This window comes from Chelonus insularis, unplaced genomic scaffold (assembly GCF_013357705.1).
Source record: "Chelonus insularis isolate UGA/USDA-ARS -01 unplaced genomic scaffold, ASM1335770v1 contig_339_pilon, whole genome shotgun sequence".
NCBI classification, from domain to species: Eukaryota; Metazoa; Arthropoda; class Insecta; order Hymenoptera; family Braconidae; genus Chelonus; species Chelonus insularis.
The window spans coordinates 141,108-429,465 of record NW_023276505.1 but is presented as its reverse complement, the minus strand read 5'-3'; the positions used below and the strand labels follow the sequence as shown (position 1 = coordinate 429,465).

Genomic DNA, 288,358 nt, shown 5'->3' with positions numbered 1-288,358 from the left:
TTCATGATGGAAAGGTTGCTTAGTTAGAAGTGAAGAATATTTCTCTAGTACATGATGCATTATCTCATCAGAGTAATCATTTTTTGCAGATGAAAAATCTTGTACTTGACTATCCTCTTCCCATTCCCATGATAGTGTTGTAGCTTCTTTCAAGGATAGATGAGCATCTGGATTACATTGATCTACTACTCGGTCTGCCATACCTTGCTTACTAATTTGTCTGTCATAAATTTTTCTTTCTAGACAATTGTCAGTTACTAAACGATATACATAACAAGGTTTTTGTTGACCATATCTGTACACTCGACACACTGCTTGAGTATCATGGCAAGGATTCCATGAAGCATCAAATACAATAGCTCTGTTTGCTCCAACAAGATTAATCCCTAACGAACCAGCTCGTGTTGATACAAGGAACAGATGAATCTTTGGATTCTGATTAAACTCATTAATGAGCTTTTCTCTTTCTAATGCACTTGTGCTTCCATCTAATCGATAGTAATTAACATTTTTAACCCAACCTTCTGTTTGACCATCTGCATATTTTAAATCATTTCTCGCCAAAAAATCTTCAATAAGATTTAAAGTAAATAATGATTGAGAGAATGCCAGCACTCGATCTCCAACGCAGATAGCTTTTTCGAGAATACAAAAAAAAAGTGTCATTTTAGCAGAAGCATCAATTAACCCTGGTACATATCCTTTCATAAGTTCTGTTGCCCAATCATAAGGTATACCCATTTCTTCTTTAACTCCCGCAAATAATTTTGTATCTTTTTCCTCATCTTTGGTTAAAATTTCATCATCAGACTTATCTTCTTTTTCTTTGTCCACCTGTACTGCTTCATCTTTCTCTTTTTCTTCTTCTTTAATTGAATTAGAAGAATTATTACGATTATTATTCCCCATAAATGAAGTCATATTTTGCTTTGATAAATTATTATCACTAGAATTAAAGTTTATAGATGGATTGACATTGTTTTGTGCTAATGGTTGACTCTGTATACCAACACTAGTGCTTGCATCTTTATTCATCTTATCAAAATTACCTTGAACTGCCTGATTCTGATCCATAATTACTGGTTGTGATATATTATTATCTTTATTAGGTATAGGATTCATATTTGTACTATGACCAGAATTATAATCATAAGGATTTTGAACATAATTTTGTTGAGGAAAATAATTGTTGTCATATCGATTAGTATTTGGCTCTCTGAAGTACTGATCATTGCACTGATCTGGTCTAATCGGTTGAGAATAATTTCCTTGCCAAGACGAATAATTATTATCTGGAGCTTTGTATTGATTTTGGGTATTACTTTCAGAATAATTTGATATTCCTGAATTCTGCTGTTGATTTTGATTCATCTGATAATGTCCTGAGAAATTCTGAGATTCATTCTGATTTATTGCAGGCGTCGTTGACGAGGGATAAGCTATTGCTTGATTTTGTGGCATAGAAGTTTGATTTTGAGCTATTGATGGATATCTGAGTGGTTGATTTGGCATTGGAGCAATCGGAGTTTGCTGATTACCAGAATAAATTGTATTCTGATTTGTTGGTGTCGGTGTTTGACATTGTTGAGACATTGGATAACTATTTTGAGAACCTCCAGTTGACGAATGATGGCCTGAAGGGAATCCATGTTTCGAAGGAGTTGTAGTTTGCTCAGCAGCATATTCGTGGGTTTGAGTTTGAGGTACTTGACCTTGAGTTGGAAGTCCAGATTGATAAGAAACTGAAGCCTGTGGTGTTGGATACCGGTTTTGTTGCGCTGCAGAATAACCACGTACTTGACCTTGTGACATCACTGATTGATTTTGTTGATTATTAATGTAACCATGTGACTGATTCTGTATCATTGGACTTGGTGTTGCCTGATTAGGTGGATAGAGTGGTTGATTCTGATTAGACATGTTAGTAGTCAATTGATTTGAAGATTGATTCGTTTGAGAAGTATTTTGGATTGGTACTGGAGGTTGATTTGCTCGACCAGAAGGACCAGTGTACGGATGTACACTATTTGGCATCATTTGATTGGTATTTTGCTGCATTGGAAGAAGCCCTTGATTGTTCATGTAACTACTTGGAGTTGTAGAAGGCTGAAGAGTATTTTGACTCTGTTGGTTTGGTGAATAACCAATTGATTGATTTTGAATAGGTTGATTTTCATTTCTAGGGTAAATTTGCTGCATATTATTACCACCAGTTGTTGGAAGATAATTCTGAGATTGGTTAGATTGACCGTAAGATGAATAATTTGTCATCGACATATTGGTTGATTGATTAGTTATTGGAGTCTCATAATTCGATGGTTGATTGGAATTTTGAGGATATGGCTGATTTACATTTGACTGATAGTTTCTTCCTTGGTCTTGATAACAGTATGATTGCTTTTGAAACATATCATAATTATTGGCGTTGTTTTGGTCAGTATTGAAGTCAGTACTGGATGTATTAGAATATTTCTGTGGCGAATTATTAGTATTTTGGTCATTACTGGAATTAAAAGTTTGTGTTTGGTTCTGCGGATAATTTTGTGTCGGATTATAATTGACATTATTCTGTTGGAATGGTGGAAAAGGAGAGTCTTGATTAGCAAATCTCTGTTGATTTTGATTGTTATTATAATAACCATTGTATTCACCAGTAGATTGATCGTTGCGATAGTAATTATTTTGATCATTCGGACGATAATTTTGGTAATCTTGAGAAAATGAAGTTTGTTGACCTGAATTATTGAAATTAGAATTTGACATTTGTTGAGTAAAGTTGGTAAAATTTTCTTTAGGTTCTTGCTTAGTAATTGGAGTATTTTCTGAGGGGGTAGATTCATTATTGGTAGATGAAGATGATGAGTTTGGTGGAACACTAGCAGCTGGTTTATTCTTGATAGTTACATTCACCTTCTTACCCTTCTTCGATTCTCCTTTAGGTTGTCGTGCTTTAGATCTTTTGCCTCCAGGTGTTGCTTTCTCTGCGATTGTTTCTTCTAAATCTAAATCATCTTCTTCATTGGCTTGACGTTTTCGTAAGAAATGAAATAAAATGTCAGGATGATTCCATATCTTACAACAAACTGCAAATGCTTTCAATGGATTGGGAACAGCACGTGTTTTTACCACTTGATTCATGAAAGTATCGTATAATTTACGTTGATGAGGAGTCATACGAACAAGTAGAATATATTCTTCTTTTCTAGGAAGTGATACTTGTAGAACTGAATGTGATCTACGTTGAACAAATCCTTCTAAGAGAGCATGTAAAACATGAGCGCGGTATCTCATAAGTCTAATATCTTGTGGTGTTGAATCAATACACTGACCATTTTGAATTGGTCTTTCAAACATGTTACAAAATTCACTTTTAGTACCTAAATAATTAGGCCTCACAAAATCTACCATGCACCAATATTCTAATAAATTATTCTGTAATGGATAGCCAGTAAGAACGATTCTTCTTTTGGTTCTCATTTGTTTCAAAGCCAAACTGATACTGGCATGAGAATTTTTTATACGATGTCCTTCATCACAGATTACTAAATCAGGACCAGGGTTTACGAGTGCTCCATGCATCTCATCCAATAAACCTTTATTTTTATCTTCTTCTTCAACATCAACATCCTTAAATGGCTGTCCACGTTTTCGTTTTGCTTTGTTGGGTTTCTTTAAGGATAATTGTCTATACAATTCATATCCAATCAATAAAACCCCACCAACTTTTTGCCATTCGTGAATAACTTTTGCTCGAGCAGCCATTGTTTTATGTGAATCATTAAGAATATGTAATCGAAAATGTCGTGGGCGTAGATCCATTCCTACAGGGCTATCAACACTATGAGGTGTTGGTATTTTAGGAATTTTTTTCTCTTCACTGGATTCTTCTTTACTCGTAACATTCTCCTCTTTAATCATTGGCTCTTTTGGCTCTTCTTTTATGCGCATAGGTTCATTTTCAATTTCCTGCTTTACTTGAACAACTGACGGATTATTTCCATACGATTGACTGCCTGGTGGATTTTGATAACCTGGATAACTTGGTATTTGAGTCTGATTGTTCATCATAGGATACATCGATGCATTTTGGTTATCTATCCCTCGATATAACTGACCTGATGTTTTATTCATATCTTGACATTCTATTTCACTTTTCAAAGGCTTATAATCTTCAATATGGCCCATTTCTTGATGATACATGGAATTATGAGATATATTACCGTAATTTGGATGTAAAGGTACATTGTGATTAACATTAGTTTTATTTATTGTGTTATCTTGGTAATAATTGGACAGAGAATTATGATTTTCATATGACTGGTTACTGAAAGAATTGGTAGACATCATATTTGAAATTTGTGACGCATTATCTTGCATAGGACGATGAGCTGATTCTCTACTTATGGGTCTAGAAGACATGCCTGAAGATACATCAGTCAAATTAGAATTTTCTTCTTTAATCTCATGTTTAACATCAGCACACGATTCAGACTTAGAATTATTCAATACTGTCTCAAGTTTTACAGCATTTGGGTCTTCATACGGCAACCACATGTTAAATTCAGCTAGCCAATTTTGAAGTGTATTTATTGGCATAATACATAGTACAGTTTTGGCAGATGTACAACGAAAAAAAATATCGCAGAAACTTGCCACTTGAAGTGTTTTTCCAAGACCCATACTATGAGCAAGGATGCAACCAAATCCAGCACTATTTTTGTATCGTTCAATACTTTCAATAATATTATCAAAAAGAAATCTAATTCCACCAATTTGATGTGGTTTAATAACACGAGCTACTTGTGGTGCTAAATATACATCTGGTTCTGTATCTGGATGACCAACATTAACTAATACTCGACCATGCTCATCAGGAACATTATAACGATCATTAGTATGCATTCCTGAATTAGAGGGATCATCATCATTATCAGTTTCCTCACCACCACTCGGATCACTTAAAACTATGCAATCATCATCTGAACTTTCGCTTGAGCTAGAAATTGTTACTACATCTTTACCTTTAGGTGGTCTTGGCTGTTTAGGAGTACTTGGTGGTTTACGTATTGTATGCATTGGCTTTTCATAAACAATATCATCTACTTCAGCTTCTGATACTTCAGAATCAGAAAAATATTCAGATCTATCGCAGGGTTCTTTTTTAGGGACCACTGGCGAAATACTTACAGAAGGTGTCATCATACGAATTCTTTGTTGTAATACATTATGCCCTGGTGTTGAACGATGTGGAACTCGTGATATTGATGTTTGTGAACCTGGATAATTGCCTCTGCCTTTTTGCCATCGCGTACTCTCTACGGGTCGTCTTGGAGCTGGACCAAATGGAGTTCCTGAAGGTGTTTGAGGTGTTCCCGAACCGGAATTAACTTTCAGCAGAACTGTACTCGGCAACTTAACCTGTGGTGATGAAGAAGATGGAGATGATTGAGAAATGGAAGTACTAATATCATTTTGTTTTCCTTGAAGGAGACTTATCACACGTGTTTGATTTTTATTTTGACGATTGAACGCTATTTGACGTTGTACCTCACGAATTATTTTTTGTTGCTCCTGAACTCGACGTAGTCGCTCCATTTCCTGACGTTGTGCTGCTAATGTTGCCTCGTCTAGCTGCGTTTCATCCATTACCTCTCTGATGTTTCGCCTCATATTGGCCAATTTTTTTTCGGTTTTCAACTCACATTCTGAATCATCCGGGCTATCATCTTTTTTTTGTTTCTTTTTAGCAGGATCAGATTCATCAGAATCTGTCCTCCTTTTACTGCCGTCTTCTTCTTCATCTCCAGACTGAGTTTCTGACTTGTCGTTGTCTATACTTTCACCGTCGTCTTCTTTCAATGGCTTACCAAGTAAATCTGCTTCTGATACTTCTTGACCTTCAATTGGAGCACCTAAAAATAAAAAAATTGATTAACAATGTTTCTTTAAAATATTATTATTATTAATATTATCATTGAAATTAATTTATTAAATAGCATTAAATATGGACCTTCTAATGGAAGAGTATCTAATATATTGACAGCCTCTACATCATCATCTGGACAAGATGATTCTGAATGTTGTCGTTCAGAATCCATTCTGACTCCAATTTCAGTATCAATTGTTTCGTCTAAGTCCATATCATCTCCTGAACCTTCGGAGTGAATTTCTTCAATATCTTCAGCTGCCATCATTTCCATTTTTCTTTCATGCTCTCCATCACTGGTTTCACCACCAGTTTCTTCAGAATCTCTGTCATTTACTGATTGGATAGTTGAACTATTATCACTACCTTTCATTGGAGCGCTATTACGACCATCTCCTGGGTCTCCAGGCCTTGAATTACCTCTTGGAGTCACACGTTCAATAGTAACATCTCCAATGCGAGTTAAAAAACTATCTAAACTGTTTGACATGTTGTATACTAATCATCCACTTTATTAGTGGAGGATTCTATTACAACATCAAATATTGTACACTATATTTTATTTATTAACGTTTATTTTCAATTGTTCGCATCTTTTCTTGATCACAGTATCACAATTTATACAGTTGCCTGGAAATTAATTTTAAAATTTACATTTTTGTCACATAAAAATTTCAAAATTAATTATTATATTGAACAATACGTGGTGAAATAAATAATAAATGCAAATTTCACAATTAACGTAGTTTAATATATGTACAGTATGTATATTTAATGGTTAGGCTATTAATTATGGTCTTAATACCGTATTTCTTTAATTGTTTACCAATAATAGCCAGTTATTAGTTGATTTAGAGAATATAAACACAATCAATTAAAATTAAATAACAATTTAAAATGTCATATTAATCGACTTTATAGGGCTCAATGTTTATTATTAGGAGTAAATTAAAAACACAGAAATCACCTGATACCGAAAAACTCGTATAGTGACAATTGCATTGAACAATAAAACATGGCAATAAGTTCCTTGGATGCAATTTGACACATTGATTTAATATTAATTGTGATGAAAAAATAATGACACACTACACGGACGCCATAGCGTCGTTGTTCGTTGCGGCAAGTACAAGTTTTCAATGTCTAAATATTACGTTATCCCAGCCGAGTCGGGGTACAATTCACTGTAGCAATTCCATATCACTTTGGAGTACTATTGACTCTATATTATTTACCAACAATCTCGTTTTATTATAACATAGTAAAGATCTGATACAATGATTTTCACAAGTCGGAGTCTTTACTTACCGCGGCATTTTTCTCTATCAACTTTTCCCACCGAATGTACACTGATCACTAACCCCCGCCATTTTGTCTACCACACACAACGCACACTTCCGTCAGCATCTTCTTTGAAAAATAAAAATACGACGTACTCAAAGTTTACTGTTAAATCACTTTATTCGGACTTTAAAATTTTCAGAAAAACAAAAAACCATTACCAGTAATTTTTTTTATATTTAATTTTTTAACATAACTTTCATATAACAATACATTATACAAACTCAAAAAATACCATAATTATATATTTTTAAAAGTATGTAAAGATATGTAATGAAATTTAAAAAATTCATGATATAAACTTTAAACTTACTTAAACAATAATAATAATATTAATGTGAAAAGTAATAACATCATTATATTTAAATAAAAAGTAAATGGAAATTCAATGCAAGATTGATGCTCCAAAATTATAATATAATAAACTATTAAAAATAAAACAATGTAAATAAAATAACACTTTGACCAGAAGATATTTCATGTCTTAGGTTTAGGGCTGATTATCCTTGCAGGATTTAAATCAATATATATATATATATATAAATATATATATAAATTCATATTAATAATCGATTGAATAAGTTTTTGTAGTCCTGACGTAATAAAGCTTTTAAATAATTAATTAGCATTTTCACAGGCGTCAATCCAATCGTTATAAACGTCTAATGGTTCTGACAACATATTTATTCCTGTTTGAAAGTCTTCTAAACAAACTCTACAAGTAATTCTTGCAGTATTTCTCGATTTATCCCTGTCAAGACGAAAACAAACGTAAGTTTATACACAATAACATAGTCAACAACGTAATGTTTACTAATAGAAAATAAGTTAATTACTTACATTTTTACATCACATGATTTTTCGTGGTTGCAAAATGGACAATTAAACTGAGTGTCCAAAGGCTGAATAGTTTTCTTTCGACTTGGTGGTTTTCTTTTACTTTTTCTACGTCCCATTTCTTCTCGAATTAAATCTGAATCTGAATGATAAATAAATGATGTTTATTTATGCACGTCTCGTTCTCGATTCGATATATCGCATGAAAAGAGCGGCGAAAAAGCATTAGAAAATTACTGACACCTCTAAATTTAAATACTTAAATATTTCTAGTGATATAATTTAAAAAAGTTTATGTGCGTATGTCAAATTAATTTTTAAGATAATTTGTAAAAAAGAAACTTTTTACAAATTAAAGTTTTTCGAGGAAAAAATTACTGCAGGGTCCCTAGAATAACGAAATACATGCATGTGTATCGGCTCTTTAGGGGAATAGTATTTTAACGAAGTTTCTAGAGGTGGCACTACTCAAATGTTGAAATTTTTAAAATTATTTACACTATTGTTATTATTAAAAAATATTTTTATTTGAAAAAATGTCCTATTCAACAAATAAAATATTAGCAAATATTTTGGAGTATACATTTATTAGAGTTTGTTGTGATCAGTTAAGTATAGGTCAAAACATTAAGGAAGGTTAGGAAAACTCGACTGTACACTGTTCATTTAATTCTTCTTGCGGATTCTGTAAAGTATTTCTAGAGTTTAGAGTAGTTTATATACGACAGTATTGAAGCATCTACATTGGATAACTGGCGTAGACTTTCAGAAAGACGGGTCTCTTGTGTCGAATAGAAAAATTTCCTCAATTTCAATCTTATAAATCAGTAGTGTTGTTTTTTGCGCTGTTATTAAGTAACTAGTTCAGTGGTAATTTTAGGATTATTTCTTTTTAAATTTTATTGTATAGTGACAGATCATCTTGATGTGAATACAATAAACAGTTTAACTTGATAAACGTACGAAATCATTTTCAAGGTCTTAATAATTCGCGTTATACTACTTTTTTTCTTAAAATAAAATTTATTCATTCATGACTTATTTATTTCGTAATTGGGTCGCATATATATTTAGTTTTTTTTACATTTTTGTGAAATATAAATTTTTTGAATTTTGTTCTTATCACACTGATTACTAAATTATTTAAATATGCCACATATCCTATAAAAATATAGTTTATAACAAATTTAAGTGTTTTGATACAAAAATTTCATAGTTTTTCTGTTGTAACAATCTAAAAATAACTTTTAAGCATTTTAAAATTAATTAAAGTTATTCTATTAATTAAAGCAAAGTAAAGTAAATACCACTGTGCATTATCATTAACTTCAAATGATTGTTTGAAGTATTATAAATGTTTGATAGTCATTAATTTATCTGCATTGTTTTACGGATTATTGTTGATACATATTCCCTCATGAATTTTAATGAGATCAAAAATAAATATTACAGGCAGCTAATACCAATAATTAAATCATCATGTACAAAAATGGACCACCACCTTCTTACGATGAGCCCCCACCATGTGCACCACCCAGCTACTTTCAAAGCGTAGGCGGTGTGCCACCAGCTAGTCCATTTACACCAGCTCCTACATGTGAGCCTGTTAATTTATATAAATAAATTTAATTATTTTATCGATTATTCATTATTTATTTATTTTTTTTATATTAAATTATATACCATCAATTTCTTCAAAATCAACCGTTTCAACTTTCTCCAAGAATTTATGTTTATTTCAGATGCTACAGGACCAACCATTGTCACAACAATTGTGCCATTGGGTCCAGGCCCAACTCACACCATCTGTCCTCATTGTCATGCTGAGATTGAAACGGCTACAAAAACCGAGCCAGGGATGATTGCTTATATTTCCGGAGTTATTATTGCTCTTCTCGGGTAAATAAAAATTTTTTAGATTTATCATAGCCATCTGCTTTTGCTAGTACATAAATTAATTTATTTAAGTATATATTTCTTTTAATAAATTACTAACAGTTTAAATCATAAAAAACTGTTATTTTTTAATTTTATTTTTATTTTTACTGCAGTTGCTTTCTGGGCTGTTGTTTAATTCCATGTTGTATTGATGAATGTATGGATGTTCATCATACTTGTCCTAACTGCAAAGCTTATTTGGGACGTCACGGAAGATAAAATCAGTTCCTAATTACTACAGTCGTTGTAGTAATAATTATGATTGTTGAAAAGATCTTTTCAGGGCTGTTTACTCTGTTATCAATTCATGCACAATACATAGTAAAAACGAACGTGGCAGCTGATATTAATGTTTGATAATCATATCAATAACCATATTACTTTTTAAAATTATTATTAAGCATTTTTAATCAATTTAAAAAAATTCTTGTATGGTTGATTTTCTTATAAAGAAATAATTTATGGAAGATAATTTAGATCTGAATATGTTTAACAAATTTTAAATCTTGACACGATACTTTCACCTTGACTACAGAAATTATTTTTGGAATACATTCCGACGCGAAAATATATGCAATTTTATGAAAAATAATTTTAATAAATTTTATCAAGTCTTAATTGTAATCAGGGAACACAAGTGCTATTTCAGTGCCTTCAAAATATAGTACAATATTAGTTTAAGCTTCAATGTTATTATATAATAATACATCAAAGAATTAATAATAATGAATATATATTAAATATATTTATATTTAATAATTAAGTATCTAATTTCAAAATACTCTATAAAATATGAATATTTTTTCAATTATTGACATTTATTATGCGATATTAACTTTTTAAAATAAATGCCAATCACTCATAAGTTAAATTATGCAATTTTGTGAATTTTTCTAATATTGATTGAATATTTTTGAAATGTAATGAATTCAAAAAATAATTAAATAAAAATATTATTTCATATTCTGATATTAAATCATTTCATTTTATTGAAATTTTTTATACTCATAATTATCATTGCAAAATTAGTTTATTTGTAAATTTACATTCTTTTAATTTATAACTTATTCCAATTAAATAATTATAATCTTAAAAATTAAGTTCGTTATGCATAACAAATATTTTAAAGTGGATAATTGAGGAATTCAGTTTGTCTAGCTAATTCTAATAACATAGGATCATCAAAGAATTTGTTAATAGAAACATCTTCAGACAAACCTTTACGTCGTCTCGTTTTCAACATGAATTCACGAGCTAAATGAGTAGCTGGTTGTGGTTCTAATGGTCTGATTGTGATACTCTTATCTAAGGGATCACCAGGAACAATTTGCCAATGATGAAATACTGATAAGCAAAAGGCTTGACCTTGGGTGTGAGTACGTAAATCAGTCTCAAATCCAAAGCTATCAATTGCTGGAATAAAAGCTTTTATCGTGTACAAAGGACTTCCTGGTACTGGTGCATCCTGAGTTACATGACCACGTCGTTTAGCCAAAACAGTATATACAGCAGAAACACAATCTGCAGGAGCTTGAACCTCCACGAATAAATAGGGTTCCATTAATCTTGGTGTTGCCATAAGGAAGGCAGAATAGGCGACTCTTCTAGCTGTTGGGATAATTTGTCCACCTGTAAATCAAATAATTTATAGAATGATCAACATGGTGATACTGTTATCAACGATGTATCAAGATTTGAACGAATTAACTATACCTCCTCGATGCAAAGGTTCCTGAGCAATAACGGCATCAAGAATTTTAAATTTCACATTTCGAATAGGTTCTTCACAAAGTGGACCTTCTCGTGTCCCCCATTGGAAACCTTGAATTATAGCATCTCTTGCACTACCTAGTAAAGCTTTATCAACTTCAGACGGAAGTGTGTCGTCTACCAAAATATTAGGACCTGTTGCATCTGGACCAAAAGCCCATATGCTACGAGCAGCAAGTAAGTCCCAGTCATATTTTGTTTGAAAAAATTCTCCTAAACGTTTCCTATGAAAAATCATAATAATTAGTTAAAAATATAAATACTTTAATAAATGTAGCAATAATATAGAAAATAATCAACTTACTTGTTCCAAGTTATTTGAACTTTTTCAGCCTCAATATCTTCGGCCAACCCTCTTTCTAATGGTTCAGCTATCATTGTTAATTTATTTTTCTTATTTGGTGTTTCAGCAAAACATTTAAGTGAACTTGTTTCTACAACAGTTTCAGCAAAAGTAACAACTGGATCTGCTACTTTAATGTCAATTTCGGAATACATTTTACGTAGATCATGCATGACACAATCTAGGTATAGTTCTCCAGTACCAAGGACGACATGTTCACCACTTTCTTCAACTCTAGTTCCCAATAATGGATAACTTTTATTAACTTTTCTAAGTCCATCCAGCATTTTAGGTAGTTCTGAAGGGTTCACTGGTTCTACTGCAATTTTAATTACACTTTGGGTGTTAAATTTCAATGGTCGGAAAATATAGGCATCGTCGTTTAAATTTAAATCAGTTATTGTACTCGTTTTGACGATAGGTCTGTCAATGCCTTCAATCAGAACCCAATTTCCAGCTGGAACTCTGTTTAATTCTATAGAATATCGTGCTTCACTTATCCATAGTCTTCCTACAGTTAAAACTCGGGAATCTTCTTCATCAGCCCGGGAATATGATTCGCCCAACACACGTACTTTCTGTCCAGCTTCTATTGTCCCAGACATCACTCTTCCGAGTACAACAAATAATGTGCAATCGTCTGTTGGATACATTTTCGAAGTATGGATCATCAATTTTCCATCAGGATCACAATTGATCATATCTTGAGCTATAGATGAATCTATTGGACCTGTATAAATATGTTGAACCTTTGCCGCAGCGTGGGCTGAAGGACTAGGCACATGTGTTACACACATGTCAACAATGCCAGACAAATCTCCTAAAAATCTAGTACATACCAATCTCAGCAATGGCCTAATGTTCATTTTCATTTCTTCCGAAGTCAATCGAATTCCTAGTTCATCTAAGACATCTGTTAGAGTAGTATCTACATCTCCAACCACTTGTGCAAAAATTTTATACAATGGTTCTAAAATAAATTCAATGAAGCTTCGTTGAGCTGTATTATGTGGTGGCTTTTTAGTGAATTTTCTAGTTTTGGAATTGAAATAGAAATCACCCCAAAGTCTTTTTGCAAACTCGCCAACCATTAATGATGGATGATTCCTAGCATAGAGCATTGCAAATGATTTCAATGTGAAGCAAACATTGTATTCAGAACTAGCAAAACAGACATTGCCTGTGGCTGGTGAAATGAATGTTGGATTATCCGAGTCTGAATATAAAGCTATTAAGCTATTGATTTCTTCGATAATATGACGTAATTTATAATAAGCATCTAACGGTGGAAGTTTCAATTCCAGTACAAGACGATCTATTTTATTGATACAAACAGTTAAAGCCAATTTCTCTTGAATGGCATGTTTTAAAAGTCGTTCAGTGTTGAGCATAACACCCTCTGCTGCGTCAACTACGAGAACTGCACCGTCAGATAAACGTATTGCTGCAGTAGCCTCGTCCGAGAAATTAACATGTCCTGGAGTATCAAAAATATTCATCAAATATGATTTTGATTTGATGTCTTGTAAGAGAAGAGTCACTGGTGATGCTTTTATAGAGACTCCTCTTTGTTGTTCTGTAAAAAGTGTATCTGTGTATCGCAGTGGTTTTTCATCAGTCACACTATGCATATACGGATGGGTCTGCCGAACTAAACAATCTATCAGTGTTGTTTTTCCATGATGTAAATGTCCTAATAGAACGATATTTCTAATGAGATGAGGAGCATCCATCATATCTGCTAAAAATTCAATACTGTAAGTAGTATCAGGCAACTCTTGTTGTTTTATTTGAAATTTCGTTTTCTTTGTTGGAGCTACTAGTGGTTTGTCTAAAGGTTCAGCATCTTCTTCTTGTACGAGTGTTTCAACCTATAAATTTTAAAATACTTTTAGTTGAAAAAGCATAGATAGAGACTATTATGCGTAAATTCAAAATCTTTGATACGTACGTCTGGGCCATAAACCTCTAAAGCACTTGGATAATATCGTTTATCTTCATGCAATGTAACTGCAGTCATGGACTGCTCCATAACAGCCTTTGAATCATCCTTATCTTCATCCATTTCTTCATCAGATCTTTCTTTATCATCGGACTCATTACCTCCATTGATAGAGTCATTATCATCTTCACTTTCAGAAGCCAGGTCGGGTCCAACGTAATTACCAAATTCATCATAAAGATCTACGTCCATGTTAATAATTTTTGTGTTACTCGTTTACAAATTGATCTGTAAAACAAAAACTCTTTAATAATGCACATTAGATTAATAATCAAAATATTAAATCAATAAAAATATTAAATACTCTATAAAAGGTGCGTACGTAATGCGTTTGTAAAATATTTGAGGTTACCTAAAATTATTTCAGCTAAATCACTGTAAGTATTGACAGATTTCACTACTATGAAATGAAATAATATACTATATTAAGATTTATACATTAATAAATTCACAATTAATTACTGAATGAATATAACAAATACATTCAATTCTTTTAAACCGGTTTGTTATTTACAAAATTCATGTGCGATGCAAAAACAAAAGCCGACGCCACGAAACTGTAGCAAATCCAGTCGATAATAAATTTGAGTAATTTCTTCTTTACTGACTACTTATATAGTAGAACTTTGTCTCCAACTTACAGTCGATAAAATTTTAAATTAAACTAAAATATCAATAAATGGTAAAACAGAGATGCGCGTTGTATTGAAACAGTTTTTTGAATGTTTATTTGAATTAAAAATAAAAATATGAATTTAATGAAAATTAAAATAGATGTATACAAGAAACAACCATAAAACGTTATTTTTTATCATTATAATTAGCATGATAAAAGTATTTTTTATTATTATGGTACTAGAAAATTTACTATATTTTGAGATTGATGCGAGAGTTTCAATAGGCTCAATAAATCACGTAAGGATATTAGAAGGCTGGTCTTTATGGGCTTTAAATTAGCTCGTCAAATAATTATTATGAGGCCTATATATGCACGGGTTTAAAGCCGCATAATATATAATATAAGCAGTTAGAAGCCGGTTTTAAGGGGTCGCTTGTTGTGTTAGAAATATAAGGACGAGAGGCGCGAGTCCGACGGAGACTTTATTGCTTTACCAGTTGTGGAAGCTATGTACTTCTCACCATTATAGCACGACTAATTGCCTAAATTAAATTCATGAGAACTGTTGATTTGCTGGCGAGCATCAGACAGACTTTGAATGCATGTTATGACCATTTATAGCATCATAATTATCGCCTTTATTTTTTTATAATCACAAATGGTTTATATCTGAGATCTTGAATAATTTAAGTAAAATAAAAGATTGTGAATTTGGGATTTTATTGCCATGGATAACAACTAAATGCTCACAATTTGTAGCAATTAATGAACTATGAATAAAAATTTGAAAAAATCATGGGGGGACAATAAATGATTTTTTCTTCAAATAAAGTTAATGTTTATTTAAATGATTTTAACAATAAACAATAGAAATAAATAAGATGAAATAAAATTATTTCTGAATGTTCATAGTTATGATATTTTAAAATAAGATATTTCATATCTAGAATAATAATTAAAGATGTTCATTACAATTTAGTTAAAGCAATTTACTAATTTTTTTATTCAATTTTTAAATAAAATGTGTGCATATAAACTAGATAAATATGACACTATGTAATAATAAATATGATAAAAGCAAGGAAATAATGCCATAGTGTCTGGTGGTTGTTTTATAAACCCTTAGTAGGGTATTTTAGCGAAAGTATACCTTTATAAAACGAGATACTAGTCCCACCTCCCCTATTAGTTCTGTCACAACCAACCATATTTAACGCTATTTGCCACATTATTATTACCCGCTACTTCTATAATTTATCGCTAGTATACATATCGCAACCCGTTTTCCTTTTGCGTAAATCTAACGGGTTGCTTGAGAATATATTTATTCACTATTCACCATAAATCATCTGTCCATCGAAAATATGTAATAATGAATTATAATATATTTTCATACATTCACTAATATTCACTCATGATATTGTGTCGTGCAATAACCTTTTCATTTATTAAATAATAATAACTGGACAATGGAATATGTAGTCAACTACTGGTGGATGACTCGTTAATTTTATTATGTTGCAAGAGACATTCAGAGGGTGAGGAATAGACACTAGAAGTGAGAGGGGTGTGGGAGAGGGATGAATTGGTAAAAGTAATAGTCCTATTAAGATTTATATAGTGTCAACTGATGTGGGTTTTAAAGCATAAAAGAGAGAAAGTAATTCAAGAGACAAAAAAAGAGCAAAGCATCGAGAGAATAGAAAAGGAGGTGGAGAATCACATATTGAGGTGGTGAAGATAAAGATGCAAGCAGTTTTGCAGCTGTACATTGATCCATTGTAGAGATCACGTATTAGCTAGTCAAGCTGTAGCTAACTTACACCAACATAAACTTGGCTTTAACCATCACCCCTCTCTGACTGACTGTGCCTTTTGACGTGTAAAGCTCCACCAATGCTGTTTGCTTTTCTATTGACTTGAAACGGAGACGAGCAAATAACGGGTGTATATATTGTGTATCTGTAGGTAATATGGAGCATGTTGAATACATTTCATTCATGTGTCGTGCGAAAAAAAAGAAATATCATAAATGATGCTAAAGTACAGTTCTAGGGTCAACTTGAAAGAATGTCTATGGATGCAGTGAGCTGAGACTAATAGGGAAATTTTGTTGGAATAATTATCGAGGTCGCTTGTTGTTGGATTATTAGTTAACGCAACGGATCAGCTTATTATATATTATATTAGTTTGTACAGCAATAATGAATTGATACGCTATATATGTTTAGCGACATGCAATAACACTGCCACGCGCCAGATGGTTACGCGATAGCCCGGGCTAGAAGCACCGATATTACGACTCAATCACTCCCCATCGATCATGACATATATTACATTATTACTGTATGGTTTCAGTTATTACCTTCTGGTTGTATCTCGGTAGATGCTGCACTAGCTTTTTCATTGATTTACTTATTTTTATACACAAGTATGTTTTAGAGGTTTTTTTTTCTTCGTTGGTAATGTTGAATTGTCTTGGTTATAGTAAAATGCTTTATTGCAGCAAGAAATTTATTGAAGAAAATTGAATGTCATTATTGACATAATAAATCAAATTTATCATTCATTTCACTTCATTGATAACAGAAAAAAGTAATGTTTAATCATTAAAATTAAGATGAAAAAAATTGTAATCAATGAATTGTAAATAATTTAACTTTGATAAAACCGCCTGACAGCTTGATATGTTTTTAGAGCACAATTTTTTCCCTTTAGATTATGTTCTATACCATATTTGAGATTACAGTATTTACTCATTGTAAAAATAACGTCGGATCAATAGTATGATGATAAAAATTAGATAATTAATACACTGAGGATTAGAGTTGACTGCGACAGATGTGAACTCAAGGAGATTTACTGACAGATGAACGCATTTGTAATGAGAGGGGAAACAATTGTGAAATACTGAGAAAAATGTATAGATATTATAATAGATATACCTAATCCAATGATTATTGTAGAGATACTATAAAGCGTTGGCTGTGCTCAGGTGGTGATTTTCACTAACAGCTTCAGTTTTCTTTTAGTAAACACGTCTTTATCCTTCTTTCAAGCCTCGTCTTAGCATCTATAAAACATGATTTCTTGAGAAAATATTCTACTCCATTGACATTTACATATAACATAAGTCTTGAATAAACGACCCTATTATTTTTTCATATTATTAAACGTTGAATTTTTTTTTAAATCTACAGAAAACTCATAAAAATGTCCTTTTAATGAAGCTTTATTTGAAAATATTCATTTTTTATTCTTCATTGTTATTTCATTTTTTTCAATATTTATTTTAAATAAATTTTCTTCACTTAATACACGAATTTTTTATTTACACTTTTCTATTGTTTGTGAATAGAAATACGTAATATAAAGGAAAAAAAATCTTTTGATAATAAAAAATAAAATTCATAAATAAGCAATCGTGACTACCGTTCTCAAAAAATCACATCCGACACAATTTATCTTTCCTGATTTTCATTTCCCATTCACCAAAATATTCCCAAGCTTGAGGAATTTTTATTATCATCTATTTAATCCTCATGAAAATAATCAATGAGTTAATCCATAAATTGACAGGAATATTTTCAAATAAAATTAATTTTTCTTGTTGCTTCTGGTATTCAGATGGTGTGACCTGCTGTTAAAAAAACATATAAAGGTAATTTATTTAAAGAGATGTTTATTTATGACGAATTGACGTGTAAAGGAAATTTTCCACATGGGTTTCAGGTTGTTTGGAATGTCATAAATAATTATTATAATTTATCTCTTTAAAAGGATCTCGTATTATTCACAACATGAAAATTAGAAGCTCATCAATGAAAAGGTGACGAAGTTGACAAAGTGACGTTGCGGTTTGGTGTATCATTTAGATGAAAAATTGTCAATTATACTGAGTTCTTTTTCAGAAGTATAATAATAATTTAACTCCCACGGATATAAGAGTGACCGGACGTGACTTAGTAACTCGGCTTTCATTCACTTTAGTAATATTTTTCAAGAATAGTCTGACAGCGTAGTGAACTGATGCTACTACATAGCAAAGACAGGTGCGCCACCCCCGAAATTGTACTCAGCTATGACTGGTTCCTTTGTCGGTCATCTACCACCTGCAGTTTCATTCATAAATGCTACTACGTATTCATTCATGAATTCTCATTCCACTATAAGTTGTCGTAATTCCATTTGATTGTTCTGCAGTAAAGCTTATAACTTATGTACAACTATTCTCCATGTTATAAAGTCTTCATACACAGTGTGAAGCCTTGTTTAGGCCCATCAACATATATATCAGTGAAGATTGACTATAAATTGTCTATCAGGTAATAACGATAGCGATTGAGATGATGGTTACTGTAGGAAACAGTGCAAGATCGACAAGAGATTTTAGTGTGTGAGTACAACAGGTTCTCTCCAGCTCCATCATGCGCATGGCTTAAATGCATCATTGATACTCTGTACATGTGTAGGTCGATGGATTACATATGTGAAAATGTTATCAGCAGGTGTTGGAAAATTGTCACTGATGTTCAAACTATCATTTTAGATGTTTTTTGTTAAATGATTCTATTTTATTTATTGAAATAAAGGTTTTGAGTCATTCTATATTCAGATAAGTGATGAATAAAATTAGTTCAAAAAGAATGAAGCTTCTTTGATTGAAATACTCTTGATAAAAAAAGATTTCTATTGAAAAAAAAAACAGTACATCATTTGTTAGATGTAAGAATAATAATTGACCATGTAAGTTTTGCAGTGGATAAAATAATAATAATCAAAAATTTTACAAAATCAGATCTTTAATCTGTTGCTACTCCAAATTTGTTTTTTCTAAAAGCAATTTTTAATAATCATCTATGCTTTTTATTGCTAATGAAAATATAATTTCTGACACTTTTGTTATCCATAAAACATCATTATATCTGTTACCCTGAGATGTAACTTAAAATTCAACATCATGACTTGTTTTTTATTACAGTCTTTCATATTCCCTAGTCGAATTTTATCTACCATTAAACCCCTAATAATATTATTAGTAGCTGAAAAGACTTTTTTTCAAAGGTGATAGACAATCAAAAAAAAAAGTAATAAATGGCATATCCAATAAATAAAGAATAAAAATATCTGAGGGATGCTGTGAACTGGACGTCTAAGATTTCATTGAATCGCAATAAAGAATAAAGAGGTAGGTGTTCACAGGCACATCGAAAAGCACACGTTTGCAAGACAACGAACGAATGGCAAGCGCACCCATCGGAATATTAAAATAATCTGTGATTACTTTCATAAATCTGCCTAGTACATCCCTTCTCCGCGCACTTCGCGCCCTCGCACTTGACGGGAATAACTCGGTTTCTTTTCCTCTGTACCACGGCTCCATCGCTATCCTCATCTCTTCGCCAGAAGCAGTCACAGATGTGACTGTACCCCTAATGAGCGTGCTATTTTTCACGAGTATTTTTATCCCGTTTATTGGCCGCCCGCTTCACAAACTGTCGGCTGGATATTAATCATCTGGCTCTTACGACTCTGGAGTTTTATTTCTTCCAAGGATAAAAGAGAGGGCGACGATGAGAGACGAGTTTCAGCAGCGGGGGCGCAGCACCAAGTCCCCCACATTCTCCTTCATTATTGTTATTAAACCTGCTTCTGTGTAGAAAAGAATAAGTCACAGGTAGTGTATGTATAAATACATTCTCACCCTCGTTCATCAATGAACCAGCCGTGCATCAACAATTATCTTTCAATTTGTCTCTCACCTTTTTATTTATCTCCACTTCCTTCAAATATAATATTCGATTTGTCGACTTGTGATGATGGACATCTCTAAAGAAGGCTTTGAAATATTATCAAAAAAGCTTATAACCATTAGCGAGTATCTCAATGCAAGGGTTTATTTGTGGATCATAAATCGTCATAATGTGCTCTATTGCATGATGGAGGGTGGAGAGTATAACAAACGAGACCAGAGTCATTTTTGACTTCTTTCAGGTCACCTCGAACCTGACTGAATGTAAAGACCTAAGTATTTCCGGTTGAGAGTGTTGTCAAAAGAGGGGGAACTTTGATGTAAATGAATGTGAGGACAAAAAGAGACTTAAGTCAATGGTGTTTTTGACCATTCTGACTTTACTTGTTGGACTTGAGACTATTTTCTTGCTTGACTGGATCATAAATGTGATGCATTCGGCTGTTTTTTTATTTTAATAAACTCTTAGCAGAAATTATTTAAATACTAAATTCTAATAATAATAAATCATTAAAGTAATCAACATCATTAACTTTTTTTTCAAATTACCATAATATTACTGCAAAATTTTTTATTATTTTATCTGACAAATAAATCTCTATAGTTAAAAATAAAAATTATAACGAAATGTTTTACGATATTAATCATTGTTAATAATAAAAGCAATCGTAAAATGTAATTACGACAAGTTTCATTTGTTTTTTTTTCCTACTTTTTTATGAAGTTTACTTTAGTGTAAACATTTTTAAAAAATAGATTAACTTTTTTTTAAAAGATTAAATGTTGTAAAAACTTATTATTATTTTCTTTAATGACAAAAAATCAACAGTGTTGATGCATTTTGATCTAGAATTATTTCCTCACTAGTCTATAACGGTATTGAGGATACACAAACTGGACCAAAACAAATAGTGGCCTGATGAGTGTGTGGTTACATTGATCTTTTATTATCATTAGAAAGAATATCGTTAGAAAGATAAATAACCGAAAAGTGTATAGAGCGTGAGACGACGAGGAAATTCTATCAGGCACCTGTAAAGCTCATTGCAAGTGCCGGTGAGAATTCTTCTGAATTTAGATGGCTTCTCTATAGCTGTTGTTTCAAACAACAGACCCTGAAGACATCATCGCTATCTATCGTGACATGGATACTTTGATGTCCTTGTTCCTGTCCCGTTTTTTCTCTGTTTATTCAACAAACAGGAATATGTGCTCTGGCATTGATTGCTATATTGCTGGATAACAAAAAATACTTCCGTCAATTCAATGAGTTTTTTTGTTTACTGATTTCATGAGAGATACACGATATATTTCTGTCATAACTCAAGATCTTCATATTTTTTTTTAGTTTTTTTTTTTTTTGAGAGCATTTGAATAACTGAGAAAATTCTCAAATTCAATAAAGTCAAAAAAGAAACAATATCTGACGATTGAAGTTTAAAAATAATTGATGGAGAACATCTTGGTGTTTTTTTCTCTTTAAAAGCATTTCATTTGATCTCCAACAATTTATTGTAGTAAATAAAAAGGTCAATAAAACTTGAAAAATACATTATTGCGAATAGATGTGACGTCTTAATAATTCAACAGAGTTTTGTAGAATTTTCTATGATTATTAATTGCTTATAAACTTGAGATTAATAGTAGAGTTATAAAGAGTAAGTTAATAGGTTTATTGTGCTCCAAATGTATGTCTTCACTTCAAAGAGTCCTTCCTCAGCATCTTTCCCCTATTCAGCATTTTTTCAAGAAACATTCCGACAACAGGAAAAGTTCCTTGAACTCTATAAAAATGAACTGAAAAGACCGGAAGTAAGACAGAGAATAACAATAGACTGAGAAGATAATTTTTGAGGGATAGGAATAAAAATAGAAAAGTAGTACATTGAGAGATGAGTAGAATAGTTTGAAAGTTGGTGGTACTACTACAATAACAACACGTGGGCTAATAACTGGGTAAAGACGATGGATATATGAGGTTGAATCGTAAAATTACGTCATGCGTTTGCTTTATTGCTTTTGGGATCCAATAAAAGTCCCAATAATAATGCCGGATGTTTTCCGATGCACCATATTTGATTTAGTGTCGGCCATTTTGTGATCACATATCTGCCTCGTAAATCTCGACGCAGTGGCGCCACCGCATAAAAATATCAAACGTCGATGCGCGCCGGGTTTCAACCCCAATCCTATGTAAAATATTGCTTCGCGATTCCGCGCCGGTTTTGCTTTCCCTCTTTCTCGTTGCCTCTCATTTCACCGTGTGCGCGATATGCTGCATACGGAGAGACCTGGGTGGGGCTCCTCCAACGTTTTTCCCGGGATTTACAATTCGTTTCTTGTCCTCACTATCGTCATGTAATCGTTATTCCAATCATTATCGCATCAGCTTGTTCTTGAAATATTGCAATGATGATCCAATTAGATGCATTCTGTTTTAAAATCGAAAATCCTGCCAAGAAAGCATCGTTGCAATGTTTGGCTGGAGGTATGGTGAACACCAGAAATAGAGGGAGTTGTCTGTTCTAGGGGTGTCTGGATGAGGCAGTATATCGTGGTTATTGTCCATTAGAAGCGCACGGCGGCCATCTACGCCACAAACTTACTTTATGATATTGCTGGTGCTTTCGCCTTAGCTCTTCCTTGCTTCTCCACCAGCCAGAAACCAGAGAGTAAAATCATACCTTCTCTCTATACTGGAATACTTCACTTGTTCTACATGCTGGATAAATTGGGGGAAAATGCCTCACACTAGTGGATTTTAGGTATTCTTTCATAATTAAAATCTTACAGAAAGTAACAATCGTAATTTATGAATATTAGTTGAAGATTCTGGATCAAATGCTTCATTTATGAAATCTATTTATCAAGAATTATTCTGTAATTTAAAGTGAATTTCTGACAGGTTTAAAGTTCCGTCCAAAAAGCTCCAAATTGCATCTTGAAATTCATTATTAACTTGAATTATTAAATTATTTTTTTGGCCAAGTTTATGATGCTAACATTAACATCACAGCTCCTCTTAATTTCAATTATTCAGAATTAATGTTTTTCTCTTTATTAAAGATTTTTTGATAGAATTTTAAAATGTGTTTATTGATGAGAATATGAAGTAACAGTTATATGTTGAACTGAAGAAAGTTCACCTTATTGTTAAGACCAAAAATTTATCGACTTGTTCGAAGAATATAGTCATGTTGAAAAGTTCTCTGCAGTTGTAATTTTTACTTTATACCGAAGGACAACTATCCAAGAGTTTACGTGGTTTATTTCAATTTCAAACACGTAAAAAAGTAGTATCATTGATTATGAAAGAATAACCTTTGTTCCATCTTTCGTCTCATGTATTTTCGTGGAATCATGTTGGAAACTTCTTCTCTCTAGTGTTTTAGGGTAAGATGCTATATCGTTCCTAAAGTTCTCTCTCCCCATATATAAGATTTTTATATGAAAACAATTAAGTAATTTTCTATCTCACTAAAGTTCCTAAATGTATCTAATAAAATACTCATAGCAATTTGGTAAAAAAAATAATTAGCAGCAACAAATAAACATTTCTTCTTCAACAAAGAGAAAGACATAATTAGGGTGAAGAAGGATCTTCATTAATCGATGGATACAATTTTTTGAAAGATATTATTGTAAAATTGCTCCAACATTAGTCACCTGATAGAGAAACGAATATTCAATATCAATAATTGAAGTTAATCTCTTCATAATCTTTCAAAAATGGATATCCAATCATCAATCGTGCTGGTATATTTCATCTTATCTTCCAGGATCTAAGAAGATATAAATGACTAAATCTGACCTGCATGTCAGCTCTAATGAAACGAGTGGATTGCATGAACGATTGGCAAGCTTTTAATGGAATCGTTGATTGGTACACAATTGCTTGGTACATGAGCGACACTCGGACGCCGAAAGGTCGTTAGTGGATTGCTTGGGGTATATCTATTGGACGTTTATATATAGCACTGTGTGGAAATGAAACAAAAGCTTCATTTATCTCACACAGTCACATTGATTTCATCATGGCTGTTGCATCGGAGGAACTTTTATGAATGTTGGATGAAATATCTTAGGATGACCTGAAGATTCCAAGAGTTCACATCAATATAAAAGCAGTAAATGCGCTATAATAACATATATTACTCTAGGTAGGGACAGTTAGCAGTCTTTAAGAATTATGATGGTCCTTGGGTATCGTTTGAACATCTTAAGGTCCAGGTCTTGGATGATACACCCATCAGGGTCATAATATTGCTGAGCATCAATTGAAAAAGGATACGAGCGTGATGCAGCTTTCGAATGAACGAAATGAAATGGAATAGAGGTGAAATGAAATGAGTCTCGCGGCGCGCCGAGTAACGACCAATTAGATAACAAAACGTCAAACAATAAAACCCGTCATGTTTATACCAAAGGGGATAAAACTCGGGGCATTTCTATTCGTGAGCTCCCGCGTGTGTGCTACGAGCCCAAGTGCTATAAACTATCCGTTATATACGGATATGGATGGAAATAATGTGGCTGGTTCGCCTGGAACCCATACCTACTCTGAGTATGGCTGCAAAAGGTTGGAGAGAGAACTGATGCGAGAGACCGGATCGAAACGACGTAAGCCACGAGATAAGGTTAGCCCCTGGGGTATTTTTTAGAATGCTTTTGACTTTCCAATGCGCAGGCTTTAAAGTGAACGCAATGTCAGTTCTCTGGCTCTTTATCAGACCACCAAATCGAAGCATCGTCGATATCATCGAGGGGCTGGAGAAGGCTCGCAAAAAAGAGAGTTATAAAGCGTGATAAAGCAACTCTAGTCGTCGCGCTTGGGTGCAAATGTTTTAGTGAAAGCCAAGAGAGAAAGCAATCTGCACCCTCGTTGCTCTTTTATTCGGGACGGGGGTGACTCTGCTGCCCACCCGCCTCACTCGGGGATCAGAACGGTTAATTGGCATGACAGATAGAGGGTGCGAGAGAAGTTGTCGCTTAGTAACATTACGCCAACGATGAAACTGATACCATTTACCCCAACATTCTCTACAACCTCACGCCATCTCTCGCCTCTAAATAATGCTCTACTCTTTAAATACATTTTATTTACTTATCTCATTTCCCTGTGAGTTCATTGCACTCATTTTTCACTCATCTTCATCAAATACTGTTAACCATAGAAAACCATAAAAATGTTTTTTTTTTATGATTTTTAATTTCTTAATTAAGTTTGGAATCAAACTGAAAGAGATTAAATAATTATTGTAATAATAAAACAATGATTGAAAATAACAAGAGTATAAATATAAATTTCTTATCAATATAACTAATAATTTCATTTTTATAACATTTTTATCGATTTGTACGATCTTCAGTCATGAAAACTAAATCAAGTTGTAACCCCAATTGCGATATTTTGTGTAATACTCATAAAAATTCATTGCAAAAGTGTACATAAAATTTTTTTTTCTATAAAAATAGATTATTTTATTAAAACTATTTTATTGTCTGACTAAAATTTATGATTATCAAAATAATTCAAGGGGAAAAATGATCCAGTTAATAAATAAATGAATGAATTACTTGTGAAGAAAATGATTTTAAATAAAAGTATTTTAGTGGATGTTATTCGTTGTTTTCTAAATAAATATACATATGGGTGTGGAGAGGGGAGGAGGGGTGGGAGGTTAACTCTTGTTGCAGTACACACATAATTTAGTTAGGTGTACACAAATACAGTCGAGTGCTATCAGTTTACAGTTCTTCCCTTCTCCATAGATCACACGACGATGCCCCCGCTGACTTGTTATTAAATTAATCCTTCGTTTAGCCAAATTGATGCATTGATATCACAGAGCACTCATAACTCACAACGCACCCTCATGCTCTTGTTCTCGTTTTCTCTCTCACTCCATTCTACAGCTTTACTTGTGTTCCCCTCAAACACGCCCTTTTAAGCTACATGCGGTTCATCTCTTGCTTATACATCCTACTCTTCGTGCATATTTATTAATGCTCTATAATAGTCAAGAAATCATAATAATAATAAACAAGATTTTTTTTCCAATTCTATTTTTCATTTTGTAATCACAAAAATTCATATACAAAGTTGAAATTTAAGAAGTTTTTTTTTTAAGTTTATTTATGATGAATAAATTTAATTTGTCAATAAGAAGTATTATTGATGTCTGATAATGTTAATAAATAATTTATTTAATGAGGAATAAAATAAAAATTGTTAATGATAAACTTTAAATTCACTGAGTTCACTTTCAATCTCCAAATAATGAACGAGATAAATCGGGTTGAAATGACTCGAGGGTTGTAACCTCTTGAAGAGAAACATTGCTGTCTGACAAAGTGACCCGTGCGGTCTAGTCATGTGTCTTTCACTTTCAAGTCGACGCATTATCGGACATCTGTGGACAGCCATTGGCCATTTGTAGTGGACCTTCTCTCTCTTTCTCTCTCTCTATCTATATCAAGTAAAGAGCGACAAAAAAGTGATACTCAAAAAGCGACAAGAATCACGTTAGCAATTGTTTTCCATTTTATGAGTGAATTTGGAGAAAACGATATTTCTATCTTAAAACTGGCGTCTGTTACGGTTGGAGATGGTCCAAGTAGCCTATCACGAGTGTTGTACGGCAAGTGCTGGAAGAGATGGTGCGGGACGTCGACGAGAGAATAGAGTGTCGGGTCGAGGCTAGATCGAGTATAAGGAGGGCTGGCAACTTGGTGGCGGGTTATAATAACGTATAAAGTAATTAAGGACATCGGGCGACAGCGGTGAAGAGAAAAGCGGGGGTGAAGAGAGAGAATACGGAACGAGACAGTAGAAAACGTGGGGTGAGCACACGCCGGCATGGCGGACAGGTTGGGGAATGCGACATTTACATAGTAATTAAATCGCGGGAGCAAGTGGGACCGCTGGGGGAGATACTGGCGCTCAAGCCATTACAGACGCATTAGATTGCGGTAAGCACTTGTTTATGGCCCCTCCCACTTCTCTGCGCTTTACTACACTCGATTCTCGACGAGTCTCCACGATGATGCCAGTCGACACACTGCACCTGATCTCTGTCATCTCCTTCTATCTCAACTATCTACATCCTTACTTTCACTGCTCTGCACAAAACATCTTGATTCAATATTTTGCATGTCATTGATGGAATGTGAAACATTTGGAAAATGTTTGAAGACCAGTATAACGGTTTGATCAATTAACAGAAGGATCCAGTGTAGGCTGGTAGGAATGAGCATCTTTAATCATGAATTATGAGCAGGATATACTAGATATTAATGATATGTATTTTCCTAGCAAATTTAAAGTTGATAAATTGGTGGAGATCCATTGAAAAAGGTTGATTTTATTTAGGATTTCTTGTAATTTTTATTAAATATATGATGATTTTTTTTATTTGTAAAAGATAACTGAGTTTTAAAAGGTTCTGATTAGGTTCCTGAGTTTAATTTGAATTTATTGGTAATTAGAATAAGTGGAGTCAATTATATTCTGCACAAATGATAAGTACGATTTGTCTTGAAACTTTTTCTGCTTGAACTTAGGTGTAGATAGCTACGTTAATTCGTTTAGTTGCGACTAAAGTACTATTCACCAATTGGTACAGTAATAAATTTTCTATAATATTGATTAATAGAGTTTTAAATTTATCAATCGCTTTTAATGATTGCTCTTTGTAAACAGCAAAAATTTACATTTCATTTACTCTCATCAATACAACTACTATCAAAGCATTTGATAACTTAGAAAAACAAACGTAATTTTGAATAATAAATTTAGCATAAATGTTCTGATGAAAAGTATTAAAGTGAAGTTTGAAGTTGAATATTTAGTTGTTGAAAAAAAAGAATAATTTTCTGAGTGTAACTAAATGCAATAGATAAGCACAAGTGTGCCAATTGAATTTCAAAGTCTAGTCTTTTGAGGAAAGACATGACGCCAGATGTTGTCAAGTATTCTCTTCATAATATAGAGAGAATATTCTTGAAATGTGATCATGTACCGAGGTCAAACTGGTTGGATTGGCTTAGCAATTATTTCTGGCTGGAAATCCCAGGTTTTACTTTTGAATACCACATTGACTAACTTATCTAATCTAATTTAAATGCGGGCGAGCGCAAAGCGAGAACCCTCTCACGTGTCTGAGTAAGATCCGACTTACACTCAAGCACACGTATATAAAACACATCCTTGAACATGAGAGTCCTGAGTGCAGGAGAGGCTGAGGTGGTTGGCGGGTTGGTTTGCGGACTCGAGGAAGCTCCTGACGACGCACCAGGGGTTGGAGGTAAATGGATTGAGGGAGGGAGGCACCAATGGGGTGAAATGAAGAGATAGGATACAGCGAGAGGAAGAGGAGAAAATACTTGGTGGACAGGGGGCTTGGGGATGAAGAGAGAGATAGAGATTCCTGGAGAATAGAAGGGGATTCGAGATTCTGGATGGGCAGAAAGTCGAAGAAGGGGAAAGAGAGTAGAGTGGCGCACGGTGAGTAAGGCGAGTTCGAGTTCGTACAAACCGCCATGTAACGTACGAAATTGAGTGCTGAATCCCGGATTACATAGGCGACTGTCGGGGATGAAAAGGGAGAATGGAAAGAGAACATTGACAAAGATGCTACAAAGACCAAAAGAACAATGTTCCCTCATACTCTTTTTTTCCTCCTTTATTTTCTCAACTTTATTTCTTTCTCTGATTTCCTATCGTTTAATCGACAGGTATATCAGGTGTGTATTGACTTTATTAAGAGGAACCGAGTGTAAAAAAAATGTATATTTGAAATGAATTATTCGCTTTGATGACTAGTTTTGATATTGAATTATTTTTATGAATATTTTTTAAATGGAAATTTTAAATATTTATTGCTTTTTGTATCCTGGATGATCTGCCTAGTGAATGTGTTACTCAATTGAGCCTCTGTTTACAATGTTTTCAATATGATATTTTGATTTAGGTCAGCACATATTGTGAACAATATTTATGCAATGCTATTTGCATTTAACGTTTTTTTTGGGATATCAGTTAATAACGTGATAGGAACTCACGTTTTTAATTGGTATTTTTTGATAACTCATTTCAATAAAAATGAAGAATTGTTTAATATTTTTGTTTTTTTAACCTTGATATGTTAATTTGAATGAAAAATAAACTCACAGTACAGCCATAGAGAGGAAATCCTCTTTAAATAAAGTGTTTTGCTTTTGATAATAATGTTAATTGTATTTGGTTAGTTTGTTCTAAGTCATAATTCAACGAAAATGTAATTTTCATTTCATTAATTAAATTGCTAATATTGATATATATCCTAAAATCTGTTATTCTCTGAATATACTTGAAGCTTCAATTTCATCATCTTCCAGTGAATTTCCAGAAACTATGTGGTACATTATTATTATTGTGACCTATTTAATTGTACTTTGGTTTTCATTACACTCGTAATACATAAAATTAGGTCAATATTAATTTCAGATAGTAGTTTAGAAATTTAATTACTTGTTACTAATTTTCATTACATTTTCTTTAATAACAAGTTAATAAAAAAAAATGGCATGCACTCTGAAACATATTGACATTAATCATATCCATTAAATTATAATTCATTTAAAATTATAAAAAGCAATTAAAATTATTGATGGATTAATTTTAAAAGTAATTTGAAATTATTATGATTTAAAAAATCTAACATTTTAGTAGTGAGTAATATTAAACTGTTTATAGCAGCAACATTGAACTATTTTACTTACAAATATATGAGTAAGTCAGATACTGCGCACGTTTACCACCTTGCGGATTGAGTCTCTCTTCTGTTTTTCATGAATCCTCTTTCCTCTTCTTGAACTATCCTCGTTCTCTGTAGATGTCGGCGCTCAGACACTCTTGAATAATATCGTGGCAAGGGAAATAAAAGTTCTTTTCTCTCCCACCCAAAGTGTCTCTCAATTTGTAAGTGACGCATAAATCTGTCCATTCGTTTTCGCGTTGTCTCGTGCTCTCTGCTTGAGACTTTTTTCTCTCCCTCATGTACGTTTCTAAAGTATATTATATCAACTTGGTGGCTAAGCAAAACATTAAAGGCTAAGTGAGATAGATAATATGAGAAACGAAAAAATATGAGATTATTTTTTCATCAATGTGTTTTGAATATTTAATGGAGTACAATTTATTAAAGTTTCTCAACAGCAATTACATTAAAGTACAATAACGAAAATCAATTACTAATAATAGTAAGTATTGAAATAATTGAAGTAAAAGATGTTGTAGTTTTGATGGATTATATTTAAAACTATTTTATTTTTTAGAATTAGTAATATCAATCTAAAATTAATTCGATGATCATGATATTATTTATATTGAATTATACAACAATTTAATTTTATTATTTGTGTCTAATTAATTTTAACAGAAACATTTATGAAATAAAAAAAAATTTAATTAATTGTTTTCATCATAAAAATTATCTTAAATGTTATTAATCCCAAATCAAATTTATTCAATATCATCACTTATTTTTCGAACAATGTTGTTGATGATGAAATTTGATCAGACTCCAAAAATCCACTAGATGCCAAAACAAACTTTAAAATTCTGAAATCATCTTCAAACTTACTTGATTAAAATCACAACTGCATAATCAAATTGACTATTACATTACAATGAATATAATCATATTTCCAACAGGCTATTTATAAATAATTATTTTTCCAACCGGATAAAAAAATAATCTGAAAAATGAAAACCTTATGTAAAAGTCTACTCATCATTTCTACCCTGATGCTTCTTTCATCTACGAGCCAAAGTAATGAAGATGACAGAGACAAGGATATCATAGCTGATGTGTTCGCGACACATTTACATTTTTATTAAAAAACATTCACGCGTCTCCACGATGCAGAGATAACGGATGCGAGATGACGGAACATTCAATTATCTTGGTAATCCTACAATTATAGCCAACGGATTTACTAGGCGAAGCGGACGAGAGTTACCCGCTGGAATTCGTAGTAAAACGGGAACAAGCTACACATCTTACCCCTAACAGAACTGAAATCTACCATTTCCCCTTCTCACATTTCATCATCTCTTTTCAGTTCTCCTAATAGATCTGTTGGAAGTCCTCTTCATAATCAATTCCATTTCCAACAGGATAATAAATCGCTACAAATTCCTTAAACTTTGTTCATATTTCATTTGGAAATGAATGCAGCTGTTGAATAAATCAATAAATCGTCAATAACTTAATGAATAGAGTCGTTTGATATTTCTAGCGTGAGATTATTTAATCTGGCATCACTACGATTTTGCCTTGTCAAATGTGGATCGAATCATATGATTGGTGTTATCAGAAATGTTTGTTCATCTAACGTAATCTATACATATATTTATTATACCCACCATTTATCTATTCATCTACATTTTAATTCTCTTCAAGTCTCTATTTTATTCCATCAAATTTATGCATGAATGTAATGCTGCTCCAATTTCACTGCTGTGCCATTCTTGATTTGTTGATTCTAAATGATAAGAGATATTTATGTTCGCTTTATTAATTTTGTTTCTTTTTTATCTTCTTTCTATTTAATCATCCACACAATACCATAAGTTATCCAATAAAAACATTCATTTTAATTCTTAACTATTTTATCTACTTTATTTCTAATCCTTTGGCTTTTAAATCTTTCAAAATTTAGAATCTAAATTAAATCAAAAAAATCAGAGCTTTTATTCAATTTGTTTCAAAGTAGGTTTTAAATATTCCATCACTAATAGTTTCTGTAAAATACACATACAAATAATTATGCTAACTCATCAATAATCATTGTAAAAAAACAATGCAAATGAAATTGAATTTAGATCATGACTATTTCTAATGATAATAAAATTTCAAAGTTAAATAATCTCTAAGTGAAATTGGAAATTTTCAAATCAATGATGAGAATTTTGTCAGAATATTTTGGTTCGCAATTAGGTCTTGATTAGTCCTTAAAGTTGTTGTCAAGAAATATTTTTTATCGAAATATGAGTTAAAGAGGGCGGTTTGCTTATTGGATTTTGCTATCCAGGGAGTTATCGAAACGCCCAAATGTTATTACAGGAAAAGAACAGATTATTAATGCTCAGTCGACAAGTCGTAAAGGGCGGTACAGTGAAAAAAAAGGTAGATGATAATGCTGGGTGAATTATAGCTGCTCGAGTATTAAGCTTGCGCGGGCGCATTTGCAACGACGTGACAGCCAGGCATGAAGCCAACGAGAAGACTAAGGGAGTTAGGGAGCATGAGTGAGAAGTAAAAAAAGAGAGAAATAGAGAAGCCACGAGGGGTAAGCCAAGGGACGTTTATTAAATTAGTAGTCCGTTACCTAAAGTTAAATGGTTCCTTCCTATTTTTTTTCATTATTTCGTTTCTTTATTTTAATTAAAAAGATTTTTAATCGATTTGTGAGAATGTCATCACTAAATTTAATAAGACTACTGTCATAAATATAGTCCATTGATAGTCACAACGTGGAAATATAATGATAATGGTGATGATGATGATGCAAATAAGAACATTTGCATGCTAGCTTTACACATATGTCTCTGGTTTAGATATTAGCCAGCTCTTTTCTCTTCTACTTTGATTTTAACTGCATATGTGGCTTATGAACGGATTACTGTTGTGGAGCCGCAAAGGGGCTTCAACCAAAGCCCATATTCAGCCATGACTACCCGGTTTTCACCCTTTATTATTTATCCAAAGGAATATCTGTTGCAGAAGAGGCAAATGATAAACTCGGATCGAACGTCTTATGTGTATTATGTCACATATTATGCTTTAGAGTTATATGAGTCATGTGCTTTATATTCCAGATGGTTTATTTTTTTATTGTTCACTCAAATATCTACTATAAGGAAAGGCATAATTTTTTTTAATGTCAAATTTATATTGAGGAAAATTCTGAAAATTGAAAATAATAACAAGATTTTAATAAACATTCAGCACAATATAAATAAATTATTTAATTTTTTTAATTTGAATATTTTATTTAACATTTTTGTACAAAACTTTTTTTATTATTTGTTATAAATAATTTTATTTAAAAACAATTATTGGCGTCTTTAACATTTAGCAGCTAATTTTGTTTCAAATGAAAATATTTTATTGCTTTTACTTTTTAAAAGAGAATTTAAGAAATAGTTATACTTCCGGGTGTAGAGAAGAATATTCAAGAAAAAGAACACATTTTTTTCCAATATAGAGCTCTCAATAAATATTCTTAAATCAACTACTATTTATTTGAAAGAAAAAGTTATGTCCTATTTTCAAAGTTTTCAAAGTTTCATTCACAAAAATCTCTGTTGTGTGTATTAGATTATTCAAATAAAAAATTTTCATTTGAATTGATCACAAAATATTTTGTAATTGATTATTGAATCATTCTTTTCTTAAAAAACTACTGTTATTCATTGTATACGAATAGAATTTCCTGAAGGATCAAATGATAAACTAGCACCAAACGTCTTATTGGTGTATACCTAATAATGCTTTTAACTTTTAAGCAATGCACGACATGCAGAGAACGTTGCAAGCAGCTTATATTTATCTACACAATAATAATAAAATATATAAAGGATGAAAATGACACAATGAAGAAGAGTGAGTGAGCTACTGTGTATTTTGTATAATATTCCCCTATTATTCGTGCTTATTATACTTAGTCCTACGTGGCCGAGCATTCAAAGTCACCAAGGGGACACCCGTACAGTTGACCTGTGCCGCCTAATTTGACGGTGAGTCCCATTGTCAAATCTCGACAGATTTGTGTAGGCACGCTTGAAAGCTCAAGGAATAAATGTCGGTCCCCTCTTTATGTCCTGATGTGACTTTTTTCGGAAATGAGCATCCAGACAGGATGTCAGATGGAAGAAAAGCAAATCCATCTCATTGTTGGATCCTCAAGAGCTCCTGAAAATTTTTCGCCACTTAAATACAGTTCTTGATATGAGAATGAAATAGATCGGAAATGTTTCAGGAATACTGCTGTGGTTTTAGAGACTTTAAATTCTTTTTCTACACTAAATAAAAGGTGAAAATGGACATAAAAATGAACAAAAGTCACTGATCCTAGGGAATATAATTGACAAATTTTCAACAGGAAATACGGACACGTTGTGACAATCTTTTTCTTGGATTTATTATAAAAATACCAAATTGTTTTGGGGATTATTTACTAACAACTAGTTTGAAAAAATATTTTTCAAATGAAATCTTTTCAAATCATTATTATAATAAAACCTTTTCTACTTCATTTTTTAAAAATAAAATTTTTTAACTATTCTTAAAAAATTTATTTTCCCATAAATATCTAAATTAAAATGAAATATATTTTAAAAAAAACAAGTTGATTCAATCAAATAATAATTTAATTAAATTTTATTGAAAACAAATTAACTTAACATATCAAGTCATTTTATAGACTACAAAAGATTTATTAATACCCACAAAAAATAGATTCCCCCTCAAGTCTTATTATTATTATTATTAATACATAATTCTCAAGAAGCCATGTAAAATTTTGATCAAACTCCCAAAAGCTAATAATCCTCAAATCTTTTTTACCAAAATAAAAAGATTCATTTATGCAAATAAGACATTGAATACTCAACATAAAAGTATCTTTTTATTACACCAACATCAGATTTACTGTCGTCCATTCTCTGTTTAGGCAAGAAGCTGATTCTCCTCGAGCATATAAAGTCTGACGAAGAAATCAATGATGAGAAATATGTGGTATCGTCAGCTTGAAGAGATTAGACGCATCTGCCGATGTATATATGGACGCTCATGGTAATACCCAATCTTCACGGATAAACTGACACGTAATGATTGAATATACGCGACTGAGAAAATATCAACCACAATAATGATGTTCTCTTTCCACGCACGTACTTGTCCGATCGATCATCGACTGGTTATTATTTAAGCCGCACTCTGACGTCATTAATATGTCGTTAGGTTGAACAAGGAACAATGACTTGAGTCTGTGACAATGACACATCCATCACTGTAGTCGTTACTATCGCAGTTGGTGTTACATAATTAGGTATCATCGTTTTTTTCATAGGTGGGTATATTCAGTTGCTATTTATTATTATAATGATCTCAGTCAAGAGATGAATTATTTTGATACCCCTTATACAATTTTATTTCTAAGTAACGTACTTCCAGTGGCCTGTTTAATCGGTCCATTTGCACGGCTATTGACTCCCCAGTAATTTGTAGAGGCACGTCGACAGTCGGGATCGTCTTTAGATCGTCGAGGGAGTTGACCGGCGCCCGTGCCACCATTGCTACTGCATGGACTTTCAATGGGACTCATATAACGCTTGAATGGTCACACAGTCGATATAGGGCCCCAGAGAGTACCTATGAGTTACGGTATAGTGACAGAATAAGAGAGAAAAAAAAAGAGTCTCACACCATGCAGCTGTCACTTACTTGACATTTCAAGTCTCTGTCATATAGCTATTCTTCTGACATTCTGCATTCTTCACCATCTACATGCTTGTCTGACCCGCAATTTTATGGTACAAAAGTGAATTCTTAGCTTTCTACATTTTTTTTCGATCCATCATCATCGGTATATAACAAGAAGAAAAAATTATTCGACGAGAGAATAAACATTGGTTAAGGTCCAATTTTCTTATTGGAAAATTCTTTAGTATTTCTTACCAGGAAGATTGTGATTTTCGAAGATGGAAAAAGATGAAAAAAATGAGGAAAATTATTTAATAATGGATGATGAATTTTCTTGAAGATAGTATGTTTAAAAAATCATTTATCATATTTAAATTATCAATGGTTATTTGAAAAATGTTACGCTCCAATTGTTTGTCATTAGTGACAGTTTATTTAAATTTTCGAATGAATGAAAAAGTCTTTTTTCGAATATTTATTTCACATTATACCTCACTTTGAATACTCGTAAAAAAAAATTTATAATGTCATAAACATTTAAATCATTTTCAATTATATAATAAATTTTTTTTTCATGAGAAAGAAAATTTTGCAATTAAATTAATCAATGTTTCTTTTGCAAATTAACTAATAATTATTTTTACTTGTTTTATGAATTTTGAATAATTTTTAAGGAGATTTTAATATCCATTATTTGTTTTTAGTACAAGAATGACAATTTCTTAACGTATTTCTTCAAGGCTTGTTAGTAACGATTGAAAAACGATGACCTAAAGAAAAATTAATTGACAACAATTAGACCGCAACGAATTTAACATTAATCGAATTTAGCGGCTATCATAACTGACTAGAGTGTCAACGTAACATATCAGAGAGCCCTTCGAGAATCACGAAAGCTTTATATATATCTACTGGGGGAAGAAATGAATTAACACATAACTGTGGGGTAATGCAAGAATTGCATGATGCATTAGCTACGGCTGACTAACTGCATACCTAATTCATTTGATAATAATATAATGGCTGTAACATCGTAGAGACAGGAGTCAGAATCAGTCTTATATCAATGTGATATAATATTTCTACATTATGAGCCAGGAGATTCAGGCCCGGTGCATGTTTTTTCATTTCTTCATCCCCTGATTTGATATATCATCCTGCTCATTGGGTCCGGTTATTCTTTACCTGCCAACTCGTCGTTAATAAAATTTGATGTTGTGGAAAATTAGCTCTCAATTACCCAACTCATGGGGATTCATTATTTTCCTCTGTCCCTTTTGACTGTATAGAGATGAAATGAAATTACTGCAGAATTTTTGTGAGTTGTATAAAAAAAATGACTCGGTCTCCCTATCGAATCGACACATGAATCGAAAGTCTCATCAGATCTGCTTCAATATATTGCATTCAATTCATTAGATAAATGGAATTAAATGTGAGATTAAATTGTCACTGTGACAGCAATCGTATATTTGTTGCTATCATGTATTTTATATTTTATAAATTCAATTATAAAATGCCAAAGTTTATTATCAATAAAATTAAACACCGATCATTAACATTATTTTTTACAATAAAAATTTTTTATAATAAAATTCAAATTGTTTTTGAATTATAATGTTAATGAATAAGGTGAATACTGTAAATATATATTTTTTAGTGTAATCATTTAGAATGGCGTTTTTATTTATAATTTATGCATTTGAGTTCATTAATGTTGGTAGATAAATTTTAAAAAATTTAATAGCGCTTCTAATATTATAATAGCCTGCTAAAAATATTTTTGGAGCGAATTAGTAATTTAAACGACACCAAGGTAAAATTGGTGTAGATTAAGTAATTAGTTAGCTTTAAGAATAATTTGATAGTTTCGTGCTGTAGATTTCCAAAGATAATTTTTATCTTTTAAAATGTGTTAAATGTATATCTAACGACAAGCTAGTGGCTCAACGATAGTCTGAGGAACGTGCACATTAACTTGAGTGTTAGTTTGTAAGTGGTACAAGTCGGTAGTAACGTCCGGCAAAGTGAGAACGAGGTTGTCATGACGTAACGTGGTGCGCGGGCGTGCGCGACATTGCGATCTCACTGTGCGCGCGGCTCTTGTTTTATTCAGTCGGGATCATAAATTACAAGTTTAAACACACAATGAAAGACATTTAACAAGAAGCTAACGCGAGATTGAGAGGCCACGCCCCGCGAGAAGCGGTAGAATTTCAACGGAGAGGGAGTCTCATCTCCAATAGGGTCCGAGGCCACGCCTACGGGTGAACAAACTACTGTATAGTCTCGCGGTATGAGCAACCGATGGACCAAGAGGTTTTCTTCCCCTCCGTAGTGATCATATCCCACCTATCAGATCCCTCGAGCAGGGAGCAAGAAGGAGATACTCGAACGTGCGCGGGGGTGAATCTCGTCTGTGAGATCTTTGAGGATGCAGTATCCTCACATTCCACTCGTTCCACTCGGCCGTGTCGCGCAACATCAATGAGCTCTGGAATAACAGACAACTAAATAAGTCTGGATTTCATTAACTCGAAATGTTGTGGCTCGATAATAAAGCATCTGTGAAGTGATCTAGAAATAGATATCGTGATTAATTCCAACAAAACTCTCGTGAAGTGGTGTCCAGAGTGGTGAACATTGTGAACGTTATCAAGCATTTAAACTGGATATTGCAGCGAGTGCAACCCCCCTGGACTATTCAGGATTCGGGCGAGCTGCTGGTTGTTCACCGGAGCTCGATCGGACCACGGCATCAGCGAATTATTATGCGCGTTGCGAAATGGTGTGCTCCGTGACCAGCGCCGAGACCCTCCGTGATAGCGGCGTGACTGAGTCTCGTGTTCAGGACCCATCGCAATTAGTTCTTGGTGCGAGAGATCGCGCATCAGAAATTATTGACGCGATGTCCTCACTTAGCGACGCTCACCGTCGCAACGGACACCTCGATGCAGGGGACAGAAGTTCCTCAGCTGGATCATCCTTAGGTTCATGTTCTCCACCACCGGCCTCCAGTCATTCCCCACCACCTCCTCGACCACCTTGGCTTCATGATTTTCATGCAGCTGCTTCTCCTCATGTTCTGCAGTTTCTCAATTTAAGTGCCGCCGGTGGAGGAATGTTAGGCAATCAACCATTAGCTGCTTTACATTCTATGGCTGAGAGAAGTCATCACCATCAACAACAACTTCAGCATCAACAACATCAACATCAACAACTTCAGAGGCAACAGACTATCAATTTATCAGGTGGACCTCTTTCCACCCCACCTCAGGGTCAACCATCTCCAACAGGAAGTGGTAAACACAGTCCAGCCACTTCTGTTACGTCCGTCGGCAGCAATCCTCATGGTATTGACAACATCCTTTCACGACCAGCTGCCACACATCCTCAGGTGCCTGTTTCTGCTCCTCATGCGTTAGCACCCACACCTACTCATCCTCAACATCTCACTGCTCCCAGATATGGGATGCATGCAGGATTCACTGCATCAGCAGGTTGGGATTAATACAAGCTATTGTTTACAATTAATCGTCATCAAACATTGATCTCATCTTGATGTTGATCATGTTCCAGGCCTTGGTCAGTTTCAACAAAGGACAGACACTCGCCATCCTGCAATTTATTGGCCAGGACTTCAAGGCTTGGTCAGTGATCCTTTGGCATGGCGAGCAAGACTACACTCATGTAAGTATTTATGACATTTTTATCAAACTTTTCTTCTTTTTTTCTCTACAATTTGATGTCATTTTTGCCAGAAAAACCTTTGACAAGTTAGATGATGTTTTACAAGCTTTAAGAAAGTTAACAGAACGATTAAGTAAACCGTGAAACCACGCGAAAATCATACTAGAATTGTACGGCAACACGTGACATTGCAAAACCGCCCCTTTAAGAGCATAGATCAAGCCAACGGTAGCACATGTGGCGGAATGTAAGGATGAGGGTGACGGTGGTTGTACATATATATACTTCAGCAACGTATGCGTGACCACTGGGGGTGGCTCTGTGTGTTGGTGAATATCTGTGTGGTTAGGCTTTCAAATATAAGAGGGTTCAAATACAGCCACATGCCGTCGGATACAAAATATTGTATATTGAATATGATGATCAGTTGTATCTATTTCTCACTTTTGGCTGTGACAGTTATCAGTTTGACGTAACATTTTGCCATTCCATCATGGTGAAAGCGATAAATATTTACAATATTGAAATATGAGTTCGAACTTTATTAATAGCATTGATAGAAATCTTGAAAAATATTCTCTTTGTTAAATATTTTATTGAAAAAACCGAAACTAATAAAAGAAAAAATTATCTTACAATGTAATTTATCTATTGATATATCTAAAAAATAAGAAAGAATGTTATCTCGAAACATTAGAGTGTAATGTATTTAAATTAATAAAGACATCAAAAACAGTAATAATTATTTCTGGTCAATTAATTGATGAAGCCATTTATTTAGCATATTCTCTTGGAAAGGAAAGTCTCTGTCATAAATTAAATTTTAAATTAATTGCTAAATATGCTGTCAAATAAGTTTCAAATTTATTGCTAACTTTGCATACTTAAATGCATCCATAACTGCAGCAGGATTTTATTTATCTTTACATTAATTTTCTAATTAATAGGTAATAATTTTATCAAATTTACAGCTTTAACTGTGAAATGATTTATTAGAAATAAATTAAAGCTTATATAATGTCACTAATAAAAAAAAAATAATAAAAATCACTACAAAATACCTCAAAATAATTTCTTAATCCAATTGAAAATAACTCTATTAAAATTAAGAAAACAAAATGATGATGAATAATTTTTGATGAATGGATTAAAGGATAAATAGAAACATGAAATTTATCAAGTGGATTTAAATAACTCCAAAAAACTAGAAAAAATGAAGTAATGGATTTGAATTCTATTTAATCCCTTTTTTAGTTTTTGAATAATTAGTGACATGTTGAGGAAGATTTACATATCATTGAATAATCTACAAACATAATGAATCAGTATTAAAAATAGGAACACAAATAGTTTGATAATTCCTATCTATATAGCCTCAGACTATCCATCAATTTAACGCTCCACCCTCCCGCAGTGTGGCTGATACAGAGTTCAAACTGTGGGATAAACACGATGAACGTTGAGTGAGAGAAGAGCTGGATCTATATGTCTATATAACAACGCAATATTTTATATTTGAGTGTGCGCGTCTCTCATCGCCTGCACCGATCGACTCTTACATATGAGTCTCGCGAGGCTAAAACGATCACCACGGGAACTACATGTTCAATATTTATACCCCCCTCATCCTTCAATGAGAATCCTTCAATATAAAAACACTTGGACCCTTGCACTAAGTTACTTCATTCCCTATCATATAAACCTTCGTTGCCAAGCATCCTTTGGTGCTGAGAAAAACTCCTTTTGTCTCGTCCAAATATAGCTCGTGCTGACGTAGTTTTGCTCCGAGGATTTATTTTTACAATAGATCTTGCCTGTGTCATTTTATATTCAATTATTTTTTTGTCTCTTTACGTGAAGGGGTTTTTTTCATTAACTTTAAAGTCAAAGATCTTTTCATAAGCTTTTGAGATGTTTTTTTATGTAGATAATCATAAAGATAATTTTATCAAATCCTTGTTTACATTGACTTGAGTTGTAAACAATAAATAAAATAAATTGTTAGTACTTCATTATATTTATATATTTTAATGAAAAAAATTTTGAAGCTTAATTTTAGATTAATTTTTTCTGCATTAAAATTTAGTTTTAAAAGTGCAATTATGAATTTTGATGAACTGTATTTCTTGATTTTAATATATATTATTCCCATTATTTAATTTATTTATGAATTATTAGAAATCGTCAATGATTATTTGAAGATATTTTTTTTTATCATTAATAATTTTTATAAAATTAGATTGCAATGATAAAACTAATTGTGAATTGTAAATTATTAAGAAGCAAAATGTGAACTAATAATAAGAAATTTGATAGTGTTTTTTGCAAATTATTAAAGTTCATGAAAAATATGAATCAAAGAATAAATTGCAATAGTATTAAAGGTACTTTTCACCTAAACCTGTAACAATAATGACAAAATTATAATTTGAATTTTTAATACAAAACGGGCAGAAACATTTAAGAGAAGATTCAGCAGCATAGGAATGTGGTAAGCAGCTCGTTAGAACCCTCTTTGCAGACTGGCTATTATTGCCTCGTTCTGTATTCTGTTACAAATTGCTTTATTAAATGAAAGTCCCACAGCAGACCCTTGCAGCCGTTGTCCTTTCTCCAGTTCTCTCTTTTCTCTCTTAAACTCTTATGACCACATTACGCACTTGCTTTTCTATCCAGAGCATTAAAACTCCGGATCCAATGTCCTAATGATTTTGCCATAGAATGTAGTATCTATAATAGTCACCGATGGTTACACGAATAATTATTTTCCTCGTTAATTAATGCACCAGTGATTTACAACATGTGCGTTGTATATCAGAGGATTTGAGGAGTCATTGTCGATTGTATACAAGAGCACTAGCTCGTTTGACTGGCTTCGAGAGTACCACATCAGAGAGTGTGGACTAAATCCTTCGAACAGCTAGTTCATGAGCGTAAATTTAACTGCCACAAATTGCGGATATAAATGTAGTCGCCTGCGAATACATAATAGCTCGGTAGGAATACATTATTGCAGGTATTGCCTACACTCAGAAACCCACTATTATATGCGTGTATTTAATTTTCATGTGGAAAACCACGTTACAATTATAAATAATCACTAATAATGCTAATATTTGACCCTACATCGCTTTAATAAATTTGTGTTGCATGGAGAATTATTCTTGATAAAAACCATTTTTCAACATGAACTTATTTTATTAAATATTTCTTATTAATTTCAATTATTATTATTTTATTATCGCATATTAATCTACCACATGATATAAATTAAGAAAATGATTCAATACTAAATATAAGTAATTGATTTATTACAAAAGAATAATTTTTTATTGACACTTCACCTGATCATGAGCTTTAAAGATATAACATCTAATAGGTTTTGTAAGTAATTATTTTATAATAATTAGTTATTATTTGGATGGTCTATTTATGACAAAATAATCCTTTACTAGTTGTATCAAATGAATTTTTGGAGTAAAATATGATATCATTAAGAAATGAAGCAATGAAAAAAAATAAAATACTTGAGGATATTCTTGTTCTTTACAACAATGTTACAAGGATTTTATGGTGATTCTGCAGTTCTCCCTCGAACTCTAGTTTAACCCCAGCCGCTTGGTTTTCTCTTTTATAGCGCCTTTCGAGTACTACCCTCTCGCACACTCAAGAGCCGGCTGAGGATAATTACATTTTTTTAATTAGCACATCTCCAAGCTCTGGATAATTATTTGTCTCATAACTGTGTGGCGTCATGATTTCTTGTGATTTTTAAACATCCTTTTATATGTTAATACTAACTACCTTAGCAGAATCATCCCTTAACAACAATAATTTTTATCATTAAACAAATCTTGAATTCTTCATTAAATTTTTATCTTTATTATTCAGGGATTTTAAATCTAGATGTGTTTGTTGTTTCTAAAAATAAACAAAAGAATTAATTAAATTAAAATTTTAAATTAGCTGAAATATAAAAAGATATGTCTATAAAAATATGTTAGCATAAATAATATATAATCAAAGTAAAATGTTTCAGTGTCACAACAGTTGGGATGTCAACAAGCGATGTCAGGAGCAGCTGGTGGTGCTGGTGGTGAGCACGATGGTAGCAAGAAGAAACACACAAGGCCGACATTTAGTGGACAGCAGATATTTGCTCTAGAAAAGACATTTGAACAGACGAAGTATCTAGCTGGACCTGAACGTGCCAAGCTTGCCTATGCCTTAGGAATGTCAGAATCACAAGTCAAGGTGAGTTTTTTACTCCAATTATTCTACCAAGTTCAATGTCATCACTCATTTTAATTCATAAAACTATTCTTGATCAATAATCAGTTTCTACCAAGTTAGTTTGCTACATGTCAACAGAATTATCTAGTTCTAGCCTAGACGTTGATAAAAAGCAAGAAAAGTTTATGATAGTATTTTTGATAGATTAAGAAGCAATGAAAGACTTTATAAAAAATAGAAAACATTAGAGTTAAAACTTAATGACCAGTATCTAATAAAATCATCTGTAATAAGGGATGTTTTTGTTAAAAAACTCTCGACACAAAAGCTCCTGTGACAAAATGAAGGCAAGGACGTGACAAGCCTTCCAACACCTGTCTACAACACTTGAGATGTGTCTCAAGATGATGGTGAAAGGAAAGAAAGCACAGTTTTTGCTTTTTTTTTCTCAGTGTGTATCCTCTTAAGTCTCCATCGCAGCTAGCACTCCCGGCCGCGAAGGCGCCGATGTGGGCGGCGTGAGGTTCTCTATCTCCATTTCAACCCCTCTTGTCTCTCACTCATACTCACACGAAGCAACTCGACCGCGCGGCCCGATGTAGCGCTGTCATTGGCTCGTTCCACGCCGCCATATTTACATTTTTATTGAAAGCTATAAGTCTGCATCGGTGAGTGATGGTAAGGGGATGAACGAATGCGAGAGAGACCAGAGAAAACGAGAGATACTGAAACGAGGGTCGGCATTCAATTACCTTGGATTTTCTCGGAAAGTGCGATTCGCCTCTTCAAGTCCGAGATTGCCTGGATCTAGCTAAATTCTTCTTGATAGTTTTTTTTTTATTTCTACTTGAAAATATTGAATTAAATTATAGTATTGACACATGCAATATTTGCAATGAACTATGGCTATATTTCTCTTTAGATTAATTATGGAATGTCAATAATTATTTAATTGAATGTTGGTGTTTTACAATTAAGCAATAGTCTCATTTTTGTCATGTTATTGTCTCTGAGCTTTTTCGGCACCTCTAAGTAGTATAACCACGTTAACGATCAGACATGCATTATTCCAAAGTTTTCTTTTTCAAATATTCTTTATCTATCATGTATTAATTAATTTTATAATGAAAACGCATCTGAATGCAAATTTAAATTCAATGAAGATGTTCAGAACTGCTTTGTTTGAATAAGTCAATTAAATTTTCAGTTCTTCGTTATTAAAACTAATGTATAATAATTTGATGAATTATTCTATCAAAGAATATTGTATTTCTTAAACATTATAAAATACTCGATAATATCTAAAGAACATTGATTAAATACAGTGAGTTTGTTTATCCTACAGTTGGAGCCGAAATAATCAGCTTATTAGAATCCTTTTAAAAGTTTCCCGTAAATAACCGAGTAAATAGCGTGAAAAGTGGTAGATTGAAATAAAAGCTTCACATCGGCACGCGTCATTAACGACCACTTGGTGAGTTAAACTCTCTCCCCCAATATTAGGGTTTAATGCAGCAGACAAAGAGAACAAGTATAAGAGAGGGAGTGTCAAAGAGCCGTGACAGCCGATGCGAGGGATACAAGTGCGCCTTGGGGGTGCGGGGATGTGGACGCAGTTGTTTACGGCGGGGTAATCTGCTCGTCGACGGATACCAATATCGATGACGTCAATTAGTACGAGCAGGGCCTTTAGCCAGTTTTCCGACGTGTGCTACCATCGGTCCCTTGCCTCGCGAGTGCTTCTCTCATGTATCATAATGGTGGTATACGTTTGGCAATCCTATAGCACACGGCATGGCATGGCATTTCGTGATAAATCACGCCAGCAGCCGTTGTTCCCTTCATTCACCTCCCACACATACTACAGTAATAGTTTTGGGAGTGAGAGAGAACCGAAAGAGCTAAATGCGCCTGATCCAAACATCCAACTTCAACCCCAACATCTCTCCATATGCACTTGACTCCATTATGGCTGCAATGTGCTCTTTAATTTTCCTTTTTCTTCTCTTTATTTGTTTTTATTTGGAGAATGAAAACTTTTATTCATGAACTTTTTATTATTAAAAATCACAATGCAGATTAGGATAGAATTTCTTGGGCAGATTGTAATCATTTGAACAATCAAAATTTGTCATTAGATTATTAACAAAATTTATTATATTCAAAGCCATAAATACTTTGATTTATTACTTGAATTGGAATTAAATTCTTGTGTTTTCATTTCTTACTTGCAAAATAATTTTTAAATCATTCTAAGTTAAATTGATTAAAGGAGTTGGATGTAAGAATTATTTCAAAAAATACATTTATAAATTCTATAAACATTTAGCTTTAAAATGTTAATGAGAGCAAAAATTGATTAAATATTATTATTTACTTCAAATGATAAGCTGAACTTTTTACAATAAATTATTCTCTCCAATCCAATTGCAAACATCATATAAATTGGCAAGTTATTATTTGAACCAAAAAATGGGTCAATGAACGCATTAGAATATTAATGAATGTTGTAAATAATGAAAAAGCAGTATCTGATGTTTTATGTAAAACAGGAGATGATTTTAATAATAAAAAAGGTGATTAAAAGTTGGGATATAAAACACATTAATCATCTCGTTTTTTGTCCGGTGTATTCTGCTTAAAAAACATCACTTGAAGCCATGGAATCCACGTAGGAATAATAAAATAACACAGTATTGATGGAATAACACGAATCGGTGAAGCCATTTGATCTTGGAGCAGCTTGATCGCGTGAGCTTCAACATGTGGAGTTGGTATGAGCCAGTAGAGAGGTATAGGCTGCTCGTGAGGGTTAAGGCATGAGAGGAAACATATCGATATGGGGCGCTGCTACGAGAACAGAATACAGAAGAGCACATTATCACCCATCCAACTATACCTTCTGTCATTCACCTGCACACACATATTCTCAAGCATATCATAACTTTGTACCCCGTTCTTTGCACTATCGGATTCAAGCGATCGATATAGAAGTGAGACCATTTCTCTTCATTTTTTTTACTTTGCTTAAAGCGACTTATTGGAAGCAAAAGAATGAATTGGAGTGAGTGACAATGTTTCATTATACCTACACGGATTCTCCGATGGGGGAAATTCATCGAGCCGCGGAAAATTTATGAGTCAACCAACGGAATCGGGCACTATGTTTGAATAAAAAGTAGAAACAAACGATGTGGAAACGCTCTAAAATACGCGTCAAATGTCACTCGCACTGTGGATAGATCGTAAAATAATCAAAAATGAATTTTTCATGCTTTTTTATTTTATTTGATCTTCAAAATATTGATATTTTATCCTTGAAAGAAAGCTTAAATGATTGAATTTCTTCAAATAAAACTAGTCATTTTCAAGAAAAGATGAGACTTGAGACACTAAATTTACTCATTGATCAAATAAATTAAAGAAATATGAATTTTTTTTATCTCCAAATTGTTTAATCACAAATAAATTAAACAAATAGTCCAAAAAAGGTTAAATAAATTGTTTAAAAATCATTTTAATTTAAAAAACAATGAAAACTTCTTTGTTGAAAGAAATTCAAATACTTGAATTGGTTGAAATAAAAAATGAATAGAAAAGAAGACTGAGAAAATGCAAAATTTTAGGAATAAACTTTGGCAGTTATGCAATCAGAAAAATATCTAGCATCAGTCATAAATTACTTATCTCCATGTTTGGAAAATACGAATCTTTTTAATGATAAATTTTAAGCGACTATCAATTGGGATCAGATGTTATCAGCAGTGACTCGCGCGCGTCCCAAAAACACGCGTTGTCGCAACAAACATATCGAACTAACTAAAACGAGTGAGAGAAACGGTCTCGCGGTTTTATACTCGGCTTTAGAGAACAATGTTACGGGCTTAGATAATCTTGATTTAATAAATCTAACAGTTGCGCTGTTTCGAGGCTCGAGGGTGCAACAACACACACCCTCGACGAACAGCAACGCGTGCGTAACTAATACGGAGTTGGGGAAAAAAAACCACATCAAGTAATCCAGCATACAGGGTCTAAAGCCGTTGGCCACGGGGTTCAACACCGCAGGCTTCTCTGAGTGATCTGCCATTTCGCTTTATTTTTATTCAACCGAATAAATCAATAACAAAAGAAAAAATATGTTTCATCAACAGCCACATCTAAATCTAAAATGGTCAAATGTTTCGGGTATTTATGTTAACAATTATCAGGGATCAGGGTCCAGTTGTCCCTTGGAGATTTGCTGTGTCATTAGCTAATAATGGTGGTTGATACATTCGCTTTATTGCATACTAAAATATTACAACCCTACAACCCTTATTAAATAATAATTCATTTTAATTCTATTTTAATTAATTCATTGCATAAAAAATATCGTACTCCATTGTTGATGATAAATTACCATTAAATAGATCTTTAAACAAGATTTTATTTGAATGATGGAAGGAAAAATGATATTAATAATAAAAATTTCTTACATTATTTATTGTACTGTGATTTAATGTTTGCTCAAAATTTAATTAAGTGGGATTAGAAAAAATTTTTGTTAAAAATTAACTGAAAAATTTATCAAGACATTGGAAGGAGAGAAAACAAATATAAAAATTGAAAGCTAAATATCTCTGAAAAAACAATGTAAGAGCAGTAACGGAAAAAAATGATCAGCTATAACGTGTTGACCATAAGAAACCCTTCAGAATTTATTGCCAGATGAGGTTCTGGGCACGCCGCCTAACTCAAGAAAATTGAGAGAAAAAATTAAGTCATATGATCCAGATTGATCAGATATATACAGAAACAATTTGACAAATACAAGACTATTTTTCTCTTAATATCACTGTATCCTAGAGTGTAGCTATTCCAGTTATCTCTTTTTCTTTCAGATTCAATGTTGATGTCAGGCTGTCTTGAGTGTTTTAATTTTCATCCGAGCAGCTATTAACTTTTACGAGAGCCGTTTACTTTTTAATCCGTTTAGCTCACGGAGAAAGCGAGACGTTTATATCTTTAATTTAACCTCTCTGAAGCGTTTGTTGGTGGTGCAGGGGTGACGAAGAGTGTAGTGTGTATATAGAGAGAAAGAGAGTTGGTCCATACTGCTACCGAGGAAGCGCGTCCTGATGTTGGCGTATGAAGGGGGTTGGTTGGGATCCGCAATGGGAGAGAAGTAAGCATAGCTTGCAAGGATCGGGGGATAGGTGGTTTGCGGGTGCAATCGGTACAGTTGCTGGCATTCTCGTACTCCCTTGACGCCCGTTACGTTAATTAAATACATTGTTGCGGGGACACAAACTCCCAGTATGTATTCCATGCTTTATAGGTGCAAAAGAACGTCTTTCTCTAGACCAACGTCCTCGTCATGTTTGTTTTCTACGTAAAAGTCTTTCATGAGCTATTCATTTTTAATTGTCAATACTACTATTTTATTATTACTTGATTCATCCATTTTCATCGTATGATACTTTTTTTTAATATAATTCATTTATGATGAGAACAAAAATATTCACAATTGATTTTATTAATTTAACAATTTGATTGTTAGAAGAGATTATTATTAAGTTAAAAACATTTAATTATTTTACTCTGTATCACTTGAAAGAATCAGTTATAAGAAACTTTATCTGTACCAATGCAATCAAAACAAAATTTGTCATTTTTTTCGACATTAACTTTACGAAACTCGATACTTAACAGAGTTCAATTAAATAATAAAAAAACTTATAATCATTTTTCAAACTTATTTAGAAAATTTTTTTAATCATTTCAATAGAGTTAGTCTATTTTTAGTATGTTGACTGACTAAATCATGCTTATACTACTGAAATTTTTTTTCAAATTCGGAATATCTCTGAAATTGTCTATAAATATTGTTGAATAACTACATACGATAAAAGATGCTATTTATCTTCTGAATAATATGTTATTCATAATTAAAAATACTTTTTTTTTCTCATTATTGTGAGAATAAATTTGCTGATTCAAAAATAAATGAAGAATGACAAAGAATAGAAAACATTCTAAAAACAAAAATAAAATTGTTTGTTCCAGGTGTGGTTTCAAAATAGACGGACCAAATGGCGAAAGAAGCATGCAGCAGAGATGGCCACCGCGAAACGACGTCAAGAAGAAGTAGAAGGTGTTGTAGCGGAGAATGAGGACGGTTGCAGCGACGGTGAGACCGAAGCTAGCGGTGAAACAGCCGCGAAAAGGCTCAGACGAGAGCTGGAGCAACAGTACGGGCCGTGAGGAACGATGATACTTGGGGGTGGAAGGCGTGGCCGTGGATTATAGGGCGGTAACGTTAGGATACGAGGGACGTCCAACGAGGGAAGAAACTCGTCCACCAGGAACACAAACGTCGAACGAAAGGGAAACGAGACTCTTTTTGTGTCTCCTGCATCTTTTTTGCTTTTGTTCCTTTATCTTATCCTCAAACTCATCACAACACGACTTTGGCTCGTGGAGATCAATGATACTCGCCTGGATCTGTTGAGGATATTCACTTGGGTTGTTGATTCTCTCCATTTAAATCTTTTAACTGCTAAATTAATCAAGATCCTAAAGATCTAGAATGAAATTCATTGAGAGACCTGAAAAGACGTTGAAAGTTTTAGAGCTTCCTGAAACTTTTAATCATTAAATTTATTCAGGATTAATAAGAGATTATAAATATTATCTTCAATTTTAATTCAGATTTTTGAATCAAAAAGTAATGAATTCTCGTGAGTAATAACTAATATTTGTAAAATAAGTATATATTATTACTATGCTATTGCACTTTTGGATAAATTCATAGCAAAAAGTTAGAATTTGCTTTTACATTGAATTTAATCATTACTTTTTAAAAATGAATCAGTGAATATTTACTATTGGAGTAGTAATATTAATTCAAACGGTGATACTTTATAACTGCTGATCAGTAAATATACACTTTTTGGCAGTGATTTTCACTGATTCATTTTTAGAGAATAACTAAAAAAATCTGAATTAAAATTTCTTTGTTTGAAGATTATTTTCTATTATTCCTGAATAATTAAATAAAATACTTTTTATATTGATAAAAAAATTTATTTAAATAAATAAAAAAAAATAATTTCTATTTATATATTTTTTTACATTTAATCAGCAATTAATCATGATATTAATGAATGATTTATTTTAGTGTTAGAAATAGAAAAATTTTTTTCAGGTCTATCAATATTTACTTTAGATAATCTATTTTTTGTATTCATTTTAAGACAACTCAATTAATTTAAACAAAAATATTTCTTCATTTAAAAATATTTTATTTTTATCTTAATTTATTTAAACCAGTGCAATAAATTAAATAATTTTGTCATCTATACTCTATCGTATGACCGTGAGTGAAGCGGAGTAAATAAAGAAAAAGAAAACATTAGAACGAGTGAGTGAAAGAGTGCTAGATGTGACATCTGGCTTGGATTCTGTATATTCTGTAGATATGATAACCGTGATTGTGATATTTGGCGTTATAAATGCAAACTTCGATGTAAGTAGATGTAGGAAAACGTTGTAATATTATATACTGATCTCGAAAGATAAAAAAAAAGAATAAAAAAGACAGAAAAATAATGTTTAAAGAAAAAAGACATTACCTCGAATAAAATGATAAAAGATAAGAAATAAAATGTAGCTATCGACTGGTATGCTGATGACTCTTATGCAAAGAGTATAAAACAGCTACACTCATTTTATTATTTATAATCTATTGTACAGTACTTGGGTAAACCGTTGAATAACTGTAGCGACAATCTGTATAAAATGAACAACACTGTATAAATTATACATAAATGTTACTCATCGCTTATGTATTATATCTCTGATTTAATAAATGGCAAATATGATATCCTAATCATTTTATTTATTCAACTCTCTTAACTAATCCTTTCAGTAACATTAACTATTAATAATTGAAAAAAACTATTTCATTTATTTATAAAAAAAAATAATCATCAAGAACGACCAGACAAAGTTAATTAAAAATATGAAATGTTTTTTTTTAATATTGTTATCTTCATTAAAAAAAAAGAATATTCAATGAGATTAATAATTTAACTAAAATGAAATCTATTCTAGCCTTTAAAATATTTTCTACATGTTGTAATTCTTGAAAAATTGTCAATACTAAAATTAAAATGAAGCTTTACTCATATACAATTATTTATGCAATTAATTACTCCAAATTATTTGAATTTTTTTTTTCGTTCATTATGATTTTTAAGTAAGGGAAAGGTGGGCAAAGTGAAATGCTCGAGACAATGTACTTATTTATTATAATATGTTTAAAAACACTTGCACTTTTTATTTATCGATTTTTCAATTGACTAATGCATTTAAAATTATGAACATTCGTTAATATAACACTTAATTTGTTTATTTAAATTTTTTCGTGGTATTTCACTTTAACCCCTCTTCCCCTTACTCTAGTATTTATTTTGCATTGTTAAATCGATAAAAAAAAAATTTTTCATGTGATGGTTACTTTTTTTTTATGGACTTATATGAACTTGTAAGAGTTTATAATATTTTAAAAGTATTTAATATAAAATAAATAATTATATTATGATCCATTTGTCTTGACAAAGAATGAATTTAAATCACCAAGACAGCACGATATAAACTGTAACATATGTTTCAAATTTTTTACCTAATTTTTCCTATGAATGAGGGAAAGTAAAAAATCAACTGTAGTGTACACATATAGAGTATGAAAACAGTTTGTTTCCGAGAAAATTAAATTTCATTTATATTTTCATTATATACAAATTACATCTATTAAATACATATTTTTCATGATTTTTTGTCACGAAAAATTTGAAAAAACTGTACTAAATCAAAGAAATAAAGTGTGAAAACAATCTAAACTATTGGGTATCTTTCTTGTAACACTGAAAAAAACTCTGGTTTTGTTTTCTCAACTGTCGCTGGCCTGTCATCAAAATACTTCTCAAATGCGGACATTCAAGTAAAAAGCCACGAGCTACAGATCCATGCTTTGAACCAGATGATAATCATCAAGTAGTCTAATCTGTGTTTTTTAGGGGAAAAAAAATCTACTTTTAGAACAGTTGGGTACTATGAACATCAGTGATAATAGGAAGGACATTAAGTATAGCAGCTTAATCGAGAGATTGGACTGATCTCATTCAATTCCTTAGAAACGTTAAACTCTCCCCACTGTTTAACCACACACTAACAGTTCTGCAGTGGTATATATGGTCTACACCCTACTGACATCAGGAAGTCGCTGCTGATTAAATGCTCTGGATTGAGAACATTTTGTTCCAATTGTTGAGGAGTGAATCTGATGAATTTTTTGTCTGTTCAAGCAATCAATTAGGTTTAATATAAAAGATTACAGATTATTGTACGTTTTTTCTATAATTTACTACACTACATTGGAATCAAAGATTTCAAAATTGAATTGCATTAAATTAAATTAAAAAAAGTAGAGTTTGAAGTTTTTATCTTACAATACAAATTCAATGAAATGATTCTACCAGTATTTATGCAAAGTAGTTTTTTGATAGAAATTATGATTTTTTCTTTAATAAATATAATTTTACTTTTATTTCAATTAGAATATTATATTTGTACGGAAAAAAAAAATTATTTCTATTTTTAATAAAATAATAAAAATATTGATGAGAGTAAACAAATTTTTTTTGTGGGTGCGAACAATCAATTAACCGAAAAGTAAAAAGATTACAAGTTGACTCGGATCGACAAGTGATAAATCCTTGCACATGACTCGAAATCAATTTACTAAACGGCAGATTAATTTAATAACAAACTCGGGGTATATTTTGTCTTTCTCTCAGGGTTGGAAAAGTTGATCGGAGTGTAGTTGAACCGGAGGAGGTAGTGAGTAGGGGGTGCGATGAAGCTACGAAGCGTAACGAGGGGGATAGTTACAAAGTAGGTGGCCCGACCCTACATCTAGTCACCCCACGACTATTCATTTAGCTAACAGGCTGTTATGATTAAGTTTGAACGAGAGAGAAGAAGACATGGGCAATGAGAAAGGAAATAATCCAAGTGCCATCTCGTACCACTCGGCTTTTCTTCCTCAACTTCTCTCGCACTTTGGACAAGGAATGTCCTATGCTCTCATTCCAGTCCCCCTCAAAATGGCAGGATAGCAGTGTCTGCAGCACGAATTAAACTACTGCGTAACTTATCCCATTCCGTTTACGATTCATCGGGATCGTACGTCAGGCTAATAATCCAAAAGAAAAGGGACGCATTCGATACTACTTTATTTTCGACGACTGTTTTCAATTTCTCAAGTGCTCTTGGCGATTTAAAAAATGACTTTATGTTTTTTGCTCTTTTTTGGATTGATTCAAATTATGTATCACTTTTTACGCTTTTTTTCTCATCGTTGAAATTCACATTGAAGAAAATTCTTTATAATAAATCATCAACTGTCTTGAAACATAGATGCTTTAATTCTTCAATATTAGAGTTTGAATAATTTCTGTTATTACACAGTTTTTTTTCATTTATTTTTTTTAATTGTTATTGTGAATTGACACTAAACAAATTTTTGGAGTAAAAATACTCCAAATTGAACTATTATTTTCCTAAAATTATTTTTACTTCAAGTAAAGTAGTTGTTACCACAGTTCTGATCTGTCTCTAATTTACTTACAATACGACAGTAAATTTATCTCCAACATGTGTTTAATGTCCAATGATTTTTTTATAATATTTTAAACCATCTGAATAACCATTTCGTGGTCTTTCATTTGAAAATTCATTCTACAGTATTACCAATTAGTAATAAGTGCAATAAATAGAATACAATTACAAGAGTCTAGGAAAATAAAGCATTTCAAACACAAACATAGAACTGATTGAATTGATTGCAATTTGCTGTTGATTCCAAAGTTACACGAGAACCATCAATATATCAGCAGAATGGTTACAATAATAACTGGCTGCTGTTATTATAACTGCAGCAGAAGTGAGAATCTTTGGTAAAATAGAAAAATGATTTTTGCTTCCATTAGTGATGTTTTATCGTGGTGTCAGCGGGTGTCCTGCAATGGCCATTAGAGTTTCCGAATCCACGACAATAAATAACAGATCTGTGCACATTTAAAGGTATCTATATAGAAAGTTATATAAGGCATGAAGTGAAAAGGGTTTTCTGTTGGAGCCCAGACCCCAAAGTACTTGCCAAAAACATGCACTTCTTTCTCTCATACACAAGTAAGTTACACTCATTTATAAGACAATTGATTACATCGTATGTTCTTGTTCTATCCAATTCCCAATGATTTTCCTCTTTGAATTAAAGCTCGGACCACTGCTCTATACTGATATGTGAATTAGGAATGTTTGTTATTCTTCCAAAGTACCTTAATCTTTAGCCTCATATATTTTTTTATCAAATCAAAATGCTCATTGGAATTGTTTTTCAGTTCAATATATGGTAAATGGCATCAGAGAGCGAAAGAGTAACGATCCTATCGGATAGATATCACGAAGCGACATTTTTATGCTTTGGACGGGGCGCCATCGACGAGATTTACTGCCAGTCGCGGTGTTATAGCGCACACCACCAGTCACATACCACACCGACGGGCATACATATATGCGCCAACTAGAGCTCGGAAAACTCAGGCTGGAGGAATGAGAGGCTCCTACATCAAGTACATCGTACGTGGAAAATCGGAAAACATTCGACGTTATTATACTTTTTATTGAAAAATGCGACCCACGGAAATCACACTTACTGCGGCCAACATTATAGACATATACATTTATCCATATTGTCACTATTAGGTTTGTAAATTTAAATCTTTTCTAGGATCTAGATGATAAATCTGTTACTTAGTCAATAAAAATACTGATCATTATTATTTTTATTGCTTTCTAAATCTTTTTCCATTTTATTACATTTTTTATAAATATTTACAGCATTTCGGATTATTATTTTAAAATTTAATAAATTTTAATTTTTATTATCATTATTATTAATAATAATATTGAAGTGATTGAAAAGTTTCATACTTGCATAAGTCGAATTGCAAAAACTTCTTTCAGTGATTTACATTTCTAAAAATTGGCTAATAATTATTATTGATAATTCAGATTTTAATATGGTATTCAATCTGATTTATTATTATCAGAAGAATAATCTGATATTTTATTATAAGAAGTTTATAAAAATAATACAATGAATCATGTCTTTTCGTTTTATTTTATTCTGTAATGCTGGAGATATGAGGTTTTAATATGTATTTATTCCGGCCAAGTTCCAGAGCTATTTGCCTTGGATTCTATTAGAGTGCCTCTAGGGATCTTGAAAAAATTTCTTTTCTATTGAAGATTGTTATATTCAATGTTCAATATTATACACCGATGAAAATTTATTTATATAACTCATAAACTTCTTCTATTCTGATATTATTTTTGAATTCTTTCAATTCTGTACTGAAATGCCTCGTTAAAAATCATTTTATATCCCCAATAAACTCATTCTCACAACTAAGTGTGCTCCAATAATCAGATTTTTCAATTAATTAATTTAAAAAATATTATTGGGTTGTACCATGAACCCTTGCCAGTCAAAAGCAATTGAGTATTTATTGTTTCAATTAATAAAGATGCATTTAATAAACTATGTAATCTCTCTCATTATTTACTACAATCAGCCACTTACTGAGCAAAATTTCTGAGCAAAAGAGGCTAGAAGTCCAAAAAATTTCCGACTAACAATTGAAAGTGGCAAGAACTTATGAGACAACCCAATATATTCTAAGCGTAATAAAACAATTCTAATCATGAAGAAAACGAGATTTGTTAATTAAATAATATTATTTATTAATTTATTTAGAATTAAAATTTAGATAAAAATGAATTTAAACTGTCGTTCAAAGCATTCATTGAAATTGGTTAAAAAAAAAACAATAATTCAAATTATTTTTGTATACGAAAATAATTATAACAATAATAATTATAATTATATTATTTAAACTAATTAACGAAAAAATATTTATTGCTAATAATAAATTAAATCAAACTATTGTAACAAATAAATAAATAAAGAATATTGCTACGATAATAAAAAATAATAAAACAAATAATTACAGCAGCAAAGCACATAATTTAAAATACTCTGATTGCTTATCATTGATTTATTTATCCAACTGCTTTTCTTCTATTTATTTTTCGTGTTTTTAAGAAGTTGCGGAACGAGCCAAGGGGAGAATATCATGGATACTAGATGAGAAATTGGCAAGCAGGAAGATCGAGATTCACCAATAATAATCTAAGAGCCAGAAAGCATGAGAAAAAGTATAAGGAGAAGGAGGGATGAATAAGGAAAAGGTTTGGAGTGATTGCGAGCATGATTGCGAAGAACGAAGGGAATGCGTACGAACACGACTTTTATATCCAGCTCCAGGATTTTCATATCATTTTATCGCTCCTACATTCTCTTTCCCGTCATGTTTATCTTTCTACGGTAGCGACGACTACTGTTGTTTTCTTTCTCTTTTCTATTCTTTCTTTCTCAAACTCACTTACTTCCTACTCGAGCAATATCATTCTCATTCATTTTTATCTTTCGCTCGGCGTCCCAATCTCCTCTTACAATGATCAGCGGCGCTGCTTTCTTGCCTTTATTATTGACTTGGAGGGTTCCAAGAGCGCGCGCGCAAACGTTAAATCGACGAAAGTACATTTCAAGATACTCATTTTACCTGAAGAACAAAATTAATTTTTCAACCCCAGCATAGTCAATTTGCTCAGGCATGGAGTTTAATGCTCAAAAAAAGCTTTTTATAATTTTTTTGCTTTTTCACCACTTTAATTAAATGGTGTGCATGTACATGAATATTTTTCCTTTTTGCATTAATATTTTATTTATTTATTTAATTAGTAAATATAATCCAATGTTATTTTTAAAATTAATTGCCCACAAAAAATGAAAAAACTAATAATTAAAATACAAAAATGATTTAAAATAAGCTTAATTATTCAAATGACTACTTTTTTCATTAATTATCTTACAGAATATTAAATAAATAAATTGAATGTAGAATTAATCAGTTTCTTCTTTTAGACTTTTTTTTAAACATTTATTTTTTTTTTTATTAAAGAATATGAAGAAATAATTAATTCTTTAAATAAAAAATAATATTTTTGAAATAGGAATTAATCAGCACCACCCGCTCGTTACTTAATTGTCATAGCTAGTAAAAATGTACCTGGAGAAATAATAAATAAAAAGTAAAATAAATACAAGAGATAAAAAAAACATTTAGAGCTTTCGTAAAAACTAATAAAGCGTTGAAATAACAAAAATGATGTGAAATAAAAATATATAGTAAATAGGAATAATATATTTTTACGCTCAATATTTAGCACTTGGCTCTCGAAATAAGCTCGAAGAAACTCATAAATACTTGGTCGGCATTTTTACCGTAAGGATATATACGTTTTTCCTAGTTGTAAGAGTTTGGACGAGTGCTGTGATTAATATTACGAGAGTTTGCGTAACTCGTAAAGTTAGCATACGTAGTTAAAGTACTTATACGCTGCTGCCTCGTGGCCGTACGTCGTTTTGTCGCCCCCCCTATACCTTTGCCGCCAATCTCCTTGGCTTGCGGAGAGTGGCGCGAGCTTAAGAGGTTGTAGAAGAGGGTGTAGAGAGTGTGAGGCATGTTTTAGCCGTAGAACCCATCGACACTAAGAATTTATCGCTGGGTTAAACCGTTAATATCTGCTTTCACAGGCATTAAATCAATGAAAAATATTCTAATTGGAATATGAAAAAAGTTACCATAGCCTGGCAAAATGCCGATTTTACCCCTCCAAGTAGACTGCACAAGAGTCCAAAGGAAGGAGAAAATAAGGCAGGCATGAGACTAGCTCTCTTGAGAAGTCAAGAAGAAGCCAAGTGAGGGTGAGGAGTCATAAAACCTCGGGAAAAATCAAATTATACCTATATTTCTGCTCCCTTTTCCGTGGTCTCCACTTATAGACCTTTAGACGACGAGAGTAAGCCATTTGTTTGTAAATTTGTGAGCTAACCTATTGCACATCAGAACACAATGTCGCCATTCGCCCACGTGTGCATGTGCTCAATCTATTTCTGTAAACTGTTTTGGTCCATGTGCTTGTATTGGTTGACGATGAATTTGTACAACAAATCGCTTCTATGCTAATTAGATGAATCACGATGCATTCTAGATATTATATTATACTGTGAGCTAAAGTATTATCAGATGCAAACGATAGAAACTCACATGGGATTCAATTGGACAACGCTTCATAATAGCCAACCAGTGACTGATAATATGAAAATTATCATAAATACGCTACTATCGTACACTTGATTAAATTACATCATTGCTTCGGTATATCTGTATCTAATCTAGATCACCCTCAGATCTCTTTTTTTAATATTCACTCTAATAATATTCAATTTCATGTTACATTGAAAAAAAAAAAAATTATTTTTATCAATAAAGAAATATTTATATCTTATAAGTAGTTTTCAAATTGTAATTCTATTATTTTTTTCATCCTCCTGATAGAGCTTTTTTCATTTAAAAAATAAAAGGGTAAGCGAATGAATCATCCGATCACAGTATTTGTCATTCCTTAATGATGCAAAAATCGGTAAAAACATTAAGAGTCGTCACTTATATTGCAAGTACGTACGATTTTGTTCTTCTCTTGTACGAAATCAGCAGTAGCTTGCTCCCTAATGGACTGTCGTCTCGTATTATCGTTATCATTGCGTCCGACTGACGACAGTTAAATCCCACCATTGAACATTTTTCATGCAGATCCGCAAAGGTTAGCCAACTAATGACAAATCTTTCTCCCTTTTCTGCTTGTCATTACGAGAAGAAGCTCACGACTCAATCGATCACCCGACCTATCGACGAATCATTAGAGCTTTTCTTGCATACTATCAAATTATCATTTCCAAACGGATTCCTTTACTGAAATTTTATCATTTTTCTCAGTTGAAGATACCTTGGAATATTCATAAAAAATATCATTATTCAAAATAGATTAATTAATTTCCTCCATATTTCTACAATAATAAATGCTTCATTATTTTCTGTTCTTTCATCAAGATATTAGATATTTTTATTTTTGTTTAGAAGAGTTTTAATGCTGATTAATTATTGAATGAATTATTTTCATGAGTTTCTACATACTCACATTAGTCATCATTTTCCTACTGTTACTAACGATAACTTAAATGTAGAGACATTTGTTCATTGTACGTCTTTGTCTTAAATATTAATCACTTTTCTCTCGCCTTGGCTTTCATTTAATTACACTGCAAGTAGTGTATTTAATGATAGACCAACGCTAAACTGAATTATAAAAATAAATACATTAAAAAAATTATTCAAATTACAAGATTTAAAACACACAAAATATTTTAAGTATTGCTTTAAACGAAAAAATAGTAAAATAAAAGATTAATTCCAATACAACTCAATGGTTGTTTTAGTTAAAAACTTTTTTTATATGTTAAAGTTATAATTTTTATATCTATACATTTTTTCTTTCTTCACAAGTATTACTTTCTTATTTTCAACATATATTTAAAAAAATGTTCTTCAATGTTTCTCGTATCACCGAAAAGTTTATCCTCGACCAATTTTTAATTCTCAATGCACGTAAAAATGACACGATTTAGCATAAAACGGTGTGCAAGAATCCAAAACCAGGGCCCGAACGTATGTCACAAACAAACTCGACTTTGATACTTTTCACAGTGTGATTTAACAATCATTAGTAGCGCGTTGTTACAATAGTTTGCTCTGAAGTAGAGAATATACCTTAGTCTGTATTCCGGTGCGAGGGTTAACACGAGGGTGGAAAGTACCGGAACGAAATATTAGTGAGTTCACCGTCTCTACTACTCTTTTACCAGTGTTTTCACGATGTCAAACTCCGCCAGATGCTTTCTTCCATAAACCTAAACTTATGTATCCGTGACTCGAGCACTTGTTTGACAACTATTTGTAGACATAGATTAGGAGGATCATCTTTTACACATTTTTTTAGATTTAATTTTGAATATTGATTACTTCATAACATTTTTCAATCCAAATTTTTAAAAAACATTAAAGAATTATGTTTTAGTTGATGTTTAAAAAATTATTGCACTGATTTATTTGAAGAAAAAAATTTGCAAAATCCCATGGATGATCTCCACTCAATCACAGAATCTTGACTTGTCATCTTGGTAAAGCTGCGGGAGATCATTTGGAAACACGTGCCGACACGTGACTCTGTATATGCGAGTGTTATAATACAACACTTTTACCCCATAATAATTGTACCGCACTCTTGTTCAACACATCATGAGAGACAACATGAAGATATGCATAAACTGATTGCTTTTAGTCACGTGTCTTTGGAACAATTCGTCTTCTTGTTCGCTTCCATTTAGAATTTGTTTTCATTGAGATTAAATTGTTCAACAATCTCAGCTCAATAACACGTGTATTTACCCCTCTGAATCATATTTAAATGTCATGATAAAATTTTTCTCCACACAGTTATAGTTTATTCAATTGTGGTTCAATTTTTCTTCCCTAAGAAATTTATCAATAGTCCATGTGAATCAGGATTAAAGTCTAAATATCAAAAGTAATGCAGATCAATGGAATTAATTTTTTAATTGTATGGAATATTTAATATTATAAAGGAAAATTACAGAAATTTTAATTCTTCGATAATTGTTGAGTATTAATAATGTTGATTGTTGTCAACGAACGTTATTTTGAGTTTCCTTTAAATTCATTCGAGATAATGAAACCCAAACCAACAATAAATCTCCCATTTAACGGCTCTGATCATAAAAAAGCTTATTCTTCTATCTAACCACATCTTTATCATTTTCAATAGATTCATTAAAAATAATCACTGTGAAATACCCAAATATTAAACGCTCAACGACCAATTTTATGCTCCAACAGTTGACTAAAATGCACCATTGTTGGAGACAGGTTCAAGGCGGGTCATTGCGCTTCCAGTAGTCATCTGACAAAGAAAAGAATACAATTGAATAGCATCACCTTTAGGTTGGTACATTACCTCATAGAGAGCAACGGAACAAATAAGAAAAAATGACAGTGCAGAGTAGGAAAAATAAAAATAATTGAAAAAAGAACAAAAAGTAACAAGTGGAAGTGAGAAAAGCTGTCCAATATGGTGGTAATTTTAATCAACATTAAAAGCACATTACTCTGAAAGAAGTTGGATGGTCATGATGGTGCAAGCGACTATAATCTCTCGCGACAAAAGCGCGGCTGGTTCTTTCGACGTTGGTTTGCCAGGCACCTTTTTTGTCATGGCTAGAATATAATCCTTTTCATTTTGAATAGCACTCACAGGTCCACAGAAATTCAATTGCCTGTTCATTGGTCACTTCTGATGATGGTGTTGGAGATGATGACGATGAGCCGTCGTCTCTCACATGATTTAAAGTCACTAATGATGACCAATGAGTCTCGGTTGGTTGGTGCAGTAGCTGCTTTACAATGTCAATGTTGGATTATTGCCCCCAGAACAGTAGCAAGTTGCGTAGCTTTCGCTATACGTATAATCACAATCATCCACAGTGAGTTGCTTCAAATTATCTAACATTCATATACATCCCAGGCTAAATAATGAATAAGTCCTGGAGCAATGAGAGGATTAGTGGACAATAAGATTTTTTGTATCACTTTGAGTGTGAATGGAATATTGAGCTGAAAAGAGAAAGTGACTGTAAATGATCATCATTATCATCAGTAGGCATTATTATTAGAATAATGAGGTTAATCATTACTCAAACTAGTCAAAAAGTATAAATGATAGTTTAATAATAAATACAATAATAAATCATATCACGAGACAGTTGTGAAGCAAGACACGTTCTGATAATTCTCTTGGAGAAGGTCTTGTGTGTATTCTATACGGTATACTGGTATGATTATACATATGACGATACGAATACGTCGACCACCTAATTAGATACACGGATCATAATACTCTGATGTGACGTCAGTCTATCCTATTAACAGCTCAACTCAATCTGCATTTCATTGATATGCATTCCAATTCTGCTGTTGTGATATAATTAATTTATCTATCTAATTGTGGATTAATGCAATTAGATTAATTATCTTTCTGTGTTACTACATCTTCTTCTGCATCACGTTTTACTTTTTACTCCCACAAAATTAATTTCTTGATTGTTGAATTATTTTAAGCACATCATGATACTGTGATTTATTGCTTACTGATAATTATTGTCTTTTCATACTAATTGAATAAAAAACATTGAAAAATTAATACCATTTGACAAATAGAATATTTCATCACAATTTTACCAAACTAAAGTTAGTATTTAAGTAGTCACAATTATTTACACCACATCAAATATTATACTACTCTCCTTTATTGTTAATAAAAATATTAATGAACATTTTATTCATAAAAGTTTAACATTGAATGAAAATGTTGATTTTTTTTATAAATTGTTCAAGGGCAAGATTGTTTACGACGACCATTGAATAGAGAAAATTAATAAAAGAATATTCAACTAAAAAAAACTATAAAGAATCTTATTTTAAAAAATACGATAACGTTTTATTGTTATTGTCGAGGAGAAAAATGGATTTTTAATGTCATTAAGACTATTTAAATCTTCAATGACTATACAAAAAGAAGGGTCATATATTGGTGAGACTTAGAACATATATTTACCAGAATCATTTTTAACGACGAGAGTGAAAGCAAAGTTGAAATGATTCGCAGCTAATTTGCATTTGAAATAAATTTATCTCATAAGAAGTGATCCTATTTGAATATTATATTCTGTTATTTGACATTCTCACAAGAGACTCAAGAGTTGAGAAAAAAAATAGAAATAAGCAATAATGGTGAGACGATCTGGGAATCGGAATGGTCAACCATTTATGATGATATAAAAAGGCAACCTCGGCACAAACACGATTCTAGACTATGGGCCCGTGTAGCTCCAAATTTATCTGTATAATGGACGATACCCCAAGGGATGGTACCATCTGCAAATATCCCTTCATCCGGCCACGTGTGCCATACAAATTGAATTCTTACAAGTTTCAATGATATGGTAATGTAAGGACAACTTGCCGACCGGACACTTGCCTCGTTCGGGAATACCCTTATTTGATGTTTGTTTGGCCACCCACTCTTACTTTTCTTGCCGATTTCATTTGTATCACATTCTACACCTTCTTTATATCATTTTTTATTACCTATTTACTGTGAACAATATCTTTTCCTAAACTTAAGACTAACTAGATGGAAAATAAATTTTTGTCTTCCTGAAAAATGGAAAATCTTTATTAAGGATATTTATGGAAACATTTTTAAAAGCTACTAAATTATTTAAGTAATGTTTTCAATTGATCTGAAGCATTAATAATAAATTTTAAAATTTTGAACGTTAAAGTTTTGAAAATATTCGAAAATACATCTTATTGATAATAAATCTATAAATGAATTTTTTAAACAGTCTTGAATGCATGGTTTTAGAGATTTCTTAAATAACGAGTATGCAGAATCATTTTTTTTCAGTATTATTCACTGTAAATTTATCATTATTGAAGCAACATTATCTTACATCATAATTACTCCTATTTCAAACTTACTTAAAAATCGAATTCACAACAGAAGTATACTTTTACTCATTACATTCATGTACTTTTATTTTTTTGGCCATGTCAGGTGTTGAAACCTTTTTAACATTTCTTTAACTTTTTATAAAATTGCTCAAGTATAAAAGAATTTTTTAACTGCAGCTAATGAGTTTCATATATATATATATAATTTTCTTGAAGTAAAAAAATTTCATGAGATGTTTTAACGATGAAATTAATGAATGATATCCTCATGACATTATTTACTTTCTATTTTTAATAAAAGCGTTGTGTTACTCAACAAAAAATACGGTATTATATTTTTTCCTAAAAATAAAAATTAAGAAATTTATAACAAAAAATTTGAATTTTTTATTTGATTAGTCAATAAAAAAATTTATTGTATGTCAGAACAGAATGTAATGCAGTTTAATTAATTAATATCTTATTTTTAAAAACTCGGATTACTAATTCTCGTTTACTCTACTCAAAATTCTATTTTCAATCTTATATTCTACATTACCGATGAAAAGCTCTAATGGTAACAAAAAATGGTGATACCGACAAAGCTAATAAATCAGTTCTCTACTATACTGATTATCGAAATGTTACCCTTATGAAATTGAACAAAAAAATTATAATTCAATAATTTAATTTGAATTATTCTGTTTTGTCTTTGTAATAATTGTTCATGATTTAGAAACCGTATGATACCCAGAATATTAACTAAAAATTTTCTGGATTATTTTTTACCTTTATTTGAGAGTAATCATCACTTCTATCGATCTTTCAACTCGTAAATAAATAAATCTAATAATTTCTTTAAAAATTAAAACTTCAAATTTAAACAAGATTTTTTTGCTTGATAGCATTTTGTATTCTATTAAGAAACGTTTAAAATAAAATAATATTTACTAATATGATAACAAGTCATTAGCTTTTGGTGTATAAAATATCAGATTAACTAAAAGTGTGTGACCATTTACGTTTATAAGACGGTGGTGATAGACCGAATAGATACTTTCGCTTAAATCGTTTTTCAGGGCGCATCATTTAAGAAGTAGAGTTCAGTGTGGATGGAGTTTCGTGTGAGTGGGTAGTGCTTTAAACCAATATACTAATGATAATATAGCTTAACGAAAAAAATTTGCAAAATGTATAAGTCAACTGTTATAATTATAACTATTGTTTTAAGTAATGTTTTTGGTTATTTTTCACTCAGTACAGAAAATTGTTTGAAGTATATCAACAGAAATGATTCAAATTTAAGTGCCATACAATATTCCAAAGTTTACGGGGCTAACGAAAGTATTAATGAAAAAATAGTAAGAAATTTAAGTGTACCAGTTGTCAATGAGAAAATTAATTCTCATATAATTGAAGAGTCAAATCAAAATTCAATTGTGTCAGAAATACCATGGTATTTAAAAGTTCCTTTGCTTCCTATACTTTTTGCTTCTTCACCAACCCTTCCTGAAGGAAAATGCAAGAGACAAGCTGAAAGATATCTTCAAGATTTAAAAAATGGAACTCTTTGGGCTGTTCGCAGTAAGTAACTATTTTTTTTATTCACGAATTTTTATCGTTAAAGGATTTTTATATTTTTTTACATTTTTATATTGTTAAAGACGTGCCTAATTAACAAATAGATTAAATCATTTATCAATTTTATCTATATTTCATGTTAATTGTATTCTTAGAATGTTCTCCTTATCATAATTATTGAGCTCAGCTAACAAATTGTCTGAGAAAATAATAGATTTCTTGAGAAGCACGTCTCTGTTACTAATTAGTTTCTTTCAATAAGTGGATATTCATTTCCATTTATCTAAAGAATATTTCAATTGTTGATCAATCAACTTATCAGTCACTAAAAGTTGTGAAGGGTTTCGGCTAAAAATAATTTGAAATAGAAAGTTTTCTGATCCTTTTTCGAATCACATTATTGAGTTAATTTTATTCGCTTGTATAATGTAACAGTGTTTTCCTAATCCCATCTTTCGAGATTATTAAGGAACTGATGATAAGGAATGTATTTTTGAATACTATCTAAATAAAAATATAGTTTTTCAACTTGAAGTTTTAATTTATTGATCTTAGATATCAGTCATTAACTTATCTTTACGTGTATAATTCTAGTGTTTGATTCATCAACAAAATATCCTGAAGGAATAATAGCGGGTCAAACTAGGCACTTGGGAAACTTTGATGAGTGTTATGGATTGAAAGCTAATGTACCAAGTTATTCATCAAGTTCTGATCTTGATGTAATCCAAGGAAAATATTGTCTAGTCAGAGTCGAATACAAGAAATTCACTAATTCAGACAAAAGTAGTGGCCCTTACACACTTGATTTTGACTTGAACAGCTCAGCGTGGGACGCAATCAAGGTAAAGAAATTATTTAATCTTACAGACATTTCTTTTAACTTGGTATGACCTTCACAAAGGTTAAAAGATGAAGGTTGGAGATTACGAAGTGAATAAATTATGGAGTTAAATATTATATGAATTAGTCAATGGATTTCTCGAGTTAAAGGTAAATGTACTCGAGCCCGTCAGTTTTATTCAAATGAATCCAAATACAACAAAATTAATTTTAGCTAAGGTAAATGGCCTCGACAATATTGAAGCGGTCTTCGTTTTTTAAAATGATGAGTTTCTTCTTTTCGCCAATAGAACTAATGTCCTCTGCTATTTATGTCTTTTTTAAATTTATGTTTAATAATTGGTTTAATTTTGAAAAATCATTTCTAGTGAAAAAGTGGAGTTAATTTAATCATTAAGTGAAATAATGAATAATTGCTTTTCAGGAAAAGGGGGATTTTCGTCGAGTGAAACGTTACAAGCTGGAATTAGCACTTTGTGTACCAGACACTTGCCATGAAACAGAAATTGAAACAGCTTTACAAGAACCACTAGAAAAATTTGCTACTGAACATCAAATTCTAATTAATGTTAGAATAAAAGGTCATTGTCAAACACGAAAAGATGAACCTGAGTTTTCTACTTTGGCCAAAATTTACTGGTAATTGATTATAAACTATTATTCGATTTTAAATTGATCTTATAATTGATAATCTTATAAAATTTTAAAAAAATTCATCAATGCAGTTATGGACTTCTAAGTCTCATTGTCTTAGTAATAATGAGTACTTGGTATGATAAAATCGGAAAAGTTCGTGAAGAAGATAGTAAATCATTTTTAGTGGAAATTTTACTTTGTTTTTCTGCTAGTCGTAATTATAAAAGCATAACAGAAGTATCATATAAGCATCCAGGACTCGATAGCATTCATTTACTTCGTACTATTTACATGTGCATAGCTATTGTTGGTCATAGAATGATGCAATATTATACAAATCCAATTGTCAATTCTGAATATTTAGAACAAGTAAGTCTTGATCATATAAAATGAATATTACATTTAAATTTTTTTAATTACTGATTGTTTTTAGAGTTATACATTTGAATCTTCAATTTTGATCTACAATGGTCCAATAATAGTTGAAGCTTTCTTTGCATTTGGAGGATTATTACTTGCCTATCATCTGTTAATTGAATTGGATAAGAAGAAAAATATCAATTTCATATCAGCAATTTTAATTCGCTATTTTAGGTAAGACAAGTGATAAAAAATTTATATATATTCTATAATTTCTATTGTGATAAGTAATTATATTAATTGATTTTTTGTTTGACAGATTAACACCATCATATCTCATACTTATAATGTTTATAACGTTAATTTTACCTCATCTTGGTTCAGGACCTTATTGGAATTATAAAATAGGATTTGAAAGCGAAGCATGTGCCAGTAGTTGGTGGGCAAATATTCTCTACATCAATAATTATGTTAATACTGACAAATTGGTAAAGTGAAAAAATTTACTTACATTGATCATTCAAATTTGAAGATAAATATGTTATCATCATTATTCTACAATTTTTTAGTGTATGTTCCAATCATGGTACCTTTCTGTGGATTATCACTTATATATAATTGCTTTGTTTGTTATTTATTATTTTTGGAAAATGCCAAGAAAACTTGGATACCCATTTATTGTTGCCATTATTTTATTAGGATGTTTAATACCGTTTTGCATAACTTATTTTAATAATGTTCAACCTATCTTTAAAGGATTACCTTAGTAAGTAGATTTGTTATTCAAACATTATCTAAATGCAATAGATACTATTGTTGGTATTTTTTAGCATGCATGAAGTAAAAGATGATCCTTACTTCATTCAACATTACATAAAAACACATGAGCGATTAGCTACTTATTTTGTTGGAGTTTTAGCTGGAGCTATTATCTACGATTATGGTTTAACTCCTAAAACAATTCCAACAGTAAGTTTATTAGATACTGGAATTGAAATTCAATATAAATGGAAAAAATATTCAATTGTTTTTATATTAAAAAAATTGTTTTAGTATTTATTGAAAGTACCATTCATCTCAATAACTGTTCTTTTGGGAATAATGTCACAAATATTAGGACAGAAATTTTATAACCCCAATATTAATCCATCATCGTTTGAAACTGCTCTTTATGCTAGCTTATGCAGACCTATTTTTGCATTAGCAGTTGTTTCTGCAGTGATCTTTTTGACTATTGATAATGGATTCTGTAAGCTAATCTATACGACTATTTTAGATAATTTTTTTATCTCAGCAACATGATAATGATTCACTAATACAATTTATATAGGTTCTAGTTATAGGTACTTCAAACCACGATGGGCCCAACCAATGTCTAGATTAACTTACGGAGCATATTTAATTCATCATATCAATCAAAGTTATGATATTGGAGTGGCTCGTCATGCAAGAACTTTTTCAGCTCATAATATCGTACGTATAAGACACATTTTCATTGTAATGTGTAATGTAATAAATGTAATTTATTTAAATAATACTCTTGAACGGATTAATTAAAATTGAAATAAAAAATTTATAGTTGTGGGATTTAGTGCCAGATATTGGAATGTCTTTCTTCTTGTCATTCATTCTTGCACTACTTGTGGAAGGTCCATTCAGAAGAATCGAAAAGAGATTTATTATAAGACAACTAAATAGCAAAATAATCAATAAGTAAGCAATAATATTTGCATAACTTGATTGCATTCTGTCAACAAAAATTTCAAATTTTTCTGTTTCAGAGCATATAGACCTAATGAAGCAACAATCAAAAAGAAAAAAGAATAAATAAGTAGAGAATAGATAATCCTATTTCAAGAAAACTCAACATCAATACCTTGAAATTTTGATACTTATTATACATATTTATACATATATGCACATTTGTAATTAGTACTTATTATACTTAAATTCGACAGAATAGAAATCGATAACGAAAACTGACTTCATTATTTAATAAATTATTAGAATATAATAGATAAAATTGATCAAACCTCATGAAAAAGACTTAGTTCTATTTAATGGACAACCGTTGTAATTAACTTTACTGATCTGGAATTAAAGTTTTCATTGAGTTTATTGTTTTGTTTATCACTATATATACTTACACATTATGAAATATAATAGTAATTTTATAATAATCTATAATTTTTATTTTGGGATATTTGTTCACTTTAAACTAACTGATGCTTTTGATACACTAACACGGAATGAAACACTAACACAACCTATGACATAATTGCATAATAACATCTAGAATATGTCGACAGTCAATTAATCAATTACCGATTGAGAAGAAAACTTTGTTATCAACAAAATTTGACAATTTTTTTTGACAGATGACGTACAAATATTATTTTAAGATATGGTGTATATATATACGAAAAATTGTTTAGAAACTTTCAGAGTCAATTTCGTGATTAGAAAACAATTACTTATATTTGATATGTACATAGCTGAATAAATAGTTTTAAACGAGTTTCAAACCAATAAAAGTTTTACACGCAAAATAAAAAAAATTTATCACTGCCAGTACGTCATGGAATGACAGCTATAAGACGTCTCTCTACGTCGGTGATCAGTTAACATAATTAGTTTTTACCTGATGTATCATCAACAAAATTATTTTTTCTTAAGACTTCACGACAACAAGGTTAATTATCGGATTATCTGTCAATCTTTTTTTATCAATTATACGTATAAAGAAAAAAACACTGAAAAAAACATTTAGTAGTCATAACAAAGAAGATAATTAAATGTACGATGGACATAAAAATTCAAACTCAACATAAAAATGGTCAGTTTTATAGATAAACCTTACAATTACTCTAATGAGTGTGTACAATATTTCATTTGCTAATTCATTCTTTTTCATATTATAGATTGATTGGCTTCATACAGAGCTTGAATATTTTAAAGTGCTTAAAAAAATACATAGTAACTCATAAACCATGCAGTTAATACTCAAAAAAAATGATAGCTCATAAAATAACCGTAGCACCGATAAGAAAACGTTTCTTAATCATATTGGTGGTAATATTAGTGCCATGTGTTATTTTGAATCTCATTTCAACTCCAGATTTAACTGAAGAGACAGTATTACAAAATGAAATTGCCGAGCTTCAAGCTAAATTGGAGCATCTTCAATCTAAATACATTACTACTCAAGAAGAGATTAATTTACTGTCCCATCAATTACTTACGATGACTGAAAATAATCATATTTTACCAGATCTCCAGTTTCTTTTTAATAATGGGACTTCAAACATAACAAATATTAAATTGCCATCAATATATAATTTTTTACCTCATTTTCTCAATGATGTCAACAGCTTAAGACCAGCTTTTCTTCAGAGTAAAGGCAGAACAGGAGTCAGTATGGTTTTAGGCATTCCAACAGTTAAAAGAGAAGTGCAAAGTTATCTATTAGCAACTCTAAAGAATTTATTAGATTCAATGACACCCGAGGAAGCTGCTGATACGGTGATAATTGTATTAGTAGCTGAGACAGACTTAGATTATGTAACTTATGTTGCGAAACAAATAGAAGTTCAGTTTCCTTGGGAATCAGAAGCGGGACTTATCGAAGTTATATCGCCATCACCGTCTTATTATCCAGACTTAAGTAAACTTAAAGATACTCTTGGAGATGACCATCAACGTGTGGTATGGAGGTCGAAACAGAATTTAGACTTTGCTTACTTAATGTCTTATGCACAAGCCAAAGGAACATTTTATGTACAACTAGAAGATGATATTTTGGCAAAGAAGAATTTTATTAAAACTATGAAAACATACGCTTTACAGAAAATCAGTCAAAAAGAGAATTGGTTTGTTCTAGATTTTTGCCAGCTGGGATTTATAGGTGAATATATGTTTAATATTTTCATAAGCTATTAAAAATAATTTCTTAAAGTGATATAAATTATAATATTTTTCTTCAACGTAGGAAAACTTTTCAAATGTGTAGAATTGCATTGGTTAGTGCAATTTTTTTTAATGTTCCACAATGATAAACCAGTGGATTGGCTTTTGGATCATTTAATTTCTACTAAAGTTTGCAGTTTAGACAAAGATAGTGTAAGTCAAACATTATTTTAACTTGAGTTTTTTTTTTCTCCGAATTAATAAGGTTTTGTGTTGTGTGAAAAATTTAAAGAAAAAACATTGTTTACCTACAGATTATTTCACTATGAATTGATAAGAATTCACGCTTACTATAACCACAAAATGAAATAAAACAAGTGAATCTGAGTTTTTATCGTGAATGATTCTTTTATCTGAATGAAAAAAGTTTATAAGTTTATAATGATAATAATGATCACAAAAATCACAGAGTCTGATGCATTTTAAAATTTTTTGCTAGACACAAAATGATAACCACTCTTATCTACAAACATTAATAAGAATAGATAAAATATTAAAATTCTTTCATGACTCATGCTTCTATTCACAATACATTATCTTATAAACCCGTGAGAGATGTTTTAGTATTTTTTTTTATCGGGCATTCAGTTGGAATTATAAGTCATAAGAAATGAAATAAAATGAATTTCTCATTATTTAAAGCTAGACTTTAATTATCAGAAAATTGATTTTTACAGAAACATTGTAAAATAGCGAAAGCAGAATTATGGCTGCATTATAAGCCATCTCTATTCCAACACATTGGAACTCATTCTTCATTAAAAGGAAAAGTACAAAAGTTGAAAGTAAATAATTTTTTGTGGAAGTTAATTTTACTGTAATAGTTGTCAAGAAATGATTAAATGATTTTTTATAAATAAATAGGATAAACAATTCGGAAAAATTACATTATATTATCCTCATGAAAATCCGGATGCAACTGTAGAATCAGAAATAAATGTTTATAAACAATACACTTTGACCAAAGCATACAAGGGTGAATCTTTTTTTTGGGGTCTTTTGCCTCAAGCAGGAAACCATTTGAAGTTCAAATTTTCGAAGCCAATATTTATTAAAAAGTAAGAAAATCATCAGTAATATCTAAATTGATTCTCATTCATAGAAATCATTTTTAAAATTGGATATTATTTTTAGATTCCTCTTTAGAAGTGGAAATCCAGAACATCCTTCAGACAAATTTTACAACACGACGATAGAAGTGTTACCAGAATTCTCTAATGCTGTAAATAGAAACAATGATGATGTAACTGAAGACGGTTATGTTATTATCGGTAAAAAAAAACCTCAGAAATACATTTTTCATCCAACTATAATATATTTTATACCCAAATAAAATATTATATTTTGATATTAGGTAAATTCGACAATCTTGGAATTGCTCAAGGAACAGTAGATCGCAAATTGGGAAAAATTACCGCAATCAGGCTAACTGTTCATAGTGAAAGTGAAAACTGGGCCATTTTGTCAGAGGTAAGATCATTAGTATTTAAATCTATTTACCATTTGATAAAATTTTAATTTGTTTCATAACAAAACTTTTTTCAAATAGATTCATATAGTGGAAGATGAATCTAGATGACAACCAAATGAAAGTGGAGGTAAATATCGTTATCCAGTACATTGAAAATTCTCAAATTAAATTTTACAAATAATATTTATTATCTATTCACTACCAATGTGCTTAAAAATATGCTAAAAATGACCATAATACTTTATTATTATATATAAAAATATTCCATAATTACGTGGCTGCTACAGTGTACAATCAATGAAAAAATATTTAAGTGCCTGTTAATCAAAGGAATTAAAAAAACTTGATTATTTTACAATAACACGATTTAGATAAAACTTGTTGTTTAGGCATAAAGACTATTGTTGATTAACTAATATTTTCAAAAATTTTACTTACTGTTGTATGTATTGTTACATTTTATTTTTACGAAATGCTTTTGATTTTCGAAAATTTTAATTGTAAATTAATCCTAGCGAAATGGTAGAATTTTTACTGTCAACCCACAGAATTTTGTTAAGAGTTAATTTATTGCTAATAAGCATTTGCTTTCATTTATGACAAAATCACTGTTTTTTGCTTAGAGGTTTATTTTTACAGAGATTGTAAATTCATAGTATATTTTTAACACTAAATTATTAATCGTATTGAATATTTTACTGTTTTAAATATACATATTTATGTACTAATAAAATATACGAAAAGTACATTGACATATTTATAAATTAATATTATATGTAATGAAATATTGTACATCAAATGGTGCAATTGAAACCAAAAGACTTTCAAATTTATAAAATTAAAAAAATCTAAATATTGGTAAGCTAAAAATGAACACTGTGCATTTCATTTTATGAGACAGGGTTTTAGATAATTACTAAAGAGTTCACTATTTAAAATATAACAAAAATAGATTTAATGGTTACATTTTTTTAATATCCGTTGAATGTTTTTTATTGTTAAGTTCTCAAACAGTTAATTAACACATTTAAAGCTATTTATATATTGAAATGCAAACTTTACTATCTGTCTAGTTAATCAGCTAAGATATTATTTTCTACCTTGCTTCAGCAATTTTCTTAGCTACAGACTCTTCAGACGTTTATCAACTTCTCTAGAGTTGATTTAGATAAGATTTTTACCTAAGAGTTGAAATCTAATGACTTAATTCTCATCTCATTTTCTCTACTCATTTTTCAAGTTTAAAACCAATACTTACATTTTTTAATTTTTATTATCTGATCTGATCTGTTATTTTTTTACATAAATATTTTCATCATCTGAGTTCTAACAAATAGCATTGAGTAATTATGTAGAACAACAATTTTGAATAATTTCAAGTTTTTTTTTAATAAGACTGGTTGTTTCGTATTGTATCAACATTATTTGATTTTTTAAAAATCCGTACTACTCAATATATAACAAAGTAAATATAAAATTAAACATTTTCATATTTGGAATTAATATGTGTCATAATAATTATAACTATTATGTATATTTGTGTACTCTGGAACATTTAATTTACAATAAAGAATGTGATGAATTGAAAAACCAAAATTTTTGAAAAACTTTAAATTATTAAAAAACAATTTCTTCATGGAGATTTGTTGAATTGTCCATGGTCGAGTGTGACTAGGATTGATGAAGGACTATTTAGAGAACAGTTCAGCAATAAGAATTAATTATTAACTTTATACTTATACTTAACTAATAAACAGAAATAACAGTAACTTATTGCTATATAAATCATGTTAAACTCGTCTTTTAATCAATACTTTAAATGGAAGTGGACTTGCTGTAACACCATCTTCAAATTCAGTTGATGGTTTCTCGTCTGGAGAAACTACGGAAAATGTGAATGCTTGTAAAAGAGCAGCAGTAAAAACAAAAATATTACTTTTTGCCAACACTTCTCCCATGCACTTATGTTTTCCTAAAAGAATTGAGTTAGAATTATCTACTTGTTTCATTTAATTTTTTTTATAAATTTACTAACCAATACTAAATGGCATATATCGTTCAGGAACAGTAATATTTCCTTCAGAATCGATGAATCTTTCAGGACGGAAAACTTCAGGATCACCCCAAGACTCATCCATCAAAATTCTACTAAAGTTTGCAGCAATCATAGTATTCTAAAAATTATATAAAATTAATAAAAAACCAAGCATGTATATATACAATTTTTAGTGCAAAATCGTTGATACTTTAGGTATTCTGTAGCCTTGTATAAAAGTATCTCTCAGTGCACGATGAGGAATGTTCATTGTTCTTCCCATAAAAATTCGAATGCATTCTAAACTTATAGCATTCACGTAAGTCATTCTAAAAAAATATTGTAGAGTTACTAAAGCATTCAATTGAATAACAGTTGATTTACATTAGAGTTAATTATTGTTACCTTGGTCGATCAGACAGACTTGGAAACCGATCACGACCAATGACTCGATCAATTTCTTCTTGTGCTTTTTTCTGGACCTCTGGATAAAGTACCAAATATAAAAAGCAAAAGTTTAATGCTTTTGTGGTCGTTTCGGAGCCAGCCATAAATAAATCAACACATATAGCTAAGAGCTGTGGTTCTGAAAAGGTTTCGTCTATACACTCTGATTTTAACATTTTTAAATAACAATCCATCAAATCCTTTGGAACATCTGGATCAAATTTTTTATTGTGCTCTATTAATTCTTCCTGTAGTAAAAATAATAAATAAAATACATTAATGCAATAGGAAAAAAAATACGCAAAAAAACAAAGAAAAATAACAGAAGATCATTTACATTTAAGAAGGCCCACAATTCTTGATGAGTCTCTATAAATTTTTTATAACCAGAAGCTTCAGGTGCAATGTATCTTAAGATTGGAAAATGACCAAACAAACCACCAATCATGTCTACTTCTCTTAATAAAGTAGTAAGAATTTTCTGTAAATGATTAAGTTGTTTATCGTTTTGATTGAATCGCTTTCCAGCCATCATTCTCCATAAAGTGTTGAGAATAGGAACTCCAAAAACATCATCCATCTGAATAATGAGTTCTGGAGATCTTGAAACCTTGCGAACATCATCATATTGTTCAGCTTTAACATACATGTCTTCAATAGTTATCGATTTTTTTAAATCTTTTTGACCTAAAATATCAGAACCTTGATTCCAGTTAAGAGGATGTTTTTGCTTCAGTTCGTGATTAGTAAGTTGATATATTCTTCCAGAATTGTTGGTATTATGATTTAATTTTATATCATCTTCAATTATCCGATTGGAGTTCTCACTTTCAAGGCGTTTCATCAAATTATTTACTAAATACGAAGCCTCTTCTTCAATCATTGTTGCCATATTATTTTTTCCAAATCCAAAATCACGTAAATGGCGAAGAACAAAACGTCTTTGCTCAATCCACAAATTTCCATCAGTTACAAGAACTCCTAGAGGAAAAATTTTTTAGTTAAACAAAATTAAACAAAACAAAATCGTTATTTTTGGTTTACCTAATCTTTTTCCGAAAGTTCTGGCTTCATAAACTGGTCCAACAGGTCTTCCATCACAATCATCATTCATTAACATGGACTTCATACTCTCTAAATCATTCAGCACAACAATTCGATCATTACCTATTTTTAATCCTACAACAGGGCCATATTTTTCACCAAGAACTGTGCAAGTTTTATTTAAGTATCCTGTTTTCTTTCTAATTCGTGCTACTTCTAAAGCAGAACCTAGTATTGGCCACCATCGTGGACCTAAATCATTTCAAAATACTTATGAAAAATTCTCTTTCACGTGAATTAAGTGAAACTTAAATACAAAATTATTGAATATTTTACCAGGTGGATATCCTTTAGGTTTTAATGTTCCAAGATAAAATATAAGAGTTAGTATAATGATACCCAATGCTGCTATTGGAATCATATTACTGAAATAAAGTAAAAATGTATTTTTTTTAAATGAGAGAAAAATGAAAACACCATCGAATAAACTCTCTCAATAAACATTATTCACCGCAGAATAAATTTGAACTCTTACATTATATAACTCTAGATTTATTGTACATTGTTGGTGTAAAACAAATAAGAGAAAAAAATAAAATGTCAACTGAACTTTCTATGAAGATGAATGAAAGAAAAAATATAATGGAATAAACATGAAAATAGCATTATAACTAATGAACGTAACAACAAGTTTTTTTCTCACAAAAAAAAAAAATTAGTTGTCTGGAGAGTTAATCAAGTTTGCGTAACGGTCCTCAACATATTCTCTGGACTCCGGGGCAAAAGTATCAGGCCCATTTACTTCTATCAAAGAAAGTGAAATCCGCAAATCTTGTGAGAGAAAGTTGACAGCGGAAAGAGTCATATATACGGTTCATTAGTCGTCAAAAGTACTTATTTTCAATAACAGTTCATTTTTATGTAATACTGCGATGTCATAAATTTATGTTATATCCAATTCTGTTTAAATTTTACATAATAATTAATAGTTACAATAGTTATAAAATGAAAGCAAATAATAAAATTGTATTATTAGAATTCTAATCAACTTCCGAGTATTAGTTGAATTAATTTCTGGGAGTGAGATAAATCATTTCTTTAATACAATTGATTCTTATTAAATATTTAATTGATTTTTCGGAAAAATAGTTTAATTACACTAATAATTAGTTAAAAAATAAGAATTGAAATCAAATTAATTTGATAATGATAAAAATAAAAAAAACTCACCTAACTTCCGAAGAAACTACGTCTTGCATCTTATAAGTGAAACTGTATGAGAAATTCTGGCGAAGCTGCTTTTAAATCTTTGGGGGTACATAACAAGTTCAACACAGTTTAACATTGGAAGGAGAAATGAATTGATGGGAACCCACACATTCACTTTACACCCTTTCGTTCTAACACTACACATCTAAATAAATACAAAACTTCATATTCATGTATTTATAAATTATATTAACAATTACTGATGTAACTACAAATGTTTTTTCATCATACAAATGATTAACTTATTTGTAAAAATTATGTACATGAAATTTTCGACTCTTCTGCTTGATGAACCTTTTTTATAATTTTTTAAATGCTTTAAATAAAAAAAAAAAAAAAATAAAAAAAGTATTGAATAACATTTAATTGAACAGTAAAAAAAATTATTTATTTTATTTTTTATCTATCGGTTCTTCATCATCGTCGTAATCATCATTATCTGAATTCAATTCTTCATCATTCATTTCAAGATTGTCAGACGTCTCTGATGCGTTAACATCATTAAAAATTTTAATTGGAAGTCTATCTCCCAAGTGACTTTTCCTGGCACATCTGAATAGTGGTCTGGAAATTTTGGACGAAATTAATAAATTGTTATAAAATCAAAAATATTGTAAAAATATTGTACCTTTCATGTTTAGATTTAGTAAAAGTAATTTCCTGTAAATTGCCTTCTGCAGTACACATTCGACATATTGCCCGTTTTGATCCTTTTAGTACAGGCTGTACTAATCTAGGCCATTCATCTTCTTCTGTTTTATCACTGCCTAGAACAATGGTCGCAATAATCAGAAAATAATTAATCATTAACAATAATAATCTTGACATAAATAACATTCATCAATTAAATTGCTTGCCGGTTAATCGATGATAATCATCTCAAATGCGAAAAGAGTAATTGATTAATTACCTTTCTTTAAAACTATGTATGTGAATTGAGTGTTCAGTACGTGATTTTTCTTCATTTTCCAATAAGGAAGAGCAAAAAAAGAAGCATTGAATTTACAGGCTGTATCTCTGGTTTGAAACATTGGGCACGGTAATTGATGAGGACACTGAAAATATAGAAGCGAATTAAAAATTGATAAAATGAATAATCAAGGAGTAGAATCATTTTGATACTTACTGGAGCAAAAATGAATGCCTTATACATTCCTTTCTCAGTATGAGATTTTACTACACGCAAGAAAAATTCCCTCACTTCATTTATTATCTACAATATTAAAAAATATAATTCTTATAATTGATCTAATCAAACTAAAATAATGTAATTGATAATACAAACCGCAAAACCTGCAGTAGTTCCTTCTTCTACAATCACTAAATAGCGAGCAGTTTTTCTCCATAGATTGAGCACAGTTTCCATTCGATTTCTTCTAGTTGGTAATTCAAGTAAAGAAAATGCACTAACAATAAGATCATAAGATGGCTGTAAAAAAGTTATCAAAAAGCTATTAGTCGTTTTCAAAAAGTAATGAATAAAATAATTGAAAATTTTACCGAGGCAACTGGGAAGTATTGTTTGAAGAAGACATTTTGAATGGGTGTGTCCGACATATTGATGATTTTTTGTGCAAGTTTCATCATCGGTTCAGAAATTTCAATACCAAGATACTCTTTGATAGATTTTGGCCACAAAGTCATTGCAACCCTACATAGAAAAAAATATGTTATTAACTTGAATTTATTCAATAAATATTGAAATGAATACAAAAATTTTTTACCATGATACACTGCCAACACCAGATCCAAAATCAAATAAAGTTTTGGGAATAAATGAAGGATCACGTTTTTTGATTTCGCTTAAAATTGTATACAAAGCTGCATAATTATGTCCTCCTCTTGCAATCAAATATGTCAAGCCTTTTTGATAAGTATATTCAATAGGTTGCCAATTGTATACAGATTGTTTTAATTTTGTATGAGCATCTACTTCAATTTTATTTTCGATTTCTTCCATATTTTCAGATGTAACCGCTTCAAAATCTACTCGTTCTGTTAATTCTTTAATAATTTCTGAAAACTTTTTCTGTACATGGGCTTGATAACTTGGAGGTTGTCGACTATGTAAATATCGATGAAGTACCAGTATTTCATCTTCGAATGATGGCATACAAGTCTCTAGATAGAATATTATGATTGATTATGTTATTTGAAAATTTTAGTCTAAATTTATGAATATTTTACGTTGTTTGCATGTTACCTGAACCAAGAGTTCTTACTGCTTTACACAGCCACTCTGGTAAATGAAGTGCAACTTGATGAGCTGTTCCTGGTTGTTTTTTGGGTTTTAATTCATCATTGAGAATTTGTTGTCTAATTTTTTCATCTAATTCTACTTTTACTTTTCGCTTCGAACTTTTTATTTGTGCTGTAGATGCTGTAGCAGTTGCTGCAGTCTGTAAAAATCAAACTTATAAATTGATCAAGTATAATCTATCAAACAGATTCATTCTTATACGGATATATCATATATTTTTATTTAATATATGCTATTAATAGTAATTATGCGAATAATTATTGATTATAAACTAATATTACCTTACGTGCTTGCAATTTCAAAGGTAGATATATATTTTTTAACATGTTTAAATGTAAAATATCTATTGGACAGTAGAGTTATACTTTTAATGTTTTATCATCAAATTTATTCGATGATACTTTTGTTACTTGTCATATTAATAAATGATCATAATTTATTGAAAAAAAAATTAATATTTATATGTACTGTGTTCAACACATGTCAATAAAAGAACACAACATAACCTTTCAATTATTCCAATAAAAATATCGACTTGTGATAAAATCTATTTTGCCGGTGAAATAAACTGTCGACGTTGGTAAAAAATGTAAAAAATGCGGGAAACTTTAAATTTTTTAAATTCAGTCCACAACTAAATATTTACAGCTCTGATTAATATTTGAAATTTTGTATCTAATGTCTTTTTTAATGGCATAGCCTTTCTACTTTTAAAGATAAATTTTAAAAATTATTAATATATATACTTAATAAATAACATGACTTGTTTAAATCCTAAATAAATATTTTCATAGGATAAAAAAAGTCGTATTGATTATTTCTAACAATGAAAGAAAAGAAAAGAATTATTTCTTTCTAATATTTTGCAAAAAATGAAAAGTATAATTATGTTGTTATCTAGCGTTATCAATAGTTCCGTTGACTCGCTGTAATCGCTCACAAGTGTTTATTCGTTCAGTAAAACAGGAAGCCGGAGCTGGTGGTTGGAAGTAAAAAAAAGCACACTCTTTTTCTATCTCCTTAAACTTGTGACATTTAATTTATTTACACCGATGTCAATAACAAATATCTTTCACATACCAATGGATCATTATTAAGGAAGCCAGGAGGTCAATATAAAAGTGGAAAAAAAGTTTTGTACACAGTTGCATGTTGCTTTCTAACAGTGTTATATTCACAACTTTTGGTGTCGTATTGATTATGTCGTTAGTTAGCATTCTTGAACGCGCAAGTCTCTTCAGATTCGATGAATGACGCGCTTTTGTATGAAACTAAAAAGTGTTGAAGACAGAGGCGTGAATCGAACCAGCTGTGGACGCCTTTATATTCCAAATTTAGTGTAGTGTCGCGAGGATGAAATCTGACCCTCCGACCTGCAAGCTTCTCGTCTTGGTTATTGTCCTTCTGGTAAATCATTCCACCGGTGAACTTGAATATTATCAGGGTGAGTATAACTAACATTCTTCAGAGGTCATGTCTCATTAAAATGTCTACATAACATTCTCTACGTATACATAGGGTTAATGACAGCTGATATTCATTTTCATTATAGCATTAAAACTAATTAGTGTTAATTTGCTGTAATTTATTCCGTTTTCAACTCAACAGATTGAAAATTATTTATTTTTAAATATAAAAAGTACTTTTTTTATATATAATAAAAACTTGTGACGATTCATAAACAGACGGATTATTTATTTCATTTGTCTAAAAGCTACCGTGGTCAATAAAATATTTATAACCGTTATACTCAACCTTAATAGGTTGCTTCCATAATAATTAGTGTCAAATCGATTGCTATTGTTCATTTAAATATTTATGCATTTTACTATTTGAGTAAATCATTCGGTTTCAATCAATTATGAAAATACTAAATATATATTTTTTTTTATAAGCTAGTGTTTGTTCTTGCATAATTGTTTTTTTAGTCATAATTCCAGTATTCAATTTAAAGATGAAAGTTTTATAACTTATATTTGTGTTCACTACATTATCTACGTGTAGAAAAGAAAATAGTGGCTATAAATATAAAAAAATTATTCCTAAGTTAGTTGAGCTTTTTTTTAAAACCTTGCTCTATGAACACAGACACGTCCAATATTTTGTTTTTTGTATGAGGTAGTAAAATAATATCAAATTGACAATAAAATGCGGTGCTTCTTGATCAGAAAAAGCTTCTAAAAGAATTGATTTTTTTGAAAAAAGTGACACAAAGCAACATATTGTTGATTCATTCGTATAGGGGACTAATCCTCATAAATTCAATACTTCTTAATCCTAAGCAAAAGAGAATTTTAAATGAATGATTAAAATTCAAATAATCAAATGGCAACTAAAACGCCACTTAAGTATTTGTAAAAAAAAATAATTCTAAATAAATTATTAACTGATTAATAATACATGAATTTCTCTTACATTTACAGATGTTGAATCAGAGCCTTCAGAAGATGTAAATCTCAAATATCTAGAAAGATTCTTGGAGTCTCAAGGTTACCGAGATGCTTTGCACCGTCCCCATATCTCACATCTCTATCCACCAATATATGTGGATGACTTACGAGAATATGTACACCAAAAAATGTTGGAATCACTGAGAAGAGATCAGTTGGAGAATTTAAATTATCCTGTACAGTCGTCTGAATTCAATTATATACAACAATACCCTCGATCAATTGAGCGTGATCGTTCTTATGTCAATTTAGGAACTCCATCCCGCAATTTTAAATATCCACAAGTCAATGTACCTTACTCAGATAATGAAATCAATGAAAAAGTTTATTATAATAACCCTGAACGTATTCCCATAAGACAAAACTTCCCTGGATGGGAAAATCCTGAAGCTGATGATCTGAACAATAATCCATTGGGAAATCTTGAAGACCAAATATTAAACGCTGATGTTTCGCAGTTGCAAGAAAATTTTAAGCAAGTCCCTAGATTGACTGAAAATAAGCCAGAGTTTACGTATAGTTTCAATGATCCTAAGTTGAACGAAATAAATACTTTTGCAGTGAAGCCAAACGATCCACGTTATTATGAAGAAGAACCAATAGTTATAGCAAATGAAGAAAAAAGTTCGGATTCGATTGAGAATCCTTCACAAGATATTGAAGGTCATGGCGAAAAGAAAAAAACATCGAATGAAAATAAGATAAATTTTCCTCGCTCGGAAAGTGATACTGTTGACAACAGTAAATTTTCTCATTTCAAAGGATTACTGTCTGAACCTCAACGACAAACGAATCAAGATCCTATTATAACACCATCTAATTATAAATTATCAAACGATGTTTATTTTATAGGTGAGTGATTTAATATGATGAATCATTCATTAAATACCACATTTATTAATAAACAAATCTATTTATTAATTAATGCTATAACTAGCCTTTAGATTTAGAAATCCTATGTTAATTACTATAAATATATTATATAATATTCATAAATGTTAAAAAATTTAATCAGTATAATTGATTGTTTATATTAAATGAATTTTTTTTAATTTCTTTGATCATTTTGATCAATCAATTTATCATTCAAAATAATTAATGTTATGACCTTCAGTCGAAATTCAAGACATTATTTCAAGGAGATTAAATTATTTATTCAAATGTTCTCATTAAATTGATTGAGTAATTAATGTAATAAATGATGGGATTTTAGCTATTGTTGCCGGCTGTAGTGCAGCTGCAATGTTTGCGCTAGTTCTTATAGGCCTCACCTGGTGCAGGTAATTATTTTTCATAATCTGGAAATTAAAAAAATTCTCTAATAATTAGTTCAGTAGTAAAATGAGAAATCGTATTAATAGATTACAACGCGGTGCTAAAGCAGCAGCAGACATTGAATATCCAGCTTATGGAGTGACAGGTCCAAATAAAGATATTTTGCCGTCCGGGGACCAGAGACTCGCTCATTCAGCTCAAATGTATCACTTTCAGCATCAAAAGCAACAAATCATAGCTATGGAGAAGTAAGTAATTATTTATTGATTTTTGTTATTAGGTCATTGTACTAATCTATGCAAGTTTTCATTATTATTTTAGATTACATATTATTCAAATATATCACAGAACCAGAAATTATTTTCTACAATTTCTGTAATATTTAAACTTTCTATCATGAAAATCTAATTTCATTCGCAAAAAAAGAAATCAAAAATTGGGTCATACTTTTATCAGCTTCGATACTTTGATTCTTTTTATTAAGATAAATTTCTCAAATTAAATAAAGCAGCTATGTTATTATTTTTAAAAGCTTCACTATTATTAAAAAGTATAATAAGATTATAACTTAAATGAAACTTTTAGAATTGATAGCAACATTTTTGTCAGATTTTATTTCTAATTTTGTAGTAGCTTTAAAAATTAATTGCCAATTTATTTTAATGTAGAACTGCTGCAAGAGATCCTGGTTCTGTGTCTGAAGTTGAAAGTGATGAGGAAAATGAAGAAGGAGATTACACTGTATACGAATGTCCTGGTCTTGCACCTGTAAGTTATATATTCATTTATCTATTATATTAACTTAACTCATGAAAATATTAATCTTCTGACTAATTTATTTTCATGAAGGCTGGAGAAATGGAAGTAAAGAATCCATTGTTTCACGATGATCCAACCCCAGCAACACCACCTGTAAACCACAAAGAAGGTAATCGTCAACATCATTAGCTTGCAGGAACAAGTAAATGATTGAAGAATCAAAAGAAATGACAACGGGTTAATCGAAAGTGTGGTTCACCGTTTTATTTTGAAGACCTTTCATTATTTGTAAGGAATTATTTCCTTGGTGCTTAGCTCACTTTTGAAATATCATATCCAAAATATTCTATATACTTATTATATTTAATATACACCTACACAATTTTACGATTTATATAATCAACCGATTGATCATTTTTTCGACGTATTAAAGTGCAACAAATATGTTATTAAAGTGAGCAGGGCAACGAAAAGACGCATTCAATAAATTGAAAAATGTTGCACTTTTTCAACTATCAAATTTTAAATAACTTATACACCAATATAAAAAATTTTACTAAAATTTTGTCGCATTCTCGTTAAAGATATTGTGACTGTTCTTTACAATTTTTTCTAAACTTACTGATAAAGGTATAAAAGTTTAATACGAGTTTTAAAGTTAACTTATAATTTTTTTAAATTCCGAATCATCGCACAGTAGTAGTGACGAAGAAAAGAGAGAATAATACTATAAAGTAATACAATTATATATTATAAAATTCATAAAAATCATGAACAATTTATCTTGACCAATGAAAAGTAATTAATTATAAAAGATTTGATTACAAATTACTTTTAAAAACCATAAAAACGCGTAAACGTGAAAGTAGATTGATCTGATGTGGAAATCACTTCCCATTAGAGTATGTATTATGTTTGTACATATACATGCATGAATTCTATGGGCATTGTCCATTAAAAATATGCATGTAGACAACTTTCTATATATCGAACGCTTTATGTACAAATGGGAGCTTTACTATCGAACACCTTTGTTCGTATATCTATATTATACTTCAGAAAATATATCCATTTTAATTAATTCCTGAATAAGAGCTTCCTCTAATAAAATAGATTTAGTTATCGACTTTATACCATTATATCGTTAAAATGTATTTGTTTCATGATTATTTTTTTGGTTTTTTTGCCGGTCATTTTATAACGACTAGACCGTCTTAATCATGTACCCGTATAATTACGTATGATTGTTAACGGAATCTCCTGTTCCTTACGTAAAAGAATTTTGTTTAGGTTTTACATGTTTAGTGTAATTCATATTAGATGTTGGCTGACTTTTTATTATGAATATACATTGTTTTTGAAGATAAATAGTTAATTTGGTAATTGAATTTTTTTTAATTTTGCTTAAACTTTTACAAAAACTATATATATATTTCAATTATCTTTAATAGGTTGACATTAATTAATTTATTTACAAAAGATATTTTATTCAAAATATTAAGAATTATATCAATATTAAGTCAAATGGTACTAAAACGTTTTCATTTGTAAGCCAAATAATTTTTTCGTCTTCAAAAACAATTCTTCCAATTAACTCTTTTGTGCTATTGATAGTAATAAGTTTGTGTAAATTTATGTCAGAGTGTAATTATTAAGGTTTTCCACGGGTAATTTAATAGAATTATCCTAACAGATGAGATACTATCATACAGTGAAACAGATCTGATTTTATTTTTAAAAAAAAAGAACTAAGCTTTAACGCAAAGTGTGATGACGTGCTGGCCAAAGACATTATTTTAGTAACCCTGTATGGGTACAATTAGTAAAGACAACACTAATTTTATATATTTTTAAAATAATTGGAAATATCATATGTTTATTACAATTAATATAAGTTATAATTGATCCTCAAGAAGATATATTACCTGAAAATCTCTATTAAACAGAAATAACTATTTTAGCATGAATATAAAAGATAAATTTTATTGATGTTGTATCGTTATCATCAGATTATATGTATTATTATATCGTGTTTCGACTAGTCTGTTAGCAAACATAAGTGTTTTATATAGAGCTGAGACATAAATGTAAAGTATAAAGAACAATCTATGTGAACAAACAATGCAACATGATTGTGTCGCACCTGTTAAGTGAAATCGTATTCATCACAGCTGAAAGTATAAGTTAAACCTTATCTATAAAGGCAAAGAAGAAAAATTTTTTGAATTATTCTTTAGTTCACATGCGTATTTAACATGTATATTTATGTTGCACTAATACTTTCAGGAATGAACAGCAGTGTTATCGAAAGATTCATGTATTATGAATACTATCACCATTTGAGAAAATAAATAAATTATTTTATAGAAGGTATTTTTTGTGATTTATTTCAATCTTTTACTTCATTTTTATAAAAAAATGTTAAACTATTTTTTGACAATACGACATTAAATAATTATTTCAAACGAATAATTTTTTTATAACTTAAAAAATCAAGACATATGAAAAATAATACTTATATTTTAATGATTAATAGATAATAATAAGTAGAAAATATTTCAAAATACTCTTAATTAACATTATGAACGTTGGCGAGTTTTTTTAGCTCTTGAGCTAAGTGTTTATTGTAAAGTTTATAATTCATTGGATCAACAGTTCTAACAACTCCTCTGATTCTCGCTTCATCCTGGAAATGAAAAATTGAAATTATCTGTTCATGTAGAAAACTATTTAATTTGGTTTGTTACAACTCATTACTCACAGCATATGTTTCCATTCTCAAGGACAGCTTGAAAAGAAATGGAATGAATGCTACTTCAGCAAATTTATCATTATATTGATCAGGTTGATTTTCATTCAGCTCTCCGAGTTCTTGGCTTGTCATTCCAAGGATTTTTTCACTTTCTTCGCCAAATGCTGTGACCCATTGATTACTGCTCCAGTCAGCAATATGTAACTAATAATAACATTGATATGTATTTGACCATCAAATTTTTAATTATTACTGTTACAAAAATGAAATACATTATAAATTAATCAAATAAATTCACTTACATTCGTCAACAAACGGTAACGGAAATTGGGAAATTCTCGTTGGCATTTTTCACATCTAAACATGCCATTGGATTGATCAACGACCTGAGATCAACAAAATATTTTAAATTACTTACAAAATATAATTATCAATTATCATATGTCAAAAACGGGAAAATTTATCTTACTTTCTTTTTACAAGTTTCAACAGGACATGCTTTATATAAGGCACGATCGGAACGGATTAAAGAAATAGCAGCTTTGCACAAGAATACTGGTGAATTTTCTGGTGAAGCTAAACTCTTATCATGACCTTCTTGTAATGTAGCCCACTCAGCATTTGGCCCGCTACCTCCAGCTTTAGATAAAGATTTAGCTTCTTCATTCTGACCTACGGTATTATACCATCCTCGAAGACTGTGAGCTTCAGGAATGTCAGGCTCCACTTGTATAACTGATGATGAGATAACAGATAAATTTTTTCCATTGTTAAATTCACCAATCTTAACTCCTTTAGCTGCTACAATAGAATTTTCTGAAGCTTCAAATTCATCTGCCTGTTGTCCCCACAAACTAAGAGTAATCTAGACAGATAATTACAATAATTTTTTTTTTATTTAAGATTTTATTATTTTCTTCAAGTTATATGGCTTTAAAAATAATATTACCAATGTGTTGGTGATATCAACAAGATTTAAATCTCGTTTGTGTAACTCTCGGCCTGTACTTCGTGCTGTCAGAACTTGTACTCCACTATGAGACTTTACAACACCGAGGACATCTGCAAGATAAATTTGATAAGACTAAATGAATTATCACTGCATGTCAAACAAATTTCACAAACCTATTATCTGGTCTTTTGGAAGAGCTTCTATTTCACTGATTGGCGTAAAATTATAGGTCAGCATTGGAATATCATCAGCTGTATCATGACAAAGAAGAATTTCTGTATCAGTTGTTAAATTCATTTCATAATCATTGTTAGTATTATTGAAAGCTTTATTTGCAGGTTTTAGCAGACCACGTGATAAATAATAAACTTTCCCAACCTATAAAAAAGATAAATATCATTACCAATTCATAAATCATATTATCCTTAGAATACGTAATTAAATATTTTCTATTGAAATACTTACTTCCAACATATCATAGAATTTATCTACAACATCTGTGAATCCAGTGCATCTTATTTCACCACTTTCATCCACAAGAAGCATATTAAAAAGTTTGCCTTCACCACGCGAGTTGCTCCAATTTTTAATGCCTGTTTTACTAGCAACTCTTACTTTGATGACCCATTTGTTTTGATAAGGACTTAGAGCAGCAATAGGGCTGGTTACTATATCTGTTCCTGAGTTAATAGTGTCATTCAGACGTCGTTTTTGATTTGCATTTCCAGCTAAAATATTATATTTCAAATTGAATTTCTTGTATTAGCATTTGTCAAATAAAACAAATAAACATAAAAAAAATACTTTTTCACAGATTAATTGATAACCACTTATAACCATAAATAATATGAAACACTAAGTAACTACATACAAATTATCTAATTGAAACGAAACAATGTTAAATTGTAAACATAGTTGTTAATCACATAAATGTTATGACCAATAATTTTTAGAACATTATTGTTGCGGTGTATTTGTTATTCAAAGACGACATAATTCCCAGTGATCTCCAGCACCACACCACTGAAAAAAAATGTAATTAAACCTTACAAGAGTCAAAATCACTACCAGGCCTAGGAGCTGGAGTAGGAGTAGCTTTGGGTATATTTTGTGTTGAATTAGGCTTCATATTTTCTCCAGTATTCGAACTACTCTTTTCTGCTTGTGTTGGCTGACCTATCCTTCCATTAACTTGACTTCCTGGTACTTTTACTTCGATGCCTAGGATAACCATTATTTTCCTATTTATAAAAATACATGTTAATGGAGATTCTAATAAAAGAAAGTGTAATTCAGTTATTTATAAACTCTCCAACCTTTGTTTACCAGCATTATTAGCATTACTCAAAGCATATCTTGTAATTTGTACGATAGAATTGTCTGATAACTCTCCACTTTTTACCATGCCATTAAGCTGAGTAGCCAGCATGGTAAAGGATGTGCTTGTAACTCCATCAGATAATAACAAACGATAACGTTCACTATCAGAACTAGCTAATCTTTTTGTACCCTAGAACAAAATAACCAAAAAGTAAAGTAAAAAATACAGATTAAATATATGATTAAAAATTTGGATGAAATAACACTTACCAAAACTTGTAAAACAGGACTATCAACATCTACGCCTTGAGAGATGTTCTATAATAAATTGGTTCAAAAAATCATTAAAAAAAAGAATACTTTTCAAAGGTTAGAACAATTAATACATACTTCTAATGCTCCTGCTGAAAGTGGAATCATTTTGGAATTATTTAATACACCAATAACTGATCATCAACTGTATAATATTTGCTGAATCTATTTTCAACTTGAAATCAATGTAGAAACGATCAATGATGATTCGCTTATTAATAAATTACGTCGTAGAAGATTCCGGTGCAATATTACATTCTCGAATACGTTCTCCCGCGCAATTTTGCTTTTGTTCCGCCGAATAATAATAATAATAACAACGAATAACCAATAATTTTGTCATTGGACAAAATTTGAGAAAAACGGAATCCATTTTGTTTCCAAATCATTCTAGTTTACCAACAGTCGAAAAAAATTATCATCTAGTGACGCTATTTCAAAACATGATGCTTCAAAGTTATAAGCTGCAGGCTTGGGCACAGTAGTCCAGTCAATGGAAGGTTGAAATTACTCTTTTGGACGGAGAGAATGAAACCAACGCGAAAATATGCGTAAGGGTCGTAGGAATGTTAATGCAAACAATCAGGGTCCTGAATGAAAGGGAACCCTTGCAAAAAAATTGCGAAAGAGTGCAAAAATGACTTTTTTTGCTAATATCTCGAGAACGGCTAGAAATATGGAGAAAAGTTTTAAGTAAAAGTTGTAGAAAATTAAATTTTTCACAAAAAAGTATTTATACATTTTTTACGTATCTCTTATCGTTTATTAATGATATGTCATTAAAGAGACCGTGGAACGGAGAATTTTTTAAAAAACTATTTTATATTTCAAATAATTTTTTTTTTTTAAAAAAACACATCAGAGCACTTATTTATTACTCTGACAATATGTTCAAAGGTTTTTTTTAATGAGCTTTTTATTAATTAATATTAATTTGAAAATTTCAAATTAATTTTTTTCTCATTTATTCAAATTGGATTTTTCTTTTTTTCTTTTCTATTCGATTCAGCATAAAATTTAGGATTAATTATGTTCTCTTATTACTAGGATTTCCATTTTAATCCACGTGAGATACATCAAAAATAAGAATTGGGGGACTTTTAATTTCTTACGTTACTGCCGCTGAGAGAGAACGACATATCTCTCTTTTTCACTCGCACTCATTATATTCTTCTGCACATGCGCGGTGCATGAAAAAGTGTAAGTGCGAGAGAGAACGGCAGTTTCTTCCGTTTCACTTGCACTCACTATATTTTTATACACCTGCGGAGTACACTGAAAAACATAAGTGCGAGTGAGATCGCATACTTCTCCAGTGGGAGCGTGAAGGATAGAAAAGGGCCCAATGGATCCTACTGTAAACATATAAAATTTTATTGCTACTATTGTTCTATATGAATAGTCAGCAGCCTGTTTACCTTTTCACGATATTCTTTTGGAACTGTCATTGATTGTTTTTTTTTTCCTTTGCTGGCTTGGCTCCAGCTGGCCTTTGGGTCGTGCTCGTACAGTCAATGGTGTTACTAGAATGGGTGCGTTCAGTCTTTGCCACTAGCTCTCGCTATCGACGTGGCGCCAGACTTCAAATCTGCTTGACTCACTATTCTGCTGAGTAGATATGTGCAATATTTGCGATTTCTCTATTATCTATTGCAAATTGCGTAATTTCGCGTAGGATTCTTTCATTCTCTGAGAAAGCCTCTTCTCTTATGTTGAACGGTGGCGTTTTTTTTGTGTCCTCACTTATCACCTTCTGAAGTCTTCTTGAGCTTTCTGCTGTCAAAGGACAAGTCCAAAACAAGTGCTCTAAATCTTGATTGTTCCATCCGCATTTACAACTGGGGTCCCCAATCGCCCCGATTTTTTTCAGATACTCTCCCGTAGCGATGTGTCCTGCCCTCAGGCGATTTATAAGGGTTACGGTTATTCTGGGAATTTTTTTCCCATCAAACTCATCTCTTTCAGATCTCAAGCTGTCCGAGAATAAGACCGCCCATCCTGGCTTGCTTTTTACCACTTCTGTCATGAACTCGTCTGCTTTTATTTCTTTTCTTTTTATCTTCCTCCCACACTCCGTCGAGATAACCATGTTTTCTAATTGCGGTTTTAGTGGGAACTCGAAGCATATTTGGTTGTCGCGCCTCTCTTCATCTTTCCATTGCTTATTGAGAAAGGATCCTCTTTCGATCCCCATCTTACCTTTTCTTCTTAGGCTCTCTGATAGTTTTAACTTTGGAATCAGATTATGAGATTTCCGCGAGTACGCTCTTGCCAAAAATCTGTTTGTTAGTACCTTCGTTCTAGCTTCCATGGATGTCAGTCCTGCTAAATCCAGTAGGATATTCGAGGGAGTCGACGGCAGACAGCCTAAAACAGTCTTTAGGGCTAAGTTTTGACCTACCTCTAGTACCTTGCGAGTTGACGCACATGCTGACTGGGACACCATGCAGGCCCACTCTACCCTTGCTCTTGTGAGCCCTTTATACACTTGCATCAGCGTAGATGGGTGCATCCCCCAAGATTTTCTTGTCAGCGACTTCATGACGTCTATGCTTCTGAAGACGTTGGTTTTAATATCATTTATGAATGGTTTCCACTTTAATTTAGAATCAATTATTACTCCTAGATATCTTGCTGTCTCTGATCTCTTTATTGTGTGACCATCTAATCTAACCTGTAAGTTTCCTAGTATTCTTTTTTTGCGGCTTAAGATCATGAACTTAAACTTTTGTGGAGAGACTTTAAGCTCTAAATCTTTTAACCATGGGGCTAAATGGCTCAAGCCCTTTTCCAAACTTTCTATGCATGCTGTTTCATCGCCTTCACTGACGTAAATAGCTATGTCGTCTGCATACATTAAAATCTTGCACTTCTCGCCGATCTTTTTCTCTATGTCACTTAAATACATGTTGAATAGCAAAGGACTTGTTACCCTCCCCTGAGGAACACTTTTATTAATTGTTCTCGTATCGATCTTTGTGCCCTCCCCGTAAAAATTGACTTGTCTTGGAGACAGAAGATTTGCAATGAAAACAATTATTCTCTTAGGTAGTCTGAGCCCGGATATTTTATTTACCAGTTTTTGGGGTATTACATTGTCATACGCTTTCTCTATGTTTAGGAATACCTCTCCCATAGTCTTCTTCTGCGCGAAGGTATTGTGTGCGTCTGTTGTAAGTATTGTAATGTTATCTTGACATGATTTTCCCTTTCTGAAACCATATTGCATGTTGAGTAGGATATATTCCGTCTCTACAAAAAACTCTAATCTCTTAATCAAGAGCCTTTCGAAGATCTTTTAAAAGCATAACACGAGAAAAAAAAAGAGATTCCCAAAATTAAACTTCAATTAGAAATAATTACTATAAAAAAATATTTTTTTTAATAATTTATCTCATATTGGTGCGTTGGTAATGATTTACCATAGGCACTGTTCTAATCATTGATCATGATATTAAATTTTACTGACTCTAATCTGCTCAACTTATGCTAAAAATTGAAAACATAAAAAAATCTAATTAATTTATCGCCGTCGTTTGGCTGGTGGAGGCAAGCAATCCTCCCAATTCTCGTTAAACTTAAATTTACTAATAGAATTTATTAAACATTCAGACGTTACCGGCGCGTTAATACTATTTAAAATCGATTGAGCAGTCTTGAACAAATTTGGCAAATATTTATCGGTTCTTTCGCGCATAAATACCCAACGACCGTTCTTGAAACTCCATTCAACTATTTTGTTATCGAGGTGGTGTTTTAAACGCGAGAAATTTATTGTTTATTAATTTGAATTATTTAATTTTTGCGAGGACATGATAACCATCGTGAAGGGATCATCCCTTTACGACTTTCGGAACTTCGGTTTGACATTGTTTCATCACTTCACCTCAACTGTATAAATTAATTATTTCTAATCACAAACACTCACTTTTACTTTTAAATGTTCATTTTTATGTTTTACTTATGCAATTAATATATAAAAACACAATTGCACTTGTATTTTCACAAAAATATCACAGCGAAAATTACACGATGTGCACAGGTTGAGAATCAAATCTCATGTGATTGAAAAACCCTTCTGGTTGGCTAGATAACTAGTTATTGGGCGCCTCCTGGTGGTGAAATGTTACCATGCGCCACCTGTTAGCATATGCAATTATATTTTTACATCTTTATATTTTTTCTTCAAATTTTATTATTATTATTATTATTATTATTATTATTATCATTATTATTATTATTATTATTATTATTATTATTATTATTATTATTATTATTATTATTATTATTATTATTATTATTATTATTATTATTATTATTATTATTATCTTACATTTTATAATAATTATTATTATTATTAGAAATAATGGTTTCGTTAATTATTATAATATTCTTACCATTATTATAATTGAATTCAATTTTTTAATATTTCTAATAAAAAATTATACATATAATTATATTAAAACATTCGCTAGAGGTATTTAATATATTTAATTTAATTAAATTATTATAATGGTAGGAATATTATAATAATTAACGAAACCATTATTTCTAATAATAATAATAATAATTATAAAATGCAAGATAATAATAATAATGATAATAATAATAATAATAATAATAATAATAATGATAATAATAATAATGTCTGGCCGAGGGGTGCTCCTCTCGCTACGGTAATGGAATAAGTCCGTACAGCCGGTATTTCCTCCTCACAGGTGATGGCCTTCTGGGCGTGAGGAACGAAACTATCCATCTCGGTTTCGTTAAACATCACCACCTTTGCAGTGGGCTAACCACCTCTGCAAAGGATTTCAACAGGTTCCTACTGATAGACCTACACCGGCCCCCCACAACCGGCCCTCTTCGGATGAGGGCCATGGAACAGTTGGGAGGGGCCTTATGACACGTTCCAATATGGATATAGACCACGGACCACCCCTACAGCGTCTCAGGTGGACAGAGGAGCTGAGACGGGACTTGATGCAGTGTTGGGAGAGATGCGAGCCACAGACCTCAGACTATGCCAGGCGCCTGCATACTCTGTGGTGCGAAATGCACCCAGAGTTACAACATCTAACGCAGGCGGCGCTCGCATCGCAGGTGCGGTATACTCAGTCTCGACGGCGGATAGAAGAGGAGTCAGACTCTGACTCTTCAATATCAAACGCTTCAGAGACTGAGGACGAAGTCTCACTGACACCCGAGACAGCCGCACCGAGGTGGAGCATACTTCCGTACCGCCCTTCTCTCATTGCAGAACCCCCATCTCCTCCCCCTGAGGGCGCCAACCAACAGGACTTTACCAGCAGAGAGGGTAATTTTCTCCGGAAAATTACGCTCTCTGCAGAACATCTAGCTAGCGCCAACCAAGATCTCGACCATCGTTTACCAGATAGTGTAGACCTTTTCGCACTCAACAATGCAGTCTATGATGTGGCTCGAGGGTTTACTTAGGGCAGACGAACACCTGTCAATCCTGAGTTAAGCCTGAAAAGATGCATCGAACAGATTGCAAGTAAGATCAAGAAGGCTCGACAGGGTGCATCTCGTATTCAGAGTGTGATGGATCACTTAAATACTCACAGGCCTTATACGCCAAGAATTCGGCGTATCATGGCGAAGATTAGAGGTGAACATCACACTTTGAATACGGCTGTGTTACTGATCCTAAAGGAGAGGTACACAGGCAAAATAAGATCGCTAATGGCCATTAAAAAGTCATTAGCAAAGCGGTACAAGCGACGAAGGGACAACAGATTGTTCCAATCTGACCCTTCGTGCTTTCTTAAGCCGCAAGCCCCTGTCACTTATGAGCCTCCGAGTGCAGAAAGAGTCGAAACCTACTGGACCGAAATATATGGTCGCGCTAGTGCGCTAGATGTAGACACTCCAGCCCTTCAACTTTTCAGAGAATTCTGTGACGAACATCTATCACGAATTCCTGAAGAGTTTCAACGAGTTAGCATGGATGAGATCAGGAATGCTCTAAGGGGCACAAAGAACTGGGCTGCCCCTGGGCCAGATACAATCCCCACCTTCTGGTGGAAGAAATTGACGTCATCCCACCAGCATCTGGCTCGTATCTTCTCAGAATATCTAGGAGGAGATACACCCATTCCTGGATGGCTCGTTGAAGGGCGTACTGTGCTGATCCCCAAAAGTGGTGATCTGTCCAACCCCAAAAACTACAGGCCTTTCGCATGTCTAAATACTCTCTACAAATTGTTTACGAAGATTTTGAACGAGAGGATTTTGACTGCAATAGAACTTGTATGGAGACAGATAAACGAACAACGTGGCAGCAAGCGTGGCTTGACAGGTTGCAAGGAAAACTTGCTAGTAGACCGATGCGTCACAATGGACGCATACTACTACAAGCGCAACTTGTCAATGGCCTGGGTGGATTACAGAAAGGCATTTGATACAACATCTCACGAGCTTCTCCTCTACTTGCTCGAATGCCTTTCAGTACCCCCACAAATAGTGAGATGCACCGAACATCTGATGCCGCTCTGGAGGATACCGTAACATCTGGTGAAACAAGAGTGTCTACCAGAGCAGTGCCATTTAGGAGAGGCGTATACCAGGGAGATACCCTGAGTCCTCTTCTATTTTGCATCTCACTGCTGCCATTATCTGTCACTCTACCCCGAACGCCTGGATATAAAGCCGGACGAGTCTCCAACCGCGTACACAAAGTCACACATCTATTTTATTGGATGACTTGAAAGTGTACGCGGCAAGTCCTGAGAGACTCCGAACAGCCCTAGAGGTTGTTTCCGAGTATACCAGTGCAATCGGCATGGAGTTTGGGTTAGACAAGTGCGCAGTTGCCCACTTAGGAAAAGGAAGATCGCCGAACTGGAGTAATAATGTCGAGCTTACAGACGGGAGCATCATAAAACATCTGGATGCTGGAGAGTCATACCGATATCTTGGACAGGCACAATCTCCTTTACAGGACGTGTCTGTCATCAAAGATACTCTCCGCAGTGAGTACAAGTAGCGACTTAAGAGGATATCGGGCTCTGAATTATCAGGCCCTAACAAAGTCAAAGCCACGAATATGCTCGCTATCCCAGTCTTGCTATACTCATTCGGAGTTCTCAAATGGCTCCGAAAAGAGCATAAAGATCTGGACATTATCACGAGGAAAGTGATGACATTATATGGAAGTCATCACCCGCGATCTTTTGTCCAACGCCTATACTTTCCCCGTGATCTGGGAGGGCGTGGACTACTAAGTTTGGAGTGTCTACATGACAGGTTAGTGATAGGCCTGGCTAATGACATCTATGAGAGCTCTGATCCTCTTCTCAAGTTCGTGAACAGCTTTGAACTATTGCTATTTTTGAACAGCTGGCTTGTTCTCTGAGACCGAAGGATTCATTATGGCCTGCCAAGATGGTGTATTTTCCACCCTCGCCTATCGTTGTGATGTTATGCACGAGCAACTCGAGGACACAAGATGCCGCTAATAGATGAAACGCTATTTCATGTATTATCGGCTTGTCCGGTATTAGCGCGCTCAGCCTACATCTACCTGCATAACGCCGCCTTAAGAGTGCTGTATTACCACCTTCGGCATTCTTATGGAATAGACGAGACACCAGTGCTGCCCTATGTGCCCGGTGAACTTGAGTCAGTCGTTGAGAACGGGAGAGCAAAAATTCTTTGGAATTACCCGCTCTCTACGCCCCAACGTATTGAACACAATAAGCCGGATATTACTCTTTTCGACCATACCACCAAGCACGTATATTATATTGAGTTCTCAGCCCCGGCTGACACGAATATACGTGCAAATGAAGAGAGTAAACAGGAACGCTACAGAGAGCTCATGGAGGTCATGAGAAATGTCTATCACGAATACACAGCGCACGTGATGATCCTGGTGATGGTGCCTTCGGAGGGATGAGGGACCGCTTTCTGACAGAACTTCGAACAATACCAGTCTGCCGTAGTCGGGCTGAGATTCTCGCAGCTCGTATGCAGAAAGCGGTCATTCTTGGTTCTCTCCGAATCCTGAGACGACTGTAAATAAATGACTGAACGGCTGCAGCCCCGGCTCACCCTCAAACCTGAGGGAGTCGGGGGTCTGCAGGATAATCCCGACTGGTCAGGCCTCAGGTGGGTTGGAGCCCTGGGATCCCTGGCCAGATACTAAAAAATAATAATAGTAATAATAATAATAATAATAATAAAATTTGAAGAAAAAATATAAAGATATAAAAATATAATTTATACCATAAATAAATAATTTAATAGGGAGAATATTGTAGTATAACATATATTAATAATAAAATTATATATAAAAATTTTTATAAGAAATATTAAAAATTTAATCAAATTATTATAATGGTAAGAATATTATAATAAAATTTATTTATAATGTATACTAAACTATAAATTTTCAAAATTTCGAATGAATTAAAAAAAATTTAAATTTTATAATTAATAGTATAAACTATTACTGAAAATTTCAAAAATTTTTATGCTTAAACATTAAATTATAAAAAAATTAAATAATTGAATTTTTATTTTATTATTAATCAATCCTTCGATTGGTTTTTTTTATAAATAGTTGAATAAATTTAGCAAGTAATATAGAAATAAATATATTTATATTTTTAACTTATGTTATTTTAAACAATAAATATATATATGATTTACCAATAAAATATTATTTAATTAATTCTATTAGTTCAATAATATTTTTTTCATTCATGAATTTATTAGTTTTAAATGATTTGTTATATAATTATAAATTTTATAAATTTAAAATTTTATAATTATAATTTATATTTAAATAATTTATATTTGATTTTTTATTTTATACTTTCTCTATTGATTGGTATATTTTCAATGTTTATTTTTACGAATCATATTAAATTTTATTTTTTAAATCAAATACTTTATTTAATGAATAAATGGTTTATTTAGAAGAAAAAGAATTTTAGGAAGATTATTCATAAATGATTAATTATTTAATAGAATTGTAGCATTACATTCTTTTATTAAAATTTTTTTTATAGTTATACCAGTAATAATTGGTGGATTTTGGATTTTTACATAGATATTGAAATATTTGATCATTAATTGGTTCAATGATAACTTTAGTTTCAATAATTATATTTTTTAATATTATTATTGAAAGATTAATTATAAAACGATTAATTTTATTTAAAAAATTTATTCATATTCTATTAGAATGATTCAAAAATTTTCCTTCAAGAAATCATTGTTTTGATGAAAATCCTAAATTGATATGAATTATTTAATATAAATTTCTATTATGGCAGATTAGTGCAATAAATTTAAGATTTATAAATAAAATAAAATTATTTTTAATAGAAATTTCTACTTGAATAATAATAAATTTGCAAGAGTTATCTCTTTCGTGTCTGGGCACTTGTAAATGATGATTCAAATGGGGAAAACCATTAGAAGATAGAAGTACTATAAAATAGTTCAAGACTTCTTTCAAAGTTCTGGTAGTTTACAATTAGATTTGTACATATTCATTCAGAAAAAAGCTAGTTTTGTCTATTTTAGAGTATGTTTACGTGACTTTTGAAATTTTCAGAGGATTTCCCCATTTCAGTCCTCATTTAAAAGAGTTTAGACGACCTGTTGAGTACTGGGACGACATCTTAGTCTACATAATTGTGCGCCAAAAACTAAACTCCAGGTCTATAAGAGCATGGGAGCAGCATATTAGATCTTCAGATGAACCACCAACATGAGACAAGCTGCAATCATTCATCATTTCAAGATCAAGAACCCTGAGAGCTATCGAAAATTCTCACGGAAGAAAAGCTGTATCTTCTCCACGGAGTCAACGTCCGGGACTTAAGAGCCATTTTGTCAGTCACCAACCAAACAAGAATGAAAAGAAATCTACTGATTCCTGCCAACTATGCTCAGCGAACCACAAGCTGTTTCGATGCCCCACCTACCAGCGCAAAACTGTTCGAGAAAAGACTGACTTCATCAAGAAAAACAAACTCTGTTACAACGGTCTTGATGTCAGTCGACCTTTCGATGCCAAATATGTGGTGAAAAATACCATAGTTCACTGTATCAAAACCAATCAGAATCAACTCCATCAAAAGTTATCTTAGCAAACGCTCAAATAAGAGCTTCCAATAGCATGGGAAAAACGATGCACATTCGTGCTCTCCTGGATCAAGGATCAGAGATATCATTAATCTCTAAAAAACTCAACAACTAGAGTTAAAAAGAAGACCATCATCACTTCCCATCATTGGAGTTGGCGCACAACAATCTGGGAAAACTAAAGGAATTGCTGCAGTCATCATTCAACCACATTTTGAGTCAACATGTTAATGTATCTTAAATGCGCACATTCTTCCGCAAGTCAACGATTCCAGCTCAAAAAACCCAATCAAGAACTTGGAACCACACCAAAGATTTGTGTCTAGCAGATCCGAATTTTGCTGAGCCTGGAACGATAGACATCATTATCGGAGCTGACACCTATGGACTGTTATTGAAAGAGAAGATCGTTCAAGCTCCCAGAGCCCAACGGTTCAGCTGACTAAATTAGGTTGGATCATCTCAGGCCCAGCTAGCAGTTCCCGAGACGCTCAACATGCTATAGTACATCACTGCTCAGTCGACCACAATCTTCATGAGCTGTTAGAGAAGTTCTGGCGTCAAGAAGAAGTTAGATCCTCTAAAAAACATCTATCAACTGAAGATGAAGAATGTGAGAAAATCTTTAGAGAAACTTATTCAAGAAACCCAAAAACAGGACAGTACATAGTGAGACTTCCATTCAAAACAGACAGCAGCAACTTAGGAAACTCAAAACCATCCGCTACTCGAATGCTTTACAATCTTCAAAGAAAATTTACCAACGATCCTGAATATTATCAACTCTATTCAGCTTTTCTCCATGAATATGAGCAACTTGGACATATGGTTCGACTTCCTAACAATACTTTATCTCTAACTTCATCATTTTTTCTACCACATCATGGCGTTAAGCGCGAGTCTAGCACAACAACCAAACTAAGAGTTGTTTTCAACGGATCATGTAAAACAATGGATGGTCAGCCAATCAACAGTCTCCTCCATGCATCTTCATCACCACCAAGATCTTTATGCAAAAGCTGTGGGCTATTAAGTTGCACTGGGATGATCAACTTCCTCCAACTCAACATAAGACATGGACGACCATTCTCCATTCATTGGAAGGTTTAGATACCATCAGCATTCCTCGCTGGCTTGGAATCTTATCAACGTCAATTGTTGAAATTCACGGATTCTGCGACGCGTCGCAACTAGCTATGTCTGCAGTTGTTTACTGCGTTACTCGCCAAAACGATAAGATTATCGCCAATATCATGTGCTCCAAGACAAAAGTGGCACCACTGAAACGTCTCACCATCCCTCGTTTAGAACTATCAGCAGCTGTTCTGTTAACAAAGTTAACATCTAAATGCATTGAAATTTTAAAACTACGGCAAGCACCGTGTTACCTCTGGACAGACTCCTCCATCACCTTCACCTGGATTGAGAACTACCCGTCACGGTGGAAAGAGTTCATCCACAATCGAGTCTGCTTGATTCAAGAAATGCCCCCGAACGCACAGTGGAGCCACGTCTCTGGAGACTAAAACCCTGCAGACTGTGCTACTAGAGGTGTTAGCTCAACGGAATTAAAAAACCATCCACTTTGGTGGAACGGGTCTTCATGGCTACAACAAGAACCTGCTAATTGGCCAAACATGCCCGCAAAAAGAAAACAACACGCCCCAGAAGACTTAGAGAAACGACCATCATTAACACCAGTTGTTGTTCACACCACAATGATGTCAACCAGCTGGGAGCTTTTGTACAGATTCTCTTTCTAAAACAAACTAATCAGGATGACGGCAATGTGTCGAAAATTATCAACAGATTCAAAAAGCTCTCATCACCAGGAATCAACTCTCCTCTCACTCCAGACGAACTCGAAGACGCTACTAAGTATTGGGTCAGAGTCATTCAACAACACAAATTTATGACCGAATTATCATTGTTACGACGATCAATGGATCTACCTAAATCTCACCCTTTGATCAAACTGTTCCCATTTATCGACCAACAGGGTCTCCTGCGAGTTGGTGGAAGACTTCGCAACTCACTTTTGCCAACTAATTTAAAGCATCCGTACATCCTACCAGAAGAATCCAAACTATCAACACTCATCATCAGAAATGCTCACGAAAAGACCATGCACGGATCAACACAGGAAACTCTTGCATATATTAGACAGAACTTCTGGATCATTGGAGAACGGCATCCCATTAAAGCCTTCATCAAAGGTTGCCCCAAGTGCATTCGGTATCGAGCTCAAACTGCAACTCACATCATAGGCCGACTCCCACCGTCTAGAGTAACACCAGGTCGAGCATTTTTGCACTCAGATGTTGACTATGCTGGACCATTTATCACCAAGACGTGGAGAGGTCGTTCAGCTAGAACTTATAAATCATGGGTTTCTCTGCCTATCAACATCAGCACTCCATCGAGAACTCGTCACCGACGCCTTCATAGCAGCCTACAAAAGATTTATATCCCGACGTGACATTTGTGCAACACTAAGCAGTGATTGTGGGACAAATTTTAAAGGAGCTGACGCTCAGTTGAGACAATTCTTCAGTCAACACTACTGAATTGCAACAAATCAGCTCAATTCTCTCCGATAAAGGCACTAAATGGATCTTCAACCCTCCATCATCGCCCCACTTTGGAGGAAAGTGGAAGGCAGGTGTCAAATCGATGAAACACCACCTTCATCGAATTGTAGGAGAAACGCTTTTAACCTATGAAGAATTCTCAACAATATTGTGCCAAGTCGAAGGAATTCTCAACTCTAGACCATTGTGCCCACTTATTAATGATCCCAATGATCTAGACGTGCTTACACCAGGACATTTCTTCGTTGGTCACGCCATCAACTTAATTCCAGAACCGAACCTCCAACACCTAAAGGTCTCACGACTTTCCAGATGGCAGGATCTGTCATTTATGACTCAAAAATGTTTCTTACAATTTAATGGTCGCTTTCTCATTATGGGGGATTTTAACGCTCATCATAGTTATTGGAGAGATAGCCGTAATTTGGTGATGGGAAATAGAATAGTCGATGCAATGGAGTCTTCTAGAGTCCAAGTTTTGAATACGGGTAAGAAAACCTTTTGATCTCGTCAATATTTAACTGAGTCTGCAATCGATTTATCACTGTCAGACAGCCAGACGCTTTTATCTTGTGATTGGAATGTAGGGGACGACCCATGGGGTAGTGACCACTATCCCATATTTATTGAATTGAGTGTTAAAACAGGAAAAAGGGATGAAGTGAAAGATAGAACTCGTCTGTATACCCTCAACACTGATTGGAAGGTTTTTGCCGATAAAGTAGAGCATAGGCTGTTAAATATTCAGTCTTCACAACATAGAGAAAAGAAACTTGATAGTCAGATCAGTTATTCCTCGTTTATCAGTATCCTTCAAGAATGTCTTGAGAATAAGAATAATTAGGGGGGTCGTGCTAATTCACAGGGCCTTAATCCAAGACGTAAAAGTAACCCTACATGTGTGTGGTGGAATGAAGAATGTAGTAGACTCATAAGACTCAGGAAAGCTGCCTTGCTTAAGTTCAAATTCGATAGTAGTGCGAGTAACTTCATTACTTATAAAAAGGCGGAAGCCAATGTTAAAAGTGGACTCAAAAGAATCAGACGAGAAAGTTTTAGGAATTTTTGTTCAGGTTTAACTAGGTTTACCAATCCGTCGTATATTTGGAAGAGAATCAAGTGCTTTCAGAATAAACAGACTTCATCAACGAGGAAGAAGGAAGGTAAGCCAGAAGTTCTTGATAGAGTTCGACAAGCTATTTCTTCGTTGTGCCCTCCGTGGGCTTCAACCTCAATCCCGCAGCTTCAAGACTATGGTGATGAATTTTTGGATCTTCCTTTTTTGATGGAGGAATTAGAGTATGCGTTGGCTTTCGTTCGAGTCAGAGCTAGCCCAGGTATTGATAAAATAGACTACAGAATTCTTCGAGAACTCCCAATGATAGCTAAGCAGGAATTATTACGTCTCTTCAATGAGATTTTTTCAACTGGAAGTTTTCCGGATGAATGGAGGAGATATCGTATTTTTTTTATTTCAAAAGGCGACGGTAAAGGAGTGAGACCAATCTCACTAGCTTCTTGTGTTCTTAAGGTGCTAGAGCGTATGATAAACAACAGACTGAGCTGGTGGTTAGAATACAATGATCTTTTGCCTTCTTCTCAATTTGGTTTTCGAAGGGGGAAGTCATGTATTGATAATTTAGCGATACTTACCTCTGAAATTCTTTCGGCATTTGAAGATACCGAGTCGGTAGTAGCGGCTTTTATTGATATAAAGAGTGCTTACGATAATGTGTTGGCAGATGTCCTCATTGAGGGACTCCAGGATATTGGCATTCCAAGGCTTACTTTACAATTTATCTACAATCTAGTTGCAGCTAGACATTTAGAATTTAACTTTGAAGACATAAATGAATCTTTCAAATCAGTTCCAAGAGCGATCAGAATTCTGGAAGAGGCTATTTCAGTAGGAAATAGTTTTTTAAAGGCTAGTGGGCTGGAAATTGCTCCCGATAAAAGCAAATTGGTTGTTTTTGAAAAGGAGGGACTCAGGTATAACTGGTCCCTTCAAATTGGTGATAAAAGCATAGTTTCTTCTTGTACGGTCAAGTTCTTGGGAGTGATATTGGAGGAGTCTTTAAGTTGGATCCCCCAGATAGAGGCAATATGTTCTGAATGTCAGAATCCGCTGGCAATAATCAGTTGTTTAAGGGGTACTTGGTGGGGTGCCGACCCTGTGGTGCTAATGAGATTATATAGAGCTTTAATTAGAGCTAGGATAGAGTATACTGCTTTCTTGATGTGTAATGTACCAGATAAATATATGGAAAAATTGAATAGAGTTCAATACAAAGCCATAAGACTGGCTTTCGGTTACAGAGCATCCACTCGGGTAAATGTTATGTTAGCAGAAGCTCAAGAACCACCTCTTGAGTGCAGGTTCAGATATTTAGGTAGAAATTATATTTCTAGAGTGTTTACTAGTAGCAGTCACCAGCTTGTACCGATTCTCGAGGGGTTGTTGTCTTCCTGGGAGAGGGTAACAGTTGTACGCCGTAACAAGATGCCAACAATTATAGAGTGCTATCAAGATATAGACAAAGTTGGGCACTTACTGGAAGCCTCTAAAATTTCTTTATGTTTTAAGTATGAGTATCAAGCACTCTGGTTTGATCCTGCAGTCTCATTTGAAGAAGGGTATAGAATCAAAGAGTCTAAAGATAAGAACCGTGAATTTGATAAGATATTTAGAGATCTGTTGGAAGAAGCAGAGTGGTTTTTTACTGATGGGTCAAAGATGGAGGGCAAACCTTTTGTAGGGTTTGCAGTAGTAAGAGGGAATGATGGGACAACGTTTAAATGGCGTACCACGACGTTCGCATCAATTTATTCAGCAGAAGCTTTAGCCATCATAGAAACGTTGATGCTAATATCTCAGTCTGAAAGGACAAAATTTGCTATCTTTGCAGACGCTCGGAGTGTTTTGCAGGCTATTAAAATGAAGCCAAAGATAAATACAGGGTCGTATCTAATCACGCGTACTCTAGCTTATATCGATTTAAAATTGTAAAGTCTCCTAATTGTGAATGCGGTGAGGAGGAAAATGATGAACATGTTTTGTGGCAATGCCCATTATATGAGGACCAAAGAAAATTTTTAGTTAAGAACTTAATTAAAATGAAGGTTTTTCCTCCTTACAGCATCAAACCATTTTTGCAAACTATGTCAATTGGTATTGTTTCGGAGTTATGTCGATTTATTATGAGTATACCTTGTTTTATTTAAGTTTAAATTTGAATTTCGCGCCATAAGTATATCAAAGTGCATACGTATGTACCTGATAGACCATATGTACTCTTGAGTTAGTGATTAGATAGTCTTTTCGTAAACTAAAGATCTCATTGCGGTCAAGATGGTCTCAGGGGTACTTAGCATAAGAGATGTCAGTATTGTTTAGAATGTAAGGTAAATATTGTTAAAGGAATCTAAAAGTCTATTTTGAATTTGTATTTTTGTAAAACTAGTTTTGTACTGTAGAGGGCAGAGTGGACGTAGTCCGAGCCCATATTTTTCTTCAATACAAAGCTTTTGGAACAAATGGTCCACAGAATATCTTCAAAGATACCTAACCACTTACAAATGGAGAAGAGAATCCAACTCTATCCAAGAAGGAAGTATTGTGTTGATCACCGACGAACGGTACCCTCCACCTAAGTGGCCATTAGGACGAGTTAAAAAACTCTACCAAGGATCTGACGGAGTTGCACGAGTAGCGACAGTGAAAACCAGCACGTCAACATTTACAAAACCTATTGTTAAACTTTGCCCACTTAACATAACTTCGGAATCATGGTCGTCGCCGGTGTCAACGAAGGCAGGCGGGAATGTTAAAAAATAAAAAATGGCTCGTATAGAAAGAAAATGTGTTTAAATCATAAAATCAACTCCTGCCATAAGTAAGCCACATTTCCTGATCTCCAAGCCATTCCAGATGTCCTAATCATAAACTTGAGAACTTCCTGAATCCTTTAAACCCACATGTGGCAAAAGGATTTACCCAAACTTTTTATTACTTTCTTCTGGGTGAGAAATTTTCTACCACCTCTCTTCCTTCTACTCTTATCGCGAGTTACCCCTACAAGGCCCATTTTCCCTCTACTTGGAAAAAACCTTCAAAGATAGAGCTGGACAATGGCCAGCTCCTTAGGAGTTTCACCCGAGTCTACTTCTATTCTTATCGTTTCTTGTATTCGTTGTGTTTGTTCTAATCTTTCGTGAGTTGTCTTGGTGGATTTGTTTCCATTTGTGTTGTCTTTGTGACCTTTGTGACATATCAAGGCTTCGTCTTACACTGGTCATCATATCACCCCTCAATGCTGATGAACAACCTTTGGGTGAAGCAACTAAGTTCGCTGTTTCTACTATTCTCACGAAAGGTCCAGGAAGCTCAACAGTGTGGTAAGAGATCATTTGTCTTCTGAATTGAGGTCTGCATATAGACAAGCTCCTCTAAAATGACGCTATCTAGTCTTTTGGCTGGGTCGAGCCACTAGATCGACTCCACGTCAATCCCTGATCTTCCCTAAAGATCATATTGATCAGCTAGCTATAAAGTGATGATTCTCATCATCCTTTCCCTAGCCACTGATGACCTGTCCAGGCTTACAACTTAGGACAGTAACGTTGAGTTGCTTATCACTCAGACAGCCAATTATTATCAAGGTCTCTACTAGAGACATCAAGGCTCGCTGGAAGATGTCAATCATCCTTCCCTAGCCGCCCTCGACCTGTCCAGGTTTACACCCTGGGACAGTTGATTCAACTGTCTAACTCAGACAGCAATCTTCTCTCTCTTTTTTCAGCTACTTGTCATCAGCAGCCAGCTCATCCAGTGCTCACCTCGCGGATCCTCGGTTAGCTGATCAGCTCTCATCACTCATCGTTGCTTTTGTATACTGACTTCATTGAAGTTAAAGCATATTAAAAATCCGAAATTAAAACTCAACATCTTTGTAATACTCTTTTGAACAAAATGGTATAATTTATAAATTGAGAAATTCAGTTCATTTTCCATTTTTGCTAGTTTTTTTGTTCTGCAAAAAAAATGGCTGGACCGATTTTGCTGAAAATCTAATCAATTCTGAGTTACATAATTACGCGTCGAATGCAATTAGTCCTACATCGATATCATTTTTTGTTCTCAAGATAATCGAGGCGAAAAATAATTCCGAACGCACATACGTACATACGCACACACGCACACAGACGTTTACTGGAAAACGATCGTATTCGACTCTGGGGACCTTGAAACGTGGAGATATGTCAAAATTCAGGATTCGCAAATTCGGACCCATTACTATAACTTCCCACTGGGAAGTTAAAAATTATTATATTTTTGAAAAAATTTTAAATTAGAGATATTTTTATATTTATTAAGAATTTTTTCATTTAATATAGTTTTTGATTTGAATATAAATTTTGAAATGAGAGAATATTTTTTTTACCACACATGCGGTGAAAATGCCTGTTTATCGTATGGGTTTTCGGTCGGTAAATGTCCAATTTCCCACGAATGGCCCCTGTTCCTAAATAAAACACGCTGGCCCAAAATAAAACACGGCAAATGGCCCCTGCGCCATCTGTCGTTGTCGAACAGAAATTTTAACATAGAAATAAAACACGCTCTTTCCTAATCTGAAAATCTTCAAAAAACCTTCAAGTTTGAGTAGTTTTTATTGTTTTATTAGTATGAATAATATGGATGCTTTAAACATTTTTCAAGCCTTAAGCGCGTTTTTGAAAATAAGGATTTAGATTGTTTTCAATAAATACTACTTTAAGACAAAACTGATGGAGCATTTTAGATTGTCTAGGGATTAGAAAAATAGTATTTGAAAGAAATTTACAATTGAATTTTATTGTTTTATGGCTTTTAACTGAAAATATGCTCATAATAAGTTTCAAAGATTCATTTATTTACCATAATTTATTATCATCTCCTCCTAAAATAAACTTTCAAATCCACAACGAATTTCTTCCACTAATTTTTTTCATCATCGTTTCCTCCCTAAAAGCAAAAATTTATCCTCAAACAATTTGAAGAGACATTTAAGAGACAGTCTTTAGACATCTCGTGTCCAAAACAGTTCGATTTATTTGAAATTTTAAAAACAAGTGTGCGCAATTGTGAAAGATTGAAAAAACAAGTGATCATGAATCCAACGGATATAATTCCCGATAGTGATCCATCGAGTAATGAAGAAGCATTACCCAGTGAAATTGTTGAACGGGCGAACGAAGTTCGGAACAATTTGCTATCTGTCAAATCCCGAGACAAGTATGAACAAGTTTATGAAAAATTTATGAATTGACGAGCAAAAAATAAAATTAATTCGCTATCAGAAACAGTTTTCATAGCGTATTTTAGTCTTTGTCAGAAAATCTGAAATCATCAAGTTTGTGGACAGTGTACTCGATGCTACGATATGTGATTCACCTAAGACACGCTATTAACATCCATGATCATGCGGGTGTAATTGCTTTTTTAAAACAAAAGCATAAAGGTTACACACCTAAAAAATCGAAGGTGTTGAATACGGAGGAGATTGACCAATTCATTACTGAAGCCCCAAATTGTGAATTTCTCGCAATAAAGGTACGTACTTTTCAACAAATTAACATAAAAAAGATAATAAAGTAGTGATAATATTATTTATCAATTGATTATTCAACAGGTTGCTTTGATTTTTGGAGTGTCTGGTGCACGCAGGAGACAAGAATTGTGTGACACTACCATCGATAACATCATAGATAAAGGGGACATGATCATAGTCAATGTTCCTAGGACCAAAAATGATAAACCAAGATCTTTCATTGTTCAGGGACAATTTTACGAATTATATAAAACTTACGCATCACTCCGTCCACCTAAAGTGACTACTCAAAGATTTTTCCTAAATTACCGAAAAGGGAAATGTACATCCCAAGTAATAGGAATTAACAGTTTGGGGAACATGGCTGAGGTCGTAGCTACTTATTTAAAACTAGACAATCCAGAATTATATACGGGGCATACGTTTAGGAGGACTGCAGCGATCATTCTAGCTGATACAGGAGCTAATAACAGGGAGTTGAAAAATCTTGGAGGATGGAAATCCGATGCTGTAACTGAAGGCTACATTGAAAATTCCATTCAAAATAAAAAACGAGTCGGAAATCAAATAATGAACGCCATAATAAAGCAACCTCCACACGGAGAGAAAATTCATAGAAAAATTACTGTGCTCAGCACTACAATCGACGTGTGAAAGCCGAACATAGTCAATTTTGTACGGCAAAAATATAAAAATTATAATTAATCATAGAAAATTTAAAGGATAAAATATTCTTTCCTAAAATTCAGCTTTGTAAAATTTGTAAAACAGCACAGTAAAAAGTTCCATTCCCGACAGAAAAATATTTTTTAATTGTTTTTCTTACAAAAATTACTATTTAAGCTGCCATAGAGTCCTAGACGAATTAATATATTTTACCATGCTGTCTTATAATTTTTCAAATGCTATCTGCTAATAGTAGAAAGAAAGAAAGAGAAAGAAGGTATCAACGCTGTTGAGCATGAGAATTATTTTAAACAAAAAAAATGATATCTCATTAACTATTAATCGTAGAGAAGCCTATAAGGGGTCATTTTGTTCGTAAAGCGATTTTCTAAAAATTGTACGCATTATGTCTAGATCTCGGATTCATAGTTTTCGAGATATTCTACTATTAAGTTAAAACAACGTGCATTCTGCTATTAACATAAGAAAGAATCGAAGGTCGGAAAAGATCGGGCATCTTCGAAGTTTTTCGAAGCAGGTTTGAATACGTTTATTGTTCCTCAGTACGTAATTGACTGTGTTATCAATAGAGAGTGATACATTATACAGTGACACATAAAAGTGCGTCATTTTGTAACGACGTAAGTAATCTTTCACAAACTTTAATAGCAACTACTATTTAACATTCATAATATCTATTATTCATTTCTTAAATAATTAACTGATTTTGGTATTATTTTTTATTTACAGTAAAATGGTAAGTAGTTCATACTAAATAGTCTAACTCCCACAACACAACTTCTGAGCCTTTTCTTGTCGAAAAAATGACAACAATTAAAAATATCGAATCAGTTTTTGTTCAAACTCAACTTTTGTAAAGTGCAAAAGTGTTAACAGTGTTAGTGAAATAGTGGATTTATTTATTAAAATTGAAAAATTTTTCTTTCGTTAATTATAAGTGATCAAAAGATGATGGTTTTTGTAGTAAAGTAGTCATTTTCCAGTGTTTTTAACCGTTGTCATTTTTTTCAATTACTAGTCAATTGTGTTCTTTCTCAATTTTTAGATAGTTTTATCTTACAGGATTTACAAGGGCATTTTGAACGTCCAGAAATTATCAACAACGTGAGTGTCATTAACTTATGATCAATAACTATTTGAACAAAGGACAAATAATTTATATTTAAAAATTTTTTTTACAGCCTATATACCAACTTTTATTAAATTCAGCTGATGGCAAAAGTGTTTTAAAATATTATCGAGATAATGAATGCTTGAAGAAAACCTTAAGAAATTTACTCAGCAGACTTATACTCAGCCCTGAAAAAGATAGACAATTAGAAACAGTTCTCTAAGTGCCATAAAGATGGCACTTAGATAATATTATAGTTTGTAGCAATATTAAAGTATGTCTTATTGTTAAAAAATTAATAAGTACATTCCTCTACGAAAAAAACTGAATGTTATCGATTGTACAACGATCAGTATACGTGGGATGTACTAAATTTGGATGACCTATTTAGCTTTAAGATTACGAATCTTGAAAGAGCATCTAATGGTGCGAAATTTATTCTCAAAAATTGGTTTTAATTTGAATAAAGATATATTTAATAATTCATAAAAGTGTTTTATCATTATCAAATTCAACCGCGATTCCTTAATTACCCTAAATCAAAAAAACATTATTAATTTTTTACGTTACAGCCTTTTTTTGAATCAAAAATAAATAATAAGCTGTAGAGAAATTAATACATTGATATATAAATATTGTTAAGCATACTTAGAAATTTTACTAAATCGATAAGGAAGTTTTCTAATACAGCACATTAAATTTTACCATGCCAGCACAACAATTTTTATGAAGCTATGACTAATACTCTTTATGTTTCAATTTGATAATATTTACGTTTCAATTTAATAATATTTACATGATCGTAAAATACTTTTTACTTTGGTCGTCGATCGCGCACGCATTATAAGAGAGCATGGTAATTTTTCTGAAATTTTCTCTACAAAAATTATATGATTTTTCTCTCCGTGCACCATCGACTTCGAACTGTCCACCAGCAACAGATAATCAACCCGAACCATCGATTTCTAGCTGTCCATCAACATCATATTATCAACCAGAACCATTGACTTCTAGCTGTTCATCAACGTCATTAAATCAACCAGGACCATCGACTTCTAGCCGTCCATTAACAACATATTATCAACCAGGACCATCTACTTCACGCTGTCCACCAACATTATTAAATCAACCGCCAGCAATAATAAACAATATCGAGGGAGAAAAAAGAATCGATTTGAATAAATTAATTGGTGAAAAAAATGTGATTTTCCAGATTTCCAACTGTAATGTAAATATATATGTTGGTGAAAAAGCGAAGAAAAATGAATAAACTGTTTTGAAAATAAAAAATAAATTTTTTTTATAAATTTTGTTTTTTTTGGTGCAGGGGGCTCCGCCCTCCGCACCCCCCGTTGCACCCCCTACGGATCCCACCCCGCCCCCACCTTGCTCCTGCTCTTTATCCGCATTTGTGGAAAAAAATAGTATGTGCAACACGGGCGGTAGCCGATTGCACACTCAGGCGGCTGAGCGCCGCCTTCTCGCAATCGTCTATTTTCCGCCCTTGTCACAATGTACTATTATTGGTTAATGATAAAGAATATTTTTATAATTTGAAAAGATTATATATAAATTTATTTTTAGATATAAATATTTTTTTAATATTACATTTGTTTTTTACAATAACATTTGTTGTATTTTTATGCATAAGAAATTTAATTCCTTTACGTAAATTTAATTAATTAATGAATAAAACTATTATAAAAAAAGATTCTATTTTAAATTTAATTAATAGTATATTAATTATTTTACCAAGTCCAGTTAATTTAAATATTTTTTGAAATTTTGGTTCTTTCTTAGAATCGGGTACACTAATAGAAGAATTTATTTGCTAGGACTAAATGAATTCATTAAAATTATTTTTCAGCATTTATTTGATACAAATAAAGATTTATTCGTAGCTAATAAATCTTCTTTGCTCAGCTGCCTAATATTATTATATTTATAAAACCATTAAAAATTCACACGGAATTAAATGGTTATCATGTAATAGCTTGTCGAGCTATTGTTTAAAAGAAAATATTAATTTTAATCATTACGAAACCGTTTTTTTTTATTTAAAAATTTTCAATAAATAAAAGTTATTTCATGACATAACCTAACATTTGATTATGCTTTACCGTCATTCTACCTTACCATCGAGCCTAATCATAGTATTTATATAAGAAATAAATATTTGTTTGCAGCTAAGAAATTATTTATTGAGCCAAATAAATCTACTCGAATGAATAATTTCTTAACTGTTAACAAATTTTCATTCGATTTCTCTTTCAAATAACATATTTATTAGCTGCTAAGAAATTATGTTAGTTACAAAGAAATACTTCTATCAGTGTATTATTATACAAATTTTAACTGGGTTATTTTTATCTTTACATAATGTGGCTAATATTAACTTTTTATTTTATAGAATTATTTATTTAATAAATGTTAAATTTTATTTTGGGTTTTTTTTTAAGTAATAATTATACTTACTTGATTGGGTATACAGGTTGTTGAATATCCTTTTATTATTTTAAGACAAATTTATATAGTAATTTATTTTTTCACTTATTTTATTGATTATTATATTAAATTAATTTGAGATTATTTAATTTAGATAATGATCTTGAAAAAGTTTATATTTTGAAAATATAATATAGAAATTAAAATTTTCTATTATCTTATATTAATTAATTAAAAATAAAATATCTAAATAAAATTTTAAAAATAAATAATTTATATAAATTATTAGATTGATTGGTAATACACCATCTTGGCAGGCCATAATGAATCCTTCGGTCTCAGAGAACAAGCCAGCTGACTTAAGGTATTGGAAAGTCAGCTGGTGTGACAATTCCTGTGTTTCGAGATGACGGTAAAACACACCATGTAAGGACTTTGCCACATGTTCGTCGAGCAGTTTTAACTGCTCGGTTGTTTTTATATCGACCTTTCGCTGCCCTCCGGTCAATTGCAAAAGCCTTAGACCGTCTGGGCTGCTAGGGTCGAAAACTGAGCCGAGGTTCTGCGCTGCCTGATATGCTGCTCTATATAGGAACGCATCCCTTCCCAATAGTTCAAAGCTGTTCACGAACTTGAGAAGAGGATCAGAGCTCTCATAGATGTCATTAGCCAGGCCTATCACTAACCTGTCATGTAGACACTCCAAACTTAGTAGTCCACGCCCTCCCAGATCACGGGGAAAGTATAGGCGTTGGACAAAAGATCGCGGGTGATGACTTCCATATAATGTCATCACTTTCCTCGTGATAATGTCCAGATCTTTATGCTCTTTTCGGAGCCATTTGAGAACTCCGAATGAGTATAGCAAGACTGGGATAGCGAGCATATTCGTGGCTTTGACTTTGTTAGGGCCTGATAATTCAGAGCCCGATATCCTCTTAAGTCGCTACTTGTACTCACTGCGGAGAGTATCTTTGATGACAGACACGTCCTGTAAAGGAGATTGTGCCTGTCCAAGATATCGGTATGACTCTCCAGCATCCAGATGTTTTATGATGCTCCCGTCTGTAAGCTCGACATTATTACTCCAGTTCGGCGATCTTCCTTTTCCTAAGTGGGCAACTGCGCACTTGTCTAACCCAAACTCCATGCCGATTGCACTGGTATACTCGGAAACAACCTCTAGGGCTGTTCGGAGTCTCTCAGGACTTGCCGCGTACACTTTCAAGTCATCCAATAAAATAGATGTGTGACTTTGTGTACGCGGTTGGAGACTCGTCCGGCTTTATATCCAGGCGTTCGGGGTAGAGTGACAGATAATGGCAGCAGTGAGATGCAAAATAGAAGAGGACTCAGGGTATCTCCCTGGTATACGCCTCTCCTAAATGGCACTGCTCTGGTAGACACTCTTGTTTCACCAGATGTTACGGTATCCTCCAGAGCGGCATCAGATGTTCGGTGCATCTCACTATTTGTGGGGGTACTGAAAGGCATTCGAGCAAGTAGAGGAGAAGCTCGTGAGATGTTGTATCAAATGCCTTTCTGTAATCCACCCAGGCCATTGACAAGTTGCGCTTGTAGTAGTATGCGTCCATTGTGACGCATCGGTCTACTAGCAAGTTTTCCTTGCAACCTGTCAAGCCACGCTTGCTGCCACGTTGTTCGTTTATCTGTCTCCATACAAGTTCTATTGCAGTCAAAATCCTCTCGTTCAAAATCTTCGTAAACAATTTGTAGAGAGTATTTAGACATGCGAAAGGCCTGTAGTTTTTGGGGTTGGACAGATCACCACTTTTGGGGATCAGCACAGTACGCCCTTCAACGAGCCATCCAGGAATGGGTGTATCTCCTCCTAGATATTCTGAGAAGATACGAGCCAGATGCTGGTGGGATGACGTCAATTTCTTCCACCAGAAGGTGGGGATTGTATCTGGCCCAGGGGCAGCCCAGTTCTTTGTGCCCCTTAGAGCATTCCTGATCTCATCCATGCTAACTCGTTGAAACTCTTCAGGAATTCGTGATAGATGTTCGTCACAGAATTCTCTGAAAAGTTGAAGGGCTGGAGTGTCTACATCTAGCGCACTAGCGCGACCATATATTTCGGTCCAGTAGGTTTCGACTCTTTCTGCACTCGGAGGCTCATAAGTGACAGGGGCTTGCGGCTTAAGAAAGCACGAAGGGTCAGATTGGAACAATCTGTTGTCCCTTCGTCGCTTGTACCGCTTTGCTAATGACTTTTTAATGGCCATTAGCGATCTTATTTTGCCTGTGTACCTCTCCTTTAGGATCAGTAACACAGCCGTATTCAAAGTGTGATGTTCACCTCTAATCTTCGCCATGATACGCCGAATTCTTGGCGTATAAGGCCTGTGAGTATTTAAGTGATCCATCACACTCTGAATACGAGATGCACCCTGTCGAGCCTTCTTGATCTTACTTGCAATCTGTTCGATGCATCTTTTCAGGCTTAACTCAGGATTGACAGGTGTTCGTCTGCCCTAAGTAAACCCTCGAGCCACATCATAGACTGCATTGTTGAGTGCGAAAAGGTCTACACTATCTGGTAAACGATGGTCGAGATCTTGGTTGGCGCTAGCTAGATGTTCTGCAGAGAGCGTAATTTTCCGGAGAAAATTACCCTCTCTGCTGGTAAAGTCCTGTTGGTTGGCGCCCTCAGGGGGAGGAGATGGGGGTTCTGCAATGAGAGAAGGGCGGTACGGAAGTATGCTCCACCTCGGTGCGGCTGTCTCGGGTGTCAGTGAGACTTCGTCCTCAGTCTCTGAAGCGTTTGATATTGAAGAGTCAGAGTCTGACTCCTCTTCTATCCGCCGTCGAGACTGAGTATACCGCACCTGCGATGCGAGCGCCGCCTGCGTTAGATGTTGTAACTCTGGGTGCATTTCGCACCACAGAGTATGCAGGCGCCTGGCATAGTCTGAGGTCTGTGGCTCGCATCTCTCCCAACACTGCATCAAGTCCCGTCTCAGCTCCTCTGTCCACCTGAGACGCTGTAGGGGTGGTCCGTGGTCTATATCCATATTGGAACGTGTCATAAGGCCCCTCCCAACTGTTCCATGGCCCTCATCCGAAGAGGGCCGGTTGTGGGGGGCCGGTGTAGGTCTATCAGTAGGAACCTGTTGAAATCCTTTGCAGAGGTGGTTAGCCCACTGCAAAGGTGGTGATGTTTAACGAAACCGAGATGGATAGTTTCGTTCCTCACGCCCAGAAGGCCATCACCTGTGAGGAGGAAATACCGGCTGTACGGACTTATTCCATTACCGTAGCGAGAGGAGCACCCCTCGGCCAGACATTATTATTATTATCATTATTATTATTATTATTATTATTATCATTATTATTATTATCTTGCATTTTATAATTATTATTATATTATTATTAGAAATAATGGTTTCGTTAATTATTATAATATTCCTACCATTATAATAATTTAATTAAATTAAATATATTAAATACCTCTAGCGAATGTTTTAATATAATTATATGTATAATTTTTTATTAGAAATATTAAAAAATTGAATTCAATTATAATAATGGTAAGAATATTATAATAATTAACGAAACCATTATTTCTAATAATAATAATAATTATTATAAAATGTAAGATAATAATAATAATAATAATAATAATAATAATAATAATAATAATAATAATAATAATAATAATAATAATAATAATAATAATAATAATAATAATAATAATAATGATAATAATAATAATAATAATAATAATAATAATAATAAAATTTGAAGAAAAAATATAAAGATGTAAAAATATAATTGCATATGCTAACAGGTGGCGCATGGTAACATTTCACCACCAGGAGGCGCCCAATAACTAGTTATCTAGCCAACCAGAAGGGTTTTTCAATCACATGAGATTTGATTCTCAACCTGTGCACATCGTGTAATTTTCGCTGTGATATTTTTGTGAAAATACAAGTGCAATTGTGTTTTTATATATTAATTGCATAAGTAAAACATAAAAATGAACATTTAAAAGTAAAAGTGAGTGTTTGTGATTAGAAATAATTAATTTATACAGTTGAGGTGAAGTGATGAAACAATGTCAAACCGAAGTTCCGAAAGTCGTAAAGGGATGATCCCTTCACGATGGTTATCATGTCCTCGCAAAAATTAAATAATTCAAATTAATAAACAATAAATTTCTCGCGTTTAAAACACCACCTCGATAACAAAATAGTTGAATGGAGTTTCAAGAACGGTCGTTGGGTATTTATGCGCGAAAGAACCGATAAATATTTGCCAAATTCGTTCAAGACTGCTCAATCGATTTTAAATAGTATTAACGCGCCGGTAACGTCTGAATGTTTAATAAATTCTATTAGTAAATTTAAGTTTAACGAGAATTGGGAGGATTGCTTGCCTCCACCAGCCAAACGACGGCGATAAATTAATTAGATTTTTTTATGTTTTCAATTTTTAGCATAAGTTGAGCAGATTAGAGTCAGTAAAATTTAATTATCATGATCAATGATTAGAACAGTGCCTATGGTAAATCATTACCAACGCACCAATATGAGATCAATTATTAAAAAAAATATTTTTTTATAGTAATTATTTCCAATTGAAGTTTAATTTTGGGAATCTCTTTTTTTTTTTTAAATTAAGTAATAATGAGTAGAGTAACATATTAAAAATGTATCTTTTTTTATTACAATGCAATACAGCATTTATTATGGGCTTAAAAATTTTTTCTCGACTATAAATGAATTTAATCGAACTATTTATTGGTAATCAAACATATTGTATCTGATGTAATTTCTAACTTTTCTAGCTCTGGAAATATGAATTTTCTAGATTTTATACTAACATGAAAAAATAAACTTGAACAAACATACTGCAATAAGATTAATATTATAACTAAGACTGCTCTAATACATAATATAGAATATTCAATTGCCAATGCAAAATTACCATAATTATGGTTGTTAATTTAAAATTTATAATAAATGATTTGAAAAAACGTATTACGGAATCAGAAGACCAGTTAGCATAAAAAACAGAAGAAGTTCAATCGTATAATAATGCAATGGTGGCATTGGAGAACCAAAAGTTTGAGCTCATCCAAGGTAAGGAACATTTTCCGTCTTACTCTATTAAAATGCGATCTTTTTCAATATCTTATAAAATATATTTACAGAATTGCATGAGGTCAAACAAGAACTATTGACATTCGATTCGTTAAAATGCGTCGAATTTAAAGAAAAAGAAGAATTATGCAATCATAATCAAAACAAGGACATAGCAAATGATGTTACACAAAATAATTCAGAACTACTGAGAGTATTAAATGAATTACAAAACCAAGTGAATGTGGTATCAAACGAAAAAAGTGCATTAGAAGAGAAATTTAATAAATGATAGCTATAGTGAAAATAATATAACAGAAATTATTATCTAATTATCTTAGTACATGATTTTTCCTCATATTATACATCCCCTTATAGTTCTTTCAATCTCTCAAAAAAATAAAAATTATTCATTCATAATTTTTTTTTCTCAATTTGACATATTACATGCACATTTTCGCGTCGGTTTCGTTCTCTCCGCCCAAAATAGTAATTTCAACCTTCCATTGATTGAACTAGTAGTCAGAAGGTTCAACATTTATCCTACTGAACGGTGTTCGATTCCAATTACGGCAAAATTTTTTTTTATTCAAATTGCATGTAATTGCAATTTTATCATGCCAAAAATGAGTCTGAAATTTCAATTTTCGTGTAAAATTATTTTTCAATTAATCAATGACAAATGAGAAAACATTTGAACGGAGCCATGAACCTTTTTTTGTACAAATACATTGATAATAGGCTTTTTAACAACTTATTTACAATAAAAAATAGTTCAAACAATCCGCGGCAAGTTCCGGCACTTCGCCGGCAAGCTCTACCTCTACTCTCTGTATACAGAGCCAGTATATATTCATTTGCTTTGTTTACGTTTAGATATCATAAGCTTCATGCTTGGTAACAGAGGGTGGGAGCTGTGCTTGCTTGTCAACCGTTCGAACTCGCAGTCTTCTCTGAAAAATAAGATGGAGATAGATAGATATATTCTGTGCTCTGTCTTGCTCAGAACAGATTATTCTGAAATTTGTAAATTTCTTGGTGCCCTAAGGCTCCCTTTTTGTAGTGCACCCCTGTAAATTATTATTTTTCGAACGATTTCTCTGTTACCTACTCAATTTCAATTGATATCGAGCTTCGGCCTTCCGCCGCACAACGCGAGAGCGTAAAGTCAACTCCGGGAAACTTTGAGTTCAGCCCAAGTTTAAAAAATTCTAGATTAGAAACTCAATGTAAAAAAAATACACTGGCGACACGAAACAGCCACTTCTGGGCTTCTAGGCAAGACAGTATTCTTTTTCTCGACTGTGTTTTCTCAACCTCAAAAAAAGTGTTAAACATAACAATTGTTTAAACGTTTTAGTTAATTTACCATCGGATAATTTCATTAAATTTTTTATTTACAATGCCTTCATCAGCTGATGATCCTTATGCTCAAGTGTCGAAAGGAGCTTTGAAATTAAAAAATGTTGAAATAATTAGTAAAAAGTGAGTAATTATAATTGATGTGTAATTAGTACTATATGTAAGTTACAATGTTTTCATATTGTTTAATTCAAATAAATTCTGACCATTTTTTTAGAAAAAAGCGTAAGGAACAGAAGAAGAAAAAACTCGTAGAACTTTCGAAGGTTGTTGAAGAAGAAAGTAATTCTAAGCTAGTAGAAATTAAGAAAACAAAAGCAGAATTAGCCTTTTTAAAAATGCAGGAAAAAATGGTAAATTAATTTGAAAATGAATATTAATTATTACTATATCTTATTATATGTTATTGTAACGATTATATTAATTGAAATTTTTATTGCAGCAAACGGAAAGAATTAAACAGAAGGCTTCTAAAACACATAAACAGAGAGTAGAAGAATTCAACAGACATCTAGATAGCTTGACAGAACACTTTGATATACCTAAAGTCAGTTGGACAAAATAAAAAACTTCAATGTCTTTATTAAGTGTAGACTTCTTGGATAATTTATGGTATTTTAATGTTTTAAGATTTTTTCATTTGAGATTAATCACTTAGTGTTCTGCAACGAATACGTAATTGTAAAATAAATACTTCGTTCAGATTAGTTCTAAAAATAGACATGTAATTAAATAAGAAACATTAAATTAATTTTTAATTCTATTTTTATTGTGCTCAAAAACAATAATTTTATTAATTAATATCATTGTAATTAAAAATATTGTACAATTCTATAAAAATGTTATAATAAAAAAATTTCGCATTTACATTTTTAACATTATTTATAATTTTTTCGAATAAAATAAGATCTTTACATGAGTATGCAAATATTGTAGTATTGTCATGTACGTAAAATAATAAAATTTCGATTACATACAAGGCACATTCAAAGGCATGCCAATTATTAATTATAATATTTAAGTCAATTGTTAGATACGTAAACTTAAATTGTTACTATGTAAAAACGTTTTAACTTATGGACGGAGTCATTTGTTTAAAAGGTCTAAAATATCATAGAGAAATTTTAAACACTTCAAATACCTCAATTTAGCAGCTTATATATAATGTAAATTCTTATAAGTAACATATGCTAAATACAACAACGGTAAATAATTTGATTAGCGGGGCTATTGTTGTAGTAGAAGAACTTTGTCCAAAACGGAAGATTTTAATGCGATTTTCCGTGACGAGCCAAGGATTTGAACCATCATTAAAATACATTGGACACTGATCGCGTTCTCTTTCATATTCCTAAAATATAATAATTGATTTTAGCAAATATTTTCCTTATAATTTAGAAATTTTCTAATTTTACAAAAAATGTCTTACTGTCATGTCTATTGCTACCGCAGCTCCTTCTTTCCAACTGGTACTTTGAACTCGTTGCCTGATATCACAAATGGGTCCTGCAGACTGTGACATCAAAATTCGGTTCAATTCAGCTCTTTGATAAACCCAGCAACGATATTTACTAAATGGATCCAATTCGTCATAAGTAATCAGATAAGATTTGAGATTCTCTTTCCAATATCCAATACATTTCATTTTATAATCAGGGTCGCCTAAACAATTATAAATAAAATTATATCATTGTTAATATATGCTGATATAAATTATCTTTTAATTAATTTATAACTGACAAATTCACTTACTGTAAATATCAACAGGTCGTCCTAAATGATCCACTGATAAACAGTAATTTTCATCAATGGCAATTTCTTTTTGATCAGGATCACACACTGAAAAATCTGATATATTTTCTCTACAATGGATATTTGGTCTTGGTGACAAAGTTACACCACCCAAAATTCTAGTTTCAAAAGGTATGTCTCCTTTCTGAGTGAACATAAACTTTCCAGCAACTGGACACCTGACAGGAACAGGGAATTTCGCTGAAAGAAATCAATAAAAAATTCTTTATTAATATTTTTTTATCAACAGATTTCATAAAAAATATATCTTAATAATATTTGTATTCATACCAACAAAATAATCATAATGCCATTCAATGCGCTTCTGATCTCGACGATATTTTTGAATAAATTTATTCCATGAACAAACTGTAAAAAAGTCGTTCTGGATCACAGCCAGTCCTTTCCTGTATCTAATAATGTTATGGTGACGAGGAACAAAGTCAAAGCAAATGTAATCTTTTTGACTTCAATTGAAAAAAGATAAATTTGAAAATTATTATTAAAAATAATATAAATAGAGTGTATTATTTATCAAGTAAAAAACATACCATCCATCAACAGTAAGTCGAGCCATCATAATTCTACTATCACGTTGCTCTTGACATACGTAAATTGTTTTACGGAAACGTCCTTCATCTGGACGCCAAGTTTCAATAATGTGAGTTTCATTAATTACTACATCAGCTTCATAATTAGCTAAATTCACCCAATCTCCGGACATGTTCTGTGGTAGTCGACAACCGGGAACAACTACTTCCGATTTTACTGGAGTTATATGTAATCTCTCAGGACTCTTCTCTACTGTTTTTAAAGTATTGCATTCAGCTGTAATTGACACTCCTATATATAGATCATCCTCACGATTTCTTAGAAAACATCTATATTTTTCGTCTTTTCGTGATTCTTTTGTGTTAGCAACAGCAAAGAAATGATCTTTACCCTTGAACCAATCACCCAAACAACTATATTCAACAACTGAAAGTATAAGATTCATTGAATTATAATAACAAAAAATATTGGTCTACATACAACCCGCAAGGTTCGAATGACTAACATTCCAGTGGAAAGAATTTTAATTATTAAAATTTAAGTTATCGAAATAAACAGTATAATTTATAAATTTCGAAATTCAGTTAATTTGCTTTTTTTCTGCACATACGTTCATAAACACATACACAGCCATTCACTTAAAAATTGTTGCATTCGACTCTAGAGACTTTGAAACATGAAAAAATATATCTAAATTTGGGATTCACAAAATCAGATCCATTATAATATCTATCCACTGGGTAGTTAAAAATAAATAAATAATCAATTTTACCTCCATCAAAAGTTCCTTTCATATTATCGCATTTTTTATATGTGATATTAAACTTCTGGTTTGTTATAAGAAACTGTGATCCTGGATCTTGACAGGATCTAATTTGTGCATCTGGATTATTACACTCTCCAGTAAATCTAAACCGATTCTAAAAAATATGTATACAATAAATTTCCTTTCAATTTACAATTTTAACTTTTGAGAACATGGTATTTGAATTATTTTTACCTGATAAGCAAACTGCCAAACACCTTCTAAGGCAGACCTACAGTTGACAGGTTTGTAATTCTCTGAAAATAATGTGATATATTGTTGACCGAGTTTAATTCCTCTACAAACATTTTCAAATGTTGGGTTCTGATCGGGCGATAAGTTAACACAGGATACTGTAAATAAATAAAATGTAAATAATCAAATAACAAGATTTTTTAATAGCAAATTCTGAAGAATAGAATGATCGCCTTACGCTCTTCTTTTTCCAAAACGTTCAATGTTCTTACAATCAATAGTACACAATGATAGCAAGAATTTTTTTCAAAAATAAAAGTATAATGTGACTGAGAAGTTTTTTTTACTTTGATGCATCTTCCTCGATCTGACATGGTTTCAGAATCAATAATAGTTCGTGTATTTCTCCCATTTTCCCACGAAAACCAATCTCCTCGTATCACTTCCGGAATAAAACACTCATTGTTGTGTGTTAGAGATGAATTTTCTTGAGAATAAACAGAAACTAGAAAAAAATAACGATTAATATAACAGAAACACCAATGTAATCAACAGGTTAAACAACAAGACTTTACCACATAATGAAAGTAAAAAAACTTTGAACAACGAGAGCCACTGTAAATGACCCATTTTATAATAATTTTATTGCTATAAATAATTTTTTACACTAATTGCACCAATTATTAAGTCAAATAATAAAAAATATTGCTCCACAAAAGTTTAATTCATGACTGAGTCATGTAAAGAACACATAACAACGCACACGCCCTAACTGTTTTGTACGTCACGAATCAGAGAAGCTCTTGACGTCAATTTGTGTGTGTAGAAGTCCGGCAGAGCATCGTTTTTATATTGCATGGTAGTACCTTAGTTCCGATGATTCCAACATATACCTGGCGAGCGTGGTCATCATAGTGCTGTTGATAACCGTTTGAATATCGATTATTGATATCAAATGATCCAAAAAAATTAAAAAAGTAAAAATGTTGAAAATTATGAATATTAATTAATGAAGTTCTGTACAGTATTTATTTACTTGATAGATGTGAAATTTTTTCAATCGATTTTCTTCCAGAAATTAAATTATTAATGATAAATTATAATTATTATGAAATAATAAGAATTAACTAATCAATAATAAAATGATAATTAAGATGCTATTGATTAATTATGCTATATAATTATCATTTTTGATTTTAATTGTCTTTTTTTTTAAATTCTATATTTTATTGATTCAAAATTTTAGGTTTTTCATTGTTGCGCTAAATTTTTTTGAAATTGATTGATCGTTTAATATGGCGGATTGTAGTGTTGTCCACGTTGATGATTCAACTTCTAATTTCTCTGAAGATAAATTGAAGGGCATTTGTATAATTAAGCCAGAGTAAGTTTACATAATTGTGAATTTTTTAGCAATATTTTTAATGGATTATTTCAATCCTTACCACTGCAATGTCACTTCAATAAATTTCTAACCTCAAAAGCGTTACATTGATTGTTTACGCTAACGAATTAAAACGTTTTCGCTGTAACTATTGAATTAATTTACATTAATTTTTTTTATACAGATATATACTTGAAGATCATGTAAGAGTACTCAGTGAAAACTGTCTTAGTGCAAAAGATAAGAGAAAGATTAACAATCAAACTACTACTGACAACCATGGTGAACCGATTGTTGAAGAACCTCCGGTTAAAAAAATAAAACCACTTGACGAAAATGAACAAGATGAAGAAGAGTCGATTAAAGCAGGAATTAGTGATGATGAGGATATTATGTTTGTTGAACCAGAAGTTAAAAAAATTAAACTTGATGATAAGAAAGAAAAATTAAAAGGTCAAAATAAAGCAAGACCACCACCATTTAAAACGTTACGAGAAAATAATTTATGTCCATGGATTGTTGATCAAGCAGCGGATGAACCTATAAAAGAATGTCCGTCAACAAAATGTACATTCATGCATGATAGATTGGCTTATTTAAAAATAAAAGAGCCCGATGTAGGATCGGATTGTTATCTATTTAATCTTATTGGTCGATGTCCTAGAGGATTAGCTTGCAGATTTGGTTCTAAACATTTAACAAAAAATGGATTCAACATTGTTGATAGAGAAAAATATGAAGAATTTAAGAAAAAAAATTCAACAACAAAAAATAAACTCTCGCATCCATTGCAAGAGAAGCTCAGAAAGCGAAAATATAATTTTACTGGAGCAGAAAAAATTCTCAAAGCTAATAATGTTCTTCGGGAAAAAGGAGAAAATAAAAAGCGGATGTTTTCTAATGGAGATGTGGATGATTTAGATAAAAATGAGGGTGAAATAGCTTGTAAATTACCGAGAATGGAAGATTCACCCCTAAATAAAGAAAGTAAATCAGAATCTAGACTAGGACCTGTGCCAGATGACGATTTAATAAAACTTAGGCCATCAGAGAAAAAAAAAATTGACTGGAAAGACAAAATACTCTTAAGTCCATTAACGACGGTAGGAAATTTACCTTTTAGACGAATATGTAAAGAATATGGAGCAGATATAACATGTGGAGAGATGGCTTTGGCTCCAAAAATATTAAAAGGAGCTCATGAAGAGTGGGCTTTGGTTAAAAGACATGAGATAGAAGATATTTTTGGAGTACAAATTTGTGGAAATAATCCAGGAGTTCTAACAAGATGTGCACAATTATTTAATGAAGAATTAGAAGTAGATTTTATTGATTTAAATTTAGGATGCCCTATTGATTTGATTTATAAACAAGGAGGTGGTAGTGGAATGTTAAATCGCCCTAACATTCTTCAAACTGTCGTTAAATCGTTAAGTCAAGTCTTAGATATTCCTTTAACAATCAAGACTCGAATGGGAGTTTACATGGATAAGCCAATTGCTCACAATCTTATGCCTAAATTTCGAGACTGGGGAGCTTCTATGGTTACTGTAAGATGACTACTTTTTTTTAGTTGGATATTTTTATTTATTTATTTTAATTTCTACTCTTTCTCGAAAGGTTCATGGAAGATCACGGGAGCAAAGATATACAAAATCTGCAGACTGGGATTATATTGAATTGTGTGCGAAAAATGCTACTCCAATTCCTGTCTTTGGTAATGGAGATATTTTGAGTTATGATGATTATCAAAGAGCTCGATTGAATTCACCTTCTGTACAAGGTATGACAATAGGAAGAGGAGCTTTGATAAAACCTTGGATATTTAAAGAAATAAAAGAAAAGAAGCTTTTTGATATATCTAGTTCAGAACGTTTAGATATTCTTCAAAAGTATGCTAATTATGGCTTAGAACATTGGGGATCAGATACGAGAGGAGTTGAAACTACGAGAAGATTTATGCTGGAGTGGATATCATTTTTACATCGGTTTGTAGTACAAAATTAATAAATATTTTATTATAAAGAACTAAATAAAGTTACTAATAGTGATCTCTTTTCTAGATATATTCCAGTAGGGATTTTGGAGAGACCACCGCAAAGGATAAATGAACGACCGCCTTTCTATAGAGGTCGAGATGAAATTGAAACTTTATTAGCTAGCTCTAACTGTGCCAACTGGATAAAAATATCGTAAGCCCAAATTTTATAATAAAAAGTACTAACCCAGAATTTCAAATATTATAAAAGTTTTGTGACAGGGATTTATTTTCAGAGAAATGTTCTTGGGAAAGGTCCCCGAAGGATTTCACTTTTTACCAAAACACAAAGCCAACTCCTGGAAGTAATATTGACCTTGATCTCAATGAATTGGCCAAGATTTTTGAATCAATTTCAATGTAATCATCACAATTCATGTGAATTTTCATGGTTTAATTTGTTTTTATAGAAAATAAAAACAAAGTTATCTCATTAAACAATCATTTATGTTTATATTTCATTTATAAGAATCATTCATATAATCCCGATAAGAAGATTACTATTTTAATAAGAGTAAGTCACAATTTCAAATAATGAAAATAGTTCTCAAAATAATACTGATTGCAGGTCATGTCGTTTGATATAACGTATTTTTTGGTTGAATTATCTATTTTTTTCTTTGAAGTAATTATTTTTGTTTTTAATAGTGTGCAGATATATCTCCAAGAATAGAAACAGGCCACATACAATCACACCCGCTAGCAATTTGTTTAGTGAACGGCTCCCAGCATTCATCAGTCCATCGTCTTCTGACCATGAAAATAATTTTACTTCTTTGAACACAATGAAATCCAGGATGAGCACACTGTTGTTTATTGGGTCTAACTAAATTGTTGTGTACTTGATCTGATGCATAATTCTTGCAATAAATCTCGTGGTAATGTGGTGGTTGATATTCAAATTCTTCATCATTTAATTGAACTTTTCGGATTTTAATTTCACAGAGATTCTGATACTCCTAAAGCAAAACCACATCATCTTTAAGAATTATAAAATAACATGAGTATTTAAGAATAAAAAATATTTTAATGTTTAATAATTCAATAGCCTTCAAAGAATGCATTAGGCAGCTTGACTTAAAAAAACTATTGTATGTTTGATTTACTTAATAGATGGTTTATAATGAGTTTATTTAAAGGTTAATCTGATCATAGAATATGGTATGATGGTCTTAAAAACTTCTAAACAAGTGTTATAAATGATGTCGCTTTGAAATTAATAAATGTCCGCTCTAAACTTACTGATTTAAGATTTCTATAATGTCTTTCAAAGAACTCGTGATCTTTATTATTCAATTGTTTTTTAAACTCTTCTATCTCTAATATGTTGTCATCAATATCATCTTCATTGAAGTTGATTTCAGGCATGTATAAGAAACCGTTAGCAACTGCTGGGTAATCTTGATGATGTGAAGAAGCCACGTGATACTGATCTCCAAGTTGTTGTTTGAGCAGTCTGGTCAGATTGAAACGCTTGCCAAGGGCGTAATGGTGTGACAGGATAAGGAAGAAGATGATCTGTAACACAATAATGAATGCCATTATGCATTGGCGGTAAGTAAATGCAATAAATTGAATAAAATATCATATGATAAAAATGTCAAGCTATCAAGGTTGCTACGAAAGTGAATGAGCATGAGACCACTTATTTTTTAACCTTCATATCAACGATTAGCTGTAACTCGTGTATACAATTGAAAAAATAATTCTCTTTATAAAATTTACATATTTTATCTATTTACAAATCATTAATCATTCATAAATGCTCTATTGATGTAGCATGAGAGCTACATGAGAAAAATTAAACAAAAAATTCAAAGATTATTTTCTTTTCACAGGAAATAAAGACGCTCAATAATAAACAGTCGTAATATTCAAAGATATGACTCGAGTTTCCCGTGAAAATCAGTCTCAGGCAGCTCACAAGGTCGGCTCGATTTATTGAGTCAACTAAGCGCGTGTTGTACGACATGATTGATTCCACCCCGAGCTCTATCAATTCATGAGACCCCTTTGATTCGCTTGTACCATGTACAATGACATACAGATCGCCCCTGGAGTATTTTATTGCCTCGTGTACATTCTCCAAGATTTTTCTTTCATTTTAAGTCAAGAATAAAATTAAAATATTCCGACCTTACAAGAAGGTAGATCATTGGTTCAATGTTATCAATACTTGATTAAAGACCTACTCAACCTTAATGTCATGAAATATAAATCAAGGAATTATAGTTTTCTTTGGAATTACACTAAAATTACTATCTTAATTGACAACATTGATGTATTGGTTTCTGCACATTTTTCTTTAATTTTTATTTTATTTATTAGTGAAAAGAGGATAAATATTATTGACGGTAAAATAATAAATACAAACGGAAAAATACGACTGATGTTATTTTTGAATAATTAATTTAAAATAATAAAATTTTTTAGTAATTTTGATAACTTGTATAAAATAAAAAAACAAATGTAATGTGTTTAACTAAAAAAAACCTTTACTTAGTTTGTACTTAGAAAAAATACTGTTACTTTTTTATTCATGCATTGCATGACTATTTATACTTCTTGAAATATAAATATGAATGTTAAATATAGCAGAAAAAAAATATTCTAATAAATTCTTTTCATTTGATTTGTATTTAGTATCTCATAACAATATACTATTCAGTCAGCTACATTAGAAATAGAGACAATCATAGCTTTAATTAAATCAAAATTTTTCATGAGATGAAAATATCAAAGAACATTAAATAATCTTCTTGATTTATTACTCAGCATAATTTTAAATCTACTGTTATCTAAATTCGGCAAAAATTGTTTGTAAAATTAATTATAGAAACTGTGCAGTATTTAGCATGGTAAAGTACCTTCATCTATACATTTTCATATATCATTGGCTTCAATTAGAAAAAATGTTAATAAAATGTAACAAGATATAGTTTAGACTTTTTACAAATATCCTTGTACAAGAATTGCGAAGGATTATTTCTACTTTTGTTTGGAGTTTAGATGTTTATAGCATCGAGAAGGATAATTGAGTTTGAATACGATTTGAAAATGGAAAAACAAGGAGAAGCTCTCTGGAGGACAATGTAATCGTGTGGAAGATCATAACAGTGAGGAAGACTGACAAATATGTGAAGATCACCCGAGACTTTTGCGTTCATAAGTGCATTATTTCTCGTGTGCGTATTATACATATATGAAGATGTTAGCATATACAAGCAGCATGAGTACGTAGATGCGTGATAGGTAGTTATCCAATTGACAGTGCCCCCGTCTGACATAGTTCAGTCACTGGCGAACTCAGGATCATCTGACATCTCTTAGTATCAAGTTGTTACCAAATTTCAGTGCTTTTACTAATTATTTACCATGACAAACAATACTTGTCATTAATTTTTATGAGAAAAATTTGAAATTTTCTTTGATAAATTAGTGATCAAATTCATCGTCAAGCTGTTTAGTAAATTGACAGAAGTCAATATCCTTAAATTATCGAAAAGTTTTGTATACAGTTCATGTTGTGAGATTTATTTATATATTTAAAAGCACACGTTGTTTGTGAATAAACAATTGTAAATGTGGATAAAAAAAAATAAACCAAATGTTATTATTTATATATTGAAGCAAACTTATAAAAGCAATTATTTCAGTTGTGATTGCAGACTGTGAAATATTCTTTTGATGACAGTGGAACATGGAGGTTTTAAGTTTTTCGGACAATTACGATTGAAATGTGTATAAACAATGCTCGAAATGCCTGCTGATTTTTATTCAAATTTAACTTCCAAATCTTCACCTAGAAGGTATATATAGTGATAGTAATTTGGTGTTATCTTAATATCAATTAATTTTTGTAAAATCGGCCTTGACATTATACAGTGTAATCAGTGCATTCCATAACTTGATAATCTGATCATGTAATCGTATTTGATTGATAATCAATTAATCAGCTTCACTTTAAGTTGAGACGCTTGATATTCAATATCTAATCGAATTTTTTCAACTTCCTCAAAGTTTTCTGCTACCTTTTGAATTTTAGCTCATAAGAATTAATGAGTAATTGACCCTCTGACTTTGATGTCAGAGGGAAATCAATTAAACTTGACAATGGAAGTTAAATCTAGTCATAAGCAATTAGTAAATTAAAAAATTGATTTTTCTAATAACTTTTAATTTTGTTTATCAAGTTTTTTTGTTATCAATGATCATTAAGTAAATAATATTTCCAATGTCATGGTATAGTTAACTTAAGTATCATCACGAAGTTTTTTTCCATGTGAGATGACGTTAATAATTGTCTATTTTGAATCAGCTTTACGATATCATTGAGCTCCACTTGCTTGCACAAATGTGCTTCAACTCCGGACGTACGTATGAGAGTTAGACAATGCATCTCAGTATAACTATAAATTTAAACTATCACAATCTATTAAACATTATTCAAACTATTTTTCATACTCTATATATTTACAATTTATATTTGTATATTTAGATCAATACTGACTGCTTATCAGTCATTATGGATAAAAATTACATTTTTATCTTTTATCAATAAATTTACTATTATATTGAAAAATTAACAGTTCTATCATTCACAGCGAATAATTATCAGTTATACGATATTATTGATATTTTAATTTATTTAGTTTGTTGAAGAATATCAGTGATGAAAAATTAGCACAAATTATATTACTGAAAATTCCTTTCTAAAAAAAAGATAATAGCGAAAATGTTTAACTAATATTTCCTGTAAAATCTAGTTTCTCGCAGTTATAGACAATCTAGAGTAAAGTCGAAAGCACGAATAATTTGTTAGAAGAAACCTAACTATGTTTTGAGAGGAATTGTTCATTCAAATTGGCAGTGGGCGTTTTTGTTCATCTGTATTACGACTCACGAATGGTGAACAGTCAAATTAGGTTCGGCAGTGGTGCTTGACATCAAAGACCACCGTCCGACAAATTAATCTTTTAACCCAAATTCAAACTATAATGATGGCGAAATATCTGACCTAGTAGTCATTTTATTGTATGGTTTGGTTTTTCTGAGCAATATTGGTACACAAAAAGTATTAATTTCTTGTTCATTTCTACAACTTTATAATCACGGAACTGAAAAAATTCGAAAATTTTTCATATACCGCAGTTTAAATATCACTAATAACAGATAAAATAGAAGAAAATTAATGACTATGAAACATGTATTCTCGTTTTAATTTAGTGAAATTATTGATTAGAAACAATTTAGAGTCACTGCTGATGTAAGACATAAATACAATGAATAATCTTTCAGGAGATTTAAGTGTCATATAATATACACTAATCGTCAATTCATGACTTAATGATTAAATTATCTTTTTTCATAATAATCACTGGAATATTCCTCATGTCTAGATCATATCTAAGAAGGCAATGACTCGACAGTCATTTTTAATGATTAACATCAAGGCAACTTGCTAAGAATAAGCCTCAACTTTCTAAGTCTTCTTAGTTGTAAAAAGTGCATGGCTGTATATACCCATAAAATTAACATAGCATTTTCACGTAAACATTATATGTAAAATAGTGCTATAAAAATGAAAAAAAAATTGTATAAATGAATAACATTAATCTGTTACACAATTTGTTAATTCTTATGTCGTCGGCCCAATTCTATTTCTGTCGACTGGCATTGGCATGAGACTTTTTGGAATACCAATAATTAGAATCAATGATATAAGTGCTTATGAGTGATTTGTAGTTATTGACAATTTCAAAAAAAAATAATTACAATTTGTTTGACTAGTCTGCTATTATTTTATTAGTTCAACACGTGATGAGTGATATACGTCAATGAAAGACGTCAAGATTTTCAAACAAGAATGAACTTGACTCACGTGACTGAATAATAATCACATATTACTGTAAATACATTTAAGTGTTGACTGAAGCTATTATTCTATTGAACAAAACGAAAGGGAGAGTGATAACTGGTGAAATAATTGTGAGATGCTCATGTAGAAAAGCAATAACGTCATAACTATTGTAACATTGGAATTATTTTTAGATGAATAGAATAAGATCCACCCTTTGATAACAGCTAAAAATAACTTATAAGACCAATCCAGCTCCAATTACTCCATTTAGGTATTTAGGTGACAATCGCTTGCCTCGTCAATTTAGTCACATATTCCATACCAAAGACGAGGGGAAAGCTTCTCTATTTATATTAGCGGCAGTCTCTTATGAATACACCCACTTTGAGTGCGTACCCTCTTTAGTCAATCGATAAAAAATGCAATTTTTCACTTGCATTTAATTATTCTGTCATTTTCTGACGTTAAGAAAAAAAACATTTTATTATTTGTCTACATCCGGTAGCATAAAATTATGAATTATGTTGTTAATTATTCAACTCTAACTACAAAATTACTATGAAAACTTTAATTACCAAAGCTAGAATAATCTATAAAAATTGTTACTGCAAAAAATTAATGAAAAATATGAGTTGTGTTCTAATTAAACAATAATTGAATTAATTGTAACCTTTTTGTTTAATATTGTATGATAATCACTTGAATCTACTCATGCTTATCCGTCGAAATCTTTTAATTAATATGTGAATTTTTTCTGAAGATGACTCTTGAAAGTCAATTTATCTTAGCTATTAATTAAATTCACAATCGATTGAGAAATGTGTAAGTTTTATGACGTTGATTTAAATAATCGTACAATGATTATAATACTAATAATAGCAATACTATCTCTCTTATTTACAATTATCACGTTTTGTTTCCATCAATGAGTTTATCGAAGTCAATGGAAACTTTGGATATTTGTAATCTTTTTGTTTAATACCATCTATGTTTTGTATTATGTCTTATCAGAATTTATACAAAAAATTAAGTTATTTTATAAATGTTTAAATAACATCAAAGAAATTTATATTTTTGCAGACTTGTAAGCAAAATGAGACAACGTAAGAATGGAGAATTGACCTCAAAAGATCCTGTCTCTTCAGTGTCGGAAGAGCAACTTAAGTTTCAAGACGCAAGGTTTTTTACAAACTTTGTCCTTGGTAGGAGTAGGTAAGAATAAAATTTATTTCCATCTGATTCTATCATCTATTAAATAAAAATTAACTCACGAGCGGTTGCTTCATTTTTTTTTTGAAGAAAGTGTCGCACAAGTACTGACTATTCAGTTGATTTGATTAAAACCAATGACACAATACCACGTGCCGTTGTCTAATGATGACTGAATCTATTCATTGATTTCCCACGATATTTTATACCAGCACAATTTGTTTGATATCTATTTCTCTAAATACATCAGATGTCATTGGTGACAGAAGGATGAAGCCGAATCGCCTATCAAATAAATTTATTGATAATATCTTTGCTATATTAATTGATCACTTAAAAATACAAAAGTATCATTGAATTTTATAATACTTACTTACGAAAGCATTATTCCATCATATCATTTTTTGTATTCAAAACAGTAAGTTTATTTCTTTTTCGATGTTTATTGATTTTTGTTGATCAATATTGATTTAATCTGATGCTTCATCGCAATTTATTCTAGGTTTTAGCAATGTTTTCATTTTTCAATTCATCAATAAGTCATGAACAAGTGCTCATTAACATTTCTTTTGTTCATTAATTTTTCAACTTTTATTGACTGTGCTTTTATTATTTGTTTACTTGATTCTTCTCCATTGTTTCCATTTTCTTTCTTTTAATCGTACATTCACATGATTACTCTTATGGACAAGTAAAGTATCTTACTACTGTGCAGCTATTAGTCGATGAACGAAAGAAGTTGAATTAATAATAAATGATGAGTTGAGTTAACTCGTGTATGCCATCTAGAAGTGTACCACGTGCTATATTCGTTGGCTTAGATTTGATATTTATTTCGTCGCAAAGTGATTGACCTCGTGACATAACAAATCATGAAATACGACATTCACTTATGCTGTCAGTTTGCTCTTAAATTAAGGAACATATGACTTCTTATTTTTCGTCGTTTCTTCAGTGGTGGGCTGCCAGTCAGCTGAACAATTACGATAGACAAAATGTCAGTGACAAAAGGCTCTCTTATTTATCGCGATGTTGTAAAGAAGATAAAAAAAATGGTAGACGTAAAAGCCTTCAGTGGTTCAATAGTCGGTTGGATGAACTGACTCGCTTTAAAAGTTCATTTCGTAGCAGGTAAGTTTCTTTTCATTCCTGCTCGCCTAGTACTATTTCTTGTTACTTTTTTATTAAAAAAATAACTAAGAAAAGATAGTTGACAATAAGTAAGTTGTAAGTCGGTATGAATGAATGATAAAAAGAATAAAAATCAATTACCTTAATGTAATGCAGTAATTGGCAAACTCCATTTGGCAGAGGTGCGCCAGACCTTGGAGAGTGATTGATCTTCACGAGAGTTTGACCTTCAACGTTTCGCATAAGCAAAAAATTGCTTGCGGTACTCTAGTTTGACATTCTTGTTCTAATCCTGCAGTAAGCTGCTATTTTTACGTCAGTGTAATTATTTCGTAGATGGTTTAGTTTTCTCAGCCTGTAATGAATATCAGTAAACATTGAATAGATATATATTGTTAATAATTACAGAAAACACTTTCTTCAGAGTTAAATAATGGCTTTATAATTTTTTCATTAGCATCAGATGATATCGTTTTTTTCTTACAAACAGATAATACTCGGTGATTATATATTTGATAAGTGGATATGATAAGAAAGTTTTGTGAACAATATACAGATGGTCTGATTAGTAACTAGTTACGTCATGATAAGATTCAATAATAATAATATAAAAATCATTTGAATAATATAAAAAAAAGTTTTTTCTTATCTTCTGTTACTTGCCTCATTTAATTTCTTTTTTTTTTTAAATTAAAATCTTGCCATAAATTTTTTAATATGAGTCATAAACAAATGTTAGAGATTTAAAAGATCATTCATCTTTGACTTCAATTCTACGAATTATTTTCTACTAAGTATAAGAAGAAACCAGTTTCTTCTTACTTTCGTTTCACATCTTTCCTAAGCCGGTTTTTTGTATTCTAGGATCATCTCGCCAGACGTGATACCGTCTTGTTCACCGGGTATATTTCGACAGAAGTCATTCCGTTCTTCATCGACTACGACAAAGACAGTGAATGAAACACCTGTCTCTAGTAATCAGTATAGTTGTATTGGACCAAATAAACAGAGTAGCAGCAACGTAACGACCAACAATCACACTTACCCCAACAATTCATCACCAAGTGGAGGAGGAGGTATTCTTCATTGGGGTATTCGTAGCACTGGCAAGCACACACGTCTTGGCACGGTCCTGGCCAATAAAATGGCGTCTGCGAGCTCGACAGCGGTTGTTCAGGGCTGGCCCAATACCAAAGACGATTATGAATTAAAAGAGGTTATAGGTAAATATAAACATTAATAATTGTTAAACAATTAACAGATTCATAATTAATAATTTAGCTGTATTTATTAGTACTTTCGTGGGCTAAATTTTATGATGAAAATTTTTACGAGTGATTGATTGACATCTAGTGTTAGTGTTATGTAAAAAGTTGATTTATAGGATTAAAAATGGATCGTTTCTGGATTATTTCTAAAGATTCTGTTGTTAAATTAGTAGAGTTCATTATTCTGGGTCACTGTTTAATAATTTTCTCTTAACTTTTCCGAGAAACCGGTCCTGATTTATTCTAACCTACATTTCATTCTATCGACAGCCATTGAATGTTAAAAAAACGAAAATCCATTATGGTTTAATGATTATAGGATTAATTTAGCTCTCTTATTAAGAGAAATGATTTATTGATACGTCATGGAATTATTTCAACCAGTAAAAATATTTAAAATTAATAAATAAATTCTTTATTCAGGTGTTGGAGCAACTGCAGTAGTTCATGCAGCCTTTTGTATTCCTCGTCAAGAAAAATGTGCCATAAAACGCATAAACTTGGAAAAATGGAATACCAGTATGGACGAACTGTTGGTGAGTAAATTTATGATACTTCGGAGTTATTAATAAGCGGTTGTATTTAAAGAGCTAACGTAAATAACATCGAATATTCTAGATAAATATAAATATCAAATATGTTTTTACTGTAAAGTTCTATTAACATATACGTAGATAAATTTTCTAATTGTTCATAGTAATATATGAGACATCACTGAAGGCTCAATGAAATAGTATTTGCAAATGTAATCCACAACCTTTTTTTTGATAACTTATCAATATTGAAAAACAATTACATTTCTTTAGTTTATCTTTTGAATAGAGTTGTTTGGAACTATTGATTAATACGAACATAAATTTTAGGAGTTGACTAATTTTTCTCTCGTTATTAAAAAATGATAAACATCAGTATATTATTCTCAGTTTTTTTTTATTTTCATTTGAATAAATGTTAATTTTCAATTCTCACTAATACTTCAATAATTTTATTGTAGAAAGAAATCCAGGCTATGTCCTCATGCAATCACGAGAATGTAGTAACATATTATACTTCATTCGTCGTAAAAGAAGAATTGTGGCTCGTTTTGAGACTGTTAGAAGGCGGATCACTTCTTGATATCATCAAACATAAAACCAGGACAACTAATTGTAAACATGGGGTTTTTGATGAAGCTACAATTGCTACAGTACTTCGAGAAGTGCTCAAAGGCCTGGAATACTTTCATAGTAACGGACAAATTCATAGGTAAATATAATTTTTTTTAATATTTATGTTTGATAAATTTACTGTTAACGAAAATAATTGCTTAATTTTCATTTTTTACTAGGGATATAAAGGCTGGTAATATTCTTCTGGGTGAAGATGGAACTGTTCAAATAGCAGACTTCGGAGTAAGTGCCTGGTTAGCGACAGGACGAGACTTGAGTAGACAAAAAGTACGGCATACTTTTGTGGGTACACCCTGCTGGATGGCACCTGAAGTCATGGAGCAGGTGAGAGAGGAAAGTTACTCTACAATTTTCTAGTTTGCAACATTTGCTGTCTTTGTGTTGCATGATACATTTCCATTTAATATTTAAAATTTATTCAGACATGTATTCTACAAAAAAAAATATCAGCTTGAAATAAAACCTTTTTTTTATAAGAAATCATATAAAATTCATAGAATAATACAAGTTTTATAAAGTTTAAAAAAAGTTAAAAACATCTAATCCAATCATTTTTAAAGGCTTCACAACTCTATTTTTGCTTCTAAAAGCTTATTGTTTACTACATTTTGTTATTATTCTTTTACTAAGGAAAATAGCGTATATTTAGATTTAATCATCGTCATAAAAGATATTATAATTTTTTATTATTCATACAGGATCACGGATATGATTTTAAAGCTGACATATGGTCGTTGGGTATTACTGCAATCGAAATGGCAAGTGGTACTGCTCCTTATCATAAATACCCCCCAATGAAGGTATTAATGCTTACGTTACAAAACGATCCGCCGACATTAGATACAGCGGCAGATGAAAAAGATCAATACAAAGCTTATGGAAAAACATTTCGTAAAATGATTGTAGACTGTTTACAAAAAGATCCTACAAAAAGGTAAATATTTTTTCCTCATATAGTGGTTATCATTATTAAAATACCATATACCATTCAGTTTGATTAATAGACGATATTCATTTTCTCTGTAGGCCGACCGCAACAGAACTTTTAAAACATCCGTTTTTCAAAAAAGCCAAAGATAAAAAATATTTGCAACAAACCTTAGTTGCGATCGGCCCTAGCCTTGAAACTAGAGTGCAAAAGGTATTAAAACAACGGTCATATTTTTTTTGTTATTCTGAAAATAAATGTATGCATATAAATCAATAAATTATACTATACAGGCATCGAAACGTCAACCTGGAACGTCGGGACGTTTACATAGAACAGTTACTGGCGAATGGGTCTGGTCGTCAGAAGAGGAAGATAGCGGTGCATCGAGTGGAGATGAAGGCAAGGAGGCATTACCTGTTAATACAATTGAAAATGTAAGCAGTGAAGAGGAAGCTGGTGATCAAGATGACTTAGATTGTCAAGTTAAATCAGCAATGAGTCGAGTTGCTATACAGTCGGCTGAGCAAAATATTCCAATTAATTTAGTTCTCAGATTACGGTTAGTGTATTTACAAAATCAATATTTCATAGTTTTAATTACTCCTTCCCTTAGCTTATTCCACATTGTTTAATATTCATGCTGCCATTTTTCCTATAATTCCAGACGTCCTGATACCCGATTTACCCTTGAAGAAAAATCAAAGTATAAGCCAAATATATTGGTCTTATTTTAATAAATATTAAATAATTGTATTAATTATTGATATTTTAATTAATTTTTTAGCAATCAAAAAAGAGAACTAAATGACATTAGATTTGAATTTGCTGTGGGTATTGATTCTGCTGAAGGCATTGCAGCCGAACTAGTTGGAGCTGGTCTAGTCGACGGTAAAGACATCGTTGTAATCGCTGCAAATTTGCAGAAACTTATAGACAGCGCTGGACAATTACGAACTGTAACATTTTCCTTAGTAAGTTAACGATGCTATTAACTTTAATAAGATACTAATAATGACTGTTAAGTAAAACAAATTATTAATTACAGAATTCCGCTACCAATGAAGTACCCGATGATAAAGCGTTAGTAGGGTTTGCTCAGATTTCAATAACAGACTAAATTATTTTTTTTCCTTCATTATTTTATCAAGATTATATTCTGAATACTCAGGATAACTTTGTTACTTGCTAACAATCATAGAGAAATAAGAAACAGGTATCAAAAAAAACTTTTATTTTTAACTGAAGTTTTAAATTTGGTATTAAAAATATTATCAGTCGATTCAAGTGTTTCAGACAGAAAATGATAATTAAAAAAAGACTACTAGTGCAGCCGTAAATTCGTGATTTGAATAGAACGACATTCTGAATAAGATATTAATAGAAATAATGAAATATCATGGAAATTTAATTACACGGGGTAAAAAAAATTTAGAGTTCATAGTTACTATTGTAACGTTTAATAATAAGAACTGCTCAGAGATGTATTTTACATTACTATCAGCGTTTTTAAATGTGTTTGAACACATTTTAGTAATTACAAAAACAAATTTTATGATAATGAATAGCAAAAAGGGCGAAAACTACTCATAAAGATACATTATCCTGCATTTGTAAAAAATAATTGAATTAATATTAACAAATTCAATACGAAAAAATGAATTTGTTACATATATTTTAAGTTAATTTATGTAAATATTAGTCATTGATTATTGGTATTTCTTCGAATAATTTACAATAAATTAATGAGAGTGAAAAATATAATAGATGAATGAAATAAATTACGAATAAACATATTGGTATAAGTAATGAACAGAAAGATTGGTACATAGAAAGTAATTTAATTATTTATTTGTACTACGTAAAAAAAACTAATTTTATTTTGAATAATTTGAATTATTTGAGATAGCTGAAATTTGTCGGTACAGAGGGAAAAGAATCGGAAAAATATTTTTCACGCTTTAATGCCTTAGAATATAGAAAAAAGAATGTTAAAATAAATTAAAAATAAATTCTTTTGTACTTAATGAAAAAAAAATAGAAATATTGAAGATAAGTATATTCATAGCTTCAAAGCTTGTAGAAGTGATTTGTCAGTCGAAAATTTTTATCTTTACATTTGTCTTTTATGTATTTAAAAAATAGCCTTTAGATTCACTGGGCCTCTCAACAGACATTTTGACTACAACTTTTTAAAATTTCAATTTAAATATGCAAAAATGACCGCTAATATTGACTCTTGAAGCAACAAAAGTCATATATATGATGTTTATTTATTGTTAATAATTGTTTTTCATCAATTATATAAGCTGAGAATAATCATGATATAATAGCATTGAATTTATATAAAAGTTAATATTATTTGACCTAACAAATCCCCCATATTTTGAGGTGAGTGGTGCTACTTTTGATGATTCGCCTCATTTAATTAATTGTTTTTTAAAATATCATTTTACATAAATTTCAATGTCTATAAATCATTGAAGTAATCATTTTAGTTCTTTAAAATGAAAATTATTATCAAATATATGTATAAAAAGCAACGAGATTTATATTTGAAATTGTCAATGAAATAGTTATTCAATTAAGATTAAAACAGTAAATTAATTGCACGCTTAATTACTGTCAATATTATAAATCATTACAAAAGTAAAGATTTCAACAATATTTATAATATGTAGGATAGAAATAAAAGAGAATTAAGTAATAATTGAATGGCACTAATTTTAGTATTGAAAATCGGAATAGAGATGAGAAAAAAATTTATAAACAAAATAAGCATTCATTTTCAATTAACTAATGAAGGTCGTTGCGATAATGTGATGTGCCTTAGACCACTATGAAACAACAAAATAATTTTGATTTTTAATCTGGTCATTCTTTAATAAATGTAATTGGAGACTTATGTCATTACGGTGGAAATTCGTATAATGCATTCATTTATTATTATAATATTATATTGCTGTCGTGCCAAATTAATTAACATTGTGTAAAACTATACAAAAATTGTATTGGATAAAAAGATAAAAATATGATTAAATAATTATTTATTAATATCTATTAAATTCTAACTATTTCAATGCGCAGCGATTATTATCATGTACACTTGAACAAAGGAAAATATAATTGTCCAGTGGTACTTAATTTATATTGCATTTTCAATTTCAATGTCTAATATTCATACAATAATTTTTTCATACATGTTTTTTATAGCTATACATTAAAGAAAATATATTCTCGTATCATGTTTCCAAAATTCATGTATACATATCTGAATCTATTTACAAAAATTCTTATAATTTTTATATTGTACGAATAAATTTTTTTTCTCAACTTATTTATTATAAAACATTCAGACTCATCATAACGAAATCATGGTCCAAATAAAATATTAAAAAAAAAACAAAAATGAAATAAAAAATTCGAACAATATGCTTAAATTTTTTAGCTGTGACTCGATAAATGTGTTCAAATTTCTTTTTATAACTAATTTTTATCACTCGCCATTAAAATTTAATATTTACAAGAGAAAATATAATTAAAAAGTTAATGGAAATTATATTTACTATTTATGAACTAATTGTAAGAAAATTCATTTTAAATTCTTGGTTAGATTCGCGGCTGAATAGATGGCGTTTAAGTAAAATTCCATTATATTAACACAATTAATTTTTATTCACACACACATAATACATATGTTTACCGATCACATGCACTTGAAGTTGATCCTACTGATCAGTTTCAGTTTTCAATCTTACTTGGTAGAGTGAGAGTGTTGAGTTATGTTTAATATTGGATTATCTTACCACAATTAATAATTTACATTTTAATTAACATAAAGAAATGTTTTACTTGATAACAAGGATAGTAAAGTATAAAATTTGGTCAGTGTAATTAACACTTTTACGTTTCTAAATCCAGAATGATTGTCGGATTCGCTCCAAAATTTCACCGATCGAAGTGTTATGACCTCGAAGAGAGTTGGTGTTCTCATTCGTGTGCAAAATAAATGTCATTTAATAAATAAGGCGTAAGATTCAGGTGCCCACACAATTTCTTTAATTGGTAAGATGATGTTTAAGTATTTACTAATACTTAATTTATTTACTAATTTTCAATTAATTAAATTTAATTATTTTATTTAATGTCATGATAATCAAAAATTTGTAGTTTGCCTTTAGAATTCATAGTGAAAACCTGTTGAGGTGGCGCATGTATGCTCTTGTGGTCGCGTAATTTATATTTTTTCACCTTGAACGAAGCTACTGAGTGCAAATATATTTACGTACTATTTTTACTGAACTCAATGATGTATATGTAAATTTATACGTTTGAATACGTTTTAATATACCTATATTGGTAATGAGATTACAATAATCATCAAAAGTATTTCCGTCAACTATTGCAATAATGTTAGGCGTATGTTTATAATAATCATGAGTTAATGACAATTATTCAGTTGATTTTATATTCATAGCGACACTGGATATAATCAAAATATTTTTTATCTGATGTTTTTTTCACATACATAAATAATAAATAACTCGTGAATTTGTATTATCTTTTTTAGCTACTGTTCGAATACAAGGACGTGATCGTGTACCATTCAATCTATATGGTGACTGATGCATTGTCAATTTAAAATCTTATAATTACTGACATGCACGTAAGTTAATACTTCTACTTATTGTTCTCTTCATCTCAGTAAAAATCTAATATTTATAAATAACTGTGGGAATTATTTAGTCCACTAACAAGCTTTAATCTACTCTAAAAATATTATACTACAGTATTTTAAACAAAAAAAGATACGAAGCAAAAGAAATTACATATTTGAAGAATTAACAGTAGTCTATATTATATTTTTAAAAATTGGAAAGTAAAGAATGTAATTGAATCAAGCAGACTACTAAATATTTATGTAGACAATTTATTAATATAAGCTCTTGGAGAAAAAACGAGTGCGTGTCTAAAGTGAATTTTTTATTTGACAAAATTTTAATTCAACAATTTCATAATTAGATGAATACATTTTGATAAAAGCCTATAAATTAGAATTAATATAATTGAACATTTTAAATAATATATCTTTCATGACTTGAACATTTTTTTTTCATTTAATAATTATTTCTATTCTAGAACTAATGCAGCATAATCCAGATTCATTATAACACACGTAAGTTAGCCAGTTATTATTCTATTGTCTATTGTTTTAAACTTTTTAATAATTATATCAAGAAAAATATTAAATATAGGGTAATGTTCTTGTGATACTTTTTTTTTACTTTTCAAATAATACATTTTTTATTCTGTATTCTAACAATAAAATTAATAAACTTCGTATAACCATAAAACCGTTCGTGATTTGATAAGAACAAAAAATCCATCAAAATTACAGGAAAGACACCTGCTATGAGTGGTGCTGTATCCATGTATGATGGATTGGAACCGGAGGCGCCTGCAAATAACGCGACTCTTAATGGAGGAGGAACAAAGAAATTGGCCCGAGGTATTTCACGAGCCACTGAAAATGCTGCTATAGTATCACACGCACGTTCACAACTGTCTTTTTTGGGAATTGTCGATACTCCAGAGTTTACTTTTTCATTGCCTGATTTATCTATTTATCCAGGTGAGTATTTTTTGTCAAGGACCATTATCTACATTCACATTAATTCTCTATTACTTTGTTAAATTAAATAATTCAGTTTATCTTAGTCAACAACATCAATATTCATTACGTACAAAATTTTTAATATTTAATAGCATTGAAGTATTTTTTTATAATAATCATAGTTTTGAATAAAAAATTGTGAATAATGCAACACCAATACATTAATACATAATTCAAGGTAGACTGATGAAAATGAAAAATGATGTTGATGGGAAGTTAGAAAAGATAGATCAATAAAGGGAACTTTGTTCCCTTTTTAGGCCAGTAAATTGAGTTCAAAAAGCTATTTAGTTCAGAAATGATTGTATTTTTTCGCTGAAATATTTGTGAATGAACATTGTTAATGTTGATACTACTAGAATACGAGCTAATTCACAAAAATGAAAAATAATTTATATTCACAGACTCTTTCCGGCAATTCTTGGAAAAAGATTTAATCGAGGGAGGATGTTTGACGTCATTAGAAGCAGCAGGAAGGTTGAATTGGTGGTGCGGTGGGAAGAATAGTGGTACGAGAGTATTATGGCCATTGGCGACGACTGGAGATGGAAATTGTCTGCTACATGCAGCTTCATTAGGAATGTGGGGCTTTCACGACCGATTATTGACCTTGAGAGATGCTCTACACAATACTCTATCGAAAGGAGAATATAAAGATGCATTATTTAGGCGGTGGAAGTGGAGGCAAATGGCTTTAAATGCTGCTGCGGGTTTGGCCTATACGGAAGCCGAGTGGTTAACAGAATGGCAAAGCATTGTAGAAATGGCATCAGCAAACCCGCGTTCACAAACCGCAACTTCTTATCAGAGTCTTGAGGAGGTATGTCTACATTAATGTTTTTGATACTACAAACAATGGCTTCCATTTAATGCTCAGAGCAAACTTTGATAACTGATGATAAAATTTTATTTTCTTCCAGGTTCATGTTCTCACTCTAGCGCATGTCTTGCACAGGCCAATAATTGTAATAGCGGAAACAATGCTCCGTGATTGTGAAGGTGTAGCCTTGGCCCCAATTCCTTTCGGTGGGATCTATTTGCCCTTAGAAGTACCACCAGAAAAATGCCATCGGACCCCACTGCTTTTAGCTTACCATTCAGCCCATTTTTCTCCGTTAGTAACAGTAGATTGTGGCAATGATTTTGGAGAAAGTGAAAGCGAAGGCGTCAGTATACCTCTTGTAGACCCTGATACTGGCCAACTCCTTCCTGTTTTATTTGCTGTTGATCCCGGATTGGATTGGGATTGGACCATTACATCACAAGACCTATTACCTTGTTCACAAGACACAGTCAGTTATCATTGTATTTAATAAATTTAATAATGATTTCATATATTTACATATGTTAATGAATATTTATTAGATGATTTATAAGATAGATTATATTTAAATGCTTTTTTTACAGATGGAAATTTTGATAAGAGAGTATTTAGACTGTGAATATCAAAGTTTAACTTCCGAAGAATTAGAAAGGCTTTCTGAGGTTGATGGAGTTACTTCCAATAAAAGTAAAGCTGCTAAACAGCTATTAGGTGTAGCAAAACAGTTTGGATCCATTGGAAAGTCTATGAGCAAAAGACTGTGGTCGTCAATGGCTAAAAGACCAAAAAGTCCACCAGCTTCTGTGAGTGGTGTAACCACCGAAGGTGTTCTGTGTGTTCGACTCAAAAGTCGGCGTCATCAGTATGTAGATCAGATGCTCCAAAATTACTTACAGTGCGCTCACTCGAGGTATGTCAGTTTCATTCACATAACTTTTATGTTTATTATTTATTTAAACACATACATATACATGTACATGCATTTATTCAGATATTTGGAGCTGCAAAATGCCTCAGGGACTGAAATAAATTATGGGGCTGGAAAATCAAAATTTTATGCAGTCAGTGACAGTGGAAGTCATGCAAGTGTGAGCAAGCTACAACCAAAAATTACTAATAAAGACAGAACATTATATTTGTCGAGGTGAGTTTTTTTATCTTATATATATATATATATTTGTGTGTACATTTGCTTTAGGATTTTAATTTTTATTATATATTTATCTATAATATTTAGATAATCTTTGAGGATTAATTTTTAAGAAGTTTTTAATCATCAAAATAAGAGATATCTTAAATACACTTAGGCTAAGTTACGAATTCTTCTAAAAAGTCTGAATCATTATTATCTACATTTTTTATTTCTTATTCATATCAAAGATAACTTGAAAAAATTTATTCGTTCAGAATGAATATTACCTGTGTAAATTTTAAGTAAATTAATTGATAATTAAGGAGACGATGAAATTATACTCATGTTAATTGATCTGTTCATTTTATTACAGGTCAACATTTTATAATACCGAAACGAAACCTGAGAATGTAAGTACTCTTGATAATAAAATTACTGTTAGAGAATGTCTTACTGAGGACTGTCCATTCTTTGGATCATCAGAAAATCAATACTACTGTTCAAAGTGTTGGGCGAATCATAATCAATGATGATCAACTTTATTATTTATTAACCATGATATAAGTTAAGTTTTTAATTCCTCATGACAATAACCAAAGTCTCTCTTATAATCTATTCCTCATGTCTCTCTTTAGTTTCGATTCTTTTAAACCATTCTACCAGTGAGTTTTAACAAAAATAGTTAACAAACAAAATAATACAATCAATACTGATATCAGAATATTTTCGAAAGTTAAGAAATTATTTTCGTAGCAATAATATTAATAATTAAGGAATGATATAGCAACGAATGTTGCGCTTTGCGTTTGAGCTTAAATATTTTAAATAATAACTATTATTTATTGATATTATAAAATATACTGTAGTATAGTAGATAAAAATCATGAACGAATTAAGAAAAGCTCAACGTGCGCATCGTTTACGGACGTAACCCACTGATATAAATAACTCAGAGATATATTTTTTTGACTCTTCAAATATTTACTGCTATCAGATTTTTTATTTCTGTTTAAATAATTAACAAAAAATGAAATATTACACATATGGATTATGTGCCTTGCCTCGTGTAATTGTTCGAAGAAAGACAAAAAAATACTCAATATCATTCAATAGATATATATTCTATATATAAACGTCCCAAATTTTCATGAATAATTTTTTGAAATCAATATGGTATTTTCTTTTGGTATTTATTTTTTATTTCAATTTTCTTTTCATATATCATTTATCTAATATCGAGATAATTTTACTAAGCATAATTACTTTAAAATAATTTTTTACTCTTAAAAAGAGTATTAAAAAGAAAAAAATTAATGATATTTTATTTTAAAAATTGAAATGTGTTATATTTATCGAAAAGTGTTTTATTGTTTTAAGTATCGATTATGGTATTATTAATACAATATTACATCAACAATTATTGTAATGTAAAACAGTGTGAAAATAAAAATAACCAATATTTTTGTAAGTTGTTTCTATATGAATATAAATGGTCTAGTTGATATGTGCTGAAGGAAGAGAGTTGAGGATAATTGGGGTTTGTGGTAGATTTGTGTGGTGAAGTATAGCACCCATGTGGTACAATTGAGACAGTCATATGTGGCAGACAGGTATTTTACTAGCTGTATACGCTAAATTGGAATACGTACAATTTTGGTGGTGAAACTCACTCCATGAGTTCAGTCACGTTAGCTTCCAATGCTCCTCCTTCCATTAGAGATATAAATTACAATATTTGCGTCGCATTAAATACACACCTACGTATTTAATAGCTTGATCATGACGAGAATTTCATTGTGAAGAACAGGGGATCTGAAGAAGTAGAGAGAACTCAAGAATTATTGCATCTGAGTGACTTAAGCCTTTTAAAATCTTCATGATTAATTGTCTTACTGTAATTTCTTTAGTTTTATACGATAAAGACTGCGTTCATTTACATTAAACAGTCATTTCCATATTAATGTTGATAAATGTTATTAAAACTACTAATAAAACATAAAATCATTATACAATTAAAGTAGATTCTGTTATTAATTACAGAACTGACAAAAGTTTAATTAAGAATTTTAACTGTAGTATTTCTACGAGTTTCTGTAATCTTTATTTCCTTAGAGTTATCTTTTAGAGTTCATATTAAAGATCTTAACTATAATTTGATGAAAATGCGGTTGCAGTAGATAACGAATATATATCAAGTGGACTTTAGTCTAACAAGTAGAGTAGAAATGTCGTGAAATATACAGGACTAGTCCAGAGTAAGGAGAATGTATCCGCGTATCGTAGCCTCAACTTGCCTCTTGGGTATCACAGTCGTAAAAACTAATGTTACACGTATAGTTTGGATACAGGGAAGACGAAGAATAGAAGAATAGCAGAGGGAAGAAAGAGGGATGTGTTAGATGTAGTAATAGTCGTGTTAGACCGCAGCAGATAGACATAAGCTCAAGCCAGCGTGAAAATTGCTCTTCCTCGATGGCTTAACTGAACGATCGTGTGGTTGGTCCACTCAATTATTCATATAGTTGTCTTCTGAATTGTACCACCGATCTTGTTATTGACTTTTTCTCTTTTTTTTTTCTTTCTCACCTATGGTTTTCCTTCTCCTTATTTTCTATCTTTGCATCTACGCGTTTCTTGTAGATGTCTCCTGAGACACAAGTCGTGTTCTGTACCATCCAATTTTGTGGTCGTACACAAGAAATTGGAAGGGAAATAACGCGATTCCCGAGACAATAGTCCTTTGACTTTGATCATGGTTTTGTCATCATATATAAAATATTTAAATAATTTCGATATTTAGATTCTCGTCTAAATAATAAATTTTTTTATGCACGATCTATTAAACTATTTTTGTTATAAGAATCAACAGTTTATAAAAAATATGAGAAAACATCTCCCTTTCAAATTATACAAGCTTGATGAATATTTAATGGAATGCTCATTCTCTGTGAAAAAAATACTTGAGCATATTTTTATTTATATCTTTCATTGGATTCGCTATTAATTGATTCCAGTTGAATAGTTGAAATAAACTGTTGTGCAAGAGTTTTTTATTTCTTATTTCAATATCAAAACCATTATTTTATATTTTTGTCATAATCAACGTTCTAGTTGTTACTTTCTAAAACAAATAAAAAACTTTCTCTAAAGTTATCAAAATTAGTCAAAAGACTTCTAGCTCGTGTAATTACCAAGGAGTATTTTATTAGACAGGTTCTGTTTGAGAAAGAAGCTTGTTTTTGAATTAGCTTCTGAGTTGAAGTGACAAATTTATTTCTTGAATTCAAATAAATTAAATTAAAAGATAATTTATCAGAAGTAAGAGGAAGTTAAGTTGATTTTAGTGTTCCGAGTTAATCAAACACATAAATATTCTTGAGGAATTGTTAGATAAATTACCCCTAAATAAGACAGAGATGAAACTGTCGAACGATACGTGATTATTCTCTGGTACTAGGAACAGCAACACGTAACAAGGTGCTACGTGTTCAGCCGGTTGAGTGATGTCGAATGCCCATTTCTTAGTCGTCGAGGTAATAATGCTGTTTCTGAATACAGTACTTGCTTCCTTTGCATTCACAGTAGTGATGTTACTTGGTTTTGAAACAGTTTGTTTATCATCTCAGTGAGAAACACTCGTTTTTTATGCAGGAAAATGTGAAAAATTAAACGAATTAAGTCAAAAACATAGTGATAGGCATCATGGTAATAAGAAGAAACAAGTCTTGAGTAATATAATATTTATGTTTACAATAATGTTCAAGGTTTTGTATTAAAACTAGGTATACTAGTTTTGAGTGGAGATAAATAAAATGAGGAGAAATTAGAGCACGAGATAAGAAGGCTCGAGCCAAGTAATAACTCTTCTCTCGTTGTGCATACTGCGAATGCAATATCTCTTTGGATTCTGGCAAGTCGACGTACGAGCTAGCCCGCAGGGTTCATGCCTCTGGAGAAAACCACTGGTGGATCCAACCGCAGACGCATTCTTGAGATATGTAATACGTAATAACTTTTCATTTGTGAGTATTTTCTCATATTAATTTTATAATGAATCCCACACTGAAACTATCACTAGGGAAAACAAACTCATGACAGCAATATTTAGGACCGATATTACGAATTATTACTCTGGTTTGACATCTTCATAAATTGTTCTGCTATTAGCGATATTTATTTTAGCCAATTTTGATTTAATACAAATCTATTTCAAATTATTGTTGATCAGATTGATGATGAATAATGATAAAAATAATTTGAATGATTGAAAACCAAAATTATTATCAAGAACCTTAATATTAAACTATAGAATAGATGAGTTTACATTGATTAAATGTAAATTTAATAAATGATCTTTGATTGTTCAGTTGTACTTGGTTTTATAATAGAGTTTTTAGTTGGGAAATATAAATTTAAATCCAATAATATTGAAAGTCACATTTGAAGCCCAAATAAATAGCAAAGATGAAAACCATAATAGCGTCAAGACCATGATTATGATCGATTAACGTTTAATCGTTGGTGGAATAGACGTGATTAATATTCCAGACCGCATCAGTGAATGCATCTCGATTGTGGGTTCGTCGTCGCGTGATATGAAAGCACCTCCGGTCACGAAAACCACGCTAGTCAGGAAGAGAAAGACTAAGAGAAGTAGAGGTGAATGAAGAAAGAGGCAGGAGGTATCACTTGGCTGGTGTAATTTGCGGGTCGTAATACCGTGCCTGTCGTTTGTAACCTGCTTGCGACAGAATATAGGAGTAGGAGGAAAGTAGATAAAGGGGTTGGGTACCCTCCGGACAAGTAACGACGCAGCCACATCGTCTAATCGAGGAGGTTGGCTTCAACGTCCTGGCAAAGGTATTACCGGATAAGGGGCTCGATTTTCTATTCTCCTGTGGTCTCTTCTTCACTTCACTTTCTTCCCAAAATTTAGCTTGATGTAGAGCCAAGCTAATGAACCTCTAGTGTAAATATAAACTATGGAAATTAATTTCCGTAAATTCGTATTCCTTATCTAGGTGTTTCTGTTTGATATTTATCAGCTATTCTTTAATGTCTGTTTCGGTATTAGTCGATAAAATGGAAATAAAATAAATGAATCATTAAGATGAAAGATAAACTAAGAACGTAAATTTACAATTGAAATGATTTTAAATTGATTAATCCAACCTTTAACAATATTGGAAACGTTGAAGTCTCATTTATTATTCCGTAATGAATATTTTTTCAAGAGTCAGAATTGTAATTCTGTTTTTTTAATATTATGATGTTACTAAGTTACGAAAAATCGAAAAAGCCGTCTTGCCCCGTATTTCCTTATTTTTGAAATAAAATATATTTAAAAAAATATTTTTTTCATATGGGTACGAATAAGTTATAAAGTAATCTTCTATATAAATATAGTTAATTAACTGAAGATCATTTAAAATGTCAGTATTAAAACGGACGATAATTGAAAGCATAAATTCCATCAAAGCAGTTTTAATAAAATTAATATAATAGTAACTTTCAATAAATGATGACGTGAATAGGCATGAATTCTGCATACGAGGATACGTTTGTTCATAACATCATCACAACACTCAAACATTGAAACATTTCGGATAGCATTCTGCGGTATATATGACGCAGCACAATAGAAGGGTACTTGTTTATTTTGCATTGCCAGGCCATCACAAACATTAACCCTTGTTTAGCTCATAAATGTTGGACCTGTGCCATGTCAATTACAAAGCAATTATAAGTGATAAAGTATTAATGAAAATAGTCAGAAAATTTTAATCACATCGGCTGAAGCTACCATAATGATTTGAAAATTCTCTTGAGAGTTATTTATTGAATAAAATAATGAAAATAATTATTAACATTATTGCCAGGAATGTTAATACAATGATTCAAAAATGTTTAAATAAATTGTTTATGCGAATAGTAAATTTAAATAGTCGATAAAAGACCAAGTGGCTCGTAAATGATTGGAAAAGAATGCATTCTATTGGTGATAGATGGTAAAACGTCTTTTTACTCTAAAATGTTGAAAATGGTCTAGCTTTCTAGGGTCTAGGATTGTACGTATCTTAGTGGCAGGTCTTAGTACTGAGGAATAAAAGATTGGAAATTCCAAAAGATTCAAAGGGTGGTTTTCTTCGACACGCTCGATTTAGCAAGGAGAGAACGCGAGGTGAGGAGCATACATTTTGCACGAGTCACAAGGTCTACTCAGGCCTCCAAGAAGGTGAGGATCTTTTACTGAGGTTACTGCACTTCAGGGACACGTTATCCACCTTATACTACTGTAGGAAATCTCTCATTGCTTTTACCTCATCTTTCTATGTCTCATTTTTCTCTTTTTCATCGCTTTTTCTATCCGTCTGATATCTTTCGACATTTCTTCCAAATGCTTTAGATGGTGTAGGTAAGTCAAGAAACTTTTGACATATCAAAGATATGAAAAAGTACATTCCCTCATATTCAGTACGTCGTTTATTTCTTTTTTTTTTTAAAAAGCTGATTGAATACATTGAAAAATGCTTTACATCTTCTTTAATGATGTCGTTATTTCCTTTTTTGAGCAAACAAAACTTTTTTACGGTGATCTAGAAGTTTGTAGTGATCATTTTGTTGCTTAAATTTTACAGAATTTATTCACTCGTCTTTATATTATTATTTTGTAATTAAATAATTAAGTTATTATAATTTAAAGACATTTTTACGTAGTAAAAGATCATGAAGTTCATGTCAGTTAATGTATCTAATGTTGAATTATCTACTCATAGATGTTTTAGTTAAAAAATTAGAAATTTAAACTGTGAAAATAACAAAAAAGAACTAAACTAACAGTTTTAATGAAGGTAATTTGAAATGATATTTAACAAATGAACTAGAGTATATTAAATGAAATAAAAAAAGGGAAAAAAAGATTCTTCATGATATTACTTGAAAATTTTGCAGATAGTGAATTCTTTGTTTTTATAAATATCCTGGTGATGATATCTTGAGTAAAGAACTCTCGGGAAAAAATATATATCGTGCAGATAATAGAAATATTAAGTAGAAAAATGCATGGAAAGTAAAGCATAAAAATGAAAAAAGTAAAATTCATCAGTTGTACTAATGCAGGAGAATAAATTTCTAGGTGAGGAGAGAATTAAAAGAAAAAACGTTGAACACGTAGTTAGAAGAAAGCAAAAAATATCTACGTGTCTTGAGAAATTATATCCCAAGAACGAATAATGTTTTATGGAAAAAATTTTCAATTTAATAAACAAATATCTAGCTTTTGATTATAAAATTATTGCTACAAACATATAAACTATATCGAAAAAAAATTCCAAAGTAAATTTAATTTAAATAATCTTTATTAAAGAATGTATTTAGCACAACTGACCATTAATTTATTCCAATTTATATTAATTCCATAGAGTTATATTTATTTATGTACATTTAAGAATTTATTTGATAATATCAGCTATCTGCTAACGAATTTTATTTTTAACAAGGCAGAAAGTCAGAGAAAGGTTAATAAAGTATCTGTTTATATCTGTAATTAAATTAAAAATGAGATAGCTCTCCACAAGACAGAAAACACTAGAAATGACATGAATATCTTGACAAATTTCAGCTGTGCAACGATGTTATCACTTAATGAGGAGTGTCTAATTTTATCAACTCCTGTAGCTGATGCTTCTTTAATAATCTTAGCAGATTTTTCACGTAATTTTTCGTGCTCTTTTTGATCGTATTTTAATGCACGATCAATAGATTGATTTAGATGTTTATTGAAGAAAGATTTGATTTGTGGAACTCGGAACGGATATTTTATGATGAATCTGTAATGAAATCAAAGTTAAAATAATGATTGCTTTCTGTAATTAATAAATTTTTACTAATATTAAACTACATACTTGGTCATGTTATACGTAATCCAATCAGAAGGTGTGATTAATGCTTTCAACCGTGGCATATTCAACTCCAGCATCTCTGTGAGATACAGTAAATCCATTTCGTAAGATATTCTAGGGTAATACCAATGTTTCCCTTCATGTGCACAACGCAACATATGCTCCCACTCCCGAGTTGACACACGGAAGTTAGGTCTGCCCCAGTAGTCTATGAAATTCCTGGATCTTAGTTTCACATCTTCTAACGTTCCTCGACAGAAATTAAATCTAAAATAATTCCAAAATTTAAGGTATCTATTAATGTGAAATTTTGATGGTTTTACAAAATACTATGATTATTATTACTCGTCTTCAATGCCAAGTAAAAATCCAAGTCCTCTCCATAAATGGCAAAATGCCTCTAAATCTTCTTCACACTTATCATGTACTCCGAATTTTTCAGGATAAAGAATCATAAGACAGACAAATGCACACTGAGTACTAGCCATCTCTCCTTGACTTAATCCTTTTGGTCTTTTACCTTTAACTTCATTCATGGCGTATGGGCATTGTCCTGGCAAAGGTGCTTCACATGTTTCTCGAAAATCTTCTACTAATAAATCTCTTGTCGGTGCCCAGGTATCTTTAAGTGATGTAACTCGGTCAATTTCTTCATTGGTAGAGCTATCAAATTTTTTTCTTGCTAAACCATGCATTCTTTTGACTACTTGAATATCTTTGTATGCTGGGGTTCCTTTAGTGAAAGGACAAGTGGTATACCAATTTCTTACTCGAGACGAAAGCGACAGGTACCTATGAATGTTGAAATAATTTTTAACAATTTAAAAGGATAATTTTTTAAAACATTAAATGTAATTTGAAAAATTAATAGTTACCTTTTGAATGAAGTATAGGGTTCTGATGTATTCTGAGTGAAGATAATCGGCTTCAAACCATCTTCAAAAGAGAATAGTAAAAACAATGATAGAAGTTCAGATAAAAACAAGCCGACATAATTGTCCTGGGCGAATTTTTGTCCTCGCAAAAATTTTTCTTCATCATACCATGAAGGTTTAATATCGGGGTTTCTAGTATGCTCTCCAGGGAAGAAAGTTCCAGCAGTTATTTCACTCAAAGATTCAGGCTGATTTGGAAAATTTCTCGTCACTAATTTCTTTACTACCTGATGTTTTTCTACATCAGTTAAATTCTCAAAATCTGGAGGTAGATCTCCAGCAAAAATTTCAGTAAGTTCTATGAATTTAATTTCTTCTTTTTCTTCCTTATTCTTAGTTACATCTTTGTTTTCCAAATTTTTTTGGTTTCGCAATGTTTGTATATTTTTAAGTGTTGATCGTATTTCATTACTCCCATTAACTGTTATATATTCTACATAAGTATTCATTTTTCAACGCTTATTGAACTTCCAATTCTGTAACCAATAATTTGTCAATAAAAATGTTTAAAAGGATTTTGCTTTATGATTAATATTAAATAAATTTTAAGAAAGAAAATTTACTACCAAATAGAGATACTTTTCGTACACAACTGGTAACGAAATGCTTCTTTTTTACTTATATAGCAAAATTTTTTTTAACAAAGCTTGTTTTTTATTTATTAATGATATGAAAATTGTTGTGATTAGCAATAAAGTTGACATTTCCGCTTCAAATGAACCTTCGTCATGAATAGTAATCCTTTTCATGAATTTTGATACTGATTTGTGCTGATCATTGTTATCAATTAAGTCATACGTTATATTTTTGTTGCATACAGTTATTCATAAATGCATTGTTCTTTATGGAACGAAAAAATGTTATCTGATATTCTAATGTAAATTATTTATTTTATTAATAAAACGTGAAATATTTAAATAATTTTACATAGATAAATTTGAGACAGATGACGTGAGATTTTCTATTTAAATTGCATAATAGTGCGGAAATGCATTTCACTGAAGAATGGAATTTAAAAATAATTGCATCTAAATTTGACTAAATGCATAATTTAAGCTTATGTTACACAGTCTTTTAAATTCTAGAAGAAATTTATTTTAAAAGCATACCTATAGACCTCGAACAACTTTTAATATTTTACAAATTTTTTAATGAAAAAAAAAATTATTTATATCTTTTTTTTAAACTTCAATATTTCTCTCGGTTAATTTACATTTAAATTAATTTTTTATTCTGCATTGTATCAACCTACATATTAAATTTTTAATTTCATATTGGTCGAATAGCTTGGTTAAAAGATAAATAAAATAAAAAAGTACAAAGGGAATCAATATTAGAAAGATGATCTCGTCCAAATGGCAGATTATAGATATAACAACATGAAGTGAAAAATAGTTTGACTAATGTCAATTATTTCTACTGAATTTAATCCAAACCCTATTATATTATTTTTATTATTTCTTGTGTGCATTTAACTGTGTTCTTACTGTACTGAGCTATCAGCTGAATCCAGTGGTCTCTGGAGCCGATTATTGCTAGTGACATTGGTAAATCGATAACGTTGGATCGAAGCCAATACGACAACGTCTGACAATTGTTCGCGTGGAAATGATTTCCAACGAGGTCGTCGGGTCGCGAGGGAAAAAGAGTGAGAAAGACATCGGAAGTGAGGACATACGTGCAAGGCATATGTATAGGAAGATGATGATAGATAAAAGAGAGAAAGAATGTTCTGGTTCTGAAAGGGGTGACAACGGGAGGGCTCTAGTATTTGTGGATGGCCACACTTGAACTCCAGCCCTCTTCACATTTGATTTTGTCCTGTCTTTTTTCTTCTCTGTACTTTCTCACATTCAACCGAACCTTTTTTCCAATAATTTAGGAAATCGTCAATGTTTCACAGTAACGAATAGTTTTGGTGATTGATAGTATACTGATAGTTATAACAATCGGTTCATAGCGGAATATTTAGATACACTGCAAATCCCTAGATTTCATAAACGTGTTAAAACAACACACATAAAGTGTGTTAAATGTAAAATGTTCATGAACAAACTATACATGCTTTGTAGACATTTCTTACACATTTTATAGTGTATTAAAATCTTTCGTTTGTTTACGGCATTTAACATTGAAAAGACTTCGTGTGTTAAAAGTGTCTACAAGAATAACACATTTAGATTTGTAGAGTACTCAACTTTAAAGTACTGTAAATTCATATTTTGATTCCTAAAGGATAAAAAAATGAAACATTGAGTGTTTTTCTAAAGCATACTTAAAAATTAATGCACTTGAAAAGTGTGGAATACATTCACACACTCAAAATATAAAGCTAATATAAATAAAATAAATTAAACGTGAATATTTATTTAGATTTCGCTTTAATATGTAGTGACTTGAATATATAAAGGCTGAAATATTTTATACGATTAACTTTTTTTAAAATAAAAAAATAAGCTCACTGCTCTATCGTTTATTTTATTTATTAAGGTATCAACATATTAAGCTGTTTGTTTTACCAGTAATGCATTGAATGAATTTGTTCGGGATTAAACGTAGAATATCCAACGAATATTTTGAACATGCTCTAATAACAAGCAGATAATGGGGTTGTAATTGCACAAAACAGCGTGATTTTAAAATAGGACCAGTAAAAATTTAGTTTGCATTAAAATAAAAACATAATATTTCAAAATTTCTTAGTAAATTAAATTCAAACAATACTGTTATTCACGTGAGTTGAATATTTGAAATAAAATTCATATCTCGTTTTACTAAAAGTAATACTACACCTATATATGTTTACAATTTTCATTGATAGAGAAAAAAGAGTTACATCCACCTGACAAGTGATATTGCGTTTTGAGTTATTTTTTTTCTTCATTTTTTTAATTCAATCCTGTTTTCGTCTGGATTAAAAAATTATTTATCATTCTTATTCTTCACTTACACGAGTCATTTTTATTTCGTATTTCAACAATACTACTGTCAGAATCAAGACTCTAGAGAAAAGTAATATTGCATCTACATTGTAGAGAGTTACAATGACCGTGGAAATGAAATTTTAATTTTTGATAAGCTCTGTTCGCACTTTTTCTTTTCCGTTAACCTTTTATTTTCTATCTCTTACTCTCTAGAGACACAACTGGCGTCGTTCTACGATGTTTAATATCGCAGATAACAGCCGAGGAGGTAACGTTAAATTTGCGAAGGTTCGTGAGGTAAGAGGTGTATGTGAATATATGTTTGCTGGAGCACACGATGAAATTTCGATACGAATAGAAAATATGAAGTTCGTAGGAAATAGATGTACATATGTTTTCACGTTTTTCTGTAAAAAAAATGTACATAACTTTAAAATGTTATTCTAAGACAATTTTTACATTAAACTGTTTCGTTACCTTATTTTCTTCACGTTGACTTGTATAAAAAATTTAATTTTTAATCTTCTTGTACTAATTTTCTTGAGGCTTAATGTGAGCCAACGTCATAAAGCACCAAGAATACGATAAAATGTCATATAAAAGACGAAGAGAGGAAATTAATTGTATTAGTCAGTGAATGTCGGTAGGAAAATGTATACAGAACATAGGCAAGATGAGTACAGGGATATGAGAGAAGAGAAGAGAGAATTGTGGGAAAGCACGAGAGGAAAACGAAGCTAGGGGTGAGTTACGTCATGTGTGAAATTACAATCACCTTCTAATGCGTTCGCCCCGGCTAATGTATTTGTATGGAGCTTGCTACCGAATAAAGGTGTAGTTGGTAGCAATGGGTAAAGCGATATAGAGACACTCCTTGCTGCAGAAAGACCTTTTGTATACTCAAGCACTGCATTATCTATAAAACTTTATGTGGTCTTATAAAAGACTGCTAATAAAGTCTGCAATATTGCCACATATAGAACATGTCTTTAATTATTTTTATCAGACATAATAACAGCAAATCGGTTTCTTGATAGCATTATAAAACTGATTTGTTTCAACATCACTATAAAAAGTGGTTATTTATGTCTCTGAATATTTATTTAATTACTAAGATTCACTCTTTTTCCGGTATATTAACTAAATATGAGATGAGAATGAATTAATTTTATAGTCAAATCAAAAATTGAATGAGTTCTATATTATGATTGTATTGAAGTTTTTCTAAGTATAAAATTTTAGTTGAAGTTTGTAGAAGGATTTCAAAAGCAATTAAAGTTGATAACCAGTCAAGAGAAATTTTTAGAAAACTCTATCAAACTCAGAAGCTCTTTATGTAACTAGAAAATTGTGAGCAAACACGATCATTACAGTCCTCGGAGATTATCATGATTTTTTTTGATGGTTCAATTTTTAATTAGTGTATACAAAGTTAATTGAAATTGATAACAAAAGGGCATAACTTTTCTTGAAGTTTCTGAAAAAATAAAAAATTTATAGAATATTTTTAAAATTATTATGAATAAAAAAAGAATACTAAAAATCTAATATATTATACTACAATATTTACAGCTATTTTTAGCTGAAATTTAAAAATCTGACTAAGTATTTTTAGCATCAATCACGAAAAAACGAGTGAAGATTAAATTATTGGTAAAAAAAATGAAAATTGTAATGAGCAGTCGTAGAGTAAAGTTGTTTAATTCGAAACATGGCAGAACCTTCTAGAGGTACAGTGTAAAAGTCCACTGCTAATTACAAAAAACTGTTAGATCATTAAAACTGCTTGGCAACTAGTCACCACATACTTTTTCTTAACGACCATATTTTTCTTCTATTTTCTCATTTTCTCATTCTTGCTGTTATGAATCGAAAATATAATTTTGAAAATAAAATTTATTCTTTGCTCATTTTTCATGGATGAATAAAATAAAATGGATGCTGACTCGTTGAAACTTGCTAGAGAGATCTGTGAGTAGTGGATTTACACCCAGAAAGTAAAACGAAGAATTAGAATGTCTGGACATAAAACAAGAGAGAGGTAAAAGTAGTTGGGACAGAAGTAGAAGTAGAAAAGAAAGAAGAAAAAATGGTCATCATGTACGTGAGTGGAAAAAATCCAAGTTCTTTTCTCTATTTTTTTTTTCGATGTTCCACCAACTTTTGTGTCAGTATTTATATTCTTATTTCTTCCTCATCCTTCAAAGATAAATTTGCTCCAAGTTTTTTACTCCGAAAAAAGTAGTCTACTGATAGAGATCATTACTAATAAATTGATGAAATTCATTCGTACAAAACTTAAGTTGGGATATATTTAATGTTGGAAATAAATCTTAATGATGCAGAAAGATAAGTAAATAAGAGAAAAAAGACTGATTAGCTTTTATTTTTGAAAAAATAATTTTTTGTATTTTTGATTGCACAAGTTTTTTGCATCACTTGATTTCTGTCGTACACTTTACATATTTACTCAGCTATTGTCGTTTTACGTCTTTTTCATTCACTCACTTGTTTCATATAGATTTAGTAGGAACATTACATCACTTCTATTGTGCTTTAACCATTAACGAGTATTTCATTGTTAGACAGAACAGTTCTCACTTGAAGAGAATAGTCCAGCCGCAAAACGTTCAATGAATTCCCAATTCCGTTCATTTGCTCATCAATTACTCGTTTCCATCAATTCCACCGGCACAGTTTTTCGTTCGATATTCAGGTGATTGCCATCAACTGAAGTTGGTGTAACTAAAGTTTGGATAACTTTGATTTATCAAAGACCTAAAGCGAAAATCAAACGGAAAGTCAAGCCATAAATTTTTTTATTCATACTAATGAGACTAATTCATAAAAATTCATTTTTTTACATGAAACTATATAATTTTTCAAGAAATATGTATTCAAGTATAAGCTCAAAGCTACTGATACATTATCAATACTCACCTCTATCCATATTGGGAATTAAAATCGAGAAAAACTCAGCAAACTATAATTTAAAAAAAATTAAGTAATCATCTTTTTATTTTTATTTTAAAAATCGGTGTTGAGTAACAAAGAAATCACGAGTGAGTGAGTTATTATTTGCGCGGGAAAATTTACTGCTGCTGTCAATCACCAAAATAAAAAAAAAATAATCCGATAATCATGTGTGCATTTATTTGTAGAACACAGTTGACATGATATGAGGATATCATACACATTACTATACATAGTTCAAGCTTTTCAAGTTGGAAATAATGCTAAATAACTAATTTACGTGTGGATTAAAAACTTATCGAAAGATTAATGTTCTTTATTTTTATTGGAAGTTCGGATGGGTATTTGTGAAATAATCAAGTACAAGTTGATTTTCTATTTTCAAAAATTATAACTTAATTCTTTATTATTATCACGGATTGCATTTAGAGAAAACGTCTTTACATTACAGATAGTCGTACAGAACTAACTAAAGACTTTAAACTGAAGTATTATTTAGACAAAGAGATCTAAGCCTCTTCTCTATTTGTTTAAACATTACAGATGGTTATAATAAATAAAACACATGCAATACTCTGAAGATAGAGTACCAAATAAAACTTAATAAAGAAAGAGTCCTTTGTATGACCCAAGTGTCTGAAGTCATAAAACAGGGTTGGGCCTTGGTTCTTTTCTTTAAAAATATGTTTATAACTAAGTGTTGAGTTTAACCATAAGTTGAATATTTAAAAAACTATGAAATAAAATAAACAAAATATTAACTAAATAAGATTCATTTTTGTTCAGAGAATTCAACAATTTTCTATGAAACTCTTTTTAACAAACAAAAGACAGAAATAATAATGTAAGTAAAGAGCATATGAATAAAAAAGAGGGTACTGATAGTTGAGTACACGTTCCTGACACAGAGGGGTTGCGCGCGGCCACGAGGGTTAAAAGTACAGAGTATGGAGGGGGAATATAGGAGCAGTTGGTACCGCCTAGTCTCTCTCTTACTTTCAGCTAACGCCATAACGCTCTCTTCACAAGCCAAACAGCGCAGGCGACAGTCTTCTGTTTCCCTCTCTCATAACCTTATGCGCGACTTTGAGCTCCGCTTTTAAGTGACACGTTTTCGCGTCTTTATACTGTAATCGTGCTTTGACAGTGTAAAATTTTATATTAAATTGTCGGAGAATTGTTATTAGTTCAAATTGAGGACAAAATTACGTTCGGTAATAAGTGTTTTTCGTGTAAACTGTCGTTCGCTGTGTCTTGAACATTTTATTTGGTTGCGCGTGACGCGTCAAGGCCACGCGAGAGTGTGTGAAACGCGTAGGGACGGAGAGAGGGAAAAGGGCGAAAAAAAAACTGCAATCCTCGTGTTACACGTTTCGCATCAAGTACACGTTGAGTACATACACAAAGTTAGTGTTGTTGTTGTGAAATAAAGAAAAGAAAAAAAGTGTTATTCTAACAATTTACAAGAGCTCTGGTATAAACAGTGATTCGTAAGAGACGCATACAAGATTTTTCATGGTAAGTTTATTAAATTTGCTTTGTATTTAAATACTTATTTTCTGTTTTCATTATTATTTTATCCTATACCAACCTTTTTTGCTGGCTTCAAGAAATTGTTAGGTCAAAGATAATCAAGATTTTGATTGACAATGACTGCTTTTCTTATTAAAATTCTTTTCAAAGCCATCGTAAATTATTTTTCTAGTGTTTTTCATTTATTTGAACATTATGTAAGTTTTTTTTTTATAAAATGGTGTTTCTATGAAATTCAATCAAATTTTTTTCCGATGAATAATTTAATATCAAAATCGGCTTCTTCATATTGATGATTGTTTAATAATTAGTTTTAATCATGAGTTATTTTTAAGACTTTTCCTTGCTTCGAATAGGATTACCTGTGATATAGATAGATTTTTAATCGTAATTGATCGTGTTTTAGTTTAGAGATTACACCTATTTCGAAAGATTAAAGTTCTGACAGTTACCAGCTCAGAATAATCCTGAGATCACGATCAATGCTGCTTTTAAATATGTCGCGTGTTTGCAAATTAATAATGAACCTGAAGTTCTTTCAAAATGAAATAATAAAAAATAACTTGAATCTTGTTCATCAAGCTGCTCAAGCATCAAACTGAGAAACTTGAGCGCTCGTATTAACCAGGTCTAAGGGAATTTTTTTACTCCTTTCTTTCTTTTTGGTCGTTTTTTTCTTAACTTTTTCTTGCCGTCAAGAACGAGTGTCAGGTCGTCTCTTGCTCGTTTCTCCTCTTGGTCTCCTTAGAAACCTTGCGGTAGTTATGCGACGTTCTGGTACACGGGGTGGCGGATATAGAGAGAGGGCAAAGAAAGGAGGTAAGGGGTAGATACGGGTCCTAGAACGTGACTTGGATACAATATTTAAAAGCCGGCTGACGTCAATACTCTTCGCGACATCCTTACGCATTTTTTTATCTTCTTTCTTCCCTTTTGCTTTGAAACCAAAGGAAATCCGCGCCCCAAAGGTAGTTTGACCTTAACCCAAAAATTGAAGAGAAAATTCTTATCTCTAGTATATTCTTTTAAGAGGGGAAGAAAGCCGCGGTTATCAATTGCAAGTTTCCATCCACATTATGTGATACTGAAATTCTTTTTTGTATCGTATTTTTACTTTTTTTACAAATAGGCAAAATTGAAATTAACCATGTGAATTGAGAATTTGTAAAATAAATCACAATAAATAATTTACATGACCTAATTAATCTTATAAGAAAACTACAATTATTTTTAACTTCTTTCATCTTCATTGCAAAGTTATTTTTATCAAATTACATTTATGGTTGTCAATACTGTAATTCAATAATCAAATATTAATAACTTCCCACTGGGAAGTTAAAAAAGTAAATTTGATTCAATGCATACAAATTATTGATCAGGTTAAAAATCAAATATTTTCTAATTCTATCATCAAATTGTCATTAAATAATTTATGTGTAGATAAATTTTTTTATTTGTAAAATTAAAAAAAAATATATATATGTTCGCTGTTTAGGTATTACCAGAAATTAATATGGAATAGTTTTATTGTTTATTTTATCAAATACTCATTGATATGTAGAGTAGAAAAGATCGAGATTAAAAAGATTTATAACATTCATAGTTTTACGAAATCAAATTTATTATTGCGAAATCATCGAAATATTTATCGTCAATACAATTGACAAAAGATATCGATAAAAAAACTACAATTAATTTTATTTGCATTATAACAAAATTTTTGTGTGGAATATGGAAATGAATATAAAGGGTTTAAAGAGTAAAGGAACGAAGACGGGCCGGAAACGAGTTGGTGTGCGACGGGTCGTGAAATGAAATCGGGATGAGAACGATCGTTTATAAATTCGACAGACGGATTTTGTGGAAATCTAGAGCTTTTTTTTCTTTCTCGTTAAGTTCGTCGTATGATCCTTATCAAAAGTATTATAGCTCCGTAATTAAAAGATATCCTGTTAAAAATACGTAGTTAGTTGAAATCAAAAAATTCTTATTAACAATTATTCTGTACATTTAAAAATCTAAAAAAAATTTCTTTTTGTCTCTATCTGTATTCTTTATAAATAGAAGAAATAATAGTTAATCAACTTTTCTCATTGAAATAATTATGATATTATTACTTTTGCTAAAGTTAATTTAAACAAAAAATCAAAGCTCACGACAAATATTTTAATAACGGAGAATACAAAAAGTGAAGGTGAATAATTGGTTATAGAATAACCTAAATAATTGATTTTGTTGGAAACAGTATCGTCCGTTTTCTTTCCCCTTACTATTGAAACAACACAGGGGTTTGGTTGAGCAAGGCGAAAAGCTGTTTTATCAAGAGCTTGGAATATCTTAGAGTTCCCTTCGGGCTTTATTAGAGCCTCTAATTATCGTTAAACTCAACTAAGATTAAATAGTTAAATTAAGCATCTTTCTCAACGAATTACCATCATCACTTGAAATTTAAATAAATTTCAACTGACGTACCTTTTTTCTTCAAAGATTCATCTGCTTTGTGTCCCAGCTGAATGTTTTCCGGAATTGATGATAGTGTTTTCGGGATAGTAAGGGTGGCTATTAAAGCCACGTTTACCGATTAGGGTCAATTAAAATAAATATTTAACTTACTGGTGGCAAATTTATTGTGAGAGGAGTAGAGTAGTTGAGAGAAGCGAAAGGGAATATTGTACAGAGAAAGGGGTGTAAGGTTTGCGTGCTAGAGAGATACGTCCAGGGTCTCGGATTTATGGCAAGGCCGGAGATCTCGCCGTCTTGGAATTTGCAGAAATTTAGAGCTCTGCTCCAGTAAAGTGGGTTGAGCTCTAACGCGTTGCGGAAACTCGAGCGAAAGAGACTAGACGGTGGGAAACGAAAAGAAGGAGCAAAGCTCGAGCAGTGCTAAAACGTTAACACCCACGACACTATAAGAGAGAGCGACCGTGTTAGCCCAGTTTCCTTTGGCTCACCATTTTTGCTTTTTCTCTACTTCGGCGTATTTTTCTTAAAAAGATCCTTTCATACCTAAAGAAAAAAAAAATATTGTTCTTACTGCTTTGAAATTTGTCAATTGTCAAATGTAAGAGGATTTTGACGTTTTCATGGCAAAAGTGACAAAGAGACTCAACTACTTTATACAAAATATCAACAACCTTATTTCTTACTAAAATATTTTCATTAATTACATTTGATTTTTAAACACTTTTAAAATCGTCCTTTCACCATGATTACATGTATAATTATTTTTTTTGTTATTCCTTGAAATGAATAATTTTGATTAAAATTAGTAATTACTATTTGATGAAGAATTACGATGAATAAAACTGAAAAAATCATACAAATATTTAATGAAACAGGATTATCCTGAAATGTATGAGTGAACAAATCAATGATTAATTGATATATTTTTGTGTTATTTTTTTTAGCTGCAATTCAAATAGAAAGAAAATTCGTTTATTTTATTTAAACGTGTTTACTTTTCGGTTGACAAACGCCACCATTGCGGTTCGTTTATTCGAAAACGTTCGGATGAATGCTACAGAGTGGAAGCATGTTTTAGGATTCGCTTTAGTGCAATTTTAGCATCTCTAACTGAGCGTGATAACTTTTAAAGCGTTCTATCGACAGCGAAGTCAGAAAGGTATCATATTTCTCACTGATATATTCTGCATTTCATTCATCAAATATATCGTAGATTTTTATTAACCCTCAACTTGGATGTGTTGCATTTTATTGTTGACAATTCTCAGTTTTATACAGTTGATATAAAAATTGTGCATATCAGTTATTATTTACACTCTATTTTTCAATTTCGAATAAATTATCAGAAAATGTTAAAATAAATTGAAATTCATTACATTAAAGTAGCAAAATAAAAATTAAATTGTTTACATTATATTTTTTTAAATAATAGAGAAATAATTTTTGCAAAGTATTTTAGTCATTAAAGGTCAAATAAAGAGTGGAAAAAAAGTGTAATTAACACTCTACTATCATATCTCAAAAATACCTCTAGTCCCTGGACACTCTCTGAAAACAGTATTCTTCTAGTCGTATTACAATCTGTAATAATTCATCCGGCGTTAATTCTCTCGCGGTCTTTAGCTGCAAAATGCTATATCGCCTCCTGCATTGTTCTCGACAATACTGGATGGTATTACGTTGGGGTGGGTTAGAACTGCACCACACTAAACCAAGTGACTTATTCCACTCGCCTTTGTGGACAGTTTAAATGGTCCTCTTAGCCCTACCTACGTCGTTTATAGCGGATAAACTAATACTATAAAGCATCTTACGTCTTTGAGACAAACAGAAATAACTTTTCTATTATTTATCTTGTTCATTAAATTTTTATTTCATTTTCACCATTTATTTCTCATAATAATAACATAATACCTAGATTATCATGAAGTGTTTGAAGGAATAGAAAAATAAGTTTTGTTTAAGGTGATATAATGTTAACAATTTAATTAGGATACTGTTGAATTAATGATGATTAATAATTTCATTAAGACGTTTAATCTTCATTTTACGTAGAGTTAATACAATTTACCATAATACCTTTTATGGTCTCATTTTTCTTGTAACTGTCGGTGATTAATTAGAGTTCAATGTGGTTAGAAAAATAATAGCTCGATTAAATCTGAACAGACCATTTATTGATCATTCTAGTGAAATAAATACGTCTGTCATTTATAAGTTAACTATTCGATTGGGATAATAAATATTTCTCTATTTCTACGATTTTAAAGTCACTAAAATATTCCAGACAGTATAAAACTGTCAAGCTAACAATTTTCAGTATAAAATTCTCATTGTCTCTGTTATTGTCGTTTTTATTATTGTCTCACCATCCTTCAACGATTCTATCTTCAAGTGAGTGTTGAATATGGTTCATCGATGCGTGATGTATTCTATGATCGATTGATTCAACTGTCGAAGGATAACGTGTGCACCCTTTCAGCGAATATAACCTGTAACTGGGTCAGAATTGAATTCAACCAAGTTTGATAATCAATTTTGCAACTGGATGATGTTGGAAACGACTTTAAGTATTGTACACGTTTAACGTTGCTCATGTTATGTAACTACAATTCAAATTGCTTTGTCATTTGGATATTTATGAACTTCTAAATATGCTGCAATCGTAAATTATACAATTATTTTATTAATTTGATGACATTTATTGTACTTTTAAACATAACATTTTGTGCTGACATATTGTAATACATTAAAGCGATTAATGATTTTTATCAATTACTTGTGACTATGGATTTACTCAATTTTAAATATTTTGCTAAAATCGATTTTTTAGGATTTAATTAATGTCATTAAAATCCATTTAGCTGAATGTTATTTTATGACAAAAAAATTTAAATGGCATGATAGAAGATAAAGTTTTGTAGTGATTAAACTTGAAAGCCTAAATTTCAGGGTAATTTATCAGTAACAAAGATCCATAGTTTCTTGATGAGTTGAATCAGAGGTATGATTTAATGTCAAATTTATTATCAATCATCATACTTATCAGTTTAATAGAATCAGTGATGCATGAAGTAAAGTGTCCGACACAGAATCCTATTGAATTTACGTGACCTAATTGCGGTTATGATGAAAATCGAATGCCTTTATCTCACTTTGTTTGTTTTCTCTCTATTCACGTCTCTTGAAATTACCAATTTTCCTATCAAGAAAATATAGAGATAGTAAAGGATTTTACGCTTCGTTTGGCCACACACACAAAAAATGAAGTGAAAATGAATTGAGGGCTCATAAAAAGAGTAGGAAAAAAAGAAAAATGAAAAAAAGTAAAATGATAGAAAAGAGCGAATCACTTTGCTACAGGCGAAATGGTGAAAAAGTTTTTTTAGACCATCCAGATAATTCCAAGCTCCTAGCCAACTCTTATGAGTCTTGGTGAAAAATAGAAAATAACCGAAAAGAGTCGGTTAATGTTTGGATATAGTTTGCTGGGTGAGAATTACAGCGGAAGGAAGGAAGGAAGGAAGGAAGGAAGCAGTGTAGTGGTCGACTACCAAAAGGGCAATGAGAGGAAATCGAACGTCAGGGATGAACGGAAGAAGCGACGAAAGACTATTTGATGGTGGCAGTAATACTTTAATGTTTTTCGCTTTTGCCATCTCTTCTCGATACTCAATAATATTCAATAATATTGGCGAGAAAAATATATGCTTGAACGTGCTTGCTATATCTATAGACACATGAAATACAAAAATAAATTCACTCACACACATCTGCCAAAATCCAAAGAGGGCTCTAGAGAAATGTAGGTCGGTCATATGTATGACCTTCTCGTTTGTTGAATAAAATAAAAACAATATTCTTTGACGACAATAACATAACACGGAATATGTACATGTGACTGCTCTTCTGACCCGATTTGTTACTATTTTTTTTGTTTTCAAATAAACGGACAATAACATTCAATAACACCAAGAATTATGAAGTAAAGAATTTTTTCAATTAACAAAAAATTTCAATAAATCAAAATGTTCATTCATATTTTATCAATATATTCTTTTTAATTACAAAAGCATAAGTTTGTTAATTTATTGAAGAAGAAAAAGAATGAAAGAATATGTTTTATTTATTGTTATTGGTTAATAATATTTATGTTCGTTAAATCGTTTAAAGAAAATAAATATAGCAAAAAACCAGGAATCATAACAGAGGAAAAAATTGGAGCGCCACCAACGAAATTTATATAGAACAAAATAAGCAACCGACGAAAAACTAAATGACCAGATTTTGCCGCATGAAATTTATTTATGAGAATAAAGCGAGAAAACTATGGTTTGCTTTGTGTCACAGTTTCATGATGAAAAGCGAGCGATGCACTTGAACAAGATGTGCTTGAGTAGCCTTGTTTCGAACAGATAGGCAAAGAGCAGAATACCCGTGATATTGTGATGCTGAGTGGGTGGGTAGCATGTTTTGTTAGATGGGAAATACCAGAAGTCTAGTATTGTGAATGACCGAGATTAAGGCTATTGTTTCAGCGCTTTCATGCACGCTTTTGCTCAATGCTTTCGTTTGCTCTTGTTGCTCTTGTCTGTTAGTAAATCATACTGCAATCCTTTCATTAGTTTCCATGCGGTCAGAGTGAATGAAATCTTTTTCACTACTTATTTACATACTAACAATATGCTTCTGGAACAATGATGGGTTTACTAAATTATCATTCGAAATTCATTTCAACTCGTAAAGTTTGGATTTTAGAGAAAATCCTTCTAATTTACATTTCTCAACCTGTCAAAGTATCTTCAACATTCCAATCTCATTTTTAAAATTACTTTTTTAAATAGAAAATACGATAATCCCAATTATTTTGCGTGGACTGAAATATTGAATTCATTCGGAGTGAGTTTATAGTTGTCAATAATTTAGTAGTTTTGACAGCAATTAACATTTTGATAAGAAGTTTAGGCAGAAGCTAACCAAAAACTAATATCTCTTAGGGCTGAAAAAATTGACAGGCATTAATTTCTGAAGACTCAAAGGAGCTCAAGTCAAGAGCTTAAATGTGATATCGTTAAGCTCTTCATCAAAGTGCACTACTATCAAAACCTTCTCAATTAATACGATCGATTTTATAGCGTCAAAACTGTAGCTTGAAATCACCTAAATATTATCCTATTTAAGTTTATGTATCAAAATTGCAGGATCCTGAATAATATAGTATATTTTCTCACATACTATTTGTAAAATTAAGACAGATATCAAATATGTGATAAAAGTATCAATGATTTTAGAAAAAAAAATCTAGTTTTTTTTGGGATCACTTCATGTACCTGTTGATCTTATGTCTACCTTCGAGTCGTTGATAGAAAAGGAGGCAAATAGTTCTGAAAAAGGTGACGCAGTGAAAAATAAAAAAAAAGGAAATTTAAGAATCGTCGGGTTGAGTTTTATCCATAAGAATAGTGATAGTGTAAGTCGCTTGGGATGTGGAATTATGCACACTTTCGAAAGGTGATAAAATAAATCATACTTGAGAAATTTTTTTTTCGTTACTTTTGTAACTGCTAGAGGAAACGACAAACTCAACATCTACCTCTACTACTTTTGTCGCCTTTAACCACATGTGATACCGGTCTTTCTATTTTGAGTGTGTTGTCAGACGCTCCACTTTCTACTTCTTTGCCCCACACGTCATACGAAGTGAGACTTCCCTTGGGAAATCAAAGAAAGATGCACTGTGTCCTTCGTAAATTTTTTTTTTGCTCCACAAACGTTTAGAATACACTGTTTACATGAAACTCATACATTTATATTTCCTTTGTTCGCTATTTCACATATTGTTTTGTTACTTTCTGCAATATTTATATTTTTATTTATTGCTCTTTTTATTTTATTGCATGTGAATTTTTCTTATTGCCTCATGACTACAAGATACTTGAATATATGTTTTATTTTATTATCTAAAATTCATTTTATATGGACCATTTTAAACTCCACAAAGTGAAGCCACCAAGGGTACCAGATGGCTCAATAATCGAGGTCGTTACATATTAATTAACTCAACCCCAACATTTGTGAATATGAGTTTCTATATGAAATTGATGATTATTATTATTGCAAAAGGAAATAAGTTTAAATAGTAATCATCTATATTCTGATTTATTCCTATAATAACATTAAATAATTATAAATTGACATAAAAAATTGACATTTATTCCAGTAATCATTGATATTACAAAAAATAATAATAATCAATTATCATTTTTCGAAATGACATTTGTCTTTTAAACAAGATAGACTGGTGATTAATTATGATTTATAAAAATTTTAAAAAATAACTTGATAATTAACAAATAATTTTCATAAATAATAAATTCAATCAGAAATTCGTTAAAGCTAATGATTGGGTTATTAGAAGGAAATTATGTCCAGTACGTTACTGATGCGCAGTTAATTATTCGTCATAATTGATAATAATTTCATTTAATTATATGAATAATTCAGCTGCTTTGTAATTTACATTTAAACAATGGAATGATATTACCAGTCATTTATAAAATTTATAGAAGAATATTAGGAATTATTTGACGTAACAGTTTGAAGTTTTAATTTTAAAAAATATTTAGATTGAAGAAAATCATCTATTAAAATTTTTAAAGATTCCCTTTTTTTCGTTGAAAACGAATAAATAAATCAGAAATAAATAGTTTGATGACTGCAATAAAATTAATATTTATAATAGCTTAGGTTTTGAGTTGTATTATTTGATTTAATCCAAGGTTATACATATGTGATGACTCTTGTACTATGTGTGATATATAAAAAGAGAAGATGAATGAGATTATTGCGTGTTATTTGTAATGTAACATAGTTCAAGTTCCATTTAATAAAAATAAAAATTTACTGTTAAGATAATAATTGATAACATGTTTTTGAAAATTTTATTCACATTTAGACGTTGTATAACTTTTAAATAAACACAGTATCAAAATATTATTGCGTTGTAGAATGATAAAACTCAATGTTGTTTCAATAAACACCGAGCTCAATATTTTTTTTGTTCGATGTAAAAATGATTGTTAATATTAGATACATTGTTAGTTAAAAAATACAAGTTTCAATAATATCAGGCTGATGGTTTATGAATTTATGAACTCTCGTTGAACTATTTCAAGTTGTTTGGATATTGGAGCTTATCGATATGACACAAACATAATCAAATACATCAGAGTATGAAAATTAATTTAAATGTAATTATAGAAATTACAACTGAAACTGATCTTATAGTTGATTTTATGAATCATTGGTATGATACTGTGAATATATTAATTCATTGTTTCACATTAACGTGTTTTGAAATTTGACAGACCATTTAAGACAATAAAAAATGGAATACTATGCAGAAGCGTAATTAAACTGTTTGGTTGCTAATAAGATATTAGATGAACTTGCATAAAACATTGATGATCATAGTATAAAATTAGCATTCATAACATTATTCAATCTTTTTTCCAACTTAACATGCTAACTACTATTTACGAATGTCTTATCTATTATTTTCAAGAGTTTTGCTGTCATTAATTCTGGTTCAACAATAAATAAAGAAAAACTCCTTAAAGATATATTTTCAAGATTTATTATAATTTAATGAATTGACTAACTACTTATAAAGAACATCAACGTCCTTGTACATGTACACTTATTTCAAATTAGTCTATTAATGTTAGCAATGTTGCTAACTTACGTTTATCAGCTTTTTATGTTTCACATTCTGTTGTTCTTATTTCTCAACAGTTTGCTATGCATTTTCTTAATTATTCTAATTGCATATGTTTCTAAGTTACGAATGAAACTTAACAAGAATAGAACATTAAAATTTTTTAAGAATTTTAAAACTATGCGCTGTAACCATTTTTTTACAAAGGTTTTATATTAATCCAAATTCCACCTTTAACAACATTTAAAAATGTGGCAACGTCAAAAGTTAGAGGTAATTTTGTCTTTGATGAAAGCTCAAGAGAATAATTGTCTAAAAGCTTTGTTAATGCACCTTTCATCTGTAACAAAGCCATTCTCATACCAGGGCACATCCTTGGACCTGCTCCGAAAGCAAGGTTGGTAAACTTTGAATCATTATTTTCTTCCTTAAAACGTTCAGGATCGAATACTTTTGGATTTTTCCAATATTTTGAATCTTTTTGTATTCCATTTGGAGACAAAAGAATCTTATCACCAGGTCGCATGACCACTTCAAGACCATCACTACCTACTAATTTGCATTCTTCAGTACAAATTCTTGATAAGAATGATATGACTGGTAATAGCCTCATTGATTCTTGAATCACTAAGTCCATGTACTTCATTTCTTGAATAGTTTCATAGGTAATTTTATTTTCATGTTTCTCCAGCACTTGTTTAATTTCTTGGCGAAGTTTTTCTTGCACATCAGCATGGACTGCTAATTCAAAAACGATATAACTTAATGTGTAGCTAGCAGTAAAGTATCCATCAATGATAAATGAAAGAGCATGTCCGGTTATAAAAGTTTCATCTATTTCTCCTGACTCTGATTTGTAGGAATCATATACCTGCTGGATGAAATCATTACCTCGAATCTTTCCTTGCTTTCTAACATCTAAGACTTCTTTCACAATACCTCTAAAATATTGATCCATCTTTACTGGAATAAATCTACCATCTATTATTTTACCAACTGATGGGCAAAGAAATATCAAAGTTTGCTTCAATCCTGCCAATCCTGTTGGTTCAAAAATTTTTTTTATTGCTTCTAAAAAATTTCCTTCATCTTTGATAAAAGAATTCCCTTCAATTCCGAAACCAGCTCCAGCTACTACTTCTGATGTAAATCGTCCAAACAATTCCTCTGCTTTAGTCACGTAGGATCCATTATTTAATTTAATTTGTTTTTGAAGGAATTCATCAAATTTATTACAGACTTCACTCACTGCTATTCCTATGTTTCTTAACTTTGTAGTAGACATTGTGTTTGTCAACACTGAACGTTCTTTTTTCCATACTTCTCCGTCATTGAAAAAAGGATTTTTACTAAGCAATGGATCCTTTTTATGATCTATTTTTACTCCATTTTCGGAAAATTTAGAAAACTGTGTTTGCATGATTTCTTTAATTAATTTTACATCTTTTATCAATAATTCTGGACTAGTGAAGTTGTAAACACCAACCATGCTACTATCAGTAGAATTGTAACAGTCTTCAAGGATTTCTCCAAGAGTTCTTTTAAACATTATAAACCGCCACATGTGGCCGAGGATTGGCACACTTTTTACTTTAGCTGTTGGTATTCCCCGTTTTTCCCAATATTTTTGTTTTTGCACATAATAATAATATAGCACCAACAAGGAGCAGATAATAATTGACACTAAATTAAATGTATCCATTTTTGTGTATTGTAAATTTCGATAAAATATTTGTTCATGAACTTTTTAATTTATTTGTGATTTAAAGACTCATGTGAAGATAAATGACCACTGTATGTATAGAGTGTTCGCTGATAACTACTGCAATTGACACAAGTAGCTAGTGTTTTATTTATGTGACGTAATGAGGTTGATTGTAGATGATTCTCAGTGCAGTTGAAGAAGGAAGGGGGAAAAGGAAGTTATACATGATATTTTTAATAAAAAAAAAGATCACGTTCAATTATAATTAAGTTATAAAAAACCATCTTTATTGATAAATATATCGTATTCCAACTAATTAAATATAAATTTCAGCTTATTTTATTAAAAATTATTTAGTAGTATAGATAAAAATTTCGTATTTATGTAAATACTTTTTTCGAACATTTTTTTAGCAATAAATTGAAAAAGATAAATCAATAAAAAGAAGTATATATAGATGAATATCAAGAAAAGTTTTTTATGATAACTGGTTTTTTTTCCTCTGCATAATGTTTTCATGAATATTATATAAAATGTTATACTATTAAAAATCACTACATTGAAATATTAATTATTACTTAATTTATTTCTTTGTTAAAAAATCTAGAGCAACTAATTTTCACTTCAATTCATTCATTCGTTATCATATAAATTTTTTTTTCAATCCAATCAGTACATTTTTCAATTATTCTTTTGAAAGAGGCTTGATGCGAAGCCAGATTTCACAATGAGGACTTGTAAAGAGTCCTGATAAAGGATGAACTCTAATAGGTTCATCGGTTTTTGGATGAACATCGATAGCATAGTCCCGTATTAATGTAGCAAGAGCTGCTTTTATCTGCATCAGAGCCAGTCTTCTTCCCACACATATTCTAGGTCCAGTTCCAAATGGCAAATGAACGTATTTGTGGTGGTTATTTTTCTTTTCCTCACTAAATCGATCTGGATCAAATTCATCTGGGTTTTCCCAGAACTTTGAATCGTGGTGTAATGCCATAACAGGAATTATCACTTCTGTTCCTGGGTAAACCACACATTCTAAGCCATCATTACCTACTAATTTGAATTCTTCAGTACAAACTTTCCCTAAATATCCAAGTGGTGGAAATATCCTTAACGATTCGTTGATAACTTGTTCTAAATATTTCATATCCTGAAGCATCTCATACGATATTCCATCAGGGTATTTTTTAAAAACTTCTCTCACTTCTTGACGAACTTTATCTTGAACTTCAGGGTGTGCTGCGATTTGATAAGCACTTAGTATTAATGCAATGCTTGAAGTAATATATCCATCAAGGTAAACAGAAGCTGCATGTGAAGTTACTGCATGCGTATCAACAACGTCAGTTAATGAAGTTCTACACATTTCTGAAACTTGGTGAAGGAAGTCATCAGTATATTTTAGGCTCTTCTTTCTTGATTCTAAAACACTTTCAACAATAAAACAGAAATAATCATTTATTTCTTTAGGCATGAATCGAATTTTAAACAATTTAGCTAAAATAGGAAAAAAAAATGTCAAAATGTGGATAAACTCTTTAGAACTTCCTGGCTTTAGCATCGGTCTTATCATAGTCTCAAAAGTTCGAGGTTCTTTAGTAAATGATTTTCCATCAATTCCAAACGCTGCAATTGCCACAACTTCTGCAGTAAAACGAGACAGTAACTCTATAGAATTAACTGAGATTGTATCCTGTCCATTCGTCTCTGATTTAAGATATGCTGTGAATTTAGCACTAACATCACGAATTTGAAGAGCCATTAGCTTAAGTTTTCGACTGGATAATCCATGTAGTAAGATAGTTCTATTGGTTTTCCATTCATCACCATCAACGAAAAAAGGATTCGTTGCTAGTAATGGATCTAAATTAGCATCTAATGTCGATGTGTTTTTACTAAACTTATCGAATCCACTTAACATGATCGTTTTAACTAATTCCGGATCACGGATTATTATTCCTGGAGTTCGAAAGTTGTAGTAGCTAATGATACTGCTATCTGGTAGTTGGTTATAAAATTTATAAAACATTATTATAAAACTCTCTTTCATTATTATTATTGGTAAATTATGTCCAATTAATGGCAGTACACCACTCACACATGGAATTCGTTTATCTAAACATGGTATTTTTTGTTTATATAAATAAATCACTAAGTAGATTATAATAACTGTAATTGCACAGAGAAATAATTTTAATAATTCCATTTTTGATTCTTTATGTCACATTGCTGTGTAACAGTTTGATTTCAACTGAAAGTATGTTTTCCGGTACGTATATTTTTATCATCAGCAGTGTATACAAGAGATTTTGTTACAGAGCAGATAATTTTTCGATGTCATTGTTATCATCCAGTTGAGTTCATCGGGGAATTACAAGTGAATTATCTATGAGAAAGAATATAAATATAAAAATTGATAGTGTTTTAGCAGACAATTTTTCAACTCTTTAATTATTAATGACTTATCGCTTATTAATATTTTTCTGGCTTCATTTTATTGATTTAATCCTAAGAAATTATTTATAATAATTTTAGGTGGTATAAGGTTATTATACAATCTGAATTGTTTTTAGAGAAAAAACCGAACAGATTTCTTTTTCAACAAAATTTATTTATTTAAAAACTATTTTTAACAAAATTATTGATGTTTTATTTATTATTTATATCAAACTTTTCAGTCGATGAAAAAATTAAGCTATAAAGGTTTAATTTTGAGCCAAGTTCCACCTTTTGCAGTATTAAGCATACTTGTTACATCATCAACAATAGGCAGTTTCATCTTGGATGAGAGCTCTAAAGAATAATTATCCAGAAGTTTTGTTAAAGCACCTTTCATTTGCAACATAGCCATTCTCTGACCAGGACATATCCTGGGACCAACTCCGAAAGGAAAAAAGACATATTTATTGAAATTATTATTTCCATCCTTGAAACGGTCAGGATTAAATATTTGAGGATTCTCCCAATACTTAGGATCAGTGTGTAATCCAACCGGACATACAACTATTTTACTGTTAGGTTGAACGACACACTCAAGACCATCATTGCCAGCAAGTTTAAATTCTTCAGTGCATACTCTTGTAAATGTCGACAGTACTGATCGAAATCTCATTGACTCGTGAATTACCAAGTCCATGTATTTCATGTCTTGAATAGTTTCATAGGTAATTTTATTCTCATGATGTTTCAAGACATCTTTGATCTCTTTTCTCAATTTTTCTTGAATTTCAGGATAAACAGCTAATTCGAGTGCTATTACACTTAGAGTGAAGCTTGTTGTGAGGTATCCATCAATCATAAATGATACTGCATATGCTGTTACACTAAGCTCATCAAATTCTTGTGAATCTGATTCGAAAACATCATTTATTTGTTGAATGAAATCATTGCCGCGAATGCCACTCTTCTTTCTAACGTCTAAAATCTCTCTTACTACACTTCTGAGGTACTTATCTAGCTCAGTAGGAATAAATCTAACATCAACAATTTTACCAAGTGGCGGAAAAAAAAATGCGATTAATTGTTTGAATGCTTTTAGACCAGTTGGTTCAAATACCTTCTTAACCAGTTCAAAGAAATTTCCTGGATTGTCTGTGAATGAATTCCCATCGATTCCGAAGCCCACCTTAGCTACAACTTCAGATGTGAATCGTCCAAACAGGTCTTCTCCTTTAACTTCATAAAATCCTGCATTCAATTTGATCTTTTCTTGAAGATATGTATCTAATTTAACATAAACTTCATTCATTCCCATTGCCATATTTTTTAATTTTGCTGTAGACATTGTATTTGTCAATATTGAACGTTGTTTCTTCCATTCTTCTCCTTCATTGAAAAATGGATTCTTGCTTAGTAGTGGTTCTTTATCGTGATCTATGAAATCCATAGTCCTTCCAAAACTAACAAAATTGGTTTGAAGAACGGTTTTTATCAATTCTGGATCACGAAGTAATAATTCAGGAGTTCCAAAATTATAGACACCAACCATGCTGCTATTAGGTGCTGAGTTATAACAATCTTCATAGATATTGCCGAGACTTTTTTGACATGTTATGAGTGGCCACAAGTGTCCGAAAAATGGAACATATTTAGTCGTTGCTGTAGGTATTTTTCTTTTTTCCCAGTATTTTAATTTTTGAGCCAAGTAGTAATAAACTACTAACAGAAAGCCAATTATTAATGAAGATGTAATGTAAATATCCATTTTGAATATTTATCACACAATGTTTTTTTTTTGAGTCCAGATTTATTCAGTTAAATTTGTTGGATATAAAAACTCACTACTGATGACCAACGAACGTTGGCTGATAACTGCAGCAATTGATATAAGTAGCAAGTGTTTATTTTGAATTGTGCAAAGGCCATTCGAGTGATAAATCATCATGTGCATGTGAAAGATTAGATGAAGAGACGTTTTATAAATTTACATGATTATTTCATTGAAACCTTGTCTGTCCAGTGCATATCAATGAAAATACTGAATACGTATTATGCAAAGTGAGCTTTGGACGCTTCATATTTGAATATGAAATAATTGTTTTTAACATACATTATTCTGAATGAGTTGAAACAAAGTCTTCAACTACATTGAAACTCAAGAAAAACAATTCTCTTTAAATTTTATTTGAGTTATTTTCATTATCTTTATTTTTTGCACGACTTTGTTCGTATTTAATTGTCCCTGATGAACATCTTAATTATTTTAGTGTCAAGTTCTTTTTCTTATTGTGCATGATATAATATTAGATCAGATTGGATGATAAATTGATGTCTGCATGTAAGCAAATAAAATAATAATCACAGTGGACTTTAAAAAATGATAATGCTGTGATGATTTTTATTATTATATAATAAATAATTTTGTGAGAATTATTTAGATGCTTTTTGTAGGATTAAAAATTCCTCAAAACTGACTATATCATTAGTAGTAGTGCTGATGGAGTATGAAACAAACTAAGTGGGTAAAATCTGCACTTCGTTAGAGCATAAATTGATGTTTCGTAGGCAGTAGAGCAAAGGATTACGTAATAATCCGATTTATTGGCATTGCCATTGTTAGCTCACAAATTTAATCAATCATCAATCACGATATGAATTGAAGTGCTCTTGAGGTTCTCGGATTTATCAAGTGATGATGAGAAATACTATTGAATTTTATCTCGCTTAGTTTGTTATAATTATTGTTTTATTAAATTCTTTATCGAATATTTATTGATTATTTGAGTATTTTCATGTAAAATATAGTCTGTTTAAAATGATTACTTCCATCACAATTAAATTAAGAGAACAATAGAATGTATGTTTTTCTTTCGTTTTTTACTCTTGTATTTTTATAACTCAATTGGCTATTACTGTTTTTTATTTTAAAACATTTTTTTAAAAAAATTTTGTATTCATCATTTGATATTTTTGGAAAAAGAAAAATTTAATTACATAGATAAAATTTTTTCTACACAAATATACCTTCAATGGATACTTCATTAAGAGCTGAATAAAGCATTTCACTTCATTAACTTCGTTCGTAATAAAATAAAATTAACAAAAAACTTGTTTATTAAAACAAAATGAAAATCACAAAGAGAATAAATTAACAAAAATTTTTAACACAAAAGAATGAAAATAAAAGTATATCATTTGAAAAGAGAACTTTGTTTAGGTTTATCTTCTTTCATGGAGCAACAAATTGTCTTCAGCAAGTTTTACGTTCTCTTGAACATGCCGTCTCACGTCAGTTAATCGATATCCCTATGCTTCAATAAGTCACTTGCCAGTATTACAGGATCTACACCCCTTCACCAGTCAGCTTCTAGTAATTAAGTTGAACCAGCTGCTTGATGTGCTTCTATTATAAATGGCAAATGGGCTCTTTAGTCTGGATACAAGTTTACATTCCTTGTTATCGTGTATACGCTCTTCCTGATCGATCAGTTGGTCCTTTTGTGCCCAACCATTAACCTCTATCACTACTTGATACTACTACTGAATTATTCTTCATTATTTCACAGAATTTCATTCTTCAACGATCTATTATTCCTTCCACTTAATCATTTTTTTTTTTAGTTTTCAAATAAGCCAGATTTTCTCAAGTACACTTTCAAATGATTTTTTAAAAATTCCATTCTTTGCGTATCAGAGGAAAAAAATTGTATTGATTCAAGTAAGATAGTAGGAAGTCCATTGAGACTTAGTATCGAATTAAATGAGTAGATCGAGGTTGAGAAAGATTCCCAAGAGAACAGCTTGGAAGATCTTGCTCCTTTTTTCTGTTCCTTCACTAATTTTTCCTTTTCATTCTTTAAGTTCGATTACTCAACAGTAATATAGTGAGATAAAATATTTGCCAACAATAGAGAAACTTGTACGGAATTGAAAATGACTCGTGCGAAAGTAGGCAAAAGGCTTTAGTAGTACCAAAGCAACGTATGTGATCTATTCCCTTGAGAAGGTCTTCTAGAGTTTGCTATCGTGATCGAAGACTGTTTGTCCAACAACAGTTCTTATTTCCTTTTTTGTTAGTTTGACATGGGTTAACCTTACCTTAGAGGTGTTTTCTAGAGATATACTTTGGGATTTTTATCAATATCTAATATTGTTAAATGAGAAAATTGATTTTTTTTCGCTTTAAAATGACATAAAAAATTTCAAGATGCATAAAAATATAAAAATTCTTTTTTTTTGGGAAAACTATTTTATTCTTTATTTATATTGATCGTGAGATGGATATCGAGGATTTATTGACAATCGTGCTTTATATAAATATGGGTTCATGAATTATTTAAGTTTATATATGAATGCAAATTTGATTTGAAATTTTAGCCAAATAAATATTATATTAAATGTAAACAAATATCTTATCTGTGTATTGTATCGGAATGGTAGCATAATTAAATTTAAATAAATATTGCAGATATCAAAATAAAAAAAAACAAATGTACTTTTTGTTGAAGATTAAATTTCAAATGGTAATCTCGTTGTGAATATAACAATCTGTTAAACAACAAAATCCAATTATTTTCAAGTAATTAAATAATATTTCATCTGTGAAATGAAAAATTATTTTTCAAATATCTGAATGAATTTTTTTAAACACCAAATAATTTCACCTATTATTAATAAAAGATTTTCAATTAATTTTTAGTAATTAATCACTCAATAAACGTTTTAACAAATTTAATTACTTTACCTTATTATTTGTCACAGTTTAGCGTTCGTCAATGAACGTCATTATTTATTAAATGAAAAGAAAAATAGTTGAAAATGAAGAAATAATTGAATTGAAGAATAAAAATATGACTTTATTTGAACTGGAATTTATAAAAATCCCCAAAAAGTCAATGATATGTCAATGTAAGTTCCACAAGCTGTATTTTAGCTTTCCTGTGAAACCTAATACCTCGCATAAATCTACCACAGGCAGAATCTTGTTATGCAGGCATTAAAGTGAAAATGCAAAGTAGACATTTATCGTTCTTTATTATTTATTTTTCTAATTTTATCTTTTTTATTCCTTCATAACTACTTTTTCAATCAATTAAAGTGATATGGTAGACGGGTTTTGTTATAAAAAAAGCTACATTAATTATGTTCCAATGCGCACGTGCAACTGATAGATTACAAACAAGTGAAATCGATCCCCAATTTGTGATGTTCTTCAATTTTTTTTTTTTGAAAAAATAATTTTTGTCACCATATATTGAGTTATTGTCTCTGCAATATGATGATTATTAATGAGAATCCTATAATCCTTTTATTCGCACTCTGAATCTGCTGTAATAAATGGAAGAACATTACAATGATATTAGTTATAAAAATTTACAGGTACTTTGTTAGAAGAATAGGAACAGGTGCAAGTCGAAGAGTTATAGTGTAATGTGAGGTTGAATTTTGTAAGAATTGAAGGATCGATATCTGGAACGTTAAGAAGAGAAAAAGTTAGGAAGGCGTTATTTAAGTTGGCTGGGAATCGTGCCAATTTCTATCCTCTTCTTCATGGAAATAGTACGAGCTCTTAGATAGAATCTTGTCGTATTCGTACCATATTATTCCAGGGTCATCATCAGAGTCGAAGATGAAAATAAATAAATTATCATCAAGATTCCTTTCATTAAGATGTGATTTCTTTATGAGAGCATGATCAGTTTTATTAAGATGATAGAATTTTAATTAGGATGTCATTTTATCACGTTTCAATTATTTTAACTTAATTTTTTAATTAAATTTTATTCAGTGTAAAATATAATCATTTTTACAAATTTTTGAATTTATTTTTTTTTTCATAAACTTTTTTCAAAGTTATAAAATTTTTTCAACATTACTACATGTAAAAAAAAATAAAAATAAGCGTTGAATATGCAGACATGTGTTATAAATGTCAGAAAAGATGGATGTTTAGTAAAAATATTTTTTTTTATAATGTTGTTTATTTTTAAAGATTGATTAGTTATTATTTATTTTTATCAATATATTACAAACAACAATAGTAAAATTCTATTATGCATTATGAGTCTACAAAAAGAATTTTAAAAAGTTATTATTGTATTGTTCCTTGAAATCGGATTATCGTAAACGCATTTTGACGATTTTATTTTTCGATTACTCTAAATCGATTGAATTCATCCTGTTAGGTTGTTGATGAGAGAGAATGCATCCCTGTCGTGCGACGGCGCATTTCTTGTTTAGACATTATCCGAAAATAGAATCTCGGATGAATGGCTATTCAGAATGCGAAACGATCACTAAAATGTAGGTATACTTCGGACAAATGTGGTATTCTCTATTTATCATTCGATCGTGATATTTTCAGATTTTTTTTCGATAAAATATCGCGAGCACTCGTATTGACTACGATTCAAATATTTTCCGTATTTTTTAGATTAATCAATGATTAAAAAAATTTTTATTCTTTTTTGTTACTCTGATATAGTAAAAATAAAAGTAATTAGTTATTTTAATTTTTTTTTCCTGTTTATATAAATTTGTATTTTTTCGAAAGTTAGATTCACTTTTTTAATATTATAAAATTTACTCTGGTAACTTTTGAATTTTATTTATTTCTGAATATTGCAAAAGTCTGTTAACGTGTGTGTTCTATCGAACTGTTGACAAAAGTGAAATTTAAAATTTTTCCGGGTTTTATAGCGCCATTTCCTGATTGCAAATCCTCTTTTTGCTCCAATTTAATATTTGGCATTCATGAGAATAAAGTACATTACAATATTTATTTTTATCCCTTTTGATCGTTTATTGCGAATAATCCAAAACAAGGTGATAGATAGGTTTCAAACAAAAATTCCAATTTACCATTTTCGATAGTTTTCAATTTTTCTTTATTGATAATATGTCCGTGTAAACCTTTTCTATATTTTTCTATTAATATTTAGAGGTCTAAAAAATTGAAAAAGCTTACTTTTTAAATTTTCTTTTCGTTAGAATTATTTATTTTTATCTTGATTTATATTAACTAAAATAATTTTAATACTTTACATTGAATAATATTTTTAGGACTGGTTTTATGAATCTACAAATCAATTTTGCGATATACATGAATGAATAACGAAAGCTCTGATTTAATTACGTACTTTGACAGGATCCCAATCATTGAATTTAATCAAAATTTTTAATTTTTCATATTTGTCGTCCAATCGCCATATGAATTTTTTATCGATTTAGTAGATTAAAGTTTATTTTTATTATTTGTATAAAAGAACAGACATCACTATTCTGTCAATCTTCTATCTGGATTAAATTACATCGGAAATAGAAATTTTCAAAATATTTTATAGAGATGTAATTTAATCATCATTGTACCTCTCAACTATCATTGGGCCTTCATACTATCCAAGCCATTTTCGTATTTGGATCATTGACCAATCAACTGTAGTTTATCTTCTCTTTCCATTCCATTTGGATCGGTTTGCTTGGGCGTACATGCAATTTATGGAAACAGAGTCACTCTCTTGAAATCTAATGAGAAATATAATAATATATATATTCGATCAAACATAAATAAAAAATAACATCATTACTATTACTTACTTAATCAGGTTATTAACTTTTTGGGATATATAATTCATTGAAGTGAAAACGGCGGAAAATAGTATGACGCGTAATACTTTTCTTAGTGAGTAAAAATGATAATATTGATGTTACTACAAATATTACGAATTGTAATCATTGTTGAAAGATGATCAATATTATTGTAAAATCATAAAATTTTTAAAGATAATAGAAAAATATTCTTAGATTTATCATTTCAGTCGATTAAAAATTATTCTTGTAAAATTATTATTCACGGAGAGAATTTTTTTACTAAATGTAAATGCAAAAAGTGATTAGTCAACGTTTCAAAATTTAGAAGTAAAAATATTTCTACTCGATAAATTTTGAGTTCTTGTAAGTTGTAACACGACGTCTTATGGCGAGGATCATCCGTCACGTATCCCCTCATTATTCTACCAGTTGATTAAGGAAATAGCTAAAAGACGACACCTAACACTACCGTAAAGTTATCATGGGAGGTCGCGTCAATAATTACCGACCTACTCATTCTCAATCAATGAAATGATCAATAGTTGATCAAAATTAACATTATAAATGGGTCGTAATTAAACCCTTTGCCCTACTCTTAATTAAAAAGTAATGAGAAATCTATTGATTTTCAAAAGCTTCACTCGGCATTACTTTGTTGTACCGAAGAGACATCACTGTGTTTTGTGAGTCTTGAAATTAATTATACAAAAGCGACCGTTCGTGAAGTTTGAGAGAAGATCTATTGTATCATCGGGTTTATTCTCACTTTTGGAGAAGTCGTTGGTGGTCAGAAGGAAATCATTGGGGAAAGTATTCAGTTAACCTGGATATCCAGCCATTGGTGGTGGAGTAGATCAACGACAGCTACAAAGGGAGCCATTTGCTGACCCTGGGTGTAACGTGGGACGTCACTCGTAAGCGGTATCTTTATTTCTGCTAATGGATCTACTATTATTGTATAGCGAGCGTGGTTGTGTGACGTAATTTTTATAGTATAATTATTTGAGTGATTAAGAAACGCCGTTAGGAATTTTGCAGCAACGAGTTTTTGTCGCACCGTACCTCTAAATGTCCCTTGAGATTGGGAATTATCATTTTCTTAGACTTATGAGTAATCATTTAATCGATGTTTGATTGATCTAATTATTTGATTGATATATTATTATTTTACATTCGAAAGATATATTGTAAAATCTTTTTGACACTTAATTATTGTAATGTAATTTGAGCCACTTTGGTAGAATCATTTTTATTCAGAAAGAAACTCATTACGTGTTATGTAACTTTGATGATTCATATTTCTTATTGTAGATTGATTTATTTATTTAATCCGTCAAGCTGCGTGCAAGAACCTACAAAGAATTGTTGGCAATTCCATCGTGATTAGAGATTCTGTTATTTAGCGGCTGACGTGAATTACATTTGATGATTTTTAATTAATGAATAATTGCGGCATCCCGACATATCTTAGGATTGAAGGAATATTTTGCCAGCGAATGGCGTTCCGGAGTAGTGTGTAAGTGCTCAAGACTTCTTTCAAGTCCTTAGACGCGTTGCATTAGTAGTAAAGTATCATTCAAGAATATTAAATATATGGAATTAATTATTCGAGCGGAATTTGAGTGACCACCAGTGATAACACACTCCACGAACTCTCAAGCTTTATTTTTAATATTTGATTGTAAAAACTAGCTGGTTTAATATTTAATAAATTTTCCAAGGTTATTTTTTTTAATTATAATTTTATTATTTTAGTAGGTAGAGCCTTATTGTCTTCCCTACTTGGCGCTTAACTTATTTTTATTCTCATTTGAAATTTATTTATGAATTGGGGAATCTTACTTTATATTTGCTCCCCTTTATTTAATTTTAATAATTATATTAAATCAAATAAAACCCCAAAACCTAAAAATTTATTTATTTTCAATTTCTCTTTTAACAAGACACTGCGTCGAGTTACAGCAGTCGACGCGGATTGAGAACCTTTCTGTCTATCGTTACAAAGTTAACTTGATACTCAAGAGGTGTCTTAGTAAAATCATTACTAACGATAACCCAAAATTCACAGTTGAACAGAAATATTTTTACTTCTACATTTTTAAACGTGGACTTATCACTTTTTACACTTACATTTAGTGAAAAAGTTCTCTCCGTTTAGCACTATTATGTAATTACATGTAAAATTATATGATTAAAGCCGAAATATACGATTTGTATACAAATAGTTTTATTTTTTTACATTATGTATAATATTTAGATAAAATTATTTAATTTTTAATGTAAAATACTCCAAAAAGAACAAATCTTAGTTAGTTTGGATTCAGTTTTTACTGCTCAAATCGCAAGATGGATAACTTTTCACTCTAATATTTATTTAGTATGAATATTATACAGTTAAAAGCTAGTTATTTAGGAATTTTCTCACTGTATATTTCATTCAGCAAATATCAAGGTGAATTACTCATGCAAGTTTCACTACACCTTCTAATTTTCAATTAGGAAGATATATTCAAATCATAAACACATGGAGACTTACATTTGAGTGTATTTTATAATAACAATTAATAGATTATCACACCGTATAGAACACCTATCAAAGACGATTCATCTATTTTGCATAATATAAAAATAAATAATATTTTTTCGAATTGAATTGAAACTTGCCATAAAGAAAGATTAAAATGTCGCTTGAATGCACGATAAGAACCGTTGAAATTGCTGACTTCAATTCATTTGTGACCTGTAGAAAGTTGTGGAGAAAAAGCAGAATAAAAAAATATCGTCTGGTCTACCTTTCAGTCGACCTGAATGCTCCTTCAGCTTTGCAATAAAAAAGAATGAGAGTGCCAGGCTCGATGAGAGAAAAAGCGAAATGCAATGTTATCTACCATGGCTTGTCTTTCACATCCATTGTCACGCATTTTACACTTACCTCGGGGCCACACCAATCACGTTCTTGGTCTGCTTGAAATTGTATTTCTCTTTCTCTCTTTACTCATTTGTCCTTTTTTATTTTCTCAAACACACTCGACTTTACACCACTTCGCACTCTTTTAATCTTCTAAAAGACACCGGAAGTTTCTAAAAAAGCTTTCTAAAGAGCTTCTCTATTTTTCAGTTACATTTAGAACAAATATTCTTGTATATGATGTTCTTGAGAGACTCCAAAAAATAGCAACTGAGTTAATTGAATTAAATTCCACTGCAGTTTCATAATTATCATTATTTGTATGATGTGCAAAATAGGTTGCATTAATTTCATTTTCATTTTGCTACTGATAATTATTTTATCAGGATTCGATGTAGAACATCTTTATAATGTTAAGTTTATGAACTCAGAATTTCACCAATCAAGAGGATTAATAAGAAACTAAAAAAGGTTTAAAGTAGGTATCCAAGGAAGTTATTGGTTATTGGTAATGGCATTGGGATTCTTTCTAGATATTTTTACGAATCAGAAATAACTTCCAACTAAAATTTTAGCTCAACATAAAGCATCAAACTATTTGTAATGATTCAATGATATCCCTAGAATGGATGTCTAGAATTTTACGTCGATCCACAGTTTAAAACTTTTTCTAATTTATTGATAAAAACTATCGAATTAAAAAAATTTCTGTAAGTTTTTTTTATTGTGTGTAAAAAATAAAAATTAATCATTCTCGTGAAAATCATTATTTATTATTGTAAATAAAAAATTATTTTATATTTTGAAAAGTATGAAGAGTTAATAAACTGTCACCTATGAATCAAAGTATCATAGACTTACTGTATGTAACAGCAAACTTTGCTCTTGCAACTGTTATGTAGGTTATGTAAGTATGTATGTAAGTATAATAGTAATAGCACGAACTACTTTTATGAGTTAAAGTAAGTTCATTTGTAGTCAGAATATTTTATTCCCTTGTAGTGACTTCATTACACATACTTTGTAATGTTAATAAAAGATCAACATAAAGCACCACCAGTAAAATAAAACTCCTCTCTTCTACTTTGACAACGACACTGTTATTTTATATCCATAAAATATAAAGTACTACATAATTTTTTCGCTTGATAGTAGTTCAAGTTACTTCATCTACTCTAATATTAATTTTTTTTTATTTTTTGAAAAATTTTAAGGTTACTTTTAATTACTATTAGAGTATAATTTTCCAGGGAATTTTTAATCATTGCAATTTCATCTTAACAAGTAAGGAGTTTTAAAAATTATTATTATTGTTTATGTGATAAAAATTAAAAAAAAATGTAATGTACATTAATTAAAAGTAAGCAGAAAAAGTCTGGTTACATATTTCAGTTATAATACTAGGGTAGGTCAACGGTCCTTAAAAAGTCTAACCCGTCACTCGTGTTTCCTTTTATTTTCACAGCAAAAACGCAAAGTTTCAGCTTCTCTACTAAGAGAATCATCATATTTCTGTGTGCAGTGCAAAGGTACAAGAGAGATATAAAATTCCACTGGATATATTTGAGAACTACCACTCGTGTAAACTAGTACAAACGCTTCCACGATGCTCTCTTACTATACTGGACTTTTCTCGAGCGTGACGAAGTGGTCTATGCTTTCGTTTTCCTATGTCACTCATTTCCCTCTCCACCAAACATACTCCTCAAATCTAATCCAAATTTTTACCCCCTACTCTTGTACTTTTTATCTTACACTCATCTCTTTTCCATTTTTCTATCTTTGTGTGCACTTTTATCTTCCAACTCTCTGAATTGCTCTACTTTAACTCACTTCTCCTTTGGCACTACTTGAAAGTTTTGCGTTTTTGGCTCACGAATTCATGATGAGAAACTTGATGTACTTCATGTAACTGACGTGTGCAATGTTTGACAAGAGCATTACTTCAATTACTTTTGCTATCATTGATGTAGAACAAGTATCATTGTATCAAGTTTTTTTTTCCCTGAAGAAACTTTGGACTTTCAAGATGCACAAAATGCAGCAATGCATTATGAACAGTAAAAAACTAATATTTAAATTTATTTTTAATTATTTAACATTTCTATCTCCCTTAAAGAACAGTAGATGATTTTGAAAAAAATTGTATTAAATATTTTTTAGATTGAAAATTATTGACAAATATATGACAAAAATATTCAAAAATAATTATTCTATGAAATATCAAAAATCAATATTGATTTTGATCATAGAACATCATTATAAAGTGCATGGATATTTAGTTCAGTTATTGAAAAACGATTAAAAAATGACTGACTCAATTTTTTTTTAATCGAAAAATTTCATTAACATCTTTTGATTTTTTAGTTTCAAATATCTGCACCCTTGCAAACTAAAAAGTGAAAATTTTGTGAAGATTGAAATTGTAAATCAAATTTTTGATATGACATAGTGACAAGTCTATAAACGAGTGATTGTATCAGCAGAAAATATTTCTGTTACCTCTCATAAAAATTAAGCTTCATCAGCAAAAACTTGACATTATTATCATTGTGAGTATTATATAAATCCAATCTAAATAGTAAATGAAATAAATTGTCAATCGTGATACAAACCATTTTAAGATAAAAATAACCAGCTTTTTTATATGATCAATTTAAAAAATTATTCATTCAAAAAAAAACAATAAAAGTTAATAGGTATAATTTATAGTTTTAAAAAATCGTAAATAATTTAATGAATTAATCATTTGGTTCTAAACATTTTATCCTAATTGTTTGATATAAAAACATTTTTTATTGTTCATTAAGAAGGTCTGTGTTATGAAATTCTGATTCCATGTACTGATCGTTGTTGTATCCAAGCTGTGGTCATGAATGTTTGATGGTAGAGATTTCCATCGATCCATCTATATTCACGGTTATTTCCACTTCAATACCAATATAACTGCATACCATGTACATACTAGCTAAATTCAATGACTCATCGAGTTAGTTTGCTTAAAATAAACAAATAATTGATTAATTAAGTGCTTTCCTAAAATAATTAATATGTATAATCATATCATTTTAACATCAAGGCAAAGATATAAGTTTATTACAGATCCGTATAAAGCAGTGATTGATTCAATTACTGTAAGTTTATCATTGATTTTAATATTCATAAGCAATTATTAAGTAAGCATAGTTTTGCAAATTGTAGAATATTATGGTATATTTAAGCAGAGAAGCTAAGAAAGTAAGGGGATCATCCAATAAACTAGAAGCTAAAAATAAATTATTGACGACTATTAAAGCTGGTTGTGACTAATGGTTTTTACATTAAAAATGTCAATAGATAAAGAAGTCGAAAGATCAAGGTAATTCATTTTTTTAATGAGATAGTAGTCTAGTGTAAATTAATTTTTTTTGCGTTGAGTTTTCCTGTAATGGTTATTCAAAAATACTATGTATCATTTTTGGTTAGGGGTTTCTTCTTAGTGATTTGAAATTGTTTTATAAAAGAAGGCCGAGCTTTTACGAGAAAAACTGCTATTTTACTTTTATTCTAAATTTGGTTTATTTTCTCTCTTTTTTTTCCATCTTTGACTTGACTCAACTTTAATGTCTATTAAAAAATAATCGAAATCTTAAGAAGTAGATAATTTTCTCAAGAGATTAGAAGTTTGATACGTTGGTCTGTCAACGCTTATCACAAAGCCACCAATACAAATTCTCCTTTCAATGCCTACGAAGAAGAATCGACGAGTAAGTCTTATCGTAATTGCATCGTAATTGTCAACATAAAGTCAAGTCAATGGGCTTTCTACCCAACCCAGTCGTTTTCGACATTTCTTGCTCACAACGGCGCCAAGTTTACTCAGTTTGATGGTTATTTCTCTTGCGTGTGCTTTCGTGCTTTTGTAGCATCAGGTTGAAACCTAGTACTTGTTGGAGAACTGTTGGAGTTCTGAGAGCCGCTGGGTTGGCGCCAGGTTGGCTGGAGTCGGACGTTGCGATCAATCAACCTGCTGCTATTGCCCCTGCATTGCCCTCTACTTCTTGGCTTTCTCTCATTTTTAAAGACTCCGGAACTCATTGTAGGTACATGGATCTCTAACCATGCACGCTATTGTGAAACAGACTTTACGATTATTGTTCATTAATTTTTTCCGTTTTTTTTTATTTAGGATATAGTATGCGATAGATTTATTTCAAGCTATTCATTTTGTATGCTTCTGATATTTCCAGTTGCAACTTATTTTGTGTTTAAATGTTTCTCATTATTTTTTGACTCGTTATTACTTCATTAAAAATTTTATTCTAGAGGATTTATTTTATTGTTTCATTAATTGTTGGTTTTAAAAATATTCAATTACGAAATATTAAATTTTGCAACTAATTACTTTGAATCATAAATCTTAGATGGTTCTGTGGTTGAATGTAATAAGAATTAGTAGAGAAAAATTAAAAGAGAATTCAATTTCCAACTTTTTGGATTTTTTTAATTGTTCAAAAATAATGCTTTATTTTTATAGCAATTAGAGATATGATAACTTTTCAGAAAATTTATAAAACGTTCAGAATCTCCAATAAAAGTTTGAAATTTTTCACGTATTCAAAATATCTAGAACGTTTCTGAATCTTCAATATACAGAAAATGCTGTGATGTAATGTCGATCAGAATTTCATGCCAGAGAAGTTTTTCTCATTCCACTAATACTTCATATCAGATAAATTGTACGTTACATTCAATATTAAATTAGTAACTTCATTAATAAATAATTATAAAAATGCTAGGTAGATTATTTGTTTGAATACTTTATAATTCATTTTGGTTTAAAAAGTTTAAAATATTCACTAATAACATTTTTGTTGAGTAATTAATTAATTCCACTTTCGAAAATAAATTTATTAAAGTTTTTTAATTTCATGAAACTTTATCAAACTCTGTAACAATTTGAAATGATTAGCAGAGTGCATCGATTTTTCAATGAATTTATTTTTCTATTATTTCTCAATTAATAAATATGAACATTTTATCTCGTAGATATATAAATTCCAGCATAGTCATAATACCTATTTTACCATGAATATAGTCACAAACCGGCAGTGAAATCCTATTTACCATGTATCTATACTATGAATAGTAATATACATAATAGATTGCAAACGTAATAAATGTATTATAACTCTATTGATTACGGATAAAAAGATATTGGATGTTTACACATGGGTCTTTTTTGCCAAGCATCATTGCGGATCCTCGTGTAAATCCCTGTTTTCACGAAAATAAACCCCTTCTCTATTCTCTCCCCTATTCTATCGTTCAAACTGGAAATCTGATGGCGTCATATTCACCTAGTAATCCTCCATATGTGTGTCTGGATAAAAGACAATAGTATAGACTAGATGAGTCATGAATTAATATGAGAATTTCAGAACGTTTCTTTTCAAATTTTATTTTTAGAAAAAAATCACGTAGTAGAGTTTTATGAAAAATATTCTTCTCTGTTATTAGAAGAAATTCTATTTGTGTGAAGAATTTTTATCATTTATTACTACTTTGATGTGAAGAAATTTAATTAGAAAAATATTTTTATAGAATGAAACAAAGAAGGATTTATATCTAGGATTTTTATTAAAAAAATATTTCATAATCTTTTTTTAGATTTTTTTTTACCCTACTTAGAGTGAATATAATATATTTTTCTAAAAGATTCATCTGAACTTCTTTCTTGAATACTAATGGATTAAAAATCTGGAAACAAAAAATGTTACGACCTTAATGATTTTTTGACTAAAGTAAAGCACATGCCAAATATACTTATATCTTTATCAAAACGCTAGTTCACTCTTGTTAATAATCAATACAAAAATTCTTACCCAGAAAATCGTTTTTTCTGATTTAATAACTCCTGCGAAAATAGTTGAAGCTGAAACAAAGCAATAATTCATCAGTTCAACAATTCAATAAATTATCAACAAAAAATTAATTACAAACATTTTTTTACTCACTTCACCAGAAATTCTCTCGTTTAAACTATATTTTATCATGGCTTGATGAACTATATTACTGGTAGCAAACATCTGAAATAGAAAGAAAAAATTGATTGAAATTATTCAAGTCAAAAATAAATTAAAGTCAATGTAATTACATTTTAACTAAGAGTAGATTCATACAAACCTCTTTTTTAGTGAACGTGATTTCATTCGTAGTTATAATTAAAGGAATTAAATTTAAAAGATACAAGAAGAATCCGACTAAGTAGAGAGGCATCGATGGTCTCGTTAATATTGTAATCAAAACATACCAAGTATGTACCAATAAACTACTATAGAATGTGATCGTTATGAAGCTAGAGAAATGATAAAATCTCGAAATATCATGAACTATTTCGAACAATAATTGCCTCATGTGTCGAAGAGAAATGAAATACTCTAAGAGTTGATCATTCTCTTCACTGTTTGCAAAAATAGATCTAGTTGGTTTTTTTGTCTTATCTTCAATTACTTCTGGAGTTAACAATAGTGTGTTAATGAATTTGAATCTTTTTTTTATAAAAATCAATACGAATGAATACTGGGTCAAAAAATAACCAAGATTCATTGCAGGTGTAAAGTACAGTATTGATAGAATTACGTCATTATTGAAACTCACTCTCCTAAGAATATTCATAGTAACAATAATCAATGGTGCCAAAAATAGAAATATTTTTTTAAAAATATCATACTTTGTTTTTTTGACAGAAAAACATGAAAATTTTATTCCAAGTTCATTTTCGAAGTGTACCATTTTTTTGATGATTTCGATCATTGTTTTTTCTTTGAAACAGTAAACTAATAAAATCATAATTGTGATGGAGTTGCCAAGTATTGGCAGGATAAGTTTATGAACAACTGATTCTAAGGTTTTATAGGATTTTAATCGCTCAAACACATAGAAGCATGACGTTAGTATATGATGTAGACAGAGAAACAAGTTGTAAATTTTTCCTATTTTTGATGAAGAGCAAAAAGCTTGCCACTGTGGTGCTAAACTTTCATCAATGTTTGGCACGATTTTTATAGCAACGGGTGCAAATCCAAGAAACTTGTAAAAATAAATTGTAAAATAAATCACAACTCTTTGAAACAATGTAGAAAATTTGTTATTGATTTCCATTTTTCTTGAAGAACAATTTGTTCAGATTAAACAATCTTTGATGATTGACTGACTAACAACAACTGCAGTTGACTTTCCGAAAAGTTTGGTTCCACGTGGAGAATAATGAAGTATTTTTGGTATTCGAACATTATTTGATTACATATATTCAATAAAATTATATCTGTTATTTAGAATTTTTTATTATTTCCGTATATTTTAATTGGCTTGATCGTTTAATGCTTTAATATTTATTACAGCTTTCCAAAAAACAAGTGTTGATGGGCCATGTTTCAAAGCAATACTTTTACCCATGTGAATATTTTATTAATTTTATTGAATCGATCCAATGCATTCTGATGATATCAAATAAATTCTTTGTTAGAATGAAAATGTATTTCGGTTGATAAAAATGAAAAATTATCAATTGATGATTTATTCATATTTTTTATCATAGTTTCCTGAAGTTAAATTATTGAGTGTTAAAGGTTAATGCTTCAATTATTAATTATAGGAAATGTAATTTTTTTATCTGTATGAACACAAAATAGTATTATTGAGTTTTCATTTAGTAAAGTATGTTTGTTAAAAACTGATTATAAAATTTCTCGATATCAAGAATTTTTTATAAGAAGTAAAAACAAACATTTAGTAAAAATAGAGAGCAAACTGAAACAAGTTTTTTTAATCCATTTCTCAAGTAAAATCACGTGCCAGTACCTTTCATGTTTCTTTGTTTATCTTTTTAAATACAATTTAAGTCTGTATATAAACGACGAGTATACGGTGATAAGTAAAAGTGGACGTTAACCACAGACATAGTAGACTTTGACGGAACAAAACGTTGCAAAAGTCCAGTAAATTGGCTTCTTTCTTCTTAATTTACCCACGAATGTTGAAAGCTTCAGTCTGACAGCATCACAAACGGAATCCATCTACACTGCATACAAAAGAAAATAAAATGGAAAAGAGTAATTTCCTTTCAGGTAGTCTTCTTAATAGTCTTTTTTGTTTTTCTTCCTCTTTCCATGCTTACAAATAATAAAATTGATTGAATGATCAACTTTAAAATTATGATACTACTGTCTACGATAAATCTTGCTTACACATCTGAGGAAATAATTAATTTCATTTTACTCTGCTAAGTGAAAAAAAATTTTTTTTTTAATAAAAGACAAAAACTTTAGTCGTTAATTTTTTTCTATCATTCGATCGTTAAATTTTCTTCCTATTGTTAAGTCTTTTCAGAAACTGTATGTCAATTTTCCTTTTTTATCTTCAGATTGTTTGAAGTGTAACAGCTTTGAAAAATTGTTGAAGTAAAGAGCTTTGATAAAACTGCAAATTACAATAATAAACTTTTCTCTTGACTTCGAATAATTAAAATTTGTAACTACTCTTTGTACAAGTTCATAATAGTTACAAATTGCATTTTTAAAAATTTTGTATTACTTGATATAATTTTTTGCTTTTACATGCCTTCAATAAGCAGCAGTAACAGAATATTCTAACGAATGAAAATTGAAAAGAAATAAAATGAGAATTAATTAAAAGTTTATTCAGGATTGGAATGATATTTACAACCCACTAGAAATATTTGATGTGGTTGCAAACATTATCTATTTGAAGTTGCATTAGATCTACGATTCTCGTGATATTTTTCACTACCCTGCGGTTTAATTTCCATTAAACGTAATATCTTGTGTTAGCATGGCTCTTGAATTTTTACCAGGTCACATCGAGGACATGTGTTTCCGCTTTTTCCATCATCTCTTCCATTTCATCACATTTTTTTTTTGTTTTTCACTGACGAATCCATAGCTTCTGTGGTTGAAATTGAGTGCGTTGGTAACGACTCCACTTGAATGTTTGCCTAGACAGGATTCTCAATGAGAAGAAGAAAACGAGAAAGAAGAAAAGTGTGTATGGAGGAAAAGGTAAAGATTCAACCTCAGAAGAGAATTTATATGTAGTCGAACCTTCCCCGAGCAAACTTATAACTTGACTCGTTTCACAAGCTTTCAAAGCTATATATATATTCTTTTAGGAGAGGGAGAAAATAACGAATAGAGATAAAGAATAAGTGAACTTAATGGTCTATATTTTGTAAGAAGAGAACTTTGAAGTATAACGAATTAAGGATATCTATATATACATGAATATATAGGGAATTCAAGTAATTTATTTTTTATAAGATTGGATATTTGAATATTTTCACCTTTATTAGCGAAACTTTTTTTTCATTTATGAACAAATTCTCTAGCTATTTTCGTGGTTGCAACTTTTTGAATAATTCAAAAGTTTTTTTAAGAACAAGTACATAGAACCATCAAGAAGAATTTTTAAAATTTCCAACCCTCAAAGTGCTTTAGTAAATTATTCAGAAAGTTACAAACAATGTAAATTTCTAAAATATTATAAAAGTTGAAAAAAGAAGGAAATTCCGGTATGAAATTCGATCAGTCCAATTTGTAATTATGAATTTTAATCCTTATGTAAAATACAGTAATTATTAATTTTAATATGAAACTGTATATTTTTTAATAACATAAATATCAATTATTTACATAGGGTTGTTTTTTAAATTCATTTATAGCAAAAAAAAAACAATTTTTCTCAAATTTGTTAAAATTAAATTTTTGCAACATGATTGAAAACTTTTTTTATAAATAATGCTCTTTGCCCTTAAAAATGAAAACTAAAGTCTAATGTCCCTATTACACTTTCTCTTCAACATGTACATAAATTCGTGTACAAAGTTTAATCCAAGCTTATAAAGTCACAGCCATGTGATCACGCAGTTTCCGTAGTGAATACGACTCGAGAAATAAAATAAAAATCAAGTTATAAAAGGGAAGAATACAAATGGAGAGGGCGTGAGATATTTGCTCGCGTGTGCAGTTGCCTCACGACTGTCGTAGACACCTGGGGGAAAGAGAGTTTTGGACTTTCGTTCTACTTTGTTGAGCTGATAAAGATAAAATGGGGACGAAACCGAGGGAAGAGGGTGAAGAAAGGATTACGCACCCGTTGGCGCCCGTCTGTCTGCCGGCCCTGACTGGCCTCCTTCGACCCCTCGAACCGTCCTGATATCAAGCCAGTACCGGTATCGCAGCACTAGCGACTGCCCGATTTATGTCGCACCTCGTGTTATGATATTTCGAAAGAGATGTGCAAAAATGAGTGAATAACATCCAACAGGATTTCCAACACGTGCTACTAGAATTTATTAACCTTTTGTTCTAAAGTAGAAAATATTAGATGTGTTAAATTTTTTGGAAATCATCATACACTTTCATTTATTTCATTCAAAAAATTAATTAAATAATTTATTACTGTTGGCAAATACCTGTGAATGTCTTTGCAATCTGTTTTATTTAATCATCTGCAGGTATGTAGGAAAATTAAAAATTAATTGATTTTAGCTTCAACTTTTTCCATAAAAAAATTCTTTTATAGCTATCAATCGACTTGAATGTGATTGACATTCAAATGATAACGGAATATTGTTGAATATATTCATAAAAAGATTTAAAAGGCTAAAGGATATAAAATTTGGATTTTATTTAAATTAGTGAGAAAGAATTAATAGGAAGTTATTTATTTGTTAACTATAGTTATTAAAAACAATGAATAAATTGTGTTTAAAAATTATGTCCATCAAAACTATTGATAGATAAAAAAATATTCTTATGAAGCTTACAATTTTTTTTTCATATTTAAATCATCGAAAAGTCATATATTGCTTAGGTGAATACAAAGGGATTTGAAATTCATCAATATGTCAACATTTTTTTCATGAAGATATTCCAGCAACAGAAGCAATATTTTTTAGTTAATGATCGATTAAAAAATGAGTGATATTCTAATGACAAGAGAGTATGGTTGAATGCAGCTGCAACAGGATACGAACCGGAAAATTATCCGAGCTCCGTCTCGCTCGAGGTCTTCCAATTTCAGTAGAGTTGATCTGCCATAGAAGGGACACACGTGTATTTCTCACCAACCAGAGTAGCACGCGGCTCTTGCGTCTCTGTTTATTTGACATGTTTAGATTTCTTCTCTCAATAAAATGAACGTGATTGACAAACAATAAAATTCTTGCAAATATTTTAACGCTTAATAACATCTATCGAGCATATTAATAGAAAAGAGGAGATTTTTTTCTATCTAAATGGCTATAGCTACTCATAAATTAATTAATAATTATTTGATGTATTTTCAACAATTAAAAAAATGTATCTTATACGTTTTCATTTTAAAAAGTTAATTTTTGTTTATTATTTAAAACTTATTATTGTTTTAAATATATTAATTAAGTTTGATTAATTAATCAAAATTAATTACATTTCAGATAATTATAGATGAAACTAATATTTTTTGTAGCTCTAAAATTACTTTATTAAATATAATCATAAAAAATAGTAAGCATTCGATGAAAGTAATAAATAATACATTTCATAATAATAATGAATATTACTTATTTTTATTAATAATAATAATTGTTAATTACAATTAGGAGTAAATGAATATTTTTGAGTTTATTACCTAAATAAGAAATTACTTTTTGTTTCAATATTCATAGGTACAAGTTAAATTTATCGATTACCTGTTATTGATGACATTATATCTTTTGTCTTCTATAATAGAGTATACAAAAATCAATTAGCTCTTTAATTACAGTTATTTTTAGCTCTATTAAAAGCTCATTTTGATTTTATTTCAATAAAATAAGTTTAAATAATTTAGTGAAAATTATTAATATTTCATTATTCCATTAATTAACTCTGGTATAGCGAAAATTAAAATCAGACAGTTACACTGTAAATCCAAGTGCATTCTTGTTACACATCTAAATGTGTTAAATATGACGTCACCCATTTGATTAACATTGTAGTCACTTTTTACACATTTAAAAACGCAATAAAAGTGATTACAATGTTAATCAAATGGGTGACGTCATATTTAACACATTTAGATGTGTAACAAGAATGCACTTGGATTTACAGTGTAGATTGTCAGTGGATCAATAATCATAAATGAAGTAAAGTGTTTTACTGATTCATTAGCAAAACTGTTCATCTTATTATTAATTATTCGATATCATTTTAGTTTTAACTTTCAAACTCAATCTTATTTATTTTAAAACTAATTCAAATATTAATTATATTGTAGTCAAAATAATTTTGATACCTGAATTTTCTTAAGGAGAAAAAGCAAATATAATTGTTAAATATTATTTTGAATTATTAAATATTACATAAACATTAAACATTATATTCATTTTATATTGTTAAATATTATTTTGATGTTCATGTTAGAGATAAAATTGTTTATTAGTATGAGAAATTGACGCCATCATATTTATCATCAATTTGGTATGCAACTAAAATGCGTAGGTTTAACTATACGTGACCTTATATGCTGAGAAGTTGAGTAGTCTTATTTCTATGCAAAAAATGATGTCAAGCAATTTGAATTCTGTTAGGAATATAGATTATACAGCAGTAATGCTTGTAATATCCTCTTATTTCTTAGGAGAAAAGTTTTCAGAAGATTATTGAAACCTTGGGAATGTTTTTGCAGTGTTGCTGCACCAATAACCAACACCCAATGGACCATATATTTAATGCCTTGCCATTTTATAAAACAAAAAATATGATTAATATTTTCAATGACTACGATAAATGCCATCAGTTTATTTTATGCTTATGAAAAATGATTTTTGTATTATTTCAATATTTGTTGATTTTTAATCTTACAATTTTTTACATTTTTATTAAAAAAGTAGTATGTTTATTTTATCAGTAAAAAAATGTGATCAGTTTTTTAACGAGTTCTTTTTTCACGTAAATTATGAAAAAATTCTTTTAAAAAAATTACAGTTCGTGTTAAAGTTGTGAAAAGCTCTTTCAATTTTAATCAAACTTTAAATGAATTTTCTTTCAATAATGCTTGAGTTTCGAAAAAAAATTTTTAAAAACCAATTTTTTTTTAGAACCTTGAATGATGATAAAAATGCGACACTTTTCTCACATTTTTTAATGTTTAATTTTATGAACGAATTGGTTTTTTTCATTTACTTTTACAGTGCTCAAACAACATGTCGAGTCCTTCATTAATTCGTTAATGAATTTTTAATTATCCAATAATGACTTTTAATTATGTATAAACCATTTTAGAGAGGAAAAAAATTTATTAAAATCTCTGAAATGACTTTCCTTTATAATAATTCATTTCGACTTGCCGACAAAAAACGTAAAATTGTGGTTGAAAAATAAAACAAAAGCTCACAGATGTTAAAAATTAATTAAAAATAAATTAGGTCATACGCTATATATCCATAAATAAAAAAACCTATATTTAAAAAAAAATTATCCTTGAACCAAAAGTCTGTAACCAATTTTTATAACAAACTTTCAAAAGAAGAAAATTTCCTTTACGTTGATTAGTTTTCTTACAGTACAGCTTAATTAATACCTAATGGAGCAAATTTATAAAGCGCGCAAGTGCATAGTAAAGAGGTAACCGAGTGGCATAAGAAATGTAGTGTTGAAGTAGTTACGGCCCTGTTGTGTCTGACATCATCAGAAAACCCGCACCCACGCCAGTTGTGCTGTGTCGATGGCGTCATGCAAGTCTAACCGGCTATTGGCCAGCTTCAATAGAAATTCCTTTCATTCCACTGTGTTGTTTGTATCATAAATTGTTGTTTAACGTCGTAACCCAATGCTATTGTTGTCTTACACTACCGAAATGTCAAGTGAATTCAATTGAACATTTTTTCTCAATTTAAATTAAGTTTATCTTTCAAAAATAAAAAATTCAAACAAATGTATATTGTTTAGTTGATCGAGGTGTTAAATAACCTGTTCAATTGTTCGGAATGAATTGTAGGTGACCGACTCAGTGGTGTTTCGGTAACGAAGGATAGTTGGAAGTCTCTTCTCTACCTATGTTGTGCGGAGAACTCTTGAACGGTGGCTTCGTGAGTGCAGGAGCGGTTCCTGCGGTACCCTACGGTCTTCTTGGGCTTTGGATACCAGGCTGCGTGCGAGCAACGAGTCCACGACTTCTTACATCACCTTATTTAACGCTAGTGGCCGAATTATTGGCCACCGGCTCTTTGGACCAACAACAGCTTCAGTGTCAGAACCTCGCAGACATGGATCTTGTGAGACTTAATCAACACTTAAATACCAACAACCAGTCTGCTGATCTTGACCTTGACCTCGACAATGACGAGAGTGTTTTTCTTGGTGAGTAATTAAACTTCTTTTTCTTTTTATTGATCTGCTATTTTGTTATTTTAGGAACTCGTTTTTGTTTTTTAATTTGATGTTTTTTATTGATTACTTTCAACTTTTTACTTTTGGGTGGATTATGTTTCGTATTCGAAGTTCATCTATTAACTAAATCAATAGTCAGTCATTCGATTGTCAAAATGAATTTGATAAAAAAAAAAGGTATTTATTTATTAAATAAGAACTACTTTAGAAACTTCATTTTATTATGATTATGAAAAAAATTAAAAAACGTTTCGAAATGTAGAAGTTAATATCCAGCTATAAACATTATAATTTTAACAAAAAATAAAAATTTTTAAAAAACCGATTATTTGCTGTACGCAAATTCTGTTCTTCAGAAACATATTTTGTTGAAAGTTGGTGTACATTTTAGAAACAGTACTATTGAAGTTGAGTTTTTGGAATGAGGTTAGGGGTTTTGACTGTTTTTCAAGTCTTATTTTAGTAAAATAGGTGTGAAGGATGTGTAAGAAAAATATGAAAAAGTTTGTATAGTAATCAAAAGCACAAGCTGTCGTCAGAATTCGGTTATAAACCGTCACCTTGGATAAAATGTCCCATGTATGTAGTGGAGATGTAAAAAAGTTTTCTGGTTTTATGTCACTCATCACATTCTGTGATAATAATGGGAAGTAAGGTTTTGGAAATAGTATTCTGGTAAAATACAATATAAATGGCAGATGTGTAATTGTGCTTATCGGTGAATGACATGATTGAATGAGATGATTCTGATGAATTTCGTTACATATAATATTTTTATAATTATCATTATTTCATTTTAATACATACAATCAACATATTCTTCTGGTGAATACGTTTTAATTAAAATATCGTAGTATCAATTACAAAGATAAATATACTCGTTAAATATATAACATTTCAACATAGTAATTAATTATTCAGTAACTTATTAAAATTTTTCTTTCATGTTCAAATATTTAATTTCACAAATGATTAAAAATAACTTCCCATAAATATTGAACATAATTAATTCCAATTTAATCATTTCATTCCACAATTTAATAAATTTTTAATTGTTAAACATTTGTTCTATTTAAATAATACAACACAGATTACTTGAAACAATTGAATTACATTTATTATGGATATTATATTTGTAGAAGATAAATTAATTACATGGGCGACAAAGACAAAATAAATTATAAAACAATACTATCTATAACGTAAATTACAAAATAATTAGTACTTAATAATTAGCATTGTTGTAAAAATAATTTTTTCGTCATCCAAATATTTTTAGATTCTTGAAGGAAGGGATAGACATAGAGAATATTTGTGAAATGTGCTAAAAAACGGACAAAAAACGTTATTGGCGTAAATCATCATTTTTTGATGTCAGATTTTATTTATTCTTGAATCGAAGTTGGCCCAAAGTGGCCGTCATCAAGTCTTTACATTACTTGGCCTGAAATTTATTCGGTAAGTGAGAGAGAGTCCTGTATATATAACGAAAAAGGAGGCGGCAGACCATTGAAAGTTGAAAACTATTCGCGAGATAGAACGAGCGACGAATTCTCAGCGGCGTACTTGGCACGGCTGGTGAAGTGGCTGCAAGTCGAACGTGCAAGCACTTCGAGCCGAGTGGAAAGTTCGTAAAATTAAATCGACCTCGTGTTCTCTCTTTTTCTTTTATTCAGTTGCTCACCTAGGCTTTGCCATCACGTTTATTCGCGCAAAGCAAGTCCTCTAGTGCTATTGACTATATTGATCCGCCCTAAACGTAGAAGTTGACTAAATTATATCTATTTTACATCTATGATATTGTCATGAAATATTCATAGCCCATATTAGCAACCATTTTTTTATCATTTATCAATAGGAATAAAATAGTATTGAGGAAATATTTTTATTTATCAAGCATCGGAGGATCACTGTCAGTAGAAAAAATAGATAAACGAAAAAAAATTCATCCTGAAGAGGAAAATTATTTACTCATCTTTGAATCTATCACAGATTTTGCAAACAAACGTTTTAGTCTGTCATGAAATACTAAAATCCTATATTGCCGTATGTATCGTAGTTATTAATTCCCAGGCAATATTACTTACTCTATTATATTGTGTTATTTGCTCTCAAGTTGATAGGTGAAGTTACATATGGGTTGATGGCTTTGAATCGTGAAGCATAGCAAAGGTGGTTTGTAAACTAAGCATCATATCATCAAAGCGATGTGAATCAACAAACTTTATTAAAGTTATATTTAAAAATGAAAAAGTTATAACAATTATATTTAAGTTTAATTTTTTTTTAAATACGCTATTTTTTATGCAAGTTAATTACATTCACCGTTTAAAGAAAAATTATTTTAATATTTTAATTTCAACCGGAGCTGAACACAAAAGTGAAATAATAAAAGTAGTGAGAAAAAGAATAAAAATGCATAAAAGGATTCGATACAAATAGTCCAGAATATGGGTAAAAAGCATAAAATATGAAATGCAGAAAGAAATGAATTTGACTTTGTTCTGAATTAACAAAATTCATTTGCAAGTATTTTATCGTTATCTATTTAAATACAAAAGGAGTATTGCTGACTACAAATTAAAATGCAATTTTTAAAATTAAGTGGATTAAAATTGACTGATTATCAAAAGCTTAATTGATGAAAAAGTTTAAGGATAAAATGTATTAATTAAATTCCTGCTTTTGATTTATTTACATCTTCAATTGTCGTTTGATTGTCGTATATCTATATGTTGATAACAAACAGTGAGAGATGCGGGTTTAGTCTTTGTGTGGTTTATCCTCACGAATAAGACATTGTGCACGTACGTTTATTCAGCAAACACTATACTGCTAATCGTAAGATCTTCAGCTTCACTATGAAAATGTATATTAACTGCAGATAAGTTTATTTTATTAATGCTTACATGCAACAGGAAAAAAATAGATATTATTATTTTTTTTTTATAATGAAAATAATTACAGTGGCGTTATTTTAATTATTATATCTATTTAAAAATATGATCATTAAAAAATGAAATATCAACAATGATTTATTTAAAAGATAAATAAATGATTTAGAGTAATTACTTGAATGAAAAATTTAATTTAAAAAATAAAATATTGGTTATTAATAGAATTAAAAATGATGTATAATGAAATTCAATGTAAATGTGGAATAAATGTTGTAAAAATTAGTCTTTTGTTGACGTTGAGAATAACAATAATTCTATTTTGAATAATATTCTAATTAGAAATCAGGGTGAGTTGAGAGAGTCGTTATCCTGTCGGCTGTCAGTAGAACGTTCAACTTCCCTGCACTTCAGTCAGTCTCTGTCCGCTTTCGTCATCATCCTTTCAAGTTTCAACTACTCCTTGTTTCTCTCTTGAGGGTGCTCGCATCTATATCCCTGTGGGTCCCGATGGATGTTCTCCCGTCGCGTCGCTTAATCACTTCCGCGAGCTCATTGTCAGGGACTACTACTTTCTTTCTTTTATTTTCCATGCTTAAAAATGAACGGCAGACGAAAATAAAAATATTTCAAAGTAAGACTTGTATTTAAGTATGATTGTAACATTTTTTTTGCTCTTAATATTTTGTGATTGAACGTCCTTATGAACATTCAGAACAAAGTAGAAGTATTGTAGATTGATTTTGCCTTGGGTTTTATAGCTTTCTTTAACCGGAAATTCATCATTACGACAATGGGTGTCTGCGAAGCGAGTCATCATATGCCATTGTTCTGGAAGTCTTCTGAAGAATTTTTTTGTTTAATATTTTCAAAGTTTTCATTTGAAATTGGAGATAAAAATTATTTCGAATTTTCTTCATCTTTTTTAATTAAAGAAATGTGGCTATGCAGATAAATAATTATTTCGTAGTATTTTATTAAAGTAAAGAACAAAAATTATGAAATAAATTAAACTTTAGTTTATAAATCGAATAATTTTTTCTACAAAAATGAATAATGAAAGAATCTTTGTAGTAACTAACAGAAAAATGATAAAAAATGAAGTTATTCATTTCAATAATTATTTATTCAATGCAGTTCAGTTTATCTGAACATTAGTGAAAACTTTTGCTTTTTTACCGAAGCTTAAAACTTTTAAAGTTGGTGACCCATAAACGAGGTTAATGAATGCAAAAAACACCCATGAGAGTTGAGGGTTAAGTTAATGATCAAACAATGAATTTATTTAGGTAAATTAAAACTACAAAAGTATAAAATAACTTGAAGAACAACAACAAGCTTGAAACCAAAAAATTTCTTTAAAGGATATAATTTTCTGGTTTATTCAGGAGGCTACACTGCAAATCCGAGATAATTTACACAGGTGTGAAATTCATTCATTTTATGTGTGTTACATGGATAACGCCATTAACAAACCATACTACATGTGTGAATTTTTCACACACTATTATCTATATAAAAAGTGTCTACAAAATTACTATAGTCCATTTATGGCGTTATACATTATCTGTGTGAGTTTCAAACATGTGTGACGAGACTTTGGATTTGCAGTGTAGACGAATGGACCATTTTCCAAGGTGTAGATTCTTGACGTCGTTCGTTAATACCTGACTAGCGATAGTCTTTCTTTCTTTTCCATCAGCTTTTCTTAGATACTGAACTATATTATCCAAATTCCGTCGTAAATCCAGCACGCCCTTCTATCGACGAGCGGTTCGTGAGAGACGTATCGCGTCCAGACTCCCATATCTTGGAGCTAAAATTCAGCGGGGGAATCACGTTCGTACCTTAAGACTCCCGACAGGTCGTTCAATCCTTCGCCAAGGCCTGAGGTTAAGAAGCAATTCCCGAGCAATGAATTTATGGCTGCTCGGGATTAGCGCGCTTGGGAGCAATAAAAGTCACGTGGTTTCTAATTTTTTTACTTCATTCCTGTTTTTGCTACTACTATTTTTTGGCGTTTAATGTTTTTCGCTTCTACTTCCTCCATCTACGTCCATTTAGATCATGTAGGAAGGTTTAAAGCAGCGAAAACGTGGCTCAAATAAATGAGAATGAAACTGAAAAATAAGAAAAATTCCACAGTTCGTACACTACTTCAGAGTGATATTGGCTAATAAAAGTACTATTACAAAAGATATTTTTGTTGTTGTGATTTTTATGGTATATTTCTATGCTTCTACGATTATTTTACTTTCTTTGCACTCACAAATCCTTTGAAAATTACTGCTTTCATGGCTTTTTAGTATTTTTTCTCGATTACTTTTGTTGGGAGAAATGGACAGGTATCATTAAGTTGTATAAAACTCTTAAATAAACAGGGGACGTGATAGCTATTTCTATGAGAACAAAAATTACCTTTTACTGGAGAAATTTGTTTTTGATCCTTTAATTATAATTGGAGATAACATTAAGTGGTAGAGCTTTCCTCAGAAATTTTTCCAATCAACTAAACTCTAAATAACATCTGAACAAGGTTTAGTAACATCTGAAGGTTCTGCTCAAATCAATGATTGTTCAATTCAAACATCAAAAGTAAGTTTCTTTTTATTAAAAAGAAAAAGGAAATATCCATCCAATTTATATTTTATAAGATTGTGTTACACTTCTATTATCTTTAAAAAATTTACAGACGGTATATAAGAGCATTTTTTCCTTCACTGACCACATTACTTGAGTAATATTTTTTTTATTAATTTTGTTATAGCAAATTTCATGAAATAAAAGCATCCTTCCGAGTAAGCGCAACAGAACATTCTGTTTCCAGTGTTTTTAAACTCAAGACAAGATCCAATATTACCCAGACAATATACTTTTGCCTGTCGTACTGTTAGGAATTATTCATTGTAGAATATTATACTAAATTTGTTGCTTTAAAAAATTTTTTTGTAAGCACAGCAGTTTTAAAACTGTTGCAAGAATATCTTTCGAATTTGTTGCCTATAGAATATTTTTTTTCTTGTGCCTTCTGGCTGTAAAAATAAAATTAATGTCGGGTTTATTGCTTCTGAATGGAATAAAGGGTAGATTGAATGCATTGTTTAAGTTGAAATAACAAGATTTCGGCCGTATAATTTAAATAAAGTGTTAATTTATTTATCTGTACAATTTAGAAAGAGCTATAAGAGTATTTACATTGGTTAGCAAATTGATGTTTATAGCTAAGCATAGTTTTTTCTAAGATTTATGATGGGTTTTACTTGTGTAATAGAGAGACAAAAAAATCTATAATTTTATTTAACAAGTCATAATATTCAGAAAGTCATAAAAATAGTAGGATTTGAGTTTGAAATTTTTTCGCAGCTATCGAACACTCAAAACTAATTTAATTCGATTCGAGAATGCAAGTGTTAGGCTAGAGAATGGTAAGATTAATGATAGACATTCGTTTTTCTCCTCTCTACCTTCCATTCTGGGCTCAAATCTCGTTCATTTCATTCATCTCGACGGATAATCCTTTTTCTACCCTTATTTCATTTTCATTCGTTCTCTTTCTCGGGATTTCTCTCACTCTTTTTCTGTTCTCTTACCTTTTTATCCTCTTGCACATCATATCTCTAACCATACTTTGTCGAAATAATGGAGAGAGAGAAAGAGAGAAAGGAACGTGTCGCTAACGCAATAACATTTCAATTCGAGGACGGAAATTGCCAAAGGGCATTTCGTCGCTTTCGTACTGATGGGGTGGACGTCATCTCTCAGTTCGAGAATTTTATTTTACTGCAGATACTTCATGTCCATTCCATATTTTTCCTAATAAATATTTTTTATTGTTTCTCTATTCTTTTTTCACTTTGCTTTTTTCTTTTAAATTCATGAATTAGTTTTTAGTTTCCACGATTGCTTTTGATAGAAGTAGAGGATGTATTGTAGTGTCTGTGGAAATTGAATTTTTATTAAATCGTGTATTGAGATTCTATAGTTTCATATAGGTTGTTTTTAGAAGAGTGATGGAGTGGATATTGTAAGCGTATCGAGGACTGAGTAGTCATTCAGGATCCCATTTTGATGTTGGGCTATTTTTATATATATTTTTTCTTTGCTTGGTATATTTTCGCAGCAAATTTTCTGGTTCACGAAAGATCAGTTTAATTTTTTTCATGATCTTCTTTAACGGAAAATTCACAATTGTATTCTAAAAATATTATTTATTAGCTGAGAGAATTTTTTTGTTTTCTCATCCATTCTTTTCCGAACTTCGTCAGGATAATAATTTTTCAATTATTGTTTTCCAATTTTTCCATTACACCAAATTCCAAACGCGTAACATTAACTTTTTAGAGATGTCAAAATATTACGCTCAAATGAGAACAGAAAAATGTGTAAAAAAAAAATTTCATTCATTTATTTGCCTTTTTTTAAGTAAAAATATTCAAAAAATCCATTCTTTAATTAAAAATTTTGAACAATTGTCACATTAAATGAGAAATACAACACTTTTCTTTTTATTAAGGTCTGAAGAAAAAATTTTATCTAACAATTTATCAGAATAAGTGTTTAGGTGAGGTCTAAATCGAAATCTGTACAGCTGTTTTCTCATTGTTACTTCTTGAAATGTCAGGGATACTTCATAACTTTATTTCAAATTTTCGGTATAACAAAAAAATATATTTACGAGATATCTTTAGTATCCAAGAGTTGGACAATTTACAGCTGGTTGTTTTTGACTCTCTGGTCAAGTATTTATATTGATTTATTGGCACAAGTGTTGGACAAATCTGTTGGGTGCTCAAACATCAAGTGCAAATGTCAATTTAGGATCAGGCCGCTTACGCAAGGATTCTTCATCACTATACTAGATTGATTATTTCCGCTAACACCGAGAGAATACTATTGCGTCCGGGTCACCAAATGTATGTATACGCTTATATTGTATTCAAACATATCTCAACACACACACAGAAGTATGTACTGTATATACATATTTATATATAGACATTAGTTGCTACGTAAATCAGGTAATGTGGTTAGTCTGTCCTGGCTGAAGCACGCACGAGGGAGGACCTCTAATGGAAAATTAGAATCACAATCATGATCTAATTCATAGAATCGTATCTAAATTTCAAATAATTGCATTTTCATTTCTATGTGTTCATAATATGCATCGGACTGTATTATATTTTCATGTGCTTATCCACACTGTTTACTTTGATTTAATTATACATGTGGTAGTTTGTTTTTCGATGATTATTCGCCTGTAATCCCAGACTATAATGGCTTTTATCAAATCATCATCTAACCAAATACACTATTCTTTTTCAATAAATCATTATTTTGATAAATAAATTTCAAATAAAGCCCATTCTATTTTTCGTTTACAAATTATTTCATTTCATGAATTTTATTACAAGCTTTTTGAGGGTTTTTTTTTTCACTTTGAATGTCAAATAATTGTCATTTCACCTTTTTCATACAAATCGTAACATAAGTACTATTTTAGATAAATATACAATTAATTATATATTTTATTAATTACTCTCTTTATTTGTACGCAAGTAATCAACAATTTGAAAAAGCCATTCATTTATTCGATATATTTCGATTATTAACTAACTTCATATGTCCATGTAAATTCATAAATAGGAATCAACGCAATGTAGATTGAATGAAAATTTTCTAAACCAATCAATTAAAAGGTTAATAAATACCAATTAATTGATTAGGTATATTAATTAATTTAGCAATGATAAAAATTCTAAAATTACTAAAAAAATGAAACAATTCATTAGGAAATTACAAAAGAATTAGCGAAACTTTATATTTCAAATAAAATACACGTGTTCCCTTGATTCTCTTTTATATCTTATCTCAAACATCATCTTTTAGTGTTTTTACACTTTTTTTCAAAGTCTTCATCTCAAATAAAGCTGAGTCTTTTATTAGCCAGATGAAAAAAATTAATTGCCCGAAGGTTCAAAAAGGTATGTAGGATAAAAGAACCAGCTGAGTAACCAAGAACGTTGGTATAATTACGCTGCTGAGCTAGGAAATATATATAGGCCAACTATGATATAGTTCAGGTTTTAATTAATGCGACATAATTTTTTCAGAATAGTGATAAGTGCAGTACTCTCATCGTAATATACTCACTCACTATATATACATATATATGCATATATTTAGAATTTTTTTGTTATTTCGCACAATCATGATATGATAGACATTTTAAAATTTCATTTGCTTACAAGAGTATATTTTACAAGTTTTTTTTTTTTTACTTTCATGAACACTTTTTGATTTATAAATCAAAGCAAGGCTAAGGATTTATTTGAAAGAGTCTCAATATTACCGAGTGGCTCAGAATTGGGTCATGTCCTAATCCAAGACCATCAGCTAAATCATTTCAACTTTTAGCTTAGAGTTAAGGAAAATTAGTTCCAACTTTGGTTCTGAATCGATTTTAGGATTTTCAAGTTGGGCTATAATTGGTTTATTTGTTCTGGAAATACAAAAATGACTTGATGCCTCTGGATAGTGTTAATGACTAGGGTTAATTTACTGACAATTTGAATAGGAAAGGACGGGGTTAAAAATTACTTTACAAAATGTAAATGTACATATCCTCAGTAACTTTGTTGATATATTTTGTGCTAAATAAAAATAAAATGTGCATACGCTGAATTCCATTTCTCTTCTCTTTTCACTTTTTTTCTACACTTATTTCGTACTTTAGTGAAATAGCTTCTAGAGAATCCGATACCACTGTATTGGTTCATAGAAATTCTTTTGATTCGCGAATTCATTTTAGCTCGAAACGTAGTGTCGTCTTTCAGTGGTGTAAAATCTTTCGCTTCTGTGTATACGATACAGATTATAAAAATAAAACAACATGACAATGAAGGTATAATAGTTATGTTGAAAACAATAACAATTTCTAAAAACGAAAAGTAAACTCACAAAAGTCAGTAAGAGATGATATTTTTTTTGTAGGATTTTATTTTATAACAGAAAAAATTCAATTTGTAAAGTAGGGAAAAGAAGCATTGGTTTATAGAGTAAAAAGCCCTAAAAATATACAAATATTATTGTAATTTTTTCCCTCTTTTTATCCAGAAATATTTGCCAAGGTACCTGACAGTCTAAACATCAACTCATGTAAGTTGAACAATGAACAGACTTCATCCCTTTTTTTTTGTCTGTTGAATAACCAGCACAACTAAAATAGTAAAAAATATTTTAAAAACTAAACTATAAATAATAAACTTTGTTCTTATATTGATTGCTGCAATTTTCATATCATCAGCTTAAATAATTCTCAAATTCAAGAGTACTTAGTTCACTGGAAAAATTGTATTGGTACAAAAAATTGTAATACAACAAAGGAAGGGGATGAGTCCATTTTATTTGAAAAAAAAGAAACACAAAAGAAATAAATGAAGGTAATAAAAAGTAGTTTATTCAGAAGGAATGGAATCAATGTTGAATAAAAAATGATGCTTTGATATCTCTGTTATTGGCTTTTCATCTTTATTTAATCTAGTTCAAGTCTCGATAATCTTAATAAAAAATATTTTCATGTCTTCAATCGTATTTACCTTGTCTCTTTAGAAAATGACAGAAAGTTAAACAGTATTTTATTGGAAACCTAAGATTTTATTCCTAATCATAAAGAGATCTTTATTTTCTATAGCATCAATTGTTGTGAATGACATGTCAGATAGAGTAGTTGCAAAAAACAGTTTGTCATATACATATTAGTAATATATCCGTAAGCGATAGTCGACAGGTGAATATGGGATAGTTGAAGCTTGTAGGTGTTCTGCCCATGCTCAAACCAGGCGCTCTCTCTGGATGATTCATGGAGATCATTAAGCTCTTCCTATCCTGCATCCGACATTCGAACCCACGTTCTTCATTCACTCTATAACTATAGTACCAACACTATAATTTGAACTGCGTTTAACGTTACTATCGCCATATCAATTCTCTTCTCTTTGCTTGTATCCTAGATTCAATCCCTCTAAAATCATATATTTCAAGTGCTTGTCATGGTTTGTGACACATTCGTGGCTGGCGTGAATCTAATTATCATTTGTTTCATAATCTTCTACACATTTACTGAGAAAAAATTCATTTAATTATAATTAATTCAACTCTAAATAATTATTTATTTATTGTTACAAGTTTGTTGTAGTTGACCCCAGTAAAAATAATTAGTTTGGGGGCCCGCCCAAAGGAGGCCCAATTAAAGCCCAAATCATTTTTCATGCTCGCAGAAAATATTCTTAGGCTTGAATTAAGCGCGTTGTGGGCCTAGAAAATAATTTTTTGGGCTTGAATTAGACTCCTTCGAAATTTAGGCTTGTAATGGGCTCGTTTTGGGAACCAAAAATTCCTTTAAGTCAAGATTGGACTTCAATCGGGTCTGTATTGGGCTTATTTTTCATTTTTAACGTGTTTTAGGCTTCTTTTGGGCCTATTTATTTTTACTCGGGGAGTTTATATTTTTGTCACTACTTTTGTTCGGTCATTTCGTTTAACTTTTCACTTTTATTAAATTGTGTGTTGTTTGTTTGAAAAAAAATAATAATATTGATTGAAAACTTGATTGACGAATGAAATGAATTAAATCAAATTTATTTTTTTAGATTTTTTATATTGTGATAAAAATAAGTTTAGTGAACTAGAAGAAAATTTATTCGCATATTTTGATGATAACAAACATTGTTTCTGTTCTATATTGAAAATTGTTATTTTTTATTTTAATTTGATAAAATTAATAAAATTGATTAATGATGTTAAATATAAAAAAAAAGTTTTTTTAAACAAAAATACATTATTAAATAAAAATAATTTACGTAAAAATGGTTTCTAGAAGAAATTTATTTTAAAAAATGAAGTTAAATGCAATATTAAGTCTTATTAAAGATATAAATCAATTGATAAATGTGCTGCATAAATTTTTCAATAAAAAAAACGCGTCTAGATCGTTGGTCTCTTTGAAAAATTCTTCACTCGCCCTCTTAGTACGTCTCTTGTGTTTTGTAAAGCCGTCTGTTCTCAAGCCCTTCGCAAATTCCGACCGTCAAAGGGGATAGGGATGATCTCTGCCTATCTTTCCCTGTATATCTATATATTGATTCCGTCTTTGTTGCTCTCATCACTGTGTGGAAAAACGCTTGAGGCCACGTGGCATTCTTCAATTTTTTTTTATTCTACACATTCTCTTTTGTACAGTCTTGACCACACCCACGAATATTCGATCTTCTAGAATTCCTCATATAATTTTCTCTCTTTCACTTCACTGAGATTCATTGACGTAACATTTTACACTCATGTGCGTCCTTTTGCTCGCACGTGTCACCAAGATCTTTCACCTTCATTTCTACGTCAGGGTCATAGAAAAGGGTAACATGTGTATAAGTCGAATTTTTTTTTCTTATTTTCCACATATAGAAGCTTTTTTCTGAGATATATAGAAAATAAAAAAGAAATACAGATTTGTGTGCTTTTTTTATCTTATTGTGGAAGGTGATATGTATTTTTTTAGCAAAAGAGATATACACTCTTTACACTCAACCGTCATCTACACCCTCTTGATATTATGCAACAAAGAATTTCATTTCACACAATTTTCGTTTCTTTTCTTTCTTTGTTTTATTTTCTTTTTATATCCGAGTAAACGTAGAGATTTTTGTAACCAAGTTAAAGCAAAAATTTCAACATCCTCTAAATGATGCATCTTTCATAGATTCATTTTGTTTGTTCAAAAATATTCAAACTTTCACTAAAGAGAAAATAAATGATAAAAATATCATGTGAATTTCAAATAAACTTATTATTTTAAATTTTCTTTTGCCACCATGTTTAGATTTTGTTATATTTTTTACAATAAACGATAAAAATATTTAATCAAGTGCGTTTTCTTTACTCTCAATAATTATTTTCTTTAAAAACAATCAAACCAAAATGCATTACAAATTTTTCATATTGCTTAAAAAAATTAATTATCTCGATATTGCTAGAAACAAATGTGTTAAATGAATATAAATGTTTAAATTAGTGGACATCAGTGAAATAACATTGTTAACCATAAAAGCTTTATCGAGAGTGAAATTCGCTATTTCGAGAAGTGATTTTGAAGGATGACATGAGACCGTAAGAGGTATCGAGAAGCAAAAGACCGTTGCTGTCATATCTGGTGGTATAGGGTTGCTTTCAAAAGTAAGTGAAGTGAATGAAATGTAGAATTGACATTCACATTACCTATGTCATACAGTCAACGACTTTACAGTTGATGTACGAAAAGTTGAAAAAAATGTTTTCTTCATTACTATTATTATCAATAGAAATTTTTCAACCCAGCTTTCAATGAGACACAACGTGTGGCTGTACTGTATTTGAAGTTGCAGGGAATGATGTGACTGAGTGAGAACCTCTGGATGACGTAGTCATGATGCTGATTGGTCGACGATTGAGTCACGTGGCTTATTCCACCCCATTGGGGTGAACGGTGGAGAAAGAGATAGACAAGAGGGTGAAACAAAGAACGTGTAGGAAAGACGAGGGATAGGTTGAAGTTGAAGAAAGAGGGATGAAGACAGAATGCGGGTGGGAGTAGTAGACGTCAAAGTGCACTAGGGGTAAGAGTGACAGAGAAAGAAGAAAGCGAAAGAGAGAGAAAACAGCAAACGATGAAGCATTAGTTGGTAGATGCGCGCGCGAGAGTGACTGAGATAGAAAAGCTGTGAGTTAGGGGCAAAGGAGAGGGTGCCGATGTAGCTGCTCGCCAGTCACTGCGACGCCTGCGACGCCCCAACGTCTCCGGAGTTTTATTGGTCCGTTTTCTTGCGGAAAGTCTCGAGTACTCATACACTCTATATCTACTTTGACTTTCTTACGTATTGCGCAAATAGTTGCAAATCAATGGTTTTGCTGTTCTTCATCATTTACTCCATTACAAACGTGTAAATATGTAATTTTTCAATTTTATTCCTCACGGAGAAAGTTTTTTTTAAAAAATAACCGCTTTTAAATATGCAGTGATACATAAATTAGTGCCTCTAATAAAATTCATTTGGTGAATCAAAATTTTTTTCTGAATTACTGCAAAATTTTTTGATACTTTTGCTACTTTTGATATTATTGGTGTTGTTATTATGAAATTACAACCAGGACGAACTGAAAAAAACCAAGTGTAGAGCAATAGAAATCGCGTTCGTAATACGTGATTTTTTTCAGTGCTTGAAGTAGGTCTTTCGTCTGCACAATGGTACTACACGGGACAGCTCGTAAGTGTCACTTTTTTGCATACTTTATTCTTCAATAAAAATTTATTATTTCCTTAATTAGCTTCATTAAATATAAAAATAATTTGATGATACTTAAAAATATTTTGAATTACCATGGGCTTCCGCATATTCTGAATTTTCGACAAAACCACGCGACCCTGACCAGACTCACGGATGCACTGGTAAAAATATACGAAAGAGAGTCGCGTGACAAGACGTACTTTTGTTTTATTAAATATACTTTTAAGATGGCAATACACGCAATAGAATATAGAAGCTAGATTTAAGAGCAATTTATTATGATTTTTTGTCATGTCTTTGACCTTCATTTTATTGTGTATTATAACGAAAAATAAGCAAATTTAAATGACTTAAAAATTCTATTTTTATAGAAATTACTGATATTGATCAAAGCCTTATGATTCATCGAGAAATTCGTAATATCAGTGAGTTTCCATTGTGAAAGCAAAATAATGGAAGATGAATAAATCCGCGTTGATGAGCAAAAAAATTTGAGGGATGAAAATTGTCAGAGCTATGCGATGTTCGTATTCGTCAGTGGTGACAGAGATAGAAGGTGTGAGTAAGGGAAAGGATGATACTGTGTGTAACATAAGGGGAGTTGGAAGCAAATCACACTTTATGGCTTGCAATTATTGAAAAGCGAGGAGGGAAGTAGGAAACACGTTTTCTGTAGAGTCAGAGTTCTACTATACGAGCTACACGACTCAACACTGCAGGGGTGATGAGAAAAAGCAGGATAGCTCGTTAATTCACATCGTAGGCAGCTTTCGCATGTCCTGATACATTAGCTAATTGTTGCTACAATACATGCAATTTGTACAATTTACTTCAGAATATCGCCATTTTAATGGCTAATCGATCTCTACTCTTTTTATTTATGCATTTACCCAGCTTTTTTTACTTTGATCTCATTTTATCTTGCACAATGTTTAACATATATTTTTAAACCATTCATTTTTATTGTTTATTTAATGACGTACATTTTTTTCATCAACAATTATCACACCTACACTCACTAACACACTCTAAAAAATAATAGTCGAGTCCTTTTCTAACAATTAATAGTAAATCCAACTATATATTTCTCTCAGTACAATTAACTAATTTCATTTTTTTGTTAATTATATAACAGATCCAACAGTACAACCATTAACAGGGTTGTTGATTATCTGTTGATTTTTCAAAAGTATTGTTATTAATAATTTTAGTAAATACCCTTTTCATAATATCAGTAGGGAACAATAGAGTAGAGTGGAACACCACAAAAAAATTTTAATCAATAAATTGTTTATTATATTAAAAATTTTAATAATTTTTAATCCGTTAATAAATTGAAAAATTGATAAACAAAAAGTACAATAAGGGTTTTTAACTTATTTCAATAAATTAGTACATTGTCTCGAGCGTTTCACTTTGCCCTTGCGTTCCACTTTACCCTCCCTTCCCTTACTCTAGTGGTCTGAGTGAGACCCGGAAGGCCCACACAACTAACTTCCCAGTGAAAAGGATGAAAAGATTTTTTCGTCATGCCTGCGCGGAAAGTTCACTTTTCCATTGGAGAGGGGTTGAACTTTCCACTCAGGTATGACGAAAAATTATATTCAGCCCTAAGGAGGACAATTAGACAAGCTTAAACCACGTGTTTACCCCCCTCGCCTTCGGCTCGGGTTGTAATTTTACACGTGGTTTGAGCTAGTCTACTTTTCCTCCCTAGGTGTGAAATATACTATTTTTGTTCTTAGAATCAATTACCATTATGATCTTGCGATTCATCAAAGGTGTCTGGCCAGGGGTCCCAGGGCTTCGACCTACCTGGGGCCTGACCAGACGGGATTATCCTACAGAGACCCGACTCCCTCAGGTTTGAGGGTGAGCCGGGGTTGCAGCCGTTCAGTCATTATTTTAAACTCAATTATTATTATTATAATCATAATTCTCATAATTATATTAATTGTAATTATGCATTGAATGCAATTGGTCTCACGCTGATATCATTTTTTATTCTCGAGATAATCGAGACGAAAAATAATTTCGAACGCACATACGTACATACATACACAGACGTCCACTTAAAAACTGTTGTATTCGAATCCACAGACCTTTCAACGTAGAGATACGTAAAAATTTGAAATTCGCAAAATCAGACCCATTACAAAAACTTCCCACTGGGAAGCTCATAAATTGTGATGCATTTGCCTATTGAAAGATTAAATAATTGAAAAATTCCTCGAATAGAATGTCATTTAATTGAATACTATAATAAATAACAATAACAATAATAACTTGGAAATTAGTAAAATTCTAGAGTATAGTCCTCATTATTTTTAATGAGAACACTCCCATTATTCTGATCACTTGTACGCAAATTCATCCGTCCTGACGAGTTATTCGAAAGGTGAAAAATTCATTTATTACGTTTAAATTAAATTCCCAACTTTTTAATTTAATAAAAAATATAATCTAAATAATTGAAATTGATGAAATTTATTCAAAAATATCAAAAGAATTTTTATCTTATTTTTTTAATTTAATTATTAAATAATTTTGCTGACCAAAAATTGTACCATTTCAATCATTGTTAATACACAATATCCTAACTATTAAATGATCGATAAATAATTATTGTGGTTTAGTGTACACGATAAGAGAATAAGACCCTGTTAGGATAGTATGAACCAACTTCTATGTTCTGATCTCACTTTAATCTCGATCATTGATTGGAAAATGGAGAATAGTAGGCATATATACAAGTATAATCCTGATATTGATCCGAGTAATCCCGGCAGTGTATCATAATCGTTCACCATTTTTTTCACCGGAAATAATCATTGCGTGTTTCATAGCTTTGATCTCAAACCAATCTTCAGTAAACACGGCTATTTTTACTGTTTTATTTGGCTTTTTTGATATCGATTTACGTGTCTCCGTTATATCGACGGAAAGATCTTCTCTCTTTTTTTTCAAATTCATAAAAAATAATTCATAACTTATAAACAAACATTAAATAGCTAAAAATACTCAATTGATTAAAAACATACCAATCAAAAAAACTATATGATAAAAATATCATATACCTTTGTTGATAAAAATAGTTAATAAATATCGGGAAATTTTAATTAAACTTTTCTGAAATACTTGAGTCTTTTTAAACTATTTAATTACAAGACATTTAAGAACCGATTCCTGTTCATTTTTTGTTGCTAGTTCTTATCAAGCATCATCCGAAATTTTCCTTGGAATAAAATTATGTGCTAGAAGAGAGTTGCGATGCATTTAATTACTCGGAAGTTGGAAAGTGTCAAGAATAATGTAATGTTGCTTCGCAAAACTTTATACCAAGTACTGTCCAATGGACAAGCTTAATAAAGTACCGAGAGACAGATTTTGAGTATCTAAAGAAGGTGACAGATGTATAGTGTGTTGTCTAATGCAACACGTCATAAAACGTAATAATAAGTATCTTTGCCTGTGTTATTCATACTCTGACACTTTTCATTCCCTCTTTACAAGTTCACAGATTCCACTGATGTATTTAAGTCACATAAGGTCTATGTATATCTAGTAATTAAAATCTATTTACTGGTTTAATTTTACGCATTGTTAATAATGATAATTATGCATATTATTAGACTAATATTCCAATATTTCCTCTTAGATATAGTTGTTAATCAATTTTCTTATCATTTTATTTATAAAACACATATCACTAATAGCTCATACACAGTACTGGTCAAAAGTTTTCGATCACATTCTTAAAATAGTAATATGTACTAAATTCAATGAAAATCGTAACAAAAATTTAGCATTATTTATTAATACTGAACGCATCAATAGCGAAAAAGTTCAATAAATATGCATAGTTAGTAGCTTGCCGCCTCAGTTTATAATACAAAATTATGTGTATTTCAAAATTTAACACGTGATCGAAAATTTTTTATCGGTACTGTATGTATATTTTTTAAAAATATTTTACGACATAAAAAAGTTTATTTTGAATAACAAAAATTCATCAACTATAAAAATTAAAAAGAAACAAGATTAAAAAAATTTTCCATTTTTTTATAAATAAACAATTGATAGAAATATGTTGGCAATTTATCCATTTGAAGCTCTTATAACATCGTTATATTTGCAGTTTAAAATTTCTCTATCAACAAAATTGTATACTTTTAATTAACACTAATTTATGATATTTTTACTAAAAGAAAAAAATATGTTAACCTTAAAGCCGTTACTGGCCAAAGCTTCTCTTTGAATAAGTTATAAAATTGTTATTCTAAATAATTTAACTAAATATAAATATAATCACTACAGTTTTTCTACTGGTGCATGTGAAAGTATGCAAACACGATGTCGATCCAATTTTGAATAAAATTTTTCGTGTGACAGTTATTTTTAAAACAGATTAATAAAATAAATGATAAAGTTAACGATATTTCGTAAATGATGTGATGTTTATTTTTACTTATATTAAACAAGTATAAGTATATCAAAGTGTTTTTATCATCGTCAACCTACCCTTCAGGTATCTCTCAGGATGCCTGTATCAGCACGTAGAACATGCACCCGGATGTCCTGTCTGAAAAGAAATATAGCTTGCATATAAACTCGTGCATATTGTACACGGAGTAGAAGTGTAATTTCATGGTATATCATTTGAAATATATACACCTCCCTCTCTGCTAGACCATCGTTGGTTTTTCTTGATAAGAATTATTAACATATTACCAGCTTTATTTTGCTGCTTCTGAAAATTATGTTTTACCTTTATTCGTAGACTTTAAACTACGTCAACGTTTTTATATTTCCCTAATATGAAAGAAACTAGATTTTTATGGTAACATTTCCTACCTGGGTATTCCTGCTGTGCCAGTGGTAGTTTATTTCATTGAAAAATAAATGAAAAATTCGAAGATGATATTTTTTATTTCTACCAATATTTTAAGTTTCACCTGAAAACGTCCCATAAATAATGTTGACTTGAAATATATAGTCCAGAGCCTGGTATAGTCTTATGTGTTCATGTGGTGTCAAGCTCTAACCTCTTACGACCCAGCGCACAACCCCTTGGCGAACCGCAAACACATACCCCTATGAACTTCTAGCATCTATGGCGTTAACCGCGACCTCTCAGACATCTACCTAGGGCAAGAAAATCTACAAGGGAATTTGTACTGAAGACGAATGATCTTGTATTTCGAATGTCTACTACAATAGAATACATGCATGTTTAACGTTATTTAGATGAAAACGTTTATAACTTGAAACAACTATATTTTATGATTTTTCTCAAGTTGAAATCACTTCAAAATTCTGGTTGTTTTTTTCAATTTTCTAGAACACAATTTCTTTGTCGCTTTCTATGATTATTCGTAAAAGAAAGCTCACCAGTTTTCGTGATCACGATTGCAGTTATAGATAAAATCATGTTCCTACATTTTATGCCATTTTTGATCGCATACCTTTTTCAGTCAAATTTGGCCAATTTGTGAATAAAATTGTTCTGACAAAGTGTACTGTGACTTGTAAAATATATATTTTTTTAAACTTTCATGACAGAAGACTGATTTTTTATATTATAATATTTATTATAACAATGAAATTAGAATGCAATTTTTTTTTGTATTTTAATTTAAATTATTTAACGAGTAAATTGTTTAATTACATATTGTTGACGCACATCAAACTTTCTAATAACATTATCATAAATTAAAAGTTCACCGGTCAAATACACTTTGCATAACTTTACATCGATTACAGTAATGTAACAATTAAAAGAACTGATTCGTTACTCAAGGGAGATTTTTTGACTTCAGTTAAATATATTTATTCTTATATAAATAAAATAAAATTTCAACATTTTCAATGAAAGGGTTATGTCTTCTTTTCAAGTGTTTAAAATCGTAATTGTAAAAAGGAGAATTCTATTGAAACAACGCAATCTTCCAAGTGCCTTAAGTTTTATTTTTTTAAGGGGTAAAAAAAATAAGCATTAAAATTGCACACATTTGAAATTCAACAGGTTAATGAGCATGTCTAATTATCCACTGTATAATTAAAAAATTTCCTTTGAAGTTTGTAAAAAGGAAAGTATTTAATTTCTGTTAAGAATATATATAAAAAGATATAACGTGAAAAACATTATGTAATTAAATATGACAACTAAAATACTTTAGTAATATCTGAATTTTCAAGCTTTTCTCTCGAAATATTAAATTTAATTTTTCTTTGTAGATACCAAGTTGATAAAAAATTTTTAAATGTTTGCACGATGTAAAGGAATGATTTTTGGAATTAATAGACTTCCTAACGGGTTTAGTCTTTTCATGCATAATACATAGAGTGTGCAAAGCAATATGTTGTTTCTTTCACCACCTCTACTTTTATTCATTTTATGAATCTCTTGCGTATTTCCCTTCTCTTTTCTCATTTCCGCTTACCTTTCTACTTCTTCTACGATCGATCCTCTGGCCTCTTTACCTCAGTTCTCAATTCTTCCCTTGATTCACTAATCAACTATCGGCCAAGAAGAGTATTATACAAGTAGCTATGCAATAAGCTTTTAATGCTGTTTTACTTCACGTAAGCTTTTTTTTTCCACGTCCTAGATTTTTAAAAATACTTCCATTCGTATGTACACTGCTGCACGATTTTGTATCGAAGATTACATTACTATTTGATTGCATTTGAAATCACTTTGAAAATAAACTCATCTTTTTTTAAGGATAAACTGCAAAGGATTTGTTGAGTTCTTGTAATTACATTATCTATTTTTTTCTTTTGTTCAATGCAATTAGGTGATGAGTTCAATTTTATTTCAAAAGTTTAATATTCTTCTGATTTATTTCTCTGAAAATCGAATTTATTTCGTACCAAGATAATGAATTGATGAATTATTTATTATTCAATAATTAAAAATTTTTCAGCAAATAGATGTACCTTCAAAAAAGCTTTAAAACTGCTTGCATGATTAAATATTGTAATTTATTCTATTGATTATTGTTCAATATATATTTTTAAATGAAAGTTCAAAAGAAAGTTGAACTTTAAAGCTTTGGTTTTTAAATAAATATTTTTTTTTGTATCAACAAATTGTAAAATAGTTCTCTCAAAGACCAAGAATATCTAAAAACGAGTTAAAAGAATTTTTAGAAAAAAAAAATGTCAAAAAAGTTTATAATAAATCTTTTGTAATACATAGACTGACGAGAGTTTTGTTCACACTTTTCTCTCAGACTCTACAAATTTATGGCAAATTGTTTTATCCACGTTTATGCGGTACCACCTGGTGCACAAAATATACGTGAAACACCAGCATCGAAGAGTCTTACGTCTCTCTAAACCGTGAAGGAAAAGCCGATTTCCTAGGAACGAGAGAAATGGCACGCAAAATACTTCGAGAGTGAAGTTAAAAAAAAATATAATAGGGACAATAGGAAGATTAAAAAATATAGTAAAGGTCTTTTGTATGCTTGGAAAGGCTCGTATCTTCATTTACTTTATTGCAAGGATTATATAAAGAGGCTTGCCTCTTATTTTTCTTCGGTAAAAAAAAAAGATACAAAACTGTATCATGAAATAGTTATAAAGGAGAAAAACCAAGCCAGATTTCTTTCAAACTTTGAGGTAAATTGCAAAAGATTTTACTGTAATATTTTAATACTAGAAATTGTACAAATTTCGATAAGATTGAAAAAGAAAAATATCCATAAAAAGATCTTGTACTTTACATTTGATTCTACCGTATTAAGGAATAATCTAAATAAACCTGCATAAGCAGAAAAATTTAACTCAAAAACTCTTGAATTTTATTACTTTGAACGTAAACCACCCCACCGATGTATATTCCGTCGAAAAACTTCTCTTAAAAGTGCATTATAGCATCAAAATAATTACGTTGTCGTTGCTGAGATTAAATAGAAATATTTTATTACATCCACTGAGACACGTTCGCACCGTAACTCTAAGATAGCAATTAACGTGTAAACTAATAGTAATTGCTTGAGTAAATTTTACATCAGATTCCGAAGGTAATTCACCTCTACTTTTTTTTAATTGTTAAATAATTCAAAGATAAAACACTTAATTATTTTTCTCTTATTATTAATTCAATAACAAAGATTGAAAAAAAATCATTTCTTATAAAAATAATTATTCAATTCTTATTTTATTTATTCTTTTTTTCATTTTTCAGAAAAATGGCAATGTTCTTTTAGACTTTAGATAAAACTCTAGACAATGTGTAATCACAAATTAAATGGTTCATGCAAATGATTTCAAAGACGATATTTTATTATTTATTGTCAAAGACTTTGGCCAGAACTTTTATAAAAATTTAATCAGACCTCATATCCAATAGCAAATTTCAACGCAGGGTCGAATTTAAAAGTTTCATTTGATCGGTTTACAAATGACGTAGGGGTCGAGGGATCGGTCAAAGATCCAGTGTAGTCTTGTCGTCGGAAGCGGGAATATGCGGAGAATGCAAAACGGAGGGTGATTACGCGGTTGAGCATGAGCTCAGAGAGTATACCGAGAAGGAAAGGAGGAAAGGATAGCGAGTATGTCAGAGGAGAAATTTGGGGATTAGAGGGAGGAAATGGAGACACGAACGAGTATCACGCCGAGGGATACCTTCCGGGATCGAGAGCATTCTCGAATATTAATGCGGCTTGAGGTCCTATATAGACTAGTAATATTACTACTCTCTTCATGTTGTAGATTCTTCCTTGCTCCTCATGTTTCATTCATTTTATTCTTTTATGTAATTGCGATTAACAACCACTGATTATTATAATGGCTCATATAATTCACAGAACCTGAAACAATTTATAAAATCATGAAATTCTTATGTCTCTTGAACTTAATTTACAATCGTGTAACTATTTCGTGCTTCATTTTTCTGTTTAAAGAATTATTACACTCATCAACTCTCCACAATTGATTATTTTTAGACCAAAAAAGAAAGAAATATATTCTTTGTTGAAATAGCTCTGACAATAATCTGCGAACAATAGAATCCATAAAACGTAATATCTGCACAAGTATACTATCAGAACCTCCCAGAATATGTCGATCGAATTTTCCTTCAACTTCTTGTAACCTTTATCATTATGATTGACATCCTGATCCATTATTCTACCTCATTATTCTTTTATTTTTTTATTTCTCGATCCTTTAGATAGACGTAATGCTCGTAACTACAGTAGTATAAATTCTGACAATCTTGAAAAAGTCTAGTCATTTTATTATTTTTCATGCTGATTTTTATTATTGCAATATTTCAACCAAAAGAATTAGAAATGATATCTTATTTGTTTTTTCTCCAATAAAAAAAAAATTGGAATAATTTATTATTTATCAAACATTTATGTGTTAGTTAAAAACTACATGAAAGAACAGTATGGAGACACTAGAATTTCTAAGCACCAATCCATCAAGTAGCACATGTGTGTTTGCCACTATGCTAAGAGGTTTGAAAGCTTTCTTTAGTGAAGCTTCTTATGGTCTTTGATATATCTGATAGGTTCTAATAGTTGATTAGCTAAATGATTCAGGTAGCTTTAATCAACTACTCTTATTATTTATCAAAACAAACTAAAGTTCATCCAGAAAATTATATCAATCTTCTTTTCTAGCACAAAAAAAAATTGTTGAATAATTTCACCATTTGATGCAAAATTAAATACATTTTTAAGTAATTATTTTTTCATCTCTTTGCTAAAAGAAACTACCACACCAAAGAGAAGAAAACATTTTGTTTCATTTAACGAATTTATTCACTGTCATTTATTTTCTATTTCATTCTTCATGCTTCCAAGTTACGTGTCACATCACGCAGAACATGTATTTGCTCTTTGGCAGTCGAGCTGCGTACGTTTTCGTGCGTGTTAGAAAATGTGTTAATAAACTCGTAGATATAGAATCAACATTTTTTCTAGGTATTCCTTAAAAAATAAATGAATCCCAAAAAATATTGAATTTACTTACCAAAATTCTCTCACCAAATCATTATTTCATTTAAAATCGAGAAATCAATTACATTAAAATTCAATAGTAAATACCAATTTTTCATTTATCAATTTGTATATTCATTTGAATAATTATTCATATTACTGATAATGAGCTCCCATTTCAATTGTATTTAATTATCAATGATTTATCAAATAGGTAGTGCAATCTTTTGAAAGAATTTAATCAATTTATAATCAGAATACAATGTTCTATATGAAAGTTGGTTCAATTACTATTTTAATTAAAATCATATTTTAGTATCATTAGATTAAATATTTTCAAGGTTTCATACATGTTTATGCAACATATTAATTCCTGTCTGCTTCTAATTTATCTACGGTTCGCACCAAATTATCAATAATGATCAATTCTATTTTTTGTTAGAAAAAATTTATTTTATTAACATTTCTAAGAGTTTTTACTTTATTTTTGTTATTAACAAAAAAACTAACACACTTATTGAACAAAGAACTTATAATTTCGATTAATTTTCTGGGAAGAATAGAGTTAGAATGAATAGACTTGGAATAGCTTACTGAATTCTGAGACTACCCAAAGCTCTCCCAACTATCTTGAGGTCCACCTTGGTATTTGGAATCCCATCATTGTTACCCAAAATTGCAGAAATTGTCAGGAGAATTCATATAGTATCTATTCGACAATAACAAGACCAAGTTGGAGTTACTGATATCACCAACAAAATGTCATAGAAGCAGTGATGACATTGGGAGATTTTATTTCCAATAAAACAATAGCTTTTATCATTCGTGAATGACAATAACTAGCATTTTATCAGCTACAGATATTTTGTTGCGAATAAATCTTATTGATCAAATAATGTTGATCGTATTTGATAGCATAGCTGAACCAGGTGATGGGTGAATAGAATATGAATCATTGATGAATCGATGAATTTTAAGTTAGTCTGGTATTCATCAAATGTTTCACAGGCTCTAAGGCAATTAAGATCCTGTATAATCTAAGTCAGTAGATTAGTCTCTCAGGGCTCATGATGTCCTTTTGTTCATAAAGCAATACAAGTGTAATCAAGTTTACTGCCTGGTACTCAAGTGTATAATATTAGAAGCTTCTCAAACTGTTCGACGATAAAATGAGCAATCAACACATTGACTGATGCAACAATTTAGAAATTCAATGGTTTATTCCAGTGATACAAATTTGTAATGTCGATTATAAATAGTTTTCATCACTAAAATCAAACTGATAGATATTTAAAGATTTTTTTGAATTCTTTTTCAAAATGGAACTGTTTTGTTACCAAGATGAGTTTTATGTTGTGATATTAATTATATTTTATATTAAATGAATAATTGAGTAATTCAAATAGATATATTATTAAAAGAAAAGTGAGTATTATTTTTCATATTATTGGAAAAAAATATCTGTTCCATTAAAGTGAGTCGTGTCGAATGAAATGTAAGAATTCAATCATTATGTTGAGAAGTGAAGCTTTAAATCCATTATTTTTTTTCTCTGTCTTGTAGCCGATCAATCAAATCAACTCAACAAAATCTAAAATCTTTTTCTGAGTAGTCAATAGTGGAAGCATTACATTTATTAAATTTTTGTAAAGACAAAAATAGTCAGTTCAGTGAACGATTAGGTCCTAGTTGAGTAGAGGGAAACCAGCTGGGATTAAAAGAGGGTGGGTATTGTTGGTAACAAGATTATCCTGGTGGGTGGATGGTGGAACAGATAAAGGTAGCAGTGGAGGTTGGTGTTAGCCGGATCGGTGAAAAAGAGGCAAACAGAAGAAACAAGACACGTGAAAGGGAGAAGAAAAACAAAAGAGGATAGGTAAGAAGAAAAAAAAGGGAGCGCGTGCTCCAGTTGAAGCCTTAGCCATGGAAGTGTTTGTTGGATGTACATTGATCTCGTTACCGTCGCCCACAGCGAAAAATACCGAGGGAGACTCGAATAAGAACAGAAATATATCGGAGGGAGGAGTCAGAGAAAAGCTCCAATTATCAGATGAAGAGTTGGAGAAAATAAGAAGCACCAAAAATAGCAACATTTTTATCCCTTGGAATTAGTAAAATTGTCTGAATTACATTTACTCTATCTATAAAAAATTCTTGAAAAAATTATTTGAAGGCCATTTTTTTTTTCATCAAAATATTGCTCATAGTCATTGTCAGAAGTAACTTCCTCGAATTGAATTTTTATTTATGACTAGAAAGCATTCGTGTTGTTTTCCTTTTTTTGTCATTTTCTGATAGCTTTCATCGTTGCTATATCAGAATTTTATTGGAAAAAGTACAAAAGAATTTTTTTAATATTTATTTGAATAAATATACATTTTTCTTGCTTCCCAAACATTTGCATTACTACGTTTATCTGTACTACATCAGTTGGAAATAATGAATATAAAATATAGAAAGTTACATGAATAATCAAACATTGCTTTATTTCATGTGACAAAAGAATTGATGGAATTGAAACTATTGCTCCAACAATTCTTTTATTATCCAATCAAATATTGGAAATGATCAGCAGGAAATGAACATATTTTTCTATTCGCCCTCTAATTATAAACATTTTAAGAAGAAATTTTTAATCCACAACAAAATAAAATAAAAAACCAATAAATATTCCGATAGAAAAAAAAAATTTTGTTACGTTTCGGTTGATTGTATATTTAAACAAATAGTTTTTTCTGGCAAAGCTTTCCTTATTTTCTTTCATTGCGTTCAATTGGAGTACTAATCAAGGTCCAATGAAAAAGCAGTAGTATAGGGTGAGATTGAAGACTGGAAATATTTGAAAAGCGTAGAAGGAGTTGAACAAAAAATTCGTAGAAAAGATGTTTTTTTTTCCAAAAAGAAAGTCAGTAGTAATTTGTCTCCTATTCGTTACTGTGAAGCCGATTTTATCTAACCTAGTCTATTATCAAGGCGAGATGAAAAAAGCTAGCGGGAGATTGCAAGTCGATAGTAGGAACTAATAACAGTAGCAAGGGAGAGTAACATTGAAAGCAGACGAAGCTTTCACCCTCTTCACCAATCTAGTCTCTTGAAGCTCTCCATACCGATTTGAAGTTAATTCGGCCGTATACAGGCGTCTATAACAGTGTTAATCGAGCCACGAGCTTTTAGTGTGTTGTAGTCTATATGAGGAAGAAGGGTAAAAGGAAGAATCGACAGCGTTGTCTGATGCTGCTCGGGTGCTTCTATCGAAGGCTGTGGAGGATGAGGACAGCAACGAGCTCGGGATAATTTCCGGTCCAACAGGAAGCAACGATGTGAAAGAGGAATATTGATCATAACCATAGAACAACACTAGCACATTCTCATCTACTTCTACATTTTTGCTATTTTCTATTTCACTAATTTTTTCACGACCGACTGCCAGCATCTTTTCTTTCTTTTGTTTTTCCAAACTCTTCATCTGATAATAGAAGCTTTTTCTCTACGCTCTCTCTTCCGTTTCTTCGGGTATATATTTCTCTCAGCCAGAAAATAAATGACGAACAACATTTTTGCACACAAATTGTCCGAATAAAATGCAAATAATATTAATGAAAATATTATGCATACAACCAAATGCTGGATTAACATTACTTTCATTAGAAACTTTGTATTATATATATTTCATTTTTGGATAAGTTTTCTTTCTTATTTTGGATGATGATTCATTATTTTTCAATTTATTTAAATATAGTAAAGTCAGTAAAAAAATTTAGTACATAAAATGAAATGGAGTCGCTCAATATAAAAATCAAATCAACATCACAACATTATAGAAATGAGAGAAGGTTTATTTTACTCAATTCGATTATCACCAATTATCATTTCTTGAATTATAATATATTTGAGAGACTGACTGGACCATAATTTTACCGTCTCTTTTAATGTTGAACTTGACGATATTCAGTTAATTACACCAGCAAACATTTATTTCTGTAAAAACTTTATTGAGTTTCATTCATTTTTAACAAATATTTATTGTTTATTAGAAAGAATTTGAATAATTTGATTGATTTGAAGATTGGTAGATTTGATTAATTTAATGAAGGTTCAGAAATGAAAATTGTTGTCACTGTTTTCATAAAAATGCATTTCTCGAGTAAGCTTAGATTGAAATAAATATGGAAATAAACTATACAATGTTTTACGACAGAACTTAAAATAAAGTATCATTAAATATAGAAAAGTTAGACAGTTCGTAATATATACAAAATCGATCGTTTGGAAATTTACGTGCTTAGTTCTAAGTTCTCAAGGGGATGATAGCTCTAATCGTGAGTCCAGACGAGTTCCTCGTTTTCCAGCTTACAAAGTGCTCGTAAACTTTAAGTTCGAGGGGCAAATTTCCTGATTCATGCTCGTATCTCCTAGTGCGCGGTGTCAAACTTTGCTCTTACCTCTTTGTTTGTCAAATTATTGACGACAAGCACTAGGGAATTGGAGAATCTTTGGTCTGCTGCGTTACACCTTCTTCACTTTAATTAATTTCTCCATTGTATCATGCTACATCAAAAATATTGTATTTCACCCATGATCAAGAAAAAAATTAAAGAAAAAAAAGAAGTTAAAAGAAACAAATTCGTTTTTGAATCCATAAGTTTTTAAGCTTTGTTGAGTAACAAAGTCTTTATATTTCTCGACAGAAAAATATTCTTCCTCTCAAAGATTCACACTTTACCTACTGTTCAACTATTTGAAACTTAACTACAGACGAAAAGAGTAACATTCTCTCGAATTGTTATGAAAAAAAAAAATGTTATAGGAGCATTCAGACAGGATAAAGTAACTAAAACTTTAGATTCATAAAATTTGGGTCATTACTTGAGACGAGATCTACTTTTCTTAGAAAAATGCTGGAGGATATGCAAACTTTCGGTAATACTATTCCTATTTCACGTTATCTCAGCATGTAATTTCGAATTTCTATGCCTTTTAAATTAAAATAATATTTTCATGTCGACATATCTTCTTTAAAAATTCAAAAGAATTTTTTTTTATCAATATTTTTTATATAAATTTAATTACAATGAATAAATTTCCAAGCATCTGAACAATTTTGCATTTTTTAAAGATAAATTTAAAGAAAAATAACCAAATGCAAAAGTTGAAAGAAAATAAATAATTGAAGGTAGTGAAGCTCCAACATGACTTTTTGTAGTTCGTGCTTTCTTTTTGGGTAATAAAAAATCATGATTACACTTGAAAGGTGGAAAAAAAGGGAGCAATTCTTCAATCACCTAATTCTCCATTTAATCAAGGGTTCACCTCTACTGAACTCTAGTTAACAAATAAAGCATGTAAGATTATTTTTATCATTTTTTTATGACCAATAATTTATTGGAAAAACTCTAGGCAATAAATCAGAGTCGATCTATATATCGGAAGAATAGTTGGACGGCAGATGGTTTCTGACGCTCGTTTATCATTTTATGCAATAGTTTACTTTACTTTTATGTTCCATAAACTGTCCAGTAGTGATTTATAAAGAAATGGCTGGCAGAAACATGAACTCATGGGAATTGCTATAGCGATTATAATATGTGACTTGCATAAAGAAGAGCCAAAAGTATATCTACTTTCTCCATAACAATTGGTGATAATTCATTAACAATGATCTTCACAAATACGTCTAATAAACTTAATACTCAACTTTAATGTAATAAAAGAAGAAACTTTATATCCCATAACCTAGAGGAATTATTCCAGCTTGTAGTTTATTTAGAACAGTAAATCCTTTCTCGCTCTCAGCTCCGACAGAAGTGACACGACTCGCTTCTATTTTTCTACCTCACAACTATAAATCTGCTACTGCTTGGTTCTTTTCTAGTTACAATAAAAGAGTACATGACGACAACCAATATTAGATCAGACAACGAAAAATGCTTGTATAAGGATATAAAAGTCTATTATTTTGTCTAAATTAATCATTGAGATTTATTTTAAGTCATAAATGTGAAAAAGAAAGTAGAGACGTGATATCAGAGAGACGAGGAAAAATGAATGAGAAGACACTAGAGCAATCTTTATGTTCCCAGGGCACGTTGTAATTACAGGGCACCATCACCAAGAGCTTTATCGTTGTCTCAAAAGTTTTTCCTGACTTTTCAAGTGACGTTAATGTGTTTACAGAGTTGGATTTTTATTGCTCCCAAGCTTTAATACTCTTGTCTACGTTTATTAATAGTGAGTTTATATTTTTCAAGTATCAGGTAATGTTAATTACACGCATTAACTAGAGTTGGAAATTCTCTCCTTTGAGCATACCAAGTTTGAGATTAGTGATAAAAGGTAAAAGCTTTTTTAAAAATTTTTTTATTCGTAATTAAAATAGGGTCTTTCTTTTTTTGGATTAATTTATTCATGTATGGATGTTGTAAAGGTTTGATTAATGCAACAAAAGAATAAAAAAGGCCTGCTTAGAAATATATTTCTATAGCAATAGTTTGCAGTGTATCTATCTTATCTAGATTTGAATTAAATTTCCAGGTTTACGATTGAAGGCGTGTCCTTTTAATCTGACTATATAGTCTTATCAGTATTTTTATTCTCCACTTCACACTATCAATCATTGATAAAATTCTCGCTGGTTTATTTCCATGAATATGCAGAAGAATCCTAGGAAGCTTATAATATTTATCTAGAATTTCATGCATTTGTACGCTTTATACTATATGAAATCTTCATAGTGAAGGTATTCACACGAAAAAAGATTTTATTTTCACTTGGGTGAAAATTGAGCTTTTCAGCTATTTTATTTCAAGATATACATTAAAATATTTTTTGCCTCCAAATATGAAGCTTGAGATTAACTTATAATTCGTTCAATACAGTGATGGAATGGTTCATTTTTCTAATGTTGATCGATTATTTGAAGAAAAAAAAAGTTAACAATATGAAGAGATGGAAAAAAATGGCAAATAAAGTTACGTGGGGTTTGTTGAATTTACTAAGAGAAAAAAATGAATGTGAAAGAATAGGGTGCAGTATATTATAGCTTGTTTGAAGAGGAACGTGAATAATTTTTAAACAGACGAGCTGTCAACATGTCAGGTATTGTGCACCGCAGAAAAGGGTAAAAAAAGAAAGGGAAATGAGTAATAAAGTAAAAATAATCAATGCTATTTAAGCACAATATAAGAGAGAAATTAAATGAAAGGCCACTTGTCATACCTTAATTGTGCGGTTGTAGATTATTACAGAAGGGAGACCAAGGTCGTTATGATTGCGTTTCATTGTAAGGTGTGAAGCTTGATTTTTTTCTCTCTAATGCTTTTTCTCTTCTTCCCTACTTTTTTCCCCTCAGTAGCTTCTGTTTTCCTTTCGACCATTTCACAGTGCAAACGAGCTCACTAAGTCGTTCCTTTCATCTTTCCCACTTTCTCTTTGTTATTCTCTTCTCATGTCTCGAGAGAAAATTTTATCGAAGTAGAAGTACCTTTCAACTTTGACATGGTACTTTGAAAAATCTAATTTTTTCCAACAAAATCAGACGTGCAGATTTTAATCAAATGGAAATGATGTTATTCTGGAAAATGAAAGGGTGTGAAATTTTCAAGTTTATGTCGATGAAATATTTTCCGGCCGCTTATTCAACTCTTGGTGAAAACTTTGCTTCAACTTACCCTTTAATTCAACTTTAACGACTATCAAATACTTCGTTTAAGTGTACCTTTAGGAAATTACCTAGAAATTATTTTGATATTATACTTTTTCGTAATCAACAAATCTCGAAGAAAATAACAAACTGTTGATATTTGCAAAATTATTTATCGGCTTATTCCATTTTTATTTTATAAAGTGTTCGTAATGAATAAATTAAAATAATAAAAATGAAAAGTATTTACTATGAATAAATACTTTTTGCTATAAATGACAACTTCAGCACGTAAATAAATATACCTTCCACAAATACAGTACGAGTCTTCTCTTACATCTATGAAGTCACATTCGAAAAATTTTATGTCGCATAAATTTTTTACATTGATATCCCCTTTGACATTTATATTTTTAATAAAACGTATATTTTAAAAATTCACAGATGTTTTGGCTCCGTAAATTTTATAAACTTTTGTCATAAAAACTTTTATTTCAGTCAGCTTTTAATTTTGTTACCTTTTCCAAAAATATCAAGTTAAAATATTAGAGTAATACTGTAACCACATTTCCTACACTTTGTTACTTTTGTCAAATTCATCTACCCTGTATTATACATGTAGAGTAAATTATATAATTGAAAGGATAAAATAAAAAATGAGATCGTCGAAAGAGATTGAAGGTATTATACCTAACAAAGACAGTAGTTCAGAAAGATTCACATAGTTAATATTCCCAAGAAATATTATTATTGCTTGAAATATTTCACAGAAACTTTACCACCCTTAAACAAGAAGAGTAAAACTCCCTTTTCTACTTGGCATAAGTATGTATAAAGAAAGGAAATTCTCTACTTTACTCACAGTTTATTTCATATCTCATTTTTCTGGCTTTCTCCCGCTACTTACTTGAGTCCATTGACCAGAATATCCCATTTCATTGCCATCATCAAAGGCATTTTATGTCTTAAAAACCCAGTTTGTGCCAAAATTCAACTACTTTGACAATAAAAAGTATTATTCTTGCCAATTAAACGAGAAAAAAAATGATTCTCTTTCTTTTGCCCTTCTACTAAACGATTACCTTACAAAAAAAGGATACGTAACGACAAAAAACATTATTCCGAAATAAGCACACATTTATCTTAATAGAAAAATAAAAGACATTTGAACATTTTTAAATACTCTTTGTACGATAATAAATAATTGATAAATAATAACAAGCAGCTGAGTAAAAATATTTTTAAAAATGAAATTTGAAACTATTAAAAACTTTATATCAATTTTTTCAGGGTAACTCTGATACGAAAAATTAAAATATTTTTTTTCATCACAAAAAAAGATAGAAGAGACTGGACATAAAATTTGTACAAACCGAAAACTCTGTTTGAAAACATTTTTACCATAAAAAAAATTCGAAGTAACTAAATTACCTCACCCGGAAAACGAAGAGAAGGGTTAGAGGTTGAAAGCAGAAAAAACCCTACCTTTCACGTTAATTACATAAGTTCAAGTTTCAAGTTTGATTCAAACTTCATTTTACATTTAATTATATCTTTATTAATGCAAATAAACTATATTTATTATTGAAATAATAATGACTCTAAAATAGAATATTTTTCCAAAGTAAATTAATTTAATTTCCAAAGTAAAAATTAACTTTTTTTCTTGTAGAAAATAGTAACCGAGTAGCTTCTATTATTGTTGAACTTTGAAAGCTTTCTATTAACTCGATATAAACGTGCAAGTTGCACGGTATTGTACTGAAGAAGATACTGAAATTTAATAATATGTATTCCATTGTCAAAGTATTTCAGTTGGTCCTTTGCGTCAATAAATCGGTGAACCAACAAACTATGTAGCTTCAATAACACAGTTAACCGTAACGAACGTGGACGATAAGTTTCGAGTTAAAATTTCCATGAAACGTTATATCGGTTTTACGCTTGGTAGATATGTAGTTGTTGTAGAACTTAAACCTGGACAGTATTTAAACTGAATTTGATCCATGTTAACATGATTTGTTAAAAATAACAATGAAAGTATCATCGAAAAAATTAAGGGATAATAATCTACGGTTTTTTGAATTTGTCAGACATTGTGTAGAGGGTATAGATAATGAATAAAAAGTTACACCAAGCAATCAATGGGAAATAGGTAAAGTATTTTTTTTGATACTGGCAGTTTTCCAAGTTGAGGTGATACCAATTCAAAAAGCTTCTTGATAAAACTTAGAGCACGTATTGCATCGTTTGAAAAGACGTGTTTACAATTTGAGGTTTAAGAGCCATGAATTTTCTTCCTAGTCTTCGACGTCAATTTAAACTCAGAAAATCCAATTATTGACCCTACGAACCACGTTTTATGACGGTATCAACCAACTTTTATCGGTCATCCGTTGAGCAATATCAAAAAATTGTAAGTTTGATTCTCCATCTAATATTGTTAATTGACAAATAAAATTATCTCGTAAATTTATATATTATTTTCATGGCAGATTTCAAATATTAAGAAAAAGCTTTGATGGTGGTAGGAATTTATCATGCGCATAGCATGGACTCAACTTTATTCTTGGAGAAGTTTCCAAAGCAACTTATGATCCAATCTACAATTCATCATATGGTTCACTATACTTCACTAATTTCAGTTGATATTGTATATCTTTCAAAAGTCGAATGATTAAGATTTCTTGATACATTACACTCTTTTTCAAAAGATAAAAATAAATAATTCAATGAAAAAGATGCAGCTTTTTGTCTGAGTAAAAAAGTTTGAAAAAAGAGTTAAATTCATTCAATCTGATAGAAACGTTCACAGTATGAATTTCATGCTGTTTTAATTTAAAAAAAAAAGAATTCGACAAAATTTTAAGTGTCAGATAAGTTCATTACATGCTTAACCGAAATAAAAAGATTATTCTACAATTGGAGAAAGAAAGTGGATTATCTCTGAATATTTCGAGCAATGTTCAATCACTGGAAAACATTTTATAAAGATTTTCCTGATAAATTTGAAATTAAATGAAATTTATTCGATAACTTGGAATAAAAAAACAGAGAATAGATGTACTATCTTGACATGGAATTTAATTCAAACATTTCGATTAAAAAAAAAAGCTAAATCATTCCTACTAGTACTCTAATAACGAGGTTCCAGCCTATTGATTATTCAACGAAGCATGTTAACTTATAGTCCATTTTTCATTTCGTTGAGTTATCCATCGACTATCGATTACTCAGAAGGACTAGTGAGCTTCTGAAACTATTTCAAGATGGCGTCGAGAATCATGGCCGAAGAGGACATTAAATTGACCTAAATATCAATTTGAAAATGAACAGTTTAATTAGAAAAATGTCAAACTTTATTAAAGTCCATTATTAGCAATTAAATGAATTAGTTTAAACGACAAAAAATATCTCAATCAACCAAATAAAAATTTAATTAAAATACGTTTTTGGTTTATTCAGAATGCGTGACTCACATGTGTGGAATTGTTTTTTTTATCCACTGCTGTCTAATTACTTTTTATCACAGAGCAGTATAATTGAAGATAACATCTCAATTTCAAAGTTTTGTATATTTAATTATTGACCTCGTCCACAAAGCACAAAGCATAGACTAGAGAAGAAAATTTTTCTTCTTCCTGAATGTAGTGAAGACATGCACATTGGAAAATAGGCTAAGACGATATTGTATGTTTAGTGTTTGTTAAAACATTAGTTGATTTTATCATGAAAAAAATAATAACTATACTAAGAAAGCTATAATTTTTAAAGGATAAAAAATACCACTACAATTCAATAAGAAGAGTAAATAGATGAAGCAATAAAAGCTCAAAATCCAGCAGTAGTTTTATTAGTAGGAAGTATGTATATAGTATTCTCTGAAGAATATAAGTACTATGAGAAAATAATGGTGAACTAGGGTTGCGTGTGGCGCCGTGCATAGTTGGCGTCGCGACGTCTCAACATAAGTCGACAAGCCAGTTGGTTTCCAAGCTCTAATGTATACAAAACTCATTCGTTTCCTGATACATAACGCTATTTTAAAGCAAAAAATTGAGACAAAATGCTTGCGTGATACTTGAGAATTCACGTTTTCATTTATTTCTTTTTTTTAACTTTAATTGGCGTTACTAATTAATTGATAAATTAATCGGCAACGCGGAAAAATATTTAAAATTGATTACTTGTAATGTTGACGAAAAATATTTTCTTATTCATCGTTTAAGCAGATATTAGAAATAATTTAATCGAATGGTCAAAGTAAAACTCTAAGCCTTGAGTATAAATTTTTTCTATCGGTTTTTTGAAAAAGTTAGACGTAATAAACAGAAAATTATAGGAGGTTTATATCAAGTTTTACTACTCAGAAATTAATTAACAATAAATTGTATTATAATACAGGTGTGTTTCAATAGTCGCTTATGGGGGTTATTATTATTATAAGATAAGTTTCTGGGACTACATAGAGTTGAGAACTATCTAGGAACAAGTAACTTTTGCCATTTATGCAATAGTCGCACCACTTGTGCGTGTTTCCAGAATATTAACTCACTCTTTATGTACACATACACATATTTATTCATTTTTTTACACCAAAATCCTTGGTAGTTTTGTTTTCATCATGATAGAAAAGGTCATGAATAGTCATAAAAAATATGTAAGCCAGAAACGATAGCTTGAAAACAATTTGCATACTGAACTTGAATGCTTTCAACGTGTTAATATCAGCTCTAATAGTCTAACGTTTTTGTTCTAATTATTCTTTTCTGTTTCATTACATTCCCATAAATTTTATCAGGAATCTTAACCAATTAATTACAAAAAAATTCATTTTTTTAACAGAAAGAAGCTTTCTAAAAATAAAAATTTATTTATTATTGATTGTTTTCTTTTACAGTAATTGATCATGAATTCAGTTTTATGAATTTTAATAAAGAAAAATTCATAAAAAGAAACAAGTAATATAGTTTTGATAAACAATTTTCTATATTTTCTTTTTCTCTAAATTTTATGTAAAACAATCACTGACTAATGGTTTTGTGCAATTTTTTGATCAATTTATGAAGCAAAAAAAAATATAAAGTAGAAAAAAATGGTCCATTAGTATATCGAGGAAAAAATAAATTTTTAGGTTCTTAAGTAAAGTTAAGCTTCAGTTGGTTTCTTTGTAAGTTTTTGTTTATGAAATGATTATGGCTGTAGTTTAATTTTTGCTGTATTTTTCTTGAAAATTTAAAGAAATATGACATAAAATAAAACTGTATGACCCAAGTTAAGGAAACTGGAGAGGTTGAGCTAAAGAAATCCAGCCAAAAAATCTTGACCTTCCGTTTCCTCTTGCGTCAAGGGTCGTAAAGCTTAACGAGTAGTTTTGGAATCGGTTTGGTTTTTCTTTTTGCAACGAAAGACCACACGTCAGATTTTTTTCCTTCTACTGCTCTTTTCTTCAATCCTTTTCTTACTTCTATTACTTTTATTCGACTCTTATCTGTATACTATTGAAGTCCAAGACACCTAAAGAATTAAAAAAAAGTCTAGATAGAGTAAATTTCATGTTTAGAACAAAAATACCTCTTAAAAGTCTCGTCTAGCTCTTGGTTAATAGCAGCCATTGAAAATTTGCCGAGCCATGAACTTCTAATAATCACGTCTGTCCTCAGGGTACTCAGTTTAATTTCAATTAAGTGTGTACCACTTTGTACAATGTTTTACAGTACAATAGAACACGTGATCTTTATAAAATAAAAGAGCTTGATTATAACGCACCTCTAAAATGAATCAAATATTGAAAACTGCTATTCTTAATTTTCCATTAGGAAGTTATTGTAATGGGATCGATTTTTAAAATTCGTAATCATTAAATTTCGAGACATTTAAAAACATATTAGAAGATTCAAAAATAAATGTCTGTCTGTACGTACGTACGTACGTAAGGTTTTTTTTGTTTTCAATATCTCCAGAACCACTGAAGATTTCGACTCCAAAAAAATAACTTTATGCGATTAACCAATTATATATTGCTTATATTAATAGCAATTCATTGTGTGATCCATTCTTAAGCAACATAAAATTGTGTTTTTATAGATCAACATTTTAACACAGATTGAAACGAAAAAGTGAACAAAGATTTATGTTTGATTTCTAATCAAAATAATTCTACAAATATATTTATTGAAAACTTTATTTTGATGAAATTTATTTATCGAAAATAAGGGAATAAAAGTAAATGTAATAGTAAGACAACAAGCTTGTTGGAAAGTCGCAACTCATCAATAGAAATCGATAACGTGACTCATATATCCATACAACTACACCAAGTATATCTATAGCACTGGCGATGACATGCCTTTATTTTTCCTTTACTTTTTTCCCTTCTAACACAGCTATATCGTTTTATTACTCCTTCGTATTTAATTCAGCTATCTTTTCATTTATCTACGTATATATGGAAATTTCCTAACTTTTAAAGTAAAATTTTCCTTTTTTATAAATTTTTTTTCTTTTCCTAAAAAGTAGTTATCACTTCCGGCTTTTACCTTCTTGTTCAAATGAAACTTACAACTTGTCTCCTTTTTTTCTGATTCTTTAGTTTTTTTCCTTCACTCTCATGTTCCTTTTACTTTTAGAGGGTATACCATCTGCATTTGATATCTACAGTCTTCCTCGTTCACCGTAACAGCTGGACGTATCCGTGACTTTGTCCGGTTTCTTGTTCTTCAAAAACCCTCAGTGCAGTTATTTTTTATAGCATTTTTATCCAGCTGATGAATTTAATCTATTTTCCAATGAATAAAATTTATTCTTCATTTCGTGTCATCCTTCTTCCATATCCTTTGAGAACAAAGTGCATAAAAATATATACAAATTTTAAGTACTAAAAAGAAAAAAAAAATACTTCCGTTTGTGGCAGCTATAAAACAGCATCTAGGTCTCGAATTTAAGTTTTAAACTTGGCAAAAATCGATACGATGAACTCAGGGTAAATACATAAAAGTCTTTGGTAGTAAGAGGTAGAGAGAGTTCGACTTAAGTAGCCTTGCACACTTCCACAAGAAGACAAGGGGATGTTTTGTACTCTTGTGAAGAACTTGGTGCTTTTGTGAATTGCATTGCGAATTGGCTGTGTCTTTTAAAGTGTTTCTATCATTCTTTAAAATGCTAATTTTATCTACAAGCTTTGAACTGTTTTATTTCTATCGAAAGATATTTGTACCTGTAAAAACTATGTAATACATTAATTCATAACAAGTTGTTACTTATCATTACTGCTCAATAATTGAATCTTGACAATTCTATAAAGTTTAAAAATTAAACTAATGTAAAAAATAAGTCAAGTTAATTTGTAGTGTCGGTCACAGTGAATTGTTAATTGAAATACTTTAAAATTTAATGAAATTTCTCAAAATAATACTTATTTTGTATTTAATTAACCCAGATACTGATTTATTCTGCTACATATTTAATACAAAATTTTGGACATTTAAAGCAATTCCAAATTTAATTTTTGACAGATTTTGGTAGTTGTGTCAATCACAATGACACTTATATTAATTTATTGCATTAATAAATGGTAGAAAATTCAACCATTTTTTTAATAAAATAGAACAAAAAAATGTTGTATAGAATAATGATAAAATGAAGTTAAGAATATATTTATAGTCTTTAAATAAATAAAATTTATCAAATAATATAAACTATCAGTGAAATTGTTTGATTGGAGAGTAATTTTATTCCTGTGGTTGAAATTGATTTTTCATAATCATTTGAGATTATTAAACAAACAAAATTCTCTCATGGAATACATATACAGTGGAGCATTTAGTAGCACGATATCTTTAATAATAAAGCAATAATAATAACTATAATAATGAAAACTCTATTTCATACAACCGGCATCATTATGTTGTAGCTTCATTAGTTTTCCTAGAAAATTGCACACATGTATTTGGAGCGTAGAAAAAATTAATAAATTAAAGTTTTATGAAACTATTTTTTTTTTTATAAAACTGAAATTTGACTTCAAAGTTTAATGAATGTAAAAAAATATAATGGCCAAAACATGTCTTTTTCACTTGAATCCTATTGGACTTTGTATGTTTGATGTTGTTCGTTAAAAATGTACGTTTTTTTTAGTGATTCAAACTACCTCAGCGAACCAAAGCAGATAGATGTTTTTTAAAAAAGAGCATAAACGAATTCTCCCCTGAAGATATTTAGATTCTGAGTTACTGCATATGATAGAGTGAATTCTAAGCTCATTAAATTTAAATGATCGTGGATAAAAATAAACCAGCATCGATGAAAAAAAACTTCAGAAGCTTCTCTCATTTTTCAATTAAAATTCATGACAATAACAGAAAAGATTTTAATCCGGTATTAGGCAAAAAGAGTTTTACTTTTTGAAAATTACCAATCTTTTCATTTCGCTATTTTTTCTACACAACAGGATCTGTCCCATTAGTGGTTGTTTTCATCGACTATCTAATGCAAAAAAAAAACATTGCAAAGCTGCACACATTGCTTTCATTCCCATGCCACTGAAGCATAAAGCTCGTTCCACTTTTGAAGGTTTCGACTCTCGTCATTTGAACAAAAGTGTCGGCCAGCCTGATTCGCCTTTGTCACGAGGGTTCTAATAGCTACACCTAACACACGAATTCGCGTGCCTATTGTGTCACTGCGAATGTCACTTTTGCATCAAAAACACCATCAGGTTGCTGTGATGTTCAAGGTACTTCAACATGACAGATTACACTACACAAAATTATGGACATATTTTGCCAGATTCTGCGCAACATCATACTTTGTGTTCTACGGCTACTACGGACTTTGAGTGAGTGTTGGGTTGAGTGAAAACGAAGAATTTATATCTCGTATCGTTCACACGTATCTTTGCACTCGGTTTCCGCTCAATTCATCTATTTTTCACGCATATCACGATTACTACATGTGCAGTTACTGTCGATATATTTCTCGTCTGCTTTTTGATTAATTGAAAGTAGTTCACCTCTAGAACAGTCTTAAAAATACCTGATAAAAATTATATGATAGCATTTAACGATTTTTATGACAATCGAGTATTTTATGTCATCAATTATCAATACAGTTGGTAGTTTTATTGATGCTTTTACTTTATTGTGCTATAGAACTTGATGTAATTATTAAGAAAAAAATTTTTATCGTCAATCAATATTTATTACAAATTTCGCTAAAAATATTTTGTATTATTTTGCAAAATAACAATATTGTAATAGACGAATTACATTTCTTCATCAATATTATCTTGAGTCGGTATAAATAATCTTAATCAAGTGTACGAAAAATTTGAAAAATTCATAATAATATCTAATTATGTTGATCATGATTCTCAAAATTTTTAGCCGAGTCTCTTTATCATCATACATCACCAGATTTATTATAATAAATTTCATCAACTTAATTAATCATAATTTCATTGATTAAACTTATTACGAAGATCATTAAATCTCATTGAAAATGAAAACATGCCATCATAATAAAACATTCAGAAATGATTACATCAACTTCTATTCATGTGATGGAAAAAAATAAATAAAAATATTGAAACAAAATGAAAAAAATGAGTGACAACCTGAACTAATAAGATAATGATTTTTTTTCAGAAAACGGTCTTCTCTCCTTCGAGAACCCCAACTACCATTTGGAGTCAGCCCGATTTGATGATGCACTTAATAGTAATGGCACAGCAAACTCGCTGTTTGATGAGTTTTACCCTGAGTTGGTTGTCAGCGGTGGTAGAAGAGATGAGGTCACAGGTGGTATAGGCAGTGGTGGCACAAGACCTGCAAGGAGGTTTTATTGTGCACTAAATCTTGGCAGCATGGGCGTCGATGTCACTCAAGGTCCTCTCACTCAGAACTCAGTGACTGCGGAAACGCCAGACAATACCGCTAACCACAATCTCGGGTAAGTTGAACATGTCACGCTTCAACACTTTGACCATTACATTCAATTAGTCAACTATCTAGTCTCTCTGTCATAAACCTTGCTATTGAATTAATTAAACCAGTACCTTCATCTTTAGTCTACGTCTTCCAAGAAACAATTACATGCTAATTAAAATTAGGATTAGAATAATTCATTTGAGATAAGGATTTCTTCATCATTAATAAATCTTATTCTATAACATAAATTGGTTAATATTCAATAAATAATTTAAACTTTTTTTATTTAAATTTATTTTTTGATAAGATATTTACACCATTATATGCAGAGCTTGATGTAAGTAACATAACCTTTTGTTGAGAATAATCCATTAAAGAAGAAAAAAAAACATTTTCCTAGCCATTTAAAGTTAAATTGAAAACATGAAAATTATTATTATAATTTTAATTGATTTGTACTCTCAAAAGGCGAGTTTCATTTGATATTACTGAGCCATGAAATGAACATTCTATTATATTAAAAAATACAAACTTCAAAAGAAGATATTAAAACGAAATCCATAAAGAAAATTTATTTATTGATAAATTAATGGATATTAAAATTGACGGAAAAAAATTTTTTTTCCTCTAAAGTTAGAGATTGAATGGAATTATTGATAAGAAAGAAATCCTTAGACATAGATAATAAAATAGTGAGATAAAAATATAAAAATGCATGAAGTAAACAAGAAATAGAATAAAATATTAGAAGTCAGTGACTTAATCGAAGAGATTGAAGGGATTCGAAAGAGCTTTTCAAAGAGTCGATTAGAATGCCAAAGATTCAAAAGACGATGGGAAAATTACTGTCAGTGCAAGCACGCCTGTAAGGGATAAATTACTAGAGGGATGTCATGGAAACACGCAGACGTTCCTCGGAGCGATATCACATTGTCGTGAAGTGACGGACGGCAAGAATTCAAGCATAAAAATCCAATTAAGGAAATGCTTGTCGGTTTTTCATCCTAGCTGAATGTAATAGGGAAAAGGGTAAAAAAAATCACCAGAGATGTTGGAGGTGCAAAAGAAAGTAGAAGTTGATTTCATCTTCCTTTTTTTTTCTTTTTTTGACTACATTTCTCTGCCTCGAGATGTGTAATAGTCGAATCCCTCAGGGTTTTTTTTACAATTGAAAAGAAAATGAGTATAATTAATTTGATTAAAATGAATGATATAATAGAGAGTAATGACTAATGAGATTGAAGGTGAAAATAATTTTCGCCATGAGAATAGGAATCAATTAGTTTAATAAATGCTGTTTCCTAAAGGGTTATAAGAGGAAAGAAACATTCATAGGCTGAATGAGATTGAATTGATTGGTGATAATGAGTCTTCCATTATATACCATTGAAACGTTTCATTTATTATTGAACAAAGTCTCATATATATTTCTTATCTTTTGATTAAAATTGAAATTGACTATTAATCTCAAAATTATTTCATTTTCTTTTACATTTAATTTCATTACTGGATTAAAGCAATTATCTTATCTTTTGATTTCATAATAAAATTACTTTTCTAAAAAATTATTACGATCTAATGGGATTTTTATCGAGGAATATTGAAGTATTTTATTCTTTGTTTTATTCCAGTCATTTTCTCTAATAGGAATTGAATAGAAATAAGATGAACAAATTTTATTGTACTTGAGTTTGATTTACATAGTATGAGATCAGGGAGAGTTGATTACATTTACTGAGATTTGGAATGTGAAATTATCATCCTTGTCATCAATTGTTATGTGATGCTTTGACTATAAAGCAGGAGAGTTTACACTAAGAGTTTGTCTACTGGGGGCTTAAATTGTAGAATACATGTTTATACACATCGAAGCTTGGGAGATACATGCTCAAGCTCCTATAAGATAATACTGTTCTACTCTATTCTGCGATTAAGATGTAAATTCCAATCTTTAAGATAAATTAAACAAAGCAGTTGATAATTTTACTGTGTAATTACAACGATGTCTTCTTTACTCAATTTTTCCGTTTATTTTTTTTGTGAACTTAGCCAAAACTTGAAATGAAAAGTTTTTAAGTAAAATTTTGATTTATTAATTTTTTTTTTTCTCACTTTACTGAGCAAAGAATTTTTTGAACAAAAAGTTAATGGAAGTTATTTTCTTAACGAGTTGCTAAGTCATTTCACAGCGACACGATTCTCTTTGTTGCCGGCAGTTAGTAATTCGAGGAAGCAAAAGAGAAATGATGAGGGTAACCATCACTGCTCTGTAATATTCCTTTGAGAGTTTTGGAGAATATGAGATGATAAGCCAAAGAATGAGGACCTGTATAAGAGAAAAGCACGCGCGAGTTTACATCAAACTCAATCTAAAGTTGTCAACTAAGTTTGTCCAACTCATGCTTATATATGTTGATCTCTACCTATTACCTTCCGTAATTTTGGCTCTTTTACTTGTTTACCTTGCTCGCACATTCTTAAACAAAACATTCTACATCAAACCCATATTTACATTGGAATTTGTTTATACAATTTAACTTGAAAAAAATATTTTAAAACTTGAAGATTTTTATTTATTTATTTTAAACTCTTTGCTGATATAAATCATATTTTAATTGTAAATTATAGTTTACATAAAAAGTTTTCTTTTATTTGTTTGTGATTATGATTAGCCGTAAAAATCCAATAATAATGTCACTATAATCTCTGCAAAAAATATAAGCTTAAAGCGTAATCAAAAAGGATCGTAACAATTTTTGATGAATATTATATCAAAACGTTTCCATTTCAATTTGAAATCTTTTTTTTGTTTTTTTTTTGTATTTTGCTGCTGTGGATAAAATCTTTTTTTTGTTTTTTTTTGTATTTTGCTGCTGTGGATATTTTGTATTCACTTCATGAAAATTTAACGTATCGTACACTCAATAAACTTCCTCATCTTGAATAATTTCATATTTCGATATTCCAATAGCTTTTGGAGACAGCAAAGTGAAAATGTAAAATGAATAACGTCGTCAGGATAAGACTGAATGTAAAAGAGTGAAAATTTTCGAGTATTTGAGAAGAAGATTATTGAACAGCAAGATGGGTAAGTGAGATTATATTTTACTAAGAACATGAACATCGAAAAGAGTGTCGTGCTAAGCTTTATCAAATAGTATAGCGAATTGATGTAGCAGAAGTCAGATGCAACATGAAAATATAAAGAATATATGACAGCACAAAAAATCAGACAGTAGAGAAGCTAAGAAGAGATAAAAATGAGAATAAAGTCAGAGTCTTGATACGAAATATAAAGAAAGTAGAAAATCACGTTGCAGACCATTGTAATGTATCTGTATTATTGTTTTTCCTGAGGGAATTTTCTGCTCTTGACTTTCTGGAAAAGGGTAGACAAGGCTTGATTAATTGGAGACAACATCAATCTCTATCACGGATGAAGGATCAGTTATATACCAGTGGATCATATATTTATTTTACCTTTTTGACAAATGGGAGAACAAAAAATTAGATAAAATGACAAATTATTCTAAAAATATTTACACTTTTCAATGTCATTTTTTATTTTTAATTCAATTTTTTATTTCGTTACTCTATTAATCTATATCAACACCCACGAAGAAAAATTGTAACTGGCAAATTTTCTCTTTTTTAATTTAATTTAATTCATTCTTCAACTCAAATATTATTAAATGTTTCTTTTTCAATTCACGTTAAACGAAGAATTTTTTTTACAAAAAAGGTAAAACATTTTTGTTTCTTTATTTTTCCGTTAACTGAAGTACTCTTATTAACGTTTTGCAGCAAGTGCTTTGAGAACGTTCTTATCAGAGAATTTTTATCACTAGATCTTCGAATATTTATTAAACATTTCCTCTCGGACAAATCTTTTACATTTCGTCAATTTTTATCCTTTAAGTATCATTTTAATATATTTAACATTTTTATCCATACCTTATTTTAATTACAATTAGTTCTAAATAACTCTATTCATTAGAAACAACATTACAACTTTATTTGAGTTCAACTGTTACCTCAAGCAAGCATTTAAGTTAAAATAAAGCAGTTCAATTGAATTATTCAACAAATAAAATAATTTATTTAGCATTCTTATGAGCTTAAAAAAAATTTGGTTCTCTTAAATAGATTTACAAACTGTCATGACCTCTCTATAAGGACAATTTATTACAAATCGTAAATAGTAAGTATCTCAATACCATCACTTTTTTATCGTGCAAGGGTTTGTAAGGTATTTTTATCGAGCTTAAAGGAAGCTTTGTAAACTCGGATGACGCATTGTCACAGTGTCGACAGTTTTTGTGATGATAGCATCTTGGTGGTTTTGGACGCAGGAAACATAAACCTGTAAGTAATGACAATAGCCTATTTGCCCCGGGGGTACACGCCAATGGTGAGATCGGCATTGTAGTGAAAGAAAGATGTGAATAGAAAGGTTTTCTGATAGTGAATGGGTGAAGAAAACTACTGGAATTTTGTTATGCTAGCAACATGATCACAAGGATGCCGGATAGGTATCTTAACGATCATGTCTAAAGTAAGGTACATTGGGCGTGAAAAAAGGTGCTTCTGTTAATGGCTAAGACATTCCTTGAGGCTTTCTGAATATCCCCCATCACCAATCTCTTTTATGCATATTTTTATCTACATTTCATCCTTAATTGCTCAAGTATTTAGACTGGATAATTTTATTCAAAAATATTCGTGTAAAAAATTTCATTTACAATACGCTATGCTGGAAAAAACAATTTTACATGATAGCCAGCAAAAGTTATTGATAAAATTCTCTAATTCGGTACATTTTATGAAGACAATCAAAATAATAATTACTTTGGATTACAGACAACTATTATTTGATAATAGATATATTTATGAACAAAAATATTTAACATATTTATTTGAATGCTACCTGCATTAATCAAACAGATTTTATCATTTTAACTCAAATAAAAACGACCTGGAGTTGATTTTTTTTTGCCTGCAATGGAATAAACTTATTTTAATTGACTTTTCCTTCCATTTAGGAGAAATAAAACCTAAGAAAATATATTATTTATGAAGAAAAAAATGCAAATTCAATTTTTATGTAAGATAAGCTTCTCTTCCGGCCATAATATTCATTTATTAAATTTTAATTTACTTTAAAAGTGAATAATTATCATTTTATCAATTGAAATTACATGAATATTTTAAATTTTATTTACTTTAGAAAAAAAAATATTACAATATTAAAATTCACTTATTTTTTACTAAATACTTGAAAATTAAAGTCAAAAAAATAGCAAAATTTCAAAGAATAGTATTATACAGCAGCATCTTCTACAATCCTTTGTACTTATTTTATTCTCTTATTCCTACTCTCATTTTATCTCTCCCCATCGCCAAGAGCTTTACCCATGAAGATTGTCAACGCGTTAACTGCCGTAGACACCTCGTTCTTTCGAATAGCGTAAAAGGGTGTAAAAGGGCGCGTTATTTTGGAATGACAGGATAATTTAAAGCTAGTCTACGACATGTTTCTGATAATGCGTCCAATAAAGTCACGATGTAATAGTTGTAAATATCTATAAACCATTTTAATGTTTATAAAGGAAAAAAAAAATTATTTTTTAAATTATTGAAAAACCTAAACTGTAGACAAATTTTATTGCCTGACCTGTGGCGCCGTAAAACACTACTACGTAGCAAATAAAATTCGTCTTTCAGTAAAGTTCCTCGAGTTTATATCCTCGAGACACCTAAAATAACTCCTGTATACACACTTGAAGAGACTGCCACGTCTAATCGTCAAAAAGCAATCTAATTTTCTCAAGACACGTCAATTACTCGAGCGAAAACTCGTGTCGTAGGTGTAAGTCCCTCAACATGTTCGTCCCAAGTTGATCGTTAAATTAATGACACTCGTAAAAAAGTGAACACACGTTTTACGTAAGACTAACGTTTTTCTATTGCTAAGAAAAAAAACAAAAAATTAATGCCTCATATTTTTTTCTGCTTTTTTATCTCATATTCCACCTTTTTTACAACAACCAACAGAATTAAATTGTAATACTCTTATTTTACCACACACTATAGCACTATAGCACACACAAAACTAGGAAAAGGAAGAAAAAGAGCTAGAGGAAAGTATATTCTACTTGGTGAAAGGATTTTTCCTTTTATTATAACTTGGTATACTTCGTCTATCTTATCCACAGCCAACATTTATTCGGCCATCATGTCTTTGTCGCGTTTCATCGCTGCATTATAGCTGCATTAACGTTTTCACGAGCAGCAGGCTTACACCTTTAGAGACACCTTTGGGATTATATAGATTACGTGTGGCGCGTTGGGATTTGCAACATGGTATGGAGGGTAAATGACCTGCCTGCATTTTGCTTGTACTTCTATACAGTTTATCGTTCCATAATGACTATCGCTCATTAAAACATAACTACTTATATAACAATATTAAATATGTACATCAATTCGTACACTCTTCATGTTAACAAAATATGTTGTATCAAGTATATGGTCGTACTACTGATAATTTTGTATTCAAGCTTTATTCATTGTTTTCATTCAATTTCATCGTTTAGTGCTTTTGATAAAATAATTTTCTCGTTGATGATATTATTTGTAATTTGTCTATCATTATCGTTATTTTCTTTTAAACAATACTTTGCGTCGAATCAAAAATAAAAATTGTTTATGTTCATGCTTTTATACTTTTATGTTACTTTTTCAATCATGTACATACTCGTCAAGATTTTAATTATTTCTAAATAAAAAAAATAAAAATGATTGAATAAATGTTTAATGATTAAGGATGGTTTAAAGAGTGATTTGTCATTGAATTTTTAATACTTATTAATTTTTTTCACAGGCAAAAAAAAACATTTTTTTATAGATATAAATATTTATATTTTTTGAAATTTTAAGTCCGTACATGTGAAAAATATTTCGCATTTTTTTTTATTAAAAATTCAAAACAAAATGTAGTTTGAATTAATATTGCTGCATTCTTCTGACTGGTTAGAAAATATTCCCGTGAAAACTTCAAAAAAAAATCCCCATGTAAAACAATATTTTAAGCTTTTACAACCATGTAAATCATTCATAGAATCCTCTCTTTATACTTTTATTTTATGTATTTGTTTAGGTTAAAAGCTGTATATAATTTATACAATATGCTAAAATATTGAAGCACTCAGTATTTATGGAAAACAAAGCGAGACTTCATCTTTTTTTTTAGAGTGAATATTGAATTATTAATATGTTTACATTCAAACCGAGAACGTTTATTGACAATTTTTTAGTATGTTTTATGCATCATAACGTATAATAATTACACGACAATAACTCGTGAAATTTAAATACTGCCAATTGAAAATTTATTGATCAATTACATAAGTAGAGAACAGTGAATTGAAATATATTCTAGAATATTTAGGTCATAACATTTAGTATTTGATGCATAGATTATTCGCTATAGAGTACTGCTAATACAATTACATTATTTATAGATGGAATTGATTAATCAAAAATTGATTCATGTTACTAAATCTTTATTTCTTATCATAATTGATTGATTAATTCAAAATTAATTCACTAGCATGATCTATTTGAAATCTCTCACTAAAAAGCTTAATTAATTGTTCTATTCAATATAACTATGGTATTTTATATCTTAAATTTCGAACAATCTTTCACAACAGTGGTTTTCAAAAAAGTAATTTTTTATTATTTTTTACAATTTTTCAGTCATATTTTTAGGAAAAACTTTATTGCTTTTTAAAAGTATTGCTTTTGTCAACAATTATCTTCTTATTGCAAAAGAAAAAAAATATTAGACATTTTATTATGTACAAAAAAAGATCAATCATTTAAGTTCAGATTCTTTTCTTGAGTAGAATTTAAAATCTGAATTGTATACATTTATATTAATCAGAATTTTCTGCTCCAAAAACGTTCGTCAATGTTAAAAGTAGATGCTCATCACGTTTTTGCTGAACGATGCCAGGATTTTCTATATCTGGTCCAACGAAATGGCTGCTGACTGAAGAAAGAGAGTCTTATACAGAGACATGTACAGGAATACGTTGATATTTGTATTCTCAACCGATGGTTCGAGTGTGGTCGAGCAAGGATAAAACGAGAAAATGAAAAAAAAACGAATTCACATTTGTATTCTTGCAAGATTGGGCCTCGAGGTGTTGCACATGTGTGGCTTCATCTCCTTCAAACCCATAAGCTTCTTGTACGTGTAGAGAGTCATAGACTTGGACAAAATTGAGGTTCTCTTGATGATGGTAATGCGCATCAGAAAGACTCAGTTTATTTTGTAGTCTCTAGTGTATACCAATGCTGTTGGGCCGTCGTTGTTTTCAATGCTCTATAGATTACGGCTTTGTAAAGATTTTGTAAGAGGTTGGTCGAATTAACTTGATCCCAAAAAGCTGCTTTTCACGTGATACGGATACCAATGAAAGCAATAAAAGTTAGGGTGTACAAGATTTCATTTATTCTCAGTTCTCCATTTTTTTCAAGAAACAAAAAAAAATATTCAATCTTTAATTAAATATTTTTGATGAGCTTTTTTAAGTTAAGCTTTTCATATCAGTTCATACTTTTTTTTATCTATTTTCCATCATTAACTTTATGAGGAATGAATTTTAAAAACCCTAGAACTTTTAGTGCTTTTTGTTGCACATCGTTACTTAGTGAAAATATTGCTCTTCGGTATAAAAACAAAAAAAATGTGATAGTAATATAGAAAATTGATTTACTTGTCAAAAGGAAGTACATCCAAACAACCAAAGATGAAAGTATTTTGAGCGCTTCGTTTTTTTCCGTACTCTCTTTCGTCGTTCAATAAATCGTTTTAATGGGACTACAGCCATATCCATGGTGCTTTTATTCCTCGAAATACTCCTAAATTCAAGTTACGGAAATTTTCGTTGTTGATGGCGAAGGTGAAACGTTTCATGAGACCATTGAGCATTGTTTAAGCCATGAATACGAGTGTAAAAACATAAAATCCTTTTTCCATTGCCTCTTATTTTAGCGTAGCTCACAATATTGAATTTTCTTGTTTTAAAAGTTTGAGATAAATATTGTTATTGAAATACCATCATCTTACTTTTACACGAAAGATTGAAATAATAAAAAACATAGCATAAAAAATATCGAAAAAAATAATAAATAAAATGCTGATCAAATGTATGTACTTGTAGGTATCGTTCTTAAATGTATCGAATATACGAAAAATATTTTTATATTTCCAAAATCTCAAGGGATTGAAATTGAGTCAGTAGCAGATTGGAGTCATGCAGTAGTCTTCAGGGAGCATAAAGTTTGCATAAGAATATTCTTGTGGTTGCATGAGACGAGAAGGAGAAACAGGTGTATGAAAGTTGGCTTTCTGTATCGGAAATCAAAATAAAAAATGAATAGAAAAATAACGAAATCTAGTGGAAGTGGAAGAAAAGCTAGAGAGAGAGAGAGAAACAAAATACTCTAAAGAACAGCCCAATAGGGGTAGAAAAAAAAATAAAAGAAATAGAAAAATTGAAGTGAACCGGAAACAAGGTCGTATATAAGTCACTGGAGAGCCAAAAGTCGATCGACATCAAATACTCTTGAATCGTTTTCTCGGACAACGAAATCCCCCAACGAAGTTTTACTGTACCCAGTGCATTTACTTTTAGACTTCTTTGACTGACACAACTGTATGGGAACGAGTGAGAAAAAACCCACCCTGAGACCACTACTACTGCATTGACATTCTACTGAGTTTCTAGAATTTCATTTATATGCTAAATTCCGGTCCGGGCATTTTTCGTTTCGTTTAGGACTCACGAGGTTGAGATTCGTTTCCATTGGAATGACGATTGCTTCTTCTATTCAAACACAAGAGGACTAGTAGTATAGATCGAGTTTAGTCAGCCAAATTATTTAGGTGTCAGTTGATTAAAAACTCTAATATTATCTTTATTGTAAGCAGAATTTTTGACAATATTAAAATACTCAATAACAATCATTGGGTTTATTATTATTATTATATCTAACTCTTAAAAAGTAATGATTCTTAACAGTTTTTCTTGCTTACTGGTTTTTATTTTATTTTTATGATAAGAAAGGTTGGCTCATAGTTGACCTGTGATTCATTCGACTTGAAAATATCCTTTTTTATGTTTGTAACTTTGTTAGAGAAGCGTAAGAGAGAGTATCGATTCTCTCTTATCCCCCAATGTATCTATCATGAAAAATTCTTCTGATAAATTTAAACGATTTATTTAAAACTTTTAAAAAACATTCCATGCTTTGCAATCTCCGCATTAGTGTTTTTTTTTGTGCTTCAATTTTTAAATTTATGAAAAAATTCTTCCAATGTTATTTTGCAAGTAAAAATTTTTTTATTAAATATTTTAAGTAAAATAGACGACTATTAATCCGAAGTAACAGCAATAACAACAACTTCCCTCTTTTACGACATTTTTCACTGATACGTTCGACCAGTAAATGAAGGTGTGAAATTTCAACCCTCTCAAAGTAATCCAATATTTCAGCTTAAAAGGATTATTCTCAATAAAGTGTATGTTTATTTCTGTTATTGTGTGATATAAAGTTGTATATTTCTTTTATTAACACATGTAGCAAATAAGTATAAAGAAATTAATGTGTCTTTAAAATTTATTGTTATTCTGGTTGAAATAGTAAATTAAGGCAGTCAGACTGTAATTCACAGTTTCCAATTTTATTTTAATTAATGTGCGACGTAATTAGACGTCACGCAGAGTAAAACCAGGCCGTAATATCGCGTGTCTCGTTGCAAGTTTACGAGAATATACCGTAGTTCTTGGTATAATAATATGAGTTTGTTGAACTAAAAGTCAGTAACAAACAAGTTGAAATACAAACGACAATTTTGGTATGTTTTAACTTTGACAATTTACATTAATTGAATTTTATACTTTCATTATTTTACTTTGATAACGATCTCTTATTTATTCCTTTCATTTTTTCATTAATTTTCATAACATAACTGTGATTTTATTTATTATGGAATGCTGTTATGAAGCATAATAATTGTTACGACGTTGTAAAAATATGAAAAATTTAATATAGCACATCCTTAAGTTATGAACAGAACTTGAAGGAGGAAATGACATAGAACAGCTTGTCGTGTTGAACACGTGTTGTTCACACAATGATGTCGTAAATTTTTTTTATTCTCTCCTAGCCTTTTTTGTCCAAGGTTATATGCTGTTATTGCAAAGTATCTGGGGGGGTAGTAAGTGTGACAGTTTTGTCAAGGAGTGTAAAGTTTTAGCGGTCAGGGTTGAACGTGGTTTAGGTTGATGCTTCCTAAATATTTGTTCAAGGATCGGTGGCAAGATTAACGAGTCTGCATTCAATTCTGTCTCAATTTGTCTTATAGACAAGGAAAAAATTTCTAATTACTAATGGTGTCATTGGTTATTTTTTCAAGATCAACTCTATGAAGTAAAAAAAAAAAACTAAGAAGGAACGAGTGAAGAATTAATGAAGATTAAAAGATCAACCTGTGTGAAATAAAATCCTATAAAAAATGTTAAAAAAAGTTTCAAGACTTAAATGATTGTCAAAACACCTCTTTTATCTCTAAAATACTTTATTTTAGCTCAGTAATTTTAATTGTTGATATTTATTCTATTAATTAGTATAATTGTTAATATTGTTAGGCCTGAACTGACTTATCTTGTTGAATTTGTAAAACTGTTTAAAAAGTGAAATGAAAGATTTCGCAAGTAACATTGAATAAAGTGGTAGGATTGAGGAGGCGTGTATAGGTTGAGTATACTGACGTGGCTACTATGCATTCCAAAGCGCCACGAAGTCGGGGAATAATCATACGGGCCAACGACCCTCTTCACCCTCTGACCCTTATGAAGAAGAGAGAAAGAAGAGAAGGGAGAGTGTTCGTGCACTAGTCAGTTGGAAATGCTTTGTGATTTGAGTAGAATTTTCGTGTGGTGTAAAGGGTGAACGGACGCTTTATGCACGGTCTAGGTGATGCATCGAATTTTCAAGATATTTATCTTTTATCACAAGTCAATTTGCTATGTATAATTACTTGCGGAAAAATTAATTTCACTTCCGGCAATAAAATAATTATACTCGACAGAGATTGAATGGATAAAATAAAAAAAAATGTTGATATTTATCTGCATAGAATAATCATAATAATAATAATAATAATGACGATGATGATGCAGCTTAAGATCTTATTACAAGCCACAGTTAATTGCGGTAGTAAAAGCTCCGCAGTATATAAAATGATGTGCCTAGGGCTTTTCAAGTCGTCGAGTATCTCAGTGACTCTCGAATAATAATACACCCAGTATCCACTTGTGGGCGTACACCCGCACAACGACACTCCACCACTCTTCTGGCTTTGAGCCACACTAACTTCCGGTCCGGTGGTTTCATCGCCTGTGGAGACTCTTCGGTACTTAACTTCTGGACTTAACACCCTTTCATACCTAACCTTCATTTATTAACTTACAAGAAATATTGAAAATTATTAGCTTCATTTCTAGTAATACTTTCTTCTTGTTTTTATGCTCTTTACGTCTAACAATATTTCAGTACATAAATTATCCATTTTCTTAGTATTTCAGCATGATGATGAACAGCAATCATTTATTATGCACAGACAATTTATTTTCGTTTCGTAAAGAAAAAAGATAGATAAGAAGTTATTTTTAACTCTTTTTATTTATTACTGTATTTTAATTATTTTCTATTTTTAAATTCTTTTTTGTTCGAGAAATAAATATCAGGTTGAAAAAGTACTAATTGGTAAAAAATATCGTTTTTATTTATTGAAAAGCATTGAAGTTAAAAAATTGTAGCTTTTATTGACCTTTCATCAGTATTTTTTAAATGAGATACTTTTTTACAAAAATCTAATTATAGTATATTAAGTATTTTTAAGAGAATAATTGCTGTATTTTTAGCTAGGATTACTTACATTAAATTATCGATTTTCTGTACGAAGAATTTCTCAATTATTTGACTCTTTGACCTTTTTTGTGGCTTTAGGTACTTTAAATAAACACGAAATTTGAATAATATAATTCAGAAGACAATTGAGCCAAAAAAAATATTAGAAATCAAATCGACACCCGTTTTTGTGAATTCAAATATTAAATATTTATTCCACTGATAAACTCAATTTTCATAAAAAAATATCCGAATGAATTTTGCTATTATATATTTCTACATACAATTAATATTTAGAAAGCATATTAAAATAAATTTCTGTATTAAATGAAACTTGTAAAAGAACTAGAATTAAATTCATAATTTAAACACCGTAAAGACTTGACGCAACAATTTAATAAAGAAGTTAGTAAACTTATGAAGAGCTCCAATACTCAAGTAATTCACTGATTAAACTAATTGAAATTCAATGAAATAACACAACTTGGCTTGCAAGATTTATCTTCAACATCATTACAGAATAAAAAAGAAAACAAGTCAATAATCAATAGCAACAACGTTGAGCAGTTGAGTTGCCAAGTTTTCATCCCTTTTATCTTTTTGTCCACCCTCATCATCTATTCCAGAGTCCAAGAGTGGAACGACCTCGTCAACGTTCATCGAAGACTGCAACGGGATCTAGTATCGGAAGAATACAGTACATAAGATATCAGGCATATAAGTGCGAGAAAGAGAGAGGAAAAAGATAGAAAACAGCTGCAGGGGTAAAGGGTAAAGAGGAAGAATGAGGTTGACTGTAGTCTATTGATTGGGTTCTGCGACGTTCGTCGTATCGAATCCCGTCGGTAATCTCAACGCCGGTCGGCATCACTACCATTGAACCAACTTGCCAAGTATATCACATATACAAGCCTCGTGAAAGTGCAGAAACCTCGTATGTCACTATCAATAGTCTTTCTGCTTTTTTTACTCATTTTTTCTCTTTTCTATGCTACAACCACTACATAGGGACAATAGCACACGCTATAATACATGTATCGACAGCTCTAGGGTATTATGCTGTAGCTAGCAATGTTCAAATGTCTATTTCATTCGTTTTACCTCAACTAAATACTCGATTCTTTCGTGATATTGATATACTATCGATCTTTTTCACTTTTTTCAACACATTTTTTCTCTTCGTTTAGAATAGAGATTTATTAAAAGATATGACTCTTGTATGTAATAATATTAGAGTCAATTTTAGTGTGTTCATTTCAGTGCACTGAAAGTATCTAAATATGCTATCACGCATTTTATTAATATTATAGTTCCTTTTTATACATCATAAACCAATTAAAAAGTAGTTACAATGTTAATCGATGATATCATAATTAAACACTTGTAAGGGATTGATATAAAACATTTTCAAAATTCATGCTAATAAATGTCAATAAAGTTCCAAGTTAATTAGTTTCATGCAGAACTTGATAGGCAACATTTCAATGAAATGCTCTTTTCTTCAAATTGAGTTTGGCGTCTATCAAATGTGAAAGTGTCTGATTGTATTATTAATTCACAAGCCAAACAAAATTCGTTGAATGACGAACTATGCTTTTCTAACTTTCATTCACAGTTCGTTTCATTTTCTGATTCTTCAGCGAACATAAACAAGCAGTTTCTTGTTGTCCAAAAGAGATGTACCCTACCTACTCAATCGAACAAGTTGCTTCGCTTTCTAGCAAACACAGCTGCAGGCAGACGAAGACAGGAGTAGGATAAATTTGAAAGACAAAAGTTTCGAATTTACTTTCCTTCGAATTCTCGTCCCCATTTGGAATGTCTTTTAGAGACCAATACAGCTTCAATCTATTTATCTATACTTACTTTTTTCCCTTACTACCTTCTACACGTTTATTTCTCATTTCTCTTTTTGCTTTTGTGTTTTATTTAAATTACAAGAAACTTGAAAAATGATTCCATGGTGTTTTTCATTGTGTTTAAAAAATAACTTTTCTTATTTCCTATGTTTTTTGTTCTAACTTTCCAGCTGGAAAAGGGGCTCCAGAACTTTATACTCGTATTATATTGAATCGAGTTTCTATGAGAATTATCGCGACATACAAAACAAAAGTGAAATATATTAACGGCTACCTCAATATATGCTTATACTACTTGAAAGTACATTTATGAAGTTTTTACTGTAATGAAATATTTGTTTGCTTCCATTTCAACATTATAAACTTATTTAAAATCTATTTCTTTTATTCTTATAAAACACATTAACATTATCTTTTAAAATTTATCAATAATTATTAAATATATTCATTATTAGTTTAACAGAGTTAAATTAGTTAGTTACTTTCGTTAATATTTAAGTACTACAAAAAAATATTATTGAAAATTATTGTTAAAAAATTCAACTCGGTACAAATAAATGCATAAATTCGTGTCAAAACTTTAATAAAATCATACCAATCAATGCAATTTTTTTCGAAAGACATTTTTGTGTGTTAAAGTGATACGTAAACCGAAAAGCATGAAAAAGGAGTAGAAACAAGGTTGACATTTGAGATTCAAATAATAACAATCGATCATGGAGCAGGTAATTTTTCGGCTATTAATCATATCGTGAGACCTCAAAACAAAAAAAAAATAAAAAAATAAAATAAAACCAAAGGAAACAACTCACGGGTGCAATAGATTGTCTATAGACTGCATAGTCCGCAGAGTTTTAGTAGTAAAGGCACGCGATGGTACGGCATCATGACGTCATCAGGTCGTACGAATTTAGCCGGGTGCAACCGAGTCAATCCGAAAGCTTTACAGACTCCACGACTACTTCAGTCTTTCTCCGGCTGTTGAGCAGTCATTGTTCGCTATTTTTATAGCACGATTTGTGTGATTTTTTCCTGGTTTACTTTTATTTCAATTTTAATTCTTTCATAACAATACTTTAAATGCTTCAGCTGAAAGAATTTCATGTCTGGATTGCTTCCATTGAACCATTTTCAATTGCAGTGACAAATAATCATGAATATGTATACGAGTGTTTATGAAAATTCCACTGTTTTCTAAAATAAAAACACAAGTCATTAATATTATTCTTTAAATAATTATAAATTAAATTTTTTTTTTTTTTTAATGAATAATAATCCAAGTTCGGTGGAAGTTGAATTAGTGCCGTGTATTCCAATGGTTGCGGATATAAGAAATGCCGGCAGCTGACTGTAAGTTTGCGAAAGAAATCAACAAAGTATTGTTACGAGCCAAAATGGTACTGAATAATTTACACGATTGACTTGATAAAAAGGAAATGATATAGAAGTAATGAGAGTGATTTTTCCGGGACATCAACAAAGAAGAAATCGATATTTGATGAATAAATTTTTGTAGATAAAATAAAAATGCATGACAAGTAAATCTATTTAGTGACAATGTATCTAAAATAAATACTTATTAGATACCTCAATGTCACTGAATCGCTCATGATGCTATGATGAAAAATATTCAAATATACCTAACATGTTCATTTAACTGAATTTTAAATTTTATTTAAATTTCATTTCAGGCCTCGTTTAAAAATATCATCATAATTGTTCTGAATATTTACAGAAAAAAAGAATTAGTGAAAAAAGTTGACAAAAAAAATTTGCAAGTCTGTGATTCCCTCGTGACACTGTATCGTTATTCTTGACATCATGATGATTAATACTTCTGTCTATAGTGACATACAGCACAAACACGAACGTCCCTCGAGTATTTCTGATGAAAAATTGTTAAATTCAACAACGACATTTTGAGGTGTGTGGATAAATTTGCAATAATGTTCCCTGGTCCATTAAATAGTAGGATTGTAATCAAATATTGTGATACACATGAAAGAGTGTATTATTATTACACCGATATTCTCCAATAAAATAATATAAGCTATGATAGTATTTAATAAAAACATATTGGATTTAATTATGATCCATTGTTTTCATTGTAGGCTTGAAACTTTCCAAGTGCTTTAATAACACCTTTCTCTTACATGTAAAGATTTCTCTATTCACATTCTGATTATCATTATCATCATGAAATTGAGTTATTCGTTTTTTATTGGCTAAAAAGTTTTATCTGTTTATGTTCTCTACTTTAACTCACCACATGAATAGATGTTTTTTCTTTGGAACAATAGTATACTCATAATGCCTATCGCTTTTTCATTTACTTCTCTATTTGTGTATTTTATCTGAAATATTTCTCTTTAATTAGCAATATTTTGGAGAAAAAATATTTTCTTTTCTATTTTCTACATTGGTATTCCTCCAAGATTTTGTCTCAACTGGCTAGAGCTCTATTCAACCTTTTCGTTTTCTTTTGCCACTATTTGTTCGTGCAAATTATTACCTCCTCTCTTGTTTTGTACGGAAGAACACCCAGAAGAGCTATATAGCAATTTTCTCGACAGAGAAATACTACAATACTCACTTTTATCATATAATGAAACTACTCCTGTTTCGGTTAGCATTTTACTAAAACTCAAACACTATATTTTGCAACTCATATCTAATGAAGGAAGTCTATTGTGTTTTACTTTTTTTTGGTTAAAATAAACTCTTTAAACTCTCAAGACTTCATATGGTTTTGCTTATGATCATGTTGTATTTTATTAATAAATCAAACACTCGAGAGTGCAGCTGGTAGCATTGATGAAGTACCGAGATTGAAAATCTTTTTGTAGTACTTGGCCCTTTGTATAAGGCAATGAATTGATATTTTTAGAACAGTTATTTTAGTAAATGCAATATAGAGTTTTCAGTTGTGTTAGTGTTGATGGAAATATTTCTAGTTTGTTGCATGAAATTGTTTATCACATTGTAATCATTTAAAAAGGCAACAATTTATAAATAAAATATTTATTTCAATTTCGAACAGGAATTTTTACAAAACAATTGTTTTTCATTCTTAAATTAACTTATTTTCTCAAGAAAAGAATTTTTATATGATCTGGGACTACATTAAAAAAAAAAGCGAGTTTTACAAGGAACGATTGATATTCTTATAGTTATTACTCTTATAAAAAAAGCCATTTCGGTATAATGAAAAAAAAAAAATTTTTTAACCCAGCCTTTCCACTTTAATAAAGAGTTTTTGCAGGTTGTAATTCATGTTGATGACCTAGAAAATAACACTGAAAAGGTGAGAAATAGAAAAAAAACTCGCCCCTATTTCTTACTCTCCTTTCTGAATTGTATTTTTCTGGGAAAATTGCAATTTATTTTTTCCATTGGATTCGATAACTTACACCTTGGGCTTTAATTTTTTTTTCTAAAGTATCTTACGACAATTCGTTGTCGAATGTCGGTGTCATACAGCTGATAGAGCAATTTTTGTTCCAAACTGGAATCAGAGTCAATGGAAAAAAATCTCTCAACTCTTTAAATTGTATCTCTAAAAAAAAAAAAATTGTTCAATTTTTTTCAATTGTTATCGAAATCTTACACTGTCAAATCTAAAAGCAATCTCTACTATTTACATTGGAATTTAGAAATTTAAAAAAAATTTAATAAACATAACAATGAAAGAAAGAAAAAGAAATTCTTTTATTATCTTTTACATTCTAATCTGCATTTATTTTCCAATGTTTTACCTCAATTGTCCTTAAACATTTTTCATTCTAACTCTTTATGCATAGATCAGAATAGATGCTCTAGCTAAAACACTTTTTTCACGATTTTTCATCATCAATCACTCTTTAATAGAACATAAGAAATATAGGTAAAGTAGAGATAGACATCAATAAAATGGCCGTCTGACGACACGAGGTCGTTACTACTACTATCCAGTAGCAATATCAGGTCGACAGGTTTTCCGTGACATCACAATGGTATGAGGTGCATCATGAAATTGCGAGAAGGTACATAGTACTGCCGAGCACACCCGCGACTCTCCATAAATCGTCCAAATGGAATTCCCTTTTCTCTCGCTTTGGTGCTCCACTAACTTCCATTCATTTTTTTCTTTTCCAGTTGTGCGCCCTATCTCTTACGTGCACTCCCCGTTTCTTCCGTTAGCTCGGCAAGACGTAATCGGTGAGACTCCGGAAGCCTTTCCGCGTGTTCCTGATAAACTCCTTGCCCCTCTATTCTATATTTGCAAGACTCACGTTGGAATCAGACTCCAGCTAAGATATATCGCACTTCGAGGCTTTGAGATCGAAGATTACAATGTCTCAGATGAAATGGAGAGAACTTATAGTCATCTAAAAACTTGCAACTGCATGGAAATAAATTAGGAACACGTAGAGAACATTACAAATTTAAATTTAATACTACAGTTGTATAAAAAAAAATTGCCAATAATTTTTATTCAAACTCTTTTTTTTCCTTTTCTTCTCTACTATCCATTTATGGATTGATCAAAAATACTTTGCAAGTAGATGCATCATTCATAGAATGTTTTGATAATTCACACTGCTGTCCTTCTTATAAATGCATATTTCTCTATTTAAAATCAATTTTAAATGAAAAAAAAATTATATAATAGAAATATAAAATTATATGAACTAGTAATGACTACTTTTTCATTTTTATCATTTAAATTATTGAGAATATAATTATTTCCTTATTGACAGAATAATTATTTTTGAATTATAATTATAATACAATTTCTCAACCCGATTGAAAAACACAGAATAAATAGAATATTCAAATCATAAACATTTTTCAGATATTATCTGATGTTAATTATTTATTTATAAAACTTATTCATCTGAGAATGACCTAAAAAAACAAAAATAAATAAAAATAATGATCTTGAAAAAAAGATGGAATTGTGTATATTTAACTGAGGGAAATAATTTTTTTATGTAACATTGTCTATTCCACCGTCATCTCTGAATAAATCATTTCTTCAATTTTCTCTTAGTATATTGGATTAAATGAAAAAGGGAAAATTTCGACAGGGACCATTATAAATTTAGCCCCTGAAGACATATCCAAGGTACGTTGATGAGCATGGGGAGTTGAATCGAAGGGTGGTAAATCAGCATAAACTTAATTACCCAAGGCCGTGTGCACGTTTTGAAAGAGAAGCAGTCAGTTGAGGCAGGATGAGACGTTGCTCCATCAGTCTGACATCGAAAATTCAAGTTTTAGGCGAGGGGGGAGGGGCGTGAAGACGTTAAGAGGGATGCAAAATGCGCGTATACTTGTAAGTTGAGTGACGTAGGGTTAGCAAAGTAAAGGCGCACATACAATAGAGAGAGATAGTCGTAGGGCAAATCCAACATAAATGTGGAGGGGTTAAAAGTGGAAGTGAGAGGGATGCTTGCGCCGGTGCCGTATGTATTGATCGAATGAACGTCGTCCGACGCCAACGACGCCGAGGCCGTTACCGACGCCCACATTTCTCCTGCCAGAGATGAGGGAGAAAGACAGACAACAACTTTTATTCACGTCGCGCGGAAAAACCCGCGCGTCGAGGAATCTCTTTATTTTATTCCAAAATATGCTCAAGAAGTTACTATGACGAAGAAGAATTGCTGGAAAAACATCCGTGCATGAACAAAGTCCACGGATATTCGAAATTTGAATGGATATGTATGCACGAAGAACACATTGCATCACTTCATTTTTATTAATTTTACCATTTCTCTCTTTATTTTATACAAACATTTTTTTAGGAGTTATCATTATGGAACATCAACATTAGATAAGTAATTTCATTTATATAATTTCCCTATCAGCTTTGAATATTTTTATCAAATTATTAAATTTTTATGCATAATTGTATTAAATTAAATTTTTCAATATTATTTATGTGAAATAATAAAATATGAAATTTAAAATTAATGAGTTTATAACTCCCTTTGTAGACAAATATCATTTTTCAAACTTCATTGAACGCTGTTAAAAGCTTTCGAAAAATAAACACAATTTATTTGATTGCTTAAAATTAAAAAAATTCGTCTAATTTAATAATTAACTCGCAATCAAAATAAATTATAAATGGATTTATCAATCAACTTTTAAAAAATGAATAGAAATGGTAGTAAATGTAATAAAAACATTTACGATTAGAATCAATGACCAACTTTATGACAATGATTAACCCCAAAAGCTCCTCCCAACTAAAATGAAATTATTTTTAGTCAGCAACTGAATTAAAATGAAATATAAAATTATGTTGACTTAATTAGTGAATATTAATGAGTAAATAAAGTCTACGCGAGCTAAAAATAAATAATTATAGTATGAAGAAATAATTTATTGGTCTTCATGAAACAAGGGAGGAATAGAAAATAGAGTATACATGTGGTTTCTCTAGTAATGTACTTCAGCAAAGTCCATTATACAAAACGTAATAGCAATCGACTACACTAGAATAAACCGAAATCGTTGGTAAAGTAGTAAATATAGATACCACTTCCGGAGTATCTGCAGTTGCCTTTACATTTACTTTTCACAGTTCAATAGACTGGGGAGATCTCTGTTAGACCTGCAATTCAGCAGTGAATTCGTGCGCAAGAATATTGCATACTTGGAAACTTGGAAGAATTTAAATTCTCTCGATTCCCTGAACAATTAATTTGTTGAGAATTACCCATTTTAACTAATTACTTGTGTACTAAACTCTATCGAAGCTGTTTTATCGCATGAATCATTTTAACAGGACGTTTGCTCGTAGTTATGTAAATAAAAAATACCACATAAATTATTTCCATCGAATGCTTTCGACCCAATTAAAGTCGAGACATTTGATAGTATCGAAAGATCGATAGCTCTAATCGAAAGTCCTTCGTTTACGAACGAACGGTAATTGCTGGTCGTTTCGTGCGAACGTAATTCTACTTTGTGGCCGACACGACACGCCCGTAAATTCATATGTTTTGCATATAGACTCACCATTAATTTGATACATGTAGTCAAGACGCCTATTTCTTCTATTAAACGTTCATAAAACTCAATTGCTAATGGCTTTTATTGAATTGGTGATGATGCTTTTTATCACGTTATTCTTCATTCAGCAACACTCAAATTCACCTAATTCATTATATTTTTTATTTTAAGCTCAATCACATATTAACATTGCTCTAATATCAACATTTCAATCATTTCTGGTTATTAAATTTTCTTAAAAAATTATTTTACTTGTTTTTTACTGGAAAATTTAATTGTTACGAGAGAGTCCAATAAAATCAATATGAATAAAAGATTATTAGAAAAAAAAATTCCAATAATTTTTTACAACTTTCTTTTTTTCTCAACTTTGAAAAAAATTTCCACGTAACACAATAAGGTCTAAACAATTTTTCCAGCGTAAAGTTCAAGGCTAGTATGACAAATGTGATGGTTGAAGGTCTCTCTGAAGGTGAAATAAATGATAATTCAATGAAGCCGCAAAGTTCAAGTGAGTTTGAAGGAAAATAAGAATAAAATGTAATATCATGGCAATAGTAGGCAAACATTCTCAGTTAATCCTTTAATTATTTAAGCTTGGTTAGCAAGTGTATGCTAACTTGTTTCGTTGTTGGCCGGGTTTTATTATCGTTAATTAAATTGCTACACTTATCCAGAAGCAGTTATCCCAAGTGAACACGTTTGCGTAGCAGAAAGATGAGAGTGCCAAGAAGACATATGAACACTCTCACTTTATTTTAATTAATTTTGGTGTTGTTTTACTCGTAAATTTCAGTAACTGTTTCCTTAGTAACAACATTAAATAACGAAAAAAAATTAGAATATTTAATAAACTTGTTTTAATTCCAAAAAATATACTTTATTTTTGATAAAATTTTTTTTATAAAATTTATTCAATATTATTCAAAAGTCTTTTTTTTCTTTATTTTATTAAATAAATAATTCATGCTGATTATTTATTGACGGAATTAATATTTGTGTTGGGAAGAAAATTGAAAATTAAAATCAACAAAATAACGTAATATAATTGCAGTTAAATTTAATTAAAGTTGAGTTATGACATGAATAAATTCTACAAATTTTTAATTGAAATAATGAATCTAAAAATAATACTTAATATTCATTAAAATTACATGAAATAAAAACAAACAAAATTCATACATTAAACTAACGAAATTTTATCTTCTACATAATTCATCAAAACATTAAGTTAAACTTTTCTCCAAGGTTTGACTAATGCTCGCCATTTGTAAATTAAGAGATAAATCGGCATTGTAATTAGTCAACGTAATCTCTATCCAAAAACAAAAAAATTTCAATGTCATCGTTTTACTTAATAACAATTTTTTACACCAATTAACCTGGATTTTATTTCTAATGATCATTAGTTAAGATTAAAATATTATGAATAATTAAGTAGTTAAATTTCACATGAAAACAATGAAATTATTACTCAAAAAAAAATACGTGATTTAGGTATGGCAGCGAGGGTGCGGATGTAGCCGAGTCGACGCTGGTTGATGATAATCTCAACGGGAATTCTCGACCATCATCCACGGCCCTGTCAAATGTTTCCGTAACCCTCGATGCCGGTGGTTCCGACCTCAGAAAGTACGTACTTGTAAAAAAAAGTCGTACTAACTTACTACCTAAATATTGTTTTGATTACTATTATTATAAATTTCCCTGCACTGACAATGAAAAAAACCAGTAAATTATGTCGCTCTTAATTATCACTAGCTTTTCACGACTCAAATATATTTACAGAGAGATAATATCACTCAGAGACTCTCCACTTTGGTCGTTGTAAATTTTTCTGTCGCTTTTTTGTTGACCTCGTTCAAAACTTTGATCATTTTTTTCTTTTTTGTTGAGTAGAATTAATAACTCGATTATTATTAAAAATTTTCATATTATTATTTATTATATTATAAATATAAATTTATATTTTTTAAATTCAAGTAGTAGTGCTTATATAATGCTTCAGTATCTGCAGCAATGTACTAATAATATTTATTAATAAAGATAAATGTACCAGTAATTAAACAAAAAATAAGATTAGTGTACGACCGAACTAAAATAATACTACTATTTAAAACAATCTTTCATAAATGTAGAAATATTTTGTCGTAATTTATTGGAAAGAATTCACGTTAATAAGTGAAAAAATCAAGTTTGTTCTAACATATTAACAAGTCTCTGATAATTAATATATTTCACCCCGAATCACTTATGATGATTTAAATATGCTAGTTTATTTAAATATAAAGTAAATGATATTTAATTAAAAAAGATCTCAAATACAAATTATAAAATGATGTTATCAGTTAATGTTATCAATTATATTATTACACTGTAGTATATCAAGATGTTCTATTACTGTTACACTTATCTTATATAAAATATAAAATAATTACATTAAACTTAAATTAAACTATAAGTTAATTGATAAAACTTGGAGCAAAATAATATCGAGAAAGTTTCATCCTATAACTAATATCATATTTTCTCCTGCAGATTAAATTATCAAGTTTAAATGATATTTTTCAATTTATCAACGGATTGCCATTACTAATATCATCAAAAAAAGTTTCCAACATGAGCACTCGCGATAATGGTGAAATATATAACAAAAAGTCTTCTTTAAATGTTCTCTCTAATGGAATTCGCGGTAGTGGTAAAAGCTACTTTTTGTCTGTGTTAATATTCACCACGATTCACCTGGTTCACTTCATTCTCTCTTTCTGACTTTCTCTTTTACGCGTTTTATCGGCGATTTCGTTTAACCACGAGCCAGGAGAGCCGTAAAAGCTTACGAGCAACCCGCACCCTCGCGACGTACTATTCAATTGGTCATTTCAAATGGTGAATGACGATAACCCTAGCAATTGACCACGTCGTTAGACTATCGAACATTCTGAATCGTTATTCAATGCTTTCCTCTACGATTATCGTTTTGCTCATTATGTTTAACGGCTTCGGATATGTAATCATTGAAGATTTGATATCATCATTGCTAACTAATGTTAACCCTGTTAGTTGAATGAACTTTGATTAAGTTCAATTGAAAATTTCATTTGCTACTTAGAAAAACGCTATTTGTATTATTTCTTATCCTTCATCTTAAAATGTATTTTTTTAATCTAAATACAGTAAACATAGTCTGTAACTCAAAAAAATTGTGTTATTTATTTTAGAATTATAATTAAAAGTTTTTGATAAATTAATTAGCTTGTAAATAAATTGATTTGCGAATAAAATTTTGCTGCTCAAATAATTAGAAAAATCAATCCATAACCTTTGATTCTATATCATTTAAAAAATTTAATCTAAAAAAAACGCTTGCTTTGTTGCAAATTATTTCGTAATGATCTAGTAGTCAATGTCAATTAATTAATTGCATGCTAATTACTAATTAAATATTTTATCTAAGCTCTGAATGAGATAAATGATATACTAATTATCTTTTGTGTTATTTTGATTAAAGTTATTGTGAAAAAGCTGACAACGATCTAACGGAGATGGGTGGCGTACCACATGTAGAGGATGGCCTGAATAGTGATGTTTACAGTGTGCCGGTGAAACGTAGACAACCTAAAGATCAAATAATTACAAATCAATCACAAAATTCAACAGAAAAGTCCGAGAGTCCTGGATCTGAAGACAAGGATGAAAACCTACCAGCAGGTTGGGAGAAACATGAGGGTGAGTAACTACTCTATGCAATTTAGTGAGTCAAGGCAAATGGTCTGAGTCCGGTTCTCCGGTCTGTGGAGCCGTCGCGTTTCCGCATTGAGGCCTCACCCGGATCTCCCGAATAATTTATCGACCAAACGAGAAACGCAACAGGTGACTGACACGCGCCTTCCGTTCTCTTCTATTTCAGACAAGGATGGCCCCTACTACTGGCACATTAAGAGTGGAACCATACAAAGAGAACCTCCAGAGGCATCACTCAACTCCAAGACTGAAAATCGTAGGAGCCTCGTCAAAGACAACGATAGTGTATGTTTTACTATTTATTTTACATGCTTCTCGCATCAGCCCAAACTATCATTGATCCAATTTCAAGAATTCAAATGAATAAAAGCTATTCAATCATTAGTCAACAGAAAATGATCTAAAGGGAAAGACATTGATGATGAAAATCATCAACATTACATTATTGAATTAATAAAATAAAGTAGCAATAAACTAGACTAACAAATGTATAATGTGAATAACTTATAGCTAAAATACAGTATGATAAAAATACAGGAAACAATGCATGATCGTACAAAATAAACAAAAAACTTTTTAGTTTCTTTATTTTATTATAGATTATTGTCATGATAAAGTGTTCAGAAGTTGATAAAATTTATTATTACAGATTAATAATTTCCACACATTGGGTAACATAATCAATACAGTGACACGTAGCAACACAAGTTCTGCATTAGATCAAGAAGCAGAAAATAAACGAAAAGAAGAATTAGCACTGAAGTAAGAAAGTATTCTATTCAATAAAAAGGTTCATTTTATCGAGTAATTTTTTTTTGCTAAACCAATGATTAATCATTGAAGGAGAAGAAGTTTCCCAGCTCGAGCGGACTCTGAGGGAAGAGACAAACCAATAAGATTTGCAGTTCGATCTCTCGGTTGGACAGAAATTGCTGAGGAAGATTTAACCCCAGAGAGAAGCTCTAAGGCAGTAAATAAGTGCATCGTCGATTTATCTCTAGGAAGGAATGATCTCTTAGATGTTGTTGGACGATGGGGAGATGTAAGTATTTTCATTATAATATGAATATTAACTTTGATGATATGATTTAAATAATAATTGGAAAATAAATTATTTAGGGCAAAGATCTCTTTATGGATCTTGATGAAGGAGCTCTGAAGTTAATTGATCCTGAGAATCTTACAGTACTCAACACTCAACCAATCCATACTTTAAGGGTATGGGGTGTAGGTAGAGATCATGGACGGTACGTAAATAAAGATTATGTAAATTTAGCATATTTTTATACTTTGGTAAACATTGTTTATTCAATATAAATTAACGCTTATTACATGGCTGCCATTTTCTGTGGATTAAACAGCGAGAGGTAAATTGAGTATAAACGAGTTTAATTAACTTATACATTAGTTCTACAGTATCTGAGTAACTCACTACTAAGCAAATAATGTAAAAAAAAATTTCCACATAAGAAGTTATATAGGTTGCTTTCTTTTTCCTGGGATAATGTTGATTTTATAAATATTATCGATGGAATTTAAATACTCGAGGAAAGTGCTTTTCATATATTTATAACAAAATGAATCTTTTAGAATGTCATTTTATTAGACATGAAAAATGAAAAACATGCAAAAAGACTCTGTTGAACATGTTAAAATCTCCTTAAAAATAAGAAATTGCACGTCAGGGATTTTAGGATACACAAAAACATGGAAAAAATTTACGAGTATACTTTACGTAACTTCATATATTTTCACGTAGTTTTTCTAACTTCTCTTAACTTCCAACTTCAGAAAATATTGTAAAAAATAACTTGTGGGGAAAATAGGCAGTTTAGTGTCCTAACATTTCTTAGGAAAATTGTTTGAGTGGAAATTTTTATTGTAAAATCAAGATTCAGAAGTTAAATTCAATCTTAAATTACATTTTATCTTTGAAATATTTTTTCTTCTTCCAAAAATAAATTTGAAATAAAATAGAATTGAATTACAATAAAACCGTTGATTTCATGAAAAGATTAGGCTTCAAAAAAAAACAAATAACAATACCGTTTGTTTTCACAGGGATTTTGCATATGTGGCAAGAGACAGATCGACTCGGAAATTTATGTGCCATGTATTCAGATGTGACATACCAGCTCGTACAATTGCCAATACATTACGTGATATCTGCAAAAAAATTATGATCGAACGATCGCTTCATCAAAACCTCGCCAAACCAGTAGACATCAATGGTAGAACTAGTTTAGCCACGAGACCAACAAATTTACCTACAGAACATCGTCGTTTCCATAGAAATGACCAACCACTTGTTAGTGAGTATCAACATTAATGTGTCCCAATTTATCTAATTATATTTGATTATCAAATAATTATTGCACTCAGTCTTACCTGCTTTAATATTCCCGTTTCAAGAGCATCAATAAATAATTATAACTTGCAATAAATTTTAAATAGAATTAATTTTTTTTTAATACTACTAACCAGTGGGTGACAAAGTAACAATGATAATTATTAAAGTAATGATTTATTTCTATTTGAAAAGTAAACAGAAAGATTAATGTAAGTCATACTAGGTTATATTAGATTCTATTTAAAAAATACAATTTTTACTCCAATAATATTCATATTAATTTCTAATGTTGAAATTGATTTTTTAAAAATAAGTAAATCAATAAATAACTCAATTGAATAAATATTATTGCAGCGCAATCGTTTCCAACTCCAATGGAAGAGCCAAAAAAAGTCCTGCGAGCACAATATTTAGGCTCGATGCAAGTGACTGCTGCGACAGGCATGGAAATTTTGAACGATGCGATAGACCACATGGTTACAAACACTCCGATAAATCAGTGGCGAAATGTGAACGTAGCTGTCGCACCTAGCATGATCTCTATACTGACACCCAATGTGAGTCACAAATAATTCATTTCACTCGGTCACGCTATTCTCCATCAACCCATTTAAAATAAAAGATTTAATGTCTGATTATTGATTACGATATCCATTTAAACATTTGAAATAATTTTGTTATTCAAGTAGAAAAAAAAACCATTCAATAAAAAAAACAATAATCTAATTTCTACTTGTGTTTTTTTCAGGATGAAAAACTGATAACAGAGTGTCGTGTTCGTTACCTGTCTTTCCTAGGCATTGGAAGAAACGTCAAACAATGTGCATTTATCATGCACACAGCCCAAGATTTATTCATAGCACATATTTTTAATTGTGAACCCAGTAGTGGTGCTCTTTGTAAAACAATCGAAGCTGCCTGTAAGGTTGGTATTTAAAAAATCATCATATTTCAATCAATAATAGTCTAGACTGTAGAAAAATGATAATTTATTAAATCAATAACTTAAAAGAATATTTAAAGGAACTATTCAGCTGTTGGAATTATTTTTTTTTTTTTAATTTAATTGAAATTCAACATTTCAGATAAAACTTATGACAATCTCAAGATTGAATATCTAATAGCTATTTTATAATGGCACTGTAATAAATATTTATTTGATATTCGATTTCATGCTGAGCTTTGTTCTGACACAAATAAAAAAATTATTTCAAATATTTCAATCTTTTAATATCAAAGATTAACTTATATTTTTTATAATAACGAATCAGAACAATTAATTGATAAAAATAAATATTATTATTAATCATCTACATACATCCGTACATGATATCGATAATTCTATTGCTCTATTTTGTCCAGTAAAGGGTTTAAATATTAGAAATAAAGTAGGAAATGAAAATTTAATCTAAGTAGAAATTTAAATCCAGTCTAGTAACAATCGATAATACATACAAAATGTATAATACAACACATGCGATGGCTATAGGCAGTTAGTTTAATAGTATAAAATTATGTTTTTTCTCTAGAAAATGATAAAATATTTTTAATGATAAAAGAAATAATAAAATAATTTTATGAATGATGTGAATATCAATTTATATTTTTTCAGCTAAGGTACCAAAAATGTCTTGATGCTCATCCACAAGGTTTTAGAAATGCTAATAATCTTAGTACCCCTAGTGGTCGAGGAATTGGAGCAACTCTTAAATCTCTTGTAGGTTCTCTAACTGGAAGAAGAAATAAACAGAGTGAATCCTGAGATGAGGCTCTCTCGCTGCAGGTAAGTGCCAATTTTTAGATTTTTGCAATATTCAAAATTGATTTTGATCAAGTTGAAAGCTCCGGCAATTAAATTGATTAATATAATAACAAAAAAATGCATTAAAATAAATTTTGAAAAGACAAAGAAATCCGCGAATATAAAATTTCATGTAAAATAGTATGGTAAACAAAATTATGTCATTGGATAAGAACTAATCTACGTTATTATTTTCCTGCATTAGAATGATGACAATAAATTTGTATTCCAAAGATGAGGTCGAGGATGTTCGGAGCTTTTAACTAATTAAATACCAGTAATAAAGTTAGCCTGTGTGATTGAGATTTCTGTTTTGATTTTCGATGAATATAATTGAAAGAATTGATGATGTGGAGTGTATAGTTAAATCAACCAAGCCGATCGATTCGCCAGGAACTATGGCCGTTGCCTGCCGAGCGAGAGGTGATCCGACATAGGCATCTGCAATCCCCATTGACACTTAAATACTTTGGGAGCTCTCCATCTAGTGCATCCCTAAGGTCTCTGCTCTCACCGTCATTGGACACAAGACGTATTCAGCTCGCTCGTTGGGAGAGTAATCCCTAAGCACTCATTGTCTATCTGCGTAAGGCACGTAAATCAATGCAGAAAAGGATAAACTCAAGGGAAATAAGACTAGTAAATGAAATATCACGCTTATCGTGATTTATTGTACGCCCACCTTTTATAAGGCGTTGATGAAAAAAAAATAAATAAAAAAATAAATTTAATGATAAAATAATAGTATAAATAATAAATAAATTAAATGCTACAGTTGATGAGAGATTAAGCTTGAAATACGTCGATATGATATTCCTATGTTATGTCTTCGAACTTCATACGACGCCCAAAGTGTTGCTTGTCCTGAGATAATAATCCATTAGTTTTCTCACGTTATAGAGAAAATAATGGACGCTATCATTGCTTAATTACAAAGAGTGAATGTGATTTATCAGAGTGAAAATAAATGTCTGTACATAAAGGATATAAAAATATGATAAATGGATTAATATTATTCTTATGATTATTATAATAATTATTATAAAGAATTAATCTCCAATGTGAGAATGTCATTATTTATATTCAAAAAGCATTCTAAGGAGCCATAGAGAGCTTATCGTGAATAATACATTGCAGTGTATGTAATCTTGAGTGTACAGACTTAAAGAAGAAAATTTTACTTTTTTTTTTAAAGAAAAAAAAAATTATAAAAAACAAAAATAATTCCAAACACCTTATTGTTAAACCACAGAAAGACACTTAACAATGACAACTATGACATTCCTGTAAAATCATTAAGTAAAGAACCTATTTCCTACTTACCCAGCAACATTTTAACTTGAGTACTCATGTACACATACACGAAGAAAAATCACATATATTATAGGAAACTTATTTTTTATGCCAAATAATAGGTGAGCTTGCGTAAGAAGTGATATGACAAATATTAGCACGACTTTTAGTCGTAGAGTATAATTATTAATCGAGAAAATATTATGAAACACGAATACGTTATTATTATCATTATAATTATAATTATAAGAATATTATTACTGTCAATAATTATTTTTATTATTAATGTAAAATGTCTAAAATGGCATTTCGATTAGTAAAAAAAAAATGTTTAAATGTTTTCTCGGATAAATAATGTTTGTAATAGTCCATTGTAAACTTGCGTATACATTAATCGTTAAAAAAAATACTGATATAAGATATAAGATAATATAAATTTACATACAACCACACAAAACATAGAAACATTACACATATACAGTTTGAAATGAGTCTGAAAATTAAATAAGAGTGTTAAGCACTTTGGATTTCGCTATTTCGACGTTTGTAACAATCATTACTGTCCAAAATGTTATTACAAAGAGATTTGAAATGATAAATAGTCAATGAGAAAGATAATTGCTATTCTAGCGTCTTTTATACAATCAATTATTGAGAGTTCATCGTTTATAGTAAGTTATAAAAAAGAATTTGAATATGATATCGAAGTAGAAAAATTCGAAATGACATAAAGTAAATTGAAAATTGATGAAAAATGCTATTAAATGTATAAGAGAGTAAGTGATGCATTCTAAACTTGTTTGAAAGGAATCATAAGAGTAATACAATTCTAGTAGCACTTGAAATTACGATTATCTAAATACTGAACGAATTAAAGATCGTAATGTGTATGTGAAATCTTGTATGAACGAATGATATTGTAAATATGACATGCTAATGCCCGCCTTTATAATAATTTTATGTTAAGAAAGAAAGTGAGAAAAAAAATGAGAAAGAAACTTGTCAGAGATTGATAAAAAGAAAAAGGTACATTCGACGTTCGGCGCGCGCCAACGAGTAAATTTATAGTGACTATGATATTATGTAATATTATGTAATATCGGGGACAAGAAGAGAATAAGCGTTATAATCGCCAGGTATTGGCTATAGATGTAATGCAAATTACCTCGGCTATACTACATTTTATATTCTCTAGCGTAATGTGACGTGCGATGAACACATTGAATCTTTTTGATTTTACTATTAAGCTCTTATAAAAGTCACATTAATTAATAGTTATGTTGGTTTACTTTTTAATTTTATTACGTTCATTTTTAAAATAAAATGATAATAAAATATCTCAGCTCAACTGCTGATGAAAATATTTATTCTATAAAAATTGTGAAGTGTAATTTGGGCTATAATTTTTGAAATCGTGATACTGATTGTAAATGTAGAAAAATTGTTAGTTTTTAATTTTAATCTGAATCGATTATAAAAATGAAAAATTTATTAAATAATTATATTCAGTGAATCATATGTCACACACGCTAATTGATACGCCGTTAATGTATTCCTATAAAATTAGTAAACGATTAAAATTTCGTTCCTTCCATTCTTCAATCGTGTGGATAATAAATAAAATTTAAATAACTAATCCGGGAAAAGACGTGGATCCTATAGGAAAATAAATATAGGCGTGGGATGAGAGGACGTTTGCAAGTGATACAATATAACTAAGTGATAATAATCGTGATAAGCCGTGTTAATCAATGATACGATAAATATTCCCGCCTATGTCAACAAGTAAAATAAAAAGTTATATTACAATTAAACATTTCGGCTCAGAATAAATGTGAAGAATGTCTGTAAATATTTTGCATATGTGTTTCAGTGTGGTAGGAAAAGAGACGATTAAGGATTTGCACTATTGTACGAGATATAAAAGAAATTATCGAAGAACAAAATGAAATTAAATGGAAAGATAAATGAAGATTGATAAAAAAAAATGAGATACAAAAAAACTATCAAGAACATTTACACTCACATATTCACATATTAAACAAAAATACACACGCGCATTAGTTTAATTGTTTGTTAATAAGTGTTGAAAAATTTTTTTGAGACTTATAAGTCTCATTAAACAACATATTAACAAAAAGAATGTTGAGTAAAAAAAAGTGGTATAAAAAATGTGAAAGATGATTGACAACCACTGTAACTGATGATACTAGTGTTAGTAATGAAATTATATATATTTAATTGTGACATTTAATAATCCTTTAACAGTAAATGATTAAAAAATACAAATGATAACACTACCAATAGTAAAAAAAAATGTTATTCTGCACAAAAAAATCACGAATGCTTCATCGATAAGTATAGTGACTCGAAATAATAAACGTACCTCTCTCTATTGCCCCGTCGACACAAAGATCGGTCGTCGATCGAAAATTCCTTAATATTCATCATGAAGATTGTCATCCACTGAATTAATCAAGCATTTCATAAATTGCATTTAAATCTACAATAAGATCACCGTCATTTTCTCGTCCTATATTTGTAACAAACTCTTAAGATAATAATCACTGAATTTATTCGAGTAAAGTTGATATTTTGAATCACTTATTCGAATGAACGATGTATGGTAAAAAGCTATACAAGTATGAAGGAAGAAGATAAATAATAATAAAAGAGTGTTAATTTGATATGCACCCACCCAATATACACATCCATTCATATGATGCATAGTCAAAACGACCGATTATTGTAACAGACGTAAACCAAAAAATATTATAAAGCAATCGAATGAAACAATGTAGCTACACCCGCCTCTTGTGAATAAATGCCTATTTGTTTCTTTTCAGAAAATAATTTTTTATTTATCATTCAATAAATTTTTTTCTTAAATATAATATACATATACATTGTATTATACAATATCATTAATTATTATCAGTATCATTATAATTATGGTGATGAGTTTATTTACATGTAAAAAGTTAACTAATAAATGGATGAGATCTAGTCTGGAAATATTTTACGGAATGGTACTTGAGAAAATACGTCATTGGCTATTTTTGCAAATACTTTGGAAAATGTGTCTTCATAAGAGCCTTTAAGTTCTTTGAATAACAGATCAGAATTAGTATTTAAAATTGAATTAATTTGAGTACTAAAGAAGCTATTCTGCTCGAATAGTCTTTCAAAGTCAAGTATGACTTTCTCTGGGATAAATTTGACAACAAACTTCTTGATTTTCATGTAAGTTTCTCCATCTTTTTCATACTTTTCGCCATAATAAACATTTTTAGATTGTAAATTTTCTACAAAAAATTTTTCATTTTAATAAATTATAAATAAATTAATTTATTTGTTCATTAACTATTTCTTTTAATTATTATTTTATTAGTATTTTTTTTTACTTACTCATTGTTATATTACAGGGACCACTTCCATGAAGATGTAATACCAATAATTTTCCATCAATTTTACAATCAGCCACGAAATCTATTTGAGGATTGATTGAATCCGATTTGAAGATTAGTTTATCAAAGTCGATTCTGAAAAAAGATGTAAGCGATTTCAATACTTGATGAGTAATATATTTAATTATTCATCTCATTTGAGAAATAGTTTGAATAAATTAGTTATAATTAATTCTAGAAAAACAACAAACATAAATAATGTTGACAGTATTCTCTTTTCAAATAACAATATCACTTAAAAAATTTTTTCAATTGATTGCAAATACCCATAAAAATATATATTAAAAATCACTTTATGGATCGTAGCATCAAAGAATACTTAAAAATTTCTATAAAAATTTATTTATGACTATTTAAGCTAAAGTTTTATTATAAACTTCGACTGTTTTATTAGCCATGAATATAAATTATGTCGTTACTCATATGTATACTTGCGAGTTACCACATAGTTTGATTGAACGTAAAATTCCTAGATAAATCGATTTGCTGAGATTAGTTCTTTCTCAAGTTGAGTCAGCTAATAAATTACTAATCTCGCCATAAAAGGAAAATCCACTTGTTCATTCTATTTTCATTGTTGAAAAAGGAATTTTTTACAAGTTCATAGACTTACTCATAATTGGAAACTTTGATTCCTTTAGACAATCCATAGACCTTAATATTCTGATAATTCTGTTCCAGAGAAACCACATTACCAGACTGACCAATAGACATGTGCTCAATCAACAGAGGCTCCACAGGAGCCACATTTAGACCAGGAATGCCTATAAAAAGTAAAATCCAGTGGTTAACCATTACTTGAGTTCAATTAACTGAGTTAGCTATTGTTTAAAGTAAAAGAAAATCAAACAACAGTTCGTGACAATAACAAAATTTTTTGATCACTCAAGGCACTACGTGCGATCATCTGTAAAAAGAAAGCAACCAACTATATGGGCTTACTCAACTCAACCGAATCAAGTGTGCGGAAGTGAAGAGTCACTTGTAAATTATATCATGTGTTTAATATCAGTTAACAGAAATTAATGGTACAATGACCATCAATAGCAGTAAATGATATTTATTAATATACTAATAAAAGTAAAAAGGCTAGCGAAATGAAGATGAAATTTCTAAACCAATTATTAAAGTAGTTGATCAACTTTTCCAAGTTACATCACTAATCCCACTGTTGATAATCTACTATAATTATTAATTAAATTATTTACAAGACTTCAATAAAAGAATTTAATTTTAAGATAAAGAAAAATTGGAATAAATTGAAAAAATAGAACAAGTATTTTTATTTAAAAATGTATTAATTAAAATATTATTGTAAAAGCTTTAATTACCATTAGCCATAGATTCAATGGCCTGCACTGCCGCTTCATCAACGCATGCTGATAGATTCGGGTCACTTTGCTTACAGATCTTGAAGCTAGAAGCTGGAACGATAAAATATTATTGAATAATCTTGATGTAAGTGTCGCAATGCCGTATCTGGGATTACTGATTACAGAAACCTGCAGTAAAACTGCATACTACCCGTGCCCGACTAACAATTCTGCAGTAACCGACTTTCTCTTTTATCGCCGGTTGGGGAGAATAAATTTTGATTTTAAATAATTGTAAGATGCACTATTAAATGATTTTACTATTTATAAATAACGATTAATCAACCTGATATAATCTTTTTGAATAACAGTCAGACAGGTCATAATTTTAAAAAAATTAGTAATCAATTTTAGTGTTACTATTGTTATAAAAAAAGTTACCAAATATGTGTTTATACTTTTAACACTCACGTAATTCAGCACCCTGGTTTATTGCAATAAATCCTAAAACTAGAAACACGATATATTCCATGATGATTTTTATACAATGAAAATTATTGTATTGTAAATTATTCAAATTTAGAAAAAAAAATGCACCCGATTGAGAAAAAATTCCTTCGACGGAAAATTTATATTGGTCTTTCCTTGATCGGGTGCGAGTTCAGACTGTGTCTACCTGTTCAATCATTGGGAGTATTTAACTGCGTAAGTATTGCCCCACTACGAGAATAACGAATAAACAATTTCCCCAGCTTATCCTCGGGTAGGAAACCAAAATTAGTAATTATAATTCGTTGGATGAATGGAAACTATATATATCATTTGGAATTCAAACTATATCTAATCTGTTGTTATGATAATTATGAGTGTATTATACTTTTCTTTTTTCTCTAGCAATCACTAGTACAATGAAAAAGATATTTTTTTTACCATAATTCACCTTCGAAGTTGAAAGGTTTTAATAATACTTGACGTCAATATTCTGTTACAATTCGAGCCAATATTATTTAATTGTAAATGCTTGCATTGATGTATATTATGAATAGATAATTAATGTAATTTTTTAGATTTATACGATTAGAAAATTTTAATATTTATAAAGTTCGTCAGAAATTAATAACTTATTACAGCCAATAAATGAACAATTTCTAGAATAAAAAGGTTCAAATGATATCGTTGATTAAAAAGAGAAAAATGCAACGAGATTGTTGTATTAGTATTTTAATTATTTATTAATTAAGTATAAAAATGAAGGAGTCATCACATAAAACCTTCATCAAGCTTAGCAGAAAGAACGAAGAAATTGATTAATAATTGTACAATTATTTTTTACGTGTCATTTATGCTATGAGCTAATCTTTGACATAATAAATTAGAAACATTGTAAAAACAATGTCATAAATTAACAAGTTATTGTTAATTAATCAATATATGTCGAGTAAATTTAAATGCCAGAAAATGCTTCAATCGTTGAAAAATACTTCTGGCTTCTTCTATGAGATTTTTGTTGAAATAATGAATAGTTTTTGTTTATTTATGGACATTGCATTTTTTTTTTTCTAAGAATTGTAAAATTACTCAAACAAACTTCGTCACTTTAAATTTTATTCTCAGAAAAAAACGTAGGAAAATAAAAGTATTTACTTTTTTTTGTACTGGAGTTTATAAATTTTTAATTATTTTTTGTTTTGCTTTAAAACTAAATTTTTAGTACTAGTAATGATATATATATATATATATATCACACTATTGAAAAATTTTTCACACGTGTTCTATAGAATTTGTACAAAAACCTCACTCTCTGGGATATTCTTGAATACCAGGTAATTAGGACAATACAAAATATGTAAATGTTTTTATACAATTTAGAGACTTAGACAATTCATTAGTGCTCACAAGTATTCATGGTTTATGATTCAAACACAAGTTATTTCTGTTCTATAGCTCAGCTATTTGTAAAATTTAAAAGCTTATTTGTACCATAAACATTTAAAACTGAATAATGATTGTATGAGAAATTTAAAATTCAGGTTAAAAACTATCTGATATGTACTTGATCGAAGTAAGTATTACACGGTCATTCGAGTATTTCAGTTATTACATAAGAATCCAATGTCAAGTACATGATTGCAATTAATATCGCCTATAAAAATATTTACAAAATGTTTCTTATTCTTGAATTTATTCAATTTCAAAAATTGTCTTTCATTGCTACTTTCGATTGCCGTTAAAACTAAATGATTATTATAATTTTTTTTTGTTCGTTAAATATTTGATCCACAATATTTATTGTAATTTTTTATCATTTTTGAGAAAAATTCATGCTCAATTAATTTAGATATTTCACCTTATTTTTAATTAACTATTAGTTTAAAACAATCTTATGCCTATGGAAAAATTATATTTATGATTGAAACTTGAAAATATATTAATCTAAAATAGTAAAAAGCTGTAAACAATATTTGTAATAAACATAGTAAAGTACTGCAACTATAATGACAATTTTTTTAAATATTTTCGATGAAATTTATGTTGACTGACACAATAAATAATATAGCATTCAATGAATTACGTCTTTACATCATTCATTATTCATACAAATTATCCTCTTACGAAGCAGAGTAAAAAACTTTCCATTAGCCAATTGATAAATTAAAAATATCCTAGATAATCATCGAATTGATCTTCATATCGGAATTTACATGCTAACGAATTCTTCGATGGTGTTTTTAATCTTCTAATGTCAATAGCATGACCAGTCAGAGGACATTTTTGATGTTTTTTTCCTGAAGATTTACTCAAACCAGCTGCTCTTTCATCTTGTTTTACAATAAACTGAGGAAAGTAATGTACTCTTTTAAATTGTTTTGTAGCGCAACGTGGCATAGAAACAACGGGTTGAGCCTCATCATCATATATTCCATCAACAGGTACAGGAAATAGTCTATCATTTATTTCGTACTGCTTCAAGCGTGTAGAAGAATCTAGAGAAGATAATAAAGCACTACTCGAGCCATGAGTATCGTAATAATTTTTTTCCCGAAATTTACGCAACTTAATTACTTCTTCATCTTCGTGATCGCTTGAACCACTAGCTACAAACTTTGAAGGACACCGGCCAGGGCATCGGTGGCATTGAAGACATGTTTCTTGACCGGTTTTTTTATTTTTTTTCGGACTCTTTCTTCTCGCATTCACTGAACAACAGTCGTACTGACAACTTTTTTGCGTCAGTGTTCGAGATTTTAGTTTGTTTTTTGACCTTACTCGTTTTAGACTCTCCTCTTCTCCGCATTCAATATTTTCATCTATTGACTTTGAAGAACAAATCGTCTTTTTCATTAATATTCCACTAGATGTTGGTCGAGATGATGCATTGGCAGTAAAAATAGTTTCAATCTCTGGTGAATGTTTTTCCCCATTTCTTTTTGATTTAGGTCGAAGATTTGGATCAGATTCTTTACTTTTCACATTTTCAGCATATCGAGAATCAACTTCTATCGTGTCTAAGGGATCATCAACTATATTACGTGCTACTCGAGTAGGTTGAACTGCTGGTTCGGAACAAGATCTGCAAAGATTGTAATTCTGAGAAGCTTTCTGTTGAACTCGTCGTAAAAATTCTGATCTCGGAGTATAATTTATCTTCTGGACCTTTCTTAATGTGTCACAGCTGAGAGTTGGTGAGGAAATTTCATTTTGTGTCTCTTGAGAATCAGGAAGTTCAACATTAAAATGACTTTTACAGTAGTTGCATGGCCATATGGACTTAGTGGCTGATCTTGGTGATCTGATTTGTATTTTCTTTTTATTGTGATAGCAATAACAGCCTTTTACAGGTTTCCTTAGTGGCTCTACTTCTACTGGTCGTTTAGATGTTATTAAAATCCTTCCGCCTACAGTCATATCTCCTTGATTTTGAAGTTTGTGACTCAAGGATTGATAGTTTAAATTAGGACAATACGTACCGGTGACTTGGTTGGAATTGTGTTGTGTTTGTTGAGCCGAAGAAATGCAATGATTGCCACTTTTGCATGCGTGATGATTGCTGGTTATAGTACGTGACCTAAAAAAATTTATTGAAAGCATTTTTCGATAAATATTAATGTGATAATAAGTATAAAAACTTACGAACTTTGCAATTTCAAATTTTGTAATTCTTTTATTATATGATTAGAATTTTTCTGTAATCGATTTAACAGCACTTGACTTTTTTGACGTAAATTTTTCAAACTGTTATCTTCATATGAAGCCATCCACCTGTAATTTTTTATTACATTTAATCAATGCGACGAATTTTATATGACGAATGTTGGATAACCAATAAAATATGTATAAGAAATGTCAAAATGAAGTTAACCTTATCATTAAATGTCAAAAAAATTCTAACATTAAAAAGTGTTATGTATTTTGGGTTTAGAAATCTTACTTTTTTAAAAATAGATAAACTTTTACTACTCTTATAGTTTTTATGAGACTTTTTAATTCAAATTTGATTGAAAAAGTGGTCGATAGCAACCAGGAACAATTTTTTGGAGTAAACAAAAACATTTCATAGTACCAACCTGAAAACATCGGTTTTAACCTCACTTGAGACGCCATGTTAGAAAACGACGCGATAAACAGGCAGAGCGTATGTGTGATGTGACCAAGTGAATATGATATAAATAATATACAATTCGTTTAATTTAATAAAATAATTAACTTAATACTATTAGATAATTAATGAAAGGTTTTCAAAGAACCTAAAAATTTTAAGATATGATTTATTATTAAATATGTGCAGTTTTCAAAATAAAAATAGAGTTTTGTGAAGTTGTGGGCATCGGTCGGTTCACCATTAAGGTTAGAAAGGACTTGAAAGACATTTTCACAGTAAAAATGAATTTTTCGGAGTCAAGCGGTACCCAACAACTTCCTCAGTTTTCGGAGATAACATCACGGTCAAATTCTGTGTCAAGTTCAAGTTATACAGCTACTTCGGGACAATTGTTTCCTGGCCAAAATAGTGTTTATACCACTGCTGCTGCTGCTTGTGATTCAGGAAAGCAGTCTATAATGGTAATAACATAATATTTACAGATAATTTATTTTTCAATTTAACACATAAAAGCTTTTTTAAACCAACAATATCTTGTAAACTATGGAAAATGATGGAAATAATTTCTAGAAGCATGGTTATTTTTAAGACTTTTATATAAAACTTGATTAATTGAGATTCCAATTAAATTAATATTAAATTATAAAAAAGACGATTTATTTTTAATTTTATAGTTGCTTTAATATTCAATTTAGTGTTGATATAATTATAATTATCATGGTGTAAATTATTAATTAAGAAATCTAACAATCTTAGGTAAACACTGCGAATAAATACCCAGGAACTTTACTGGCTTGGCCAAATCCAAATGCCTTGATGCAACTTTGTGAGAAACAAGGTCTTCAAACTATCAACATTCCAAATTACAGCCAAAATAGTCCATTACTTAGTGTACCATCAAACAGTTTACCTGTGAGATTACTACCAAATATGTACCTGCCAACGACATCCCAAATTAACACACAATCTATAAAACAAGAGGAAGTGAGCAATAATATCAGTAGTAACTCAGGAAATAATAATCTGGACTCTCATGCTCATCTCCAACAACAAAGTGCAGCAATGGCTGAATATTTACAAAAGTTACAAGCAACAACTTTACCACTCACTCTTCAACAATTAATAAAATTGCAAACTGATCCAATAAAAAAAGAAAAGTCTGAAGAAGATCAAAAAACAGATCAGCACCAAAATAATATCCTAAATATTCCAAGTGTGCCGGGATTCAGAAATAATCTACAAAATGGAAATAGTTTTCTTAGCTCAGATTCGTTATTGTCAGACATTAGTCCAAGTGATTTGAATATTCACATAGAAAGCGATTCCATAAACGATAGTACCATTAAGATTGAACCACCTGTTAAAGTTGAACAGCAAATTCAGACTGATTCTCCAAAAACTGAACGTAAAGTAAAATTCAGAGCTAAGACTGGTGAAATTAAAATTGCTATGGCTTTAGATGGTTCCATGCTATACTGTTGTCCTGAATGTAATCATGCTTTTGCTGAAAAAACTGATATTGAGAGGCATATTCAAGGACATGTGCAGGTAATTTATATTTACTTTAATCATTATATACAAAAATTTTTCTCCTAAAAGTACTATTTAATAACTCAGGAAAATAATATAGATTTTTTTTGACAAAAATTATAGAGTTTTTATTGAAATTTCAGGAACGAAAATATCAATGTAAAGAGTGTGGTGCAATGCTGAAGAGAAAAGAACATTTAGATCAACATATGAGAGGTCACTCAGATGAAAGGCCGTTCAAATGCCCTGTGTGTCAAAAAGCATTTAAACGAAACGAACATCTCACAAGGCATTATGTCATTCATTCTGGAGATAAGAACTTTTTATGCAACATTTGTCAAAAAGCATTTTCACGCAAGGATCACTTGAATAAACACACTCAAACCCATCTCGGTATTCGAAGAGGAAAAGTAAAAAAAGATACTTTATTAACGGAAATGAAAAATAACATAGAATCAATTGGAGACTCGTCCAAGCAAGAATTGAATTACCTTCTAAAAGATGGAACGTTTATCAAACAGGACTCTACATTTCTTCAACACATTCAGAATTTACAGAAGGATCAAAACTTCTGTCAAACGTTTTCAGTGTTCAAAGAGCAAGCATTGAAAGAAAGTAGTATGCATCAACAGCAAGCAGTTAATATGAATGAGATACTACCACAGAATACAAGGTACATGATGCCATCTTAGTTTTTAAAGGTAAACTTCAAATATTTTACCCAAAGCAATAATTTAATTAAATAAAGTGAAAAGAGCTGTATCATGCTCTTTTTATTAATTATTAATAATTAGTAGTAATTGATAATAAATAATAATTAGTTTTAATGTTTTCGAAAGTAAAAAAAAATGGGTAAGACAAATAGAAAATTGTGAATAGTAAAGTAAATTGATAAAGTTACTATTTAAATTAACGTAAATTAGAATGAAATATCATTTTTTTTAAATTAGAGAAAGAGATGATAATTATTATGATTTTTATTATTTACATTCGTATCGATAAGAAACTGACTGCACTATTGGCTGTGACCAGCTTCATGTAGGTTGCTTTGCCGATTGTTCCATATTAGAATTTTCATGTGCCAATAAATAAGATGTGTAGTAGTGATCTTCAAATTTGATTATTGATTGACAATTAATTTTACTACATGAAATTGATAAGTAATTGTTACATTGGTGCAAAAATATTCAATATAAAACTGAAGAGTGGAAAAAATAATCACTATGATAAATTTAACAGTACAACTTTTAATGAACAAATCAATATCATTCATAACAAAAGTTAAGTAACTCAACGAAAATAAATAAAACTATTGACTATTTTATGGATCGCATAACTAAGCATTTACATGTTAGACTAGTTAATAAAAATTCTTGAGATTTAATGAATTTTAATCTAGTCTAAAATGATATAAATTAATATTATACAGTTTTTTAAATGATTTATCATAAATAACAGGAGATTATTAATTTTTTGGTACTTATCATCATTTTAATTGCCCATTTTTCATGCATTTATATATAGAGAAATTATTTTCTATTTTTTCTTTGAATTAATATTTTTTAAATTATGATACATTTCCGAGTTAATTATATTCTTTAATCTTTAATTATGACTTTTCTTTTTATGGAGAGCAATTCTCAAAATAGATAGAAATTCATTTTATACTAATAGTTAATTAATATAACTTACAAGTATCGTAAATAGAATTTGAGGCTGTTGATTAAAGAGGATAATCTTATTTTTTAGACTAAAATAAATTAATTTTTTTATCAGCCCATTTATAATTAAATAACCGTATAAAGCATTAATATTGTACATAAAATATGATTTATGAAGCTCATTTATTAATGAATTTTGCAAAATAATTTTTATTATAAAATCTTATTTTTTAGCAATTGTAATAATTAGTTGATATCGAAATTGTTTAATGCAAAAGACTTGATTGGTATTCCCTTCCAAAAAAATTTCTGTTTTCACATTCAGTATTTTCTACATTCGATAGAGGATAAAAAACGTAAGAAAATATTAAAATAAATAAAAAATTCAGTTGCAATATAAATTAAGAGGTGAAGTTAATATAACGTGACATTTTGTCGTAATAAATTTATCATCTTCCATATCATCGCCCATCAATAATATTAATTAAGTAGATAAATATAATAATAATTTTAAATCTGACATAATACTTTTAAATAATAGAACCAAAGAAGTTGCTCACATTTTAATGTTGACTAAGTGTAACATTTAGTTCTCAATAATTTTGACCCTTAAATTTATATTAATGATATAAATAATTTTTAAATAATAATCGAAATCATGCCATAGTAGTGTATATTAGTTATACGTATGATAATATTTTTTAAATAGTAACCAATTTTCACAGCAGAAATTAAAGGGAAGAAAAACAAAAAGATTACGTTACATACAAATTGTTATGTATTATGATATCTAAACAATACCAATTGCCAAAAAAATAGTAATAAAATTAAATTGATTAATAACATTAATATTACTAGTAATAATGATGAAAAAATGTATTTTTCAGACCAAGATATTTTTGAATAAAAGAAAATGTATTAAAAAAAGAGAAACAATTTTGTTATAGTAGTAGTAATTCATTTATATTAGGTTTAGTATCTCTTTATGGTTTTCCTTTACTTTAAAACTTTCATACAATTTCATCATAATGAGGATTTCAATGTTGTTAGCAAATCATCTTGATATTTCATCATAATGAACGTGCGCAGTACTTTGAAATAGATTTTCGTTTCAATAGATGCATTTAATAAGCCTTGAGTGACTGTAAATCAGATTTAATAGATTATTAAATCCTCATTATTTTAGTTATTCAATTTTAGCCAATGATTAATTAAATAATCGATAAGCCACAATTCG

The 288,358-nt window shown here is 30.6% G+C and overlaps 26 protein-coding genes and 1 long non-coding RNA gene across 53 annotated transcripts in view; 14 read left to right on the top strand and 13 right to left on the bottom strand.

Moving 5' to 3' along the window:
• Positions 1-7,309, bottom strand: part of LOC118066284 (uncharacterized) — a 28,037-nt gene extending 20,728 nt beyond the window's left edge. The window contains exons 1-3 of the mRNA XM_035082204.1: positions 6,894-7,309; positions 6,011-6,556; positions 1-5,912 (exon numbers count right to left, since the gene is read on the bottom strand). The exon at positions 1-5,912 is cut by the window's left edge and continues 142 nt beyond it. Of these exons, the coding sequence (XP_034938095.1) occupies positions 1-5,912; positions 6,011-6,416 (6,318 nt within the window). The 5' untranslated portion in view covers positions 6,417-6,556; positions 6,894-7,309. The remainder of the gene's footprint in view (positions 5,913-6,010; positions 6,557-6,893) is intronic.
• A 296-nt stretch (positions 7,310-7,605) lies between these two features.
• LOC118066298 (transcription elongation factor 1 homolog) lies at positions 7,606-8,465 on the bottom strand. Its single transcript, XM_035082237.1, has 2 exons — positions 8,108-8,465; positions 7,606-8,018 (listed from the first exon to the last, which is right to left on the bottom strand). The coding sequence occupies exons 1-2, from the start codon at positions 8,221-8,223 to the stop codon at positions 7,886-7,888; spliced, it is 249 nt and encodes an 82-aa protein (XP_034938128.1). The 5' UTR covers positions 8,224-8,465; the 3' UTR covers positions 7,606-7,885.
• On the top strand, positions 8,017-10,805 carry LOC118066297 (LITAF domain-containing protein). Of its 6 annotated transcripts, none has more exons than XM_035082236.1 (4): positions 8,017-8,038; positions 9,557-9,701; positions 9,847-10,003; positions 10,156-10,805. In XM_035082236.1, the coding sequence occupies exons 2-4, from the start codon at positions 9,584-9,586 to the stop codon at positions 10,259-10,261; spliced, it is 381 nt and encodes a 126-aa protein (XP_034938127.1). In that variant the 5' UTR covers positions 8,017-8,038; positions 9,557-9,583; the 3' UTR covers positions 10,262-10,805. The 6 variants fall into 6 exon arrangements, with proteins under 6 accessions (XP_034938127.1, XP_034938125.1, XP_034938126.1 ...); XM_035082234.1 differs by lacking the exon at positions 8,017-8,038 and adding an exon at positions 8,558-8,711; XM_035082235.1 differs by lacking the exon at positions 8,017-8,038 and adding an exon at positions 8,568-8,740.
• A 278-nt stretch (positions 10,806-11,083) lies between these two features.
• Positions 11,084-14,699, bottom strand: LOC118066312 (116 kDa U5 small nuclear ribonucleoprotein component). Of its 3 annotated transcripts, none has more exons than XM_035082256.1 (5): positions 14,462-14,699; positions 14,107-14,385; positions 12,117-14,026; positions 11,756-12,036; positions 11,084-11,671 (listed from the first exon to the last, which is right to left on the bottom strand). In XM_035082256.1, the coding sequence occupies exons 2-5, from the start codon at positions 14,347-14,349 to the stop codon at positions 11,166-11,168; spliced, it is 2,940 nt and encodes a 979-aa protein (XP_034938147.1). In that variant the 5' UTR covers positions 14,350-14,385; positions 14,462-14,699; the 3' UTR covers positions 11,084-11,165. The 3 variants fall into 3 exon arrangements, with proteins under 3 accessions (XP_034938147.1, XP_034938146.1, XP_034938145.1); XM_035082255.1 differs by having other exon boundaries at positions 14,480-14,699; XM_035082254.1 differs by having other exon boundaries at positions 14,510-14,699.
• A 24,087-nt stretch (positions 14,700-38,786) lies between these two features.
• Positions 38,787-50,235, top strand: HGTX (HGTX homeodomain transcription factor). Its single transcript, XM_035082203.1, has 4 exons — positions 38,787-39,501; positions 39,581-39,691; positions 43,731-43,945; positions 49,973-50,235. The coding sequence occupies exons 1-4, from the start codon at positions 38,787-38,789 to the stop codon at positions 50,168-50,170; spliced, it is 1,239 nt and encodes a 412-aa protein (XP_034938094.1). The 3' UTR covers positions 50,171-50,235.
• An 8,493-nt stretch (positions 50,236-58,728) lies between these two features.
• On the top strand, positions 58,729-69,816 carry LOC118066281 (nose resistant to fluoxetine protein 6-like). Its single transcript, XM_035082202.1, has 13 exons — positions 58,729-58,859; positions 65,828-66,153; positions 66,745-66,995; positions 67,418-67,632; positions 67,719-67,998; positions 68,063-68,223; positions 68,309-68,477; positions 68,559-68,755; positions 68,820-68,958; positions 69,043-69,238; positions 69,320-69,462; positions 69,569-69,702; positions 69,771-69,816. Exons 1-13 carry the CDS (start codon positions 58,729-58,731, stop codon positions 69,814-69,816), a joined length of 2,388 nt encoding a protein of 795 aa, XP_034938093.1.
• A 599-nt stretch (positions 69,817-70,415) lies between these two features.
• Positions 70,416-74,433, top strand: Mgat4a (alpha-1,3-mannosyl-glycoprotein 4-beta-N-acetylglucosaminyltransferase a). Its single transcript, XM_035082245.1, has 8 exons — positions 70,416-70,825; positions 70,911-71,893; positions 71,978-72,108; positions 72,633-72,740; positions 72,820-73,013; positions 73,090-73,226; positions 73,310-73,425; positions 73,505-74,433. Exons 2-8 carry the CDS (start codon positions 71,002-71,004, stop codon positions 73,532-73,534), a joined length of 1,608 nt encoding a protein of 535 aa, XP_034938136.1. The 5' UTR covers positions 70,416-70,825; positions 70,911-71,001; the 3' UTR covers positions 73,535-74,433.
• A 469-nt stretch (positions 74,434-74,902) lies between these two features.
• On the bottom strand, positions 74,903-78,206 carry LOC118066304 (probable cytochrome P450 303a1). Its single transcript, XM_035082244.1, has 8 exons — positions 78,183-78,206; positions 77,289-77,377; positions 76,953-77,204; positions 76,246-76,889; positions 75,867-76,156; positions 75,673-75,790; positions 75,462-75,600; positions 74,903-75,398 (listed from the first exon to the last, which is right to left on the bottom strand). The coding sequence occupies exons 2-8, from the start codon at positions 77,371-77,373 to the stop codon at positions 75,217-75,219; spliced, it is 1,710 nt and encodes a 569-aa protein (XP_034938135.1). The 5' UTR covers positions 77,374-77,377; positions 78,183-78,206; the 3' UTR covers positions 74,903-75,216.
• A 264-nt stretch (positions 78,207-78,470) lies between these two features.
• LOC118066310 (methyltransferase-like protein 17, mitochondrial) lies at positions 78,471-81,659 on the bottom strand. 3 transcript variants are annotated; one of them, XM_035082252.1, is made up of 9 exons: positions 81,562-81,659; positions 80,425-80,620; positions 79,946-80,342; positions 79,722-79,872; positions 79,507-79,650; positions 79,348-79,434; positions 79,132-79,276; positions 78,850-78,988; positions 78,471-78,785 (listed from the first exon to the last, which is right to left on the bottom strand). In XM_035082252.1, exons 3-9 carry the CDS (start codon positions 80,332-80,334, stop codon positions 78,614-78,616), a joined length of 1,227 nt encoding a protein of 408 aa, XP_034938143.1. In that variant the 5' UTR covers positions 80,335-80,342; positions 80,425-80,620; positions 81,562-81,659; the 3' UTR covers positions 78,471-78,613. The 3 variants fall into 3 exon arrangements, 2 of the variants coding, with proteins under 2 accessions (XP_034938143.1, XP_034938142.1); XM_035082251.1 differs by lacking the exon at positions 81,562-81,659 and adding an exon at positions 80,763-80,992; XR_004690229.1 differs by lacking the exon at positions 81,562-81,659 and adding an exon at positions 80,763-80,994 and having other exon boundaries at positions 78,644-78,785; positions 78,850-78,984.
• Positions 81,412-87,338, top strand: LOC118066311 (protein cab-1). The gene is made up of 6 exons (XM_035082253.1): positions 81,412-81,925; positions 82,905-83,783; positions 84,145-84,211; positions 84,293-84,454; positions 84,875-84,974; positions 85,056-87,338. The coding sequence occupies exons 1-6, from the start codon at positions 81,835-81,837 to the stop codon at positions 85,152-85,154; spliced, it is 1,398 nt and encodes a 465-aa protein (XP_034938144.1). The 5' UTR covers positions 81,412-81,834; the 3' UTR covers positions 85,155-87,338.
• Positions 87,339-87,412: 74 nt separating this feature from the next.
• On the bottom strand, positions 87,413-90,608 carry RpA-70 (replication protein A 70). Of its 2 annotated transcripts, none has more exons than XM_035082278.1 (11): positions 90,380-90,608; positions 90,260-90,307; positions 89,986-90,179; positions 89,720-89,910; positions 89,135-89,397; positions 88,843-89,047; positions 88,667-88,779; positions 88,187-88,582; positions 88,020-88,103; positions 87,727-87,921; positions 87,413-87,651 (listed from the first exon to the last, which is right to left on the bottom strand). In XM_035082278.1, exons 1-11 carry the CDS (start codon positions 90,407-90,409, stop codon positions 87,535-87,537), a joined length of 1,836 nt encoding a protein of 611 aa, XP_034938169.1. In that variant the 5' UTR covers positions 90,410-90,608; the 3' UTR covers positions 87,413-87,534. The 2 variants fall into 2 exon arrangements, with proteins under 2 accessions (XP_034938169.1, XP_034938170.1); XM_035082279.1 differs by having other exon boundaries at positions 89,738-89,910.
• Positions 90,609-103,390: 12,782 nt separating this feature from the next.
• Positions 103,391-106,852, top strand: LOC118066280 (uncharacterized). Its single transcript, XM_035082201.1, has 4 exons — positions 103,391-103,502; positions 103,566-103,720; positions 103,880-105,978; positions 106,492-106,852. Exons 1-4 carry the CDS (start codon positions 103,391-103,393, stop codon positions 106,850-106,852), a joined length of 2,727 nt encoding a protein of 908 aa, XP_034938092.1.
• Positions 106,853-109,166: 2,314 nt separating this feature from the next.
• Positions 109,167-110,261, top strand: LOC118066279 (uncharacterized). Its single transcript, XM_035082200.1, has 3 exons — positions 109,167-109,291; positions 109,456-109,609; positions 109,689-110,261. Exons 1-3 carry the CDS (start codon positions 109,167-109,169, stop codon positions 110,259-110,261), a joined length of 852 nt encoding a protein of 283 aa, XP_034938091.1.
• A 581-nt stretch (positions 110,262-110,842) lies between these two features.
• LOC118066295 (uncharacterized) lies at positions 110,843-111,896 on the top strand. Its single transcript, XR_004690227.1, has 4 exons — positions 110,843-110,914; positions 111,024-111,030; positions 111,357-111,398; positions 111,476-111,896. It is a non-coding gene; the product is annotated as an uncharacterized lncRNA (long non-coding RNA).
• Positions 111,897-120,208: 8,312 nt separating this feature from the next.
• On the top strand, positions 120,209-121,106 carry LOC118066347 (protein FAM32A-like). The gene is made up of 3 exons (XM_035082322.1): positions 120,209-120,446; positions 120,541-120,676; positions 120,766-121,106. The coding sequence occupies exons 1-3, from the start codon at positions 120,364-120,366 to the stop codon at positions 120,886-120,888; spliced, it is 342 nt and encodes a 113-aa protein (XP_034938213.1). The 5' UTR covers positions 120,209-120,363; the 3' UTR covers positions 120,889-121,106.
• A 66-nt stretch (positions 121,107-121,172) lies between these two features.
• On the bottom strand, positions 121,173-124,521 carry udt (protein undicht). Its single transcript, XM_035082317.1, has 9 exons — positions 124,242-124,521; positions 123,905-124,171; positions 123,667-123,824; positions 123,439-123,586; positions 122,666-123,092; positions 122,406-122,581; positions 122,076-122,315; positions 121,753-121,985; positions 121,173-121,674 (listed from the first exon to the last, which is right to left on the bottom strand). Exons 1-9 carry the CDS (start codon positions 124,294-124,296, stop codon positions 121,498-121,500), a joined length of 1,881 nt encoding a protein of 626 aa, XP_034938208.1. The 5' UTR covers positions 124,297-124,521; the 3' UTR covers positions 121,173-121,497.
• Positions 124,522-124,529: 8 nt separating this feature from the next.
• On the top strand, positions 124,530-127,867 carry Dus3 (Dihydrouridine synthase 3). Of its 2 annotated transcripts, none has more exons than XM_035082311.1 (7): positions 124,530-124,643; positions 124,913-125,050; positions 125,235-126,600; positions 126,671-127,038; positions 127,114-127,242; positions 127,311-127,602; positions 127,737-127,867. In XM_035082311.1, the coding sequence occupies exons 2-6, from the start codon at positions 124,962-124,964 to the stop codon at positions 127,450-127,452; spliced, it is 2,094 nt and encodes a 697-aa protein (XP_034938202.1). In that variant the 5' UTR covers positions 124,530-124,643; positions 124,913-124,961; the 3' UTR covers positions 127,453-127,602; positions 127,737-127,867. The 2 variants fall into 2 exon arrangements, with proteins under 2 accessions (XP_034938202.1, XP_034938203.1); XM_035082312.1 differs by having other exon boundaries at positions 124,531-124,643; positions 127,325-127,602.
• LOC118066346 (uncharacterized) lies at positions 127,580-136,409 on the bottom strand. Of its 3 annotated transcripts, none has more exons than XM_035082319.1 (4): positions 136,334-136,409; positions 135,430-135,643; positions 128,331-128,606; positions 127,580-128,047 (listed from the first exon to the last, which is right to left on the bottom strand). In XM_035082319.1, exons 2-4 carry the CDS (start codon positions 135,529-135,531, stop codon positions 127,730-127,732), a joined length of 696 nt encoding a protein of 231 aa, XP_034938210.1. In that variant the 5' UTR covers positions 135,532-135,643; positions 136,334-136,409; the 3' UTR covers positions 127,580-127,729. The 3 variants fall into 3 exon arrangements, with proteins under 3 accessions (XP_034938210.1, XP_034938211.1, XP_034938212.1); XM_035082320.1 differs by lacking the exons at positions 135,430-135,643; positions 136,334-136,409 and adding exons at positions 134,220-134,442; positions 134,531-134,944; XM_035082321.1 differs by lacking the exons at positions 135,430-135,643; positions 136,334-136,409 and adding exons at positions 134,220-134,442; positions 134,535-134,944.
• fray (frayed) lies at positions 128,515-141,797 on the top strand. 4 transcript variants are annotated; one of them, XM_035082316.1, is made up of 11 exons: positions 128,515-128,642; positions 134,029-134,160; positions 136,153-136,511; positions 136,980-137,092; positions 137,551-137,801; positions 137,884-138,058; positions 138,424-138,659; positions 138,752-138,866; positions 138,947-139,215; positions 139,441-139,627; positions 139,702-141,797. In XM_035082316.1, the coding sequence occupies exons 1-11, from the start codon at positions 128,602-128,604 to the stop codon at positions 139,771-139,773; spliced, it is 1,950 nt and encodes a 649-aa protein (XP_034938207.1). In that variant the 5' UTR covers positions 128,515-128,601; the 3' UTR covers positions 139,774-141,797. The 4 variants fall into 4 exon arrangements, with proteins under 4 accessions (XP_034938207.1, XP_034938206.1, XP_034938205.1 ...); XM_035082315.1 differs by lacking the exon at positions 128,515-128,642 and adding an exon at positions 130,095-130,897; XM_035082314.1 differs by lacking the exons at positions 128,515-128,642; positions 134,029-134,160 and adding an exon at positions 135,055-135,288 and having other exon boundaries at positions 137,884-138,049.
• Positions 141,798-142,389: 592 nt separating this feature from the next.
• Positions 142,390-147,556, top strand: LOC118066313 (OTU domain-containing protein 7B-like). The gene is made up of 9 exons (XM_035082257.1): positions 142,390-142,718; positions 143,224-143,319; positions 143,793-143,829; positions 144,052-144,285; positions 144,732-145,147; positions 145,248-145,619; positions 145,735-146,060; positions 146,142-146,294; positions 146,656-147,556. Exons 4-9 carry the CDS (start codon positions 144,066-144,068, stop codon positions 146,810-146,812), a joined length of 1,644 nt encoding a protein of 547 aa, XP_034938148.1. The 5' UTR covers positions 142,390-142,718; positions 143,224-143,319; positions 143,793-143,829; positions 144,052-144,065; the 3' UTR covers positions 146,813-147,556.
• A 6,093-nt stretch (positions 147,557-153,649) lies between these two features.
• Positions 153,650-155,736, bottom strand: LOC118066332 (uncharacterized). 2 transcript variants are annotated; one of them, XM_035082283.1, is made up of 5 exons: positions 155,685-155,736; positions 155,059-155,594; positions 154,529-154,975; positions 154,187-154,450; positions 153,650-154,111 (listed from the first exon to the last, which is right to left on the bottom strand). In XM_035082283.1, exons 2-5 carry the CDS (start codon positions 155,565-155,567, stop codon positions 153,829-153,831), a joined length of 1,503 nt encoding a protein of 500 aa, XP_034938174.1. In that variant the 5' UTR covers positions 155,568-155,594; positions 155,685-155,736; the 3' UTR covers positions 153,650-153,828. The 2 variants fall into 2 exon arrangements, with proteins under 2 accessions (XP_034938174.1, XP_034938175.1); XM_035082284.1 differs by having other exon boundaries at positions 155,682-155,703.
• A 6,291-nt stretch (positions 155,737-162,027) lies between these two features.
• LOC118066265 (protein Fe65 homolog) lies at positions 162,028-277,400 on the top strand. Of its 9 annotated transcripts, none has more exons than XM_035082179.1 (15): positions 162,028-162,533; positions 201,393-201,754; positions 243,233-243,536; positions 266,863-266,997; positions 268,874-269,091; positions 269,273-269,391; positions 269,756-269,868; positions 269,950-270,148; positions 270,226-270,353; positions 270,468-270,473; positions 271,168-271,418; positions 271,811-272,013; positions 272,205-272,381; positions 273,069-273,239; positions 273,651-277,400. In XM_035082179.1, the coding sequence occupies exons 2-14, from the start codon at positions 201,451-201,453 to the stop codon at positions 273,216-273,218; spliced, it is 2,307 nt and encodes a 768-aa protein (XP_034938070.1). In that variant the 5' UTR covers positions 162,028-162,533; positions 201,393-201,450; the 3' UTR covers positions 273,219-273,239; positions 273,651-277,400. The 9 variants fall into 9 exon arrangements, with proteins under 9 accessions (XP_034938070.1, XP_034938069.1, XP_034938068.1 ...); XM_035082178.1 differs by having other exon boundaries at positions 273,621-277,400; XM_035082177.1 differs by having other exon boundaries at positions 273,614-277,400.
• LOC118066267 (cytochrome P450 6j1-like) lies at positions 172,625-174,559 on the bottom strand. The gene has a single exon (XM_035082187.1). The coding sequence runs from the start codon at positions 174,428-174,430 to the stop codon at positions 172,928-172,930; it is 1,503 nt and encodes a 500-aa protein (XP_034938078.1). The 5' UTR covers positions 174,431-174,559; the 3' UTR covers positions 172,625-172,927.
• LOC118066278 (uncharacterized) lies at positions 174,812-178,762 on the bottom strand. Its single transcript, XM_035082199.1, has 2 exons — positions 177,133-178,762; positions 174,812-176,655 (listed from the first exon to the last, which is right to left on the bottom strand). Exons 1-2 carry the CDS (start codon positions 178,638-178,640, stop codon positions 175,119-175,121), a joined length of 3,045 nt encoding a protein of 1,014 aa, XP_034938090.1. The 5' UTR covers positions 178,641-178,762; the 3' UTR covers positions 174,812-175,118.
• A 61-nt stretch (positions 277,401-277,461) lies between the features above and the next one.
• LOC118066268 (protein takeout-like) lies at positions 277,462-280,014 on the bottom strand. The gene is made up of 5 exons (XM_035082188.1): positions 279,802-280,014; positions 279,349-279,441; positions 278,631-278,781; positions 277,959-278,092; positions 277,462-277,855 (listed from the first exon to the last, which is right to left on the bottom strand). The coding sequence occupies exons 1-5, from the start codon at positions 279,860-279,862 to the stop codon at positions 277,554-277,556; spliced, it is 741 nt and encodes a 246-aa protein (XP_034938079.1). The 5' UTR covers positions 279,863-280,014; the 3' UTR covers positions 277,462-277,553.
• Positions 280,015-280,551: 537 nt separating this feature from the next.
• Positions 280,552-283,874, bottom strand: LOC118066266 (uncharacterized). 2 transcript variants are annotated; one of them, XM_035082186.1, is made up of 3 exons: positions 283,760-283,874; positions 283,462-283,590; positions 280,552-283,396 (listed from the first exon to the last, which is right to left on the bottom strand). In XM_035082186.1, the coding sequence occupies exons 2-3, from the start codon at positions 283,584-283,586 to the stop codon at positions 281,983-281,985; spliced, it is 1,539 nt and encodes a 512-aa protein (XP_034938077.1). In that variant the 5' UTR covers positions 283,587-283,590; positions 283,760-283,874; the 3' UTR covers positions 280,552-281,982. The 2 variants fall into 2 exon arrangements, with proteins under 2 accessions (XP_034938077.1, XP_034938076.1); XM_035082185.1 differs by lacking the exon at positions 283,760-283,874 and adding an exon at positions 283,691-283,715.
• An 83-nt stretch (positions 283,875-283,957) lies between these two features.
• On the top strand, positions 283,958-286,912 carry LOC118066335 (zinc finger protein 875-like). The gene is made up of 3 exons (XM_035082296.1): positions 283,958-284,391; positions 284,687-285,478; positions 285,604-286,912. The coding sequence occupies exons 1-3, from the start codon at positions 284,212-284,214 to the stop codon at positions 286,150-286,152; spliced, it is 1,521 nt and encodes a 506-aa protein (XP_034938187.1). The 5' UTR covers positions 283,958-284,211; the 3' UTR covers positions 286,153-286,912.
• The last annotated feature ends 1,446 nt before the right edge of the window (positions 286,913-288,358 follow it).

Bases quoted from the DNA above. Each gene is read 5' to 3' on its own strand.
- LOC118066298 (XM_035082237.1), bottom strand. From the start codon at position 8,223: ATGGGACGTAGAAAAAGTAAAAGAAAACCACCAAGTCGAAAGAAAACT. The intron at 8,019-8,107 runs GTAAGTAATTAA...TCGTCTTGACAG, and splicing joins AAATCATGTGATGTAAAAAT to GGATAAATCGAGAAATACTG.
- LOC118066297 (XM_035082236.1), top strand. From the start codon at position 9,584: ATGTACAAAAATGGACCACCACCTTCTTACGATGAGCCCCCACCATGT. The intron at 9,702-9,846 runs GTGAGCCTGTTA...TGTTTATTTCAG, and splicing joins ATTTACACCAGCTCCTACAT to ATGCTACAGGACCAACCATT. The intron at 10,004-10,155 runs GTAAATAAAAAT...TTTTTACTGCAG, and splicing joins GTTATTATTGCTCTTCTCGG to TTGCTTTCTGGGCTGTTGTT.
- LOC118066312 (XM_035082256.1), bottom strand. From the start codon at position 14,349: ATGGACGTAGATCTTTATGATGAATTTGGTAATTACGTTGGACCCGAC. The intron at 14,027-14,106 runs GTACGTATCAAA...TAAAATTTATAG, and splicing joins TAGAGGTTTATGGCCCAGAC to GTTGAAACACTCGTACAAGA. The intron at 12,037-12,116 runs GTAAGTTGATTA...GATTTTTCATAG, and splicing joins GTTCAAATAACTTGGAACAA to GAAACGTTTAGGAGAATTTT.
- HGTX (XM_035082203.1), top strand. From the start codon at position 38,787: ATGGTGTGCTCCGTGACCAGCGCCGAGACCCTCCGTGATAGCGGCGTG. The intron at 39,502-39,580 runs GTTGGGATTAAT...ATCATGTTCCAG, and splicing joins AGGATTCACTGCATCAGCAG to GCCTTGGTCAGTTTCAACAA. The intron at 43,946-49,972 runs GTGAGTTTTTTA...TGTTTGTTCCAG, and splicing joins TGTCAGAATCACAAGTCAAG to GTGTGGTTTCAAAATAGACG.
- LOC118066281 (XM_035082202.1), top strand. From the start codon at position 58,729: ATGAAAAAAGTTACCATAGCCTGGCAAAATGCCGATTTTACCCCTCCA. The intron at 66,154-66,744 runs GTAAGTAACTAT...GTATAATTCTAG, and splicing joins AACTCTTTGGGCTGTTCGCA to TGTTTGATTCATCAACAAAA. The intron at 68,756-68,819 runs GTAAGTAGATTT...GGTATTTTTTAG, and splicing joins ATCTTTAAAGGATTACCTTA to CATGCATGAAGTAAAAGATG.
- Mgat4a (XM_035082245.1), top strand. From the start codon at position 71,002: ATGATAGCTCATAAAATAACCGTAGCACCGATAAGAAAACGTTTCTTA. The intron at 73,014-73,089 runs GTAAGAAAATCA...TATTATTTTTAG, and splicing joins AAGCCAATATTTATTAAAAA to ATTCCTCTTTAGAAGTGGAA. The intron at 73,426-73,504 runs GTAAGATCATTA...TTTTTCAAATAG, and splicing joins ACTGGGCCATTTTGTCAGAG to ATTCATATAGTGGAAGATGA.
- LOC118066304 (XM_035082244.1), bottom strand. From the start codon at position 77,373: ATGATTCCAATAGCAGCATTGGGTATCATTATACTAACTCTTATATTT. The intron at 75,791-75,866 runs GTAACAATAATT...ATATTTTTTTAG, and splicing joins AGTCTGTCTGATCGACCAAG to AATGACTTACGTGAATGCTA. The intron at 75,601-75,672 runs GTATCAACGATT...TATAATTTTTAG, and splicing joins AAGGCTACAGAATACCTAAA to AATACTATGATTGCTGCAAA.
- LOC118066310 (XM_035082251.1), bottom strand. From the start codon at position 80,807: ATGTTAAAAAATATATATCTACCTTTGAAATTGCAAGCACGTAAG. The intron at 80,343-80,424 runs GTAACATGCAAA...TATTCTATCTAG, and splicing joins AGTAAGAACTCTTGGTTCAG to AGACTTGTATGCCATCATTC. The intron at 79,435-79,506 runs GTTTGTATTATC...TTAATATTGTAG, and splicing joins GAACTACTGCAGGTTTTGCG to ATAATAAATGAAGTGAGGGA.
- LOC118066311 (XM_035082253.1), top strand. From the start codon at position 81,835: ATGAAATCTGACCCTCCGACCTGCAAGCTTCTCGTCTTGGTTATTGTC. The intron at 84,212-84,292 runs GTAATTATTTTT...TCGTATTAATAG, and splicing joins ATAGGCCTCACCTGGTGCAG to ATTACAACGCGGTGCTAAAG. The intron at 84,975-85,055 runs GTAAGTTATATA...ATTTTCATGAAG, and splicing joins AATGTCCTGGTCTTGCACCT to GCTGGAGAAATGGAAGTAAA.
- RpA-70 (XM_035082278.1), bottom strand. From the start codon at position 90,409: ATGATTCCACTTTCAGCAGGAGCATTAGAA. The intron at 89,048-89,134 runs GTAAGTATTTCA...TCTTTTTTATAG, and splicing joins AATTCTATGATATGTTGGAA to GTTGGGAAAGTTTATTATTT. The intron at 87,922-88,019 runs GTAAGTGAATTT...TGTTATTATTAG, and splicing joins GTTACCGTTTGTTGACGAAT to TTACATATTGCTGACTGGAG.
- LOC118066280 (XM_035082201.1), top strand. From the start codon at position 103,391: ATGGGGGATTTTAACGCTCATCATAGTTATTGGAGAGATAGCCGTAAT. The intron at 103,721-103,879 runs GTTTTTGCCGAT...GCTAATTCACAG, and splicing joins CCCTCAACACTGATTGGAAG to GGCCTTAATCCAAGACGTAA. The intron at 105,979-106,491 runs GTATCTAATCAC...TTTGTACTGTAG, and splicing joins CCAAAGATAAATACAGGGTC to AGGGCAGAGTGGACGTAGTC.
- LOC118066279 (XM_035082200.1), top strand. From the start codon at position 109,167: ATGAATCCAACGGATATAATTCCCGATAGTGATCCATCGAGTAATGAA. The intron at 109,292-109,455 runs GTATGAACAAGT...GATTCACCTAAG, and splicing joins TCTGTCAAATCCCGAGACAA to ACACGCTATTAACATCCATG. The intron at 109,610-109,688 runs GTACGTACTTTT...ATTATTCAACAG, and splicing joins GTGAATTTCTCGCAATAAAG to GTTGCTTTGATTTTTGGAGT.
- LOC118066347 (XM_035082322.1), top strand. From the start codon at position 120,364: ATGCCTTCATCAGCTGATGATCCTTATGCTCAAGTGTCGAAAGGAGCT. The intron at 120,447-120,540 runs GTGAGTAATTAT...CCATTTTTTTAG, and splicing joins GTTGAAATAATTAGTAAAAA to AAAAAAGCGTAAGGAACAGA. The intron at 120,677-120,765 runs GTAAATTAATTT...TTTTTATTGCAG, and splicing joins TAAAAATGCAGGAAAAAATG to CAAACGGAAAGAATTAAACA.
- udt (XM_035082317.1), bottom strand. From the start codon at position 124,296: ATGGGTCATTTACAGTGGCTCTCGTTGTTCAAAGTTTTTTTACTTTCA. The intron at 122,316-122,405 runs GTATGAATACAA...GATTTCTTTCAG, and splicing joins GCATTATGATTATTTTGTTG to CGAAATTCCCTGTTCCTGTC. The intron at 121,675-121,752 runs GTAAGACATTTT...ATTATATTTTAG, and splicing joins CGGTAGCAATAGACATGACA to GAATATGAAAGAGAACGCGA.
- Dus3 (XM_035082311.1), top strand. From the start codon at position 124,962: ATGGCGGATTGTAGTGTTGTCCACGTTGATGATTCAACTTCTAATTTC. The intron at 125,051-125,234 runs GTAAGTTTACAT...TTTTTTATACAG, and splicing joins ATTTGTATAATTAAGCCAGA to ATATATACTTGAAGATCATG. The intron at 126,601-126,670 runs GTAAGATGACTA...CTTTCTCGAAAG, and splicing joins GGGGAGCTTCTATGGTTACT to GTTCATGGAAGATCACGGGA.
- fray (XM_035082313.1), top strand. From the start codon at position 135,083: ATGACTTCTTATTTTTCGTCGTTTCTTCAGTGGTGGGCTGCCAGTCAG. The intron at 135,289-136,152 runs GTAAGTTTCTTT...TTTGTATTCTAG, and splicing joins AAAAGTTCATTTCGTAGCAG to GATCATCTCGCCAGACGTGA. The intron at 139,628-139,701 runs GTAAGTTAACGA...TATTAATTACAG, and splicing joins GAACTGTAACATTTTCCTTA to AATTCCGCTACCAATGAAGT.
- LOC118066346 (XM_035082319.1), bottom strand. From the start codon at position 135,531: ATGCGAAACGTTGAAGGTCAAACTCTCGTGAAGATCAATCACTCTCCA. The intron at 128,607-135,429 runs GTAATTGATTTT...ATTGTGTTACAG, and splicing joins AATTACTGCATTACATTAAG to ATCATCTTCTTCCTTATCCT. The intron at 128,048-128,330 runs GTAAGTTTAGAG...GTTTTGCTTTAG, and splicing joins ATTATAGAAATCTTAAATCA to GAGTATCAGAATCTCTGTGA.
- LOC118066313 (XM_035082257.1), top strand. From the start codon at position 144,066: ATGAGTGGTGCTGTATCCATGTATGATGGATTGGAACCGGAGGCGCCT. The intron at 145,148-145,247 runs GTATGTCTACAT...ATTTTCTTCCAG, and splicing joins CTTATCAGAGTCTTGAGGAG to GTTCATGTTCTCACTCTAGC. The intron at 146,061-146,141 runs GTATGTCAGTTT...GCATTTATTCAG, and splicing joins TTACAGTGCGCTCACTCGAG to ATATTTGGAGCTGCAAAATG.
- LOC118066332 (XM_035082283.1), bottom strand. From the start codon at position 155,567: ATGAATACTTATGTAGAATATATAACAGTTAATGGGAGTAATGAAATA. The intron at 154,451-154,528 runs GTAATAATAATC...GAATTATTTTAG, and splicing joins TTACTTGGCATTGAAGACGA to ATTTAATTTCTGTCGAGGAA. The intron at 154,112-154,186 runs GTATGTAGTTTA...ATTTCATTACAG, and splicing joins ATTACGTATAACATGACCAA to ATTCATCATAAAATATCCGT.
- LOC118066267 (XM_035082187.1), bottom strand. From the start codon at position 174,430: ATGGATACATTTAATTTAGTGTCAATTATTATCTGCTCCTTGTTGGTG.
- LOC118066278 (XM_035082199.1), bottom strand. From the start codon at position 178,640: ATGGATATTTACATTACATCTTCATTAATAATTGGCTTTCTGTTAGTA. The intron at 176,656-177,132 runs GCTTAATTTTTT...AGCAATGTGACA, and splicing joins CTCAAAATTAAACCTTTATA to TAAAGAATCAAAAATGGAAT.
- LOC118066265 (XM_035082179.1), top strand. From the start codon at position 201,451: ATGTTGTGCGGAGAACTCTTGAACGGTGGCTTCGTGAGTGCAGGAGCG. The intron at 243,537-266,862 runs GTAAGTTGAACA...TACGTGATTTAG, and splicing joins ACCGCTAACCACAATCTCGG to GTATGGCAGCGAGGGTGCGG. The intron at 271,419-271,810 runs GTGAGTATCAAC...ATATTATTGCAG, and splicing joins AAATGACCAACCACTTGTTA to CGCAATCGTTTCCAACTCCA.
- LOC118066268 (XM_035082188.1), bottom strand. From the start codon at position 279,862: ATGGAATATATCGTGTTTCTAGTTTTAGGATTTATTGCAATAAACCAG. The intron at 278,782-279,348 runs GTAATTAAAGCT...TACTTTTTATAG, and splicing joins CATTGAATCTATGGCTAATG to GCATTCCTGGTCTAAATGTG. The intron at 277,856-277,958 runs GTAAGTAAAAAA...AATTTTTTGTAG, and splicing joins TCCCTGTAATATAACAATGA to AAAATTTACAATCTAAAAAT.
- LOC118066266 (XM_035082185.1), bottom strand. The intron at 283,397-283,461 runs GTAAGTTTTTAT...AAATTTTTTTAG, and splicing joins AATTTGAAATTGCAAAGTTC to GTCACGTACTATAACCAGCA.
- LOC118066335 (XM_035082296.1), top strand. From the start codon at position 284,212: ATGAATTTTTCGGAGTCAAGCGGTACCCAACAACTTCCTCAGTTTTCG. The intron at 284,392-284,686 runs GTAATAACATAA...TAACAATCTTAG, and splicing joins CAGGAAAGCAGTCTATAATG to GTAAACACTGCGAATAAATA. The intron at 285,479-285,603 runs GTAATTTATATT...TTGAAATTTCAG, and splicing joins ATATTCAAGGACATGTGCAG to GAACGAAAATATCAATGTAA.